Source organism: Bufo gargarizans, chromosome 8 (assembly GCF_014858855.1).
Source record: "Bufo gargarizans isolate SCDJY-AF-19 chromosome 8, ASM1485885v1, whole genome shotgun sequence".
NCBI lineage: Eukaryota > Metazoa > Chordata > Amphibia > Anura > Bufonidae > Bufo > Bufo gargarizans.
In genome coordinates, this window is record NC_058087.1 from 150,883,803 (window position 1) to 151,172,160 (window position 288,358).

Consider the following 288,358-nt stretch of genomic DNA (forward strand, 5'->3'; position numbering starts at 1 on the left):
CAAAACACATGCGGACGTCTGAATGGAGCCTTACAGGGGGGTGATCAATGACAGGGGGGTGATCAATGACAGGGGGTGATCAGGGAGTGTATATGCGTGATCACCCGCCTGTCATTGATCACCCCCCTGTAAGGCTCCATTCAGACGTCCGCATGTGTTTTGAGGATCCGATCCATGTATCCGTGGATCCGTAAAAATCATACGGACGTCTGAACGGAGCCTGACAGGGGGGTGATCAATGTCAGGGGGGTGATCAATGACAGGGGGGTGATCAGGGAGTTTATATGGGGTGATCAGGGGTTCATAAAGGGTTAATAAGTGACAGGGGGGGTGTAGTGTAGTGTAGTGTTTGGTGCGACTTTACTGACCTACCTGTGTCCTCTGGTGGTCGATCCTAACAAAAGGGACCACCAGAGGACCAGGTAGGAGGTATATTAGATGCTGTTATCAAAACAGCGTCTAATATACCTGTTAGGGGTTAAAAAAAATCGGATCTCCAGCCTGCCAGCGAGCGATCGCCGCTGGCATGCTGGAGATCCATTCGCTTACCTTCCGTTCCTGTGAGCGCGCGCGCCTGTGTACGCGCGTTCACAGGAAATCTCGGCTCTCGCGGGAGGACGCGTATATGCGTCCACCCAGAAGAGCAGGGCCGCCGGCAGGACGCAATCCTGCGTACGGCGGTCCTGGAGTGGCTAAACAGACTGTAACCTCGTACAATAACTGCCCAGTCATAGCTACCATCCAGCCATGTCTCAGTTATTCCCACTATGTCATAGTCCTCCTCACACATCACTAATTCCAGTTCCCCAGTTTTATTAGTCAGGCTTCTGGCATTAGTATACATACAATTAAGAGGTTTATGTATATGTTTTACCCTACACGTTTCCTTCTGGACTGTTCTAGTCCCTCCATCCATTCCTCCCCCAGTCCCATTACCTCGCCCCTGGTCTCTATCTGCACTATCTTCCCATCCTATAACGTAATTATCCTCCCTCCCAGTCCCTAGTTTACCCCCCTCCAACCTTCTAGCCATCTTCTCTCCCAAAACAGCTGCCCCTTCCCCATTGAGGTGCAGCCCGTCCCTACGATAGAGCCTGTAGCCAACAGAGAAGTCGGCCTAGTTCTCCAGGAACCCAAACCCCTCCTTCCCTGGCACTCTTCCCTCTACCCTGCTTTCTAACTGTTACCCAGCTAGCTATCTCACTTTCCTGATTCTCCTCACTACCACCCTCCCCCACATCTACCCCATAGAGTGCTTGATCAGCTTCTCAGTGTTCAAACTCGCCCGGTTAGATACTCGATGTGCGATTCCAAACGGGCAATTTGCTCACATTTTGAACAAAGATATGCAGCCTCAAACGGCTGTTCCAGGACTGCATACATTAGACAAGATGTGCACTGGAATGAGCTGTCAATAATGGAACACATACTAAATGGGGATTACACAAGAAAAGAGAAATACACAATTTAGTGCAGTGATAAGAATTTAATTTACTGTAGTTTTCTCCTAAAGTCCCTGAATCACAAGTCACACACTTAACCCCTTCTACCCCAGGCAGGGGCGTACATAGAAATCATTGGGCCCCATAGCAAGAATTTAAATTGGACCCCCATGCCCGTTCCTAGTCCCTCCTACTATGAGCCCTGGCTCCTCTCACTACCCTCCCTAACTTCTCCCCTGCCCCACCTCATGCAGAAGTATTTTGTTCTACAAAATGGCAGTACTCATGCCGGAAACCAACAGACCCATTAGGGTACTTTCACACTTGCGGCAGGACGGATCCGGCAGGCTGTTCACCATGTCGGATCCATCCTGCGGCTATTTTGCTGTGCCGCCGGACCGCCGCTCCGTCCCCATTGACTTCATGGTGCACGGCGAAAGTCACCGGACTAAAAAGTCAGACATGCAGTACCTTTTAGTCCGGCGGCTTCCGCCGTGCACCGCCATGCTGCGCCAGAGCTCCGCTCCTGTTATAGTCAATGGGGACGGAGCGGCGGTCCGGCGGCACGGCGAAATTGCCGCAGGACGGATCCGACATGGTGAACAGCCTGTCGGATCCGTCCTGCCGCAAGTGTGAAAGTAGCCTTATAGAGAATGGGATCTGATAGGTCCCGGCGGTGTTCAGCATATATTGACAAGAATCTGGGGCGTTACATGATGTAATAGCACCCAACTTTCCTGCCGTCCAGCAATGCACATGCGCATAGACATGAGAAAAGTTTGAGGAAGCGAGTGTCCCCCTTCCCATATCCTCTGTGTCATGCAGGACAGCTGGGAGACATTCGTGAAAGTATAGAAGCAGCACCTTATGGTCTCAAGATAATGCGTTGATCAATGCAGCAGCCTAGCCGTAGGCCCTTGATCCATCAGGCCTTGGAATACACATGTAGAAAGGAAGATGGCTCCGGCAGCATGTAGCAGTATCAGAATTTCTTTATTTGTACCTCCAGACACAAATGGCAACGTTTCGACTGTTCACCAGTCTTTATCAAGCCTAATGACATCAGTGTTGGTAGGCATATAAATACCCCCCCCCACATAAAAAAACACGCCCCACATTGCATCAACATAGCCAATTACTATAATGGAAAGAATCTGTGCAAGTTGTTACTTACTGAAGCCGGCATGGCCTCCATCTCCATCATGTGTGCCACGGCGTGTTATCACCTCCAATGCGCAGTCGCGGGTCACCGGCTTCACATACCGGAAGTGTCATCAGTCACCATGACTACGGCCGGCACTGACGTCTCCAGCCAATGAGTAGCTAGACGCAAACACTGTCGTCATCGCTTGCGCGACTCTCACATGACCTCCCATATGGTGCACACAGCCGTGCGTCAATCTCATAGGTCACATGGATAGCGCAGCCAATGGAGACACAGAGCAAACACCGGAGCAACCATGCATGATCGCTATGTATAATACATTTTCCAAAATATCACCCATCAGATGTAATGAAAGGCATTTTGTCATACAAACATAGCAATCTCTATGTTAGGGATGTGTTTATACATAAACATAAAAATTATTATAAAAAAAATAATGATGATGTCCATATACTGAAGAGGATCATACAGCGACCCGTATCAGTCGATGGATGTGACATTAAACTCCAAGTTTAACCCATAAGGTTGAAGGGATCTAAGGGTGTGGATCCACTTGAGTTCCTTTTTCCTAAGAATCGCCTTCCTGTCACCACCCCTTCTCAGATACCCAACGCTGTCAATTACTCGAAATCTTAGTTGATTAATGGCATGTTTACAATCGATAAAATGTTTAGCAACCGTTTTGTCAATGGCTCCTGTTCTAATGGTGCTTTTATGCTTATTGATTCTTTCCCTCAGTTCCATTGTGGTTTCACCCACATATATTAGGCTACATGGACACTGTATCATGTAAACCACATCTGTGGATTTGCATGTGAAGTGTCCCTTAATCTTAAACCGTTTACCACTATAAGGATGCGTAAAACCATCGCCTCTCATGATGCAACTACAGTTGCAGCAGGAGAGGCAAGGGAAATTACCATTCTTAAGTCATGTGAGAGTCGCGCAGGCGATGACGACAGTGTTTGCGTCTAGCTACTCATTGGCTGGAGACGTCAGTGCCGGCCGTAGTCATGGTGACTGATGACACTTCCGGTATGTGAAGCCGGTGACCCGCGACTGCGCATTGGAGGTGATAACACGCCGTGGCACACATGATGGAGATGGAGGCCATGCCGGCTTCAGTAAGTAACAACTTGCACAGATTCTTTCCATTATAGTAATTGGCTATGTTGATGCAATGTGGGGCGTGTTTTTTTATGTGGGGGGGTATTTATATGCCTACCAACACTGATGTCATTAGGCTTGATAAAGACTGGTGAACAGTGGAAACGTTGCCATTTGTGTCTGGAGGTACAAATAAAGAAATTCTGATACTGCTACATGCTGCCGGAGCCATCTTCCTTTCTAGCTGGGAGACATTGTCATTACTCGCTATCCTGCATGACACATGTGCAGAGACAGGAGTCTCTGGGAAAGCTGGGTAAACCCCCCCCCCCCCCCCCCTGCCTTTCCATGTTCTTATTATCCGCATTTAGGCCTTGCAGGAAATCTGAGTGACATTACATGATGTAACAGCACCCAGCTTTTCTGCTGTCCTGCATGGCACATGTGGAGAGACATGAGAATAGTCTGAGAAAGCTGAGTAACACAGCTCCCACCTCCCCTCATATCTTTTCCTGCCTCTGTGCCATGCAGGACATCAGGAAAGCTGAGTCACATTACATAATAGCACTCAGCTTTCCTCCTGTTCTGAATGGCATATGTGCAGAGGACTAGCCTGGGAAAGCTGAGTGACCCACCCCCACCCCCACACACACACACCTCTGCACTGTCCTCACCTACAAGCGGTCACTTACTTCATTACTGGTGGGGTAGTGGCAATCCAGAGGAAATAGGAATCAGGCATAATGGAGCGAACAGGCGGGAGGCGGAGCTAGCCGACGGGAGGCGTAGCTAGGGGGCGGGGCTAGCAGACGGGAGACAGTTAGGAAGATAGATGGGGGCGGGGACTCTTCTCCACTGCGGGCCCCCCTTCCTCACGGGCCCCATAGCAGCTGCGTGGTCTGCCTATATGGTAGGTACGCCACTGACCTCAGGCCAGTTTTTGCTCTTCTGCCCAGGCCATTTTTTGCAAATCTGACATGTGTCACTTTATGTGGCAATAGCTTTAGAACACTTTTACTTATCCAAGCCATTCTGAGATTGGTTTCTCGTGACACATTGTACTTCGTGATAGTCATAAATTTGAGTCAATATATTTCACCTTTAGTTGTGAAAAAAAATCCCAAATTTACCAAAAATTTAAAAATATTCTCAAATTTTCAAATTTCAATTTCTTTACTTTTATACTAGATAGTGATAACTCATATAATAGTTATTACTTTACATTCCCCATATGTCTACTTCATGTTTGGATCATTTTGAAAATGACATTAAATTTTTTGGGGACGTTAGAAGGCTTAGAAATTTGGAAGCAATTTCCAAAACCCACTTTATAAGGACCAGTTCAGGTGTGAAGTCACTTTGTGAGACTTACATAATAGAAACCACCCAAAAATGACCCCATTTTAGAAACTACGCCCCTCAAGGTATTCAAAACTGATTTTACAAACTTTGTTAACCCTTTAGGTGTTCCACAAGAATCAATGGAAAATGGAGATGAAATTTCAGAATTTCACTTTTTTGGCAGATTTTACATTCTAATCCATTTTTTCCAGTCGCAAAGCAAGGATTAACAACCAAACAAAACTCAATATTTATTACCCTGATTCTGCGGTTTACAGAAACACCCCACATGTTGTCGTAAACTGCTGTATGGCCACACTACAGGGCGCAGTAGGAAAGGAACGCCATATGGTTTTTGGAAGGCAGATTTAGCTGAACTGGTTTTTAGATGCCATGTCCCATTTGAAGCCCCCCTGATGCACCCTTACAGTAGAAACTCAAAAAAGTGACCACATTTTGGAAACTACGGGATAAGGTGCAAATTTTAATGGTACTATTTTGGGGTACATATAATTTTTTATTGCTCTATATTACGTTTTTTGTGAGGCATGGTAACCAAAAAATTGATGTTTTGTCACTTTTTCTATTTTTTTTTTTAACAACATTCATCTAACAGGTTAGATCATGCGCTATTTTTATAGAGCAGGTTGTTACGGACGCAATGATAACAAATATGTCTACTTTCTATGATGTTTGTTTCAGTTTTACATAATAAAGCATTTTTGAAAACAAAAATTAGGTTTTTGTATCTCCATTTTCTGAATGCCCTATTTTTTTTATTTTTCTGCCGATCGTCTTGTGCAGGGGGTTGTTTTTGAAGGAAGAGGTGACGTTTTTATTGGTACCATTTTTGGGTGCATATGATTTTTTGATCATTCATTATTACACTTTATGGGGCAAGGTGACCAAAAAATTGGTTGTTTTGGCGCAGTTTTTATTTATTTATTTATTGTTATAGCGTGTACCTGAGGGATTAGGTCATGTGACTTTTTTATAGAACAGATCGCTAAGGATGTGGCAATACATAATATGTATACTTTTTCTTATTTATTTAAGTTTTACACAATAATAGCATTTTTGAAACCAAAATAATGTTATTTTAGTGTAGCCATAGTCTGAGAGCTATAGTTTTTTTATTTTTTGACCAATTGTCTTAGCTAAGATCGAATTTTTTGTGGGATGAGGGGACGGATTGATTGGTACTATTTTGGGGGGGTATATGCCTTTTTGATCACTTAGTGTTGCAATTTTTTGTGATGTAAGGTGACAAAAATGGCTTTTTTTATACAATTTTTTTTTTTTTTTTACTGTGTTCACCTGAGGGGTTAGGTTATGTAATATTTTTATAGAGCTGGTTGTTACGGACGTGGCGATATCTAACATGTGTACTTTTTTTTATTTATTTCACTTTAGCACAATAATAGCAGTTTTGAAGAAAAAAAAATGATGTTTTAGTGTCTCCATTGTCTGAGAGTGAGAGCTATTTTATTTTTTGACTGATTGTGTTAGGTAGGGGCTCATTTTTTGCGGGATGAGGTTTTATTGATACCATTTTGTGGGACATACGCCTTTTTGATCACTTGGTGTTGCACTTTTGTGATGTAAGGCGACAAAAATGGCTTTTTTTACACCGCTTTTATTATATTTTTTTAATGGTGTTTATCATACAGGGTGGATCATGAGATATTTATAGACGCGGCGATACCTAATATCTGTGGTTTTGTTTTTCAGTTTTTTTATTATAAAATAAGGGGAAAGGGGCGTTTTATTATTTTTTATTTTTTTACTTTATTAATTTTATTAAAAACACTTTTTTTTCTTTACTTTATTTCTGATGTTCACTTTTGGGGGTCTGATCCCCTCTGCAATGCATTACAATACATCTGTATTGTAATGCATTGACTGTTCGTGTACTACAGTGAGTCACACACTAACAGGTTGCCTAGGAGACCTAGCCTGAGGCTGGATTTCCTCACCACCTGTAGAAGGCAGGTCCCGATGCTGTGCAATGCATTGGGCAGCCTCTGCACGGCATCGGGATGCCTTCTGGCACATCGAGTCCCCGCCACAGTAGAGCAGGGACTCGATGCGCTCCCTCATCCGACACAAACCCCTTCTATGTCGCGGTCAGCGCGGATCGCGGCATAGAAGGGGTTAATCCACCGGCATCGGCTGGTGGATACAGCAGGGGCTCGGCTACCAGGGACTGCCGGGCCCCTGCAGTGATTGCACGCTCACCACTCTGGTGCCCGCCCGATCACCATGACGCACTATTACGTCAAATTGCGGGAACCCAGTGGCTTCCATGACATAATAGTATGTCATGTGTCGGGAAGAGGTTAATACAAACACACACTGGAAATCAAACTCGCGAACGCTCACAAACTTGCATTGTTTGGCTGCTTGTATAAGTGCAGCTCTCAAACCAGTCTGCTTTTTTTCCTCCTGGTTCAAAGGACTGAGCTGTCCTCAAGACTGGTTACTTAACTTCTCCTAATTAGATAGCCACACCCTAATTACTCATCTGTGCAACACCCTGGAGAAGGAAGCGAAAGGGGAAAAAAACAATACAATGTACAGCGCTGTGCTTGGAAAGCTGCGAGAAGGCAGCAGCGCTCACATTTGCACCTAGGCCACGTGACACATAAACGTGTCATCACTGGCCTAGGAGAAGCAACTTCTCAAACAACTGATTGGCGGGGTTTCTGGATGTCGGACCCTCACTGATCAGATACTGATGACCTATCCAGATACCCGTTTATTTCATCCTTGAAGGGATATTCTGCATGGTTTCTTCAATACAGATGCTGTCATTGGGGTACTTTGTGCAACGGGCGCCTCCCCCAGGGCCCTTTAAGAGGGAGAAAAGAGTATTTGTTTTCGTGACGCCAGTTGCAGTGAAGCAACAGGGCCCTTTTTTAGTGATGTAGTGGATAGTACCCAGCTGTAGGAATGCCAGAGTGGTGTAGAGTAGCCTACAATGTCCCTTAATGTTGGTGCACATGTCACTGTGCTCCTACCTGGATACGCTGGACCCTAGGCATCTGCGGGAACGCAAATAGGCTGGAGTTTTAGTCTATGGTGTACAAATACGAACCACTGCTGCTGGATTGCAGGGTATTCGTAACCATGGAAACAATCAGTGTATAATGTGATAGAAAAGTGAATCAAGCCAGCAAAGTGGCTTGTATTAACTTTCTCTACATGATAAATGTAATTTGCTGAAGTGACACAATCGCTTTAACCGTTTCCATGAAGAATAGGAAAAGAACAGCAATTCAACAATTTTACATTTTTTGGGGGTATTTAAAATTTTGCAGCATTTACCTTGTCGCATAACTAACACATTGGGGGAGATTTATTAAACTGGTGTAAAGCCCATAGCAACCAATCCCATTTCACCTTTCATTTTCCAAAGGAGCTACGAAAGGTGGAATCTGATTGGTTCCTATGGGTAACTAAGTCAGTTTTATTTTACACCAGTTTGATAAATCTCCCCCATTGTCTTTATTCTATGGGTTAGTACCACGACAGCGATACCAAATATATGTGGATTTGTACTGTGTTTTTTTACTTTTCACAACAAGTATATATTGTGGGGATTCGCTCTGATAGGCAGGTTAGCGGACGCAGTATAGAGGCAACAACAAAGTCTTTAAATTAAACAGTTCCGTTTTTATTCACACATTAAGTAAATGACAAAACAAAAAGTCAGTTTCAAGTAAAACATCACCTTATGATTTTGGTGTTTGATCACACCATGCGGTAAAGAAGAAGTCCTTGGACAAAGCAGAATCCACCTGCTTTCACACCAACAAGGTAGAAGGCCTAAATCCAGGCCCAAACGCCCAGGTCCTACCACAGAGACGGACAGAGCTCCACTGTCAGAGAGGAGTAATCCACTCACAGCTGACACTGCTGGCTGGGTTTTTATAGGTCAGCTATACAGCCATACTAAAATAGCCAAGTGTCAATCACTATTAGCTGCCGCTGACACCTCGGTGACACATACCTTCCATCAACGATGGACCCTTGTACCTTCCTACATACCTCCCCACTTTCTTCAACCCTGAGGGGGTGAACACTTGCCAGCCAGTGGCAACAGCCACATCGTGGGTCCATTTGCTACCTCCCTGGATAGAGACACCAGCGGGGTAGGATAGTCCTTTAAATCTCCATGTATGCACACAACCCCTATTTTTCGATCAGTATACTCGTCGGGCCGCACTAGGGTAGCTCTTACCAGGGACACCAGACTCCCTGAGTCCAACAAAGCCACTGCCAGGGTGTTTCCAACTTCTACCTGGCACTGGTGGTTATTGTCTATAGTCTCTGGGATACCTGATGCACACAGCTTCCTGGCGTACAACGAGTTGCGGTATACATAGCTTGTCTCCATGGGTTCACCCTGATGGGGACAGTCGGCACTTACGTGGCCAGGCTCCTGACACCTCCAGCATACTATCGGAGCCGTCAGCATACACCCCGGGCGGGCTTGGTTGACACAAGTCTCTCAGTCTGGGATGGAGATTGCTGGGGTTTGGCTGCCCCCCTCTCAACAAAACCCCCTTTCAAATTCCTCGTACCTTCATAGCATTCCACCAGGTCCACCATCTCAAGGGCATTACCAGGAGACACCCGGCCAATCCAGTGCTGCAGGGGGTATGGCAAAGCCCTCCAGAACAAATCAACCAACAGACGGTCCAACATAGCAGTGGGACTCAACACGTCAGCTTGCAGCCATTTTTGCAACAGGTGTAATCGGGTATAATACTGGGTCCTTGTGTGCTCAGCCGGGTTAAACTCCCACTGATGCACCCGCTGGGCCCGGGCTAATACATTTACCCCCAATCTCGCCAGTATCTCACACTTTACTGTCGGGTAATCAGCCGCTTGATCATCAGGTAAGTCAAAATACACCTGCTGGGTCCAGACGCCAGGAATGGAGCAACGACCTCAGCCCATTGCTCCTGAGGTAGCTTCTCTCTCACGCCCATCTTCTCAAAGATTGCCAGATAGGTCTCGACATCGTCTGCGGGGTCATCTTGGGGATCGCCGCACTGACCGCTTTCCGGGCATCGTGGATGCTCTGGAATGCTCCTGCTGCTTGTAAAGCCATTACATGTTGTAACAGCAGCGTGTTTGTTTACTGCTGTTGCAGGTTAGCCTCCACGAGGACCTTCACGACAGCATCCATTTTGTCGAGGGACACGGGTTGTAATCTTGCTGGTTTGATGTAAGACATACAACCGTGCGCGGAAAAACAAAAATATTTTGGCCTTCACGCCAGCCTCACTGCATTGCCCCCATCTCCACCAATTGTGGGTATTTGCTCTGGTAGACAGGTTAGCAGACGCAGTATAGAGGCAACAACAAAGACTTTGAATTAAAGGGAGTGTCACCTCCATATGGCCATATACAGTGCTTACCTTCGGTCCGGCCAAGATCCCGTGCACTGCCTCACCGGGCTGGAGCATGCGCACTGCAATGCCCACTGTGGGCACGGCATCGCTTTAACTACTGCACATGCGCCGGCAAACGCCACATTGCCACTGGTTTCGCGCCGTTTGCCAGCGCATACGCAGTAGTTAAAGCAATGCCGTGCCAACATTAGGCATCGCAGTATGCATGCCCCGGCCTGGCGAGTCAGTGATCTCGGCCGGACCGAAGGATGACGCAAGGGAATAGGAGGGTGGGCATAGGCAGAGGCTGGGGCAGGGAAACATCGAGAAAAGGCAGAGCAGCCTGGGCTCCAATATAGTGAATGCCGCCCCAGGGCACTTGCATTTCTACATTGGCTGTCTGTTCCGTTCCGCAAATTGCGGAAGGCACATGGGCGGCTTCCGTGTTTTGCTGACTGGAAAAAACGGAACGGTTGTGTCCATGAGGCCTAAGGCGTCATGCACACGGCCGTTGTTTTGGTCCACGTCTGAGCCGCAGTTTTGGCTGGTCGGATGCGGACCCATTTACTTCAATAGGGCCGCAAAAGATGCGGAAAGCACTCCATGTGCTGTCCGCATCCGTTGCTCCGTTTCGTGGCCCCGCAAAAAAAAAATAACATGTCCTATTCTTGTCTGCACTTTGCGGACAAGAATAGGCAGTTATATTAAAGGCCACAAAACACACAACGGTCGTGTGCATGTAGCCTAAGTAAATGACAAAACAAAAAGTCAGTTTCAAGGAAAACAGTCACCTTATGATTTTGGTGTTTGATCACACCATGCAGTAAAGAAGAAGTCCTTGGACAAAGCAGAATCCACCTGCTTTCACACCAACAAGGTAGCAGGCCTTAATCCAGGCCCAACCGCCCAGGTCCTACCACAGAGACTGACAGAGCTCCACTGTCAGAGAGGAGTAATCCACTCACAGCTGACACTGCTGGCTGGGTTTTTATAGGCTAGTCCAGACCCGGCTTGGAAAGTGGGGAGTAGTCACCCACCCATCACTTTGGCTACTCCTAGTAAGAGCCGTCCCAGATCAGCTATACAGCCATACTAAAATAGCCAAGTGTCAATCAGCATTATCTGCCGCTGACACCTAAAAATACAGACTCTTACTTCACCGAGGCCAGGAACCTCGGTGACACATACCTTCCAACTACGGACCCTTGCACCTTCCTACAATATATATATATATATATATATATATATATATATATATATAGTATAAACAACTGCAGCTGACCGTGGTCCTTGAAAATCCATGTATGTGTGAATGCGGCATAACTCCAAGTCAATAACACTTCTGTGCAGGGGCTTACATAGAAATCATGGGGCCCCATAGCAAAACTTAGAATTGCCCCCCCCCCCAAAAAAATAGTACAATTATTAAAGTTGATTGTTGTTGCAGCGTGTTGCAGTGATATTGATGAATAAAATTGGAATAAACGCTCATGCACACGATCGTATGTATTTTGCGGTCTGCAAAATGTGAATCCGCAAAAAATACGGAGGATGTCCGTGTAACATTCGTGTTTTTTTGGGGGGAACCATTGTAACAATGCCTATTCTTGTCCACAAAACAGTGCGGGACTATGGAACAGACATTAGACATACGGATGCAGAGAGCACACGGCGTGCAGTCTGCATTTTTTGCAGACCCATTGAAATGAATGGGTCAGCATTCTATCCGCAAAAAAAAGGAATGGACACAGAAATAAAATACATTTGTGTGCTTGAGCCCTAATTGAGAAAAAATTATTTAGTGGATATTTTAGCTTTTTTTTAACCATTTTTTTAAATTGTATGTGTATTATATATTATGTTTGCAACTTTCAAACAGAGCATCGTAAGTGTTAAAATGGTGTAATTGGCTCTAGCTCCAGTCCTGACAGTTAAGTAGTTAGAGGAGGAGAAGCAAGTTCATGGAGGAGAGAAACAGGCATCGTCAACCATGTAGCAAATATAATATCCAGTACCAGAGTGCTAGAGTTGGAACTTAAAGTAAATCTTTAGTTTGCCTGTAGAGTATCGGCATTAGAAGAATCCCTCCATTGACAACTGCCACTACCTGATAATAGGATTACAACTGAACTTATTATTACTGATGCTACACAAAAAGCTTTCCATTGATGAACTGTGCAAACTGTCCAGAGACTATTGATTTGCAGTAAATGTTCAACTGGTTTACAACAAAGGACTCCTTATTCTTACTACTGCTACTTTCAATATTTGCACCTTACGGTGCTGGCGTCACGAACCAGGGGACCATCCGCAAAAGCACCTTACACCAATTACCATCAAGGGCACCTCAACCAACATCTGGCTGATGTTCCCTGCAACCGAGAGTGCCGCGGAGGATGTGGTGCTGTCTTCCCATCCACTGTACGCCGGCCCAGGGAGGCATCTGCTAACCATGAGTACATGAGCTATTGCACCCATCGGCCCACCGTGAGCCTCACGTGTTTCCTCTGTGGTTTGGTATGCTACATCAGTACTAGGGGTGAACGACTGTCATATGCAATGGCTCCCTAGATCATCACACCTGCAGTTAGGACAGTGTGTTTCTCCACAGCTAATGCAGGTTAGAAGTGCTCACCACAAAGCCTCCATAATTGACCCCTGAATATGGTGGGATCCAAACACATGATATGATTCCAGTCCATAGCAGTCCAGGTTTCTTGTTAACACTACTGCAGATCAAAGTGATGGTAGCTGACTGTTAATGGCAGCCATGGCACCAAATTTCCTTCTGCTAAGTGCTTCAAAATGGGCCGGGCAGAGACAGCAGGGTGTAATGATGGTGCCACCTGTGTATGGAGGGTAGGCAACAAATCTGTGGGAGCTGCTCATGCTTGTCGGTGGATCAAAAGATCCAGGTGATCTATCTGGGCTGTCCATAGTCTGTTCACTTTGTGTGCGGGACCTCACATAACCACTACTCCCAACATCTCCTAATGGCTATGTCATAATGGCCTGGGTGATGGGCAGTTAGTAGTAATGACCATCCTATATCTCTCAGTCCAATGATGCAACCCCTCTCAAAGTCTGTCAACTGGGCAAAATGTCTTCGAGTGCGAGGCATGTCTTGCAGTCAAAGATCTCTCACCAAGAGGTACACTACCCAAAAGTAGTCCCTGAGAGCCTATTTAAAGGGCAGTGGGGAAGGAACTTTTACACCCTCTTATGGCAAGACTCAGTGTCCAATCAGACCACAGCAGTAGCCATTTACAGATCAACCTGAGACATAACTGCATGCCTAATATTGCAGCAATCCATCATTTCTCTCTGGGTGCTTTATTTTTTTGTCTATGAGTGTACATCCATGAATGAGTATTCTGTAGAGACCAATATATGTATGGATCCCAAACAAGTTCCAAAACAGAGTCAATATTATCAGGTGCTGGAATAAGTCTTCATGGTGTCTCGGATGGATGGAGAGGAAAAGGGAAAGTGAACAATTAGGCCACCTGCACAGGATTATGCGAGTTTTTTCTAGCAGATTCCAATGTGGAAAAACTGAAGAGTATTAAGCTACTTTCACACAAGCGAGTTTTCCACACGGGCGCGATGCGTGAAGTGAACGCATAGACCCTGCACTGAATCCTGACCCAGTTTTTTTTCACATATCAGTTCTGCGTTGCGTGAAAATCGCAGCATGTTCTATATTCTGCGTTTTTCACGCAGCCCTGGCCCCATAGAAGTGAATGAGGCTTCAGTAAAAAAACGCATCGCATCCGGATGTAATCTATATGCAGTCCAGATGTGTTTTTCACTGATGGTTGCCAGGAGATGTCAAATCAATCAAAACTGATTGCACCCGCGTGGAAAAACTGAAGCACTGAACGCAATTGCAGACAAATCCAACTGAACTTGCTTGCGAAATGGTGCGAGTTTCACTAAACGCATCCTGAACGCATCCTGAGCCAATCCTGTATCATTCCACGTTCAGGATTTATGTGCTGAGAATTCACACTGAAATCCACAGGTTGCAGGGAAATTGTGCGGACAATCCACATCAATTGGTGCGGATTTGCAGGCAGATTTGGCGCGGATTTTCCTCTCCCCCATTGAAGTAAATAGAGAACATCTGGTCAGGAAAAATAAATAAATTGACATGCTGCGGATTTTCAAATCCGCACCGTAGGTCAAAATATGCGCGGAAAAAAAATCCACATCGTGTACATGAGAATTTCAAATTCTCATAGAATACAATGTACATGACCTACGGTTCAGATTTTCCGCACGCAAATTTGCGTGGAAAATCCGCAAGCAATCCTGATCGTATGCATTTAGCATTACAGTACCAGCAAAGTGTATCAATATACATGAATTACGGATTTCTTCCGTTTGGAAAATTACCTGCTGTGCGATTTCTAACATCAACAGCATGTTAATTATGTTTGCGGTTTTAGCTGCGGATTTCATCCTTTTCTAATGAAGGGGGAGATCTGCTGCAAAACCGCATCAAATCCGTACCAAAAACCGCTGTTAGACATTGCAAATTTTGGTGCGGATACAGTATGTTGTAGAAACACCTAAATCGTCACGAATTTCCATGCAGATTTATGTGCGTTTCTGTAACATACCCAAATTCGCAATTTCATATCTTACTTGGGTTCACCCACACCCTTGTGCCACACTTGTGAGTCAACGGATTTAACCTGACCAGCCCCATACTAGTACGGCGCCGGCCAGGTCTTTTTAATACAGCAGACACCCACGGCTCATGTCCGCGACCAACGATAATGCCGGTCGCGGACATTTAACACTTCAGATGCCGTAGTCAATCCTGACCACGGCAGATGAGCGTGCAAAATACCGGAACGACAGGAGGCTGCTGCACAGCATTTCCTACGGAGCCCCTGTCTGTAGCAGGGCTCCATAGGAAACCGGTCACTTTCTCATAGACTCCAATGCTAATGCAAGAAAAACTATACACATGAGGTATCGCTAGATTCGTACTGTAGAATGAAGCTGGTCAGTTTTATCGCACATCGAATTTCGGAAATAAAATAAAAATCATAAAACCGTGGCAGAATTGCTTTTTATTTCCAATTTCATCCCATTTGGAATTTTTTTCCTGCTTCCCACTACATCATGTGCAATACTAAATGGTGGAGTTGGAAAGTACAACTTGTCCCACAAAAAACAAGCCCCAAGACAAGACGGCTATGTGAACGAAAAAAAATAAGTTATGGCTTTGGGAGGCAGGGAGTGCAAAACGAAAATGAAAAAAACCTCCGGGGTAGAATGGGTTAAAGAAGATGTCTGGCAGGATAACATTTATATTTTTTACCCAGCTCAGGACCGCCGAACGCAGGATTGCGTCCTGGCGGCGGCCCTGTTATTCCACCTGGACGCGCCGATGCGTCCTCTCGCGAGAGGCGAGATTTCCTGTGAACGCGCGCACACAGGAACGGGAGGTAAACGAGTGGATCTACAGCCTGCCAGCGGTGATCATTCACTGGCAGGCTGTAGAAGCGATTTTTTTTTTAACTCCAAAAAGATATATTAGACGCTGTTTTGATAACAACTGGAGGTCTCCCTTTTGGATCGACCACCAGAGGACACAGGCAGCTCTGTAAGTAGCACCAAGCACCACACTACACTACACCCCCCCCCTGTCACTTATTAACCCCTTATTAACCCCTGATCGCCCCATATAGACTCCCTGATCACCCCCCTGTAAGGCTCCATTCAGACGTCCGTATGTGTTTTGCGGATGCAAGCATCCACAAAACACAGACACCGCGGATCTGCAAAACACGGACACCGGCAATGTGCTTTCCGCATTTTGCGGATCCGCACATTGCCAGAACTATACAGAAAATGCAATTGCGGACAAGAATAGGACATGTTCTATAGCAGGGCTGGCCAACCTGCGGCTCTCCAGCTGTTGTAAAACTACAATTCCCACCATGCCCTGCTGTAGGCTGATAGTTGTAGGCTGTCTGGGCATGCTGGAAGTTGTAGTTTTGCAACAGCTGGAGAGCCGCAGGTTGGCCAGCCCTGTTCTATAGGCTCTACAAAAAACGCAGTGTTCGCCCGATCAGGCCTGATCTTGTGTGCGCACACTTGCGTTCAGTCCGCCCCACCGCAGTGACAGAATTTTTTTTTTTATGATCACTGCAAAAACACAGTAAAATTGCTGCGGCGCTATAAAAAGATCACTTTTGAGGGGCATGGCGAGTTCATAGAAGAATTATTTTAGTTAGCGGAAATAGTTTTTTTTTTTTCTTACAAAGTCTCATATTCCACTAACTTGTGACAAAAAATAAAATCTCACATGAACTCACCATACCCCTTACGGAATCCAAATGCGTAATTTTTTTTTGACATTTATATTCCAGACTTCTTCTCACGCTTTAGGGCCCCTAAAATGCCAGGGCAGTATAAATACCCCACATGTGACCCCATTTTGGAAAGAAGACACCCCAAGGTATTCCGTGAGGGTTATGGCAAGTTCATAGAAGATTTTATTTTGGCACAAGTTAGCGGAAAAAGATTTTTTTTGGTTTTTTCTCACAAAGTCTCCCTTTCCGCTAACTTGGGACAAAAAGTTCAATCTTTCATGGACTCAATATGCCCCTCATTGAATACCTTGGGGTGTCTTCTTTCCGAAATGGGGTCACTTGTGGGGTATTTATACTGCCCTGGCATTTTAGGGGCCCTAAAGCGTGAGAAGAAGTCTGGAATATAAATGTCAAAAAAAAATTACGCATTTGGATTCCGTAAGGGGTATGGTGAGTTCATGTGAGATTTTATTTTTTGTCACAAGTTAGTGGAATATGAGACTTTGTAAGAAAAAAAAAAAACATTTTCCGCTAACTTGTGACAAAAAATAAAAACTTCCATGAACTCACTATGCCCATCAGCGAATATCTTAGGGTGTCTACTTTCCGAAATAGGGTCATTTGTGGGGTGTTTCTACTGTCTGGGCATTGTAGAACCTCAGGAAACATGACAGGTGCTCAGAAAGTCAGAGCTGCTTCAAAAAGCGGAAATGCACATTTTTGTACCATAGTTTGTAAACGCTATAACTTTTGCGCAAACCAATAAATATACACTTATTGCATTTTTTTTTATCAAAGACATGTAGAACAATCAATTTAGAGAAAAATTTATATAGAAATGTAGTTTTATTTGAAAAATTTTACAGCAGAAAGTGAAGAATGTCATTTTTTTGCAAAAATGTTGGTCAATTTTGATTAATATCAAAAAAAGTAAAAATGTCAGCAGCAATGAAATACCACGAAATGAAAGCTCTATTAGTGAGAAGAAAAGGAGGTAAAATTCATTTGGGTGGTAAGTTGTATGACCGAGCAATAAACGGTGAAAGTAGTGTAGTGCCGAAGTGTAAAAAGTGGTCTGGTCATTAGGGGGGTTTAAGCTAGGGGAGCTGAGGTGGTTAATATAAGTTTCAGAATGGGTTAAAAAAAACGTGCCCCACACCCTCCAAATGCTGTCTCGTGTGCCCTGTGGCGGTATGCCTGCATTGATAAATGTCCATTTTTACTGAAATGTCTAGACAGCAAGATTGTGCATTATTTCTATCTATATTTCTATGTACGGACACAGACACTCTTCTTCTTCCTCTTCAGCATAAATCAGTATTTCCTCCACTTGCGCCAGGGCTGTGCCATGCTGGCACCCGCCAGGACTCCAGAGCTGTGCCATGCTGGCACCCAGCACTCCAGAGCTGGCGCTGTGCTAGCTGCTCTTCGGTCCTTCTTCCTGTAGGTGGCGCTGTGGGCACCGGCGGCTCCGGCTTTTCCAGTCTGACTGCCTGAAGAAAGGGCGCCTCAGCCGCCAGGTAATAGCGGGCGGGTGTTTCGGGTAACTGGGTATGCTTTATGCGGGTGTTTATTATCGGGGTGTAGCAGGGGGGCACGAGGGGGCTGTGATATGCAGCACGGTGTCCCCGCACCATATGGCGTCCTTATATATGAGTGGAGCAGCTGGAGGGAGGGAGGTCGCCGGCCAGGTGACACTGCGGAGTCTGGTGGTCCTGATGGTACAGGGGGCACACACTGCAGAGGGGCAGGAAGATGGTCGGCCCCAGCTGCTGTGTAACTTCAACTCTCATCATTCCGTCACAGCCCCAGGAAGTTGTAGTTCCTCCTGAGCTGGAGTAGCAGGGCTGTGTATACTGTGTGGACAGTGTCTACAAGTTGCTGTAGACTGGGGACATGTTTCTGATCCAATAAAGGTGATCGGATGTATACCTCCCCATATCCAGTATGTTTAAAGGGGCTGTCCATATTGTAAGGCAGGGGATTTATTGGACTAAGGGCTCATGCACACGACCGTTGTTGTTTTGCGGTCTGTTTTTCACTGATCCGTTTCTGAGGTTTTTTTCCCCCCTCTGATTTAAGTCCTCTTCCGTTCCGTTACTGCACAAAACCTATTCGTATGGTTTCCGTACTTGATCCGTTTTTGTGTGTGTATCGTTTGCAGAAACAGTAACTTATTAATCACCAAACACATGAGCAATATGGGCTGGGCATAGCATTTCTAGAGTATGGATCCGAAAAATACGGATGACATACGGATGTGTTCCGTGTGCGTTATGTATTTTTTGCGGACCCATTGACTTGAATGGGGCCTCGGACATTGATTTGCGGACAATAATAGGACATGCACTACTTTTTGTGGAACGGCCATGCGGACAAACAGAAAACGGAATGCACACGGAGTAACTTCTGTATTTTCTTCAGCCCCATTGAAGTGAATGGTTCTGCATACAGACAAAAAGAAAAACGGATCGGAAGCGGAAAGAAAATACGTTGGTGTGCATGAGCCCTAATACAGAGATGCAGTGATGTGCTCGTATACCGCACGTCACCACTGCAGCTAATCGCTGGCCTCAGCGGTATACTGGCGAGATCTCTGAGACCAGTGATTGGCTGCAGCGGTCATGTGTGGTATACGGATCACTGCTGCAGCCAGGGAGGACGGAATGATGGCGCTGGACAGTAACATTTATCTAACAGGCTCCCTAAGAGACCCAGTGGACTTTTACATTGCAGACCGTTAAACCGCTGGGTCTAAATGATTTCATTTCATACGTGTTTCATCTAACTACATGTTAGGGTAGCGAACAGGCGTTTCCCATCACATGTAGTTGTTGAGGTCTTTTTTCAGCTTTTTCCTTTTCCTATATCGTCTTCATGTAGCCATTATATGGGTTATCACATTATAGGTGTCCTCCTCCTATTATCTTTACATGATAAAGATGGTGCCCTGAAATAGTGGACACCTAAAAGATATGGATCTGGATCTTATTGTAGACGATAGACGCTGCGAACTGTATCTAGTTTCTTTCAGGTTCTGGTTGCTAAGGGTGACGCTGTGTTTGTCTACCTACTGCAGGTGCCACCATACGTCTACATCATTATTGGTGGCTTTCTTAGTTTATATTTACTTCTTTATATTGCCTTTATACAGTGGCGTATACAGGTGAAACTCAAAAAATCTGAATATCGTGCAAAGTTCATTTATTTCAGTAATGCAACTTAAAGGGGCTGAACCCGGACATCCTTCCATTTTCATCCCGGCAGCCCCCCTGACAGGAGCATCGGAGCAGTTTGCCCTGCGCTAGATCGCGCAGGGCAAAGACATTTTTTGGAGATCTGGTGACGTACCGGGCTCTCCATGGGGCTGCCAGGAACCCCAGTGACGTCACCGGCACTGATGGGCAGGATTTAGAGCTGCCCTAGCCATTAAAAGGCTAAAGCCCGCCCATCAAAGCCGGGCAGTTTGTTATTGAAAACAAAAGAGCCCTTGCGATCTAGCGCAGGGCAAGGGAGCGCATCGGAGCATGAGATGCTCCGATGCTAGCCTCAGGGTGCTGCCTGGGTGAAAATAAGGGTATGTCCGGGTTCAGCTCTGAACCCGGACAACCCCTTTAAAAGGTGAAACTAACATACAGTCCTGATCAAAAGTTTAAGACCACTTGAAAAATGGCAAAAAATCATATTTAGCATGGCTGGATCTTAACAAGGTTCCAAGTAGAGCTTCAACATGCAACAAGAAGAAATGGGAGTGAGACAAAACATTTTTTGAGCATTCAATTTAATGAAAACAACGAATAAACTGAAACAGGCTGTTTTTCAGCTGATCGAAAGTTTAGGACCACACCTCCAAAAAATAAAAATAAACCCCCCAAAACAGAAATCCAACTTCCAAACATGAACTCAGTAAGTGAGTAGCTCCGCCGTTATTGTTTTTCACTTCAAAAATTTGTTTCGGCATGCTTGATGCAAGCGTTTCCATGAGGTGAGTGGGAACATTTCTCCAAGTGGTGAAGACGGTCGCACGAAGGCCATCTACTGTCTGGAACTGTTGTCCATTTTTGTAAACTTCCCTTGCCATCCATCCCCAAAGGTTCTCAATTGGATTTAGATCAGGGGAACACGCAGGATGGGCCAAAAGAGTGATGTTATTCTCCTGGAAGAAGTCCCTTGTCCTGCGGGCATTGTGTACTGTAGCGTTGTCCTGTTGAAAAACCCAGTCGTTACCACACAGACGAGGGCCCTCAGTCATGAGGAATGCTCTCTGCAACATCTGGACATAGCCAGCGGCCGTTTGACAGCCCCTGCACTTCCTGAAGCTCCATTGTTCCACTGAAGGAAAAAGCACCCCAGACCATTATGGCGCCCCCTCCACTGTGGCGCGTAGAAAACATCTCAGGTGGGATCTGCTTGTCATGCCAGTAACGTTGGAAACCATCAGGACCATCAAGGTTACATTTTTTCTCATCAGAGAATAAAACTTTCTTCCACCTTTGAATGTCCCATGTTTGGTGCTCTCTTGCAAAGTCCAAACGAGCAGTTCTGTGGCGTTCAAGGAGACAAGGTCTTTGAAGACGTTTTTTGTTTTTGAAGCCCTTCAGTCTCAGATGCCGTCTGATGGTTATGGGGCTGCAGTCAGCACCAGTAAGGGCCTTAATTTGGGTCGAGGATCGTCCAGTGTCTTGACGGACAGCCAATTGGATCCTCCGGCTCAGTGCTGATGAAATTTTTTGGGTCTTCCACTTGACTTTTTTGTTCCATAACCCTCAGGATCATTTAAGAAATTCCAAATGACTGTCTTACTGCGTCCCACCTCAGCAGCGATGGCGCGCTGTGAGAGACCCTGCTTATGCAGTTCAACAACCCGACCACGTTCAAAAAGGGAGAGTTTTTTTGCCTTTGCCATCACAACGTGTGACTACCTGACAGAAAATGACAATGAATCCACATCTTTGCACAGATTTGGCCTTTTAAAGGCATGTGGTCCTAAAATTTGGATCAGCTGAAAAACAGCCTGTTTCAGTTTAATCGTTATTTTCAATTAATATTGAATGCTCAAAAAATGTTTTGTCTCACTCCCATTTTCTTCTTGTTGCATGTTGAAGCTCTACTTGGAACCTTGTTAAGATCCAACAATGTAAAATATTATTTATTGCCATCTTTCAAGTGGTCTTAAACTTTTGATCAGGACTGTATGAGTGTTACTGGAGTGTTAAAATAAGTTACTATATTTCCAGTTGGAGACACTATTTTTATTAGTGTGGGGGGTTCGGCTGCACCATATACATGAAGTAGTGTGAGCCACTCTTCCATACGTTAGCCTCATGTGTGTATTTTTGGCGGGTAGCCACATTTTAGATTAAATTCAAATAAAAGTTATTTTAAGCGTCTTATTCAGGTAGTTGACCCTATTCTTGACATTGTACGCAAATGGTCCTTCTATTGTAGTAAGTTGTTTATAGGCTCCCTGCCTAAAAAATGGCGTTCTGATTGTAATGGACGCGATATGTGTTTTCATCCAGTTGACGTTCCACAGACACATTATGGATCTGTCAGGGTTGTGATGCCTAATGGAAACCTGGCACAACGCTCGTATGAGCAAAGCTGTAAGGCTGGGTTCAGACCTGAGCGTTCTGAAACGAGCGCTCTGTATGCGCGATTGTACGGGCGTTTACAATCGCGCATACAGAGACAGGCGTGCACACATTGTCGCGCGTTCCCGAATATCTATGTGCGGGAACGCGCGACAAACGCCCAAAAAAAAGCTCAAGCACTTGTTTGAGCGTCGGGCGTTTTACAGCGCGTAGGAACGCGCTGTAAAACGCTCAGGTGTGAACCCAGCCTAAAGGAATTGTCTGTCAGTTCTTAAAGCACACTTGTCTGCTGCGGCCAGTGATTGGCTGATCGGTCACTGGAACGATGGCTGTGACGTCATCACTTCCAGTCTGACAGGGACTGAACCAGCAGCGCTGGAACAGAGGGACCTTTAGCAGGTGATTTAATTTCTCTCTAGAGTCTCATGTCTGTGCCCCCTCTGTATATTACCCCTGGTCTGTGCCCCCTCTGTATATTACCCCTGGTCTGTGCCCCCTCTGTATATTACCCCTGGTCTGTGCCCCCTCTGTATATTACCTCTGGTCTGTGCCCCCTCTATATATATTACCTCTGGTCTGTGCCCCCTCTATATATTACCTCTGGTCTGTGCCCCCTCTATGTATATTACCTCTGGTCTGTGCCCCCTCTGTATATTACCTCTGGTCTCTGCCCCCTCAGTATATTACCTCTGGTCTGGGCCCCCTCTGTATATTACCTCTGGTCTGGGCCCCCTCTGTATATTACCTCTGGTCTGGGCCCCCTCTGTAGATTACCTCTGGTCTGTGCCCCCTCTGTAGATTACCTCTGGTCTGTGCCCCCTCTGTAGATTACCTCTGGTCTGTGCCCCCTCTGTAGATTACCTCTGGTCTGTGCCCCCTCTGTAGATTACCTCTGGTCTGGGCCCCCTCTGTAGATTACCTCTGGTCTGGGCCCCCTCTGTAGATTACCTCTGGTCTGGGCCCCCTCTGTAGATTACCTCTGGTCTGGGCCCCCTCTGTAGATTACCTCTGGTCTGGGCCCCCTCTGTAGATTACCTCTGGTCTGGGCCCCCTCTGTAGATTACCTCTGGTCTGGGCCCCCTCTGTAGATTACCTCTGGTCTGGGCCCCCTCTGTAGATTACCTCTGGTCTGGGCCCCCTCTGTAGATTACCTCTGGTCTGGGCCCCCTCTGTAGATTACCTCTGGTCTGGGCCCCCTCTGTAGATTACCTCTGGTCTGGGCCCCCTCTGTAGATTACCTCTGGTCTGGGCCCCCTCTGTAGATTACCTCTGGTCTGGGCCCCCTCTGTAGATTACCTCTGGTCTGGGCCCCCTCTGTAGATTACCTCTGGTCTGGGCCCCCTCTGTAGATTACCTCTGGTCTGGGCCCCCTCTGTAGATTACCTCTGGTCTGGGCCCCCTCTGTAGATTACCTCTGGTCTGGGCCCCCTCTGTAGATTACCTCTGGTCTGGGCCCCCTCTGTAGATTACCTCTGGTCTGGGCCCCCTCTGTAGATTACCTCTGGTCTGGGCCCCCTCTGTAGATTACCTCTGGTCTGGGCCCCCTCCTAATATTTAGTGCCTCTGGTCTGTGCCCCCTTTTATATTAAGTACCTTTGGTCTGTGCCCCCTTTTATATTAAGTACCTTTCATCTGTGCCCCCTCTATATATTGCCTCTTGTCTGTGCACTCCCTTTATATGTAGTGCCCCCTCTTTATATTGCCTCTTGTCTGTGGCCCCTGAATACAGAGCACACACCCTGCATTATAATACTCACCTGTCCCCGGTCCCACAATATAGTCCTGGCCTTTTCTGACCAGGTCTGCTCCCGTCAAATGTTGCAGGTGGATCGATGACATCATTCGGTCGCCTATGTCACAGAAGCACAGGACTAGTGGGTCAGGGAACCAGTGGACACAGACACAATTGAGTGCAGGGGCCCTGGAAAGTGGGTGAATCAACCAGGGGCTGCAGTTCCCACCGCGGTTGTGTGGCTGTTCCGTGCATTGGGAACTGCAATTTGCAGTCCCTAATGCACGGGCAACGTTAGTGCGACGGCCAGAACGGATCGAGACCCATTCAACATGAATGGGTGTGCATCTGTGATGCGGGGAGCACACGGCCGCTGCCCGCATATTGCGAACCTGCCGTATGCTTAAAGCCTAAAGGTGCATAGTGTTGCCAGGAGCTCCAACTGCAGAGATCATGATCCAGTCCTGTGCACTCGCTCCTGCTTGTCCATCTTCCAGTTCATGGCTTGTCTACTTCCTCCCTTGCATCCTTGCATGGTGACCTGCTCCACTGCAGCCACATTACCGCTGAAGCCATTGGTTAGTTGCAGCAGAGCTTTCATAGTGGAGGCAGGCTGTGGGCATCAATAAAATGTTATTTATTCCCAGAGAACACCTTTAAAGGGTTTATCTGGTAATTAGTATTGACCAGTCATGCTCAACCTACGGCCCTCCAGCTGTTGCAAAACTACAACTCCCATCATTCCCGGACAGCCTACACCTATCAGCCTACAGAAGAGCATGGTGGGAGTTGTAGTTTTACAACATCTGGAGGGCCGCAGGTTGAGCATCCCTGGTATTGACGATCTATCCTCTGGATAGGTCACCACTATAGATCAGCGGGCTTCTTTCACACATCCATGTCAGTGATGGCGGGTGTTTTGTGTATCTGTGACAAGGACGCCATCCATGTTCTCTCAGTGGTTTTCACAGACCCATGGACATTTTTTAGTGCATGTCTCCATTATTTTTTCCACTGATGGGTAAATAAAGACATTAAGCAGGTTGTCTGGCCTTAGAACCGACAACCCCTTGGTTCCTAACCTGTGCCCCTGGACATAGGAAACCAGATGTCGTCTCTTTGAAGATGGTGCCCAGAGCCCCTTAGCTACTGGGTGCTTTTGTTTCACACAGCAGACACCCGGGGCTAATGTCTGCGATTAGTGAGAACTCCAATTGCAAACATTTAACCCCTCAGATTCTGTCGTCAAATGTGACCACTGCATCTAAATGCTGAAAACCTTGGAGCGCTACGCTTTTACCCTAAGTTCACACCTGAGCGTTTTACAGCGCGTTCAAACGCGCTGTAAAACGCTCAACACGTGAAAACCAATGCTTCCCTATGGCCCTGGTTCACACTTGAGCGTTTTACAGCGCGTTTGAACGCGCTGTAAAACGCCCGACGCATAAACAAGTTCTTGAGCTTTTTTTGGGGCGTTTGTCGCGCGTTTTGGCCATAGACTCATTGGACAACACTGCAGTCAATCACACAAACGCGCGTCAAACGCGCGTTTACTATTTACTATATATGCAAAAAAACGCGCATAAAAACGCGCGACAAATACGCGCGTCTCAGAAACGCTCAGGTGTTAAGGCTTTAAAGACGATCAGGGAAGCCGTTCATTCCCTGCAGCAGCCTTGGTTCCCATGAAGGATCCGAGGCTGCTGCAGCTGTGTTCTTCGGGAGACGCTGCCTGTGGTAGGGTCTATAGGAACATAGCAAATTTTCTATAGACTTGAATGATAATGCTTATCTGATGATTGCTTGTTCAAAATCCTTAGGGGAACATTTAGAAAGTGTAACAAACAGAAAAGCAAGTTCTTTTAAAAATATTAAAAAAGAAATAAACTATACAAATGTGGTATCATTGTAATCGTACTGACCCAGAGAATGAAGGGCATCGGTAAGTTTTACTGTATAGGGAACGCCGTAAAAAACACAACCCATAAAATTGTGATAGAATTGCATATTTTTCCCCCAGTTCCATTCTATTTGGATTTTTTTTTCCCAGCTTCCCACTATTTCGTATGCAAATACCCCGCGCCTGTTTTCACCTTCCTGCCCAGGCCATTTTTTGCAAATCTGACATGTCACCTTATGTGGTGATAACTTTAAAAACGCTTTTACTTATCCTGGCCATTCTGAGATTGTTTTCTCGTCACATATTGTACTTCACGACAGTGGTAAAAATAAGTTAAAAAAAAACAAACATTTTTATTTATAAAAAAAAGCCAAATTTACCAAAAATTTTGGAAAATTTAAATTTCTCTACTTTTATAATAGATAGTAATACCTTCAAAAATAGTTATTACTTTACATTCCCCATATGTCTACTTCATGTTTGGATTATTTTGTTAATGACATTTTATTTTTTGGGGACGTTAGAAGGCTTAGAAGTATGGAAGCAAATCTTGAAATTTTTGGGAAAATTTCCAAAACCCACTTTTTAAGGACCAGTTCAGGTCACTTTGTGAGGCTTACATAATAGAAACCACCCAAAAGTGACCCCATTTTATAAAAACTACACCCCTCAAGGTATACAAAACTGATTTTACAAACTTTGTTAACCCTTTAGGTGTTCCACAAGAATTGATGGAAAAAGGAGATAAAATTTCAGAATTTCACTTTTTTGGCAGATTTTACATTTTAATCAATTTTTTCCAGTAGCAAAGCAAGGGTTAACAGCCAAATAAAACTCAATATTTATTACCCTGATTCTGCGATTTTAAAGAAACACCCCACATGTGATCGTAAACTGCTGTAGGGGCACACGGCAGGGCGTAGAAGGAAAGAAACGCCATATGGTTTTTGGAAGGCAAATTTTGCTGAACTGGTCTTTAGATGCCATGCCCCATTTGAAGCCCCCCTAATGCACCCCTACAGGAGAAACTCAAAAAAGTGACCACATTTTGAAAACTATGGGATAAGGTGCCAGTTTTATTGGTACTATTTTGGGGTGCATATCATTTTTTAATGCTCTATATTACGTTTTTTGTGAGCCAAGGTAACAAAAATTTATGTTTTGGCACCGTTTTTATTTTTACAGCGTTTACCTGAGGGATTAGGTCATGTGACTTTTTTTATAGAGCAGATAGTTGCGCACGTGGCAATACCTAATGTCTACTTTTTCTTATTTATTTAAGTTTTACACAATAATAGCATTTTTGAAACCGAAATAATGATATTTTGGTGTCTCATAGTCTGAGAGCCATAGCTTTTTTATTTTTTGACCGATTCTCTCAGGTAGGGTCTCATTTTTTGCGGGATGAGGTTCTGATTGGTACTATTTTGTAGGGGCATACACCTTTTTGATCACTTGCTGTTGCAATTTTTGTGATGTAATGTGACAAAAATGGCTTTTTTTTTACAGTTATTTTTTATTTATTTTTTACGGCGTTCACCTGAGTGGTTAGGTCATGTGATATTTTTATAGAGCTGTTTGTTACGGACGTGGCGATACCTAATATATATATCTTTTTTATTTTTATTTTACTTTAGCACAATAAAAGCAGTTTTGAAGCAAAAAATAATCATATATTGGCTGGATCTCCTCGGCTTCTGTAGAAGGCAATTCTCGATGCCGTGCAAGGCATTAGGCAGCCTCTGCATGGCATCGGGCTGCCTTGTGTCGCATCGGGTCCCCGCCACAGCAGCGCGGGGACTCGATGCGATCGGTTACCTGACACAAACCTCTTCTATGTCGCGGTCAGCGCGGACCGCGTCATAGAAGGGGTTATTCCGCTGGCATTAGCTTTTACAGCGATGCCAGCGGATACAGCAGGGGCCTGGCTACCACGGACTGCCGGGCCCCTGCAGTGATCGCGCGCGCACCGCTCCGCTGCCCGCGCGATCACTATGACATACTATTACGTCAAATTGCGGGAACTCAGTGGTTCCCATGACGTAACAGTACGTCAAAGGTCAGGAAGGGGTTAATGGTGCCTGTAACGGTATAAACCATTGGCGACGTCCTTCTCCCCTAGTCAGAGTGGCGGTGTAGAGTTGCTCCAGTGACTTCCAAGGCCGAGTTGTGATTCCCAGTAGCTGTGCAGCTCTTACAAGAGCTAGTAGTGATATAGCTGCTGCGAGTTGAGGGTAAGAAGATTCACCTTTATTGGTGCCACACTTATATACAAGTCCCCATGCAAGGGGACCTCCCCTCTGGACCTGATGGAGAACTGGGTGACAAACACACAGACCAATGGAAATAACCACACAATCCGGGACACTCCCACACAATGCCTCCCTCTGCCTGGGAGATAATTAGGTCAGAAACGGTATGTAACCCAATCATCACCAGACAGTAAAACCCCATTGTTTATAAAAACTCCCATACAGGACACACAATGCCTCCCCTCTGCCTGGGAGATAATAAGGTCAGAAACTGTACGTAACCCAATCATCTCAACAGACATACAGAGGGCTTCTGTTACAGTGCCATTAGAAACTACAACTTGTCCCACAAAAAACAAGACTTCATATGGTGAATGGAAAAATAAAAAAAGTTATGGTGAATGGAAGTATGAGAGGGAAAAACGGAAATTCAAAAATAGAAAATTGCCATGTCTTCAAAGGGTTAAAGCAGTGGATCCATGTACTTCCATGGAGAACACAGACAGAGCACATATTCATGATTCACTGACATGTGATAGAGGTGTTAGATACCTAAGGCCTCGTCCACATTTCCGTTTTTCACTGATGTGTGCTGTCCTCATTTTCAATGTACAGAACACGTACCCATTGATTTGAATGTGTCTGTTCACTCATCGGTATCTTTTTACTGACTGGGTCAGTAAAAATTAAAATCACGGAGAAATGCACTACTGTCCATTGAAGTCTATGGGTCCGCGAAAATAGCGTCCATTTTTCACGGAAGACTGATAGGAGATGCTCCGGAAATTAATTTTCAGCTGAGTGTCCGTGGATTATGGATGACGCGCGGGTGTAAAAACGGACACGTGGACCAAACACAGATTCTTCACGGGTAAATAAGGACGCTTTTTTCAATGGATTTGAAAATGACATGGAAATGTGGACGGTGATTTGAGCCTAGGGCTTACATTGGCACTTACACCGGATGCATATGGGGACGGACGACGTTCCTGCTCTCCTGCACGTCGTCTTCTACCTCCTGTGTCTTCATAATAATATTAATAGTGCACAGAACGCAGATGCTTTTACCGAGGAGGCGACACGTGTCGGTTTGGGATAACCCCCGCTCTTTGCATTGCAGTATTAATTTTTCTTTATTGCATTTTCATTGCACTTTTATTTAGGGTCGTTTCAATAACAAAATTTTGATTCCGTTTCGATACCATAAAAAAAGTATTGCTATACTCAATACTATTCGATGCCATGCAAAAAAAAAGCCGCGTGCATTCCGTATTTTATGGAACGTCCGGCCCATAATAGAACAGTCGGATCCTACTTTTTAGGGGTACAAGGTGACTTTTTTTATTTTCTTTTACAACGTTCACCGCATAGGAGATATTTTTTAATACTTTAATAGTTTAGAATTTTCGAACGTAGCGATATGTAATATGTTTTTTTATTGTTTATATATTTTATATGAAAAATTAGGAAAGCAGGTGATTTATATTTAATATTTTTGTGTTTTTCTTAAACTTTTTTTTTTTTTTTTTTTTTTTTTTACTTTTTATTTACTAACTTCATACCCCTTAGGGGCTAAACTTTTGTCCTATTCACCCTAATAGAGCTCTATTAGGGTGAATAGGATCTCACACTCTCCCTGCTGCCCTGTGCATAGTACACACAGCAGCAGGGAGATTATCATGGCAGTCAGGGCTTCAGTAGCGTCCTGGCTGCCATGGTAACCAATCGGAGCCCCAGGATTACACTGCTGGTGCTTCGATCAGAAGCTACCACTGCACCACCAATGAGGAGGGGAGAGGGGACCCTGTGGCCACGGCCACCAATGTTTTTAATACTGGGGTTGGGGGGGGGGCGCACCTCGCCACCAATAAGATAACTCACCCATTAATTCGAATACAGGAGGCGGGTACTGGCTGCAGAATCATATAGCCGGCACCCAACCTCTATGAGAGGTAGCTGCGATCCGCGGCAGTTAACCCCTCAGGTGTGGCACCTGTGGGGTTAACTGCTGCACTTTAGGTGCTTTTAATTGTGTTTACTCTATAAAATGTACATATTTTTCCTTTTTTTTACTGATGTACAATTTTTGGATTTGCACCTTCTTTATTTTTCATGGGAAAACTGGAAACCAGTTGGGTGGGTGTCCCTACACAGTCTGACACTGTCCAGGCAGCAGAATGGTAGCACCCAGTTGTCAATTTGTTCATACTTTTCCAGGAGGAATAACAAAGGAATGACACAGTGCATAGTTGTAAGAAAAGATGTTTCAGAATGGGATACTAAGGCCCCTTTCACACAAGCGAGTTTTCCGCGCGGGTGCAATGCGTGACTTGAACACACAGCACCTGCACTGAATCAGTTCTGCATTGCGTGAAAAATGCAGCATGTTCTATATTCTGCTTTTTTCACGCAGCCCTGGCCCCAAAGAAGTGAATGGGTCTTCAGTGAAAAACGCATTGCATCCGCAAGCAAGTGCGGATGCAATGCGTTTTTTACTGATGGTTGCTAGGAGATGTTGTTTGTAAACCTTCAGTTTTTTTATCACGCGAGTGAAAAACGCATCAAAACGCATTGCACCCGCGTGGAAAAAACTGAACGAAATCACAGACAAAACTGACTGAACTTGCTTGCAAAATGGTGCGAGTTTCACTGAACGCACCCAGAACGCATCTGGACCTAATCCGTAACGCTTGTGTGAAAGGGGCCTAACACTTACTACAACAGACATGTCAGGAGAGCCGACATGTCTTTTAGGCCTCTTTCACACGAGTGTGATGGATTAGGCAGGGCTCCAGATGGCGACCAAAATAGTCGCCAATGCGACTTAGAATTTACAAATGGCGACAAGGCTTTTTAGTCTTGTCGCCATTTGCGACTAGACCCGCCGCTGCCGCTCTGCAGTTGAATACAGGAGCTGATAGTTCTCTTCCCCGCCGATGTTCTTCTCAGCAGCGTAATGGAGGAGTCGCTCCCTCCCCCTGTGCTGCTGCCACCGCCGCCAATAAGAAGAGAGACTGGAGGAGGAGGGGAGGGGCTGTCGTCACTGCGCCACCAATGAAGATAACTGACCTGTTACTACAAATACAGGAGGTGGGTGCCCGAATCAAATAGCCGGCACCCGGCCTCTATGACAGGGAGCTGCGATCCGCTGCAGTTAACCCCTCAGGTGCGGTACCTGAGGGGTTAACTGCAGCGGATCGCAGCTCCCTGTCATGGAGGTCTGGTGCCGGCTATTTGATTCCGGCACCCACCTCCTGTATTTGTAGTAACAGGTCAGTTATCTTCATTGGTGGCGCATTGGCCACAGCCCCTCGCCTCCTCCTCCCTAGGGCTGGAGGGGTTAAAAAAAAATAATATTTAACTCACCTTAATCCACTTGTTCGCGCAGCCGGCATCTGTTCTGTCTTCATCTGTGAGGAATAGGACCTTTAATGACGTCACTGCATTCATCACATGGTCCATCACATGATCCATCACCATGGAAAATCGCACCGCATCCGCACTTGCTTGCGGATGCTTGCGATTTTCACACAGCCCCATTCACTTCTATAGGGCCTGCGTTGCGTGAAAAACGCACAAAATAGAGCTTGCTGCGATTTTCACGCAACGCACAAGTGATGCGTGAAAATCACCACTCATGTGAACAGCCCCATAGAAATGAACGGGTCCGGATTCAGTGCGGGTGCAATGCTTTCAACTCGCGCGGAAAACTCGCCCGTGTGAAAAGGGCCTAAGGCTACTTTCACACTTGCGGCAGTGTGATCCGGCAAGCAGTTCAGTCGTCGGACAGATGGATCCGTCTTGTATCTTTTTACACATTTTTACGGATCCGGCATTCCGGTATTTTGAATGCCGGATCCGGCACTAATACATTCCTATGGGGAAAAATCAAGTCTTCAGTTTTTTTCGCCGGAGATAAAACCGTAGCATGCTGCGGTATTATCTCTGTAGCATGCTGCGGTATTATCTCTGTCCTGATCAGTCAAAATGACTGAACTGAAGACATCCTGATGCAAACTGAACGGATTACTCTCCATTCAGAATGCATGGGGATATGGCTGATCAGTTCTTTTCTGGTCATAAAGCCCCCAGGACGGAACTCTATGCCGGAAAAGAAAAACGCTAGTGTGAAAGTACCCTAAAATAAAAAATTTGGGGTGTGGTATTGAGTATCGCAATACTTTTTTATGGTGACGAAAGCGAATCAAAATTTTGCTATCGAAACCACCCTACGCCGCCGATACCAAAATTTTGATTCGATTTGGCGACTAAAAATTTTAATTTGGCTCCTAAATTTTTGAGTTCAGGAGCAAATGGCTACTAGGTATTTTTTTTATTCTGGAGCACTGTTAGGTCCAGATGCGTTCCGGGTGTGTTCATTGAAACTCGCACCATTTTGCAAGCAAGTTCAGTCAGTTTTGTCTGTGATTTCGTTCAGTTTTTTTCCGCGCGGGTGCATGTGTTTTGATGCGTTTTTCACGCGTGTGATAAAAAACTGAAGGTTTACAGACAACATCTCTTAGCAACCATCAGTGAAAAATGCATTGCATGTGCACTTGCTTTCGGATACAATGCGTTTTTTTCACTGAAGCCCCATTCACTTCTATGGGGCCAGGGCTGCGTGAAAAACGCAGAATATAGAACATACTGCGATTTTCACGCAACACAGAAGTGATACGTAAAAAACAACGCTCATGTACACAGACCCATTGAAATGAATAGGTCCGGATTCCTGTGCGGGCACAATGCGTTCACGTCACGCATTGCAACCGCACAGAAAACTCGCTCTTGTGAAAGGGGCCTTAGGGAGTATGGAAGCACCTATACAGAACTCGTCATGGTGCATGTCACTGGCAGAGAGGCTGTATGCACTATATGCACAGAGCACAGACTGCCTGGCATGCCCCTTCTTGGCACACAGCACATGAATCTGGGCAAAAGTAGCCTCACAGATCGTGACTAGGTTGGTCAGGTTTTCATTGGGGCTTTTATATTTTTTATTGCAAAAATTGCCCCGCAGACTGATCGATTCTTGCCTCCCAAATGCAATACGAAGGTGAATCATAAAACCTAGGTAAAACATGCTGATTTTGCTGCAGATATGCATCAAAATCCCTATCAGGTGGTTTTCCCAAAACACATTTACAGGCAACTTTTACAACATGCATGAAGTATATTATGTGTACCGCAGTCATGACATTTCCAGCATGTTTTATGCTTTAGAAAGTAATAAAAGGTAATAAAGTTCCAGGAACATGTTTTGTTTCTTTACTTCCGTGATTGAACTTTAACTGGTAACTAACCTTATAGTTAAGTTTATTTTAAACTATTCTAAATGGGCCATCGTTCATTTTTTATATATACTTTTCTTACTTATTTTACTATTTTAGTGACCTAATAGGTGCCTGAAGGTCTAGTGTCTATAGCACTTTGGAATCCATACACTTGTAGAGCACTGACATGTCAGCGGCATACGGATTCCACTAGGGGCCGCAGTAATTGATGTACGTAGAAGCACACATTGCTGCTCCTGCCTGTGCCTGCTCTGCTATAGCCTGGCATAGCACAGTGGTCACTCCTCTCTGCTAAAGCCTGGCATAGCACAGTGCTCACTCGTCTCTGCTATAGCCTGGCATAGCACAGTGCTCACTCCTCTCTGCTATAGCCTGGCATAGCACACTGCTCACTCCTCTCTGCTATAGCCTGGCATAGCACAGTGGTCACTCCTCTCTGCTATAGCCTGGCATAGCACAGTGCTCACTCATCTCTGCTATAGCCTGGCATAGCACTGTTTTCACTCCTTTCTGCCATAGCCTGACGTAACCCAACCCAGCGCTTAGTTCTCTTTGCTTAAGCCTGGCATAGCACAGTGCTTACTCCTCTCTGCTATAGCCTGGTATAGCACAGCGCTCACTCCTCTCTGCTATAGCCTGGCATAGTACAGTGCTTACTCCTCTCTTCTATAGCCTGGCATAGCACAGTGCTCACTCCTCTCTGCTATAGCCTGGCATAGCCCAGTGCTCACTCCTCTCTGCTATAGCCTGGCATAGCCCAGTGCTCACTCCTCTCTGCTATAGCCTGGCATAGCACAGTGGTCACTCCTCTCTGCTATAGCCTGACATAGCACAGTGGTCACTCCTCTCTGCTATGGCCTGGCATAGCACAGTGGTCACTCCTCTCTGCTATAGCCTGGCATAGCACAGTGGTCACTCCTCTCTGCTATAGCCTGGCATAGCACAGTGCTTACTCCTCCCTGCTATAGCCTGGCATAGCATGGTTTTCACTCCTTTCTGCCATAGCCTGGCATAACCCAACCCAGTGCTTACTCCTCTCTGCTATAGCCTGGCATAGCACCGTTTTCACTCCTTTCTGCCATAGCCTGGCAAAACCCAACCCAGTGCTTACTCCTCTCTGCTATAGCCTGGCATAGCACAGTGCTTACTCCTCTCTGCTATAGCCTGGCATAGCACAGTGCTTACTCCTCTCTGCTTAAGCCTGGCATAGCACAGTGCTTACTCCTCTCTGCTATAGCCTGGTATAGCACAGCGCTCACTCCTCTCTGCTATAGCCTGGCATAGCACAGTGCTTACTCCTCTCTGCTATAGCCTGGCATAGCACAGTGCTTACTCCTCTCTGCTATAGCCTGGCATAGCACAGTGGTCACTCCTCTGCTATAGCCTGGCATAGCACAGTGGTCACTCCTTTCTGCTATAGCCTGACATAGCACAGTGGTCACTCCTCTCTGCTATAGCCTGGCATAGCACAGTGGTCACTCCTCTCTGCTATAGCCTGGCATAGCACAGTGCTTGCTCCTCTCTGCTATAGCCTTGCATAGCACAGTGGTCACTCCTCTCTGCTATAGCCTGGCATAGCACAGTGGTCACTCCTCTCTGCTATAGCCTGGCATAGCACAGTGGTCACTCCTCTCTGCTATAGCCTGGCATAGCACAGTGCTTACTCCTCTCTGCTATAGCCTGGCATAGCACAGTGCTCACTCCTCTCTGCTATAGCCTAGCATAGCCCAGTGCTCACTCCTCTCTGCTATAGCCTGGCATAGCCCAGTGCTTTCTCCTCTCTGCTATAGCCTTGCATAGCCCAGTAATTAATCCTCTCTGCTCACTCCTCACTGCTATAACCTGGCGTAGCACAGTGGTCACTCATCACTGCTATAACCTGGCGTAGCACAGTGGTCACTCATCACTGCTATAACCTGGCATAGCACAGTGGTCACTCCTCTCTGCTATAGCCTGGCATAGCACAGTGCTCTCTCCTCTCTGCTAAAGCCTGGCATAGCCCAGTGCTTACTCCTCTCTGCTATAGCCTGGCATAGCCCAGTGCTTACTCCTCTCTGCTATAGCCTGGCATAGCCCAGTGCTTACTCCTCTCTGCTATAGCCTTGCATAGCCCAGTACTTAATCCTCTCTGCTATAGACTGGCATAGCACAGTGCTTACTCCTCTCTGCTATAGCCTGGCATAGCACGGTTTTTACTCCTTTCTGCCATAGCCTGGCATAACCTAACCCAGTGCTTACTCCTCTCTGCTATAGCCTGGCATAGCACAGTGCTTACTCCTCTCTGCTATAGCCTGGTATAGCACAGTGGCCACTCTCTCTGCTATAGCCTGGCATAGCACAGTGGTCACTCCTCTCTGCTATAGCCTAGCATAGCCCAGTGCTCACTCCTCTCTGCTATAGCCTGGCATAGCCCAGTGCTTACTCCTCTCTGCTATAGCCTTGCATAGCCCAGTGCTTAATCCTCTCTGCTATAGACTGGCATAGCACAGTGCTTATTCCTCTTTGCTGTAGCCTGGCATAGCACAGTGGTCACTCCTCTCTGCTATAGCCTGGCATAGCACAGTGCTTACTCCTCTCTGCTATAGCCTGGCATAGCACAGTTTTCACTCCTTTCTGCCATAGCCTGGCAAAACCCAACACAGTGCTTACTCCTCTCTGCTATAGCCTGGCATAGCACAGTGGTCACTCCTCTCTGCTATAGCCTGGCATAGCACAGTGGTCACTCCTCTCTGCTATAGCCTGGCATAGCACAGTGGTCACTCCTCTCTGCTATAGCCTGGCTTAGCACAGTGGTCACTCCTCTCTGCTATAGCCTGGCATAGCACAGTGGTCACTCCTCTCTGCTATAGCCTGGCATAGCACAGTGCTTACTCCTCTCTGCTATAGCCTGGCATACCATAGTGGTCACTCCTCTCTGCTATAGCCTGGCATAGCACAGTGGTCACTCCTCTCTGCTAAAGCCTGGCATAGCACAGTGCTTACTCCTCTCTGCTAAAGCCTGGCATAGCACAGTGCTTACTCCTCTCTGCTATAGCCTGGCATAGCACAGTGCTCACTCCTCTCTGCTATAGCCTGGCATAGCACAGTGCTCACTCCTCTCTGCTATAGCCTGGCATAGTCCAGTGCTCACTCCTCTCTGCTATAGCCTGGCATAGCCCAGAGCTTACTCCTCTCTGCTATAGCCTTGCATAGCCCAGTGCTTACGCCTCTCTGCTATAGCCTTGCATAGCCCAGTAATTAATCCTCTCTGCTCACTCCTCACTGCTATAACCTGGCGTAGCACAGTGGTCACTCCTCACTGCTATAACCTGGCGTAGCACAGTGGTCACTCCTCACTGCTATAACCTGGCATAGCACAGTGGTCACTCTTCCCTGCTATAGCCTGGCATAGCACAGTGGTCACTCCTCTCTGCTATAGCCTGGCATAGCACAGTGGTCACTCCTCTCTGCTAAAGCCTGGCATAGCACAGTGCTTACTCCTCTCTGCTATAGCCTGGCATAGCACAGTGCTTACTCCTCTCTGCTATAGCCTGGCATAGTCCAGTGCTTACTCCTCTCTGCTATAGCCTTGCATAGCCCAGTGCTTACTCCTCTCTGCTATAGCCTTGCATAGCCCAGTGCTTACGCCTCTCTGCTATAGCCTTGCATAGCCCAGTGCTCACTCCTCTCTGCTATAGCCTTGCATAGCCCAGTAATTAATCCTCTCTGCTCACTCCTCACTGCTATAACCTGGCGTAGCACAGTGGTCACTCCTCACTGCTATAACCTGGCGTAGCACAGTGGTCACTCCTCACTGCTATAGCCTGGCATAGCACAGTGGTCACTCATCCCTGCTATAGCCTGGCATAGCCCAGTGCTCACTCCTCTCTGCTATAGCCTGGCATAGCCCAGTGCTTACTCCTCTCTGCTATAGCCTGGCATAGCCCAGTGCTCACTCCTCTCTGCTATAGCCTGGCATAGCCCAGTGCTCACTCCTCTCTGCTATAGCCTGGCATAGCCCAGTGCTCACTTTTCTCTGCTATAGCCTGGCATAGCCCAGTGCTTACTCCTCTATGCTATAGCCTTGCATAGCCCAGTACTTAATCCTCTCTGCTAAAGCCTGGCATAGCACAGTGCTTACTCCTCTCTGCTAAAGCCTGGCATAGCACAGTGCTTACTCCTCTCTGCTATAGCCTGGCATAGCACAGTGCTCACTCCTCTCTGCTATAGCCTGGCATAGTCCAGTGCTCACTCCTCTCTGCTATAGCCTGGCATAGCCCAGTGCTTACTCCTCTCTGCTATAGCCTTGCATAGCCCAGTGCTTACGCCTCTCTGCTATAGCCTTGCATAGCCCAGTAATTAATCCTCTCTGCTCACTCCTCACTGCTATAACCTGGCGTAGCACAGTGGTCACTCCTCACTGCTATAACCTGGCGTAGCACAGTGGTCACTCCTCACTGCTATAACCTGGCATAGCACAGTGGTCACTCTTCCCTGCTATAGCCTGGCATAGCACAGTGGTCACTCCTCTCTGCTATAGCCTGGCATAGCACAGTGGTCACTCCTCTCTGCTAAAGCCTGGCATAGCACAGTGCTTACTCCTCTCTGCTATAGCCTGGCATAGCACAGTGCTCACTCCTCTCTGCTATAGCCTGGCATAGTCCAGTGCTTACTCCTCTCTGCTATAGCCTTGCATAGCCCAGTGCTTACTCCTCTCTGCTATAGCCTTGCATAGCCCAGTGCTTACGCCTCTCTGCTATAGCCTTGCATAGCCCAGTGCTCACTCCTCTCTGCTATAGCCTTGCATAGCCCAGTAATTAATCCTCTCTGCTCACTCCTCACTGCTATAACCTGGCGTAGCACAGTGGTCACTCCTCACTGCTATAACCTGGCGTAGCACAGTGGTCACTCCTCACTGCTATAGCCTGGCATAGCACAGTGGTCACTCATCCCTGCTATAGCCTGGCATAGCCCAGTGCTCACTCCTCTCTGCTATAGCCTGGCATAGCCCAGTGCTTACTCCTCTCTGCTATAGCCTGGCATAGCCCAGTGCTCACTCCTCTCTGCTATAGCCTGGCATAGCCCAGTGCTCACTCCTCTCTGCTATAGCCTGGCATAGCCCAGTGCTTACTCCTCTCTGCTATAGCCTTGCATAGCCCAGTACTTAATCCTCTATGCTATAGACTGGCATAGCACAGTGCTTACTCCTCTCTGCTATAGCCTGGCATAGCACGGTTTTCACTCCTTTCTGCCATAGCCTGGCATAACCCAACCCAGTGCTTACTCCTCTCTGCTATAGCCTGGCATAGCACAGTGCTTACTCCTCTCTGCTATAGCCTGGCATAGCCCAGTGCTCACTCCTCTCTGCTATAGCCTGGCATAGCCCAGTGCTCACTCCTCTCTGCTATAGCCTGGCATAGCCCAGTGCTCACTCCTCTCTGCTATAGCCTGGCATAGCCCAGTGCTTACTCCTCTATGCTATAGCCTTGCATAGCCCAGTACTTAATCCTCTCTGCTATAGACTGGCATAGCACAGTGCTTATTCCTCTCTGCTGTAGCCTGGCATAGCACAGTGGTCACTCCTCTCTGCTATAGCCTGGCATAGCACAGTGCTTACTCCTCTCTGCTATAGCCTGGCAAAGCACGGTTTTCACTCCTTTCTGCCATAGCCTGGCATAACCCAACCCAGTGCTTACTCCTCTCTGCTATAGCCTGTCATAGCACAGTTTTCACTCCTTTCTGCCATAGCCTGGCATAACCCAACCCAGTGCTTACTCCTCTCTTCTATAGCCTGGCATAGCACAGTGCTTACTCCTCTCTGCTATAGCCTGGTATAGCACAGTGCTCACTCCTCTCTGCTATAGCCTGGCATAGTCCAGTGCTTACTCCTCTCTGCTATAGCCTGGCATAGCACAGTGCTCATTCCTCTCTGCGGTAGCGTGGCATAGCACAGTGCTTACTCCTCTCTGCTATAGCCTGGCATAGCACAGTGGTCACTCCTCTATGCTATAGCCTGGCATAGCACAGTGGTCACTCCTCTCTGCTATAGCCTGACATAGCACAGTGGTCACTCCTCTCTGCTATAGCCTGACATAGCACAGTGGTCACTCCTCTCTGCTATAGCCTGACATAGCACAGTGGTCACTCCTCTCTGCTATAGCCTGACATAGCACAGTGGTCACTCCTCTCTGCTATAGCCTGGCATAGCACAGTGCTTACTCCTCTCTGCTATAGCCTGGCATAGCACAGTGGTCACTCCTCTCTGCTATAGCCTGGCATAGCACACTGCTCACTCCTCTCTGCTATAGCCTGGCATAGCACAGTGCTCACTCCTCTCTGCTATAGCCTGGCATAGCACAGTGCTCACTCCTCTCTGCTATAGCCTGGCATAGCACAGTGCTCACTCCTCTCTGCTATAGCCTGGCATAGCCCAGTGCTTACTCCTCTCTGCTATAGCTTGGCATAGCCCATTGCTTTCTCCTCTCTGCTATAGCCTTGCATAGCCCAGTACTTAATCCTCTCTGCTCCTCTCTGGCATAGCCTAGTAGGAAAATACCTGCCTTTCCAGACACAACCCCTCACTGTGTCACAAACCCCCTCCTGTGTCACATACCCCCCCCCCCCCCTCTTTGTGTGGACACACGCTAGACAATTCACCCGGGACATGGCATCCGCGTTTCCCTGCTACTGGTCTGCTTTGTGTTCTACCGTAAAGTTCTGCAGAGACAAAAACCATCTGGTGACTCGGGCATTCCTGTCTTTGGCCTGGCTCATCCACTTGAGAGGGGAGTGGTCGTTCACCAGGCGGAACCAAAGCGTACTGACTATGTGGACGAAGCACAATGTTCATTAGTTGCGGGAAAAGTGGCGGGGGCGCCATGCAGACCAAAGGGTAAGACCTTATATTGATACAGCCCCTCAGGCGTGATGAAGGCAGTTTTTTTCTTCGTCAGCCTCCCCTAAGGGCACCTGCCAGTACCCTTTCGTGAGGTCCAAAACAGTAAAATACCTGGCTTGTCCTAACCTCCTGATGAGCTCATCCACCTGGGGCATGGGATACGCATCGAATTTGGAAACCTCGTTAAGTTTTTGAAAGTCGTTACAAAACCGCAACGTCCCGTCCGGCTTGGGTATCAGTACTATAGGACATTAGCTGCACCTCCTCCGATATGGCTTTCGCCGCCCTGGGTGGTGTACATTGTAGTTTATACTCCAATTTCCTCTAGTACCTCGTAAGGCCCCTGCCATCTAGCCAGGAACTTACTGTCCACGGTCGGCACCAGAACCAAAACACGATCACCCTGGTTAAAGATCCGGACCCGAGGCTGCAGATTTTAGACCCGACTCTGGGCTCGCTGAGCTGCCTCCATATGCCATAACACTGTCTCTATCCGATCTTGCATCTGGGTAACGTACTCAATGACACTTGTATGTGGAGTGGGTTGTTGTTCCCACGCCTCTTTGGCCACGTCCAAGAGACCGCGAGGATGTCTGCCATATAGTAGTTCGAAGGTAGAGAACCCAGTAGAGGCCTGGGGTACCTCTCGCACTGCGAACATGAGATAGGGTAGAAGGAGGTCCCAGTCCTTCCCATCTTTAGACACTACCTTTTTCAACTTATTTTTTTAATGTTTAGTTAAACCGTTCTACCAGACCGTCCGTTTGCGGATGGTAAGCGGATGTCGTAGTTGTTTTATGTGCAGCAACTTACAGAGTTCCCTCATGACCTGGGATATAAAAGGGGTCTATTGGTCGGTCAGAACTTCTTTAGGTAGTCCTACTCGGGAAAACATCTCCATTAACTCCTTAGCTATGAGTTTGGCCGAGGTATGTCGCAGTGGCACCGCCTCCGGGTACCGAGTGGCGTAGTTTAGAATGACTAAGATGTGTTGATGCCCTCTGGCGGACTTCGGTACTGGGCCTATGAGGTCCATAGCTATTCGGTCAAACGGTACTTCGATAATAGGGAGAGGTACTAGGGGACTACGGAAATGTGGCTGGGGGCTAGTTTTTTGGCAGGTCGGGCAAGACTTACAAAACTCTCACTTCTTTGAATCTGCTGGGCCAGTAAAACCGCTGTAGAATACGATCCTGAGTTTTCTGCAGCCCCAGGTGACCCCCGAGAACGTGTTGGTGGGCTAGATCTAACACAAGCTTGCGATAAGCCTTGGGGACCACCAACTGTTCAATAGGCTCACCCCATAGTTGGTATACCCATTTTCCCAGGCGCGGGATAGGGTTGGGCCCCGATGTTGGGCGGTACCAAAATTATCCCCAGAGACATTGAGGTCTGCCAATTCAGGTCCCGGCGGCAAGTCCTCCACGTCTCCCCCTCTTCCACCGAAGTGGCGGTCACCCCTACCACTGGCCCTTCAGTCTCAGGTTCTCAGGGTTCTAGTCTCCCCCCTGAGCCGGGCCACTCTGCTAGGGTTACCCCTGTCTCATGGGTGCCAGTCATTCTCATAGCAGGCCACAGTGTCGGGAAGTCTCTCCCTATTATGAGTTCATACATGGCCAGGCTCCTGACACCGCCAGCAGACTATCGTAGCCAGGTCTGCCGTGGGTACATCCCGAGCGGGTTTTATCGGCTCAAATCTCCGTGCCTGGGGTGGAGATTTCCGGGGTTTGCCGACCCCCCTCCCAACAGAATCCTCCTTTAGATTCCTGGTAGCTTCATAGCGTTTCACCAGGTCCACCATTTCAAGGGCATTGCCAGGAGACACCTGACCGATCCAGTGCTGGAGAGGGTATGGCAAAGCCCTTCAGAACGTTCCAGCATAGCAGTGGGACTCAGCATGTCAGGCTGTAGCCATTTCTGCAAGAGGTGTAGTAAGTTATAATACTGGGGTCTTGCAGGCTCAGCCAGCTTAAACCCCCACTGATGTACTCGCTGGGCCCGGACCAACACATTCACCGCCAGTCTTGCCAGAATCTCACCCTTTACTGACATGTAATCGGCCGCTTGATCATCTGGTAAGTCGAAAAACACCTGCTGGGGTCTGGATGCCAGGAATGGAGCGACTACCTTAGCCCACTTGTCACTGGGTAGCTTTTCCCTGATGGTTACTTTCTCGTACATCGCCAGGTAGGTTTCGATGTCGTCTGTGCGGGTCATCTTAGGAATCGCGGCACGGACTGCTTTTCGGGCATCGTGGATGCTCGGGGTTTCTCCTGTTGTCTGCAAAGCCATCACGTGTTGTAGCAGCAACTGGTTAGTCTCGTGCTGCTGCTTATTAGCCTTGCATTGCTGCAGGTTTGTCTCTCGCTGCTGCAGATTAGCCTCCATGGGGGCCTCCACAACAGCCTCCATTTTGTCGTGGGACACTGGTTGTAATAAAGCTGGTTTAATGTACGACTTACAACCTTGCCTGAAAAATGCAGGAACCAAAAATATTGGCGTTCACCCCAGCCTCGCTGCTACTGCCTGCATCCTCCACCAATTGTGGGGATTCGCTCTGGTAGACAGGATTAGCGGACACAGTATAGAGGCAACAACAAGTTATTTGGATCAAAGAGTTAAGTGTTTTATTCACAATTTAGGCAAGTGACAAAACAAGCAGTCATATTCAAACAAAAAGTCACCTTGCGGTGTTGGTGGTAATTCAAACCATGCGGCAATTCTGCCTCAAAGAGTCCTTGCTGATATCTGTAAGGAATAAATCAAGGCAACTGGATGTACTGTAAATTTCTTGAAAACGAGCTTTCTCAATTCTGAGTGACTGTACAAAAATTCTGGGAATAAATATGTAACTCAATCAACATCTGGTAATTATACCCAGCATTGGGTCAAAGGTGTTGATTCCATTATCCAGCATTTATAGTGCTTGCTGACAGCAGCACCAACCTGTTTTCACACTAAACAGGTAGCGAGTTTAATGACAGCCAGGTGCTGCCAAAAGCCGGACCAGCATTTATAATCTGGTCTGGTATTTGACCTCACCTGGCTGTAAATCAGCCCAGCAGCACATGCTACCAAACCTCTCAGTGTCACTATATATATATACTTATTTCACTCAATGAAATGCAAATCAGTTGCTATCTTTTATTTAAAGTTATTTTTTCGATTTTCCTTTTGATGTGCTATCTGCCACTGTTACAATAAACCTACCATTGAAATGATACTGTTCTGAGACTTTTCATTTCTTTGTCATTGGACAAACTTACAAAATCAGTGAGGGGTCAAATAATTATTTCCCCCACTGTATATATATATATATATATATATATATAAATATATATATATATATATATATATATATATATAATCAGTGTGTATGTGTCACGGTCATATAGTTGTTTGACCGTGACGCGATTTGCCGTGTAGACTGGTTGCCGGTTTACACGTGCATTTCCCCTTAAGGTGTGTCTTCCATGCATACGTACAGGAGCCCTAACACCAAACAGGACGCTGTACCAACAACTCACACAGGTATCCAGCACACCAGACTCCGCCAGGACCCCCATGCCACAAGGTGCATGGCAGCCCCAGGCAGTGCTGCATACAGGCTAGTGGTTCACCCCTCCGGGAAACCAACCCCCTTCCGGAGGACACAACACACAGGGAAAACGTCTTACATACATGCAGGGACAAACACCAACAACAGCCCAGACATGAAACAACAATCAAGACGTACAACACACCCTGAACATAAACCCACACTTTACATACAAGTGAGGTAGGGTATAAGTCGCATACAAAAGGAAGACAATTTATGTCCAACAAGGTGGCCCTCAAGGACTGGGCAAGTTCACCCAGGAAAGGAGCAGAGCTCCAACACCAAACAAGGCTGGAGTGCCATTGCCGCCAACCAGGAAGCCACAGATAAAGTCAAGCTAGTGGCCACACCTTAATCCCCACTAGCTAGAGGAATAACTCCTCTCTCACCAAACCGCAGGGAGACACACCTTAACCATCTTAGCCCCCCCTAGCTGAAACACCCTTAATGACCAGGCCACTTTTTACACTTCTGCACTACACTACTTTCACCATTTATTGCTCGGTCATGCAACTTACCACCCAAATGAATTTTACCTCCTTTTCTTCTCACTAATAGAGCTTTCATTTGGTGGTATTTCATTGCTGCTGACATTTTGACTTTTTTTGTTATTAATCGAAATTTTACTATTTTTTTTGCAAAAAAAAGACATTTTTCACTTTCAGTTGTAAAATTTTGCAAAAGAAACGACATCCATATATAAATTTCTCGCTAAATTTATTGTTCTACATGTCTTTAAAAAAAAAAAAATGTTTGGGTAAAAAAAAAAAATGGTTTGGGTAAAAGTTATAGTGTTTACAAACTATGGTACAAAAATGTGAATTTCCACTTTTTGAAGCAGCTCTGACTTTCTGAGCACCTGTCATGTTTCCTGAGGTTCTACAATGCCCAGACAGTAGAAAAACCCCACAAATGACACCATTTCGGAAAGTAGACACCCTAAGGTATTTGCTGATAGGCATAGTGAGTTCATAGAACTTTTTTTTTTTTTTTGTCACAAGTTAGCGGAAAATTATGATTTTTTTTTATTTATTTTTTACAAACTCTCTTATTCCACTAACTTGTGACAAAAAATAAAAACTTCCATGAACTCACTATGCCCATCATGAAATACCTTGGGGTGTCTTCTTTCCAAAATGGGGTCACTTGTGGGGTAGTTATACTGCCCTGGCATTTTAGGGGCCCAGATGCGTGGGAAGTAGTTTGAAATCAAAATGTGTAAAAAATGGCCGGTGAAATCCGAAAGGTGCTCTTTGGAATGTGGGCCCCTTTTTGCGCCCCTAGGCTGCAAAAAAGTGTCACACATGTGGTATCGCCGTACTCAGGAGAAGTTGGGGAATGTGTTTTGGGGTGTCATTTTACATATACCCATGCTGGGTGAGAGAAATATCTCAGCAAAAGTCAACTTTTCCCATTTATTTTATACAAAGTTGGCATTTGACCAAGATATTTCTCTCACCCAGCATGGGTATATGTAAAAATACACCCCAAAACACATTCCCCAACTTCTCCTGAGTACGGCAATACCACATGTGTGACACTTTTTTGCAGCCTAGGTGGGCAAATAGGCCCACATTCCAAAGAGCACCTTTCTGATTTCACAGTTAATTTTTTACAGATTTTGATTTCAAACTACTTCTCACGCATCTGGGCCCCTAAAATGCCAGGGCAGTATAACTACCTCACAAGTGACCCCATTTTGGAAAGAAGACACCCCAAGGTATTTCATGATGGGTAAAGTGAGTTCATGGAAGTTTTTATTTTTTGTCACAAGTTAGTGGAATATGAGAGTTTGTAAGAAAAAAAAAAGAATCATCATTTTCCGTTAACTTGTGACAAAAAATAAAAAATTCTAGGAACTTGCCATGCCCCTCACGGAATACCTTTGGGTGTCTTCTTTCCAAAATGGGGTCACTTGTGGGGTAGTTATACTGCCCTGGCATTTTAGGGGCCCAGATGCGTGGGAAGTAGTTTGAAATCAAAATGTGTAAAAAATGGCCGGTGAAATCCGAAAGGTGCTCTTTGGAATGTGGGCCCCTTTTTGCGCCCCTAGGCTGCAAAAAAGTGTCACACATGTGGTATCGCCGTACTCAGGAGAAGTTGGGGAATGTGTTTTGGGGTGTCATTTTACATATACCCATGCTGGGTGAGAGAAATATCTCAGCAAAAGTCAACTTTTCCCATTTATTTTATACAAAGTTGGCATTTGACCAAGATATTTCTCTCACCCAGCATGGGTATATGTAAAATGACACCCCAAAACACATTCCCCAACTTCACCTGAGTACGGCGATACCACATGTGTGACACTTTTTTGCAGCCTAGGGGCGCAAAGGGGCCCAAATTCCTTTTAGGAGGGCATTTTTAGACATTTGGATCCCAGACTTCTCACGCTTTAGGGCCCCTAAAAAGCCAGGGCAGTATAAATACCCCACATGTGACCCCATTTTGGAAAGAAGACACCCCAAGGTATTCAATGAGGGGCATGCCGAGTTCATAGGAAAAAAATAATAATTGCCACAAGTTAGCGGAAATTATTTTTCGTTTTTTTCTCACAAAATCTCCCTTTCCGCTAACTTGAGACCAAAATTTCAATCTTTCATGGACTCAATATACCCCTCAGCGAATACCTTGGGGTGTCTTCTTTCCAAAATAGTGTTATTTGTGGGGTGTTTGTACTGCCCTGGCATTTGAGGGTCTCCGCAATCATTACATGTATGGCCAGCATTAGGAGTTTCTGCTATTCTCCTTATATTGAGATTTTTTTTTTTCGTTCAGCCTCTGGGCTGAAAGAAAAAATGAACGGCACAGATTTCTTCATTCGCATCGATCAATGTGGATGAAAAAATCTCAGGCAAAAAAATAAAAAGGAGGGGAAAGGCGTCTGCCAGGACATAGGAGCTCCGCCCAACATCCATACCCACTTAGCTCGTATGCCCTGGCAAACACGATTTCTCCATTCACATCAATCGATGTGGATGAATAAATCATTGCCGGGATTTTTAATTTTTTTTATATATACAAAGTGTTTGCCAAAGCATATGAACACCGCCACCTCCTCAGCTCATATGCCTCGGCAAACCTATCTTTTACTGCAGAGGAGAAATTTCGTCTTGCAGCGCCGCATACACCGACTTGTGTGTAATCGGACAGCAGCGCAATGCTTCTGTCAGAATGCACATCAGTGCTGCAGCTAGTCGATCGGTTGGTCCACCTGTAAGGTAAAAAAAAGAAAAAAGAAAAAACCAGGCCGCAAAGCAATACATTTTATCAACTTTATAATAACTTTAGAACAGAACATAAACTTTATTTAACTTTTGAAACTGAACGTTAACTTATTTGCTTACTGGTGTTTTTTTTTATTTATTTTTTTATTTTTTTAACCTTTATAGGACAAACCTCTCCTTCCCCATGGGACAATGTGCAAAGCACAAATCGCCCAAAGATGTGGCGAAGTGCATTATGCACTTTCTCCCAGGTGAAAAGAGAGGTTTGCAGCAGCTCTGTGTGTGAATGGGCCCTAATAGCCCTGTGTGCCTGTCCTGGTGAGATGTGATCCCTATGCTAAGTGTACCTGTGTGTGATACTTTCGGAAACACTCTCCAAAGCATAGGGCAGGGTGGTCAGGGCAGTCAGGACAGAAATAGCGGGTGTTACGCCTTATTCCACTCCTGCTACAGACACAACATCTTTTTCGGGGTGACGGTTGGGTTGAGGTACCAGGAACGACACTGGGGAAATGTCGCTCGTGTAGACAGCTAACTACACTGGTGGATGGGGCCACGGAACCTCCTGGGTACAGGAGGTTCTCGATGATCTCTTCCTGAAATTTGAGGAAGGATCGTGTTCTCCCAGCCTTACTGTAGAGAACAAAACTATTGTACATCGCCAATTGAATTAAATATACAGACACCTTCTTATACCAGCGTCTGGTGCGTCGGGAAACTAAATACGGAGACAACATCTGGTCATTGAAGTCCACCCCTCCCATGAGCAAATTATAGTCGTGGACCGAGAGGGGCTTTTCAATGACTCTGGTTGCTCGTTCAATTTGGATTGTCGTGTCTGCGTGAATGGAGGAGAGCATGTAAACGTCACGCTTGTCTCTCCATTTCACCGCAAGCAGTTCTTCGTTACACAAGGCAGCCCTCTCCCCCCTTGCAAGACGGGTGGTAACGAGCCGTTGGGGGAAGCCCGCGCGACTAGTTCGCGTGGTGCCACAGCAGCCAATCTGTTTTAGAAACAAATGCCTGAAGAGGGCCACACTTGTGTAGAAATTGTCCACATAAAGATGGTACCCCTTGCCAAATAAGGGTGACACCAAGTCTCAGACTGTCTTCCCACTGCTCCCCAGGTAGTCAGGGCAACCGACCGGCTCCAGGGTCTGATCTTTTCCCTCATAGATCCGAAATTTGTGGGTATAGCCTGTGGCCCTTTCACAGAGCTTATAGAATTTGACCCCATACCGGGCGCGCTTGCTTGGGATGTATTGTTTGAAGCCAAGGCGCCCGGTAAAATGTATGAGGGACTCGTCTATGCAGATGTTTTGCTCAGGGGTATACAAATCTGCAAATTTCTGGTTGAAGTGGTCTATGAGGGGCCGAATTGGACATGTGATGAATTAGGTTCGTGGACCAATATGACCACAATTCATGCTTTTTGGTTAGACCCATGTTGAGGAGAAGGCCCAGAAAAAAATTTAATTCGGAAACTTGGACTGGTTTCCACCGGAAAGGCTGGGCATAAAAGCTTCCCGGGTTGGCTGATATAAATTGTGTGGCATACCGGTTTGTTTCTGCCACAACTAAGTCCAAGAGCTCCGCAGTCAAGAACAGCTCAAAAAATCCCAGGGCCGAACCGATCTGAGCTGTCTCAACCCAAACTTTAGACTGGGCTGTGAAATGGGGAACTAATGGTGCGGCTGAAGTTAGGGGCTGCCAATCAGGATTTGCCAGCACCTCAGGGATTCTAGGGGGTCTACGGGCCCGTCTGTGCGGTGGCTGCGACGGGGTAACTAATGCACGTGCCACCGTACCAGCTTCAACTGCCCTTCTGGTGCTCGCCACTTCACCATGTTGTACGGCAGTGCTGGTACTAGGTCCAGGGAGGGCTGCGCTGCTGGTGTATGCCTCACCACGTAATCCGACAGCGCCAGCCCCACTCTGCTGCCCTTGAAGCGGATCCTGCGCAACCTGTGGTCTAGCAACACGGGGCCGGGTACGCCTGGTGGTATCAGGGACCTCAACCTCCTCGTCCGAACTTTGAGTCAGAGACCCACTGCTTTCTACAGGTTCATATTCTGACCCGTCAGATGAGGGTTCCCATTCCTCATCCGACTGGGTCAAAAGCCTGTAGGCCTCTTCAGAAGAATACCCCCTGTTTGACATTTGGGCAACTAAATTTAGGGGTATTTTCTGAGACTACCCAAGAAAAAAAGCAAGCCTGTCTTACAAATGGGAGGCTAGCAAAGTACCGGAGGCCGCTGCGGTTGATAAAAAAATATCAAAACAGATTTTTTTTATCGCCGCAGCGCTTGTAAAGTGAATATGCAGTGATCAAAAAAAAATATATATTTTGTCACTGCGGGTCGGGCGTGGGCGAACGCACGTGTGGGCGACCGATCAGGCCTGATCGGGCAAACACTGCGTTTTGGGTGGAGGGCGAACTAAGGTGACACTAATACTATTATAGATCTGACTGTGATCAGTTTTGATCACTTACAGATACTATAAAAGTACAAATGCTAATCAGCGAATAAGTGACTGCGGTGCGGTGGGCTGGGCGCTAAACGATCGCTAAACTACCTAACCAAGGGGCCTAAACTATCCCTAAAACCTAACAGTCAATACCAGTGAAAAAAAAAAAGTGACAGTTTACACTGATCACTTTTTTCACTTTCACTAATGATTGACAGGGGCAAGAAGGGGTGATCAAGGGGTTAATTGGGGTGCAGGGGGGTGATCTGGGGCTATGTGTGGTGTTTGGTGCTACTCACCGTGATGCCTGCTCCTCTGCTGAGACCAACCGACCAAAAGGACCAGCAGAGGAGCAGGGAAGCCATTTAACACATCATATTTACTAATATGATGTGTTAACTGGCTTCTGATTTGAGATTTTAAAAATCGCCAGCCTGCCAGCAACGATCATTGGCTGGCAGGCTGGTGACGTGACCCCTCTAACTTTTGCCGGCCCGCGATGCGCATGCGCGGGCCGGCTAAGCCGCGAGATGACGCGTATATGCGTGACTGTGCGCAGCGCTGCCGCCTCTGGAACGCGATCCTGCGTTAGGCGGTCCGGAGGCGGTTAAAGGGGAAATGCACGTGTAAACTAACAACAACACGTTGCCACCGGCAACCAGTCTGCACGGCAACCGCATCACGGTCAAACAACAATATGACCGTGACAGTATGTGTATTATATGTTATTATCCTGTTATTTAACACCATAGAAATGTATAGAAGTACAACAGCAACTGTAAATATGTGACCGAGCCAGTTCTTAGCAGAGAAAACCCTGAAGATGATAAAGATGATAAAATACCATTGCTTTCACATTGTGCTGCACCTCTATTTAATATCGTTCAGTCATACCATCAATAGTTCTGTTATATATGTTAATTTCCTTGTATTTATATTGTTGGTAAAAGAACAGTTGCTATGGATGAGGAATATGCGATTGCTGCAAAATCTACACTAATACAGTTAAGGCCCCCTGCACACGGCCGTGTTTCACAGCCGTGTGCGGGCCGTGGAACCGCGGCCTGGATCCCTCCTGAGAGCAGGAGCGCACGGCGTCACTGGTTGCTATGACGCCGTGCGCTCCCTGCTGCCGCCGCAATACAGTAATACACTGGTATGATCTATACCAGTGTATTACTGTACTGTGCCGGCAGCAGGGAGCGCACGGCGTCATAGCAACCAGTGACGCCGTGCGCTCCTGCTCTCAGGAGGGATCCAGGCCGCGGTTCCACGGCCCGCACACGGCTGTGAAACACGGCCGTGTGCAGGGGGCCTTAACTGTATTAGTGTAGATTTTGCAGCAATCGCATATTCCTCATTGTTATTAAAAATTGTTATTAAAAATACTTTGATCTCATAATTTATTCTTTGGTTTCTTATCAGATGATCATACTAAATAAATGATTATAATTTACAGATTTGTGACCGTTTAACAATCTGATGAGCAGAACATCATGTCCTACATGTCAAATGCCCGTCGCAGCCGGCAGGAAGATATAAAGAGTGGAATGGAATTCATTCAGTAAGACTTATTCATGCGACTTGTAAAGTGGATTGCAGATATACATTTAATTTTAAAGGGTTTCTTCAAACGAAATAAAAAAAATAAATGAGAGGCAGAAATCCATGAGCTTGCTGCCCCATTCAAATTAATCGAACAGATTTTCAGGCACGCAAAATTCAGCCACTAATTCCGCGATTTGTGAAGGCACCCTTAAAGAGGTATTCCCATCTAGACATTGGAACATATTGCTAGGATAAGCCCCCAATGTCTGATAGGTGGAGGTCCGACCTCAGGGACCTGCACCTATACTTAGAAAGGAGCCTGCAAAGTGCAGGAGGGCGCATCATGCATGTGCGGCCGCCCTCCATTTCTATGGGAGTGCTGGAAATAGCTGAGCGCTGGCTCAGCTGTTTATGTAAGCCCTATAGAAGTGAATGGAGTGGTGGCCGCACTTGCGTGGTACACTTCCTATTCATTTCAATGGGATTACCCAAACTAGCCAGGCACACCGCTCGGCTGTTTTGGCACTCCCATAGAAGTGAATGGAGTGTGGATGTGCATGCGTGGTTCGCCCTCTGTTCTAAGTATAGGTGCGGGCACCAGAGGTGGAACCCACACCTATCACACATTGGGGGCATATCGCTAGAATGTCTAAGATGGGAATACCCCTTTAAGCAAGAATCCAAGCAAAGCATCCTTAAAGGGAGTCTGTCAGCAGATTTACCCCTTTTTAACAGTTGCCATTATGCTGTAGCCGCAAAACAGACGATTAACACAGTACCTTGATACGCTTTGGTGGACTTTTAAATCTGCCAAAAACGAACTTTGATAAGGGCTCGCAAGTGCCCAGGGCGGAGTCCACCGTGTTGGAGCCCAGGCATCTCTGCCTCTTCGGCTCTTATCCCCGCCCAGCCTCCTCCTCTGCTCGCCTATCTGTTGTCTCTCCCCCTCAGCGAGATCCCGCGCCGATGCGATAACTTCCTTGGCCGGGGCATGCGCACTGCAATGCCCATTGCTGACACGGCATCGCAGTAGCTTATGCGCATGCCCCGACCAAGGAAGTCATCGCGTCGGCGCGGGATCTCGCTGAGGGGGAGAGACAACAGATAGGCGAGCAGAGGAGGAGGCTGGGCGGGGATAAGAGCCGAAGAGGCAGAGCTGCCTGGGCTCCAACACGGTGGACTCCGCCCTGGGCACTTGCGAGCCCTTATCAAAGTTCGTTTTTGGCAGATTTAAAAGTCCACCAAAGCGTATCAAGGTACTGTGTTAATCGTCTGTTTTGCGGCTACAGCATAATGGCAACTGTTAAAAAGGGGTAAATCTGCTGACAGACTCCCTTTAAAAGAGTATTCTCACTTTAGACATTTATGGCATACACACGATATCCCTGGTGGTCCCCCACTCGGCTGTGTTTGTGACTCCCTTAGATTTCCACACATTCTCCTCCAGATGCTTTTCAGGGGACCCCTGAGTTCAGATTTTACCACTGAAATATAAAAAGAGCATGGAAAAGACTGTTTTAGGGTACCTGCGCACAGGTGCAGGCCAACGTACAGAAGATCCGCATGAATTTCTGTGAAGATTTCTGGGATTTTCTGCACCAAAATCTGCAATTTCTAACAGCTGTTTTTGGTGTGAATTTGATGTGTTTTTTGCCGCAGATCTCACTCTTTGTTAAAAAAGGGTGAAATCTGCAGCTATAATTGACAAGCTGCATGGCAGGCCAATTTCCACACAGAAAAGAAATCAGCAAAGTGTACAGGAGATTGTTTTATCTCATACACTTTGCTGGTACAGTACATGGAAAAACCGCACGTATTCTGCAACATGCGCAGGTGGCTTTGGTTGCCTGGGATAACTGTGCTCATCTGCAAGAGAATGGAGCCTCGATGCATAACTGAAGCTGCTGAAAACTTTTACTGTATCAATTTATTAAAATAAATGATAAGTAGAGGTATATGCTAATATGTAGGGTCCACTATTAACTCTCTGGGTTGTTGGGATGGAGCTAAACATTATTTGAAGAATTTAGACCAATCTTTGCAAAAGCCTGTTCACACTGGAACACTGTTTGATATACCCCCCCCCCCCCCCCCTGCAAAAAAGTCTCTGGAGGTCCATGTGCACAAAAGCGGTATCAGTTCTGGACTTTCTTCAACTATGATTCAACTGTGATTTCCTTTGCCATAGGGTTCTAGATTGCAGTTTACACATTATGGGGGTTCATTTACTATTCTATAATACGCCTAAATTAGGCGTATTTCAGGCGCAGATGGCGGTGCAAAAGTTAGTTGTGACGCTATCTGCGACTTTTCCCCGCTCATGCCATGTCTAAAAAAAGTGGGTGTGTTGTGGGCGTGGAAGGTCCATTATTTTCTATTCCTGTTTTAGGTGTAGAAAATGGTCTAAATGTAAGAAGCTAGGAAGCTGTCTTAGATTTAGAAGGGCACTGGATGCGCCAAAGTTATGGAGAGGCCGGCACCTCCTTATAACTTCAACCTCCAGCTATGGGTCTTTTTTTAAGGACAGCGTCTAAATCGCCGGTCTTAATAAATGTGGCCCTATGTGATTTTGCAGTATGTCGACATCTAGCCCTGGCCTTAAAGGGGTTGTCTCATCATAGACAATGGGGGCATATCGTTAGGATATGCCCCCATTGTTTTAGAGGTGTGGGACCCGCACCTATATCAAGAACGCAGCCCCGCAAGGTGGTGGCTGAAGGACTCCGGTCTGGCCACCACCACGCCAGCTCCCAGGAGAAGTGAATGGGAGCATACCGCGCATATGCGGCTCCCGCTCCCATTCATTTCTATGGGGCCGACGGAAATAGCCGAGCCAGCGCTCGGTTATTTTTGCCGGCCACATAGAAAATGAATGTAGGGCGGCTGCACATGCACAGTGTGCCCTCCTTCACTTGCGGTATTCCGTTCTTGATATAGGTGTGAGTCCTAGCAGTGGGACCCGCACCTATAAGACAATGGGGGCACATCCTAGAAATATTCCCCCATTGTCTATGATGAGACAGCCCCTTTAAAGGTCTAATGTAAAGGCCTCTCACTAAGAAATGACTGTTATTTTACATGTTTATTAGTCCTTTGGAGAGTATTTTGAGTTCCATATTTTTATTTCAGGTCCCCAATGCCATTCCTTGGGTCCCAGAAAGATTATGAGGTAAGCATTTAAAAATGTCAGATTAAAAAGAACCTGTCCTCTAATATACCGCCCCTCTGAAATGGACCTTGGGCATAAGGGGAGAGAGAAAGTTATAAATTAGCGTGTGCTACCTGTGAATAGTTATGGGGTTATTCCTGGTCTCAGGAGAAGTCATGCAGTCCTATATGCACGCCAGCTCCAACAGCATCCTACATGGTGAGAAAACCTTACTGCGCTGTCCATGCACCGGATGCCACTGGAGCTAGCATGCAATGCCAGGACTGAATGGACTGGGACCGCCATCAGCACATGCTACTGCTACTTTATAACTTTATTTTTCCTTAGTGCTCCAAGCTCCATTTCAGAGTCACATCTTAATAAAACTATAACGACCTGTGTAACGCTATAGCGGGCCGGCGGTTTAGGGACGGTGTATTTGATGACAGGTTACCTGTCAAAAACAGCGGTGGAAAATATCTGCATCATCTGGCCTTCCCCCTTAGGCCTCATGCACACGACCGTTGTTCTGGTCCGCATCCGAGCCGCAGTTTTTGCAGCTTGGGTGCAGACCCATTCACTTCAATGGGGCTGCAAAAGATGCGTACAGCACTCCGTGTGCTGTCTGCATCCGTTGCTCCGTTCCGTGGCCCCGCAAAAAAAATATAGCATGTCCTATTCTTGTCCGTTTTGCGGACAAGAATAGCCATTTCTACAATGGGCCGCCTGTTCCGTTCCGCAAATTGCGGAAGGCACACGGGTGGCTTCCGTGTTTTGCGGACCGCAAAAAACGGAACGGTTGTGTGCATGAGGCCTTATAGTGGGAGTGCATGAAGTTGCCAGTGTTTCCAAGCTGGAGAATCTGAACTTTGATGTGAATCATAGGCCCTGGCAATGCAGTTATGTGGAGGCTGCATGTACTGTACTGTGTGCATTTCTGTATTATCTGCTCACTGACCAATCAGATGTCACACACAGACATTCCGCACTCCAGACCCCTTCCAGGGGCTTACTAACCTCATCCTGGAGGGAGGAGAGCATTGTTATTTACATGGGTCAGTATGTTGGAGGGGCTGGAGGGAGGGCAGTGGTGTTATTTATGTGGCACTGTATGTTGGAGGGGCTGGAGGAAGGGCAATGAAATTATTTACATGGGACTGTATGTTGGAGAAGCTGACGGGAGGTGATTTGTTTTTTAGGCTAATTTCACATTAGCGTTTTTTGTGGATCTGTCATGGATCTGCAAAAACGCTTCCATTACAATAATACAACCGCATGCATCCGTCATAAACGGATCCGATTGTAGTATGTCTTCTGTAGCCATGACGGATCCGTCATGAACACCATTGAAAGTCAGTAGGGGACGGATCCATTCTATTGTGTCAGAGAAAATGGATCCATCCCCATTGACTTACATTGTGTGTTAGGACGGATCCGTCTTGCTCCGCACCACATCGTGGACAGAAAAACACTGCTTGCAGCGTTATTCTGTCCGCTATGGGAGCGCAACCAAATGGAACAGAATAAGTTCTGGTGCATTCCGTTTTTGTTAAGTCGCCGGAACTGCCTGCCAGATCCAGCAAACCAGACGCAAACGGATGCATTTGTGAGATGGATCCGGATGCGGATCTGTCTCACAAATGCATTAAAATACCGGATCCGTCTCTCTGGTGTCATCTGGAAAAACGGATCCGGTATTAATTTCATTTGCGTTTTTAAAGGTCTGCGCATGCCAGATCCGTTTTGCCGGAACACTTGGGGTCCGGCACTAATACACTTCAATGTAAATTCATGGCGGATCCGGCATTCCGGCAAGTGATCAGTATTTTTGGCCGGAGAGAAAACTTCAGCATGCTGCAGTATTTTCTCCGTCCAAAAAACTTAAGAGGGACTGAACTGATGCATCCTGAACTGAATGCTCTCCATTCAGAATGCATTAGGATAAAACTGATCAGTTCTTTTCTGGTATTGAGCCCCGAGGATAGACCTCAATACCGGAAAACTTTAACGTAAGTGTGAAAGTACCTTAACATGGGACTGTACGTGGAGGAGGCTCTATGGAGGGGAGAGATGTTAGACTAGTAATGGTTTCCCTGCATAAATAACAACTGCTTATGGCACGTTCACACCACTGCTATTTATTTCTGTTGATCTGCTTTGTTAGATAAGCAGAACGAAAATAACAATCCGTTTTGCGGACAAGAATAGGTATGTCTACAATGGGCTGCAAATTGCGGAAGGCACACGGGCGGCTTCAGTTTTTTGCGGATCCGCGGTTTGCGGACTGCAAAAAAACGTCACGGTCGTGTGCATGTAGCCTTACTCTTCTGGAAAAAATGTAGTGTGACATCTGAGCAGATCCATCCCCACTAACTCCTGCCTCTCCACACTGCTGTCTGGTAATCTCAAAGGACCTCTGATAATGATGGGGCACCGTGGCTGGAAATGTGATGAATTATTCTGACTTCCATACATTGTGTCTACTATAGTAACTGACTGTTACCCATAGTAGATTTGCAGCAAAAATCATTTACCCCCATACACATTATACACATGTTGGATTTCAGCACAGGTATGCGCAACCAAGCATGCAAGTGTCTGGGTAACAGGAGAGATGGCTGTTGGCAGGACGAGAGTTTGGCTCATATTTATCTCAGGTGGTATGGCTTGCTTAATGGTTTAGTGCGTCCTGTGTCTAAATGTTTAGTTCTTTTTATATAGAGATTTTGTATTGTGTCTTTTCAGGTTTTTATTCAGAAGCTTATACGAAACCTTTTCAATGAAGGAAATGACCTTTACAGAGAGGGACTCAAGGATGAGTCAATAAACCAGTACACTGAGGCCCTTAGCATTGCCAGTTATGCTTCATCTGAGGAGATTGCCATCACCAGCGAGACACTGGAGAAGCTGCATGTGAACCGGGCGGCATGTTGTATAGACACGGTAACGCCATTACTTATGTCAGGGGCAGCACAGTTAATATTAAGAACTAAAGGGGCTCTTCACCAGCCATATAAGAGTGACGACACAGCAGAGCATTTACAAGGGATCTGTCGTAGCACACCATCCACGTGAGGTGAGACTGATTTCAGGCAGGGTATAGCCCTCATATACAAGGCAGGAGCAATGTAGTACAGAGGTATTGCTTCTAGGTGAGAGTATCCCTAGAATGTAACGTTTGATGAAACATAGTTTTTTTTCCTCGAGAATTAATCTCTATGTACCTCTTGAATGCCTTGTTACACAGTGCTCTATAACTCCATAACATGTCCATATGCTGGGGTTGTAACATTTGTTAGATATGGGTCTTGGCAGCTTAGATTTTTTTTTTGCTTTTAGAGTACATCCACGTGACGTAAAATACTGTGATTTTGCCACAGATACACAGGAAAATCTGCAACAAAATATGTAACAAAAGCCACATATAAAGTTTTTTGTTGCAAAAATGGCGCTCGATTGGAAAGTGTGAAATCTGCAGTGGATAAATTCAGAAAAACTGATATGCGGCAGATTTCAAATACACTTCTCAAGTCACTTAACACTGTGGAATTTCTACACAGCATTTGGATGCGATTTCTTAAAATCCCATCCAGTTTGCTGGTGCTGTACAACGCTGCAGATATGCTGCACGAAAAGCCGCAACATGTGAACGGTGGGCCTTTAACCTCTTCAGGACACATGACGTACCGGTACGTCATGATGCCCTGGTACTTAAGGACACATGACGTACCGGTACGTCATGTGTTGTTCCGATCACTGCCGCCCGGCTGGCAGTGATCGGAACAAGGTGCCTGCACAAATCATTGAGCAGGCACCTAGGCTAAATGCGCGGGGGGGTCCCGTGACCCCCCCATGTCGGCGATCGCAACAAACCGCAGGTCAATTCAGACCTGCGGTTTGATGCGCTTTTTGCCGTTTCTGATCCCCGCGGTCCCTGACCGTGGGGATCAGAAACTTTACAATGCCCAGAATATATATGTTCTTCCTCCCCCTGCATCCCTGAATGATATTTAGTGGGCGGGTGGTGCAGGGGGAGGGTTGCGGGAGGCGGGCGGTGCGGCAGGCGGGATCGCGATCCCCCGCCCGCCTCCCCTTCAATAATCGTTGGTTTCTAGTGGGTATACCAGGGTGCCAGCACATTGCTGGCACCCTGGTATAAACGGCTGACATCGTTGATGCGATGTCAGCCGTTTAACCCTTTCCATACAGCGGTCCGTACGGACCGCTGTATGGAAAAGGTTAACAGCGCAGGGAGCTCCCTCCCTCTCCGATCGGGGGGCTGCTGTGCCTTTGCAGCCCCGCGATGGGAGAGGGAGAGAGCCCCCAGACAGCCCCCCGACACCCCAGTCCTCACCCTTCCCCGTCTGCGAAGTTGTGGCAGACGGGGAAGGTTCCCATGGCAACAGGACGCCTGCTCAGGCGTCCTGCTGTCCATGGTGCTGAACAGATCTGTGCTAAAGCATAGATCTGTTCAGTGTAAGTAAAATACAGTGCAGTACCCTATATAGAGTACAGTACTGTATTATACAGACATCAGACCCACTGGATCTTCAAGAACCAAGTGGGTCTGGGTAAAAAAAAAAGTGAAAAAAAAGTAAAAATCAAAAAACACATTTATCACTGATTAAAAATGAAAAAAATTTAATTCCCTACACATGTTTGGTATCGGCGCGTCCGTAACGACCTGATCTATAAAACGGTCATGTTACTTTACCCGAACGGTGAACGCCATAAAAATAAAAAATTTAAAACTATGATGAAATAGAAATTTTGCCCACCTTACTTCCCAAAAAAAGGTAATAAAAGTGATCAAAAAGGTCGCATGTACGCCAAAATTGTAACAATCAAACTGTCATCTCATCCCGCAAAAAATGAGACCCTACTTAAGATAATCGCCCAAAAACTGAAAAAACTATGGCTCTTAGACTATGAAAACACTAAAACATCATTTTTTTTGTTTCTTAACTTACATAAATTAAAAAAAGTATACATATTAGGTATTGCCGCGTCCGTATCGACCAGCTCTATAAAAATATCACATGACCTAACCCCTCAGGTGACCACCGTAAAAAATAAAAATAAAAACGGTGTAAAAAAAGCAATTTTTTGTCATCTTACATCACAAAAAGTGCAATAGCAAGCGATCAAAAAATCATATGCACCCCAAAGTGCCAATCAAACCGTCATCTCATCCCGCAAAAAATGAGACCCTACTCAAGATAATCACCCAAAAACTGAAACAACTATGGCTCTTAGACTATGGAGACACTAAAACTTTTTTTGTTTTAAAAATGAAATCATTGTGTAAAACTTACATAAATAAAAAAAATTGTATACATATTAGGTATCGCCGCGTCCGTGACAACCTGCTCTATAAAATTACCACATGATCTAACCTGTCAGATGAATGTTGTAAATAACAAAAAAAAAAACTGTGCCAAAAAGGTATTTCTTGTTACCTTGCCGCACAAAAAGTGTAATATAGAGCAACCAAAAATCATATGTACCCTAAACTAGTACCAACAAAACTGCCACCCTATCCCGTAGTTTCTAAAATGGGGTCACTTTTTTAGAGTTTCTACTCTAGGGTGCATCAGGGGGGCTTCAAATGGGACATGGTGTCAAAAAAAACCAGTCCAGCAAAATCCAGCCTTCCAAAAACCGTATGGCATTCCTTTCCTTCTGCGCCCTGCCGTGTGACCTGTACAGCAGTTTACGACCACATATGGGGTGTTTCTGTAAACTACAGAATTAGGGCCATGAATAATGAGTTTTGTTTGGCTGTTAACCCTTACTTTGTAACTGGAAAAAAAATATTAAAATGGAAAATCTGCCAAAAAAGTGAAATTTGGAAATTGTATCTCTATTTTCCATTAAATCTTGTGCAACACCTAAAGGGTTAAAAATGTATGTAAAATCAGTTTTGAATACCTTGAGGGGTGTAGTTTCTTAGATGGGGTCACTTTTATGGAGTTTCTACTCTAGGGCTGCATCAGGGGGGCTTCAAATGGGACATGGTGTCAAAAAACCAGTCCAGCAAAATCTGGCTTCCAAAAACCAAACGGCGCACTTTTCACTCTACGCCCCGCTGTGTGGCCGTACAGTAGTTTACGGCCACATATTGGGTGTTTCTGTAAACGTCAGAGTCAGGGCAATAAAGATACAGTCTTGTTTGGCTGTTAACCCTTGCTTTGTTAGTGGAAAAAATGGGTTAAAATGGAAAATAAGGCAAAAAAATGAAATTTTCAAATTTCATCCCCATTTGCCAATAACTCTTGTGCAACACCTAAAGGGTTAACGACGTATGTAAAATCAGTTTTGAATACCTTGAGGGGTGTAGTTTCTTAGATGGGGTCACTTTTAGGGAGTTTCTACTCTAGGGGTGCATCAGGGGGCTTCAAATGGGACATGGTGTAAATAAACCAGTCCATAAAAATCAGCCTTCCAAAAACCAAACGGCGCACCTTTCACTCTACACCCCGCTGTGTGGCCGTACAGTAGTTTACGGCCACATATTGGGTGTTTCTGTAAACGGCAGAGTCAGGGCAATAAAGATACAGTCTTGTTTGGCTGTTAACCCTTGCTTTGTTAGTGGAAAAAATGGGTTAAAATGGAAAATTAGACAAAAAAATGAAATTCTCAAATTTCATCCCCATTTGCCAATAACTCTTGTGCAACACCTAAAGGGTTAACGACGTATGTAAAATCAGTTTTGAATACCTTGAGGGGTGTAGTTTCTTAGATGGGGTCATTTTTGGGAGGTTTCTATTATCTAAGCCTCACAATATGACTTCAAACCTGAACTGGTCCATAAAAAGTGGGATTTTGAAGATTTCTGAAAATTTTCAAAATTTGCTTCTAAACTTCTAAGCCTTGTAACATCCCCAAAAAATAAAATATCATTTCCAAAATGCTACAAACATGAAGTAGACATATGGGGAATGTAAAATCATCACAATTTTTGGGGGTATTACTATGTATTACAGAAGTAGAGAAACTGAAACTTTGAAATTTGCACATTTTTGAAATTTTTTGGTAAATTAGGTATTATTTTGTGCAAAAAAAATAATTTTTTTGACTTCATTTTACCAGTGTCATGAAGTACAATATGTGACGAAAAAACAATCTCAGAACGGCCTGGATAAGTCAAAGCGTTTTAAAGTTATCAGCACTTAAAGTGACACTGGTCAGATTTGCAAAAAATGGCCTGGTCCTAAGGTGTAAAAAGGCTGTGTCCCTAAGGGGTTAAAGGCTATGCACACCTTTGGGGGCAGTTTTTATTATTATTTAATTGTACTTATTTTGAGCTAAAAATCCTTTTTTTTAAATTGGTCTTTATTAAAAAATATGGAATCATTTTTGAGATACTTTAGTGTCTGCCTGTGGATTTTCTTTCTTTTCCGTCATCTGGGGAGCAGACAGACTTCTTATCTTTGCTCTCTGATATTATAAACACTCATTAAAGGATATGGACACCTTTGTAATTAAATAGAATTACACAAATTTATTTATTTTGTGGAGACAATAATTTTTCCAATTGGTTCTAATTTATCTATCTTTTTTGTTTTTGTTCTACAGCCTACTGTGCTTCCTATGCACGGCAGGCTGCTCTCAGTAAGTTTACAGAGAATCTGTCATCTGACAGATTTTCTGTAACTCCTCCTGTGTGCACACGGGAGCGCACACTGTCTCCCTCTCCCTCCTCCTCCCCTCTAGTCAGGAGCGCTCCCTAACGGACATCTCTCTCACCAGGAGCAGCTCCAGATTACATTGTGGTTAAAGGACCTGTGGTGATGTCACAGTCATGTGATCAGCCATGTGTGTGGGAGGAGTTAGGGGAACACAGGCTCTGTGTAGGACTGTGCTGGTGGAGAATGCAGAGGTACTTTATGTATGGAAGGTGTGTATAAAGTAGGGCTATGTCAGTGTAACCAGTCTATTTTACAGTTTTCTGTGTGTAATGTGCACACAGTAGTTCTATCTGTGTAATGGACATGTAGTAGAAATGTGTGCAATGTGTATATAGTGGGCGCTGTATATGGAAGCTTCGGGTTGGCACTGTGTATGGCAGCTTCAGGTGGGCGTTGTGTATGGCAACAGTGGTCTTATGTTTATTGTATGATGTTGGATAAATGTAAAATTGTTTCCATAGCCTTTATAGCTCAGTTCTAATAAGACTGTAGCTTAAATAAGTGTTTATGACCTCTTAGTATATTAGAGATAACAGACCCCACAAAGTGAAAGTGAAAGTACCATTAGAAAAACAGTTAACCCTTTGTGACAGAATGGCTCAATATTTTTTGAATTTTTAATAAAGGCCAATAGAAAATATGATTTTTAGCCCAAAATTTGTAAAACGCAATCATAAACAAAAATTGCCTACAAAGGTGTACATACCCTTTAATGCTGAAATCAAGTCCACTTTCCCATTGGTAAGTTGTATAATATGTAAGTCTATGCATGTTAAAGAGATTTTATTAGACTGGACAAACAGCAAAACTCCATGGGCTGTGGTCTTGATTCTGGAAAGAAAACGGACCTTTTTTTCTAATCTCATACTACCCCTTTAAAGGCATTGTCCCATTACAACAACTCATGCCTTATCCGCAGGATTGGAGATAAGAGTCTGATTAGCCGTGGGTCTGACATCTGGGGCCTGTGTTCCACTGCATGCATGTCCGCAGCTCCATTCAAATGGGGGAGCTAGGGTCACTGTTCTCGTGATGTGGGGACCCTGGAGTACAGATCACGAAATTACGTGCCAAGTGTAGAGACTGAGACAGTAAAGAATAATGGGAGAGTTGAGATCTGATTATAATTGTCATTCTGGGTCAGTACATTACGAGTAAAGCATAGTATTTACAAAGCTACTCAGCTTTTTAAGTAGATTAATTCCATATATAATATTATATGTAGAATATTATGAATTTTGTAAAATGTTGTTTTAAATGTGGAAATAAGTTTTTTTTATACAGTGAGGAACAGAAGTATTTGAACACCCTGCGATTTTGCAAGTTCTCCCACTTAGAAATCATGGAGGGGTCTGAAATTCACATTGTAGGTGCATTCCCACTCTGAGACAGAATAAAAAAATCACATTGTATGATTTTTAAAGAATTTATTTGTCTTGCACTGCATGAACATAAGTATTTGAACACCTGAGAAACAGCAAGAATTCTGGCTCTCAAAGACCTGTTACTGTGCCTTTAAAAAGTCCACCTCTACTTCACTCATTATCTAACTTAGTAGCACCTGTCTGAGCTCTTTAAAGACCCCTGTCCACCCCACAGTCTGTCAGACGCCAACTATTGCCTTTTGCAAGACCAAAGAGCTGTCAAAAGACACCAGAGAAAAAATTGTGGACCTCCACAAGGCTGGAAAGGGCTACGGGGCAATTGCCAAGCAGCTTGGTGATTAGATCAACTGTTGGAGCAATTGTTAGAAAATGGAAGAGGCTAAAGACGACTGTCAGTCTCCCTCGGACTGGGGCTCCAAGCAAGATCTCACCTCATGAGGTATCACTGATGATAAGAAAGGTGAGGAATCAGCCCAGAACTACAAGGGAGGAGCTGAACAATGACATGAAGAGAGCTGGGACCACAGTTTCAAAGGTCACTGTCGGTAGAACACTACGTCATGGTTTCAAATCATGCATTGCAAGGAAGGTTCCCCTGCTCAAGTCATCACATGTCCAGGCCCGTCTGAAGTTTGCCAATGACCATCTGGATGATCCAGAGGAGACGTGGGAGAAAGTCATGTGGTCAGATGAAACCAAAGTAAAACTTTTTGATCTAAACTTCACTCGTCGTGTTTGGAGTAAAAAGAAGAATGAGTTACATCCCAGGAACACCATCCCTACTGTGAAGCATGGGGGTGGTAACATCATGCTTTGGGGGTGCTTTTCTGCAAAGGGGACAGGACGACTGCACTGTATTAAGGAGAGGCTGATTGGGGCCATTTATTGTGAGATTTTGAGCAGCAACCTCCTTCCCTCAGTCAGAGCATCGAAGATGGGTCGTAGCTGGGTCTTCCAACATGACAACGACCCGATTAACCAAGGAGTGTCTCCGTAAGAAGCATATCAAGGTTCTGGAGTGGCCTAGACAGTCTCCAGACCTAAATCCAATAGAACATCTTTGGAGGGAGCTGAAACTCTCTGGTGCCCAGTGACAGCCCCGAAACCTGACAGATCTAGAGGAGATCTGTGTGGAGGAGTTGGCCACAATCCCTGTTGCAGTGAGTGCAAACCTGGTCAAGAACTACAGGAAACGTTTGACCTCTGTAATTGCAAACAAAGGCTTCTGTACCAAATATTAACACTGATTTTCTCAGGTGTTAAAATACTTATGCTCAGCAGTGCAAGACAAATAAACTCTTTAAAAATCATACATTGTGATTTCCTGAATTTTTATATTTTTTTTATTCTGTCTCTCAGAGTGGGAATGCACCTACAATGTGAATTTCAGACTCCTCCATGATTTCTATATGGGAGAGCTTGCAAAATCGCAGGGTGTTCAAATACTTCTGTTCCTCACTGTATTTTGGTAGGGTCATGCAACTGATATAATACTGCTTCTCTATCTAGAGTTTCCATGAAGATGCTTTGAAAGATTGTGAAGATGCTCTACGTATTAATGACAGAAATCTTAGGGCACTGTATTGCAAGTCCAAAGCCTTATTTTCTCTAGAGAGATACAAGGATGCTTATGAAGCAGTTGGAAAGTGCTCTATCATTGCACCAAAGGTAAGTGAGCTAAAAACTTCCATGCGTGTATTTTCAAATTGAGCATTTCATTAAAGGGATTGGGCACTATATATTACTAGCTGCACATGTGCTGGAAACATACATGCAGCTAATAATAGGCATTATTAAACTATCAGTATCACATTGCCGGGAGTCCTTGCACCCCTACTGATCAGCTGTTTGGGGAAGCCTATTGCACTGGAAACTACAGTGGATGAAGCTGGAAGCAGCTCCAGCCAGCTATGTAGTCGCCATGCTGGGGTACTGCAGCTCTGCTCCCATTCAAGTGAATGGAAGCTTGATTGGCGGTACGCTTTTGACATTCCCCAGCTGCTAATTAGGTGGGGGTGCTGCTGTGTTGGATCTCCCTCAGTCTGATATTAAATTTAAGTACCAAAGAACTCTTTGACCAGTCCCGTCCATCAGCAGCCTCTATTCACTTACACTGTGGACGGATGGTGCATGTGCTTGTTCCCCTATCTGTCTGCAGTGTAAGTGAAAAATGATCTGGTGCCTGCAGCGTTATTGTACATTCATGGTGCTAACATTTGGGGCTTTGTTTCTCAGATCCGGCCAGGTCCTGCCTAGTAAAGGCTTAGGACAGACCGATTTAACAGGCAATTGTCGGGAAGGAAGAATACCCCCCAAACTCTGATGTGATAAAGGGGTTTGGCTAATAGGGCAGGATCAATGGGGGAGACGTTTTCTTTATATATACTAGGCATCTTCACCTGAGAATGTGGCTGTTTTCAACAGTAACAGATTGAAACTGATGACGCCTGTTATACACCAAAGTATACCTTGCGATTTAGCAATTGAAACTAGAATGCGGGACAATTAAAATGTGTAGTGTATTTATTTATTATGATTGTTACTATTGCGAGTTAGCAGAAGTAGGGACAGTCTAGGCCAGTATGCCGAGGGTGGAGGTTCCTGGTAATGTATGAACTCATCCCCTAGTGAATTTCCCTGCAGTTCACCAGGATGTACTTGGATGTATGGAGGAGGAGAGGAACCGTGATATTTGCTGGGCCTTTTTCTTTTTGACTCACCTGTTAAAGTGGGAACTAAGCTATTTGGCTATCAAACACTGTTCCCTTGGGTGTTGAAGTTATGTTGGTGGCCAGGGCCTTCATTCTGTCTTACTGGAAATACAGTAACAAAACAAGCCACATATACAGGTCTAGACAGAGCAAGTGTTTAAATGGGGTTTCTGAGTGTTTTATACTGATGCCCTATTCTCAGGATAGGTCATAGGTATCTGTTTGGTGGGATGTCTAACTTCTGGCAGCCTCAGCCAATCGGCTCTTTGTAGAAGCTGTGGCGCTCCCATAAGCAGGCTGTGGCGTCACATTCATCGATCACTTGGCCTAGGCGCAGTTCAGTCCTATTCAAGTGAATAGGACTGAGCTACAATACCAAGCACAGCTGTTAGCCAGTGGACAGCACTGTGCTTGTGACAGCTGATCGGCAGGGGTGCCGGGTGTCAGACCTCCACCAATCATATACCGGTCTCCTATCCTGATTATAGGTCATCCGTATAAAACAGGACAAACCTGTTTAATTCTTATGCCTCTTGGTTAAATTTTTTAGCAACATTATCTCTCTGTTGTCATAGCATGAACATGGAGTTTGATACTTAGGGCTCTTTCACACTTGCGTTGCCCGGATCCGGCATAGAGTTCCGTCGTCGGGGCTCTATGCCGGAAGAATCCTGATCAGGATTATCCTAATGCATTCTTAATGGAGAGAAATCCGTTCAGGATGCATCCGGATGTCTTCAGTTCCGGAACGGAACGTTTTTTGGCCGGAGAAAATACCGCAGCATGCTGCGCTTTTTGCTCCGGCCAAAAATCCTGAAGACTTGCCGCAAGACCGGATCCGGAATTAATGCCCATTGAAAGGCATTTATCCGGATCCGGCCTTAAGCTAAACGTCGTTTCGGCGCATTGCCGGATCCGACTTTAGCTTTTTTAGAGTGGTTACCATGGCTGCCGGGCCGCTAAAGTCCTGGCAGCCATGGTAAAGTTTAGTGGGGAGCGGGGGAGCAGCATACTTACCGTCCGTGCGGCTCCCGGGGCGCTCCAGAGTGACGTCAGGGCGCCCCAAGCGCATGGATCACGTGATCACATGGAACACGTCATCCATGCGCACGGGGTGCTCTGACGTCATTCTGGAGCGCCCCGGGAGCCACACGGACTGTAAGTATACCGCTCCCCGCTAGTACTATCACAACCAGGACATTAATAGCGTCCTGGGTGCCATAGTAACACTGAACGCATTTTGAAGACGGCTCCGTCTTCAAACGCTTTCAGTACACTTGCGTTTTTACACCGGCGTGTAATTCCGGCAAGTGGAGTACACGCCGGATCCGGACAACGCAAGTGTGAAAGGGCCCTTAGTTTCAATTCTGCTCCTTTTTAGTAACTGCAATAGTTTAACTTGTGAATAGTTGGCCAGGTTCTTGGCTCGAAGGAGCCTTTTAACACATACCAATAAAGTTTATTATTTTCTACATCTGATATTTTTACAGCAAGTGCAACTGTGATATTTTTTTTATTTGCTAGTTCATTAGAGCTAGGCATGTATACCTGAGTTAGTCTGACAATGATTGTCAAAAGATCTGTAATTACCTTATAATAACAGCTTTCATTAAAGGGAACCTGTCACCTGGATTTTGGGTATAGAGCTCTGTGTGCTTTTATTGTGTAAAAAAAAAACGTTTTGACACATATGCAAATTAACCTAAGATGAGTCCTGTCCCTGACTCATCTCAGGTAAATTTGCATATGTATCATATCGTTTTTTTGTTTTTTTTTTAGACAATAAAAGCACACAGAGCTATGGGGACTGGGTATTGCGGATTTGCTACCGGCGATCTAGCAGCCCATGTCTTCAGCGCTATACCCAAAATCCAGATGACAGGTTTCCTTTTAATGTCCTCTGCTATAGCTTATCTGTCTCTGGCTAGGAAGACAGAGGGGCGGTCCTTCACACTGCATGCCTGCATTAGGCTTCAGAGTGCTGAGGCGTGTCTCTCAGTAATCCAATCTCATTGGCTGGCAGGGAGCTGCTGGCTACAGCAAGTGTGTATGAGAAGTGAGGAAAGCAGTTTTGGCCTCAGAGAACTGGCAGAGGAGCCATCTTGAGAAGATCCTCATGTTTTAGAGGTTAAAACAGCCGTAACTAAGGGAAAAACTCAAAGAAAACGGTGGTATTTAAAGAACCTAAAGATTGCTTTATGCATAATTCTCCACCAGCAGTAACATATGCTAAAATAGATTTTTTGATGAAAACATGACGGTTACACTTTAAAGTAGAACTTCCGGCAAAATGTTTATTCTCTGACCTGCTAGAAAGTGATGTCATGTGACCAACTCTCTGATCTCCAACTGACACAGGACAGGAAGTCAGTTACGTCTCTATTCATTCCTATGAGACTGACATGATGCTCCCATAGGAATAGAAAGAGAAACGGACTTCCTGTCCACACATAAGATGCTGTGTCGGTTGCGGAGTCTGATTGCTGGTCACATGACACAAATGAGAAGCAGAAGGGAGGTTATAACTCGCAAATACAACCACTGGTAAGAAAATTCCATTCACTACAGATTACATCATGTACCTTTCTAACTGGTCAGGCAATAACATTTTTGGCGGCAGTTCTTCTTTAATTCAGTCAATTTAATAACCGATCAGAGGGACTAAAGTTGCCCTTTATATATTGGATGACCGTTGAACCTGGCGGGATTGGATGCCGATCTATCTAATGTCTTTGGAGACCACAGAAGTCGGGGAAAGAAGGATCGGGCATGTTGGATTTAAAAATCCTCAAGCCTTTGTTCCCACAGGACAGTTATCTAATGTGTGTGGCCACATTTAGCCCATTGTGTTAATTCTTTCATATTAAATGAAAGCGTGTTTAATTACCGTACTTTGTTGAGTAGTACAAATTTCCACAGGATGAGAGCGTGGTGAAACTAACACGTGAGCTAGCTGTGAAGCTGGGGCTAAAAATTAGGAAAGCCTATGTCAGGGCACAGGTGAGTGTATTTTTTTCTATTTAAATTATTTTTTTCTATTATCTTTTTTGTTTGATGCAAAACAGTCCTTCTGTGTTTCAGTCTAATTCCAAGGTTACAGTTTTGGACCCATCAGAAAAGGTAAGTAGGACCCTACTTGCAAACTGCCATATAGCTTACATTTGTAGGTACTGAATGTAACTTTTGTTAAACCAAAGGGAACTTCACTATGTTACGACATCATAAAGTATTATCAGAATCCCTCCTTTCATGAAGGAAGGTGACCTTATAATAAAACATAAATGCAGATTCAGTGAATTCAGATTTCCCTAAAATCTGCCAGTGGTCTGTCAGCCCTTGCCATGCGTACTGCTAAAGGTCTATTCACACTGAATTTACATTGTTCATTTGGCATATCGGATAGTGTCCTTTTGGCCTCCATCTCGCTGGTATACAGTGCATTCGGAAAGTCTTCAGACTTAAAAAAAAATGTATGCTGTGGCCTTGTGCTAAAATAAAAATAAAAAAAAATAAAATCTGCACTCAGTAGGTGAAAACATTTTAGACATTTTTTGCAAATTTTTTAATGGGAACAACAAAAATTTTGCATGGACGTAAGTATTTAGACCCTTTGCTATGACACTAGAAATGTAGATCTGGATGGGCGTGGCCTGCTAGGCATGTGAGCGGTCGCACGCTGTGAGAGCTCCCGCATCTGCCCGGCCATTTATCCTGTTTTTACCTGAATACAGCGGAATCTTTGAGCCAGTGTGGTCGGGGGATAGAGCGACTCAGCGCAGTGACAGGACCGGAGGCTGTGGTTGGTGGCAGACACAGACATGTCGAGGAAGCGGGAAGGCAGGGGAGCTGATAGAGAGTCCCAAGATGGCGCCGGGATAAGCACGCCGAAGCGGAGGGAGCGCACTACGGAGCTGCAAAAAGACACAGCGGCTAAACTGAGTCAGTTTGTGAGATCCTCTCAGGCAGCCTCTAACAAACAACGCCTGGAATGCCAAGAGGAAGCGCCACCGGACTGTGGGGACGACTCTGACCGTGAGGAGCGGGTTCCCGCCACTGCCACGCGGCAGAGCGCCAACAGGTATGCGGCCTTACAAGTGTGTGGAGAGGTGCCGGAGAATGAGCCTGGCGATTCGGATGGCGGGGAACCTACGCTAAAAGATGTGCTACATGCCATCTCAAAATGTGGCAAATCCCTCAGCGCTTTATCAGTCCAGGTGGGCGCAATTAAGGAGGACATTTCCATTATACGGCATGACTTCAGGAAGCTGGCTGAGCGTACCACGGCTCTAGAGGATAGAGTGGGTGAGGTGGAGGATGAGGTGCAGCCTCTAAAGAGGGACACTGCTGAGCACTCCAGATTGCTGAATGTTATAGCGGCTAAGCAAGATGACATGGAGAACCGTTTGCGCCGCAACAACGTGCGCATAGTGGGGGTGCCTGAGAAGGTGGAGGGGAGGAACCCCACTGAGTACTTTGAGGCATGGCTGAAGGAGGCGGTGGGGCAGGATGCATTGACTCCTCTGTTTGCTGTTGAACGGGCCCATAGGGTGCCGACTAGGCCTTTGCCTCCTGGGGCGCCTCCGAGAACAGTTCTGGCCAAGCTACTGCATTACAGAGATCGGGATATTCTCTTGCGCAAGGCCAGGGAGCTACCAGAACTTTCCATTGATGGACACAGAATCTCACTGTTCCCGGATTACTCTATGGAGGTACAGAAAAAGAGGGCTCGCTTCATGGAGGTTAAAAAGAGACTGAGAAACTTGCAGGTCTCATACTCTATGTTATATCCGGCCAGATTGCGTGTAGTGGCCCTGAATACCACCAGTTTCTTTGAGGATCCTAGAGAGGCGGCAAAGTGGCTGGACAGGAACGAGCGGCAGATCAAGATGGAGCTTCAAAATCCTACTTAATGGGACTAAGTTTTCATTATGCTAGTGACTATTTCAATGTCTTTTCTGATTGCTGGTTTCCCTCTCCTCCTCGTAGTTATGTAAGGAGTTTATTTACCAAGTGTATTTACCAGATTGGCTGCGGAGGATGGATATCCAGCCGCCTGCCTGAAGAGACTTTGTATTTGTCCGGCGGAGTATTGGCACTAATGCCTTACCTACATACAGTTTCCTGTTACAGGTTATATATCGGTTTATGGTGCAGCATTATATGCCCCAATTAAGAGAGCTGTGGAAATGGAGGAGAAACTGTGCTGGGTTATGGGCAATGTGAAATCATAATGCACTAAATGTATGTGAAAATGTATCCGTCACAGGTGTAGGAAGGGACGCCTTTAACTGTTTACAAACTGATTGTGGGTCAGGATAATATGGGTGAATCAGTGGATTATCCTGAATGCCACTGAGGGTTCTATATTTCTGCTCTAAGCGACATGTTTTCACCCGGGTAAGATGGGGGAAGCTAAAGGGAGATTAGTTATTTCTAGAAGTAAAGTGACTGTTTCTAGGTTACCAGTGAAAAGTTAGGTAGCTAGTTTAGGCTACGTCCCTCCGGCAGATAGCCGGGGAATATTGCTGGACTTACCGTTTGGTACAGTATACTCCCACGGGCCTAATTGATAGGCGTGGTGTGGGGCCAATCGGTTAGCCCAGTGAATTGTAGACTGAAGTTGAGTTGCTGCCACCTGATGGCGGATTTACAGTTTGGGAAAGTTTTGGGGCGGGGTTCGGGACAAGACAAGTTGTGGTATGTGTGGATGCATGACGGGCTGTGTGGGGAACGGATGTGGAAGTGCCGTCCTCCAGAGCACAATGTCAGAAGTGTCGGAGTAAAGGGTGAGGTCCTTATTGTGGATATGAGATTATACTGTAACACTAATGGCTGACTGTGTTAAATTCTTTAGCTGGAACGTACGTGGGATCAAAGACAAGACTAAAAGAAAGGCGATTTTGGAAAGCGTCCGTCCGCTACATCCTCTCATATGCTGCTTTCAGGAGACACACCTGTTGCCGGAACAGGTACATTTGCTTGGAATGGCATGGGTGGGGGCGGGATATCACTCCACATATTCTACGTACGCTAGAGGGGTCAGTATCTTGGTACATAAGAGTATACCGTTCTGTTGCCTTGCTAGCAAGGTGGATGCTGAGGGGTGCTATGTATGTATTTATGGTACCCTATATAACCAGCCCTGTGTGATATGTGGAGTGTATATCCCCCCCCCCATACTCCCCATTAGTACTTAGGAAAGTTCTTACCTTTATGATGGACTACCCAGGAGTGCCAACTATTGTGTTGGGAGATTTTAATAACGTGATAAATCCTGAGATGGATAGGATGGGGATACAGACACGGGAGTTGGGAGACTGTACGGCATTTGGTAGACTCTTGCGGGAGGTTTCTTTAGTGGATATTTGGAGGGAGAGGAATCCGCAGGTTAGGCAATATTCGTGCTGTTCTAGTACATTTCACTCGTTGTCTAGAATTGATATGGCGCTAGTTAATGCAGAAATGGGAACAGTGATACGTGACGTTGCATACCTTCCCCGACAGCTGACAGGACCACTCTCCTCTGTCAGTTTCTGCAGCTTTTCGGCCAGCTAGAATAGGTAGAGGTACGCTGTGGTCGTTTAACCCTTTCTGGTTGCCTATTTTGCCGGAGGTAGGCGTGGTCAAAGGACAATTAGAGGAGTTTTTTAGGATTAATTTGCCTACCAGTACGAGGTTAATAGTCTGGGACACTATGAAGGCCTACTTGCGAGGGTTACTTATAGCACAGGTTAACAGGAAGAAGAGTGAGACTAGAGCTAAGGTGCAGGAGTTGGCGCGAGCAGTAGAGGCGGCGGAAGCTAACTATATAATGGAACCAGTGGATAGACGCAGAGAATTGTGGAAGGGGGCACAGAAAGAATTGGACGATAGACTATTAATGAATGCTAGGAATAAGCAATTCTTCCAGAAACAACTGTATTACGAGGAGGGAGAAAAGACAGGGAGGATGCTGGCTCTAATTTCCAGGGCCCAGCGTCCACCTAATTATATAGCAGCTCTTAGGGATTCAGATGGAGTTCTGTGTACTGCTCAGGAGCGCATATTGGAGATTATGAGGGGGTTTTACTCTGATTTATATGCATCTCGTTTGTCCGCTTCTGATGAGGACATGGACTCCTTCCTTGGGGGATTACATATGCCTAGACTCACTTCTGAACAGTGTGGTAAGTTAGACTCCCCTATAACAATTACTGAGGTGGAATTGGCGCTGGCGAGTATGTCAAATAATAAGGCCCCGGGTGGAGATGGCTTGCCAGTGGAGGTCTACAGACGTTTTGCCTCGGTCATGCTACCTCAACTAGTGGAAGTCTTTAAGGAGGCAATGGAGCAGAAAAATCTGCCTTCTAGTATGACTGAGGCAACTATTGTGGTTCTTCCGAAGCCGGGTAAAGATGTTTTGGAGGCGGAATCATATAGGCCAATCTCATTACTTCAGGTAGACATTAAATTACTGGCTAAGGTCCTGGCGAATCGTCTGAATTCGGTTATAGCTACTCTTATACATCCGGATCAAGCTGGCTTTATGCCAAATATGGCTACGGCGGTTAATATTAGGCGCTTATACTTAAATATCCAATGTCAGAGACAGACCTCGGAGGCGGCGGTCGCATCTCTAGATGCGGCCAAAGCTTTCGATAGTGTAGAGTGGAGGTATCTTTGGAAGGTGTTGCAGAAGTTAGGGTTTGGCCAGTCATTTATTGGGTGGATTCAGCTCTTATATAGTAGACCGTCGGCTAGGGTTAGGGTGAATGGCAATCTGTCAGATAGCTTCACTCTCCATAGGGGGACGAGACAGGGGTGTCCTCTGTCGCCCCTGTTGTTTGCGATAGCCATTGAGCCCCTGGCGGCGACCATTAGATCTTCGGTGGGGATAAAAGGCTTTCAATACGGGCCCTTAGAGGAGAAAGTAGCACTATATGCAGACGATATGCTACTATTTATGGATAATTGGAGGGAGTCTCTACCGGTGGCGATGGAAGTAATCAATGGGTTTGGGAGAATGTCAGGCCTGTGCATAAATTGGAATAAGTCGGTACTGATGCCATTGAAGGCGGACACTACTAACATCGGTGCATGTGTGGAGGGTTTGCAGGTGGTTCAATCTTTTAAATACCTGGGTATCCAGGTTTCACGCAGTGAGCTAGAATTTGAACGGTTGAACATTACTCCGCTGATACAGAAGTTTAGACAGAAAGTCAATGCGTGGACAAAACTGACACTATCAATAATAGGCAGGACTAATCTGATAAAAATGATTCTGATGCCACAACTTCTGTATGTGCTACATAATGCCCCTATATGGCTTCCTATTAGGATCTTCCGTGTAGTTAACGCAATATTCAGGGACCTTATCTGGAAGAAAGGCATCCCACGTATTAAATTGGAAACATTGTGCAGACCAAAGACTGGGGGAGGTTTGGGGGTTCCGGATTCAAGGATGTATTACTTGGCGGCACAATTGCAGCATATGAGAGGATGGGAATCGACGGATGGCTTGGGAACTGCAAGTAAAATTATTCAGTCTCTCGTGGGCTGTCAAAACCTGAGATCTGCTCTGGAGGATGGTACTTTTCTTGCGAAGGGTAACGCATTTAAGACGCTTCATTCCATTCATAGGGTTTGGTGGAAGGTCAGAGAAATCATTGGTATTCAGGGCTACTCAGATATCACCCCTATTTGGCCGAATTTTATGTATACTGAGGTGAACAAGGTTAGTGGAGTGAAGGTGTGGAGTACTTTGGGACTGAAATATATGGGTCAATTGTTTGATAATAATGTTCTTAAAGAATTCTCTAGTCTACAACAGGATTTTGGGCTGCAGAAGTCCCAATTCTATGTATACCTGCAACTTAGGCACGCGTTAAGCGCTCAAGACAAAGTAGCAGCGGTTGGCCAAGCACAGAAAAACGCAGTAGTAGACCTGGTAAAATCAAATGGAGGTACGAAAGGAGTGATATCATTAAATTACTTGTGTCTTATGGAAGCGCAGTTTAAGAAGCAGGAATTCCGGTTGTATGACAAGTGGAAAAGGGATGCCCCGGATTTAACAGGGGAACAGTGGGATGCGGTCCTAGAGGATTTTACCCAAGTTGCAGTTAGTGAGGCTCAAAGGGTATCTCAGCTCTTGTTACTGCACAGAGTATACAGGACTCCGGTCCTGTTGAAAAAGATGGGGTACAGGAGTGATGATTGCTGTCCAAGGTGTGATGTAGCGAACGCAGATCTCGTTCACTTGATGTGGAACTGCCCCAGGCTGAGGAGGTATTGGGTGGGGGTAGGCAAATTGGTGAAAACCGTTTTTGATGTGGAAATCAGTATGAAAGTGTCGGTGTGTTTGTTAGGGTGTGTGAATGCTGAGAAATATGGGCAAGAGAAAAGATTAGCTATTATTAGGATATTGTATCAGGCGAGGAAAGTAATAGCATTTTACTGGTTGAGTAGACAACCGCCTTCAGTGGAAGAACTGGAGCGAAAAATACATGCGATGATCGGATTGGAGAAATATGTATATCAAAAAAGGAATTGCTTAAAGAAGTTTGAGAAGATATGGTCGAATTGGATTCAACACTATAATATACAACTGTGAAGGAATGGAGGGGGTGTGAGCGATGGGGGGAGTGACTGAGGGGTGCGTGATTAAGTATGGTTGGGGGGGCAGAGGGGACTCGAAAAATTAAAGGGGATAATCTACTTATGGGGATCTCCAGGAGCAGGTGTATCTTGGGTATGATTTTGCGTTTACACATACTTGTTTAGACCGTAAAATTCTGGGTACCGCTGAGTAACACTGTGTTTCTGTACTGTGATGTGCTCAATTGTGGTAATGACTTGCTGCATCCTATAATGTGCTGTTGTTCGACTGCTCTTGTCCCAGGGGTTGGGGAGGGGGGAGGGGGGGGGGGGGACAGTGTTCTGTCTTTGTTGTTAATATGAAAAATCTTTAATAAAAAGAATCTGATTTAAAAAAAGAAATGTAGATCTGGAGGCCTCCCATTTCTCTTGCTCATCTTTGGGATGTTTCTACACTTTGATTGGAATCCATCTGTGGTAAATTCAGTTGAACATGATTTGGAAAGACGGTGCCCTGTCTTTATAAGGTCTCACAGCTGACAATGCATAGCAGAGTAAAAATCAAGCCATGAGGTGGAAAGAACTGCCTGTAGAGCTTAGAGACAGGATTTGTGTGGAGGCACAGATCTGGAAAAGGGTACAAAAAATTCTGCTGCACTAAAAGTTCTTGACATAGAAAACCTTCCCTTATTAAAATGTAACCTTTAATATATTTATCTAAAATACTTAAGAATACCCCTAGATACACAAAATGTCTAATATTCAGACGTACAGATATTAACCATAAGATAATCTCTGCCAGACATTTTAACTGTGGCGGGACAAAGTGTGTTGTCCTTCTTACAATTTGAAGTCTCAAGCATCATAGAGAAGAGGATCAGCGGTGTAGGTTTTACTGGACAAGATAACCTCAGTGTCCCTATTAAATCCTTCACCTCAAAGGTTATATTTTAATAAGGGAAGGTTTTCTATGTCAAATTATATTATACTACCCTTTGCTATATTTACTTGTTTAAGCATAGTTTTGAAGGTGCACTGAAAGTTCCCAAGAGCATAACTCCATAATTCTTAAATGGAAGAAGTTTGGAACAACCAGGACTTCCTTGAGCTGGTGTCTCAGCAAACTAAGTAGTGGGAGAGAAGGGCCTTGGTAAGAGAAGTGACCAAGAACCCAAAGGTCACTTTGGCTGAGCTCTAAAGATTCTGTTTTCAGAGGGGAGAAATTTTCAGGTCAACCATCACTGCAGCATTCCACCAACCTGGGTTTTATGGCAGAGTGGCCAGAAAGACGCTTCTCCTCATAAAAGACACATGAATCAAACAAGATTCTCTGGTCTGATAAAACCAAGATTGAGCTTTTTGGCCTCAATTCTAAGTGTTATGTCTGGAGGAAACCAGGCACTGCTTATCACCTGCTGAATACCATCCCAAGAGTGAAGCATGGTGGTGGCAGCATCATGCTGTGGGGGACAGGGAGACTGGTCAGGGGTGAGGGAAAGGTGAATGGAGCAAAGTTCAGAGATAGTCTTAATAAAAATCTGATCCATTGTGCTCTGGACCTCAGACTAAGATTTACCTTCCAACAAGACAATGGGCCAGATTTATCATTAGCTCAAGTCAAAATAATGGAGTGAAAAAGTCGCACATTTTTGCGCAATCGTTAAAACTGCACACAAATTAGCGACTTTTATTGGCTCTGCGCTATGCTCGCCAGTTTTCTGAAAGTGGACGTGTTTTCTTATGTAGATGAATCTCTAGACAGATTTACTATTGCGACAATTTAAAAAGTCGCAAAAAATTGCGCAATTTCACTCCAGTGAGGATCATGCTTATCTTATGCGACTTTTTAATAGAACATGCAACTTTTTCGTAAAGACGTGCGACTTTTGTAAAGCCGCTTACTGAAGGATAAACTGCTACCGTCAAACCACATTTATCACAGTATTGAAGGATCATTAATACATCTGACTTTTTAGCCAAAAGTGACTTTGGACATATGTAAAAGTGGCGTAAGATGTAAGTGTAATGATAAATCTGGCCCAATGACTCTAATCATACAGCAAAGACAACACAGGAGTGGCTTAGAGACAACTCTGTGAGTGTCCTTGAGTGGCCCAGCCAGAGCCCTGACTTGAACCCTCTCAAACATCTCTGGAGACCTGAAAATGTCTGTCCACCTACAATCCCCATCCAATCTTACAGAGCTTGAGAGGATCTGCAGAGAAAAATGGAAGAATCTCCAAATTCAGGTGTGTAAACCATGTGGCATCATATCCAAGAAGACTGGAGTCTGTAATAGTTGCCGATGGTGTTTCAACTAAATCCTGAGTAAAGGGTATGTCCATGTAAGATTTTAGTTTTCCCTTTTCAAAAAATTTGCTAAGATTTTGAACTTTCTGTTTTCACTTCCTTATTATGTTGTAATGAGTGCAGGATGATGGGGGGATGGAATTTGTATTAGTTACGCACAAGGCCACAACATTAAAAAAAATGTGAAAAAATGAAGGGGTCTGAAGACTTTGATGTATACATCAGTCAGAGGTAAAGCTTTCCAATGCACACTGCAAATGTTATGTGAATAGCCCCTTATACTGCTAAACTTTGTGTGCTTTTAATGGATGCCCAGTCATCATATTAGGTCTCTGGCATGATGAATCCCATGGGGACATAGCCTCACATATTATATTTAGCCTCTATATGTGAAGCTACTAAGCATCATTGTATTAGATTGTGACTACATACATTAGTACCAGACATCTATAAGGTCTGACATGAATATAGTTAATTTTCTCATGGGTTTAAAAAGACTCTGTCACCTTGGACCCTCTCTATTAACTACAGTACTGTATGAATAGTACAGCCGTCACAGAGTTCAGATCAGTAATTTTTTTTAATCTGTGCTCACCCCCATTCCCCCAATGTGCACCCATAAACCAGCCATGTAATGCATAGAGAGTATTCTTCCTTGAGTCATGTCCATTATGTGCACATGTTCAGGAGTCCTCTCAATATGTTCCACAGCCAGTATGTAAGGGACTGGGAGTAAGTATAGAGATAAAATTACTGATCTGGTCTCAGCGGTGGCAGTACTATTCATGCAGTCCTGTACTAATAAGGGTGGTCTAAGATTATAGTGCATTTAGACCAAGGGTGCACAACCCGCAGCCCACGGGATGCATGTGGCCCTCATCCCGCTGGGCAGAAACACAGCTGATCGTGTGATCAGCTGGGCTTCTGCCCGGAGCACCGCACTGAGCTGGTAGGAGCAGGTTGGGTCCACAGCTGTTGATCTGCGCGATACCGTTGCGGCCCTTTAGCATGATTTTTAAGCATGCTTAAAGGGATTCTGCAGTTTGTTTAAACTGATGATCTATCCTTTGTTCACTTGAATGGAGCTTAGCCCCGCCAAGGCCAGTTGATACTAGTCGTGATATCACTGGGCCTGTGGTAAACAGTGAGAAGGCCGCGGCACTCCTGGAGCGCCGCTGCCTTCTCAAACAGCTGATCGGCAGGGGTCCCGAGTGTCAGACCCCCACCAATCAGATGCTGATGATCTATCCAGAGGATAGATCATTAGTTTAAACAAACTGCAGAACCCCTTTAAGCACACCCCTTCAAACCTGCTTAAAAATCAAAATTGGCAACAGTATCTCACTGCAAGATGATCGCTAATGATCTGCCAGTGTAATACATCCTTTAGAATCCATTTAATATTGCTTTCTTGTGATAACAAATCTACTCAATTAGTACTTTACTGAGGATATTTTATATGGAAGACATGCAATGTTTATCAGCATTTAGCAGCCATTGATACATTTTAATTCAAATTGCAGATGTCTGATAGTTTTGCAGATCAGATAGAGCCAGGTAAGTGAGTTTTTCTGCATGTGTAGTTTCAGTGTTGTTTCGATTGTTTGGACAGGATCCGTATGTGGCCCATAGTCTGGATTCATCACCTTATTCTCTGTGGCCCCACAGTTTGTTTTGATCTCCCAGTTAATATTCATAAATGCTTATATCATCTGAAAACTGTAGACAAGTTATAATGTCAGATGAAACATAAGTGTTTCCTGTGAAATTGGCCATTGTATGTACAGTACAGACCAAAAGTTTGGACACACCTTCTCATTCAAAGAGTTTTCTTTATTTTCATGACTATGAAAATTGTAGATTCACACTGAAAGCATCAAAACTATGAATTAACATGTGGAATTATATACATCACAAAAAAGTGTGAAACAACTGAAAATATGTCATATTCTAGGTTCTTCAAAGTAGCCACCTTTTGCTTTGATTACTGCATTCCACACCCTTGGCATTCTCTTGATGAACTTCATGAGGTAGTCACCTGAAATAGTCTTCCAACAGTCTTGAAGGAGTTCCCAGAGATGCTTAGCACTTGTTGGCCCTTCTGCCTTCACTCTGCGGTCCAGCTCACCTCAAACCATCTCGATTGGGTTCAGGTCCGGTGACTGTGGAGACCAGGTCATCTGGCGTAGCACCCCATCACTCTCCTTCATGGTCAAATAGCCCTTACACAGCCTGGAGGTGTGTTTGGGGTCATTGTCCTGTTGAAAAATAAATGATGGTCCAACAAAACGCAAACCGGATGGAATAGCATGCCGCTGCAAGATGCTGTGGTACCCATGCTGGTTCATTATGCCTTCAATTTTGAATAAATCCCCAACAGTGTCACCAGCAAAGCAGCCCCACACCATCACACCTCCTCCTCCATGCTTCACGGTGGGAACCAGGCATGTAGAGTCCATCCGTTCACCTTTTCTGCTTCGCACAAAGACATGGTGGTTGGAACCAAAGATCTCAAATTTGGACTCATCAGACCAAAGCACAGATTTCCACTGGTCTAATGTCCATTCCTTGTGTTCTTTAGCCCAAACAAGTCTCTTCTGCTTGTTGCCTGTCCTTAGCAGTGGTTTCCTAGCAGATATTCTACCATGAAGGCCTGATTCCCACAGTCTCCTCTTAACAGTTGTTCTAGAGTTGTGTCTGCTGCTAGAACTCTGTTTGGCATTGACCTGGTCTCTAATCTAAGTTGCTGTTAACCTGCTATTTCTGAGGCTGGTGACTCGGATGAACTTATCCTCCGCAGCAGAGGTGACTCTTGGTCTTCCTTTCCTGGGGCGGTCCGCATGTGAGCCAGTTTCTTTGTAGCCCTTGATGGTTTTTGTGACTGCACTTGGGGACACTGACCTTCATTTCTTAAAGTAATGATTGCCACTCATTTTTCTTTACTTAGCTGCTTTTTTCTTGCCATAATACAAATTCTAACAGTCTATTCAGTAGGACTATCAGCTGTGTATCCACCTGACTTCTCCACAACGCAACTGATGGTCCCAACCCTATTTATAAGGCAAGAAATCCCACTTATTAAACCTGACAGGGCACACCTGTGAAGTGAAAACCATTTCAGGTGACTACCTCTTGAAGCTCATCAAGAGAATGTCAAGAGTGTGCAAAGCAGTAATCAAAGCAAAAGGTGGCTACTTTGCAGAACCTAGAATATGACATATTTTCAGTTGTTTCACACTTTTTTGTTATGTATATAATTCCACATGTGTTAATTTATAGTTCTGATGCCTTCAGTGTGAATCTACAATTTTCATAGTCATGAAAATAAAGAAAACTCATTGAATGAGAAGGTGTGTCCAAACGTTTGGTCTGTACTGTATGTATCTGTGTGTATCTAACACATCATACATAAAGGGGTTGTATGTGTGCTTACATTTATAAAGGCAGCCCGTGGTATAAAATAATAAAAGTCAGTACCTCACCAACTCCCTTTCCGACTGATCCTTTTCGACATGCAGGAAATGCCACCTCAGCCAGTGATTGGCCAAGCAGACATTTCCTGCATGTCAAGAAGAACCAGGAAGCAGAGAAACGGCAGGGGGCCAGAAGTGCCAAAGCCAGGCATGCTCAACCTGCTGCTGGAAAACTACAACTCCCATAATTCCCGGACAGCCTACAGCTATCGGCCTACAGAAGGGCATGATGGGAGTTGTAGTTTTACAACAGCTGGAGGGCCGCAGGTTGAGCATCCCTGGCATAAGCTGTTTTAAAAGAATTTGAATTGTCTGGACAGCCCTTTTGATGGCAAGTACTTGTTACCAATGTATTCCTGGTATTGGATGAAAGCAGCTATCAGACTGTTTATTTCAAGACATAATAGGTTAACCTGGTCTCCTAAACTTTGAACGTGGCCTGATTGTGGGTGATGGGGGAAAGGTCCCATGTGGCTGTAAACTTTACAGTGCCTTCCGACTCCAATTGAGATAAGCCTAAAAAGAATTGTAAAAAAGTGCTTCTGCTTATGTGTTTCAGGAAAAAAAAAAAAAAAGTGCTCTTCGTCATGTGGGTAAAGCACTGGTGTGAGCTGCTCTTGTGGATTGTTCAAGAGCAGCAGGAAATGGGGCATAAAAACAGGGACTAAACACAATGCATGTGCTCTAAAAGGGAAATGCATATAGATAAAAATACATTATCGAAATACTCCATATGCTCAGGGATGTGACCTGCTGACGTCCTGCTTTCTGTCAGTGAATGGAAATACTCTTGTTTACATCCAGCTGTGTAGCTGTTCACATCTAGTGATTCTTACATATATACAGTACAGACCAAAAGTTTGGACACACCTTCTCATTCAAAGAGTTTTCTTTATTTTCATGACTATGAAAATTGTAGATTCACACTGAAGGCATCAAAACTATGAATTAACACATGTGGAATTATATATATAACAAAAAAGTGTGAAACAACTGAAAATATGTCATATTCTAGGTTCTGCAAAGTAGCCACCTTTTGCTTTGATTACTGCTTTGCACACTCTTGACATTCTCTTGATGAGCTTCAAGAGGTAGTCACCTGAAATGGTTTTCACTTCACAGGTGTGCCCTGTCAGGTTTAATAAGTGGGATTTCTTGCCTTATAAATGGGGTTGGGACCATCAGTTGCGTTGTGGAGAAGTCAGGTGGATACACAGCTGATAGTCCTATTGAATAGACTGTTAGAATTTGTATTATGACAAGAAAAAAGAAGCTAAGTAAAGAAAAACGAGTGGCCATCTTTACTTTAAGAAATGAAGGTCAGTCAGTCCAAAAAATTGGGAAAACTTTGAAAGTATCCCCAAGTGCAGTCACAAAAACCATCAAGCGCTACAAAGAAACTGGCTCACATGCGGACCGCCCCAGGAAAGGAAGACCAAGAGTCACCTCTGCTGCGGAGGATAAGTTTATCCGAGTCACCAGCCTCAGAAATCGCAGGTTAACAGCAGCTCAGATTAGAGACCAGGTCAATGCCACACAGAGTTCTAGCAGCAGACACATCTCTAGAACAACTGTTAAGAGGAGACTGTGTGAATCAGGCCTTCATGGTAGAATATCTGCTAGGAAACCACTGCTAAGGACAGGCAACAAGCAGAAGAGACTTGTTTGGGCTAAAGAACACAAGGAATGGACATTAGACCAGTGGAAATCTGTGCTTTGGTCTGATGAGTCCAAATTTGAGATCTTTGGTTCCAACCACCGTGTCTTTGTGCCATGCAGAAAAGGTGAACGGATGGACTCTACATGCCTGGTTCCCACCGTGAAGCATGGAGGAGGAGGTGTGATGGTGTGGGGGTGCTTTGCTGGTGACACTGTTGGGGATTTATTCAAAATTGAAGGCATACTGAACCAGCATGGCTACCACAGCATCTTGCAGCGGCATGCTATTCCATCCGGTTTGCGTTTAGTTGGACCATCATTTATTTTTCAACAGGACAATGACCCCAAACACACCTCCAGGCTGTGTAAGGGCTATTTGACCATGAAGGAGAGTGATGGGGTGCTGCGCCAGATGACCTGGCCTCCACAGTCACCGGACCTGAACCCAATCGAGATGGTTTGGGGTGAGCTGGACCGCAGAGTGAAGGCAAAAGGGCCAACAAGTGCTAAGCATCTCTGGGAACTCCTTCAAGACTGTTGGAAGACCATTTCAGGTGACTACCTCTTGAAGCTCATCAAGAGAATGCCAAGAGTGTGCAAAGCAGTAATCAAAGCAAAAGGTGGCTACTTTGAAGAACCTAGAATATGACATATTTTCAGTTGTTTCACACTTTTTTGTTATGTATATAATTCCACATGTGTTAATTCATAGTTTTGATGCCTTCAGTGTGAATCTACAATTTTCATAGTCATGAAAATAAAGAAAACTCTTTGAATGAGAAGGTGTGTCCAAATTTTTGGTCTGTACTGTACATCTACATTATATTTACATTACATAATCCCCTAAGAATTGAACACAGCAGGAACACAAATATTTCTCCTGCCCTACGCAGTTTCATGGCTCATGCACATGGCTGTATTAGAGCAGTATACTTAAAGGGGTTGTTCAAAAGTCTGACGGACTGCAAAGGGAAGATGTACTTACCTGCTTCCTGACGTTGGCTCCTGGCAACTTCAACGGCATCCCTGCCCTTGTGTCATGACAAATGGTCACATGACACAAGGGGAGCCGGCTGTACAGCAAAACAAGTTTGAAACTGATTTTACCAAAGCATAGACCAATGGCATTACATGTATGTGTTGTATTTCAGATCTGCCTGAAGTTGATGGCCATGACCCTCCTCACGTGCATTTCTCTACACTGAGTCTGAACAATGAACCATTAAGAGAGACATCACCAGTTCCAGTCCATCCAGTCTCTCCAAGTGTGCCTCCGGTTTCTGAGACTGGGATATTCCCTTCAGCACTTATAAGTAGTGATGCATCTGTTTTATTTCCACTGTCAACCTTGCATGATGAAATAATTGGGGATGAACTGGATCGCATGCTCGATTCCGTGCCGTCATGCAATGGGCTGAACATGGTGAGATAATGGGAAATATATTTATTCTTTAGATTTATTTTGTTTTTACAGAATGTTATCTCTTTAGATGTCATATTGTGGGGTATTCCTATTTTGCAACATAATCCTTAAGCTTTACAAAATCCATCTGTTGGCAGCTATTCCTAATTGAAGGCCTATCTTGAGGATAGGCCATCACTCACTAGCTGATTGGCGGGGGCCTAACCCTGCTCCAGTGCTCCATCAGCTGTTAGGCTACGTCTACACTATGACTTTTTTCACGTGACAATAACTACACTGCAACATTTGTAGCGCAACAATATTTATAATGGCAGTCTATGGTGTCGCACTGAAACATGCTGCGACTGCGACGCAACAGTCGCAGAAAAATCCATTTCGAATGGATTCTCGGCAACTGTTGTGTTGCAGCATGTTGCAGTGCGACACCATAGACTGCCATTATAAATATTGTTGCGCGACATTGGTGCAACAAAATGTCGCGTGACAAATGTCGTCGTGTAGACGTAGCCTTAGAGTGTAGCTCTGTTGCAGGAATTGGTGCTGTCAGCTCTGTAGTGGAGGGAACTTGTTACTACACCACTGCTTCCATTGAAGTCAACTGCATCAGCACTGCAGTGACCAGCTCTGACTTCAATGGGAGCAGTACTGCAGTAGCAAGCTACCTCCACTACACTGCTGATGGTGCTGTGTAGTGCTGGTGACGGAGCTACACCCTGATCACCAGGGGGCTGGGTGTTGGAGCCCCGTTGATCAGCTAGTGATGGCCTATCCTAGAGCTGTTTCATTAAAACTGAGCGTTTTCCACCATAAAGATATATTAATCCCTTAGGTGCTTATACTGAGCACAGCTGGGCATCAAGAAAGGGAATAAAACTGCTTATCCCAAGGACAGCTGGAGGTAGAGGGATCTACTCTAAGAGCTGTATCTCCTACTAGAATGCAACTAGATTCCAAGAAGGCCAGGTTCACAGCTCTAGCTGCAATCCAACCTTATCTACAGCACAGGATGAAGTGGAAGCTGCATATACTGTACTTACAGCTCTTATCTTAGCTGGTATGGCTTCAGATGACCCCAGGGGAGGATAACATGATATCATCCCCTCTTATAGGTCAGAGAACAATCAGGCAAATTATCAGAAGCAGGTGTTCATAGGAAGGCTCAGTCACGATATTTGGCTTGTATAATTAAGCAGACGATCAGCCGATGAGCGAGCACATGCTCATTTGTCAGCTGATCTTTCATCAGGATTATGAATAGAACAGAAATGACTGCAGTAGCAATCGTTCCCTTCATGTTCAGTTTGCCTGTTCAATTGCACTGTTTGAAAATCGGACAGTGTAATACCTCCTATTATTCATCCAAGTGCAGAAGAAACTGCATGGCATTCGCCTCAGGACAAATTCACTATCCTTTATCACCTCCTCAGTGGGTACATAACACTGGTATAACACGATCAACCCAAGAAGGGCCTACAGCCATTACACCTTAGCAGATGCTTTCTCAAGACCTATTGGAAGGAGGTGGAAACCCACCTTGTATCCTTCCTACACTTATTCAACTGGATTCCAGGTGTGTATCATCCAATACAATATAATATAAAAGATACAAACATCATATATAACCACATATAAGAACATTGTATAACTCATAAAAAAGAGGATAGGTCATTTCTATCTTACAAGGAATGTAATAATTGCACGTACATAATATAGACTACTAAATCCACCCAACACGTAATAAAGTGACGTGCCATAAATTGAATATTACCTATTTGTAGTACCTTATCAGTGCAAAGATATTGAAAAGAAGCCATAACCACATCTATAGTTCCATTGTAGTATGTACTCTCAATTGCAGAGCTTTTGCTGGAATCTCCTCCGCACCAATTCATCCCGTATGTTTTTTTACCCTTCTAAATAAAATTAGGGGACCTCCATGGTGTAATTTTTTTTAAATCTGAGCCAGATTCTAGCAAATGCCAGTTCTTCCAGATAGAGCGTTCACCACATTTTTTTATTTTTATATTTTAATAGTTTGGACTTTTCGGACGTGGCAATATGTGATATGTTTATTTATTTATTGTTTATATATTTTAAGTAAAATTGGGAAAGGGGGTGAATTATACTCAATATTTTGGTTGTTTTTTTTTAAACTTTTTTTTAATAACTATTTCCCCCATTAGGGGCTAGAACCTGGGATCTTTTAATCCCTTGTCCTATTCACCCTAATAGAGCTCTATTCACCATAGTAGAGCTCTATTAGGGTGAATAGGACTTCATACTCTCCCTGCTGCCCTGTGCATAGTACACACAGCAGCAGGGAGCTCACCATGGCAGCCATGGATGGCTTCAGTAGCGTCCTGGCTGCCATGGTAACTGATCGGATTACACTGCTAGGGCTCTGATCAGAAGCTGCCACTGCCACCAATGAAGAGGAGGGGAGGGGACCCTGTGGCCACCAATGTTTTTAATATTGGGGGGTAGGGGGGGGGCTCACTGCGCCACCAATGATTTTAATACTGGGGGGTAGGGGGAGGACGACGCACTGCGCCACCAATGTTTTTAATACTGGGGAGGGCGCACTGCGCCACCAATGATAATTAACGTTTAATACAGGAGGCGGGTGTGTTGGCGCAGAATCACATAGCTGGCACCCTGCCTCTGACAGGGAGCTGCGATCAGCAGCAGCAGTTAACCCCTCAGCTGCGGCACCAGAGGGGTTAACTTCCGCTGATCGCAGCTTCCTGTTATATAGGCTGGGCACCACCTCCTGTATTAAACGTTAATTATCATTGGTAGCGTGGCACAGGGGGGAGGAAGAGAGTGACTCCTCCTCCCCTGTGCGCACTCATATTCTGTGATAGCGCGCTGGACGCATTATCGTCATATCTGCAAGGTTAGATGCCGATACCGATAACTTTAACCCCTTAAGGACCGGGCCATTTTCACCCGACCTGGAATGTGGGGAGAGGCCACCCACCCAGCAGCTTGGCTACTCCCAGTAAGAGCCGTCCCGGATCAGCTTTACAGCCATACTAAACAGCTGAAGTGTCAGACTGCAATCTGCAATACTGACACTTCAGGGGGAAAAAACAGCTCTTACCTCACGAGGTCAGGAACCTCGGTGATACGTACTGACCATCAATGATGGCCCCTTGTTCCTTCCTACATACCTCCCCCCTTTGTTCAACCCTGAGGGGGTGGACACACATTAAACAGTGTACCTGGGACAAGGCATCCGCGTTTCCTAGTAACCGGCCCGGCCTGTGTTCCACCGAAAACTTGAAATTCTGCAAAGACAGAAACCACCGGGTGACCCGGGCATTTCTGTCCTTGGCCTGGCTCATCCATTTGAGAGGGGAGTTGTCGGTCACCAGACAAAACTTTCTCCCCAACAAATAATAGCGGAGAGACTCGAGTGCCCATTTGATAGCCATGCACTCTCTCTCCACTATACTATACCTTGTCTCGGCTGGGGTGAGCTTCCGGCTGAGGAAGACAACGGGATGCTCCTCCCTGTTGACTTCCTGAGACAGTACAGCACCGAGACCTACCTTGGACGCATCGGTCTGCACTATAAACTCCCTTTTGAAGTGGGGCGTCAAAACCGGGGACCCACACAGGGTCGACTTCAAAGCGGAGAAAGCCTTTTCCGCCTGCTCATTCCAGTGGACCATCACTGACTTGCGTCCCTTCAAAAGGCCTGTCAATGGTGCGGCGACTGTAGCAAAGTGGGGCACAAACCTCATATAGTACCCCACCATTCCCAGGAACGACTTTACTTGCCGAGTAGTGACAGGTCGGGGCCAATTCCGAATTGCCTCAATTTTGTTCACCTGAGGTTTGATAGTTCCGCGCCCAATTACATTCCCAAGTACTTGGTCTCTTCTAACCCTATTGTGCACTTTTTTGGGTTAGCGGTTAAGCCAGCCTTCACAAGGGAGTTCACTACCGCCTGAACTTTAGGTAGGTGACTTTCCCTAGTCGGTGCCGTGGATAACGATATCGTCCAGGTACGACGAAGCGTACCGACTATGTGGACGGAGTATAATGTCCATTAGCCTTTGAAATGTGGCGGGAGCGCCATGTAGACCAAAGGGTAATAACTTGTACTGATACAGCCCCTCTAGTGGTATAAAAGCCATTTTTTCCTTGGCAGCCTCCATCAAGGGTACCTGCCAGTACCCTTTGGTGAGGTCCAACACTAAAAAAATACCGGGCTTGGCCTAACTTCTCAATAAGCTCATCCACTCTGGGCATGGGATATGCGTCAAACTTGAAAACCTTATTAAGTTTGCGGAAGTTGTTACAGAATGGTAATGTCCCGTCCGGCTTGGGTATTAAGACTGGCCCATTCACTTTTTGACTCCTCGATGATTCCTAGCTGTAACATCAGGTGCACTTCTTCTGAGATGGCTTGTCGCCGCGATTCAAGTACCCACAAACGATGTGAGCAGACGTGCTTTGCAGAGCTCCTGCACTATCCAGGCTGAATATCCTGCAAAGAACCCCTAAAACCTGCACCTACCCGGCTGCCCAAGCACCTCACCTGAGCCGACGCCTGATAGACCCTGTTTCAGATCCTCTCCGCCGTCGGGTGAATCGTCATGGCCCGGAAGAGAGACACTAAAGGGCCCTGCAGAGAGCTGCAAGATGGTGCCGGCCCTGACACACCAAGGTGCAGTGACACGCGAAGGACATACAGCGCGAGACAGCTGCCAAGCTGGGGAGATTCGCACATATCACTTACTCCTCGGGCCCCACAGATGCCAGGGGAACACGAGGTGGAACACCAGCAGGCACTGATCCTGACACGGAGAGGGGAAGTGCAGAGGATAATCATAGCTCTAACAGTTATGACGCACTGAGGCCTGGTAAAGGGAACGCCAGTACGGACATTATAGACTCAGATATAGAAGAACCCACACTTAAACATGTACTGAAAGCTATCACTAAATGTGGGAGATCCTTAACAGCCCTTAGAATGCAGATGGACTCCATCAAGGAGGATGTGTCCATAGTCCGCCATGACCTGAAACGTTTAGCGGAACGCACGACTGCCCTGGAGGGGCATGTGGGAGAAGTCGAGGACATTATCCGATCTCTTAAAAGAGAATCTACCGAACATAATCAAAAGCTGACTCTTATAATGGCGAAACAAGATGATCTGGAAAACCGCTCATGTAGGAACAATGTACGCATAGTGGGGGTACCTGAAAAGGTTGAAGGAAATAACCCTACTGATTATTTCGAAAAGTGAGTGAAAGATACCTTTGGATCAGAGAAATTAACTCCGCTTTTTGCCGTGGAAAGGGCCCACCGGGTCCCCACCAGACCATTGCCACTGTGTGCTCCACCCAGGCCTGTTCTTATGAAATTTCTTCATTATAAGGACAGAGATATACTTCTGAGAAAAGCAGGTGAGCAGCCTGATCTAACCATCGGCGGCCAAAAAGTGTCGCTGTTTCCAGATTACTCCATGGAGGTCCAAAAGCGGAGGGCGAGATTCTTGGATATAAAGAAGCGACTGCGAGGCCTGAATATCTCATACTCAATGATGTATCCAGCGAGACTACGTGTTGTCGCTTTAGGAAGAACCAACTTCTTTGAGGACCCCAGGGAGGCATTGCGATGGCTAGACAGTCATGAACATCGTTTGCGGGCTGCTGGTCCACAGGCGGCTGCGGAATGAGACACAGTTTTTGCAGTTCTATCGGACTGTCCGAACATATTGAGCGAGTGTGGTAATGTGTCTGTGTGTGAGGTAGTATTTCATACAGGGATGATAGCTACTTGATATACCGTTTAAAATAATAGATAGTACTGTGTTAATGCTTCTGTTGAGAGCAGAAAATATGCTTGGTTCAAAAAGTATTGTGTAGATTTTTGAGGAGAAAGTGCGGGGAAAGTGATGCAAAGCAACTGTGTTCTTTTTTCTTTTGTATTCTGGTGGGACATATATATCTGAGCCACGCCTCACCACTAGGCGTCTTAACTAGACCGAGGGGCTGGTGGTTCTTATACGGTTGTTATATTAAGCCCGCAGTCCCTTTTTGGGAGAAAGCGCAGGGACCTGTCAGATAAATCGGTAACCTTGCTCTAGATAACTTTGTTCAAGGTTTAAGAGTTATATGTTCTAATGCAAAAAATGTACTTACAGTATAGTAAAATGTACTCGCAGTATACTAGAATTGTAAAGGGGAGCCGGTGACGTGCGCTCTTCTTGCAGGGCCGCCGGCACCCCATCTGTGTGGAGCAGTGACGGCGGGGAGAACCCGGCCACGCGCACCTCTTCGGCTTGGCCGGCGTTCTCCATCCCCTAGACAACGAGCAGCAGGGGAGCTGAGCGCCGATAGGAATGAATCGGCACTCAGTTGCATTGAGGTGTATGATGCGAGTCACATGACGCTGGCCACGTCACGTGACTCATCTGTTGGGGCTATTTAACAGGCAGCCTGCTGGCCACAGGTTGCCTGTGATTGGTCTTTCAACCTCACTAACGTTTGCTTGCATTTGTGACTTTGTGTACTCGACCTCGGCTTGAATTTGACTTTTGATCCTGTGTTACCCCTTTGTACTGCGTGACCTCCTGACTCCTGACCTGGGCTTGTATTTGACGTTGATTTTGGTGTTTCCCCTGGTATTCCCTTGATATTGTGTTTGTTTCTGTGTGTTTTGTCCTAGCTTTGTTGTTTTCTCCACTTTTGTTTCTCCCTATAAGCCCCCACACGTACTTAAGCTAGGGATCGCCGCCCAGTTGTACACCGTCAGGACGGACTGTGCAAGTAGGAAGGGATAGGGGTGTGGGTGGAGCTTAGTGCTGCACTTATCCCTACCATTTGTGACAGAATCACAGGCCTTACCTAATACCATGGACCCAATGCGAGTCCTTTCTAATCAGGTACATAGTCTCACCCAAATGATGCAGGATTTGACAGAGAGGTTACAGCAGCAGGAATTGCGGCAGCCCCCACCTGTAGCGGCCTCCTCCGCTATGACTCTTGAACCTCATGTCCAACTGCCTGATCTTTTTTCAGGGGACAGGAAGCATTTTTTGACTTTTAAAGAGAGCTGTAAGCCGTATTTTTGTTTGCACCCACACTCATCGGGTTCTGAACAACAGAGAGTTGGCATCATTATCTCTTTGTTGCATGGAGACCCACTAGAATGGGCTTACTCTCTCCCCACGGATTCTCCTTGCCTAACTAATGTTGAGGGTTTTTTTCCGGCCTTAAGTGTGCTTTACGATGAACCTAATAAGGTGGCCGTTGCTGAGAGTCAATTAAGGTCCTTTAGTCAGGGAGACAGACCCGTGGAGGAATATTGCACCAAATTTCGGAAATGGTGCGTTTCCTCTGGGTGGAATGATCCAGCGCTTAGATGTCAGTTCTGGTTAGGACTCTCAGAAAATGTGAAAGATATGTTGGTCAGTTACCCTCTCCCTGACAACTTAGAACAGACTATGACTCTAGCTGTTTGTCTTTCGCTAAATCGTCGGTCAAGTCTAAGAGAAAAACTGACGTCTCCACTGGTAGTGGTCACACCTGAACCATCACCCTCAAGACTCCAAGTTGAGAATCATCCAGAGGAGCCCATGCAGCTCGGAATGACCAGGAGAGATCAGAGATATCAAAAGGGTGCCTGCTTTTATTGTGGAGAATTGGATCATTGGTTACGGCAATGTCCTAAAGTTCCTCCTTCCAGGAGATCTTCACGTCCAGATGCCCAGAAGGATTAGGTACTTCCCAAGGTGGTTAAAGAGAAAGTGTAGTTACCAGTGGTTATTTCCTTTGGCTCCAGTAAGGGGTTTTGGAAGGCATTTGTTGATTCTGGGTCTGCTTCTAATTTTATTGACCATAACTTTGCTCTTTCCCTTGGTCTGCACAACATGTCCCTCGCTAACCCTATTCATATTATTGCCATTGATTCCACACCTTTGGTGGGCGGGACAGTAGAATATTGTACCCCGGAAGTAACCTTGACTGTGGGGGTCTCTCATATGGAGTGTACTTCTTTTTTTATTCTAAAAAATTTACCCGTGGAGGTCGTTCTGGGTCTACCTTGGCTCCAGGTTCATAATCCTATTATCAACTGGTTCACGGGCAAATTAAAGAAATGGGGGGGGGGGGGGAAATGTGATTCTTGTTGTCTACCTGTTATTCAGGCCGGAGTCTCTGCGGAGTCCAACTTTCTTCCCTCATACATCAGCGACTTTGCTGATGTTTTTTCCATGTCCGAGGTTATTTCCTCCCCCCTCACAGACCTTATGACTGTGCCATCGACCTTGTTCCGGGATCCAAATATCCTAGGGGTCATATTTATAACTTGTCCGGTCCAGAATGGCAGTCTATGAGGGATTTCTTGAAGAAAAGTTTACTGCAAGGGCATATTAGGCCCTCGGTATCTCCTATGGGGGTGAGGGTTTTCTTTGTCGCAAAAAAGGATGATGGATTGAGGCCGTGTATTGATTATAGAGAATTAAAAAAAATTACCATCAAGAATCAGTACCCCGTGCCCTTGATTCCAGACCTGTTTAACCAAATTCTTGTAGCTCACTGGTTCACTAAACTTGACCTCAGGGGGGCATATAATCTCATTCAAATAAAGGAGGGGGATGAGTGGAAAACTGCCTTTAATACCCCTGAGAGTCTCTTTGAATATTTGGTAATGCCATTTGGTCTAAGTAATGCTCCGGCGGTTTTCCCAAATTTTGTCAACAATATTTTTAGACAATTTATTGGAAAATTTATGATTGTTTACTTGGATGATATTTTTATTTATTCACCTGACTGGGACTCTCACATTAGCCACACTAGACAGGTACTGCAGGTTTTTCGAGAGAACCAACTATTCGCTAAAAGTGAAAAGTGTACATTTGGAGTACAGGAAATTCTATTTTGGGATATATTCTCACACCCCAATCCTTTAAGATGGATCCGGGAAAGTGCAGGCTATTCTAGAGTGGGTAATGCCCTCCTCTCTGAAAGCATTCCAACGGTTTCTGGGGGTTTCTAATTATTATCGAAAATTTATCAAAAATTTTTCTATTATTGCGTAGCCATTCACCGACCTAACCAAGAAGGGGGCGGATCTAACTAATTGGTCATCAGAGGCCATAGAAGCTTTTGAAACACTCAAGAGGTGTTTTATTAATGCTCCTGTGTTAATCCAACAAGATCAAGAAAGGCCTTTTGTGGTTGAGTTTGATGCCTCCGAGGATGGAGTTGGAACCGTACTCTCCCAGGGGTCATCAACTCTCACTAAACTTAGGCCTTGCTCCTTTTTCTCTGCATAAATTCTCCTCTATGGACAGAAATTACAACATTGGTAATCGTGAATTACTTGCTATTAAATGGGCTTTTGAGGAATGGCGGCATTTTTTGGAGGGGGCTCAACATCAGGTATAATTACTAATTATAAGAATTTGATGTTTTTGCAATCTGCTAAACGTTTGAATCCCAGACAGGCTAGGTGGGCATTGTTCTTCACACGCTTTAACTTTTGTATTACTTTCAGGCCAGGAAGTAAAAATGTCAAAGCAGATGCCCTATCTCAACATTTTTGTACATTTCAGTCTCCTGATACTCCACTAGAACCGATTTTGCCGGCAGGTGTCATTGTGGCCTTGATCTACTCCGATTTGACAACCGAAATTACTATGGGACAACATTTGGCTCTGATGCAATCCCCTAAAGATAAATTGTTTGTCCCTAGTCATTTGCGCCTCAGACTGTTGGGTGAGTGCCATAATTCAGTTTTTAGTGGACATCCGGGTATTAATGCCACCAAGGAGCTAGTCTCCAGATATTACTGGTGGCCCACCCTGTCTAGAGATGTCCACTCCTATTTATCCTCATGTGAGGTTTGTGCCAGGTCCAAAACTCCTAGGTCCCGGCCGATAGGTGAATTACGACTATTACCCATCCCTAGTAGACCTTGGTCCCATATTTCCATGGCTTTTATCACCGATCTACCGGTTTCGGAGTGTAAGTCGATTGTACGGGTAATCGTTGACAGGTTTAGCAAAATGGTACATTTCATTCCTCTGTCAAAATTGCCCAATGCTAAGATTTTGGCGTCTCTATTTGTAGGTCATGTAATACGTTTGCACGGGATTCCAGAGAATGTGGTTTCAGATAGAGGCGTTCAGTTTGTCTCAAGGTTTTGGAGGGCTTTTTGTCATAAATGTAATATCTCCTTGTCTTTTTCTTCGGCCTTTCATCCTTAAAGCCAACGTTTAAACCAATCTTTGGAACAGTATCTGAGGTTTTATGTCTCCGACAACCAGAATATTTGGGTCAAACATCTGTCCTTGGCTGTATTCGTAATTAATAATCGGATGAACTCATCTACCGGTATGTCTCCGTTCTTTTGGTTTCCGCGATTTAGTTCATTTTCGTCATCTTCCTCTCGGATTCCTGATGCTGATTTAGTGGTCAAAGAACTGTGCACAGTCTGGTTCAAAAGGGTAAGGCGGACAAAAGACACTCTCGAGGAGTAGAGTTTGGGTTGGGAGATAGTGTTATCTACCAATAATTTTTCTCTGAAAGTCTCTTTGAGTAAATTTGCACCGCGGTTTATTGGTCCTTATGAAATTATTGAAATCATTAACCCTGTGTCTTTTAAGTTACAGTTACCTGATTTTACCGAGTTACCTTTATTATTCATAATGTTTTCCACAAGACTTTACTAAAAAAGTATGTGTCGCCTGTATTCCCTATACTGGAATCTCTGTCGCCAGTGGAGGTTGCCGGTCAACTAGAATTTGAGATCTCTAGAATCGCGGATGGGAGAAAGGTTCGCAATTCATTGCAGTATTTAGTTCACTGGAAGGGTTTCAGCCCTGAGGAGAGATCCTGGGTACCAGCAAGTAAAATGCATCAATTTTGCAATATAGGTAGCGAGGTGGCACAGCTGCAGACCCACAACACTCAAGGAGGACAGCACAGCAATCAAGGAGGATGGCAATCCTACTGGTCTCCCGACCAAGCACACTCTCGGCAGTGCACAGCTGTAGACAAGTAGAGGTACGTATGCACAATATCGAAGAAGAAAATAATCAGCGGCACTCACCAGTGTGTAGTTTAAACTTGATGCTTTATTTAGTGGACTTGCATTCTTGGCACGGGGCAGACAGACAACCTTACACGCACCAAACCAGCAGGTAAAATGCATGCTACTAGGTTGGTGAGCGGTTTCCATCTTGCTCACCCGGATAAACAGACTCCAGTGATTATGGGTCCGGTGGCCCTCTCCTTGCAGCGCTTCCAGCACCCCGTCTGTGTGGAGTGAGTTTAGCACGGCGCTGGTATCCAATGTTTTATGCTACAGAAAATCTGCAGCAAAATGTGAACAAACCCTTAAAGGGATTCGGTCACCAGGTTTCACCCCTGTCAGCTAAACATATGCTGATGTTCAGGGCCTCATCAGGATTCCTAATGTGGGCTTCTAAATTTGATCCGTAGCCTTATTTTGCTAAAAAACAGGTTTTACTAACCTGTCACTCAAAGAAATAAGGTGCCCAAGGGGATGTCAAGGGATGCAAGGTGCCGGCCGCACCCACCGCCGTTCGTGCCCAGCGCCGCCTTTCCAGACTTCTGCACCGCCTCCTAATCCTCTGTGCCGCCTCTCGCTCTCCCTCCCTCCCCCCTCCTCCTGCTGTAAGATCTCGCGCGTGCGCACAGGGCTCTGAGAGGCTGGCGCCAGAGTGCAGGTCATACCTGGGTTGAGCGAAGTGCCGGCGCATGCGCACTTCGCTTTAAGAAGCCAAATCGAGAAGTCCGCACTGGGCGCATCAGGCAGAGCCCTGTGCGCACGCGCGAGATCTTACAGCAGGAGGAGGAGGAGGGGGGAGGGAGGGAGGGAGAGGCGGCACAGAGGATTAGGAGGCGGTGCAGAAGTCTGGAAAGGCGGCGCTGGGCACGAACGGCGGTGGGTGCGGCCGGCACCTTGCATCCCTTGACATCCCCTTGGGCACCTTATTTCTTTGAGTGACAGGTTAGTAAAACCTGTTTTTTAGCAAAATAAGGCTACGGATCACATTTAGAAGCCCACATTAGGAATCCTGATGAGGCCCTGAACATCAGCATGTTTAGCTGACAGGGGTGAAACCTGGTGACAGAATCCCTTTAAAGTGTACCTAAGTTTTCATTTAAAAAAAAGTTTATGTAATAACTGTGCTTTTTTTTTTTTTCAGCCTAATTATTCTCCTCTTCAGCTGCACAGCTAGATGCATTTCACTCAGAAGCAGCAGGTGTAGCCCTTCTGCCAGCACTGTTAGGACTCATGCACACAAACGTTTTTCGCGTTCCGTATACAGGCCGTATTTTGATTCCGAAAACGGTTTGTATACGGAGCCATTGATTTCCATGGGTCCGCAAAAGATGCGGACAGCACTCTGTGTGTTGTCCGCATCCGTTGCTCCGTTCCATGGCCCCGCAAAAATTATGAGGCATGTCCTATTCTTGTCCGTTTTGCGGACAAGAATAGGCTTTTCTATAATGGGCCTCCTGTTCCGTTCCGCAAATTGCAGAAGGCACATGGGGGGCATCAGTTTTTTGCGGATCCGCATTTTGCGAACCGCAAAAACCGGCACGGTCGTGTGCATGAGCCCTTACTGCTATGACATGCTTTCCCTTTCTTCCCACTATATTTGTTTTCAGCTCTTGAGCTCACAGAACATACATTATAAGGAGGGATAAATCACACTTACAGAAAGGCAGGGGGCTCCTCTGATGTTTAGAAGCATTTGTTTGATCAGGCTCAGGATCTCAGCTAGCTCTGACACGCGCCCACTTCCTCTCACCTGTCTTCTGTGTATCTGTTACCGGGGACAGATCTTGTCGGACCACAGGCAATGGACTGCAGCTTAGTTGGAAGTGAGACCCCTAGTGGCCATGACTTTCAGGTAGATGCAGGCAGATTTTTTAAATGCAGTGATTTAAAAATTTGATAGTCAACCAATATTGACCGAACAGAAATAATCTAAAAAAAAACGACCCACAAGGAGCCACAATTATCACCAAAAAATGAACATGACTTTCGCATATATGAAAATCCAAAAAGGCTTTATTATAAATATACATAAACAGTACATACATACATAATGATAAAAAAGGCAGCACAAGGCGGGACACACGGATGAGGAACAGGACCCAAGGAGAGGCCGGGAGATCAGCACACCAAAGGACAGGGAAAAAGAATGCTAGCTAGAAAAACATACCAAAAAACCTAATGGCGACAACGCCCCAAACAAAGTACAAGGGAGGCAATTGTGGAAATATTGAGGTTTGGTGAAGGGACAAAATACGCATACCCTAGATGGTGTATCGATCTCTCGGCCGACTCCTGACCCAACGCCGTTTCGCCAGCAACCTGGCTTCTATTAAATGGTGTGAAAGTACAGTGACTCTTTAATGTTCAGTAACATGATGGCATATGACTTTAGTATGTCATCTCTTGGTGTCATAAATCAGGGCCGTTTCTAGGGGCGGGCGGGACGGGCGGCCGCCCGGGGCGCTGTCAGCAGCAGGGGGCGCCCGTTGAGGTAAAAAAAAAAAAAAAAAGAAAATCGTTATGAAGGTAAATGATCGGGCAGCCGGCCGGCGGCGCCCCTCATGCTGAGCCTCCTGAGCGGCCGGCTCAGTGCTGCGCAGCCTGCCTGCGCTGCAGACTGCTGAGTTATTAGTGTAGCGTGGCCGAGCTCTGTTCGGTCCGGCCCGGGGTACAGGAGCATTTGTTTCTTGTACCCGGCCGGACTGAAAGGAAGTGCACACTAAGTGAGCACTTCCTGTCAGCCGGGTACAGGAAACAAAAGCTCCTGTACCGCGGAGCGAACAGAGCTCGGCCACGCTACATTAGAGGTGACAAGAGAGAGGAAATGAGAGTGAGGGGGGGGGGGGGGAGTAGAATGAGACTAGTGACAAGGGAGGGGGGGGGGGAGTAGAATGAGACTAGTGACAAGGGAGGGGGGGGGGGAGTAGTAGAATGAGAGTGACAAGAGGGGGGGGGGAGTAGTAGAATGAGAGTGACAAGGGAGGGGGGGGGAGTAGTAGAATGAGAGTGACAAGGGAGGGGGGGGAGTAGTAGAATGAGAGTGACAAGGGAGGGGGGGGAGAAGAGAGTGACAAGGGAGGGGGGGGAGAGAGAGAGAGTGACAAGGGAGGGGGGGGGGGAGAAGAGAGTGACAAGGGAGGGGGGGGGAGAAGAGAGTGACAAGGGAGGGGGGGAGAAGAGAGTGACAAGGGAGGGGGGGGGAGAAGAGCGTGACAAGGGAGGGGGGGGAGAAGAGAGTGACACGGGAGGGGGGGGGAGAAGAGAGTGACAAGGGAGGGGGGGGGAGAAGAGAGTGACAAGGGAGGGGGGGGGAGAAGAGAGTGACAAGGGAGGGGGGGAGAAGAGAGTGACAAGGGAGGGGGGAGAAGAGAGTGACAAGGGGGGGGGAGAAGAGAGTGACAAGGGAGGGGGGGGAGAAGAGTGACAGGGAGGGGGGGGGAGAAGAGTGACAAGGGAGGGGGGGGGAGAAGAGTGACAAGGGAGGGGGGGGAGAAGAGTGACAAGGGAGGGGGGGGGGAGAAGAGTGACAAGGGAGGGGGGGGGGGAAGAGTGACAAGGGAGGGGGGGGGAGAAGAGAGTGACAAGGGAGGGGGGGGGAGAAGAGAGTGACAAGGGAGGGTGGGGAGAAGAGAGAGTGACAAGGGAGGGTGGGGAGAAGAGAGTGACAAGGGAGGGGGGGGAGAAGAGAGTGACAAGGGAGGGGGGGAGAAGAGAGTGACAAGGGGGGGGGGGGGAGAAGAGAGTGACAAGGGAGGGGGGGGGGAGAAGAGAGTGACAAGGGAGGGGGGGAGAAGAGAGTGACAAGGGAGGGGGGGGAGAAGAGAGTGACAAGGGAGGGGGGGGAGAAGAGAGTGACAAGGGAGTCCGCAGAGCCAGACTGCAGCCAGAGACCAGATCATCTAATTGTCCTGGTGGTAAGTAGACAATGCAATATGTGTATTATTTAATTGTTTAGTTATTAATACTACATTTTGCGGACCGCACATTGCCGGCACTAAGAGAATATGCCTATTCTTGTCCGTTATTGGGGACAAGAATAGGACATGTACTATTTTTTTTCAGGTTCGGAATTGCGGATCCGGGTCCGCAATTCCGGATCTGATAAGGGGGGGGGCGGGGGTGCCAATTTTTATCTTGCCTAGGGCGGCAAAAATCCTTGCACCGGCCCTGGTCAGACTTACTGACGTCACGCGCCTGCTCCTCCCACTAGGCGGCGCAGGCGCGTGACATACAGTGACTGAGTGAGCGCCGCACTGCCTGCCTGTTACCGCCCGCCCTGAGCCCCTGAGCAGTGCTGATGCCTGCTGTGAGGCGAGTGATGGTCTGGGGGGGCATTAATTACAATGGGGGGGGGGGGCATTAATTACAATGGGGGGGAATTAATTACAATGGGGGGGCCACTGTGGGAGACATGAAAATGGGGGCCACTGTCACTGTGGGGGACATTAAGTTTAATAAGGATCACTATGGACATTATTTAGAATGGAGGCTGCTGTTGGTGTCATTACTCATTATAACTGTATAATGTCTGATAGGCCTAGTCCTGAGCTGAGTTATATTACCCTGCCCATGCCCTGTATAATAATGTACCCATCCCTGATACCCCTAAGGCTACTTTCACACTAGCGTTCGGGCGGATCCGTTCTGAACGGATCCGCTCATATTAATGCAGACGGAGGCTCCGTTCAGTACGGATCCGTCTGCATTAATAACTTTAAAAAAATTCGCAAGTGCGCAAGTAGCCTGCGCGGATCCGTTCAGACTTTCAATGTAAAGTCAATGGGGGACGGATCCGCTTGAAGATTGAGTCAATTGGTGACATCTTCAAGCGGATCCGTTCCCATTGACCTACATTGTAAGTCTGAACGGATCCGCACGGCCAGGCGGACCCCCGAACGCTGCAAGCAGCGTTCAGCTGTCCGCCTGTCCGTGCGGAGGCGAGCGGAGCGGAGGCTGAACGCCGCCAGACTGATGCAGTCTGAGCGGATCCGCTCCATTCAGACTGCATCAGGGCTGGACGGCTGCGTTCGGGTCCGCTCGTGAGCTCCTTCAAACGGAGCTCACGAGCGGACCGACGAACGCTAGTGTGAAAGTAGCCTTAAGTTATATTACCCCGCTGGAGTAATATAACTAAGGGGTATCGGGGTACATTATTATACAGGGCAGGGTAATATAACTCAGGACTAGGCCTATCAGACATTATACAGTTATAATGACATCCACAGCAGCCTCCATTCTAAATAATGTCCATAGTGATCCTTATTAAAAATAATGTCCCCCCACAGGCAGGCAGTGCGGGCGGCGGCGCTCACTCACTGTACCTCACGCACTGCGTGACGTACAGTGAGTGAGGTCAGCACTGCCTGCCTGTCTGTTACCGGGGGGGGGGGGGGGGGAGTTTTTTTGACACTCGCCCTGAGAGAAATTTTACCTAGAAACTGCACTGTCATAAATATGTTTGCTGTTCTCTTTCAGACTAGCAGTGCTGTAGGAGGTACCAGCAGATTGCACGACTTTTCAGGACTGGAGTCTCCTTTGATATACCAGAGTTACGCATTCCCACAGATATTAACACCCCTGCCCATGATGAGCTCTCAAAGAGGTAATTTCAAACATATAGATCAATTAATGATGAAACATATTGGGGGTAATTTATTATGAGGGTAAACATTTATTGTTTTTATTTTCATTTGGTTCATCTTTAAAGGAGTTTTATCATCTCAGACATTGGTGGCATATCGCTAGGATATGCCACCAATATCAGATAGTTACAGGTCCCAGAGCGGCACCTGTCTCCAGAACTGGGCCAGAAAGTGAAGGAGAACACACCACGCATGTGTGGCATGCTCTCCATTCATTTCTCTGGGAGTTTGGAAAATAGTTGAGTGAGCGCATTCAGCTATTTTCAGAAGTCCCATAGAAATGAATGGAGAGTGCACTGCACAAGTGTGGCCTCTGCTCCAATCAACTCTAGGGCACTGCCGGAAATAGCCGAGCCAGTGCTCCTATAGAAATGAATGGAGGGTGGCCGCGCATGCACTGCTACCCTTTATTCACATCAGGGTCCTATTCTGGAGACAGTAGCGGGTCCCAGAGGTGGGACCCGCACCTATCTAACATTGGTTAGAGATATGCCACCAATGGCTGAGGTGAGACAACCCCTTTAAATCTAACACTTTTGTCTAGAAATGCTACTTCAGTTAGTTTTTTTTACACCACCTCCTACTGGAGTGTGTTTGTGACTTGGATTGAAACTAATTAACTTAGCTCATTATACCCACTTTCCCACCGACTTTTCAAAACTGCAGTGAGCGGTGTGTAAAAATTCTAAATGCTTCAATTTATTGTGTGTAAATAAGCCCCAAAAAGTCACAGAAGCCCTATTTTGTGACTTTTTGGTGACAGAATTCTGGAGGGTATGGCTTAATAAATTCCCTTATTCTCTATTTTTTTTTTTTATAGATATTTCTGTATTGGATCACTTGAATGGAATACCGAACGCTAGTCTATTAGACAAAACTCAATTTTCTGTAAGTGCCTTTATAAAAGAAAAAGTGTTCACCAATATGTCCAGCTAGGCGTATCATAACTTAAGGGCTTCCGTGTCTGTTCCTAAGCCCTAATACTGTATAAATTGCAGCATTTATTTACCCTTTCAACACTTTTCATTCCTTTGAATGGGGCTGAACTGCAATATTAGTCAAATCCCTTTGGTTTGGGGATAAAGTACTCCCTTTTCACATCATAAAGCTTTCCTTTTATATGTTTTGTAGTTTGCAGCCATGATAACATGCTAAATATACATACGTCATATACCGTATAATCCATGGAGATCTTAAAATTGCCATAATAGTGAAAATCTGTGAATGGAAGTAAAGGGGTTGTTCCACTGTTACATGTCATAATCATTTTATAGATCATAAACACAAAGCATATTTGCCATTTCCATGCTATTAATAAACTGATCCTATGCAGCGTTATGACATGTACTTGCATAGCATGGCGCCACCTGGTGTTCAGAGGGTATAGCAGTGTGCATGTCCATATACTGAGCTGTGTGCTGCTGGTCACTCTCTTCATAGCCAGGTCTCTGTATAGTGACCCTCTGTTCCCTGCAGAGTCGTGTCTCTGCGCTGCAGAAAGCTATTTCTATTGGCGGCTCTGCAGAGAACAGGGAAGGACTCTGCAGAGACCTGACTGAGCATGTGTGACCAGCAGCTATGCACAAGTCTCTTCAACGCAACTCTTCACTGGATCATAACTGCTAATTATGTTTCATATTTTATGATCTGTACAATGAATATGAAAAGTATTGGCGGGACAACCCCACTTTAATGTATCTATTGTAATATCTTACAGGTAAATGATTCCACACACTTTCTTAGTTCAGGAAGCCCTATAGATTTTTCTGGGACACATAAGAAAGCACATACGTTTCAATGTGTTGATGTCGAGCCATCTTCTGTATTAAGCATCAGTTCCACTGTGAGGAGCACCAATCCTCTTGAAGATACCCATGAGTTCAGACAGGCCTGTCAGCAGTGTTTTACCAAAGCAGGTGAGATCATTATATGTGATTATAGACCCAAAAGGGAAACCAACATCGTACCATAAGGGCTCATGTACACGAACGTGAGTGCCCTGCCGTTTGCGGATATTGGCCCATTCACTTGAATGGATCTGCAAGAGACGATCCGCACTGCAAAAAAATAGGACATGTTTTACCGCTACATATCCTGCAGATTGCGGACCTTTCAAGTCAATGGGGGTGTTGTCTCCTTCAAGATCAGGTAGTCCATTGACTATAATAGGACTCAGCGGGGATCTGGCCTGTTTCCGGCATTAGTGTTCGGATTTTACTAGACAAATAGCGCTGAAAGCAGAGGTTTTTGTCTGGCCGAATCCTAATGCTGGAAACAGGCCAGATCCCCGCCGAGTCCTTTTTTAGTCAATGGAGCCTGGCGGGGGCAGGTAGTATCCAGCTATGATAGGTACAGTGTCTTCTGGCAGGCTGTTCTTGTGAAATTAGCCTAAGTCTGTCCATGTCTTGATTCCCTGGGATGCAAAGCATGCATGCTCTCCAGTGCATTTGTGTGCATGCCAGAGAAACCACCGCCGCCGGGATGGAATCAGAAGAGGAGGACCGCCGCCTCCTATCTACACATTGATAACAAAATAATTGTTAATTAATAATACTCAAGGTAAAATGTTCAATTAACTGAGATTTAGATTTATGTCATAATTGACCAGCCATAATTTCCATATCTCAATTTCATATATTTTATACTATATTTATCTTTATTTCTTTAGGGTTAAAGTCCTTAAACTACAATTATCTTCCCAACTTGGATCATAAATGCAAGAAGGACCTTTTTATAGGAAGACTGAAGAGTTCTGCTGATGACTCCTGGAAGGGAATCAGACGAAGGCCAACAAAGAATCACTATGCGGGTCAATACTATATATGTAAAGGTAACTGATGATCGCTGAAAGGCTTATCACTTCGTGGGTTTTAGGAGCCACATGACCATAACGGTTTACTTGTGACCATTAATAACAAGGAACTCTATCCTTTACAGTTAGAGCTCTAGAACTCTATGAATACTATGTGCAGAGAAGGAATGCATTATGCACAGTACACCAGATGTCTGAGCTTTGCTATTATAATATAGAAGTGCTGTTGAACAGTTCTTCAAGATCCCAGTCTGTTCAATGTCTGATGTTTGCCGCACATATTTGGTTGCAGGCCAGTATATAGGTCTATAATGAATACAGAGGCGCTCTGAAACTTGTCTCACTTCAGCAAATGGTATTTATCATGTAGAGAAAGTTAATACAAGGCACTTACTAATGTATTGTGATTGGCCATATTGCCTTCTTTGCCGGCTTGATTCCTTTTACCATCGCATTATACACTGCCCGTTTCCATGAGTTCTGGCCACCGCTGCAGCGCAGATACGAGGTGGCCAGGACTGCAGATGCTGCGCATGCGTGCCTGTGCATGATCTCCGCCACCAGCGAGACCAACACTTTTTCCTATAGTGTGCCAGTGTAACCCCTGACTATGAGCAGTGTATGATGTGATGGAAAAACGAATGAAGGAAGCAATATGGACAATCACAATACATTAGTATTAACTTTGTCTATAAGATAAATGCCGTTTGCTGAAGTGAGACAGCCCTTTAATTTCTGGCTAGCTACACAGCCAATAGTGCCGATTACCATAGGAGTAAGAGCCGACCAGTATGTACAGGCAGCATGTATGTTTGTTTCTTTTTTTGGTTTTTAGGTTGATGACTTTGAATGTTGGTTTTATTATATTTTCTAGATGTTGCTCAGGGCATTGAGTGCACTTACCCAGGATGTTGCACATTTGGATATTGTCAAGAAGAAATTGATGTATGGACTCTGGAGAGGAAAGGGATGTTTTGCAGAGAAGCAATATTTGGAGGCAATAGTGAAGTCAATTTGACAATCCCACATCTACTGCAGGAGTATTCTGGGACATTCGTTTTTTTGTGCGAGGTAAATTATGACGTTAGAAAATATATACAGCCTACAGTCAGTGATCCATCATGCCTTCTGAGTGCACTTAACTTGTCTGCAGCTGCGAGATGCCGTATACACCTGCTGAGTTTCTGATTTCTATCGTTGGACCAAGCTCTCTACTGTTAAAACATTGATCTCTGTATGCAAAGTGTCCATATAGGCTGCTGGATGAGCGTGAACACATGAATCTGCTGCTGTGCTAGCCAAGATGTGTCAAATTTGATGTGACGTATTGTCCTCATTACTTTAACACAGGGGTAGACAAATCCCAGGAGCCAGGTGTCCAGCGTAGACATTTGCTTCTTGTGGCTAATAGTGGCCATACACCTTAGCCGTCAGTCAGTCATTCCTCCTATACACTTGCATGATTGGACAAGCATGAATGTGTTCTGAATACGGAGACGGGAATAAGCTGCTGCCAGACAGTGATGGCCAGTTCGCATTGTTCACCCGCGAACATATGCGGGCTGCCATCTTTTTTCACAAGTCCGGAGAGGCACAGGTAAGCCCTTGCCTGTGCGCGAGCCGGTCTGAAAACAAGTGCGGTCAGCGGGAGCAGGCAGTTCCGAGAACAGCCACCGGGGGCCTTTATCGGGCTGTTCTCGGAACTGCCTGCTCCCGCTGACCGCACTTGTTTTCAGACCGGCTCGCGCACAGGCACAGGTAAGGGTTTACCTGTGCCTCGCCGGACTTGTGAAAAAAGATGGCAGCCCGCATATGTTCGCAGGCGCACAATGAGAACTGGCCATCACTGCTGCCAGACATCAGCTTTTCTATTGCAGGAGCAAAGGATCAGGCATGTTGAGTTAAAAACTCCTGTGCACATTACATGGCCGGTTGACAGCATATCTCCCGTGAAAATAAAGGATTGGGCATTTTGACATCCAACTTGCACAATCCCTTTTTCCCCTACAATTGCCATGGGGGGGGGGGGGGGGGGAGTCGGGACAATCCCATATACATTAGATGGTGGCCAGTCCCGCCCATATTGTCTTGTTCAGCCAGTCTTCTTCTGTTATGTGTAGACACCTTGAGTTTTTTTTTTAACCTTTTTCTTATAAGAGTGAAAGTTTTCATTGCATGACTTGGTGAAAGATGAAACTGCCACCTATAGTGTGCTATGTCTGCAGTGACTTGTCCAGCCCTGGTGCACCTGTTTGTGACTGAAGCCTGTATTAGACCCAACGATGGTCGGGCAAATCATCACTGAAAAACGTTCATAGGAGCGCTCATTAGCGATGATCCCCCTGAGTAAGCCGCTGAATGCCCAATAAACCAGCTCCTTCTTTGGGCAATTGTAATCTTTAAACAGGTTAAAAAATCATCGGCAGATCATGCTGTCTAATTTCGATCTGCTGCCGGCAAATATAATGATTTAGTATGAAGACGAGCGATGGCCTTAGTGATCACTTCTTCCCATACTGTGGAGGAGATGGCTGCATGTAATAGCAGCGGTCTCCTTTGCTGATTAGCAAGCGATTGCCGGGAAGAAACGCTTCATTCATAACAATCGCCTGCAAAATTTGCAAGTCTGATACAGGCCTAAGACTGTGTATACAGCATGTGGCTAATGATGATATAAAAGTGAAGTGAATGACATTGATTGAAGTTTTATATTATGAGATGATGATATTTATTCCAGAAATGTTTTGACCACAAACCCAGGATTATCAGTGAAAAAGATAAAGACAACCACATTAGCTGCTCACATCCTGTTGCAAAACATCATTTTGAAGAAAATAAGTAAGTATAAAAGGATGGCATCTATTAACATTAAATGGGTTGTCTCATCTGCCGTTACTAAGGCAAGACGGGACTAATCACCGAGCACCAGGTGGCCGGGAAGCAAGAGAGCAGGTCAGCACTATGCCGTTTCAGCATCTCCCATTGCAATGCATGGCAGCTATGGAAACGGCATTGCACAGCAAGTTATGCTCTTTCCGAGTTCCGAGTGCTTTGCTGTTTCTATAGCTGTCATACACTGTAATAGGAGCTACCGAAACTGAGCACCAATGCACTGCGCAGTTTCTCAGCCGACTGATGGTAAGGACTGTGTCTTATTTGGAATTGGTAACGGCAAGATGAGACGACCACTGTAAATTATAATGTTGTGATCTTTATGATCATGTCAAAATGTTTCAGAAATTGTGATTGTAAGGCTACATGCACAAGACCGTATGTGTTTAGCGGTCCGCAAAAAAAAAAAAGGATTAAATTTTTTTTTTTGCTGATCCATTGTAACAATGCTTAAAATGGACATGTTATATTTTTTTTGCGGGACTACGGAATGGACATACTGATGCAGACAGCACATGGTGTGCTGTCCGCATTTTTTGCGGACCCATTGAAATGAATTGGTCCACATCCTATCCGCAAAAAAAACTTAACGAACACAGAAACAAACAACGTTCGTGTGCATGAAGCCGATTTAAACTGTGGTGAAGCGGGTATGTGACCTGTTTGTTTCTATACTTATTTCTATGAAAATCTGATTATGGGTCCATTCACACGTCCATATTTCTGGCTCCGCATCCGTTCTGTAATTTTGCTGAATGGGTGCTGACCCATTCATTTCAATGGGGCCGCAAAAGATGCGGACAGCACACTGCGGCCCCGCAAAAAATATAAGAGCATGTCCTATTTTTGTCCGCAATTGCAGACAAGAATAGGTATTTCCTATCATAGTGCCGGATGTCTGAATGTAGCCTTAGGGCTCTTTCACACTTGCGTTGTCCGGATCCGGCGTGTACTCCATTTGCCGGAATTACACGCCGGATCCGGAAAAACGCAAGTGAACTGAAAGCATTTGAAGACGGATCCGTCTTCAAAATGCGTTCAGTGTTACTATGGCAGCCAGGACGCTATTAAAGTCCTGGTTGCCATAGTAGTAGTGGGGAGCGGGGGAGCGGTATACTTACAGTCCGTGCGGCTCCCGGGGCGCTCCAGAATGACGTCAGAGCGCCCCATGCGCATGGATGACGTGCCATGCGATCAGGTCATCCATGCGCGTGGGGCGCCCTGATGTCACTCTGAAGCGCCCCGGTAGCTGCACGGACGGTAAGTATACTGCTCCCCCGCTCCCCACTACACTTTACCATGGCTGCCAGGATTTTAGCGTCCCGGCAGCCATGGTAACCATTCAGAAAAAGCTAAACGTCGGATCCGGCAATGCGCTGAAACGACGTTTAGCTTAAGGCTGGATCCGGATCAATGCCTTTCAATGGGCATTAATTCCGGATCCGGCCTTGCGGCAAGTCTTCAGGATTTTTGGCCGGAGCAAAAAGCGCAGCATGCTGCGGTATTTTCTCCGGCCAAAAAACTTTCCGGTCCTGAACTGAAGACATCCTGATGCATCCTGAACGGATTTCTCTCCATTCAGAATGCATTAGGATAAAACTGATCAGGATTCTTCCGGCATAGAGCCCCGACGACGGAACTCTATGCCGGAAGAAAAGAACGCAAGTGTGAAAGAGCCCTTAGGGTAGGTCTACATGTCGACATGTGTCGCATGACATATAGGGCACAACTACACTGCAACATGTGTTGTGCGACATTCATGTCACGCGACAATTTTTATAATGATAGTCTCATCTTGCATGGATTTTTTGCTACTGTCGCGTCACAGTCGCAGCATTTCGCAGTGAGACACCACAACTATCGTTGTGTGGCCCTAGCCTTAATCTGAACGAAGCAACTTCGGATGTAACTGTCTCTTTCACTGAGCGAGCAGCCGACTTCGTTCCCGACAATCGGCCCCTCAATTGGACTCTCTCTAAACCCGCCTCAAGTCTCTATATATACGGAGCCAGCCGGAATCCTTTAGGGCAAGCACCCCGAAACACCTGTCTACGGATGGATATTTGATTTGACTATTTTCCCTTGTCACGTCCCAAGGCTTTGACTTCATAGGGATCCACTTCCAAAAGGTGGCTCTAGCGAGATGGTTCTCATTCCCTGAGAGAGACCCTTTTGCTTTTATTTGCAGATAATATATCTGATGTTCTTGCCTTTGCCAGAAGCTTGCATTTCTAGTATTTAGTGTCTTCCTTCTATCACAGCAGACAAGAATGGGCATTTCTATCATAAGGCTGCAAAACACTTACAGACGTCTGAATGGACCCTAATATAGTAGTAAGGGCTAGTAGCCTGGGATAGAGCAGTGGCGGTCAACCTTCTGAGTCCATCAGAAAGCTGCTTGTCATGTTGAGCCAGGTATGGCACAAGGGGATTGACATATGCACACATATAAGGATTTGTAACTGGATAGATTTGTAAGGGTTCATTAGTTAATCTGGGAAAGGCACTGCAACTTGTCCAGCTGCCTTGTACTGGCGATCGGGTTATATAGGCCGCCGGGGAGCCATCATTGAGTTAGAGAGAAGGGTGTTTATTACTATGAAGCCTTCTCTGAACTGTGCTCAGGCTCTAAGTCTTGTGAATAGGAGCCAGACGGTTTGCTAGCGACACACTGCCTGACAACACTATACAGTATTAACGAAAAGAACCCGAGAACCAACATTGAGGTAGAAGCACTTGGAACTGGTGATATTAAAGGGATCATCTGAAATTTTTTTGTAAAAGGCTCCAAAAACAATCAAATAAGTCATACTCGCCTTACTCCTGATGTTCTGATGCTTCACAATTCCATTCCGGTCTCCATTTTCTTACCTTACCACTGGTCACTGCCGGAGGGGTGACCACTGTGGACAGTGATTGGCCGAGCGGTCCTTTCTTGTGTGTCCAGAGGCTGCGGGAAGTAGAGACTGTCGGGGAACTGTGAAGTGTGGAACAGGAGACCGGAGATTTCTTTCATCATTTACACAGCCAGACAACCCTAAAGTACCGATGACCTTTATGCAATCATATTCAAATAGAAATACATTCTTCATGAACATATAACGTGAAGTGCATTCTTATCACGCTAAGCAGCCTACTGGCCAGTAAGTTAGGCACGATACAATTCATGAAGGTAAAAAAAAAAAAAAATATCAAAAATGATTTCATCTATAATTTTTGCTCTATTGGAGGGAAAGGCCTGACTCTACATTAAGGGAAGAATTTAAAAAAAATCTTGTTTTATTATCTCTCTCCTGTCAGGTTGTGATCTGAAATGGAAGGAAACCTATGGTTCCTTTGTCGTCTGGTGTCCCCAGGGGGATCCGCCTATATGTTGCATTAAGTAGGACAATAAGGCAATCTTTAAAGGTGTTTTCTGAGATTTGTATATCCTAGTCAGGATAGGTCATTGATTTCTGATTAGTAGGGGTCTAACTCACTTTACCTCTGCCTAACAGCTGTTTGAAAAGACCGCGGCGGAGGCTCCGGTGAGCGCTGCAGCCCCTTCCTAGGCCACTGACATCATGGTCATCGGTCACATGACCTAGGCGCAGCTCAGTCCCATTCAAGTGAACAACCCTCTTTAATAGAGGTTATATAATAACATATACAAGCCATGTAATGCTGGAAAGGCCTTGCTAGATATAGTCTTACCAGTGGCTTATCACACATGTATGCGCTATACGTATGGTAAATGTATTAACTAGGTATTTTTTCCTGTAATATAGGTGTCTGGTTCATCTGTTCAGAGACGCTGTTGTTAAGTACTGCAAGATCCGTCCATTCAGCAAACACTTTATACTAGATCTTTGTCGACACGAGGTCCAATATAGATGCTTACGAGATGATGATTGCTTCTACGCCCACAGCTTGGTGGAACTAAGAGTCTGGGTCATACAAGAAAAGACAGGTGAGCTGCTTGGAGTGTGTCTGCTACTAGCTGAAGTACACTAGGTATGACTTTACACTTGGAGAGATCCATTCTCCTGTGCATTATTATTCACCAAGATCTCAGCAACAGCAGCATTTCAAAAAGGTTTCCCTATCCCCCTGTGGTAAGTAATGATGGACGGGACAGTGAATTGGCCAAACATTAGTAAGTGACTACAGTCTAAGGCCCCATTCATACTACTGTATGGCTGCTGTGCCCGTGTTGTGGACTGCAAACCCATTGACTTGAATGGGTCTGTCATCCGTAAGATATGGCAAAAGATAGGACCTTCCTTGGGCTTCCAGCTGTATTCCTCTACTCTGCAAAAGATAGGACACGTAGGACTCATCGCAGACTCATTCAAGTCAGTGTCTGTACCGTGATGCAGAGTTCACACAGCCAGTGCCCGTGTTTTGTGGACCCGCAGTTTGCGGTAAACAACACGGACATGGAGGCCATGCGGTCTTGTAATTGAGGGCTAATACATACAGTACTATATATTACATAGCATTATATTGCTGCTTTATTTTTTTGCATGAAGGAATTTCCTTTGAAAGAATTGTTCAAGAGTCTGAGTCATATTGGGCAAAGGAGTCCAGTTCACTAAAGCCCCAGGTACCTATTCGTTTTTTGATTTTTCTTGTGTATGAATTGTTGGTTATGTTGTACAGATATTGTCATTGCTCCCATTTTTTATTCCCAATGGCGCTTACATTCTACAGTAAATTCCATTTTTTTTAAACACACAAATTCAAAGGACGCCAGTCAATCTATCAGTTTGCTTTCTGGAGTGTGGGAGTAAGGGCTCATTCAGACGGCCGTATGCTGTCCGCAAAAATGCGGATCTGTTTTTTTGCGGATTAGATGCTGTCCTATTAACTTCTATGGAGCCTTCCATTGCACGGCTCAGCAAAACAAATGAAACGTGTCTTATACTTGTCAGTGAAAATCAGGACATGGCTCCATTGAAGGCTATGGGTCAGCAAATAAAAACTGAATACAATCCGTTTTTTGGCGGACATGCTGAACTGGCTGCAAAAAAACAGATCCACATTTTTGCGGACAGCATACGGCCGTCTGAATGAGCCCTTAACAGACACTCTCTATTAATGTTAAATGTATCCAACTTGTACTATAACTATCTTGGGCCGACTGGCCATAGACCCTATAGGGCCACCCGAGCCCCCCTCTTGGCCGCAGATCTGATTCTCTCAGCAGTAATTAACCCCTTCCCAACATGTGACGTACTATTACATCATGGAAGTCAGTGACTTCCCGCATTTTGACGTAATAGTACATCATGGTTATCGGCGGGCACCTGATCACTGCAGGGGTCCGGCAGTCCCTGGTAGCCGGGCCCCTGCTGTATCCTCCTGCATCGCTGCTTTGGTGGGGACCCGATGTGTGACAAGGCAGCCTGATGCCGTGCAGAGGCTGCCCAATGTCTTGCACAGCATCTGGACCTGCCTTCTACAGGTGCCCAGGAGATCCAGCCTCAGGTGTCTCCTAGGCAACCTGTTAGTGTATTACTCACTGTAGTACACTAACCGGCAATGCATTACAATACAGATGCATTGCAGAGGGGATCAGACCCCCAAAAGTTGAAGCCCCATAATGGGACAGAAATAAAGTTTTAAAAAAAAAGTGTTTTTAATAAATAAAGAAAAAAAAGTTTCAAGTAAAAAAAAAAAGAAATTTTTTTTGAAAAACACACATATTAGGTATCACCGTGTCCGTAACGACCGGCTTTATAAATATATCACATGATCCACCCCGTCCGATAAACACCATAAAAAAATTAATAAAATGTGTCAAAAAAAGCAATTTTTATCACCTTACATCACAAAAAGTGCAACACCAAGCGATCAAAAATTTATATGTCGAACAAAATGGTACCAATAAAACAGTCACCTTATCCTACAAAAAATGAGACCTTACATAAGAAAATCGCTTAAAAAATAAAAAAAAAACTATAGCTCTCAGAACATGGAGACACTAAAACATCAAATATGCTATAATTGTGTTAAAGTGAAATAAAAAATAAAAAGGATACATATTAGGTATCTCTGCGTCCGTAACAACCAGCTCTATAAAAATATTGCATGACCTAACCCCTGAGGTGAACACCGTAAAAATAAATATTAAAAACTGGGTCAAAAAAGCTATTTTTGTCACCTTACATCACACAAAGTGCAACACCAAGCGATCAAAAAGGCGTATGTTGAACAAAATGGTACCAATAAAATAGTCACCTCATCCCGCAAAAAATGAGACCCTACCTGAGACAATTAGTTAAAAAAAAATAAACATATTTTAGTCTCCATTGTCTGAGTGTCATAGTTTTTTTTTGTTTTTTTTACTAATTGTCTCAGGTAGGGTCTCATTTTGTGCAACATACGCCTTTTTGATCGCTTGGTGTTGCACTATGTGTGATGTAAGGTGACAAAAATGGCTTTTTTGACACAGTTTTTAATATTTATTTTTACGGTGTTCACCTCAGGGTTTAGATCATGTGATATTTTAAAGAGCAGGTTATTACAGACGCAGCAATACCTAATATGTCTACTTTTTATATTTTTTTCACTTTAGCACAATAATAGCAGTTTTGAAACAAAAAAAAAATCATATTTTAGTGTCTCCATTGTCTGTTTTAAAACTGCTATTATTGTGCTAAAGTGAAAAAAATATAAAAGTAGACATATTAGGTATTGCTGCATCTGTAACAACCTGCTCTATAAAAAATATCACATGATCTAACCCAGGCATCTCAAACTGCGGCCCTCCAGCTGTTGTAAAACTACAACTCCCACAATGCCCTGCTGTAGGCTGTCCGGGCATGCTGGGAGTTGTAGTTTTGCAACAGCTGGAGGGCCGCAGTTTGAGATGCCTGATCTAACCCCTGAGGTGAACACTGTAAAAAAGAAAAAAGAAAAAAAAATGTCACCTTACATCACAAAAATTGCAACACCAAGCGATCAAAAAGGCGTATGCCCCCCAAAATAGTACTAATGAAACCGTTCCCTCATCCCACAAATAATGAGATCCTACCTAAGACAATTGGTCAAAAAATAAAAAAACTATGGCTCTCAGACTATGGAGACACTAAAACATCATTTTTTGGTTTAAAAAATGCTATTATTGTGTAAAACTTTAATAAATAAGAAAAATTATACATATTAGGTATTGCCACGTCCATGATGATCTGCTCTATAAAAATATCACATGACCTATTAACCCCTCAGGTGAACGCTGTAAAAATACATAAATAAAAACTGTGCCAAAATTAGCAATTTTTTGGTCACCTTGACCCATAAAGTGTAAAAATGAATGATGAATGATTTGCAAAAAATGACCTCTGCAAAAGGGTGAAAACTGGCCCAGGGTAGAAGGGGGGTTAATGCAGGCAGTATTTTGTGGTGCACTGTAGTATTTGGTTCTGCTGGGGCTGCCTACTTCTGTTGCCCAGCCCTCTGTCAATTTGCACCCACCTACGACATCGGGCCACTTTTAGGCTTTTTTCCAGGGTCACTTTAAGTTCCCAGCCTCTGATAACTATATATAGTCTATTGAGAATCAGCGCCAGGAACCACCCCCATGATAGTGTATGGTCACAATAGCATATCTGGAACCAAAATTAACAGCATCGATTGCACAGGAATGGAGGAAGGAAAAAAAGAACAGCAGCATCTGCAGAGCAGGGGCTACAGCCAGGTAAACACATAACAGGTCCTCTTTAAAGGGATTGTTTAACCGGCAAAATTTGTTTTAAAAGGATCAGAATAGCTTAAAAGAGATGCTGACCAAACTGATCCCCTGCTGCGCCGATTTCAGTGATTTCCAGGCCCCCACTGGCCTCTACTCCCTTGTGACTGTGGACACACAGGAAATAACCGATGTGCCAATCACCGACTGAAGTTGGCATTGTGACAATTACATTTGCTCCCTTGTGTACTCTGGATAAGTTGTGGTTTCTTGTGTTACGTTATATACCGTAAATTTGTTTTCAGCTGTTGAGCATTCCCAATAGTCCAGGATACCCAAATTTCAACATCAAATTTGTTTGTGGACAATGCTGGAGAAATGGGCAAGTGATTGAATCAGACAAAAATCGAAAATACTGTAGCGCAAAGGCAAGACACACGTATGTAATCTCTTTGTAGTCATTTAGTAGACTAAAAATTGTCCTCTCTGATAAAGGATTTACATTTATTGCCTTAAACATAGTTTCCTAATGACACTTAATGTATTTATCTTAGATGGACTAAAGATTGCCAGGTTGTTCTTGTGATGTCCAATGAGCGCAAAAAGTGGATATCTATCCGACCATGTCCTACAAAGAAGCCCGTACCTGTTCAGTTTGAGGTGATTTTAATCTAAATTCTTGTAGTTATGTTCCTTAGCTAGTATGTTGAGATGGTTATTACTGTTGACTTAAAGAGGACCTTTCATCAGTTTACTTTCTAAAATCGATACCTCACGTTGTAGGCCAAGATTAGGAGATGTCATTGCTCTATTTTTTTTTTACTACTGATACACTGCTCCGTTGCGGCGTTACTGATACACTGCTCCGTTGCAGCATTACTGATACACTGCTCCGTTGCAGCATTACTGATACACTGCTCCGTTGCAGCATTACTGATACACTGCTCCGTTGCAGCATTACTGATACACTGCTCCGTTGCAGCATTACTGATACACTGCTCCGTTGCAGCATTACTGATACACTGCTCCGTTGCGGCGTTACTGATACACTGCTCCGTTGCAGCATTACTGATACACTGCTCCGTTGCAGCATTACTGATACACTGCTCCGTTGCGGTGCTGTGCCCCCAATTCTGTTTTGGCTCCCTGTATTCTAATCAACATAATTGGTACAGGGAGGAGGAGACGGACGCGTCTTTCTGGCTGACATGGACTGCTGCAATTGGACAGCTCACAGCCAGGGAGAAAGGAGATGCCCCCTGAGAAACGCAGCCGTCTCCTCCTCCCTGTACTGATGCTATTGATTAGCATACGGGGCGCCAAAACAGCCTGGGGGAAGGGGGGGGGGCACAGTGGGGCAATGGAGCAGCAATGACATCTCCTAATCTTGGCCTACAATGAGAGGTATTGACTTTAGAAAGTACAAACGGACGAAAGGTCCTCTTTAAAGGGACACTGAGTGGGCCAATAACCATAATTAGCTGTACATATGCATGCACAGGTCTTCTAATGTGCGTTAAAAACATAAAAGTCTAACCCCTGTCCACATTATGAATACAGTAAACTCATGTTTTATAACCTGAAGTAATCGCTTTTCTTTCTGCCCAAGGGGAGGAGTTTCAGCTCCACTTGCGCCCAGCCAGCATCGGCCCAACCGCCGTTTTGAAGCGCCGCCCAGCTCATCAATATTCGCTTCGCTGGGCGGCTTCTGCTGTCCCCGACCTTCCAAAATCCGGCGCATGCGCCCGGCACCCATAGCTTTCTATTGGGCATGCGCCGGATCTCGGAAGGTCGGGGACAGCAGAAGCCGCCCAGCGAAGCGAATATTGATGAGCTGGGCGGCACTTCAAAACAGCGGTTGGGGCGCTGCTGGCTGGGCGCAAGTGGAGCTGAAACCCCGCCCCTTGGACAGAAAGAAAAGCGATTACTTCAGGTTATAAAACATGAGTTTGCAGTATTCATAATGTGGACAGGGGTTAGACTTATATGTTTTTAATGCACATTAGAAGACCTGTGCATGGATATGTACAGCTAATTATGGTTATTGGCCCTGTCAGTGTCCCTTTAAGGGTGTTTTCAGGAGTAAAATATTCATGCATGAACTATCCTCAATAAAGGTCAATATCTGATTGGTGGGGATCCGACACTCGGCAACTGTTTAATGAGCCTGCGGTGCCCCGGTGAGCGATGTGGCCTCTGTGCAGCACACCAAGCACAGTGCTGTTCATTGTGTAGAGGTTGTGCGTGGTATTGTAGCTCAGGTCCTTTCACTTGAATTGGACTGAACTTCACCTACTGTAGACCATGTGAGCAATGAACTTGATGTCATTGGCCTAGAAACAGGCTGTGGCGCTTACCAAAGAGGGCCTCTTCAAAAAGCTGGTTGGCGGGGGTGTCAGGAGTCAGACCCCCACTAATCAGATATTGATGACCTACTCCGGATAGGTCATTGATAATCCACATACATGAAACCTCTCTAAGGGGCCGTCCACATGGCATGTTTTAGCTCAGAATTTTGGTGCCGACAGCCACGCCGAAATTTCTCTAAAAACCTACCAGCACCCGCGTCTTTTCTGCCTCCCATTCTTTTCAGTAGAAGGCAGCGCTGAGGATCGTGGAGCTGCGGCATAAAGGGGGAAAATAAAGACCAGTTAAAAAAAGTTTTTTAGCCAAAAAATAAATAGAATGCGATAATTTAAAAAATGTCCACGCAGGGTGTCTATAGCTTTGAATAGACCATTTAATGTATTGAGAATCTTTAAAAAATATATATATATATATTTGTGGGGTGAAATGGAAAAAATATGAAATTCTGCCATTGTTTTGGGGGTTTCACTGTTACGTTGTTCACACAGTCGACACTTGCTGCTTACATAGCTTTCTTGGTGAACCCACACCATATTGTCCCTGTGCTCGTCTGCTGACATGTCTGACAGATGTCACTAACGGGTTAATGAATTGTGCTATTATTTTTTAGTCTTTCACCTCAGCTGTTTTTTTTGTTGAATACTGAAAGAGATCAGTAAAGCAGAATGTGTCAGGATAGGAGAGAGCAGTTAACCTTCCATTGGTTCTTATACAAATATATGTATTTTATCTCGTACAGTTGTGTCATCATATATTAAATGCCAAAAAATGTCAGTATATTGGAAATTGCGCATTTGCTCACAGCCAAGAGGAGAAAGAGATATGGACGTTCATGAAAGATCTAGACAGTAAGTAAATCTACTCCCATCCTATTGTCATCAGTATCTGTCACCTCATCTTTTGTCCATTGCTCGAGCTGTTTGTTAATTAGAATACTTGATGAAATTCTGATATTTTGTAGCACCTGTTGTGAATGAACCTTATTCCTTGTAAAATATGTGAGGAGAGGCGACCATGTACGCACAAGGCCCCCCCCCCCCCCCATAGAAGTGAATGGAGAGAGCCGTGGACTATTCATATTCGAACAGCTGCCTCACCAGGCGGGACAGGGGTCGGTGTCCATCAGTGTTTAAGGGCCTGTTCACACAGCGGGTTTTACCGTGGTAGGCCACGTCCTCTCTGCCTCCCATTTATTTCAGTGGCAGGCAGCGCTGAGGGTTGTGGAGCAACGGCTTAAAGTCGCAACCTCGCTGAGAACAGACATGTCTCTTCTTGGTGCGACCGTGGCTATAAGCCACCGCTACTTGATCCTCAGCACCGCCTCCCATTGAAATGTATAGGAGGCAGAGAGAATGCGGCTGCTGGCGGGTTGTTCGGCGAAATTTCGGAGCGGCTGTCCGCACCAAAATTCCACGGTAAAACCCGCCATGTGAAAAGGCCCTAAGAGTTTTCCCTTAAACAGTTTTGATAAATGAGAACATTTGTTTTCACTTGTTTAAAGGGAACCCATCACATTAAACATGGTTTCTGAGCTGGAGGAGCTGAGCAGATTGCTGTATATAGATTGTGGGAAAAGATTCAGTAGAACCTGTATTTCATTCTGAGCTTTGAAGCCCAGGAGGTGGTCCTATCAGTGACTCACAGCCTTCCCTCTATGACTGTGTATACAGAGGTAGCTGTCAATCAGTGATAGGACCGCCTCCTGGACTTCAAAGCTCAGAATGAGCAGGAATTTAAATGAATGAAATACAAGTCATACTGAATCTGCTCCGCTCCTCCTGCTCTATAACACCATGTTCAATGTGACAAGTTCCCTTTAAAGTGAAAACCCAAACCAGCCTAGTCTGCCCTTCAGAAGGGACGACATCTGGTATGTAATCCTCCCCCAGCGAAGCAGCCTGTATTCCACACATTTACATTTAGTAGCATTATAGCAATCTATCAGAGAAGCATACAGTTGTATCTGAGCAGAGAGCAGGACTGGTTCAGTTCATGTTTTCAGACAGTAAAGAAAAATGTAATAATTCACTGACAGCAGACAGATCTTGAAAATGGAGGGGAAGTGTAAAACAATATGTATGAAAATATGTGCAAACATTTTCATCATACAGTGATTCATCTTTATTTTTATAAAAAAAATAAAAGAAAACCTAGGCTCCTGATATTAACCCATTAAAGGGTTTCTGTCACCAGAAATACCTAAATTAAACTGGCTGACATTAGCGATGTGCTAATGTCAGCTGAACCTAACTAGTCTCTTCATAGTTTTACCCATGCCCCCATTACTCCATTACTTTTATAATATGCAAATTAGCCTCTAGGAGCGGGGGGGGGGGAGGGGGCGTTGCGTTGCTCCTGCTCTTAGAGGCTATGTTCTCCCACCTCTGTCACCTCCCTCCATGTCTTGATTGACAGGGCCCGGCAGCATTCGCATCCTCCTGCCGGCCCTGAGTGCATGGTAAATCTCGCGCCTGCGCCATGCCGTTCAGTATTCGGCGCAGGCATAGTGAAGGAAGAACGCTCACTGGCTGCCAACTTCCTTACTGTGCCTGCGCTGAATACTGCACTGCGTATTATTTTTTTTTATATAAATAAAGATGAAATATTTTGACTCAAATTTACCAGTGTCATAAAGTATAATATGTGATGAGAAAACAATCTCAGAATGGCTTGGATAAATAAAAGCGTTTTAAAGTTATCGCCACATAAAGTGACACTGGTCAGATTTTAAAAAAATGTCCTGGTCCTTAAAGGGACACTGACAGGCCCAATAAGCATATTTAGGTATATATACGTGAGTACAGGTCTTATCAAGTGTGTTAAAATCATCTAAGTATCCCCCCTGTCCACCTTATAAATACCGAAATATAAAGTTTTATAACCTGCTTGTCTCGTCTCCAATCTGCCCAAGGGGCAGCGTTTCATCTCAAAATGCAGCCAGCCGCTCCCAACTGCCGTTCTGAAGCCCCGCCCAGCTCATCAATATTCACTTCGCTGGGCAGCGGCTACAACTCTCCCCGACTCAAGATCCTGCGCATGGCCAATTCAATCCTCTGGGCACGTCCTCCGTCTAATCTTCAGCGCATGCGCCCGGCCGGGGTCACATCGCGCCTGCGTACAGACAGTCTGCGTCTTAGAGGCCGCTGCAGCCTCTGCTTTATGCGCATGCGCTGGGCACTTGAGTCGGGGAGAGTTGTAGCCGCTGCCCAGCGAAGTGAATATTGATGAGCTGGGCGGGGCTTCAGAACGGCAGTTGGGAGCGGCTGGCTGGGCGCATTTTGAGATGAAACGCTGCCCCTTGGGCAGATTGGAGACGAGACAAGCAGGTTATAAAACTTTAGTTTTCGGTATTTATAAGGTGGACAGGGGGGCTACTTAGATGATTTTAACACACTTGATAAGACCTGTACTGTCATATATATACCTAAATATGCTTATTGGGCCTGTCAGTGTCCCTTTAAGGTGAAAAATGGCAGGGTCCTGAAGGGGTTAATAGATTGAATCTCTTTTATGAAAACATTTGTAGACGAGTGAAGGTATTACCTAAAGGCACCAATCAAATCTCTGCTTTTACTTTAATTAGTGAGGATGAGAGGTGGTAACTGTGATCAGTAAACCTCTAGTCTTTGTGTGCACTAACTGTCATCTACTTGGTCCCTTGTCTGAGGTCATGGTTTAATGTGTGTGAATGGAATTGTAATACGGTCACTTTCTGGTCAGTTCAGGATATGGAACAATTGTATGAGAAGTTGAACAGCAAGAAGACGGCAAAAGGGAATGAGATTTCAAGTCAAGGGAACAAACTAATTCACCTTCCTACTGACTACGCAGAAACCGCAGTAAGTTTTTGTCTGGCATTCCCTTATTCAGAGTAGGAAGAGTTAGACATATGTCTATATATTTGTTTCAGAAAGATTCACCTTTTCCGGCACAAGGAACAGTCACAACAGGCATAGGAAGAGGCAGCTTCTCTTGTAGTGTTGCAACCCTAACCTGGTGAAGGGGTCCTGCTGATCCTTTTTTAAATTTTATTTTATACTTAAGGCTACTTTCACACTAGCGTTCAGGGCTCCGCTTGTGAGTTCCGTTTGAAGGCTCTCACAAGCGGCCCCAAACGCATCCGTATGGCCCCAATGCATTCTGAGTGGATGCGGATCCGCTCAGAATGCCTCAGTCTGGCACCGTTTGTCCTCCGTTCCACTCAGCAGGCGGACACCCGAACGCAGCTTGCAGCGGTGGCAAACGGATCCGTCCATACTTACAATGTATGTCTGGACGTATCCGTTTGCCTCCGCTGCAAGCTGCGTTCGGGTGTCCGCCTGCTGAGCGGAACGAAGGTGAAACGGTGCCAGACTGATGCATTCTGAGCGGATCCGCATCCACTCAGAATGCATTGGGGCCGTACAGATCCATTCGGGGCCGCTTGTGAGAGCCTTCAAACGGAACTCACAAGCGGAGCCCCGAACGCTAGTGTGAAAGTAGCCTTAAGTATAAAATAAATTTAAAAAAGGATCAGCAGGACCCCTTCACCAGGTTAGGGTTGCAACACTAAAAGAGAAGCTGCCTCTTCCTATGCCTGTTGTGACTGTTCCTTGTGCCGGAAAAGGTGAATATGAAGCTGTATCTGTCCTTTTGGGAGATTGGGCACCTCTGCCTCAAGGCGATCCACCTCGGCAGCATACCTGACAACTGGGATTGGTATTCATACAAGCCTACAATAGTGTTGTGCCTGTTCCAGCACAACCAAACAAGGTGAGCTTCCAACACTCGCCCTATGTTGCGCCTCTTGTCTCTGCTATTAGTGACCTTTTGTCTCTATTGGATATCTGTATACATTTGTTAGCATACTAATAGCAAGGTGTCCTGTCCTACAGTTAAAGAAAGGAAAGCAGTACAGACCTGTGAGAATGGATGGGGGCATTTGAGTACCGGATGCTAACACTAAAATATAAGGGAATTGCTGTGTTCTCCACCGACAGCCCCCATTCATTTTAATGTTTGTATTCACACATCAGTGTTTGAGCACGGTCCGTGTTTTTTTTTTTTTTAACTCGTTTTATTGAGAATAACAAATGAAAATTGGTACAATACATACGTGACAATAGCATTTTACATATGCGTGTATACACACAAACCGTAATAAAGTCTCCTGGTACAATCTTGTCAAGGTGTGAGTCTCCAATCAGGAATTGTGAAAGCACTACAAAGATAAATAAAGAGCACAACATCTGGCACCCTCAAATGGAGTACAATCCCTTCCCTCCCCCACACAGATAGTGGAATGAGAGATAGAAAGTACTATGCATTTTGCGTCGACAACATATGGGATGGCAGTGCAGTAATTGATGATGAACACCAAGAACCCCAAATCTTATCAAATTTCTGAGGACATTTCCTATTACTGTACATTATTTTCTCAAAGGGAAGTATCTGGTTAACCAATGCTTTCCATTGGCCTATGGTCGGTGGTCTATCCGCCATCCACCTCAGAGCTATAGCCTTCCTGGCTAAGAACAGGGTCTCCCTTAAGAAGATACAAACATACATGGAACGATTAGCACTCACCACCACACCCAAAAGGCAAATTTTAGGGCAGCATGGAACCACCTCCGCAATTAAGGTAGATAACGTATCCACCACCTGTTTCCAGAACGGCTGTACGTAACGGCAGTCCCAGATAAGATGCCAAAAATCCGCATTGTCTTGAGCGCATCTGTGGCATCTCGTGTGATCCAATCTACCCATCCTGTATAACCTGGTAGGCGTCAGATAGCTCCTGTGGAGAATTAACAACTGAATAAGCCTGTTGTTAAGGGAAGGCGACACAGTGGAAGGCGCACTCAGAGCTTCTGCCCATTCCTCGTCAGTGATCTGTGACACCTTCTCCTTCCACCTATCCTCCACCAACAACGGTTTGGCTCGTACTTTGAGATCCAGAAGGTGTGTGTAAAGTTTCGAGACCATCCCACCAGGACCTTGGGCCTTAAGTATGCCTATTAATGGATATTTGGAGATACTTTTTGTACTCCCATGAAATTGAGACTGAACAGCATGACGTAACTGCAAATATCTATAGAAGTGAGGCCGCAGAACTCCAAACTTCTCCTGTAGCTGAGCAAATGAGTATAGAACGCCCTTCTCATACAAATCCCCCAGTGTTAGCACACCATAGTTTCCCCAAATAGTTCTCCCTTCACAGTGCTGCAAATGTGGAAACATAGGATTATTCCATAGCACTATCTCCTCAGGAAGGTCCTGATATTGCTGAAGCTTCGCCGCCCCCCAAACCTGATGAGCTAACCTGTGTATGGGCAGTATTCGGCCCTCTATTGATTGTAGGTTCTCCAGAACTGGCCACAAGGTTGACAGACCCAAATGACATTTCAGGAAAAATTCAGAGTTTGGCAAAGGAGTCTGTGAAACCCAAGTGGTCAAAAATTTGAGCTGACCTGCCAAAAAATAAAGAAAAAAATCTGGCATAGCTGCTCCTCCCTGTTGCCAACCCCTCTGCAAGTTATCAAGGGCCAGCTTCCTTCTCTCCTTCCCCCACACAAATCTTGCTATAGCAGAGTGTAGCCTAATAAAGAAGCTCCTCGGGACTGGGGTGCACGCATGGCCTAATAGATATAATGCTTTGGGTAAGAGAATCATCTTGACAAGATTTAATCTGCCCATTATAGATAAAGGCAACATGGTCCAGGACCTAAATTTGTCCGTAGCATAAGGCTCAATAGGAACAATATTAAGTTGGTGTGACATTGCAGGGTCCTTAGTGATAATGATACCCAGATATTTAAAATGCTCCACCACCACAAGATTGTGATATACAGGAGGCCAACTCGGGGACCATAAGGGCATGAAGGCCGATTTGGACCAATTAATGCGTAGGCCAGAAAAGTCCCCAAATCTATTGATCAAATCAATTGCCCTAGGTAAGGACAAGTCCACTGAGTCCATGAACAGGATAAGATCGTCTGCATACAACCCCAATCTATCCTCCCTGCCTCCTATTGACACCCCCTTGAAGATGCTGTCTTGGCGTATTCTAATGGCTAAGTGTTCTATTGCCACTGCAAAGAGCAGCGGAGATAGGGGGCATCCCTGCCGTGTTCCCCTATTCAAGGGAAAGGTAGAGGATAGGGAACCATTGACCATGATATTAGCGGTAGGCCGGTAATAAAGCACCCTTATCCACTTGATAAAGGAGGGACCAAAGCCAAAACATTCCAGGACCTTCAATAGAAACGCCCACTCAATTGAATCAAATGCCTTAGCTGTGTCCAAAGATGCCAAGGCCCACTGTCTGCCATCCAAACCCCCCACCTGCGCCACCACCTGGGCTCGCCTGATATTGCTAGATGTGGAACGACCCGGTATAAATCCAGATTGATCCTCATGAACAATTGAGGCAATCACTCTATTCAATCTATTTGCAAAAATCTTAGTCAAGATTTTGTAATCTAGATTCAGTAGCGATATCGGGCGGTAAGACCCACATTCTAAGGGATTTTTATCTGGTTTTAGGAGAACTACAATGGAGGCGTCGTATAGCGTGTCTGGTAATTGACCCCTGTCCAGTGAAGCCGCATACATCTTGCACAGTTGCGGTCCCAAAATATCCTCATATCTGGAATATACCTCCAGGGGGATGCCATCTGGGCCGGGGGACTTCCCTAAGTTTTTAAGCCTTTAATCGCAGCAGTCACTTCCTCTAGCTTGATCTCCTCGTCAAGAATCCCCCTGTCCAATGAGGACAATTGAGGATGAGCCACCTCTCCCAAGTACACTTGCAGATCAGACAATGCATACTGATGCCTTGAGGAGTATAGTTCACTATAGAATTCCTGAAATCTGACTAATATGCCACTAGGATCCTCCGCTACGGTTCCATCCTCATTCTGAATGCGAATAATCGGAGGAGCCATATTGTTGCGTCTAACAACCTGTGCAAGAATCTTCCCTGTCTTACTACCCTGCTCAAAAGCTTGTTGTTTAAGAAAGAAAAGCTTGCGTTCGCTCTTTTCTTGCAAATACATCATATACTGCCTGCCTTTCTGCATCCAATCTAGTCTATTCACCTCAGAAGGATCAGAACCATATGCATTTTCTGCTGTTTTACATAATGTACCTAACTCCTCCTCCTTAAGCCTCCTGGTCTTCTTGATATAAGATATTGATGATCTGATGCAACCTCTCAAAAAAGCTTTCAGGGTATCCCATAGTATAAGAACATCACTATCTCCCTCTGTGTTAAGTTCTAGGAACACTCTCAACTGGTCAGGTATACGGTCATTTATGCCCATCAGGGACAGCCAGAACGGGTGAATGCGAAGATTGTGGCCGCGTGACCCCCCATCAGATGAGAGCAGCGCCCCCACAATAGGCGCATGGTCAGACGGTCCCTGAGGCACGTACCTGGCATCAGAAATTGTGAGATAAGCTTGCACATCACATAACATATAATCTATGCGGGACAGCGCCCCCTTGGAGGGCGTGAAACAGGAAAACTCTCTAGTAGACGGGTTTTCTTCCCTCCACACATCTAACCACCCTAATTCGGATATGAAGCGTTTAAGTCGCGAATCACCCGTAGGTATACCGTCTGCACGGGGATTGGCCTGAAACCTATCTAACGTCTCATCTCCTACCAAATTGAGGTCCCCCATACACAATACCCCGGCAAATGGAAATTGAGCTGCAAAACCCGCCGCAGCCTGTAGAACAGTGAGGCTAGCCGGAGGAGGTATATATACACCTAGCACAACATACGGCACGCCATTCAAATGTGCAAATACAAATACATACTGGCCTTCAGGATCTATCACCTCCCGGTGTACCTCCCACCTAACCGATCGGTGAACCAGCAAGGACACACCCCTAGAGTATGACGTACCATATGCACTCCTAGCCCATTGCACCCATGGTTTATGCAATCTGCCCTCCGTTTCGGCTGTGACATGGGTCTCCTGGAGACATAGTATGTGCGGAGCATACGTACGGACATGTGCGAATACCGCCATTCGCTTTCTAGGGCCTCCCAAACCACGCACATTCCAGGACATACACGTCACAGATGCCATATGTTCTGTATGGGTATCAATGAGCAGAATAGGCCAGGAAACCCACGTTCACATGCAGTAGACCTACCACAGCAGTGTATATCATAGTAATATAAGGTGCACCAATTGACATAAAAACAATTAAACTTGAATTCAAACATTAAATCCCAGCGAACCTGGTGTTGAACAGATTTAAAGCATGGAGCACTTGTGACCATGGTGGTGGGGGACCTGCACAGTGTAGAGATGATATATACAAGTGCAGGTGAGAGAGCTGGCTCCCAATAATAATTATAAGCATGGTCATACGCATAGTGCATTGCAAACATAACCTGAGACATATGTTAGTCATACCCACGGATCTCTCACACCCGTTAGCCGACAGATATAATGTTCATATAATAGTCCAATAGAACCCCCAAGGCACATAACGAAAAGAAACATATGGAGATCAAGTCCCGTCCTGGATCAGGAAACAAACATTATCACTGCTACTGAAGTGTCACCTCATCTCTGGTGCGCATTCCGGGGCCTCACCAGGAGCCAGTCCTCGGCCTCCCTAGGATTGTTAAAGAAATGCGATTTCCCGCCATCTAGGATTCTCAAACGGGCCGGATAGGCCATGGAATATTGCAGATCGAGATCCCGCAAACGTTTCTTTATAGATGTAAAAGTAGCCCTCTTCTTCTGTAATTCTGCTGAGAAATCCGGGTATAAGGATATGTTCGCAGATCCGAAAGTGATAGTTTGCTTGATCCTTGCCTTTGAAAGGATGAGATCACGATCCCGCCAGTTAAGCATGCGGGCCAGGAGTGGTCTTGCAGGGGCCCCAGGTGGAGGCATCCGAGCAGGAACCCGGTGGGCTCTCTCCACTGCATAGGCCGCCGAGAATGATGCGTCCGGGAACGTCGACTTGAACCAGCCCTCTATAAACGAGGCAGGATCAGAACCCTCAGACCGTTCAGGCATTCCCAATATGCGTATGTTATTTCTTCTAGAGCGGTTTTCTAGATCGTCACATTTCTGACGCCACATGTCGACCGCTCCCTCCACAGCAGACATCCTAGCTGCCAAGGGTCGGGTCGTGTCCTCCAGCTCAGATACCCTTTCCTCTGTGAGCCGAACCCGCTCCCTCAATTGCTGAACATCATGTCGCAGGAGGCCCATGTCCACTCTGACCTCCTCTATCTTGCCTGTGAGCGACGACTGGCATCCCATAATAGCTGCCATCAGCTGACTGTGAGAAGTCTGCAGGGTGAGTTTGGGTTCCCCCTCCGTCTCGGTCGCTGAGGTCTGGCCAGCTTGTCCCCTGGTTAGCGGGGCGCGAGGAGAGGATGGAGCGGCGGCGCCATGCTGCGACTCTTGGCGGGCAAATTCCTTCAAGCGGTCCGCCGCTTGTTGTGCCTTGCTGGGACCCATGGCCAGTCCGTACGATCTCCGGGGGTTCCTTGGCTCAGGTCAGAGTAAAAATATCCTTGTTACCAGCTCAGGATTGCTCAGGATGAAGTTTTGGAGCCGGAGCTGCTCTCAGACACGTCCGGCCATGTCGGCAGTTAGCCACGCCCCCGCGAGTCACGGTCCGTGGTTTTAGCACGGATGCATTCTCTATTTTGTCCATCCATGTTGCATCCGTGTTTCACGGATCATCAGGAAAAGATGCTTTGAAAATTATTGTTCAGCTCTGCAGTATCAGTGAAAAACGTATGGGACACGGCCAGCAAAAACAGACCTAACACCGACCCGCTGTCCTTCATGGACATCTTCATGGATGCATCACTGACCACCTTCTCACAGATTTGAGCACGGACAGTGTGAATGAGGCTTTACTAATGTTGTGGGAAGGGCTGATGACCATGTCTTCTTAATAGCCCTTTACAATGTTCTTGTAATATGTGCAAAAGAGCCCTACCACGATGCTTTTACCTTGTTCCATCTAATTCTGAATAGTTAAGCTGCACCAGGCAGTGCAGGCAGTTTATAGTATATTGATGACCTATCCTCAGGATAGGTCATCAATATCTGATCTGCGGGGGTCTGACACCGGGCAGCTCCACCGATTAACTGTTTGATAAGGAGGTGGTGCTCCATGCGAGCGCCGCTTTCTGTTCATTACACTGCGCGTCGTCTTCTTCTGTGGAGCGGTGACATAGTTTCATTGAAGTGAACGGAATAAGCACTCATCATTACACTCATTTCCTAGATGAAGTGCAGTGTAATGAACAGGAAGCATTGCTCGCATGGCGCACCACCTCCTTATCAAACAGCTGATTGACGGAGGTGCCGGGTGTCAGACCCCCACAGATCAGGTATTATTCTGATCCTGAGGATAGATCATCAATATAAATCTTGAAATCATCCTATAAAATGATATGGTGGTAAATCTCTGATTTCTGCAGGTTGATTTTCATTGCTGGCTTTGTGGTAGAAACTGCAATAGTGAGCGTCAGTGGAAGATGCATATGTCATCAGAAAAGCACAAAGAGAAAGTTTTCCTTTCTGAAGATGATCAGAACATCTGGCAGCACCGCTTCCCTACTGGCTGTTTTAGCATATGTAAAAGGTAAGTTTGCATACTTGCTGCTTCATGTAAATCCTGACTTAGGCTAGTTTCACACACGTGGTAAAGCTATCCAGCAGGCTGTTCTGGCAGAGGAACCTTACCTGGCCTAGCCAGATACTGCCATGTGCTGCCAGACCTCACTGACTACAATGGGACCCCAACGTATCTCATTGTAGTCAATGGGGTCTGACTGCTTTCCAGCATGCAGGCTGAGTTCTGACCGTACAAAAACAGGTACATGCACCAGTTGTTGTCCAGTCAAAGCCCAGTGCTCAGGCTGGAAACTGAATTCCCAGCGTATCCCATTATTGTTAATGAGGTCTGGCAGTGCACAGCCGTATCGGGCTAGGCTGTATTCGGTGAACTCCGGCAGGCTGTTCCCCTGCCAGATAGTTTTAACGCATATGTGAGACTAACCTTAGATTGAATTGATTCAAGAAATGCCATTGTTGCAAAAAACACCAGAAGATGCTGTTTGCATCTGAACTGCTTAAAGGCTATGGACACTTTTGAGGACATTTTTTGTTATTATTGCACATTTGAGAAAAAAATGTATTATTGCACTGTGCTTATTTTGAGCTAAAATGCATTTTTCCAAATAGTCTTTATTATTTTCAACTGTTTGTCAGATGAGTTGCTGGCTTATTTAACATCTGAGTCATGTCTCAAGGCCTATTTAAAGGGTCGAACGTTGACTTATAGGATAGCTGCCTTACGTATGGAGGCATCAGAGGCAGAGCTTGTTAGGAGCTCATTTGCATCCCTTTCTTCCCAGAATTCCAGAGGAGCATGTATGGCCTATAAGTCTCCTCACACTGATTAATTAACTCTCTCTCCAGGGAGAGATATTACCACCCAAATATAGATCAGTCTGTAACAATTATCCATTTAAAGAGACTGTGCAGGGGTTTTATACTGATGACGTGTCCTCAGGATAGGTCATCATTATCTGATCGGGTCCCAGGTGTCAGACCCCCACCGATCAGATATCGATGACCTATCCTGAGGAAAGGTCATCACTGTGTACTGCCTGTGCAACCCCTTTTAAAGTAATTTACTGTATGATCAACCTGACAAGAGTTCAGCTTAAAGGGAACCGGTCACCAAGAAAATGCAGTGCAATCTGCAGGCAACATGTTAAAGAGCAGGAGGAGCTGAGCATATTGGTATATAGTTTTATGGGAAAAGATTCAGTAAAACTTGTATTTTATTAATTACAATTCCTGCTCATTCTGGGCTTTGAAGTCCAGGAGGCGGTCCTATCAGTGATTGACAGCTTTCCCTCTATGATTGTGCATACAGAGCTGGCTGTCAATCACTGATAGGACCGCCTCCTTGACTTCGAAGCCCAGATAGCGCAGGAATTTATATGAATGAAATTCAAATTATACTGTAATCTTTTCCCAAAAATTAACATATCGATCTGCACAGCTCCTCCTGCTCTATAACATGCTGTGTGCAGCTCAGACTAGGGTTGTTGCGGGTATCGAAATTTCGATACCCAATTGATACTTTTGCCACGGTATCGATACGATACAAAAATTTCTATTTTTTCGATACTGGGGTGCGCTGCTGCGCAGTCTAGTATCACAGAACATGAGCGTGCTGCTGTCAGCGCGCGCCCATGTTCTCTCAGCAGCACAGGGGAGAAGGAAGCAGTCTCTCCCTCCCCCTGTGCCGTTGCTGCCGCTGCCACCAATGAGAAGAGAGGGACGGAGGAGGGGCGGGCGCACTGCGCCACCAATGATAGGACTTTTCCTGGGTCTAGACTTTAAGTATTAGGCTACACAGAGCGGCGCCCAGAGATGTCCCAGCACTTACTATTATTCCTGGGCGCCGCTCCGTTCGCCTGCTGTGCCCCATTACAGTCTCCTGCTCTGTATACAAATTACTATCGGCGCAATCGAGAGGAGACAACAGCTTCTCTAGTGGGCGTTCCTTCTCCCTGCGCTGTAGCACTGTCCAATCGCAGCGCAGGGAGAAGGAACGCCCAGGAGACAAGCTGATGTCTCCTCCCCATTGCTCCGATAGTAATTAGCATATGGAGCAGGAGACAGTAATGGGGCACAGCGGGCAAACGGAACAGAAAAAAATATATAAAACTGCGCGATTTGCCATTTTTTTAAAATGCGGAATGCACGTGGCTTTTTTCGTTTATTTTTTGCCGTGGTATCGAGTATCGCAATACTTTTTTATGGTATCGAAAACAAATAAAAAAATTTGTATCGCAACAACTCTAGCTCAGACACCATATTCAAAGTGACATGGTCCCTTTTAATTAGAGTTTATGAATTGTCAGAAGTGAAGAGGTAAGGGCCACAGATCAAGCCATCAGAGCAGCTCTCTGACGGGTTTCAGTGAGAAGCAGAAAGAACAGTCTGCAGAATCTGTGTAAACCTATAGGATGCAGAAATGTTTCCAAATATGTCCATAGCCTTTAATACAAATAGTACAGCGGCATCTTTGGGTGGCTGGCTGACATGGAATTTGGCACTGCATAGCTACTACATTTTAGGTTGATTTCGTAGAAATTAAACTGTATGACTCTTTTTCTTAAAGGGATTGTTTCGCTGGTTATATTTGTTTTAAAAATGTTCAGCAAAGTTTAAAAGTCATACTCTCCTTACCAGCCGCCCACCACTCCCTTACCAGGTTCCCTGCCAGTCTCTGCTTCTACTTCTTGGTCCCTCTCGACATTGGAAAGTCACCGCGGCTGCCACTGGGCGTCTGATCAGCAGCAAAATCTACAAATATTGAATAAATGAAATCAATGGACATGCTGCAGGTTTTAAAATCTGTCCCACATTACAATTTATGCATGGACAAATTCTGCAGTGTATGGATGAGACGTGCTTTAATGTCATCAGTGCACTACAGAATTTCCTTAGTAAATCCATGTGGACAATAGGCATGTCATATACTTGTACATGTAGTCTTGCAGTATATATGCTGCTTTTTTAATGGAAGTTTCATATAACTTTTTGCTTCTACCTTTCTTGAAATCAGGTTCTTATCTGGTTCATGTCTGAATGATGAGCAGTGCACATTTGCTCATGGAAATGCTGAACTTGTGGAATGGAAAGCGAGGAGCGAGGTTCTACGCCAAAAACTGGAGAAAGCACGCAAGGATCAGCTCATTAACCCTGATGATAATGACTTTGGAAAATATAGTTTTTTGATTAAAGATTTCAAGTAAAGTATCTGATTATGAAATACCACAAGGATAAAATGGTGTAGGAGGTTTTTTTTTTTTAAAAAAAAGGTCCCGATATTGAGGAAACATCAGGTCCTGCTCCTCTTGATGTTCTGAGTCATATGAGGCAGAAAAGCATTTTGTGGATGTGGATCTCATTGTTAAAAAATGAGAGCAAAGGATACTGATACCTACTTCATAAATGGGCATTGCAGACTGATCAGTTGTTCTAATGATAGATCTACAGTAAACTAAATCTCTGATCTCACAGGGAAGGGTTGATTATTTCTGAAAACGCTTTTATTGATTAGCCTCAGCATCACAGTTATTGGAATATATATTTGTATAGATGCAAGAAAAATATAGGAACAGGTTCATAAGATAAAATGAAAACTTTTCCCAATTTTGTTTTATCCTAAATATAGCTATCCCCAAGGTAACCAAAGGCTGTAGCCTCCAAAGGGGAGCCTTGTGGCATCGTCGGTAAGGTTTGTGTCCAGTCCTGCTGCTCCTGCAGCAGTATAGTATCAGTATGCGTGGCCATGTGGACAGAACATGTGAGTACATTGCTAGCAGCGCGTAGGTGTAGAGTCCCATAGGCCAGGCTGCTAAGCAACCTTCCTAACATAGCCCGTACTTATTTGAGTTTAATAATGGTAGCTATTGATTGAAAACCTTTTTAATGTTGTATTATTATTATATTGGTAAAGTATTTGATTATTTAGTGGAATATACCATATGCTGAGCTTGATATACTGTAGCTGAAACCCAGTCATGTTTAATCTAATGTTCCATAGGGCACTTAAAGGGGCATTCTCATTGTATAAGGGTATGGTATATCACTAGGATAGGCACTCGCTTCATGATCTAACCCCTGGGACCCCACTGACTCAGCGCTGCAGCCCCTTCTCTGGAGCCATGCTGTGCAGAGGAACCCAATCTATTGTTCCCAGTTACCAGCCATATCAGAGGCGCACAGTAGTGATCTTCAGTGGGACATTTGACCTGAAAAATCTTTTTCCTTGACGTGGGGTAATATTAGCAGCTCATTTTATAAGTGATTGACCATGTTTTGTGGCCTTTTTAACGTGAAATCATTCTGTAGTTATTGGTTTGTTTTCAGTTCATTTACTATTTTGCCAAAACTTACACAGTGGATTTTTTTTTCCACAGTGGGTGGATGAGATTTCCTAGCATCTCCACCACTTTGCTGCTACTGTAAAATGCTGCGGGTCCGCAGCTCATCCGTCACATGTATATTGGGGGCTTCTCCCAGCTTGTACATTAAATGGAGCACAAAAACGCAAAGTAAACATAGCCTTACCTATTTACTGACCATTCCGCTTATGGTTCCTGCCTTTTTACATGAGGAATATTTTTTTTTTGTGATATTCTTTACATTCGTATAGAATGCACATTTAGATTTACTAAGCTAAATGCACCTAAAAACTGGCATGTGGGCTTTGAACCACATTTACAGTGGATATAAAAAGTCTACACACCCCTGTTAAAATGTCAGGTTTCTGTGATGTAAAAAAATGAGACAAAGATAAATCATTTCAGAACTTTTTCCACCTTTAATGTGACCTATAAACTGTACAACGCAATTGAAAACAAACTGAAATCTTTTAGGTGGAGTCAAGAAAAAATAAAATAATAGTGTGCACACCCTTAAACTAATACTTTGTTGAAGCATCTTTTGATTTTATTACAGCACTCAGTCTTTTTGGGTATGAGTCTATCAGCATGGCACATTTTGACTTGGCAAGATTTGCGCACTCTTCTTTGCAAAAACACTCCAAATCTGTCAGATTGCGAGGGCATCTCCTGTGCACAGCCCTCTTCAGATCACCCCACAGATTTTCAATCGGATTCAGGTCTGGGCTCTGGCTGGGCCACTCCAAAACTTTAATCTTCTTCTGGTGAAACCATTCCTGTTGATTTGGATGTATGCTTTGGGTTGTTGTCATGCTGGAAGATGATGTTCCTCTTCATGTTCAGCTTTCTAGCAGAAGCCTGAAGGTTTTGTGCCAATATTGACTGGTATTTGGAACTGTTCATAATTCCCTCTAGCTTAAAGGATAACTGTCACACTTAGACCCTAATTTCAATTTTCCTATATGTAGTTACTAATAACATGATATTCCAGAATCCGTTACTATTAGACTGACTTACCCCATATTTAATAAGATTCAGCCCTTAGCAACCAGTCTGCATAAAACTGCAATTTCACTATTCAGTTAAGATGGCCGCCACTGCCTTCACCCTGAGGCTGATCCCGCCTGCCTGCACTAGCCAGTAACAATAGCCCCCCAAAAGTGTCAGTAACCAGAGCCCTCCCCCTAAAGGGTTAATCTCCTGCAGCACAAAGGGGTCCTCTTACCAGATGTTGCTTTCATTTATACACTGAGCAGACGGCAGATCTCCCTTCCCTGGTCTGTGCTGCTCCAACTCTGCATTCTCCATCTCTGCTGAGTGAGGGAGCGTCTGCCAAGCGCAGAGACAGGGAGAAGTGCACACAGCCCAGGCACTGTTATCAGCTGCTGGGGAGGACCTGGCTTTAATCATTTACTTACAGTCCCTGGATGTCAGTAATGTCACCCTGCACGCAGACTGCTTCTGCGCAGATAGACGGACCATGCCTAGCAACCCTATTTTAAGCACAGGTAAAAGTAGGCAGTACAGGGAACAGAAATGTGGAATTAAGGGGTAATTGAATACATAGTGAAAAGTTGAAATAGGGCCACCAAGGTGATATTAATCACCACAATCCAATACTCCCCCCAAAAAAAAATACGACAGTTATACTTTAACTAAGGCCCCAGTTCCAGCTGAAGACAAACAGCCCCTTGGCATGATGCTGCCACCACCATGCTTCACTGTGGGTATGGTGTTCTTTTGGTGATGTGCAGTGTTGTTTTTGCACCAAACATATCTTTTGGAATTATGGCCAAAAAGTTCAACCTTGGTTTCATCAGACCATAACACCTTTTCCCAAATGCTTTTGGGAGACTTCAGATGTGTTTTTGCAAAATGTAGCCTGGCTTGGATGTTTTTCTTCGTAAGAAAAGGCTTTCGTCTTGCCACTCTACCCCATAGCCCAGACATATGAAGAATACGGGAGATTGTTGTCACATGTACCACACAGCCAGTACTTGCCACATATTCCTGCAGCTCCTTTCATGTTGCTGTAGGCCTCTTGGTAGCCTCCCAGACCAGTTTTCTTCTCGTCTTTTCATCGGTTTTGGAGGGACGTCTAGTTCTTGGTAATGTCTCTGTGGTTCCATATTTTCTCCACTTGATGATGACTGTCTTCACTGTGTTCCATGGTATAGCTAATGCCTTGGAAATTCTTTTGTACTCTTCTCCTGACTGATACCTTTTAACAATGAGATCCCTCTGATGCTTTGGAAGCTCTCTGTGGACCGTGGCTTTTGCTGTGGGATGCGACTAAGACAATTTCAGGAAAGACCAACTAGAGCAGCTGAACTTTATTTGGGGTTAATCAGAGGCACTTCAAATGATGGCAGGTGTATGCTGACTCCTAATTCTGAACAAAGCTACATTCCCAGTTATAAGAGGGTGTGCACACTTATGCAACCACATTATTTTAGGGTTTTTTTCTTCTTCCTTCCACCTAAAAGATTTCAGTTTGTTTTTCAATTGAGTGGTACAGTTTATAGGTCACATTAAAGGTGGAAAAAGTTCTGAAATGATTTATCTTTGTCTCATTTTTTTACAGCACAGAAACCTGACATTTTAACAGGGGTGTGTAGACTTTTTATACCCACTGTATGTGTGTTAGACTCTTCTTGCACCTGTCTTGACAAGGGGCATGGCTTAATTTGAAAGGGGTGTGACTTAAAGAGGTTGTCCGAGTGTTTACTAGGATCAGTGATCAGTATCAGATTGGTGGCGGTCCTGCACCCCCTCCGATCAGCTGTTTGAAGAAACCATGGCGCGCCACTGAGCACTGCAGCCCTGGGGCCTTAGACAGTTTCATAAATCTTTTCCTCGTCTTCAGGAAAACTGACTTAAAAAATACAGCACATGATAAATCCTTCCATGAAGTTCTCATGGCCGGTCACATATTGTAGTGATGTTGATGTTTTTGCATTTAGACTTGTTCCCTCTTTGTAAAGCCTGCCATGTTTTATAAAGGCGAGTATTTGCACTTAATATAGGGTAGTGTGAAGTAAGCTGGGACACTACAAGCTTATCATGGATGCACTATAAAGGGCTTGTCTCATCTGAAACATTGGTGGCTCATTGCAAGGATGTGGGACCTGCACCGATCTCTAGAAGGGGCCCCCCAAAGTAAACGCGGGTGCAGAGCACAAGCGTGGTCACCCTCCATTCACTTCTACGGGAGTGATATGCCACCAGTGCCTCATACGAGACAACCCCTTTAACAAGTGTTGAATATATGGGGGTCTTTCAGCGTCATGGGCCAGTACAGTATCTTTTAGCTGGAAATCCGTTCAGATCATTCGGGGTAACATATAAAGCAAACATTGTATTCATTTTTCTATTGAGCCTTTGTATCTGTTCTGTTTTTGCCAAATTGTTAAATGTAAAGTGTTGATGGCCTGTTTGCAGTGTTTTAATGTATTTTTAAATGTTAACCGTTTAATACGCTCTTGTATGTATCAATTTCATCTACCTGGAATAAACCTAATGATTATACAATATGCCTTAGTTATCAGTTTGATTTGTGAAAGGAACATATTGGGGGATATGCATCAAACCTAAAAGTGGTAAATTATGGCGCATGGCATATTTGTGCCATAATCTGTGACTTTTTCAGCACTTTCGTAATGTGTTGCAAAAAGCCGGTGGGGGCTTCCCGCATCTTGCCATATTTACTATAATTTACACCAGAAATTTGTATAAGTTCTAGCTCAAGTCTATACCAGCCCCTAGCTGGAGTAAATTTGATTTTCTGGCAGAGGGGCAGAGATGCAACTAGTTTATTAAGAGGCATGCACCTTAAAAAATGAGACACACACAGGAGATCAATACAGGGAGTAGCTGATTTACAACATATAGGGACAGCATATACTATAAATCGGCTACTCCATGTCTCTCCTCCTCAATAGCCAGTGCCCTGTATCTCCTGACGGCTGGTTAGATACTCATTGTGGATACAGAAGGATTATTCACTGTCAGTTCTGGCCACCCTGATCAGTGTCTATATAGCAGGAGGGCAGAACAAATATATATATATATATATATATATATATATAGTTGAGTTGAAAAAATTGGACTGCACTCCAAGCGTATCCTCAAACAATAGTGTTTATTCACCCATATGTGGCAAAGCGACGTTTCGGCTCCAACTGAGCCTTTCTCATGCTTGAGAAAGGCTCAGTTGGAGCCGAAACGTCGCTTTGCCACATATGGGTGAATAAACACTATTGTTTGAGGATACGCTTGGAGTGCAGTCCAATTTTTTCAACTCTATGATCGGGTAAGCACCTGCTGCCATGCTTGGACCTTGCACCCACTTTGTACGCTAGGTGGTGCCGCCTGTGGTTTTTCTTTTTCTATATATATATATATATATGCATAGTACAGATGTTCATTTCTAGAACTACTGTGAGGAACAGAAGTATTTGAAGACCCTGCGATTTTGCAAGTTCTCCCACTTAGAAATCATGGAGGGGTCTGAAATTCACATTGTAGGTGCATTCCCACTCTGAGAGACAGAATAAAAAAATAATAATCTGGAAATCACATTGTATGATTTTTAAAGAATTTATTTGTTTTGCACTGCTGAACATAAGTATTTGAACACCCGATAAACAGCAAGAATTCTGTCTTTCAAGGACCTGTTACTGTGCCTTTAAAAAGTCCACCTCTACTCCACTCATTAATCTAACTGGCCAGAACTGACAGTGAATAATCCTTCTGTATCCACTCATCCACACAGATCTCCTCTAGATCTGTCAGGTTTCGGGGCTGTCGCTGAGCGACGCAGAGTTTCAGCTCCCTTCAAAGATGTTCTATTGGATTTAGGTCTGGAGGCTGGCTAGGCCATTCCAGAACCTTGATATGCTTCTTACGGAGCCACTCCTTGGTTATCCTGGCTGAGTGCTCCAGGTCGTTGTCATGTTGGAAGACCCAGCCACGACCAATCTTCGATGCTCTGACTGAGGGAAGGAGGTTGTTGCTCAAAATCTCACAATAAATGACCCCATTTATCCTCTCCCTAATAGAGTGCAGTCGTCCTGTCCCCTTCGCAGAAAAGCACCCCCAAAGCATGATGTTACCACCCCCATGCTTCATAGTAGGGATGGTGTTCTTGGGATGCAACTCATCCTTCTTTTTCCTCCAAACACGACGAGTGAAGTTTAGACCAAAACGTTCTACTTTGGTCTCATCTGACCACATGACTTTCTCCCATACCTCCTCTGGATCATCCAGATGGTCATTGGCAAACTTCAGACGGGCCTGGACATGTGATGACTTGAGCAGTGGAACTTTCCGTGCAATGCATGATTTGAAACCATGAAGACGTAGTGTTCTACCGACAGTGACCTTTGAAACTGTGGTCCCAGCTCTCTTCATGTCATTGACCAGCTCCTCCCTTGTAGTTCTGGGCTGATTCCTCACCTTTCTTATCATCAGTGATACCCCACAAGGTGAGATCTTGCATGGAGCCCCAGTCCGAGGGAGACTGACAGTCGACTTTAGCCTCTTCCATTTTCTAACAATTGCTCCAACAGATGATCTATTTTCACCAAGCTGCTTGGCAATTGCCCCGTAGCCCTTTCCAGCCTTGTGGAGGTCCACAATTTTGTGTCTGGTGTCTTTTGACAGCTCTTTGGTCTTGCCCATGGTAGTAGTTGGCGTCTGACTGACTGTGGGGTGGACAGGTGTCTTTAAAGAGCTCATACAGGTGCTACTAAGTTAGATTAATCAGTAGAGTAGAGGTGGACTTTTTAAAGGCACAGTAACAGGTATTTGAAAGACAGAATTCTTGCTGTTTCTCGGGTGTTGAAATACTTATGTTCTGCAGTGCAAGACAAATAAATTATTTAAAAATCATACAATGTGATTTTTTTGTTCTGTCTCAGAGTGGGAATGCACCTACAATGTGAATTTCAGACCCCTCCATGATTTCTAAGTGGGAGAACTTGCAAAATCGCAGGGTGTTCAAATACTTCTGTTCCTCACTGTATATAGGAGCCAGTAGGAAGGGAAAAATAATTAACCCCATTGGTCTTCACAGTGAGCGCTGCTCTATCCTGTGTAGACAGACATGCCTTAGCAACGCTCATTTAGGACTCATGCGCACAACCGTATTTTTTTCCCGTGTCCGTTCCATTTTTTTGCGGAACCATTCACTTCAATAGGGCTGCAAAAACATTTTTAAAATAAGGAAATTACTCAATGTGCATTCCGTGTCCGTATGTCCATTCCGCCAAAAAATAGAACATGTCCTATTATTGTCCGCATTACAGACAAGGATGGGACTGTTCTATTATAGGCCGGATTGTCCGCAAAATGTGGAATGCACACGGGCGGTATCCGTGTTTTGTGGATATGCAATTTATGGACAGTAAAACATCCAACAGTTGTGTGCATGAGCCTTTAGCCTCATGCACACAACCGTTGTTCAGGTCCGCATCCGAGCCGCAGTTTTTGCGGCTCGGATGCGGACCCATTCCCTTCAAAGGGGCCGCAAAAGATGCGGACAGCACTCCGTGTGCTGTCCGCATCCGTTGCTCCGTTCCTTGGCCCCGCAAAAAAAAAATAGAACATGTCCTATTCTCGTCTGTTTTGCGGACAAGAATAGGCATTTCTACAATGGGCCGCTTGTTCTGTTCCGCAAATTGCGGAAGGCACGCGGGCGGCTTCCGTTTTTTGTGGATCCGCGGTTTGCGGACCGCAAAAAAAGGAACGGTCGTGTGCATGAAGCCTTTACGCTGGGTTCACACCTAGGCGTTTCTCAAACGCGCGTTTCTATGCGCGTTTTTGTCACGCGTTTTATGCGCATTTTTTTTTAATAGTGAACGCGCGTTTGACGCGCGTTTGGGTGATTGACAGCAGTGTTGTCCAAAGAGTCTATGGCCCAAATGCGCGTCAAACGCGCCAAAAAAAGCTCCTGTACTTGTTTGAGCGTCGGGCGTTTTACAGCGCGATCGTACGCGCTGTAAAACGCCCAGGTGTGAACCCTTCCCATAGGGAATCATTGGTTCTTGCCTGTTGTGCGTTTTACAGCGCGTAGGAACGCGCTGTAAAACGCTCAGGTGTGAACCCAGCGTTAGAGACTGCTGCTAAGGGACATTTCAGGGCACATTTTCTCATATAAATGTACAAGTTCTCTAAATAAAGCCTCATTCACTCGTCCGTGTCCAAATCCGTGAGCAGGTGGTCAGTGATGCATCCGTGAAGCTGTCCGTGAAGGATCCCTGTTGGGTCCGTGTGTCTGTTTTTTGCTGTCCGTGTTTCACTGACACTGAACAGCTGAAAAATAATGTTCAAAGCATCTTTTCTTAATGATCCGTGAAACACGGATGGCATCCTTTTTGCATCCATGGTTTTCTCGGACCCATAGACTATAATGGACTTGATGGACCCACGGACCACTTTAAAACACTGATGTATGAATACACACATTAAAATGAATGGGGGCGTGTGCTGTCCGTGGAGAACACGTACAGCACACGTCCGTGAAACATGGACGTGTGAATGAGGCTTAAAGTGTATTGGAGAAATTTTCCCTATCACTGTCCATACATATTAGAAGAAAAATGAATGGCAGTTACACTGAAAAATCTTTTTTTTTTTTTATCAATAAAAGAGCGTTTAATATGGGGACAAAAAAAAAAAAACTATACAAGTTTGGTATTGCAGCATCCGTAATGACCAGTGCTATAAATGTATCATGTCATTTAATACAATTTGAAAAAAGGTTTTGTTGTTTTGCCTAAAATGTAATAAAAAACAATCAAGAAGTCTTATGTAACACAACATGGTACCAGTAAAAAGAGTGTCAAAGAGAAAGTAAAAATGTTCTGGCTCTCAGAATACGGAGACGCAAAAAGGTGTTTAATAGATTTTTTATTATTTTTAAAGATATGTCATTTTGATATCACCATAATTGAATGGCCTCACGGAAAAATTTGGAAATAATTTATTTATTTTGATCATTCTGCATCAAAAACGTGGAATAAAAAGTGATCAAAAATTCTTATGTATCTCAGTGGTGCCAACGGAAAAAAAACGAAGCCCTCATACAGCAACGTCGACAGAAAAACGAAAAAGTTATAGGTCTGAGGCAACACAAAAACAAACTTTTTTTATAATTATAAAAATGTCTATTTATTGCGCCAAAGTAGTAAAACAAAAACTATGAAATTGTTATCACCATAATCACGAGGACCCGTAGAATCAAGGTAAAAAATTATGTATATTGCACCGACATTTATAATTAAAAAAACAACAACAAATAAACGGATTTTTTTTCATTGCCCCAAATAATACGTTTACTTTCACACTAGCGGCAGGGGACTCCGGGAGCCTGTCCCGGTGGGTGCACAGCCTGTTGGATCCGTCCTGCCGCTAGTTCACGTGTGCCCCCGGACTGCTGCTCGGTCCCCATTGACTATAATGGTGGCGGAGTTCCGGTGGCGGCACTGCATGCAGTACTGTAGGCTAGTTTCACACTAGCGGCAGGGGACTCCGGCAGGCTGTTCCAATGGGGACGGAGCAGCAGTCCGGAGGCATACGGTCACTGGCGGCGGTCCGGATCTGACAGGCTGTTCACCTGCCGGAGTATGTCTGAAAAATACAGCACATTCTGCAGAAAAACAAGCCCTCATACAGCTGCATCTATAGGAACATGACAATGTTGTAGCTCTTGTAATGTAAAGAGGGGGCAAAAAAAAGGGCTTTGTTAAAGGCTCGAAGATCATGAAAGGGTTAAGTATGCACATCCAGTGTAGTACATGCCGGATGGTTGGACAGCTGTGTGCTCCGGCAACCAGCTGGTGAATGCACAGAGCCAGTGACACGCTATGACGTCACTCGTCGTGTGCGGCTGGGGGCGGGGAGGAGAGCTGTGTGACGGTGCCTTAGCTTCCCTATACGCGGCTGCTATTGGGACACGCTCCCCGCCCATGGCTGAGCGCACGCCGCGGAAGTCCACAGTGACAGACGTGGCGGCGCTCGGTTCGCGCTGGTGGCCCCGGGGTGTGATGAGGAGAAGCTCCGTCCTGCCCCCTGCGGGCTCGGGCCGCCCATCTGCTCTATAAGCGGAATGCAGAGTCCGGCCTGGCGGCACGTTAAGCGGCTGCTGTGTCTGATGGGCCGGAGGCCTGACCTGCTGTGCGGGGCCATAGCGCTGACCTGCGCCCTCCTGGTGGCTCTCAGGTTCACCTGCAGGTAACTACCCCCCCCCCAGTGCAAATGACTACTACTCTCATCCAAGTGAGGCAGGAGCCTGAGGTGTCAGCACATGTACACTGTATGTCATAGTATGTCACTGTATGTGATAGTCCTATATACTGCATATGTAACATAGTATACAGCACACGTACACTGCGTATGTAACATAGTATACAGCACACGTACACTGCGTATGTAACATAGTATACAGCACACGTACACTGCGTATGTAACATGGTATACAGCACACGTACACTGCGTATGTAACATGGTATACAGCACACGTACACTGCGTATGTAACATGGTATACAGCACACGTACACTGCGTATGTAACATGGTATACGGCACGCGTACACTGCGTATGTAACATGGTATACGGCACGCGTACACTGCGTATGTAACATGGTATACGGCACGCGTACACTGCGTATGTCACATGGTATACGGCACGCGTACACTGCGTATGTAACATGGTATACGGCACGCGTACACTGCGTATGTAACATGGTATACGGCACGCGTACACTGCGTATGTAACATGGTATACGGCACGCGTACACTGCGTATGTAACATGGTATACGGCACGCGTACACTGCGTATGTGACATGGTATACGGTACACTGCGTATGTAACATGGTATACGGCACGCGTACACTGCGTATGTAACATGGTATACGGCACGCGTACACTGCGTATGTAACATGGTATACGGCACACGTACACTGCGTATGTAACATGGTATACAGCACACGTACACTGCTTATGTACATGGTATACAGCACACGTACACTGCGTATGTAACATGGTATACAGCACACGTACACTGCGTATGTAACATGGTATACAGCACACGTACACTGCGTATGTAACATGGTATACAGCACACGTACACTGCGTATGTAACATGGTATACAGCACACGTACACTGCGTATGTAACATGGTATACAGCACACGTACACTGCGTATGTAACAGGTATACAGCACCACGTACACTGAGTATGTAACATGTATACAGCAACACGTACACTGCGTATGTAACATGGTATACAGCACACGTACACTGCGTATGTAAACATGGTTACAGCACACGTACAACTGCGCATGTAACCTGGTATACGGCACCACGTTACACTGCGCATGCAACCTGGTATACGGGCACGCGTACACTGCGCATGCGACCTGGTATACGGCACGCGTACACTGCGCATGCGACCTGGGTATACGGCAGCGTACACTGCGGCTATGCGACCTGGTATACGGCACGCGCTACACTGCGCATGCGACCCTGGTATACGGCCACGCGTACAATGCGCATGCGACCTGGTATACGGCACGCGTACACTGCGCATGCGACCTGGTATACGGCACGGTACATGCCGCATGCGACATGGTATACGGCACGCGTACACTTGCGCATGCGACATGGTATACGGCACGCGTACACTGCGCATGCGACATGGTATACGGCACGCGTACACTGCGCATGCGACATGGTATACGGCACGCGTACACTGCGCATGCGACATGGTATACGGCACGCGTACACTGCGCATGCGACATGGTATACGGCACGCGTACACTGCGCATGCGACATGGTATACGGCACGCGTACACTGCGCATGCGACATGGTATACGGCACGCGTACACTGCGCATGCGACATGGTATACGGCACGCGTACACTGCGCATGCGACATGGTATACGGCACGCGTACACTGCGCATGCGACATGGTATACGGCACGCGTACACTGCGCATGCGACATGGTATACGGCACGCGTACACTGCGCATGCGACCTGGTATACGGCACGCGTACACTGCGCATGCGACATGGTATACGGCACGCGTACACTGCGCATGCGACATGGTATACGGCACGCGTACACTGCGCATGCGACATGGTATACGGCACGCGTACACTGCGCATGCGACATGGTATACGGCACGCGTACACTGCGCATGCGACGCGGCCGCTGCGTATGTGAAACGGATCCGTACCATTTAATACATCCGGATGAACTTAACAAACCGGATCCGGTATCGCTAACAAAAAAAGTGGATTCAGCACCATTGACTTAAATTCATTTTGATGTCGAATCCAGTTTGTTCAGTTTCAAAAACTGGACACACAACCGCAGCTTGCAGCCAAAACGCAACTAAACGGAACGGATGCGTACTTATGTCCCTAATGACAATTAATGGGGTCAAAACTGAACCGTTTAATTCCGGTTGTGACATCCTCTGCCGGATCTCAAAACTGGAATTGAAAACGCAGATGTGAAGGTAGCCTTACCCGGGTGTATTTTGGTCCATGTGGAGAAGGTCCATGACATGGCGCTAATGTCAGTCTGAGGAGCCATGCCCAATACTGATAGTAAGGACTCATATTGTGGTCCCCAATGCATGGGCACCATCCAGGCGGCTGCCGCAGGTGGATTTGGTCAATTTGAATGGGTACATGATCCGTCCGCACCGCCAAAGATAGAACATGGTCATATTTTTTTTTCCCGGTGCGGAGGCACGGACAGAAAACCTTGTAAGCATTCCGTGGGGTTCCATGCCTCGGTTCTGCACCGCACCTTCCGGATTGTGGACCCATTCAAGTGACTGGGTCTGCATCCATGATGTGATGCACATTTGGCTGGTGCCTGTATATTGCGGAACCGCTGTTTGCGGGCCACAATACGGGCATCGGCCGACAACAGCTTAGTTTCCCCCTTGTGCTGCCATTAAATTTGTCTAATTTATGACGAGGCGTGCATCTATGGCAGTCCATGCACCTATCGTAAAAAACGACAACCCCTGGCTGGTATAGTTTTTCCAGGTGTAAATGTTAGTAAATTTTCCGGGGTTGGAGTCCTGAACCCCGTAAAGGCCCCGTCAGTCCCATCTGGTGGACACAGCGTAAAACTGGCCATGGACCTAAATATTGTCTCACAGCCGGTTAATAAAGGGGACTTGCGACTATTTTACACCGTTAGTAAATGTGCCCCTATGTGCCTGGTTGCACCATCTTCCACAAAGAGCAGATCTATCCCCTTTAGATAATCCTCCCACTGCTAGGACGCCCAACCATCAGTAAGTATGAGGTCCTGATTGGGCAACCCCCGGCCCATAACGACCTATTAAATAATGGGGTTTGCAAATTCTTCCTAGTGGAATTTCATGCTGAAAACCTGCTGCATTTACCAGCAAAGAGGAAGCCATTCCCGAAATCCAATCCACATGCTGCAGAGAAGCCCCCAGTGTGAACTGGTTTGTGGTGCAGGATTTCAGTCCCCAGTTTATTATGCCGGTTTTACCTGAGACTTTCAACCTAATGTAGAGGTTGAAAGCAGCAGAAGACCCTGCTACAAATCCAGTAGCAAGGCCACCATGAAAACCAGATAATTTTGGGTGGCTCTTGGGTAGATCCGCTGCAGACCCGCCATGTGGGCTGTACCGCAATAGTCAATGCTCAAGTTCAACCGCCAATGTCTTGTGGCAATCTTCTCCAGAAAAATGCAAGGAATTAAACCCTCTTGTGAGCCTCCTGCTCTTCTGACATTTAGGTGACCACGCGGGGGTATATACAATGCCATGGAATGTGGATCATCAGATTTACTGACCGAATGCTGGGGTTCATTGTATTACATGGCGTTCCCGGGTGGCAGGAATGTGCCATGGAGTTAATGTGGCAGTGTTATGTGACTACTTATCTTCATTAGGATATAGCAGGGTAATATCCACTCCAACCAGGATGTACTTGCTGAATCCCACCCCTCCCTGCAGCTTCTGTATTCACTGGTCACGAAGGAACCTACTGAACAAGTTCTATGTAGGCACGACAAAAAGGGTTGTTTTAGCTTGAACGTTCCTCCAGTAATAGCGTCATGATGACCTATAGTTTCCTGCTGCCATGTCTTCTCCTAAAGCTAATGGTAGTAATTGTGGTCGCTGAGAAATCCAGCAGGTGTAGATATCTGCACTGTGATGTACGTATTGCATTGCCACTGGGTGCCATGTAGCAGCCTGACATTGCATGTCCCACAGATACAGTCCACCATATAGCCCTAGCCTGATGGGGCACAGCAATTCGTGTTATCAACTAGAAAGTAGCCTAATACTGCCTCTCCAAAAAGAGGTTCTGTAGCAGCTGATGTATCTAATGAGCCTTACTATAATTGGAGTATTTCATAAACAGTATAATAAGGCCTCTTTCACACGTCCATGATGACATCCGTGACAAGTGGTTCATCCATGGAGAATCAGTGTGTCGTCCATATTCCACGGACACTGCTAGGCTTAAAAGTAGTTTCAAGAGTGTCTCCTACCAGTGGTCCATGAAATCCACGGACCAAACACTGATGGCATCTGTGGATTTTATGGACCCATAGACTTTGTGCCAGAGGGATCAAAATAGGGCCTGCTTCTGTGGTGTCACCACAGGCCCGTGGTCCGTGGAGATCTGCAGATGTGTTTATACACGCCGTAAAGTCAGTGGGTACATGAGCGGTGCGTGGAGACAACACATGTCCATGATTCACTGACGTGTCAAAGAGGCCAACACTTGCTGTAAAGGGGTTCTCCGGTAATAATGCCATTTTACCAAGTGGAACCTCCTGCCCCACTAAGCTAAGGATTCCCTAGTCGTCTCCATGACAGCACATCCTGAGACTGACTTCCTCTGATAGGACTGGAAAATCCCATCCCTTCCCTTTCATCACCAGTGTTTTTCCTGTCCTACCAGGATAGGAAGCAGGAGAGGTGCATGGAGGCTCTTCGGGGGCCACCTGTTAAACATATGCAGGCCGAGGTCAGATCCGCAGTGTGGCTCTCCCGCCTCCTCACGTGGCCTGTGCACGGGCGCAGACTGTTGCTGTCCCATGCGAAGATCCCCCTGCGGCGGTCCAGGCGGATTTCATGCAGTGGGAGAAGGAAGATGGCAGCCGGAGCGACACTGTGATGTGCTCCCTCCGGACGCTGGCGTGTGACATCATGACGTCATCTCCGGGCGTCGCAGGAAGCATAAAAGGCCGCTGGACCTGCTCAATGGCGTCCAGCGCAATCCCTTCCACTGGGGAGGAACAATACAGTGTCTGTGGCGGACGGGAGCAGTTTTTTCAGATGAGCGCCCCCATCTTGCCGGGTTCTGGCGCCGAGCCTGCATCAAATCCAGGAGTTGTGCGTAGCCTGGCATCAGGCACACGGTGTACCACCCCCATTCCCTGGTTAGCTGGTCCTTCTCTCCCTTACAGTTTCATGGAGAAAGGGATTCTGCTTCAGCTCCAAAAAAGACAAGAAAATGTGGAATATGTTATAAGCGCTTACCCAGCACAGGAGCTAAAGCCTTATGTAAGGAATGTACTTCTAATGTGCTAAAAGCTGAATCCTCTAGTTTCCTGGAAGATATCAGGACCTTAGTTAAAGAGGAAGTCCGCACTAGCTTCCCGGGATCCAACTCCCCCTAACCCTTCTCAAATCATACAGTGGATAGTCTCAATCCGGTGTCTGACTTGGATTCTGTGCATCTTCTGATGAAGATAACGAATATAAACGGTTCTTATTTAATCCGGATGACATTGATGAGCTTATAAAGGCGATTAGAGCCACAATTCAGATGGAAGTCGGTGCAGGAAGAGGTATTTGGGGGGCTGGGTTTCCCTGGATAACCAGGTTCCTGAAAGCAACAGACAGGCTTAAACCAACAGTCAGGAATATGGTAGCACCCTGGAACCTTAACACGGCCCTGTCAGGGCTAACTTTGGGCTCCTTTGAACCATTAGAATCTAGTTCCATAAAATGGCTCACCTTAAAAACCATTTTCTAGGTCGCTATTACATCAGCGAGACGTGTCTGAACTCCAGGCCTTATCTATTCAGGATCCTTTCCTCAGTATTATTCAGGACAAGTTAATGTTTGTTAGATCCCAGTTTTTTACCGAAAGTCGTTTCTACCTCCCATAGATCGCATTGCTGCTTCTTGGGCAGAGAGATTGTCAGCCTCTCTACAACAGATTTGTAGGGCGGCAACTTTTACCAAGCATTACAGGTTAGACATTTTTTCTAGTGAAGACATGGCCTTTGGACGGAAAGTCCCTTGTGTTATTGTCCCCCTCTGAAATATTCTATTTCTCAGGATGTGGTGTCATGGAGACGACTAGGAAAATGAGTATTGCACTCACCGGTAATCCCATAAGTCTCCATGATACAACATACTTCCCACCCATTTATTTTAGGACATTGCTTAAATTTTTAGTTTTTTCTAAGTCGCTTATTATCTCTTTATCCTGGTTACACTGGTGATGAAGGGGAAGGGGTGGGATTTAAACCTGTGTTTTTCCTGTCCTATCAGAGGAAGTCAGTCTCAGGATGTGCTGTCATGGAGACTCCCAGGAAACCGGATTACCGGTGAGTGTAATACTCATTTCATGCTTACCTGTTCCCCTCCGCTCTTGTCCTCTGCACTGCTTCCTCTGTGAAGATGAAGACACCGGAGGCAGCGCAGAGGACAGGGAAGCAGGTAAGTATGAATCCTTAGCTTAGTCGGGCAGGCTGCTGGCACTTGGTAACATGGCATTATTGGAGGAGAACCCCTTTAATGCTTTAATTAGGTATATAGAAACTTCCAGCTTTCCTATAATTTACAGTAGGGGGTAAGTTAACCCAGATTTAATACAAGACTGGACAGAACCATATCTCAGTGGTGACTACAAAAACGCTCTGTGTATAGGCAGCTGGCCACGCTGACCCCACGTATAGGCAGCTTGCTTTCTTACTATATTATTACAGTTTTCTATTTGTTTTCAGCCGTGCCAAAGATGTCACCATGCCAGCAAAGCTGCCCATGCGCTTTTTCACCAGAGAGTCACCAGTGGTGGACCTCTTCCTCGGCCAGATTGACTATGCCGATATCCTTCGTCAGGACTCTGAGATAACCTTGTTTTTTCTGTATGCGCCCTGGTGTGCACAGTCCAATGCTGCAAGAGAACAAGTTGAGCATGTGGCTAATAAGCTTGCAGATCAGGTAAAGTGATTTCTGTATTATATGTTCATAAAAATACCCCTTACTTAATAATTTATTTCAAAGGCCGTCATTGGGGTGAGACCAGACGGTGGGGTAAGCTGTGTGTGGAAGCCAAGGTCTGCACGTCTTTGCATCAAAATATTGTGGCTATTGGCTGCCCTGGGTTGGCGTGGCCAGCCTTACCATCTGGTCTCACCCTTTGCATCAATGTCAGATAAGTGTCGGCAGGGTGGATTTGATTTAAATCAAACTGATTTAATCACGATTTAAATCGCTAGTCAGTAAGGCTTGATTTAAATCATAGTTTTCTACATAAAGACTAATTCTTGCTGGTATAACTTATAATATGCAAGTAGATGAAGATTTTTAGAATAACAACTTTTCATTGCGGGGTGTGATGCGTGAGTTGAACGCATTGCACCCGCACTGAATCCCAACCCATTCATTTCTATGGGGCTGTGCACACGAGCGGTGATTTTCCCACATCACTTGTGCGTTGCGTGAAAATCGCAGCATGCTCTATTTTGTGCGTTTATCACGTAACGCAGGCCCCATAGAAATGAATGGGGCTGCGTAAAAATCGCAAGCAAGTGCGGATGCGGTGTGATTTTCACGCACGGTTGCTAGGAGACGATTGGGATGGAGACCCGATCATTATTATTTTCTGTTAGACCTTGGTTATAGGGGAAAATAATAGCATTCTGAATACAGAATGCTATAGTAAAATAGCGCTGGAGGGGTTAAAAAAATATATATAAAATTTAACTCCCCTTAGTCCACTTGATCGCGCAGCCGGCATCTCTTCTGTCTCCTTTGCTGATTGCAGGAACAGGACCTGTGGTGACGTCACTCCAGTCATCACATGATTCATCGCATGATCTTTGCGCGCACACATGGTGATTCACAGGAAATCTCGCCGCTCGCGAGAGGACGCGCCGGTGCGTCCAGGAGGATTAACAGGGCCGCCGCCAGGACGCAGTCCTGCGTGTGGCGGTCCTGAGGCAGTTAAATAAATAAAAATTGATTTTAAATTTAAAAAATCGATTTTAAATTTAAAAAAATCAGATTTAAATAACAAATCAGATTTTGGATTTTTTATTTTTTTAATCATAGATTTTTATCCACCCTGGGTGTGGGTCTCTCCTCTAAAGGAGTTCTAAGTGCTGAAGAAGAGCAAATATATGTTCTCCTTCACTCTGGAGGCAGACGTGGGGCCCACACCTATCTGACATTGATGGCATATCCTAGCACTATGCCATTAATGTCCCAGATGGGGCAATAACCCAAAAATATGTATTTAAAATAAAATTTTGCACTAAATAGTAGCAGAATTGCCCTGGAAAACCAGGAATTTAAGACCCTTAAAAGCAATTTCCTAATATTTTGTGAAGACTGTACCCTGAGGTGGAGATTCACTTTAACAGCATCCTCCTGAGAGTGAGATGTCGCTGCTTATTTCTGTGGTTGAAATCTATACAGAGAGCCTGACTTCTTCTTATATTTTGTAGGTACTTTTTGTGGCTGTCAACTGCTGGTGGCATCACGGCAAATGCAGGAAACAAAGAAGTTTTTTTTATTTCCCAGTGATTAACTTGTATCATAGGAGGTAAGTGGCCATGCACAGTCAGTTAATGTTTAATGGCTTTGCATTATGTCGTGCTGCGATCAAACAAGGTGAATTTTAACCTTCCTGACCTCAGAAGTCCAATGCACTGTGCAGTATAGACGGCATTACATATGATGTGCAGTATGGACGGCATTACATATGATGTGCAGGCAGTAGGGACGGCATTACATATGATGTGCAGGCAGTAGGGACGGCATTACATATGATGTGCAGGCAGTAGGGACGGCATTACATATAATGTGCAGGCAGTAGGGACGGCATTACATATAATGTGCAGGCAGTAGGGGACGGCATTACATATAATGTGCAGGCAGTAGGGGACGGCATTACATATAATGTGCAGGCAGTAGGGGACGGCATTACATATAATGTGCAGGCAGTAGGGGACGGCATTACATATAATGTGCAGGCAGTAGGGGACGGCATTACATATAATGTGCAGGCAGTAGGGGACGGCATTACATATAATGTGCAGGCAGTAGGGGACGGCATTACATATAATGTGCAGGCAGTAGGGGACGGCATTACATATAATGTGCAGGCAGTAGGGGACGGCATTACATATAATGTGCAGGCAGTAGGGGACGGCATTACATATAATGTGCAGGCAGTAGGGGACGGCATTACATATGTGCTGGTTTGTACTGGTCACTATGAACAGTTTTGCTAGTGATTCAATGCGCTGTGCAGTATGTCTTCCTATTTTCTTTGCCTCCTTGTCCTTCTAAAATGCACCACTAAAGTAAGAGCATCGCACATTGCCAAGGATATGCAAAATCAAGTTGTGGTCTGTACCGGCCATCTGCTGGTTTCGGGGTCTTGGTGAAAATGCTGCCTCTTGCTGCATGCATGGACAGATTCTAGTATTGTTCATCCTGCTACGTGTTACAACGTGGGACAAGCTGTAAACTCAGAATTATAATAAGGATCTGAGTAAACTGAGTACCGTGTTTTTTTTTTTTTTTTTTTCATTTATTTAATCTATAAAAATAACCTGCCATCATACAAGCAATAAGACATTTTAAGAAAAAATTCACATAAAAAAAACAAACAAAAAAAACTATGTAAAGTAGTGGGGCAACTTTCTGCTGCATCCCTATGGCTACTTCTGCCACATACAAGCTTCTAATTTGGCTTCATGTGTTATGGTAATGGTGTAGTATCAGAATTTGGAATGAATTCTATGGGTACGGGATGACTTTTGTCGCTTAGTCGGGACCCACACCTTAGAATGAATGAATCTTCCCGGTTTTCCTTGGTCAGCGGTGCACCTGAGCAGAGCTGTGTTGCTGAAGCCATGAGCACCACTGGTCGGGACTCCGGCTTTGCTTTGGATATCTGCCTAAAGATCTGTCGGCAAGCTGGCACTCTGCAGTCGATGGGCATCTGCTGTAGTTAACAGTATATATTAGGGTACATATTCCTGAATTCTGTACAGGACACCTAGAGTTTCCATTCAGTGTAATAAAGTGATGTAACCCAGCTGTCCTTAGTTTGAAAGTAGATCCTTTCTCACAAGTTTTTCATCAGTCCAGATATTTTTTATTTAATTTATTTCTGTCTTTTTTTTTTTTCTTTCCATCTTAATGTGACATATTTTTGCTTGCAGTTTTGGACCCATTGAGTATAAAGGCCCCTTGACAGCAGGATATATTGAGAAGTTTATTCGAAGAGTTATGAGCCCTGTTTTATATATTCCTTCAATGGAAAAATTAAGGGATTTCCTTTCCAGCTTGGAGGTATTGTCCGCTTGTCTCTCTTTGGCTTTTTTTAGCCATATGAAAGGCCGCCTTCATACAGCGGGGTTTATGTCTGCCTCTAGGATTAATTGTTAGATGAGCGATAAAGCTTTCTTTTTCTTCACTCTCCTTTAAAATCCTTTGGGGGAATAAAATGGGGAGTCAAAATGTCAGTAAAGCTATCTCCCCCTTCCTCTGTCTGTCTCTCTCCCTTTCCCTCTATCTGTCTCTTGCTTCTTTCTCTCGCTTCTTTCCTTGTCTCTCGCTTTTTTTCTCTCGCTTTTTTTTCTCTCGCTTTTTTTTCTCTCGCTTTCTTTCTCTCGCTTTTTTTCTCTCGCTTCTTTCCTTGTCTCTTGCTTCTTTCCTTGTCTCTTGCTTCTTTCTCCTCGCTTTCTTTTGCTTTTTCAGAATAATGGTTATGTAGCTATATTCATTCACCAGCAGGTGGTGCTAGTGTTTTATTCCAATGCCTTAGCCCAGGGATGGGCAAACTGCAGCTCTCCAGCTGTTGTAAAACTACAAATCCCAGTCTGCCTACAGCAGGGTATGATGGGATTTGTAGTTTTACAACAGCAGGAGAGCCGCAGTTTGCCCATCCCTGTGACTTAGCCTAACTTTAAATTGTATCTGGTATTGCAATAGATGTTTTTGTTAATCTAGGTGGTGTTAAGCATATCTTTATGAATTTTTTGTTACTTTTACTCCTATTATTTTTAATTGTCCATGTACTAGATGCTAAGCGTCCTAAATGTTATGTTAATTTTAGAAAAATTGTGGGCTCCCTAGTTGGATACCCCAGGTATGATACTTCAATCAATGCATTTGGTAACAGTGTCTGAAAATGATTAATTTCTAATAATATGCTGGCAATTAGTGTAAAATAGAGAACTTTGCAGCAGTCATGTCCATAGCTTCACATGACAGGTAACACTTATCTTTACACCACACAGCTCTCACCATTCACAGTATGTGATGTCGCAGCCTATCTCTTCTTTCCTTGACCCCTGCACAGGTCACAGAGCGTGTCTAGAAAACTCTCCCATAGAAGTCAGTGGACATCTGTCTGTTTCTTATGGTCCACGTGGCATATTTCTAAATGTTAACACAGTCCCTTTAAGAATAAATGAAGTTCATGATCATTTTTATTCTCTTCACTGCAGCCTGGTGTCCTGGGTTTTTTCGAATTCAATGCATCACCTCAACCTCCTGGTTATCTGACATTTTTTAGATCTGCTTTGCACTCATTACAAAAAGGTATGTGTATGCTTGATGTAATAATACGCCCCTCTCCCGACACAGGCGCCTATATTGCATATGGTGCATTAGTGTACACGCATCCGACCTCATGGATCCTAGATGCTATAACGAAGATAACTAAACTATTAGGTCGGAAGTAGTGAGGCAGATTTACTATTAGGCTACTTTCACACTTGCGTTATTGTAGTTCGTTATTGTGTTCCGGCAGAGGATCGCAATACCGGAAAATAACCTTTCCATTCAGGATGTCTTCCATTCCGGCAGCATTCCGTTTTGTGACCAGACACAAAACCACTGCAAGCTGTAATTTTGTGTCTAGTAATAAAATGGATCTCTCACTGAAAACAATGTAAGTCAATGGTGATGGATCTGTTTTTTCCAGGAGCCTAAAAAAATGGATACTTTCAATGTATTTAGTGACAGATCCATTTTTTTTCCATTTTGATTTCACGCAACCGTATCTTAACGAAGAGGATGCATCCTGATGTGCAAAATCAGAACGGATCTGTTTAATTCCGGTATTGAGATCCTCTGCCGGATCTCAATACCAGAATTAACAACGCAAGTGTGAAAGTAGCCTTAGGCTGCATTTACACAGGCAGTGTTTGACCAGTGATTGTGAGCTAAAACCAGGTGCAAATACTTCCATTACACCTCATCTCTGTGGAGGCTCCACTTCTAGTTTTGGCTCACGATCGCTGATGGAAATCATTGACCACACACTGAGGCCTTGTGCACTCGACTGTATTTTTTGGACTTAATAATTTCTATGGGGCTGCAAAAAATGCAGAGAGCACACTGATGCAAGTTATAGAACATATATCCTATTCTTGATTGTTTTTGCAAGCAGAAATACATTTCTACAATGCAGGCCAAGAAAAGTGCAGGACGCACATGGCCAGTATCCATATTTTGCAGATCCAGGGTTTGCGGACTGCAAGACGGATATGCTCACATGCAGGAGGCTGCGGCATTACTGTCTCGTTTTTAGACTAGTCTAAAAAAAACTCTCCAGATTTATCATGGTGGCTGATGCTGGCACAGCTTTACATTGTCTAGTCAAGGTTATACCACCTATTAGTTGGCTGATTTGCACCAAAAACTCTGGCACAATTTTGGTGCAGAGTGTCATATTTTAGACCAGTGATGGCTAACCTTGGCACTCCAGCTGTGGTGAAACTACGACTCCCAGCATGCTCCATTTATTTCTACAGAGTTCTGCGAGCAGCCAAGCAAGGGGGGCATCTTGGGAGTTGTAGTTTTACCACAGCTGGAGTGCCAAGGTTAGCCCTCACTGTTTTAGACCATGCCGGCTCTCTGAGTGCAGTACAGAAAGTGTGTAAGACACTTAATACGTGTGGTGCAGATTCATTAGAAAACATTGCCCCAATGAGTTTAGATGTCTTGATCTAAGGTGGTGCAGTAGCAGGACTTTAAATGAGCTGATGGCACCCGCCAAAGTTCTAATTTCCTGTGACTGGTGTGTAATAATGGGAGACATTTGATATATGCAGATGTGATATTGAGGTGTCGTCAGGCTTTTGGCCATGTAGGGTATTTTATCCATTGTGGCTCTAATTAATGGGTTCATTTTGTTATGAGTCATGAGGCGATTACCATGCATTGCACGTTTCCTGATTCAGGCTCCACTGCTCTCATTATCTCACACTGCGGAGAGGAGTATTTTAAATGCCACATTCTGGTTTTGGGATAATAAATGTGTAGAGATGTCAGGAGGTGGCTTTTAAATAGCGCTTTCTTTTCTTGCCTTTAAGGCTAGGAACACAGCAATGAACCGCTTCCACCCGGTGTGAGCAGCAGGGGGCGCTTTAAGAAAAATAAAATTAGAGAAATGGATAAAAAATACAATATGCTACACTATGGACAACCATCTTCTAAGACTTAAAGGGGTACTAGATAAGTCTTTTGTAATATGCGCTTTTTCTCAGGGATTTAGGGGCAGTTGTGTGACTGGGGCCACTCCCTGGGAAGTCAGTGGCTGCCATATAGGTGCTCTACCACAATGAACACTAGGGTCAATTTCATAGGAAGCTAACTTTTATATTTGTATATATTTTTTTGTCACGTGGAGGAAACCGGAATACCCGGGGGGAACTCGTGCAAACACTGGGAGAAAATGCAAACGCCATGCAGACGTTGTCCCTGGGTGGATTCAACCCCCCAGTGGCACCAGTGCTAACTACTGTAATCTCTCAGACCCCCCCACCACCACCACCACCAGTCATGAGAATATTGGTCCCTTGTTCTGGAGTGGTGGTTGAGCATGCTTACTTCTGTTCCATTTAAACTCATTGACTGTCCGAGATGGCTGTGTACAGCACTCCGGGTTCTCCGGAAGTCCCATAGAGTTAAGTGGAGTGGCATGTCTGTCTGCTGCTCCATCCATATGGGAGAAGGGGAGTTAGACACAGGACCCGCATTCTATTGACTGCTGGGAACCCCCCCTCCCCATCCCAATCTTACCATGATCCCCTATCCAATACCTCTTTAATTCTTAGAAGAAAGTGGTCCAGCATTACAATGTGTAGCATACTGCATTTTATGAAGTATAACTGGTTAGTACTGAAAAAATATATCAACCTTATCCCTGCCAAGGACATGTCATCCATCCTAGTAGAAAGGCACTTCAGCAGCCAAGGACGTGAGAGAGATGTTCTTTTTAGTAACGGCTATATCTCAGGCTGTATAGCAGATTAATATGCAGTCTATGTCAGTTTTAAAGCTTTGAGCTCCTCGTCATTGTGGATGACTGCAGGGGATGTCGTTTTGTGCATGTTCTACCCCTCGATCAATCAGAGAGCATAACTGATTTCTGATTTGTCACATGTAGACATATATGTATGAACTCCTCACATCTTGTGTGTTTGCAGAGTCAATTTGATTTACATAAGGGCTTATTCTCGTGACTTATTTTTGATCTGTGTACAGCGCACTGCACATGTGCTCATAGAAGTAAGTAGTGTTCTGCAGACCACCAGAGAATACCTGAGAAACCCTTAGGCCCCTTTCACACGGGCGAGTTTTCCGTGCGGGTGCGATCCGTGCGGCGAACGTATGGCACCCGCACTAAATCCTGACCCATTCATTTCTATGGGGCTGTGCACATGAGCGATGTTTTTAACGCATCACTTGTGCGTTCAGTTGAAATCGCAGCATGCTCTATATTGTCCGATTCTGACGTGACGCAGGCCCCATAGAAGTGAATGGGGTGTGTGAAAATCGGATGGCATCCGCAAGCAAGTACGGATGCCATGCGATTTGCACGCATGGTTGCTAGGAGACCATCGGGATGGAGACCCGATCATTATTATTTTCCCTTATAACATGGTTATAAGGGAAAATAATAGCATTCTGAATACAGAATGCATAGTAAACCAGCGCTAGAGGGGTTAAAAAAAAATAAAAAATCATTTAACTCACCTTAGTCCACTTGCTCGCGAAGCTGGCATCTCCTTGTGTCTCCGCTGCTGATGAACAGGACCTGGGGTGAGCTGCTGCATTAAATAGAGCTTAAGGACCTTAGATGACGTCACTCCGGTCATCACATGGTCTTTTACCATGGTGAATCACCATGGTAAAAGATCATGTGACGTACCATGTGATCACCGGAGTGACGTCATCGAAGGTCCTTAACCTGTATTTAATGGAGCAGCTCACCCCAGGTCCTGTTCATCAGCAGCGGAGACACAAGGAGATGCCAGCTTCGCGAGCAAGTGGACTAAGGTGAGTTAAATGATTTTTTATTTTTTTTAACCCCTCTAGCGCTGGTTTACTATGCATTCTGTATTCAGAATGCTATTATTTTCCCTTATAACCATGTTATAAGGGAAAATAATACAATCTTCAGAACATCAATCCCAAGCCCGAACTTCTATGAAGAAGTTCGGGTTTGGGTACCAAACATGCGCGATTTTTCTCACGCGAGTGCAACGCATGACAATGTTTTGCACTTGCGCAGAAAAAATTGCGCATTTTCCCGCAACGCACCCGGCTCTTATCCGGGCAAAAAAACTCACGCCCGTGTGAAAGAGGCCTTAGGCTTCTTTCACACGGGCGTTGTGGAAAAAGGTGCAGGTGCGTTGCGGAAACATGCACGATTTTTCCACGCGAGTGCAAAACATTGTAATGCGTTTTGCACGCGCGTGAGAAAAATCGGCATGTTTCGTTCCCAAAACGATCGAGCTTGTATAGATTGTATTATTTTTCCCTTATAACATGGTTATAAAGGAAAATCCGCATCCACACTTGCTTGCGGATGCTTGCGATTTTCACGCAGCCACATTCACTTCTATGGGGCCTGCGTTGCGTGGAAAATGCACAATATAGAACATGCTGCGATTTTCACGCAACGCACAGCCCCATAGAAATGAATGGGTCTGGATTCAGTGCGGGTGCAATGCGTTCACTTCACGCATTGCACCCGCGCGGAAATCTCGCCCGTGTGAAAGGGGCCTTATATATGTCCTATTCTGCTCCATGTCTCACGAAACATGGACCTGGAGCATTGTCTCTAATGGTCACTGGGTCAGTATGCTGTATGGACATATGGACCTAACTGCCATAGTAACCCCTTTCTCCTGTATGGATTTATTTTTATTTTTTTCAATGGAAAATATTTTTATTTCGTAAAACTTTTTTACTTTTTTTTTTCAACAATTTACTTGTCCCATAAGAGGACTTTAATCGTCAATCTTTTGATTGATTCTATAATACATTTTATATTGCTAATTCAGTACAAATGTATTATACTCAGTTCACCAGCAGGCTGCGCCAGAGAGGTGAGGCTTGCTGGCAATATACTGCTGGTAGGTCCGGGCCGTAATTGGGTCGACAGCTGCCATTCAAAGAAAAAGACCACTGTGTTCTGGGGGTCAGCATGATTATGGTGATGCCAAATATGTAGTTTTTATTTTGTTTTACTATTTGCTATTGACCACAGCTAATGAACGAAATTTTATAAAACTTTGATTTGGCTGCTAAGCCGAATATCACAAAGCGCATTTCTTTATGAGTAGCGGGTGCAATGACTTTGAGCGGTGATTACGCCATTCTCCGTCGTTGAACCCCTCAGATGCTGCGTTCATCGCTGATCTCGGAATCTGAGATTATTTTTTTAGGGCTTTCAGGGGTTAATCGGTACAAAAATAAATACTCATTTTATCCATTTGAGTGCTAAGAGGCCAACACAGCCATCTTGATTGAAGATCCCACTCGAAATCTTGCGCGGCATGTGATGACATCACAGTTACCGGCGTGATGTCATCCGTCACCAAATTTACACCTCAATAAGTTACTTACCTGGAAACAGATGGACATGGATCAGGCTGAAATCCTCATAGAAGAGCCAAGGAGCAACTTAATTGGAGGAAGAATCCATCATTGCCACGAGGATCAACCTATAAGAGAAGGAGAAAGACAGTTAGCTGCGCACACACGTAAGTGGCAGTGAAGAAACCTGCACTTACATGAAAAATAGGAGACCTCCTAAAACAATTAATTAAAAAAGCAGAAACTCACGGAGGTTAAGAATGGCTGAAGCGATGTCTTCATGAGGAGAGCAGCATCGTTGAATCGGATCTTCAATAATTTAATCCTGCGCAGGAGCGAAGAGCTGGAGACAAGAAAAGACCTCATCACTGCGCTCCGTCGCAGCGATGCTCCCCAGTCTGCACCTCCATCAAAAATAAGCCGCAAGGAGAAAATAAACTATTCCCCACCTCATGACACTATAAGACGCAGGAATAGAGATTATTCTGCATAATGCAGCACAAGAGGCCGGGAAAAGAAAAGATCTTTATCTCACCAACGGTCTCCTCCAGCAACTGCCAGTAAGGCTTCATTCACACGTCCATAATAATGAGTCTGCATCCGTTATGCAAATTGTGGAACGGGTGCGGACCCATTCATTCTCTATGGGGACGGAATGGATGTGGAGAGCACACTATGTGCTCTCCGCATTTCCGGAGCGCGCCGCCAATCTTCCGGTCCGCTGCTCTGGAAAAAAATAGAACATGTCCTAGGCATTTCTATGGGGTGCCTGCCGGGTGTATTGCGGATTCGCAATGCACTACGGACGTGTGAATGGATCCTAAGGCTTGTGAGACCAACCGCATCAGATCTTTTAGCAAGACACAGGAGGGTGAGAATATAACGAATATACCCACATTGAATAGTGACTATTTTTTACAGGGCACTAATTTAAATATAAAAAATAATACTCATTTCTGACACATTATCCAATGGAAAAATACAACTCTTTAAAGATTTTTTTTACTTTTATGTCTCGCAAGGAGGCTAGTCAGTATCCAGTGACTATGGTCGTCACCAGACAGACACACTGATTCAGATAGTCTCAAGGAAACTGATTACATACCCACTAATGTTTACCCCCCTGACAATTAAATTCACTCCCCAAACGACAGATGTTTAATTCCATCCTTGGAAATGAGCAGTGGTATAAAAGAAACATCTGTGATAACTAATGCCATGCCAAATTTTCCCGTTGGGATTTCATCTGTCCGTCAATCTAAAGAAAAAATTTGGAATAGGAAGATGAGAGAAAAAGAAAATTTCCTGAATTGGAATTTGGCTACAAGCATTCGGCAGTTCTGGGGGAAAAACAACCAAATTTATGCAGCGGGTTATTTCACCAGAGGCGTGTATCCTAGAGGCGTACAAAAACTTTAGAGGATCAGCATGGTGCAATTATGAAGAATCATTTTGTCAAAAAAAAATTCTACCCAGATGTAAATTGGGGGTCCAAAGACGTTGGATTGTGAATTAACCTGCTGTTATCACAAAGGTCTAATCTTTTTCGTCAGCAAATTACAAAGAGCCCACCTGCAGATGGCAAAAAAAAATTGCAAATACAAGCACGAATGCACTTTTTGCAATGAAAGCCACCCAGCAACAAAATGCTTTAAAAAGCAAAACTGGCATCATTTAAATACAAAAGCTCCTTGGCTATTTTAAAATTTACCCAAACACAACGATGGCTGAAATATATTAATTGATGGCTTTTTCTCAGGTTTTTATGTACCTGCGTTTACTGGTTCCGGCTTTTCCTTTGAAAAAAAAAAAAAAAAACTTTGAAATTAAAGAAATTAGAGGTTCAGGAAAAAATAGACATTTCTGAAAATAGTCGCTGGTCCTTTCACTAGTTAGCCTAAATTTTTAAAGGGAGATCTCCACTGGGTCTAGTACCAAAAAAGGAACATAACAGTTACCACCTCATTCACCATTTATCATATCCCCAAGATGAATCTTTGAATGATTTAATTGATAAAAATGAATCTGTCCATTATTTTTCATTCAACCAAGCATTATCCTTGCTAAGAGGGGCTGGTAGGAATGCATTAAAGCAGGGGGGCACAACCTGCAGCCCGCGGGCCACATGCGGCCCCCAGAGCTATGGTTTGCGGCCCCTGTCCTGCTGGGCAGAAACGCGGCTGATCCTGCGATCAGCTGTGTTTCTGCCCAGAGCGCCACACAGCGGATGGTCACAGGTTTTGCTCCTGTAGCAGGAGCGGAAAGGGTCCCCGGCTATTAGTGAGAGCGGGGAAGCCGAGGAGATGACAAAAGCGCTTTATCAGCGCTTCTGCCTTCTCCACTATAAGCCCTCTGCAGTGTGTACCCAGCGATCACGTGATCGCTGGGTGTGTCGGGGGCAGAGGAGCGCAGAGCTGCAGGGTCAGTAGACCCTGATCAGCTCTGTTCTGGTACAAACTCCCCCCCCCCCATATAATTTGGGGACAAATTATGTGATAATTATGTGATATATATATATATATATATATATATATATATATATATATATATATGTATATATATATGTATATGTAAAATTATAAAAAAAAAATAGAAAACTAAATAAAAAATATAAGAAAAGAGAAATGAAATGTGGCACAAAAAAATCGAAAATAAAATACAATATAAAGGAAAAACTGCTAAATAATAGTGTTCATTGTCCTCCAACAGTCTTTTTATGACCTCTTGGGGGACATATTATGTAGCAGAAATATATTACAAATTTAGTTAAAAAGATTTAAGTGACATGCTTGTGGCCACCTCACCGTGTAAGCCAGTCATTGGCTGGAGTGGTGTATGACCATGTGCGGAGGACCGGAGCGGTGGGGAGCAGGTAAGTATGAGGCTGGGTTCACACCTGAGCGTTTTACAACGCGTTCCTACGCGCTGTAAAGCGGTCATCAAGGAGAAACCAATAATTCCCTATGGGAATGGTTCTCACCTGGGCGTTTTACAGCGCGTACGATCGCGCTGTAAAACGCCCGACGCCCCAAGAAGTACATGAGCTTCTTTGGGGCATCTTGTCGCGCGTTCCCGTACATAGACTTTTGGGAACGCGCGACAATGGGCGTTCGCTTGTCTCTGCGCGATTGCAAACGCCCGTACAATCGCGCATACAGAGCGCTCCTTTCAGAACACTCAGGTGTGAATCCAGCATCACTCTTCGGTTTCAGGGGCTATGCTGCAGCACGATATTTGGTACAACTACTGGGAAAAAGTGTTCATAGGAGCGCTCATATCTTATATCTAGCCGGTATAATCGTGCACCTGATCAGTCGCTAAACAAGCAATTGCTCATTTGTCAGCTGATCTGCATTTATCAGGATGAAAGATATACAATTATCTGCAGCACATCTTCCTGTGTAATCAAAATGAAGGAGGAAAATGAATGGCAGCGATCACTCCTCTCCAGTCACTTTGCACTGGTTTGTGTAATAGGCAGATGAGTGCCGATCAACTTTTTATTTATTTGCAGCCCCTTGAAATAGAGCAATGTGACAATGCAGCCCCCAGACCAAAAAGGTTGTGCACCCCTGCATTAAAGGAAAAATAACCATGCAGTAGCACCCTGCAAATCAGATAAAGTGCAACAATGTTATAGTGCTAATGCTACGCTTATTTATAAAGTGAGATGCTTGGCCAATGCATTTTGTACAAAACCATCTGAGCCCGTCTGCCGGACGTCAAGGCGATCTCTGTAATACGGGAACCTAACACTAAATACTACCTGTTATGCGCCATAATGGCCGCCATAAAATAAAAAATATATATAAAAAAACATTACAGCACATTCGTTCCGCATGGTGCGGCAACTTTAGCTTCTCAGATAGGTTTAAAGTAAAAAACTGTAGAGAAAATTGGCAGATGTAATTCTACAAGATATACCATAAATTATACATCAGACCTCAATTGTTAATTTAATCTCTGGCATATTCTATGAAGAATATCTGGATAGTCGGAAATTAACTTATATCTTCCGCCAGAAAACTTTCTTCTTTTAAATTTAATGCAGATAATTTAGATTTTCGTACTAAGGTCAATATTTTCAGGAAAAATAATTATGGAATTCGCATAAAATGTATAGAGTTGTTAGAAACTTGTCCAACACCTGACATGCTAATTATTCATGCAGGTACGTTTGATATGGGCAGATTACGTACACACGAACTAATAAACGACTTTAAAAAATGCAATGTAAAATATCCGCATTCATTTCCTATTGACTAAGATTATCCTTTCGGAAATACTGCCAAGATGGGCCTGGAATTCTGAGAAAATGAAATTCATGGAAAAATTCTGAATGCGAATTAACAAAAATATAAAAAAATATGACTTCAATTCTTTGTTCTTCTTATAGATATAAGAATTGGAAGGATATGTTAGGTCTATATGACAAATCTAAACAAACATTGTCAGATATTTGCCTAGATATATTTAATGTTGGCCTACAAAATATGATTGAAGTAGGCTTCGGTGCATATTAGCCATACAGCTTCCCTTTATGGCGGTATGGGTTAAGTCACTCTTCGAATGTTGTTGGTTAAGTTATTGTGTTAATTGGATAAGGATAATTTTATTGGTTAGTTATATTTTATATAATAGGTAACATTAAGCACCGTGGCCAAAATCTTTCCACTAATAAAATATTGTAACAAATTTTTAAGTGGTTAATCATTATTTACTGACTCCTAATAATAATTTGTTTTAACTGCCATTTCAGGGAAAATTTTATTAGATACCACGAAGCACAAGGAAATTTGGCTTTCGCACAGCACTAAACATAGCATCTGCCCGGGATCAGAGTCCTCTCCAATCCCAATCATTGCGGCTGAGTGGCTACTCACTTAAATAGGCTATACAACACTTTTTTTTTTTTTTTTTTTTTTTCTTTTTTTTTCTTCTCTCAACCATGTTCCGGCCGGTAATCACAGATTAGTTTTCAAATAAACCACACACGGGTGGAGTACTGTTGGTTCTTCCTGCCGAGCCATTCATTTTACAGGAAAATCTGCCCTAGGTGGAATATGCAGCAGTTTTTCTCTGCGTGGATCCGATGGTTTGTGAATAAAATCGCCCATGCGAATGTACCTGTTGAATTTATTAGGTCAGTGTTCAGTTCGGCTGCTGGCCAAGCTAAATTCTGAGAGCACCCATGTGGAGACGTAGGGGCTTAGATGGTGGTTGCCTAAACACTTGTTCACCCGATAGCTATTCATGACATAGAAGTAGCACGACTTGTGAAAAATGGGTGCAAATCTCTCAACAAAAACGAGAGTTCATACACTGCAGATTTTCGGTGCCGCTGCTGTGGCAGAATAAAAAAATCCATTCCGCTATTATTCCTACTACACATTTATGAATACAGTGCTAAAAGGGTGTTACTAGTTGGGGAGGAGGTGTCCCTGCCATTGGTAGACTGTGCAAGGAGACACCCCCGATGGCAGGGGAAATGTTAATACCCAGCAATTTGCGGTCCGCGGCACGGGCCTGGCCAGCACACATTCGTGTGCATTAGGCCTTATAGTAGGAATAATTATAGGAACGGCACAACATAGTTGCTTTAGAATTCTCATTTGTCTTGGGGAATGCAAGTAGTTACTGAAACAGATGTGTCAGACTTGGTGACAGGTTCTTAAAGGGGTTTTCCAACCTCGATGTTTTTTTGTTTTTTTTTAAATTACCCCTCCCTGACGCTTTGTTCCGGCTGTGTGAATCAAGCCCCATCATTATTACTCTTTGACCTCTGAATGTAAACTGAGGGCATGGATGGGGTTCTTGTTCGCCGCTGCAGCAGTGACCTGACTGAAAAAACGGATTCCACCGTGGGTTTTTGAGGTTTTGGCGTTCAGTGTTGTGTAAGTGACATAATAACTATTCTGTGGGTCAGTATGATTACACCAATATGAAATTTATATATTGATCATATATTTGTGGTCTGTCCTGAGGACAGGCCGTGAGTATACAAGTACCAAAAGCCCCCTTTAAGCTCTAACCTGAAGGCCCTTCTAAGGCTACTTTCACATCTGTGCTGTGCTGTCCAGTTGAGATCCGGCACAGGGTCTCAAAATCACAGCACAATTTCAGTTTTGTCCCCATTGTCAGTGGGGACAAAACTGAACAAACCGGAACAGAGTTCACCAGAATGCATCCCGTTACGGTTTGTTGCGTTCCCATGCTTGACACAAAATTGCTGCAAGAAGCGGTTTTGTGTGCAGCATGGGAAACTGAACAAAACCATGCAAGTCAATAGTGCCGGGTTTGTTTGTTTTTCGACTTACAATGGTTTTAGTGTTGAATGTAGTTTCTTTGTTTTCGATATAATACAACCGGATCCGCTTTGAACGGATGTAGCTGGTTGTATTAGGACCTAAGTTTGCTGTGGTTTTGAGATCCTTTGCCAGATCTCCAAACCGTACAGCAAAAATGCTGATGTGAAATTAGCTTAAAGGATAACTGTCACATTTAGACCCTAATTTCAATTTTCCTATATGTAGTTACTAATAACATGATATTCCAGATCAGTTACTATTAGACTGACTTACCCCATATTTAATAAGATTCGGCCCTTAGCAACCAGTCTGCATAAAACTGCAATTTCACTATTCAGTTAAGATGGCCGCCACTGCCCTCACCCTGAGGCTAATCCCGCCTGCCCTCACTAGCCAGTAACCATAGCCCCCCAAATGTGCCAGTAACCAGAGCCCTCCCCCTAAAGGGTTAATCTCCTGCAGCACAAAGGGGTCCTCTTACCACATGTTGCTTTCATTTATACACTGAGCAGATGGCAGATCTCCCTTCCCTGGTCTGTGCTGCTCCAACTCTGCATTCTCCATCTCTGCAGAGTGAGGGAGCGTCTGCCAAGCGCAGGGACAGGGAGAAGTGCACACAGCCCAGGCACTGTCATCAGCTGCTGGGGAGGACCTGGCTTTAATCATTTACTTACAGTCCCTGGCTGTCAGGAATGTGAGCCTGCACACTGCGTGCTCAGTCTGTGAACAAATAGACGGACCCTGCATAGCAACCTGATTTTAAGCACAGGTAAAAGTAGGCAATACAGGGAACAAAAATGTGGAATTAAGGGGTAATGGAATACACAGTGAAAAGTTGAAATAGGGCCACCAAGGTGATATTAATCACCACAATCCAATACTCTAAAAAATATATATGACAGTTATACTTTAACACACTGTGTGATTAGGACATGTTTTGTGTGTACTAATAGGACGGCAGACATTTTATTTCTCCTAGTGATTGCTCCCTAGAAAAACAATCCATTATAACTAATGAAAGCTATTTGGGAATATATTTATAATAAAGTAATCAAGTATTTTAATTGGCTTAATTCCTGGAAAACCCTTTTAAATCTTTTGCCGTTAGCAGATCACTCTCTGTAATTAGTGATCTGCTATCGGCAAACAATAATTGTCTGAGGACGTAATAGCGCAGTAGTGACCACTGGTTTCCATACAGGGTTGATGACTGCATGTTAATGCATCTTTCATCTCTGCTCAACCATCAGGAAGTGATCAGGAACAGAATTACCTATGCATTGAAAAGTGGCGGTCCATGTTTGCAGTGATACCGAATTAAGTGACAGTAGAAAAGGTCATCTGTGGGTAATGCTTGGGAAATGGTTTGTTCTATGGATTGGATGGAAGATCTGACTAGATTGGCCTTATGTGACGCTCTGGGGTTCTGCATTTTATTGAAAGGATATGTGGAAGTTTCTTACTAATTTCTGCTGTTGTTTTTCTGACAGATTACATAGATACAATTCGATTTGCAGTAATCACTTGTCAAGCACTCGCAAAGGAAATCTCTCTCAGCAGTCCAGGAAGCGTTTATTTGCATAGAAACATCAATTCCTCTTTAGTAAGTATTTATTAAAAGACAAAACATGCAATGCGACAACTCACTGCAATATAGAGTACAAAATTGCATAATAATTACAAGTGCTACACTATAAGTGAGAGATACTTGGCAAATCGTTTTGTACAAAATTATTTTAGCCCGTCTGCCGCACGTCAAGGTGATCTCTAGACGGGTTCCTAACACTAAATTCTACCTGTTAAGTGCCATGACGGCTACCATACACTTCAGGGAGTGTAGGTTCCACATGCATGCTGGGTCTGCTTCAATAACTGTCATTTTGGGTGCCAAAATGGCCTCCACTGTATCCAATGAGTGCAGGTACCAACATGCATGCCGGCCCATTCCACAACACCCCTGGCGCCAAATGGCCACCAAAGACTGCAGTGAGAGTCCACAAAGTCAGCACATACCAAACCGCAGGAGCACAGTGCTATGGCAGGGAAGAACATTAAAAGACAAAACATGCAATGTGACAACTAACTGCAATATAGGGGGTGTTGTGGAGTGGGCCTGCATGCATGTTGGTACCTGCACTCATTGGATACAGTGGAGGCCATTTTGGCACCCAAAATGACAGTTATTGAAGCAGACCCAGCATGCATGTGGAACCTACACTCCCTGAAGTGTATGGTAGCCGTCATGGCACTTAACAGGTAGAATTTAGTGTTAGGAACCCGTCTAGAGATCACCTTGACGTGCGGCAGACGGGCTAAAATAATTTTGTACAAAACGATTTGCCAAGTATCTCTCACTTATAGTGTAGCACTTGTAATTATTATGCAATTTTGTACTCTATATTGCAGTGAGTTGTCGCATTGCATGTTTTGTCTTTTAATGTTGTTCCCTGCCATAGCAATGTGCTCCTGCGGTTTGGTATGTGCTGACTGACCCCCTTTTTTGTCTTTCAGTATTTATTAAGTCACGTACCTGACTCCTGTTAGGGGCTTATTTATCACAACTGACCTGGTTACACATAGCCATTGTGTAGGCTACATAGGTTTAGATTAAAGTGGGTTTCTGACCTGTTATTAGTATCTGATCAGTGGAGGTCTGATCCTTGGGACTGCTGCTGATCCGCTGTTTGAAAAGGCCGCAGTGTTTGAGTGTCTTGGCCGTCTCGCAGCTTACCCTAGGCCAGTAACGTCACTTGTACCATGTACATCGCCTAGGTACAGCTCAGTCCCATTCGAGTCAATGGAGCTCAGATATCAAGCATAGCTGCTATACAATGTTCGACACTGTGCTTCATAAGCTGTGTGGAGGCCTCAGCTCTTCTTAAATAGCTGATCATCTGGGTTCCCAGATGTGGGACCTGCGCCGCTCAGATACTGATGACCCATCCTGAGGATGTCATCCAGATTATGAAAACGTCTTTTTTCCAGACAACCTGACGGAGAATCGAATGATGACAATGAAACTTCTTGCAGACAGTAAAATTTTGAGATAACCTTGGGTAAAAAAGAGGGAGATTGTTTCAGCACTATCCTGTCATCTCTTACAGTTAGATGGGGAGGTCTACATGAAACCACTTGTATTTCGCCCACTCTTCTGGCTGTAGTTATTGCAATGAGGAAAATTGTTTTAAAGGATTTTCAGATAATGACTCAAATGGGGAATTGAGATCCCAAGGAGGAGGTACTGTAGATCTGACTATAGGTTCATTCCTCCGTGCCCCTTTTCTAAATCTCTTAACAAGATGTAGATCTGCCAATTTTGTATCTAGAAAGGCACTTAGGGCTGAGATATGGACTTTAATGGTACTGACTATTAAACCTTTATTTAGGCCCTCCTGCAGGAAATCTAGAATGACAGATAACATCTAGGGTATCAGCAGTTTTAAATCTATTTTTGGAAAAAAATCTAAAAGTTTTTCAGACTCTATGGTAAATCTTAGATGTGATAGATTTTCGAGTACATTAAATAGTAGATATTTCCGCCTCCGAAAGACCTTTTTTCCTCAATAATTCCTCAGGTTCCAAGCTGCCAGATGTAGTTGTGCCGACCTGGGGTGTAAGACTGGACTCTGATGAAGGTCTGGGAGAGGCGGCAGGATCCAGTAATCCTCTGCTGACATGTTTAATAGTAGGGGGACCAAAGATCTTCTTGGACAGTATGGAGCGACTGGGGTTAGTTTGGACTTTTCTAGTAACACTTTTGACAGAATTTTGGGAATTGGAGCAAACTGGGGAAATGCGTACAGGATCTCGTTCGGCCAAGGATGGGAGAGTGCATCCACGAACAAAAGGCGGTCTCTGTAGGATAGGGAACAAATGTGTCTGTCTCTTCTGCCGTGTCGCGAACAGGTCTAGGTGTGGTATCGACCACCTCTTTGTTATCTAAAGAAAAAACTGTCGATTTGTGGTCCATTCCCCTTCTTTCAAAGTATCTCTGCTTAGAAAATCTGCGATACTGTCATCTTTTCCCCTTATAGGGACGGCCGTAATTGACTGATTCTTTTCTCCCCATTGAAAGATTTTTCTTGATACCTTTGCACTTTTTGTATCTCCTTGTTTGTTCAGGTAGGTGTCCGTAGTGATGTTGTCTGAGAGGATTTTTATTTTCCTTTCTTTTACTTCTAAGAGCTTTTATGGCTTCCCAGACTGCTGATAATTCCCTTAGATTTGAGGAGGATAGGCTTAGATTTTGACACCACGTTCCCTGTGCTACAGACAGATACTGAATGAGCCCCCCATCCGGATCTGGTGGCGTCTGTTGTTATTGTTATAGGGATTATTTGTTGCCATGGCACTCCGTCACATAGGTTTCTTTTGTCTAGTCACCATATTAAAGAGTTTTCACCTGTTGAGGGATTCTCACTAACGACAATATGCTTTTGTCCCAGTTTTTTAACATGAACACTTGTAGGACCCGAGTGTCTTGTGCCCATTTTACTGCAGGAATTGAAGAAGACCTAAGGCCCAGTACCTTCATCACTATACGAATAGCTACTTTTTTTTAGCTCGGAAAAATAGAAATTTCCTGGTTGATTTTTGACAGCTTTTCCTGTCAAATTTTTCTTTTGAATCTGCGGCAATGAGCAAATCGTCCAGATAAGGGATAACAAGTATCCCTTTCTGATGTAGACTTGCCACTACCTCTGACATAACTTTTGAGAAGACTCTGGGGGGGTGACGTTAGGCCGAAGGAAAGGACCTGGAATTGAAAATGGGACACCTTTTTCCTCCGCTGAATCGCAATCCTTAGATATTTTTGATGACCGCTGCATATAGGGATATGATGATATGCATTGGTCAGATCCAAGGTTGCCATATAAACATCCTTTTTGAGAAGATTTATTGTAGACTTTATAGTTTCCACTTTGAAACGCTTGTACTGGACCTGACGATTTAGGCCTTTTTAAGTTTTTAATTGCTCTGTGAGAGCCGTTTGGTTTTCTTACTAAGAATTGGGGAATAAAAACCTGACCTTCTCCAGGTGGAACAGGAACGATGGCTTTTTTTCTGAAGCACAATCATCAGCTGATTTGAGTACTGACTGCCTTTTTTTTTTTTTTTTTTTTTTAAACTCCTTGGTAATGCAAAACACATCTTGAGGAGGGGAGGAAAATTCTATTTTTAGACCTGACGAAATTACATCTAATACTCTGGGGGATCTGGAGTTTTTTTTTTCCCAGGCGGAAAGAAAATGTTTTAGCCTTTCTCCCACAGCACTTCTGGTGTCATTGATTACCATGTTTTTGAGAAGAATTTGCTGGGTTAAAGAGAACCTCTACCTGTCTGCCATCTTCCCAAAAAGAAAACATTTTTGGGTTCTGATGGAATATCTTTTTTCCTATATGTGGCTTTTTCAAGGATATCATCGAGTACAGACCCGAATACTCTGTCTCCCTCACAGGGGTTACCGCATAATTTATTTTTTGAGGCTGAATCCCCTGACCACGACCCCAGCCACACCGTTCTTCTCGTGGCATTAGAGGGGGCTGCAGATCTGGCTTGCTATTTTATTGTATCTATAGAGGCATCCGCCAGAAAGCTTGCTGCCTGTTTTAACATGGGTAAGGAAGCAATAATATCCTCCCTTTGGGTCCCTGCTACTAAATGCTCCTCAATCTGGTTAATCCAAATGGTCATGGACCTGGCAGTATAAGTGGCTGCTACACTAGGTCTTAAAATGGCCATAGAGGTTTCCCAGGATCTTTTTAAAAGAACTTCACTTTTTTTGTCCATGGGGTCTTTTAGAAGACCTACATCCTCAAAAGGGAGAGCAGATTTTGTTTAATTTTGCTACCGGAGAATCAACTTTTGGACATTTATCCCAAAGAATAGTATCCTCCTCGGTAAATGGATACTTCCTTTTAAAAATTCTGGAGACTCCAGGTCTTCTCTCTGGGTCAGTCCATTCTTTATTCATAAGTCTGGTAATATTACAATGCAGGGGAAAACCCCTTTTCCTTTTTTCCCCCAAGCCTCTAAACATAACTTCCTGTACGGATTTTTGTTGTTTAGAGTCTTCCAGAATTAAGGTCACCCTTTTTGATTTTAATAGAGAATCTGTCTCTTCAATGGAGCAAAGGGGACGACCGGACTTGTCTTCAGAGGAATCAGTCGGACCCAGAAAGTGAATCCCCTTCATCAAAATCTTCCTCCTGCGGATCTATTTCAGAAGGGGCGGACATTGCTGACATGGAGGTGGAAGGTTTTTGAGAAATGGACAACATTTTACAGTCCACAGAGCTGCTCACTTCCTCTTTAATAATGTTTCTGATATTATCCAGAAGGGAAGAAGATTCCTCTGTTACAATTTTTCAAGACGTTTCACACACAGGTTTGTTTTATGACCAGAAGGCAGTCCCTTTTTGCAAATTAAACATTTTTTTGGACATGCTGAGAAGTTTGACGATTTTGTGCGTCCCTGACCTAGAACATATTAAAATACATAATCAGAAGGAAGCAGCCTTTAGCCATAAAATAAAAATACGGATATCCTTCACCCCAGAAAGACAGACCTTTCCTTGCCACCTCCAAGTGCAACACGGTTATAAAATCTAATTTAACCCCCCAGGGAAGGAGAGCTTACCTGGCTGAGGGCTTTGGTAGGGTCTGCAGACCTCTGGATGCTGTCTGAGTCACCTGGCGTAGACCTCTCCCTATCTCTTCTTTCTCCCAGGAAGGACACTGGAAACGGATCCTTCTCTCTTTTTTTTTTTTTTTAAAGCGCTCGTTGCCTAGGGGAAGTATGTCAGCTACAGCAATTCCCATGATCTCGTCTGTGCACACATGACCTGCCCGTCCTATCGCGATACTATGCACGGATGCTGCCCAGGGCTGCCTCCTCCAGAGGACTTGTGCCAGAGAAGCAAGAAGGGCCGCCCCGTGACCCTGTTATCCGCCCAGCATAATAGGAATGCTCCCGTAATCTTTTAGCTGGGCTCCCTTTGCCGGAGGATCTCCACACATCCCAGAGGGACAGGAAACAACTGGAGCAAGTAATGGGAGGGGGCTATTTAAAGATCTCCATGTTGTGTCCTGTCCCTCGGGGAGGCGGGTAACCTCCTCCTGTGAATCCGTGCCGCTGTGGAGGCGTTTGGGGGAAAAAAGCAGTCCCAATGACGCCAGAGCACCTGTCGGAGGTCGTCTGTCTCTTTTTGCACCTCAGTGCCAGAAGATCTCCAACAGCCCTTGGATACATTCTGTGATAGGGGAGGGCCTAAAAATAACATTTCTGAGTTTTCCAGTAGGGAGCTTTGTAATTACAGATTACCGTCCAGGTCCCGCAAAATAATCTGCCATCGTCGCAGAAGTTTTTTCCCTGATAGAAAAAAGGGTCCTGGTAAGAGTCCCAGAGCAGGAAAGGGGTTTTATTCAACTCTTTTTCTAGTCAAAAAACCAAATGGCTCATTTGGACTATAATAAACTTTGTGTTTAAACCAATTTCTGCAGTATGAGATATTTCGTATGGAGTCCATCAAGTCAGCAGTGAACAATCTCTTCCCGTTTTGCTTTATGGCCACAGTAGACCTGAGGGCAGCAGTTCGGTTAGAAAGGGATATTCTGCATCTTCAATTCCGAGCATTACCCTTCGGCCTCGCTCAAGCTCCGAGGGTTTTCATAAAGATCGTTTTGGAAATGATGGCCCACGTCAGGGAAAAGGAGATCATCATTATACCTTACCTAAAGACTATTTTCTGCTGGTGGCCCAGTCAAGTCAAATTCTTCAGGGTCAGATTCCTGTCCTGAGGAGATGGAGGCGGTCTCTCCAGGGGTGCTGTCATAGGTTTTAAAGAAAACTGATTACCGGCAAGTGTAATCCAACATTAATATTTTTTTTTCAGTGTGGACATATTGCAGACCCATTCAAGTTCTGCATCTGTCGGCACAGGCCACACGGATGGTGCCCAATATGCGGTCCCCAATGCACAGCTTGAGCGGCACACGTGCATGAGCCCTAAAAGTCGGAAAACCCCTTTAACATCAGACAGCTTGATTCCTCCCACACATTATGCTGCCCATACTTACATAAATATCTGTTGATGAATGCTCATTCTGCTAACAGCTGTTCCTCCCATCTCCTGCAAGCACACTGGGCTGAGGGTGTATGTGTTCTCCACGGTGAGGGTTTGCCGCTACTAGATGCCTGTGGTGACGACCAGTATCCCTTGCGAACCAGGATTAGGTATCGCAGCAGATTTTGGTGGAGAGTTGGAGTGCCCCTGATTTGGCCAGCATTTATCTATTGTATATGGTGGCTAGCTTTTCTCTCTCCCATTCATTCTTTACTACTTTTGAATCTACCAAATGCACTGTATGGTTGCTCTTTTAAAGCATGTGTCATTTTCTTACTGTGTGTAGAAAGTACTCTTCCTGTTGCAGACTGTTAAAACCCAGCATCAGGACCTTCAATTTTTAGGATTTATTTTTATAACTTTGTCACCTTCCTTAGGTTATAAGATAAGTTACTAAAGCCTGGATGGTTAATTGTGTACATTTATCAGTGCCTCTTGCTTTTCCCTGCCAGGTCTACCCAAATCATGAAATGAATTTTACAGCTGCAAATATCTGCAAATGGGCATTGGATAATCGCGAGACCCTGCTGCACTGGATACGTCCTCATGGTGGCAAAAGTCTTCTCCTGAATAATGAGCTAAAGAAAGGGCCGGCTCTCTTCATGTTCATACCATTCAACCCACTAGCTGAAGAACAGCCTCTGCTGGTCGAGGTTAGTGCATGATGTCCGCCAGGGACCGGCTAGTGGTTTTAGTAATGCTGCCGGCAGATTGCATGTAAATCAGTAACCATGTTCTAATACTAGTAGGTATTTAGGACATGTTCATCCTGTTATCCTGCAATTTGATTCAGAGGAAGGCAAAATAAAAATTAGGTACAAGTAAATTTTCCACATTTTCAACTGTACAAAAACGAAGAACTCCTTCTTGGTGTTCATGTGATCATCTTTATTTCAATAAAAAGTAAACACAAAAAAAAAAAGAATAGATTGGAGAGGGGAGAGTCTGGTGAGGGCAAGTCCAATTAATAGTGAGTTGCAGTAATCAAGGCTGGAGTGGATCAGGGCAACAATGAGAGTTTTTGTTGTTTCCATAGTGAGAAAGGGGCGGATAATAGAGATGTTTTTGAGGTGCAGGCGACATGAGCGGGAGAGATATTGAATATAGGGGGTGAAAGAATTGCACTTAGTGGCTGGGAGCTGATTTCATGGCGGATATGTTATATTTTCTCTGTGAAGTAGGCGGCTAAGTCTTCAGCAGAGAGGTCTTTGGTGGGTGCCTGAACTTTGGAAAGTGATTGGAAAAGTGTAATTTTTTGGGGGTTGTTGGACAGTGAGGAGAATAGATTAGAGTGGTGAAGTAAGTCTGTTTAGCGAGGTTGAGGGCAGAGTTATAGGTCCGTAGCATGGATTTGTAATGGAGGAAATTCTCGGGTGTGCAAGTTTTCCTCCATAGGCGTTCAGCACTCCTGGAGCAACTCCTGGAGTTTGCGGTGTAAGCGAGGGTTGCTTTAGTCTGTGTTTGAAGATTCTGAGGGTAGGGGGCGCTACTTTGTCCAGGGTGCTTCTTAGGGTGTCATTGTAGTGATTTATAGCCTTATCGGGCAGGAAAGGGAAGAGATTGGGGACAACAATGCATGTAGAGTGTCTGTAAGTGTATGAGGGTCGATGGCCTGTAGGTTTCTGTGCATGTAATGGGTAAGGGGAGTGCTGGGATGGGTGCAGATTTGTGAGAGTGAAGGAGAGGATATTGTGGTCAGAAAGCGGGAGACGAGGGTGATTAAAGTTGGAGATTGAGCAGAGCCGGTAGAAAACAGTCGTGTGTTACCGTCTTTGTGTGTATTGTAAGGGATAGCTCTCTTTCAGGGGGTCACACTCACAGATATCTTCACAGACACCAGGATTTAAGGGCCAAAACAGTTTTATTGCGGCACTTCCGTGTAAACATACAGTTATACAAAATAAACTCCTGCCCATCTGGGCTCTACCTAAACACATAGGTTTCCCTGACTCACCTCTAAGTACCGCTTAGTGTCAGGGTCTCAGGCTCAAAGCCTTAGCAGGTTCTGCTCATCAAGCGTCAGTCCACACCGGGAAGAGATCAGGCTTCGCATGACCTCGTAGCCCCTCAGTCCTCCTGACTGAGACCACACATACTTCCCCCCTCCCCAGACTGACACCCTGGGAGGTGCTTTATGCCGGCCTGATTACAGCAGGCCTCACCTGCGATCACCTTCCTGCTAGGGAAAAACCTGCCCCGGACTGGGGGGTGGATTGGGAGGTCCCACTGCCAAAACCTACCATCGCAATCCAAGTAAAATCCAGCCCTGAATAAATAAAATAGCTCCACCAACTATATTTAGTGAAGCCAGCGTCATTCTGGATTTCACCCACCTCAGCCAGTTGAGTAACCAGGGAGAGATATACCCCTCTTCCGGGACTTTCCCATTCATTTTACAGTTCACATCACCACAGTATACGTATTAGGTATTGCCATGTCCGTAACGATCTGCTCTATAAAAATGTCACATGACCTAACCGCTCAATTTTTTGTTCACCTTGCCCCATAAAGTGTAATAATGAATGATCAAAAAATCATATGTACCCAAAAATGGTACCAATAAAAACTTCTGCTCTTCCTGCAAAAAACGAGTCCCTGCAGGAAGAAAAACGATCAGCAGAAAAAAATGTAAAAAAAAATACGGCGTTCAGAAAATGGAGACACACAAACATTATTATTTTTTTTAATGCTTTATTATGTAAAACTGAAACAGACATATTTGATATCATTGCGTCCGTAACAACCTGCTTTATAGAAATAATAAAAACTGTGCCAAAACAGCCATTTTCTGGTTACCTTGCCTCACAAAAAGTAATATATAGCAATTAAAAGAAGAAAAACTGCTACAAGAGGACATAGTGTTTAAATTAGAGGGGCAAAGGTTTAAAAGTAATATCAGGAAGTATTACTTTACTGAGAGAGTAGTGGATGCATGGAATAGCCTTCCTGCAGAAGTGGTAGCTGCAAATACAGTGAAGGAGTTTTAGGCATGCATGGTATAGGCATAAGGCCATCCTTCATATAAGATAGGGCCAGAGGCTATTCATAGTATTCAGTATATTGGGCAGACTAGATGGGCCAAATGGTTCTCATCTGCCGACACATTCTATGTTTCTATATGTACCCCAAAATAGTACCAATAAAACTGGCACCTGTATCCCCTAGTTTCCAAAATGGGGTCACTTTTTGGGAGTTTCTACTGTACGGGTACATCAGGGGGCTTCAAATGGGACATGGCATCTAAAAACCAGTTCAGCAAAATCTGCCTTCCAAAAACCATATGGCGCTACTTTCCTTCTGTACCCTGCCGTGTGCCTGTACATCAGTTTACGATCACATGTGGGGGTGTTTATGTGAACCGCAGAATCAGGGTAATAAATATAAAGTTTTGTTTGGCTGTTAACCCTTGATGGAAAATCTGCCCAAAAAGTGAAATATAGAAATTTCCATTCCATTTTCCTTTAATTCTTGTGGAACACCTTAAATGGTTAACAAAGTTTGTAAAATCAGTTTTAAGTAACTTGAGTGGTGTAGTTTCTACAATTGGGTTATTTATTGGGGGGTTTCCACTATGTAAGCCCCACAAAGTGACTTCAGAACTGAACTGGTCCTTAAAGTTGACTTTGGAAATTTTCTTAAAAATTTAAAAAATTGCTTCAAAAATTCTAAACCTTCTAACATCCTTAAAAAAAAAAAAATTACATTACCAAAATTATGCCCACATAATGTAGATATATGGGGAATGTTCATATTTTGAGGCATCGCTATCTGTCTTAAAAGCATAGAGATTTAAATTTAGAAAACAGTGAATTTTTTTTTTTTTTTAATAAATAAACTCAATTAACTCAAATTTACCATTGACATGAAGTGAAATTAGTCATGAGAAAACAATCTCTGGCTTGGATAAGTAAAAGCATTCCAAAGTTATCACCACATAAAGTGACACGTCAGATTTGCTAAATAAGGCCTGGTCAGGAAGAGTGTAAATGGCCCGGCCTGGAAGTGGTTAAGCTGTCTGAATGGAGCAGCAGGTCAAGAATTTGCATTGCTGGTCCGTTTTATTCTCTATGGGACTACTGGAGATTTTAAAGCATTGTATTTGGCTATCTCTGGCAGACCGATAGAGACTGTCAGAAGATAGTGATGCTATCCTACGGATTGGGATACTTTTTAATGATGACACAACCCCTTTAAAGGCTATGGACACCTTTTTGGGGGCATTTTTTTTTTATTATTGCATTGTACTCATTTTGAGCTAAAGATAATTTTTTCGATTTGTGACTAATACCGTACCCCGACTGATGTCGGACGTCAACTACGTAGAGCCAGCGAGATACGGTATGGTCACTGGGTACCAAGGCGTGATGTTACGCCGTCCCTGAGGAGCAGGTAAGGACAGCTTGATACAGTGTTCAGACTCCTCCTGTCCACACGGGCACATATAGGCAACAAGCTGAGGGAGCCTTTTTTACTGCCCCAGTGAAACGGCGCTTCCCCAGCCCGGTTATACGGCCACCAGTTTCTTGTTGGATATAAGCCCGGTCCGCTAACGGGATTATATAGGGTGAGAAACCAACCCGCAGTAGCGTATAACTAGGCCAAAACACTGACATGGGGATTTGTGATCGAGATACCAGAACAGCACAAGATTTAAATTATATATTTAACTTTCTTAAGGGCTCACTAGACATAACACAATATACATAGAAAATATATACAGATGGCGTAGTACAAACAGGGTTAAGTAAAACAAAAAGGTCAGTTTACCAGTTATGAGCCCTTTGTGTTGTGATGAGTTCTTAGCTGTAGTCACATGAGAAGCAGTGATGTCAGCAAGTTGCAGGTCCTTCAAAACACATGGCACGATGTGACCTCACTTCAGAGAAAAGACGCGCCCGCTTGCTGCCACAAGCCTTTGACCTGTAGCCGGCCCCTCCCCTCCTGTTCTCTGGGAAGGGTCCACTCCCCCTCTTCTGGGGCTGGCAGCAAATGAGTCACAAAAACGATTCGGGTTCATGACTCCAGAATGTAGCAGGGAGGTGATTCTGGGACCAATGGATCCGCCTGGGTTCCGGCTACCAGTAGAGTCCAAGCATGGTACCGTTATTTTGCACCCCGGGTGCCACTCACAAGGGGGGTGCCATGACTGAGTCACCCCTCCATCCACTTCTGCATGGTGGCTGTAGCGCCCTGCGACGGGGAGGAGCACTGCAGGATGTGGCGGTCACTCAGGCGGACGCTCTCCCGTCTGTTCTCCGGCTTCTGTCTTGTCCGCGCTGCGTGCCGGCTTTCTTAATATAGCCAGCCAATAGCAGAGGCGGAATGCTCCCGGAAGCTGCGCTGATTGGTGGCCGTAGGAGAAGGGGCGGGGTCGCCTCCGGCAGCCGCTGACAGGGTGTTACAGGCTGGAGCTTGGGAATGGAGGGGGAGGAGGTGGCGGGGGCGGGGCCGAGAAGGGGATCGACCATTCACTACAGGAGAAGGGGGTCATTCACTACAAGAGTAGGTGGATAGTGACTACAGGAGGGATCATTCACTACAGGAGGAGGGGGTCATTCACTACAGGAGGAGGGGGTCATTCACTACAGGAGGAGGGGGTCATTCACTACAGGAGGAGGGGGTCATTCACTACAGGAGGAGGGGGTCATTCACTACAGGAGGAGGGGGTCATTTACGGAAGGATCCATTACCAGCGGTCGGACGGAGCCTGAGGCATCATCAAAATGTGAGTAAATAATTGTGTAATTAAGGGGTGTGTGTGTGTGCGTAATTAAGTGGGGGTTTGTAATTAAGGGGGGGGGGTGTAATTAAGGGAGGGGTAAGGTGGGGAGGGGGGGTGTAATTAAGGGGAGAAGAGAGGGGGTGTAATTAAGGGGGTGGGGGTGTAATTAAGGTGGGGAGGGAGGGGGTGTAATTTGTAATAAATATTATTGAAAACTTTCTTGGGCGGGGAGGGGGGTGCCAAACAAAGGGTTCGCCCCGGGTGCCAAATGCTCTAGGTACGCCCCTGGTTAGATGACCAGCACAAAATGAAAATACCAGTCACCCAGCTAGAAAAACGGTTAACCCTTTGTGACATAACTCAATATTTTTAATAAAGACCAATTAAAAATAGGATTTTAGCCCTAAATGAATTTTAGTTCATAAACAAAAATTGCCTCTAAAGGTGTACATAGCCTTTAAAGGCTATGGACACCTGTTTGTGCATTAAAAATCAATGAACCCATATGTTACTGTAATGCAGCACATAATAAAAGTGCATTTGCTTACTGGTATCAGCTTTGCTTCACATGCTCTCAGAAATGCTCTTCTAAGAGATTTACCGATACTCACTGTTCGGAAGTCTCCTGAGACTCTGTGGGCTTTCCTGTTGATTTCACATGCACCAGCACAGCTCTGCTCCACAGCCCCGGCACCACATCCTGTTACACAGCTCATAGCTGCACAGCTGTCAGCCACTTACATATAGGCTGCTGAAACTGGCAAGTAACTTGGTAATAAGATTTGATTCCAATCCACAACATGGCGAGTCTTACAGTATGCTACAGCCTGTAATCAGCAGATCTATTTCTCACTTTCCATTCTGTCCATTATTTGTAGATGCAATAGATATTTCTGATAACATTAAGTGCAGCCCCCTTTTGGTTTTGATATTTTTGGTTGTGCACCCACAATATTGCTTTCTTCTGATAATCTGACGGTTTAATAGGGCCTTTACACTGCGAGATGATTGCTAACAAGCGTTTATATGAACACTTGTTAGCGATCATTGGCCAAAATACCATCCTGTGTAATACAGGCTATATACTACATTGTGTATAGTAAAAAAATGAATCGCTAATGGTGCATTTTCACAGCCTGATAATCGGGCAGATTACCCAGAACTAGAAAACTGTACATATGTGGTATCGCCAGATACAAGTCAGTTTTACCACATAGTGAACGTCGTTAAAAAAAAAAATATATATATATATATATATATATATATATATATATATATATATATATATATATATATATATATATATATATAGCAACTTTTTTTTTTTTTTTTCAAATTCCGCCACCTTTTTGAATTTTTTTTATTATTGTGTTGGAAAGTACTAGTTGTCCGACAAAAAACAAGCCTTAATAAGGTTGCTTACTAGGACGCTGTGTTCGTCGGGCCGCCCGCGAGACTACTGTCCCATATTCATATGTATTAGTAACCTACGATGCTGTGGCCAACTCATGGACCATATGTCTCGGAGAGCATACGGTCGCGTGCATCGGCCCCTAATTCCATTTATTTTAACCGCCCACTGTGTCATCCGTCGTCCCTGCTCACACAGCACACCCAGACCACTGCTGTGTCTCCAATTTACTGATCGCAACCACCATACCCCCCCCCCATCCTCCCTGCTCACACAGCACAGCCCGACCTATGCTGTATCTGTATCTCCCATTTACTGATCGCACCAACACCAAACCCCTCCCTCGCCACCGTCCATCCTCCCTGCTCACACAGCACAGCCCGACCTATGCTGTATCTCCCATTTACTGATCGCACCAACACCAACCCCCCCCCCCCCCCCTCGACGCCCTCAATCCTCCCTGCTCACACAGCACAGCCAGATCTCATCTGTATCAGTGAATGACAGATACACTGCTGATCAGTGAATGAATCTGTCATTAAGGCCTCTTTCACACTACCGTTTTTTGTTTCCGTTTTGCCGGCCGTTTTTTGCGTTCCGTATACCGAACCATTCATTTCAATGGTTCCACAAAAAAAAAAAACTGAATGTACTCCATATGCATTCTGTTTCCATATTTCCGTTTTTCCGTTCTGTTGAAAGATAGAACATGTCCTATTATTTCCCGCAAATCACATTCCGTGGCTCCATTCAAGTCAATAGGTCCGCAAAAAAAAAAGGAACACATACGGAAATGCATCTGTATGTCTTCAGTCTTCCGTATCCGTTCCGTTTTGTCTGAACCATCTATTGAAAATGTTATGCACAGCCCAATTTTTTCTATGTAATTACTGTATATGCCATACGGAAAAACGGAACAGAACAACGAAATGGAAACAGAACTCAAACAAAAAAACGGAGCAACGGATCAGTGAAAAACTGACCGCAAAACACTGAAATAGCCATACGGTAGAGTGAAAGAGGCCTTACTGATACAGCAGTGGTACGGCTGTGCTGTGTGAGCAGGGAGGATTGGCGGGGGGGGGGGGGGGTGGCGTGATCAGTGAATGGTAAATGCAGATACAGCATAGGTCGGGCTGTGCTTTGTGAGCAGGGAGGATGAGTGGGGGGGGGGGGGGGTTTCACCTACCTGAAAAAGCAAGTGCAAAGGGAAGGCGATGGGATGATGGGCAGGGAACGAACGGTCTGTTTGACAACATTATATGTGAAGTGACATGAGTGGCCAGAGCGCTGTCATTAGCATACAATGTGTATGGTAATGACAGCACCGGCCAGTGTGTTAGCACCTGCCAAGGATGTGTTTTACAGCCCCTAATAGTCATGGCAGGACTGGTAATGAAAGTGCAGACGCCTGGGATGTGTATTGGGAGCTGTAAAGCACAACGCAGGTCCGGCTGTGAGTAGCGGGGAGACAGTGCGCGCTCCTGTGTGGAGACAGAAGGAGTTACAAAAAATCCAGAGAGCAGCCTGCTGTGCATAGGAAGCGCAGCAGGCTGTAGAACAAAAAAGAAAGATAAATAGAACCAATTGGAGAAATGATTTTCTCCACAAAATAAATTGTGTAGAAATGTAAATATATATATATTTTTTTTTTACAAAGATACAAAGGTGTCCATAGCCTTCAAATAGGTGTCATGTAATATTACATTTCTCCTGTAGGTGAAATGTAAATGTATGGCTGGTACTGATTTATAACTTTTGGGTTTTCCTAAACCTGTGTTACGGGGATGAGCTGATCACCAGGGTGCTTTCATTGATTAGAGGACATGACCAGTGGCAAAACCTCTATCTAACCTTTATTACTGCAATAAAAACATCGGACACATTAGACTACTTTCACACTGGCGTTTCTGGGTCCGCTTGTGAGATCCGTTTCAGGGCTCTCACAAGTGCCCCAAAACGGATCAGTTTAGCCCCAATGCATTCTGAATGGATAAGGATCCGTTCAGAATGCATCAGTTTGCCTCCATTCAGTCTTCATTCCGCTCTGGAGGAGGACACCAAAACGCTGCCTGACGATGCAGAGCCAAACAGATCCGTCCTGACTTACAATGTAAGTCAACGGGGACGGATCCGTTTTCACTGACACAATATGGTGCAACTGAAAACGATCCGCCTCCCATAGACTTTCAGTGTAAGTCAAAACGGATCCGTTTGCATTATCATGAACAAAACAAAAAATGTTCATGGTAATGCAAACGGATCCGTTCTGAACGGATACAATTGTTTGCATTATAGGTGCGGATCTGTCTGTGCAGATACCAGACGGATCCGCACCTAACGCAGGTGTGAAAGTAGCCTTAGCGGTATTTTTCTGACCTTGAGGTCTTTTGACATGGTGTGTTATGACCCAGACTTAAAAATGCCGTTCCCTTGTTTCCAAAAGCGTATCAGGCGTTTTGTTAGAGTTGCAGAATCCTTTGTTGGCTTTATAGCATCATGCACATTGTGGTTACACAACTTGTTTATCAGCTCATGTGAGCGTCTGAACATGTGAAACGAAAGCCTTTATGGTTCACACCTCTCCCCTCATACTCCTACCTAATACAGTCCTGATCAAAAGTTCAAGACCACTTGGAAAAATGGCAAAAAATCATATTTTACATTGTTGGATCTTAACAAAGTTCCAAGTAGAGCTTCAACATGCAACAAGAAGAAATGAGAGTGAGACAAAAAATGTTTTGAGCATTCAATTAACTGAAAATAACGATTAAACTGAAACAGGCTGTTTTTCAGCTGATCAAAATTTTAGGACCACATGCCTTTTATAAGGCCAAATCTGTGCAAAGATGTGGATTCATTGTCATTTTCTGACAGGTAGTCACACGTTGTGATGGTAAAGGCAAAAAAACTCTCCCTTTTTGAACGTGGTCGGGTTGTTGAACTGCATAAGCAGGGTCTCTCACAGCGCGCCATCGCTGCTGAGGTGGGACGCAGTAAGACAGGCATTTGGAATTTCTTATATGATCCTGAGGGTTATGGAACAAAAAAGTCAAGTGGACGACCCAAGAAAATGTCATCAGCACTGAGCCGGAGGATCCAATTGGCTGTCCGTCAAGACACTGGACGATCATCGACCCAAATTAAGGCCCTTACTGGTGCTGACTGCAGCCCCATAACCATCAGACGGCACCTGAGACTGAAGGGCTTCAAAAACATAAAACGTCTTCAAAGGCCTCGTCTCCTTGAACGCCACAGAACTGCTCGTTTGGACTTTGCAAGAGAGGACAACGCTACAGTACACAATGCCCGCAGGACAGGGGACTTCCTCCAGGAGAATAACATCAGTCTTTTGGACCATCCTGTGTGTTCCCCTGATCTAAATCCAATTGAGAACCTTTGGGGATGGATGGAAAGGGAAGTTTACAAAAATGGACAACAGTTCCAGACAGTAGATGGCCTTCGTGCGGCCTGTCTTCACCACTTGGAGAAATGTTCCCACTCGCCTCATGGAAACGCTTGCATCAAGCATGCCGAAACAAATTTTTGAAGTGATCAACAATAACAGCGGAGCTACTCATTACTGAGTTCATGTTTGGAAGTTGGATTTCTTTTTTTATTTTTATTTCTTTTTTTAGGTGTGGTCCTTAACTTTTGATCAGCTGAAAAACAGCCTGTTTCAGTTTATTCGTTGTTTTCATTAAATTGAATGCTCAAAAAATGTTGTCTCACTCCCATTTCTTCTTGTTGCACGTTGAAGCTCTACTTGGAACCTTGTTAAGATCCAGCCATGCTAAATATGATTTTTTGCGATTTTTCAAGTGGTCTTAAACTTTTGATCAGGACTGTACGTACATAATCGTACAATGTAAAACTACTGTTGCTGCCTGTTTCATCCAAAGTGACATGTACAAAGGCCCTGTTCACACTGCGGTCATGGCTTTCATTTTTTAACAGAGCCATGATGGTTGTGATGAGTTTGTTGCGTATTCCAGTCCTGCTATTGCCAGATTAAAGAAATTTATACTGTTGGTTAAAGTAATAGCACGTCGCTGCAATCGGGTAGATAGGTCTCAACTACGTACTATTATGGTGCTGTGATGGCATGTGTTTTGCGGTCCGCAAATTGCGCATCCGCAATAAAAACGGATGACGTACGTATGGCATCCATTATTCAATTTTTATTATTTTTTTTTATATTTTTTGCGGATCCATTGTAACTATGCCTCTCCTTATAGAACATGTTGTATTATATTTTATTTATTTATTTTGCGCGGCTACAGAATGAATGCGGCTAGCACAGTGTGCTGTCAGCATTTTTTGCGGACCCGTTGAAATGAATGGGTCTGCATCCTATCCGCAAATAACAAATGGAGCAGACACGGAAACAAAATACCTTTGCGTTAATGGAGCCCTAAGGGTACCCTCAGTACTACCATCCACTGATGTAATCTTGTAAGCAAGCTCTAGTAGACATATGACGGGTCTTCATTCTGCTCCTCACAGCTATTTCACGCTACTGTAAAAGAGCAATTCTTTTTAACATGATGTGAAATGTTTGTATTGTAGATCATGGAACTTGCCCTGAAGTATAACAGCTGCACTCGGAGCCCCTACACTAACCAGCAGGAGCAAGAAGACCTGGACCCGGCATCATATAAAGCATCAAAGGCATTCCCTTGTTGTAACACTGTCGTCCTTCCACAGTGGCATCTCCTTTCCAGGGTCCAGAACGTGTGCGTGCTGTGTGTGAACCAGAGCAGACGAGTCCTCCTGCACACAGTCACTGCGCCACGCTGCAACTTTGTGGACCTCACCGCAGCCTTACAGTCATTCTACCTCAAAGAACAATTCTTTCTGAACTTCATGTCGACTGTGAGAGCATGCAGCAACTTTCTCAGCTCCTACAGCCCCTATTTCTTCTATTCTGCATGTTGTCAGAAGGTAAGCAAAGGATTGACCGCTTTCACCACCAGCCAAGACAATGCATCCTTTGCGCTTTCTTCCCAAGGGAAGGTCCCCAATGGGAAGTTGTCACATAAAGTGCCTCATATTGAGGAGAAGGGACAAGTCACTTCCAGCTATCATATAAACAATGACAGTATCACTGGCCTCAGGTGCAGGACCAACAAGACCTTAAATATGTATCTTCTGGACTCCAATTTATCCTGGTTGTATGCAGAGAGACTGGGAGCTTCTGGACGGGAGAGGAAGTTTGCTGCTATCATTGATTTGAAAGAAGAGCTTCATTATATCGTAGACCAGAGCCAGCCTCTCATCGGACCTACATTAGGTATGCTCATGATCCCTAGTGGTACCTCCAGACAGAAAGCACCGGATACACACAAACTGCTTAAAGGGCTTCGATCACCCCCCAAAAGTCATTTTTAACCTAATTAAAATCCTTTTTATAGTGCAATATTTTTTTTAGTTTATTTTTTTATTTTTTCCAATATATAGTGCTCTTACATTTTTCTGTGACTTAGCTTCTTTAAAAAACGCACTTTTATAATATTTTAATTACCTGGCTACCAGCAAGTAGGGCGGTAACTTGCTGGTAGCCGCCGCATCCTCCTTTCAAAAAAACACCCCCTCCTCCTGTTGATTGACAGGGACAGCGAGAACTCTCCTCTGCTTTCCAAATATCTGCGCTGTACCGGTCTTCAGTCGGCGCAGGCACACTGAGAGGAGGCCACTTGCTCGGCCGCTCCTTCCTCAGTGCGCCGATGACGTCACATCTACACCCGGCGCAGGCGCACTAAGGAAGGAGCGGCCGAGCGAGCGTCCTCCTCTCGGTGCGCCTGCGCCGACTATGGTACGGAGCAGGCGCGAGATTTAGAAGGCAGACAGGGCTAGCCAGAGGAGGAGAGCGCTCGCTGGCCCTGTCAATCAACAGGAGGAGGGGGGGGGGGGGGGTATTTTGTGTTTGAGGATGCGTCGGCTACCAGCAAGTAACCGCCCTACTTGCTGGTAGCGAGGCAATTAACATATTATTAAAGTGCGGTTTTTAAAGAAACTAGACAACAGAAAAGGGTAAGAGCACTATATATTGGATAATCACACTATAATGATTTTAATTGGCCCAAAAATGAAAAATGAACTTTTGGGGTGACAGAAGCACTTTAAGGCTGTCCTTGCATGTGAGAGATTTTCTAGACCAGGGATCAGCAACCTCCGGCACTCCAGCTGTTGTGAAACTACAACTCCCAGCAAGCTCCATTCACTTCTATGGGAGTTTTAAGAAAACAGCCAGGCAAGTGTGCATGCTGGGAGTTGCAGTTTCACCACACCTGGAGTGCCGGAGGTTGCTGATCCCTGTTCTATTCTCAAAGGCTAGCAGACCCTTACTTAAATGGGTTATCCAGGAAAACATATTTATGACTTAACCTCAGGATAAGTCATCGGTATCAAATCTGCGGGGGACCAACACCTGGGACCCCCACCGGTCAGCTGTTCTTGAGCGCTGTAGCCTCTTCCTGGGCCAGTGACATCACGGTACATCAGTCACATGACCTAGTTGCAGCTCATCCCCATTAAAGTCAATACCAAGCACCTCCACTATACGATGTACGGGGCTGTCCTTGGAAAGCCGCCAGCTGCCTGCATCGCTCACCAGAGCTCCGGAGAGTGCGGCGCCCTGAAGCAGCTGATTGCCGGGGATGCCGGGACTCGGACCCACACTAATGTGATAATTATGACCTACCCTGAGGATAAGTCATCATTATCTTGTCCAGGATAACCCCTTTAATAACTTCTGTGTATCTGACATGTACATACTGAAGTAATCACTTAAGTTCTGGTTATGTGGTCGTGTGTCCAGTACAACACCTCCGTGAGCTGCCATGGTAAACGGATGATCACAGCACCAGTGTAAGTGTGTGCAGAAGCTAGACATTTTCCCTGCTATTCTTGTGGTCAGAGATTCCTTTTTAACCAGAAGAATACTTCACGTATGTAATTATATATAATATTTATTTTATTTTATTTTTTCATTAAAGGGAACCTGTCATTTTATGCTGAACTCACCGAGGACAGCATAAAGTAGTTATACTAAGTTTTGATTACATGCAATTAAAGTAGTCAGGTGCTGGGTTGGAAAATGTAGAATATTTTTTGTAGGACAATCCCTTTAATGGTAAAATAAGAGGAAATATTAATTTTAATTGTGGGGCGTTTATATCCAGTGTAAGGTGCTGATCTATGGACCAGTCACAGATGTCACACTATGAGACGTGACCTTTAATAGCAATAACTAAAATAAGCCCCATAAACATATGGATACAGTAATTTGGATATAGTGCAGTTGATAAAGTTAACTATCAACCCCTATACATCATAAAACTGGCTTCAAAAAGTTTGCTGTGTGCCCAGCTTGTGCAATTTTTTTTGTTTTTTACTTTTTTGAGGTTTTGCTCCATACTCGCCACCTTTCCAAAAAGTGGGTAATATGGAGTCAGCCTGCCTCCATGACTTCAAGGCTCAGAATAAGCAGGAATTCAAATCAATGAATAACAAGTTTTACCGAATCTTTTCCATCAAAACTATCCATCAATCTGCTCAGCTCCTCCTGCTCTCTACCACCATGTTCAGTATGACAGGTTCCCTTTAACTATGTGGTCCCTCAAGTTACAATATTCACATTAGGGCCGCAGGAAACGATTATTTGATAAATCGAGTATTCTATTGATTATTTTATGCCATCCGCTCCGCCCCCCCCCGTGCCATCCGCTCCGTCCCCGTGCCTTCAGGTCCGTGTGTGTCCCCTCCCCCCAGTGCCATCAATAGCAAGCACTTCACTCTCGCTCCGTGGTCACATGAGACAAATGAATCCTCGATGCAAAAAATTTGCATTGAGGATTTTTGGGTGTCAAATTACTCGATTCAATTAAGTAATAGTTTGAGCCCTAATTCACATGCTGTGTCCGATTTGCAAACCGCGAACTGTGGATCTGCAAAACATGGACTGCGGCCGTGAGCACCCCTCATTGCCAAAAATAGGACAGGTGCTATCTTTTGCTGCACGGACACAGAGGGCCTTCAACCACACGTGCAGCTTAGGCTACTTTCACATTAGTGTTTTCAATTCCGCTATTGAGATCCGTCATAGGATTTTAACAGCAGAATAAAACGCTTCAGTTTTGTCTCCTTTCATTGTCAATGGGGACAAAGCTGAACTGAACGAAACGGAATGCACCAAAATGCAAGCAGCGTTTTTCTGTCCGCGATGTGAATCGCGATGTGCATCTGAGCAAGATGGATGCCTCCTGGCACACAATGTAAGTGAATAGGGACAGATCTGTTTTCTCTGACTCAATAGAAAACTGATCTGTTATTGACTTTCAATGATGTTCATGACGGACCCGTCATGGCTATAGAAGACACAATACAACCGGATCCGTTCATGACAGATGCATGCGGTTATATTATGGTAACGGAAGCATTTTTGCAGATCCATGACGGATCCGCAAAAAACGCTAATGTGATAGCAGCCTCATCAGTGGTGCCTGACGGATTGTATGTTATCTAGTTCCTAGTTATGATAGAAACCTAGAATGTGTCGGCAGATAAGAACCATTTGGCCCATCTGGTCTGCCCAATATACTGAATACTATGAATAGCCGCTGGCCCTATCTTATATGAAGGATGGCCTTATGCCTATCCCATGCATGCTTAAACTCCTTCACTGTATTTGCAGCTACCACTTCTGCAGGAAGGCTATTCCATGCATCCACTACTCTCTCAGTAAAGTAATACTTCCTGATTATTACTTTTAAACCTTTGCCCCTCTAATTTAACACACTGTCCTCTTGTAGCAGTTTTTCTTCTTTTAAATATTCTCTCCTCTTTTACCTTGTTGATTCCCTTTATGTATTTAAAAGTTTCTATCATATCCCCTCTGTCTCGTCTTTCTTCCAAGCTATACATGTTAAGATCCTTTAATCTTTCCTGGTAAGTTTTATCCTGCAATCCATGTACCAGTTTAGTAGCTCTTCTCTGAACTCTCTCCAAAGGATCAATATCCTTCTGGAGATATGGTCTCCAGTACTGAGCACAATACTCCAAATGAGGTCTCACTAGTGCTCTGTAGAGCGGCATGAGCACCTCCCTCTTTCTACTGGTAATGCCTCTCCCTATACACCCAAGCATTCTGCTAGCATTTCCTGCTGCTCTATGACATTGTCTGCCTACCTTTAAGTCTTCTGAATGATGAACCAGTAAATATTGTATCCTGACGCCATTTGTAACTTGGAGGACTACTTTGTGCATCCTGTACAGGGAATTTTAAAAAAAAATTCTGCTGCATTCTTGTGGATATAGCAGAATATGTTTGGTCAGAATACGCCTTTAGGGACATTATTTGCTCCGCTTTTTCAGGAGCCATGCTGTATGTGTCAGATTCATCTTGATCAGGTTTCAGTCCAAACCAGGGTTTTGTCAGCATCCAGAAATCTGTTCTGCGGCCCTGCAAATATATAGAGCATATCCTATTCATGTCTGTTTTGCAGACAATAATAGGATTTTTCTCTAGACATGGGGGCAGCATGCAGACCGCAAAACACCGATGGCCACGTGCATGAGGCTTTACACAGCTATCTTGTAACATTATAATACTATCTTAACTTTTCAGAGGTTTTCATCCAGAACTTCAGCAAAGTTTACAGCCCACTGAGGAGACATCTGGCCGGTGACCCTGCACAGAGCACGCTCAGACCCCAGCTAATTACTGAAGTAACCACTACTACCTTTCGTCACGTTGTATTGGACAGCGGAAAGGTTTGTGTTTTGCCTGTGTGATGCGTGCACCACGGTGCTGCGTGCAGGGCTTATCTTCTGCATTCTTCACATAATAACCTGGTTTAGCTCCTGCATACTCCGGCCGGTGGGGTTTCTGCTCAATGAGCCTTTCACACTTTCTGCTTCCAGCAATGAGCTCATGAAAGGAATATTGTCTGCCGGCGGTTGGCGGGACGACAGTTATATACTGGTCTTCTGTTCCGGGCAGTTTGTGTCATGTATGAAACCAACCAACCAGAAACCGGCTACATTCAAAAATGATTTCTGAGGCTTTTAAATAAGATGTGTAGACTTTGTGGGGTCGTTTCTGGGTTCATCTAGAGTCATGACACCATGTCTAACCACACTTCTCTCTTTGACAGGATGTCTTGTTGCTGTTCTATACAAGCTGGTGTGGTTTTTGCGCCACGCTGAATCATATTTTCATCCGAGTCACCCAGCTGCTGTCTACAGACAGTCTCATTGTAACTAGGTAAGATTAATACTACGCCATAAACGGAGCCTGGCAGTGATATCTCGGATGTTTGCAAGAAGATGGACCATTAACTGAGCAGTTGTCGTCGGTAGCCTGGCAGCCAAATTCAGGAGAATTGCCACAAACAGAATGACTGGCATTATATTACCCACTGCAGTAAATTGGCTTTCATCATGATTGGTTTTTCGTTTTGATAAATGAGACCCAGTTGCAGATCATTTCTAGTCATTCAGAGAATTCTTATGAAAAGCCATATTTTTGATTGTAGCATTACATTGTACATAGTTTTTGCATCCCTTTATAAAAAGTAAGTAAATCCAAGATTTCAAGGGGTTATCCGAGACTAAAAAAATGCTCCCCCATATGCCCGGGCCCCTCACACTGATTCTACTTACCTGGCATATTTTTTAGTCTGATAACCCCTTTGAGTGTTTATGGTATATCTAGACATGCCTGGTAGGTGTAAGACACTGCACCTGTCGAGGAGACACCTATTAGGAGAAGATCCATGGACATTTGGTCACCACTTCCCGGCTGCTGCACCCTCCGTAAAGTCTTTTTACTTTGTTACTCCCATAGACCTCAATAGGGAGCTCACTCGGTGCACAACCACCTCTTACTCTGTAGAGTGCAGTGGCCAGGGATCGGTGAGCGGGAGTCACAGGACTTTCTCCTGAGGCGATTGTCCCAAAGGTAAAACCCACATCAGACATTTGACACATCCTGCGTCTATAACTGTATAGCCTAATGTGCAAGACATAGACATCCTCCTGACACCCTGGGATGTTTGTAATGCAGAATATTTCCGAGGTTGTCATTCATTTTAGTGAAAGGAACAGTCTGGCAGAAACCACTATAAAAATGTGGTAACACAATAAATTCTATCTGATCATTTAGAAGTTAGAGCAGTTATCAGTCTGGACGTATAGAGCAGATTAACTGATGCCATCTAAGATTTAGGCAAAGTAAACTAGTGGCTTAGCTGGATGATACATTTGGTGCATCTCTAGGCACTTTTACTTAACTTTACGCCAATTTTTATGTTGATGCTCTTTAAGGGCCTCTGTCAGCAGATTTGCACCTGCTACATGTGCGCTTGGCAGCTGAAGGCATCTGAAGGCTATTGCTGAGAAAAATTATGTTATAATATATGCAAATGAACCTCTAGGAGCAACAGAGGCGCTGCCATTACACCTAGAGGTGTCATTACATGTAGACATGATGACACCTGGTCCTGACTTCTCCTAAAGTCAATCAAAGTGCAGAGGGCACAGCAGTTGCAGAGAGAGCGGAGCCTCTAGGTGTAATGGCAACGCCCCTGTTGCTCCTAGAGGCTCATTTGCATATATGAAATCTTCATTTTTCTCAGCAATGCAGGCACATATGAACATGGGACCAACTCGGATGTCTTCAGCTGCCAAGTGCACATGTAACAGGCCAGCCAGTGTCATAGGTAATTTTCTGACAGATGCCCTTTAAGCCATGCTCTTTCCTGCTTAACTAGTGTACCTTTATTAGAAATTTTCCCTGTCCGCCGCGTCATTATCAGACTTTTACCAGTAATGATCCCTTCATGCGTCACATGAGGTGAGCGCAGTTATCAGACACTCTTCTATTCTTCTATCCCCTAGGCACGTCTAGGGTTGGGCGATATACCGGTATCACGATATACCGCGGTATTAAAATAACTGCGATATGGCGATATCGCCGTTTCCTAAATATCGCGGTATTTCGTGACGTCATAGAAGCGGTCATGTTCGCTGACCGCTTCTAAATCCGCGGCCGCCCGCCCCAGCGTGAAGTACCGTATGGCACATTTACAGAGTACTTGTACGCTTGCGGCGGCGCTCTTATCCATTCGGCCGGCGTGAGGGAGGGAAGGAATACTGTGACTCGCATTCCCGGCACCCGACCTCTGAGAGGACTCTGTGATCCGCGCAATTAATCCCAGCGCGGTGATCACAGCGTCCTCTCAGAGGTCGGGTGCCGGGAATGTTCTTAAGTGCCTGCATTGGTGGCAGCAGTGGGCAGTTCCGATCGGAGCCCCAGCAGTGTAATGCTGGGGCTCCGATCGGTTACCATGGCAGCCAGGAAGCTACTGAAGCCCTGGCTGCTATGGTATGTTAGTGAGCGGCATTATACTCACGTGCGCAGTGGCCGCCGGGCGCTGCTTTTTCTCATAGGTCTGTGCGGCGCATTGCTAATGCTATAAGCATTAGCAATGCGCCGCACAGACAGAAGAAGGAGCGCCCGGCGTCCACGGCGCACGTGAGTATAATGCTGCTTACTAACATACCATAGCAGCCAGGGCTTCAGTAGCTTCCTGGCTGCCATGGTAACCGATCGGAGCCCCAGCATTACACTGCTGGGACTCCGATCAGAACTGCCCACTGCCACCAATGATGGGGGGACGACCCTGTGGCCTCCAAAGATTAATATTGGGGAGGGAGGAGGGGGGGCCCACTGCCACCAATAATGGGGGGACGACCCTGTGGCCTCCAATGATTAATACTGGGGAGGGAGGGGGGCCCACTGCCACCAATGATGGGAGGGGGACCCTGTGGCCACTGCCATCAATGATTAATACAATTAACGTCTCCTTGTGGCTGCCCCCATACAGTGTAACGTCTCCTTGTGGCTGCCCCCATACAGTGTAACGTCTCCTTGTGGCTGCCCCCATACAGTGTAACGTCTCCTTGTGGCTGCCCCCATACAGTGTAACGTCTCCTTGTGGCTGCCCCCATACAGTGTAACGTCTCCTTGTGGCTGCCCCCATACAGTGCCTTGTGGCTGCCCCCATACAGTGTAACGTCTCCTTGTGGCTGCCCCCATACAGTGTAACGTCTCCTTGTGGCTGCCCCCATACAGTGTAACGCCTCCTTGTGGCTGCCCCCATACAGTGTAACGCCTCCTTGTGGCTGCCCCCATACAGTGTAACGCCTCCTTGTGGCTGCCCCCATACAGTGTAACGCCTCCTTGTGGCTGCCCCCATACAGTGTAACGCCTCCTTGTGGCTGCCCCCATACAGTGTAACGCCTCCTTGTGGCTGCCCCCATACAGTGTAACGCCTCCTTGTGGCTGCCCCCATACAGTGTAACGCCTCCTTGTGGCTGCCCCCATACAGTGTAACGCCTCCTTGTGGCTGCCCCCATACAGTGTAACGCCTCCTTGTGGCTGCCCCCATACAGTGTAACGCCTCCTTGTGGCTGCCCCCATACAGTGTAACGCCTCCTTGTGGCTGCCCCCATACAGTGTAACGCCTCCTTGTGGCTGCCCCCATACAGTGTAACGCCTCCTTGTGGCCGCCTGGCTGCCCCCAAACAGTGTAACGTCTCCTTGTGGCCGCCTGGCTGCCCCCAAACAGTGTAACGTCTCCTTGTGGCCCCCTGGCTGCCCCCATACAGTGTAACGTCTCCTTGTGGCCCCCTGGCTGCCCCCATACAGTGTAACGTCTCCTTGTGGCCCCAAGTGTTTTTTTCTTCTAAATGGGCATTTATCGCGATATATATTATCGCTATAAATTTCTTAATATCGTTATCGTGGGTATATTTTTGATATCGTCCAACCCTAGGCACGTCACCTAACTGCAGCTCCTGGCGAGTACCATGTTCTGACCTTCCCCTAGTTGCATCACTGTGCTGGCTATCCTCTGTGGCCACCTCACCTGAGAGCAGGGGCGGACTGGGAACTTAAAGGGCCCTGGAAAAAAATACTAAAAGTGGCCCCATTTTGTAGTTGGGTCCAAATTGATGGAATGCAGGGCCATTAATACTATATTGTGGCATATTATACCACCCCCACAGAACCAAATACTGTGCATCACAAAATATCCCCCCAAAAACGTCCACTGGCCGGCCCTGGGCATCGGCCCACCGGGAAATTTCCCTGTAAGGTCTATGGCCCTGCCTGAGAGCAGCTCTCCAGAGCTAATATAAGGTGCCTGGCTGGGAAAAGTAATGGCACTTGCACCTATGAAACGGGCCAATGAGAAAAATGTCCATTTCTCAGATCACACGGCTATTGAGATGTAAGAATATAAAGTTTGATACTGTATACTTGATTTGCATCTCAGTAGTTGCATATGTTAGAACATGTTATCGGGAGGCAGGCAGTGTGTCTGATAACTGCGGTCACCTTATGTGTGGTGCACGAAGGGGGCACTACTAGTAGGGGTCTGACAATTTGGGGGGGGGCAAAGGGGCCCGGCTTGGACTTTATGGAACAGAGCCAAACCATTTTGGTCACATGCTTCGATGATGACTGGGCATAGAAGGGAGTGCAGTTTCCTTCGATGTTGAGAAGAAAGGAATTACTGAACTTCTGGTCCAAGGGGAAGGTGAAAGATGACATGGAAGACTTGTAAAGTTCTAAAAAGGGCACATTAGTGAAATGCATGTCATGCAGGTGCTTGCAAATGTGCCATTATTTTTACTTGATGGAATACCCATTTAACCTAATAAATCGCCCTCTGTCTCTTAGTTAGGCCTCATGCACACTGCCGTGTTTCACGGCCGTATGCGGGCCGTGGAACCGCGGCCTGGATCCCTCCTGAGAGCAGGAGCGCACGGTGTCACTGGTTGCTATGACGCCGTGCGCTCCCTGCTGCCGGCACAGTACAGTAATACACTGGTACGATCTATACCAGTGTATTACTGTACTGTGCCGGCAGCAGGGAGCGCACGGCGTCATAGCAACCAGTGACGCCGTGCGCTCCTGCTCTCAGGAGGGATCCAGGCCGCGGTTCCACGGCCCGCATACGGCTGTGAAACACGGCAGTGTGCATGAGGCCTTAGAGAGATTGACTTTTTTTTTTTTTTTCTTGGCAAGTGACACTTAATGTTGCCATATCTTCTCCTCGACAGATAATAAAACCTATAGCTTTGTATCCTGTTTTTCATTTTTTTATTTTTATTTTTTTAGTATATAGAAACCTACTTATCAAACTTTGTTCTAACTGCTGGTTTATTACTATTTTTATATAAAGCAGAAGTAACAGCTCACGATCCTTTCTCACGCTGCACGGGAAGGGGCAATCCCCAAATCTAATCCAGCAAAAAAAGGTCCCAGCAGACATTCTTGATTTCAATCAGTTATATTCTTTTATTGTAACTACAAAATAACAGGACGCGTTTCGGCCCGTCCAGCCTTTCTCAACTGCATGATGATGAAAACCTGATCAGGTTTTTATTGTCATCATGCAGTTGAGAAAGACTGGACGGGCTGAAACGCGTTCTGTTATTATTTTGTAGTTACAATAAAAGAATATTTACTATTTTTATGTCATGAGAAAAAAAACTTCATATCCTCACGCTAGGACATTAAAGAGGACCTTTCATCGGTCCAAACATTGTGAACTAAGTATCATGGAAGGAAACTGACTTATACAGCGGCGCCCAGGGATCTCACTGCACTTACTATAACCAAGTCCCCGAACATACCGGAGGGCATAACAGGAGACGGAGCGGCGCCCTGGGATAATAGTAAGTGCAGTGAGATCCCTGGGCGCCGCTGTATATGTCATGATACTTAGTTCACAATGTTTGGACTGATGAAAGGTCCTCTTTAATATCAGATGTTTGGAGGCCAGCTACCTGCACCCCCACCAATCATCTGTTCCTGGTGTGGAGGCACAGTATTTGGAGCCCGGAAAACCCCATCATTTCTGGCTGGCTTATACCTGTTGATAAGATCATAAACAATATATATGGTAAATTATAATAAAATAATCTTTTACTTGACTCTTTTCAGAATAAATATTGCACAGAATGATCTCCCATGGGAGTTTATGGTGGACCGCGTTCCCACTATTATGCTGTTCCCTCAGAATAGGTAAGTTGTGTGGATTTTAGACTCCAACATTGTTTTATTTCCTGTAACAAGAACTGACATACTGAATTTGGTATGGGTTTCTGTTGTATTGATCACCCATACCCACATTATGATTACATCACTTAAAGGGCTTTTTTGCTTACTTATAATCCCTACACTGCAATTTCTGCATACATAATCTAATTAATCATTTTGGTCCAGTAGATTTTGTTTAAAACATGCTTTTAAAATATGCAAATGACCTTGCTACCAGCAAGTAGGGCGGCTACTTGCTGGTAGCAGCCGCATCCTCCGATCCTAAAGACGCCTCCTCCGCATTGTAATTGACAGGGCCAGGGAACGGAATCGTTCTCTCCTGGCCCTGCCTGTTTGCATTCAAAATCTGGCGCCTGCGCCGCGGCCGTCCCTGTCTTCAATCGGCGCAGGCGCACTGAGAGGCGGCCGCTCTATCCTCAATGCGCTTGCGCCGATGATACACCCGGTGCAGGCGCATTGAGGATGGAGCGGCCGCCTCTCAGTGCGCCTGCGCCGATTGAAGACAGGGACGGCTGCGGCGCAGGCGCCAGATTTTGAATGCAAACAGGCAGGGCCAGCAGAGAAAGATTCCGTTCCCTGGCCCTGTCAATCACAATGCGGAGGGGGCGTCTGGGGAGCCAGGTAAGTACATTCAGCGTGGGGGGCCTGGCATATGGGGGATAACCCCTTTTAAAGGGAATCTGTCAGCTCTAAACTGCCCCCCCCCCCCAAACTAGAGTAAGAGGTGACACTGAGTCTGCTTGTGTTAATGTCCCCTTCATACTCTTGAGTTCTCATGATGTGCTCCCACAAACCTGCAGTAAAATGCATTGAAAGGACTCCTGAGCTCACGCACGTAATGGAGGAGTCCTCTCAATGCAGGTTTGTGGGAGCACAGCGGAGGAATGTAAGCGGGTATGAAGATAAAAATGACATAACCGTACTCTAGTTGCACTATACACCGCTTACTATAGTTTAGGGGGTGTTTTGGAGCTGACAGATTTCCTTTAACAGAGCCACAGTAAATGATGTTACAGTTCGCAAGCTAATGAGAACATTCGCTTTATTTGCTATCTGAGAAGAAGGGTCAGGAAGTAGAAAATTGCTTTTCTTTTGTAGTTTCGTTCACAGCTTTTTGGAACTATTTATATCATTTGCAGAACTGTACATTACACACTTAACTTACGAGAATGGAGTTGTTTCCGTCTGTGCTTTGCAAAAGGACAGAACTCAGATATATTTGCGAATTGTAGTGTTTAAAGGGGTTGTCCAGCATTTACTAAGTTATGGCCTTTCCTATCCTCTGACACACCGCAATCCCACCAATCAGCCGTTTGGGTGTAGCCTTGTTGATGGAGAAACTACGCAGCACCTTCAACCTTGTAGTGGAGGGACCAGTTGAGGACAGTGGAAGCAGCACTGCCGTTTCAAGCTCTGTCCACTACAAGGTTGACTGTGCCGACTGAGTTGCACCTGAACATTTTCATGTGTGGGGGTTATCCGTGTTTAAAGCGGACAGTACCTGCAGTGAAAACAGACCCATTTACGTCTATGGGAGGAATTGACCATAGACCGGCGTCTTGCTCCCATCTGGATATCCCCTGCGCTCCCGCAGGATGTGCCTAATTTATGATGAGGCGCCTCCTCAGAAGCCCATGCACCCAGCGAAATATACTGCAGCTCAGTGAGGGCAGCATAGAAATGCTACTTGCATCTAGATTTAGGCGTAGTGGTGTTTAAAGTCGCAAACACAAGGTTCACAATAGTTTTTTTACATTGTGGAAATTACCCCCTATGGGTTTATGCACATGGGTGTGTTTTTTTTTTCTCACATGCAATTGCTGTGAAAAAAATAAAAATAAAATTTGCATCACGTTCGCGATAGAGATATATAGATAGATAGAGATTTATTTTAGTTTTTACACAAATTTGGCCCATCCAAGGTAATGGATTGGTGGGGGAAAAAAACTGACCCGCACTCAACTGCTTTTGACTTGTGGCTGCTGTTTTTCCTCTTTTTTTTTTTGTTCAAGGCATGTGTAAAATATGTGAAAACTGACATCCATGCAGAATAAACTCAGGAAGTGGTTGTCCAAGATGATGACAAATTGTGAACAAGCCCCTGACTTGTAAAATAAAAAAAGCTATAATTATCTTTTTCTCTGGTGCCGTTCTCCTGCTGCAGTATATTTAAAGACTGCAGCAGCCATGTGCTGGTATATGGCATGTAATTGCTGCAGCCAGTCACTGTCCTCAGCAGTATATCCTGAATCATAACAGTCACATGCATGTGGCTCTTATATTTTCTAATGTACATATTTTTCAAGTCTGTTGTATCAACTGTGCTTCATGTTATGGCACTGCACGGACGTATTGTCCAGCATAACATGCAGGGGCGGGCGGGTCATTCACTCTACAGGTAAAATTCCTGGTGGGCCAATGCCCGGGGGGCTGCTCAAGCCCTCCTCACTGCCGCCGGTCGGGTACTTGGCGATCTGATGCTTTCAGCATTAATTAATGCTAGGAGTACTTGCATACCTGGCTGGCAGAAGACAGCGGGGAAAGCAGTATTTTGTGCTGCACTGTGTGTATTTGATTCTGCTGGGGTTGTATTTTGTGTTGCACTACAGTATTGTTGGCCCCGCCCACTTATGTTGGCCCTGCCGTCTGTCAATTTGGTCCCGTCTACAACATGGGGCCACTTTTACCTTTGTTTTTTATTTTTTTAATTCCCCACAGCCGCCCACCCCCTGATAACATGACCATAGAAGCAGTCACAACCTGCAACCACTTACCAGCGCGTTTGCAACGCATCTTATTTTCCTATTGTTTTTGATGACAATCGTGGTACGCACAATTTTCCAGGATTAGAAAAGTAATAAATAGAACAGACAAAGTAGGTTTCCTTGGATACATCCGCGTTTCCTGTTCCCTCTGGATTTAGGCATGCAGGGCCTCTTTTCATAGCGGCGTACAGATCAGTCGACATGGCATCTTGTAAAGAGGAAGCATGGGTGGTAGAGGGTATTACTGCTACCAACCGTAATAGTTTCACTGTAAAACCCCGCAATCCTATTTCCTCTGTACTATAAATACATGAACACGAGCTCTGCTTCCCTGATGCATGCCGTTATAATGGCCTTCACAGCCAATGCAAATCAAGGTATATTCCTGTAAACAGGCAGTGGGCTTCTGGAGTCACAGCACAGACCAAGTCATGATGGTGCCGCTATCCTAGAGCGATGTGCAGCCGATTACATAACCAGCGTCCTGCTCTGATATTATCCTAGGTTCTTTCTCTGCTGGTTATTGTCCTCATTTTAGGGGAATTTCTCCTTTCCTAGTTAAGATGAAATAGACTGAGCATTTGTAATGCAACTTCATTAAAGGGGTTACCCCATGAGTAATGTAAAAAATAAAAATCAGACGACATATAGTACATGTAAAAGTATATTAGTGGGATGCACAGGGTGGTTGATACACCAAAAAGGGTGCTCTCAGTTTCGCAGCGTCACCCCACTGCTAAGCCAGTATTGAAAATTCTAAATGAAAAACCTGAGCACACCTAAGATATTTGGTAGCTAAGTCTTTATTAATTATAGTGATGGATCAGTAGATCATACTAGTAGTATTAAAATGTTGGAGAATATTATTTAAAACATTAGAGGAACAGTACAGCCACGATAAATTACAATAGATTACAAGAATATTACAAGAGCCTTAAAAAACCTTAAAAAACCATGCAACCACAATACATTGTAGTGAATAATAGAAAAGCCACATTCAATTGCATAGTCGTATTGTAGAGCATTGTAGCTAATGTTTGGCGGAGAGTGATTGGTTTGACGATAGTGTGTCGCACAGTAAAAAACTCTCACCGCCTACACCTTAGGTACAATGCGCTTAGATTAGTATAATAGCAGTGCGCATTTGCTATTTGATAATCTGTACTAACACAATCTGAACACAATGAATAGTATTGGGAAGCAGGAAACCCAATTGTAACTGTCTCAACAATGTGTTGGTGGAATAGATAAAAGTTCCCTGGTGTAGATGGTTCGGATGATATATTGACTCAATATGTGAAGGCAATGTAGCGCTTGAGGATGGTTGTTAAATGGCTTCCATAATAGTAGAGCAGATGAAATGATCTCAAGTGAGTACCTGTTTTGAAGCTGACCCAGCGGCGTCCCGCTTTGGGTCAGGAATCGGTCAGACCAGACGCGTTTTGGGGCTAGAGTATTCCCTTCCTCAACCACTGAGGAAGGGGATACTCTAGCCCCGAAACGCGTCTGGTCTGACTCCCCCCAAGCTTATGTGAGTGCACCACATCAAGGATATCAAAGGACAACTCTGGAACCGAGTACCATTGTCAGCCGGTCTGAAACTTTTGCCCGGAAGGTTGGTACACACTACTTGGATCCGAAATAGGCGAGGTCGCAAGCATCAACCACACTGCAAACAGGTGATTCACAGCTGACCATAAAGGATCCATCCGACCGCAGCGAACGTACCGGGAACAAACTTCAAAAGACGGCAGACACCGGTAAGAGCGTCCTATATCTCCAAACTGATATAACGCAAGAGCGATTCCTGACCCAAAGCGGGACGCCGCTGGGTCAGCTTCAAAACAGGTACTCACTTGAGATCATTTCATCTGCTCTACTATTATGGAAGCCATTTAACAACCATCCTCAAGCGCTACATTGCCTTCACATATTGAGTCAATATATCATCCGAACCATCTACACCAGGGAACTTTTATCTATTCCACCAACACATTGTTGAGACAGTTACAATTGGGTTTCCTGCTTCCCAATACTATTCATTGTGTTCAGATTGTGTTAGTACAGATTATCAAATAGCAAATGCGCACTGCTATTATACTAATCTAAGCGCATTGTACCTAAGGTGTAGGCGGTGAGAGTTTTTTACTGTGCGACACACTATCGTCAAACCAATCACTCTCCGCCAAACATTAGCTACAATGCTCTACAATACGACTCTATGCAATTGAATGTGGCTTTTCTATTATTCACTACAATGTATTGTGGTTGCATGGTTTTTTAAGGCTCTTGTAATATTCTTGTAATCTATTGTAATTTATCGTGGCTGTACTGTTCCTCTAATGTTTTAATATTCTCCAACATTTTAATACTACTAGTATGATCTACTGATCATCACTATAATTAATAAAGACTTAGACATATAGTACATGACCATTTCTAACAAAACCAGCCCTGTACCTCACATGGATCCAGAGATCTGCACATTCATTGCTGCAAATGCTCTGCTAGCTGTATTTCAGGCTGGCAGCTCAGGGGCGTGCACTTTCCTAGGGGGCCACGTCCTTTCTGCAGCAGCTGGTGGCATTTGAAGGATGGAACTGAGCATGTATGTCAACCTTAGTGAGCTGGACAGAGAATTTAGAAAAAGGGCAAACAGCAGGTGGTGCTTTACAGGTTTCAGTGATCACAGATCCAGGTGCTAGTTTGAAACATGTAGATTTTTTTTTTTCTCGCCCAATTTCCTTGGGGGACACAGAAGACCTTGGGTATAGCTCATCTCCCTAGGAGGCGTGACACTAAGTGAAAACTGTTAAGCCCCTCCTCCATCAGCTATACCCTCAGCCTGGAGAGAGAGACTGCCAGTTTTTGCTTAGTGTCCAAGGAGGCAAGACACTCCCTGCTCTGCAGGGCTGTTTTCTCCTTGTTTAAATTTTGATTTTTACTTTTTTCTTTTCTTTTTGTTCCAGATCATCAGGGACAACAGAGTCGCACTAGACCTCTCTGTTTCTCCCGGGGTTGAGCTGCGCCAGTGCCGGTCACCCGCACTGCTGCCTCCCCCACAGAAGACAAGGTGGATCAGGGCAGCCCAGCTCCCCTACATCCCGCCAGCGCAAGGGTCGCCCGCACGCCAAGTCCCTCTCCCAGCGTCCTGCCACTACGGTGCCAGTAGCTGAAGGGGCGACCCTGCTGGAATGGACCGAGGGTGAAGACGACTATGGTGAGAGAGTGGCTTCTCCAGCCCTACGTCCCCCACCCTCCACCCTGGTCTCCTGCGTGCCTGACCCCCCATACTTGGACCCTTCGGTCACTGCTGGACCTAGGCTGGCCCCTGGGGTGCTGCGGGGCAACATTCCACTCCCTGCTCCCTCTCCTCCCTTCTGGCCCTCATGGGACATTTTAGCAGCAGAATGCTGCGAATAGGCAGCCACATCGCCTCCCTTCACTTATCAGCTTCCCTCCTGGAACGCTGTGCTCACATCCTCACGGGCACCCGGTCTCAGGGTCCCCCCATCCCCTCACCGATGCGCTGCTCTGGACCGGGGGCCTTTTCCTGACGGCAGTGCTGCTTGGGCGACCGCACCTCCGGCGCTTCTTCCCGGCCTGCTGGGCCGCACCTCCGAGCTGGGCCGCACTTCCTCCCGGCCCCCGACTGTTCCGGCCTGCGGGGTAGACTCCCGCGGCCGGCATTGGCTTGAGCACGATGCTCCAACGATTCCGGCCGACCGTCGGCGACTTCCGGCCGGCCGGGCGCCGTAAATTTTGGTCCAGGCTTCGGGCCTACTGGGCCGCATTCCGGCGCTCCACCCGGGCCCCTGACTTCGGGTCCGCGGGGTGGGCTTCCGCGGCCGGTTTGTCCAGGCAGTCCGCTCCGGTTTCCTGTGCGGCCCCGGTCAGCCGGGTGCCGCAGAAAATTTAGGCCCCGGCTTCACGGCCTGCTAGGCCGCAAACTTCCGGCCTCTGTTGGAGGGGGCGGGAACTTCTCCGGGCGCGAATTCTTCCCGCCTGGAGGTTCCCCGCCCCCAGGGGATCGCGGCGACGCCTCCTCCTCCCTTCCAGGTTGGTGGCTGTTAACCCTTCGGGTACCGGCCCCCGTGCTTCTGTTTGTTTTGCTCGGCTGATGGGCCTATATGGCTGGCGCGCCCCCCCCTCTACTTCTATGCTGGGCACCTGTATGGTGGCACTTCTTTCTGCCTCAGTGAGGCTATTTTTTATTTGGGAATGCATAACATGGTTAAGCTAATGGATTTCTTGTGCGCTGCGCAGGACGCTGCAGCCTTATCTCAGTAGCGCCGCCTGTATGCGTGCTCCTTCCATGAGCGGCATGGTGTCACACTCCCCGGCTGGTGCATGCTTCCCTTCTTTAGCCCTCTCCGGGATGCAGCGCTGGCCAAGTGCATGCGCCCTCCAGCTATGGTAACTGCCATGTGCAGACAACCCCTTCCTAGGCGGGATACTGCACTCTCTCGGGCTGCAGGCTTGCCTGGTGCATGACCCCCCGCTTAGGTGGAATACTGCACTCTCACCAAATACGGTGTTGGCCATGTGCACGAGAACGCTGCACTCGTTGGATTCGCTGCAGGCCATGTGCACAACCCCCTTCCATAGGCGGAATGCTGCACTCATTGGAATCGTTGCCGGTCTTGTGCATGGCCTCCTTCCATAGGTGGACTCTGCACTCTCACCAGATACGGTGTTGGTCTGGTGCACGACCCCCCTTCCATAGGGGACCGCTGCATTTTCACTGGATTCACTACCGGCCATGTGCGTGATTCCTTTCCATAGGCGAAATCGCTGCTCTCACTGGATTTGATACCGGCCATGTGCATGACCCCCTTCCATAGGCGGAATGCTGCACTCACTGGATTCGCTGCCGGTCTTGTGCATGACCCCCTTCCATAGGCGGAATGCTGCACTCACTGGATTCGCTGCCGGTCTTGTGCATGACCCCCTTCCATAGGCGGAATGCTGCACTCACTGGATTCGCTGCCGGTCTTGTGCATGACCCCCTTCCATAGGCGGAATGCTGCACTCACTGGATTCGCTGCCGGTCTTGTGCATGACCCCCTTCCATAGGCGGAATGCTGCACTCACTGGATTCGCTGCCGGTCTTGTGCATGACCCCCTTCCAGGGGCGGAATGCTGCACTCACTGGATTCGCTGCCGGTCTTGTGCATGACCCCCTTCCTCTAGGCGGAATACTGCACTTCATTGGTTATGGTGCTGGGCAGCCGGCCATGTGCATTACCCCCTTCCATAGGCGGTATGCTGCATTCTCATTGGATTCGCTGCCGGCCTTGGGCATGCCTTCTTCCCTCAAGCGCCATGCATACACCCTCACTGACTGGGGTCGTTCTCTCGCTGATAAGTTGCTGGCCGCGTGCAGGACCCCCTTCCATGGTGGGATGCTTGCAACTCACTAAATCCACTGCCGGCCATATACATGTTCCCCCTTCCGTGGGCGGTGTACGGCACTCTTACTGGATTCGCTGCCGGCCATGGACATGTCTCCTTTCCTCAGGCAACATACACACACTCTCACTGACTGTTTGTTCTCTCGCCAGTGTGCTGCTGGCCAGGTGCCTGACCCCCATCCATGGCGGGGTGCTCGCATTCTCCCTGGTTGCAATACTGGCCATGGGCATGGCTCCCCCTTCTGGGCAGCATACTGCACTCTCACCAGATACGTTGCTGGCCTCTAAGATGGGTGAAATGCTTGCACTCCCATTGGATACGGTGCTGGCCTTGTGCGTGACCACCCCTCATTCCATGGGTGGACTTTTTGTACGCTCACAGGACTCACACCTGTCCTTGTATGTGCTGTGCTGGACTTGTACTTGTCCCCATTCATTGGCGAAGTAGTTGTACTCTCACAAAATTCGGTGTTTGGTGGATTATTGCACACTCACTTAATGTTAGGATTACCCTGTGCATGTCCCCTTTTCACTAGGTGGACGTCCTGCTGGATGCGGTGTGGCCATGTGCATGGCCCTCTTCTGGGCGGAATATGGTATGTCTTCCTTCTCTGAAGTAGGTGCTGGTCTTGGGCATCACCCCCTTGTTGGGCGGGCTTTGCACGCTTGCTGCCCGCACTGTTTGCCAAGTACATTGCCCTCTCTTCTGGGCAGACTGCTTGCGCTCCGTCGCATGCCATACTAGTCTTGTGTGTGTCCCCCCTTCCGGTTGCACTTTGCACTTCTGTGGGGCTCTGTGGCTGGCCCTCCTTGCTGTATGACTATTTCGCAGTGGGCGGACGCTCTTGGGGGCTGCTACTCTGTGCGTTGTTGGGCCGTGTATGCCTTCTCCTTCCGTAGGTGGGTTGGCTTTCTCACTGCTTATGGGGCTGCTTGTACGTATGCCTCCATTCTTCCTGCGACTTGTAGTTTTTCTCTTGGGATACGGTGATTGCCGCCGGCCTGGCACTCTTCTCTGAGGAGATCTTTCTGTTCACCTGGCCTGGAGGGGCTCTATTGTTCTCTACTGCAGCGAGCTGGGTGGTATCCGTTCTCTGTTCGGAGGGTATATTTGGTGTTTCCGTTGTGACGGTATCCACCATATTCGTTGGCCCTTCCGTCTGGGGAGTGTTTGTGGTTCCTGGATGCGTACCTATTAGTTACCCTGTGGCATTGCTTCCCAGCGCAAGCGGTCACATGGTCGAGAGTGCTGTCTCCAGCGTCCCTCGCAGTCTACGTTGGCTCTGGCCGGATTACGGTTCCCTCGCCTGTTGCCATTCCTCCTCTTGGATGCGTTTTGGCTTGAGTCCTTCCTGTTGGCACCCTCCGTGCTTCAGTTTGTTTTGCTACCAGGTTCTAGCCGCTCTTTTCGAGCAGGTCGCCCAACTTCTCTTGGTTGCTCGATTACCGAGGTCAGGGACCTCCACTTTCGATTCGTTAGGGTATTCGCCTTCTGCGAATTGGTGAGCCGGACATCTCGGAGTAGCGGAGTTCTGCTTTTTGAGCAGTCCTGTGGCTTCCCTGTTGCCCACTCCTCCTCCTTGCGGTTGGAGGGTGTCATCCGTCTTCTCGGCTATTTTTTCTCTCGACGGCTCTGTTTTGGCTTCTCCTGGGTCAGTTTCACTCCGATGTGGCTTCTGCCCCGGCCAGGCTTCAGGGGCTGTTCCTTCACTGCCCTCCCCCCTGGGGAGACCATGGTTGTTCATATGGATGGTCCCGGTGTTCCTTATGACCTCGTACTGTCTCCATTGTTCACACTGGCTGTACTAGCTGTGTGCCTATTACCGGGTTTGCCGCATTCTGTCCTCCCGCTGGGTGCAGATTACTTTTACCATTCTGGGCGCTGGTCCTGCTTGGACTTTACCTTCTCGGTAACCTGGCGTGCCTACTTTCTTCTGTCAAGATTACCCTTCAAGCCCCCTCTTCGGGTCTGTAGAACACCTTCCTGTGGTGGCTACAACGACAAGGACTTTAGCCTGACTTGTCCTGGAGTCTGTTGGAAACTGGCCGGGTCCCTTTCGGTTCCTTCCGTTTGTCCATCTGCTCCCCCACTCCGCGTGGATTCGGGACGGCGTTGCTCGGGGGCCGACGGGACCAGTTTTCCCAACCTTTTTGCCGTGTCACTGATTTGCGCTTACTCGCATTGGATTTCCTCCCGTCTGCCCAGACGAGTCCAGCGAGCACACTAGTGTTCGCTCCCGGCCGTGCTTCGTCCAGGTTCTGTTGTCTGACTTAGGGTCTTCCCTGGGGTTCTTTAGGAAGCTGGGCATTCACCCAATTCTGCCTTTCTCTTCCCGTGATTCGGTCTTCTCCAGTCTGGCCTGGACCTGCGACTGGGACTCTGTTACTTGAAGTGTCTGCAGTTTTTTGCTTGGACATCTCCGACTCTTGTCGACGCTCGGTCTCTTGTTTCCAGGAGGTCCGCGCCAAGGTTCACGGCTCCTGGGTGCTTTCCTCCGCTTAACCACATGGCTATTGCTGTGGTTACTGCTCAAGGGCAGGGCTCTGTTTTTTTGGTGTCACCGTTCATTTCACCAGAGCGGTTGGTGCCTCCGGGGCTGGAGGCATGGGCTTCAGCCATGTCATTGTGCAGGGTGGCCACGGTCTTCCTTGCACTCTTTACCAGGTTTTCCTGGGTGCGTACTCTGGCTTCGGCGGCGGTTGCTGCCTTGGGCCGCCTGGTTTTTGCAGGTGGCATTTCCTTGCTGCCTTCGGGTGCTTCGCCTTGGTGCTGTGGTCCCTCCCCTCTTGGACTGCTTTTGAACGTCCCAAGGTCTTCTGTGTCCCCCAAGGAAATTGGGCGAGAAAACTAGATTTTTGTATAACTTACCAGTAAAATCTCTTTCTCGCTCTTTCCTTGGGGGACACAGCACCCACCCATTCATTGGTTTTTTTTCTACACGGTTTCCGAGTTTTGTTTACCCGTTGGGTAGTTGGCTTGTTGTTTCCACTGGTTGGACTTTGCCTTTTCTCACTACTTGGACACGCAACTGGCAGTCTCTCTCTCCAGGCTGAGGGTATAGCTGATGGAGGAGGGGCTTAACAGTTTTCACTTAGTGTCACGCCTCCTAGGGAGATGAGCTATACCCAAGGTCTTCTGTGTCCCCCAAGGAAAGAGCGAGAAAGAGATTTTACTGGTAAGTTATACAAAAATCTTGTTTTTTTTTTGTTTTTTTTAATAGGATAGCCCCTTTAATAATCCACCCTTACAAGTTGATCTTGAGGCCTTTGTCCTGCATCTGTATGCAGCTATAATGATGAGCTGTAAGCATGGGCCCCAAAGATCAGGTCATTAGGAAAGACTTGGCAGCAGTTATAGATTATTACAATTTTAGAGTGTTACAAGTGTGCGGGGAGGTCACGTCCACTGGACTGTTTCTGCGTCTTCATCTAGGTACTGATTGCATCTCCACCAAACCAATGTACATGGGTGGAAGGTAGGTGGCATCATCAGATCTCCTGCACTGTAGATCTGTTGATGCCCATGTAAATTAGACAGGCAGGAATGCAGCCAGGACCAGGAAAAAGCATGAAAAAGCAGAAGCAAGCCAGTGGATGCAACCTCTCCGGAAGAAACCCAGAGGGCTACAGTCAGTCGTGACTGGTACTGTGATAGCATCTAGAAGGTAATAACATGATAGGAAATGGGTGGTTGCAGGACAGTGATATGAGTAAGGAAAACCTCTTTAAAAGCCCTTTTACACAGGTCACTAGAAAAATTTGTTCCGTGTAAATGTACACGTTCATCAGATGAGCGCACCAACAATCGCCTTGTGTACACAGGGATCTGCTGGCAGCAAACCATGACTGTACGAGGATGAACAATCGCAGTAGTGATCACTCATTCCCATACATAAATCCAGCTCTTCCCTCTGTGTAAGGCCTGCTTCAGAGTCAGTGTTTGGTCAGTGATTTCCATCAGCGATTGTGAGCCTATACAGGGAGAGAGAGCTTGGATACACCACCAATGTCTGATAGGGACCCGTACCTATCTCCAGAATGGAGACCACAAAGTGAAGGAGAGCGATCGTGCACGTGTTGCCGCTCCCCATTAACTTCTGTGGGACTGCTGAAAAATAGCCAAGCGCTGGCTCGTCAATTTCCGTCTCATCATAGAAGTGAATGGAGCAGGGGCCGCACTTGCGCAGTGCACTTCCCATTTTTAGGGGACTTCCGAAAATAGCTGAGTGCGCCATTTGGCTATGTTCGGCATTCCCATGGAAATGAATTGAGGGTGGCCATGCATTTGCGATCCTCTCTCCTCCAGAGTACTGCTAGCTATGTCACCTTACAATTTACTTACCACCAGCAGAATTTATAAAGCAGGATGACCTAAAATATCTCCATCTGTACAAATAAAGTTGCCCGCCTATTGTGGGGACTGTGTAATAGAAAGGACCTTGTGAACTAAGGGTCTGTTCACACACACAGCAGAATTGTACAGATTTCAGCAACTCTTCCATTTATTTAAATGGGGCTTGCAAAAATCCATACACAAGCTGCAGAAAAGAAGCTGTTGATTTGATGTGTCCTTTGACAATGGTGAAATTTAATTTGGCTTGGGAATACTGTTGGACTTCTCTGGATTTCTAGTTCTCATTGAAGTTTTGTAGATGGACAGCCAGTTTATGTACATTAGTGGCGCTCCTGTACTCCATAGCTTACCATATCATTATATCCATATGTTTACAGGAAAGACCGCAGCATAAAGTATCCTGAAGATGAGCCGGTCACCGTTCCGAACCTTCTGCGATTCATTCTAAAATATGCCACCCTGCCTTCCACTGCTGTCGATCCACCAGCCTCTTGCCCAATGCACTACCTACCATACAAAGCGGGTCATATTTCCTACTTGGAGCGAGAGATCCAGAGACTCCGAGCTGAAATTGAAGTTTTACATGCGGCTCAGGATCAGCTGGCAGAACGTATATCAGAAGCTAGAAAAGACGCACAAGACCTTAAAGTACAAAAACTGAAATTAGAACAACACAATAAAGCACTGGAGGGCCACAAGGAGCAAATGCAAGCACTGTACGAGCAGAAAGCACGGGAGGTGGGAACAATGGCCGACAAGATCCGTGAGTTGGTATCCGCTTCCGAAAGTCTCCTGGCGGAAAATGCCATGCTCAAGTTTTTAATGGTATCATTAGAAGCCAAAAACAAAGCCAAACCGGAGACTGAAAATCCCGATAACCTTGAGGATGGAACTAGGCCAACCCCTGGTGGTACTGAAGCTTTGGAGGAACCCTCTGATGGCTCCACCACAGACGGTCCAGTGACATTAGAGTACAACAAAGAGAATAGAACGGACTGAACATTTTATTAGAAATATTTGGAAATATATTTATACAGATTTTCGTACTGTAAATATCTTTTGCAGGTGGGTAAAGAATAAAACTTTATTTTTTTTAAATCTTTTTGTAATTTTAAAAGGCAAATTGTATACTAGAGCAGGGGTGCACAATTTCTTCTGGTTTGGGGGCCACCATGTCTCGCATTTAAAGTTAAAGGATATTCCCATCTGATATATTTACACCACATTGTCCACATCTTCTCTAGTGTGCTGAACCCTGGAACAATAGCCAGGCACAGACGAGCGAATTCAATGCAAGAAACTCGCAGCGTGTGGCAGCGTAAGGTCCCATTGTGAACTCTTGCCCCTCTGACAGGATCACACACAATTATAACCATTTATAAGGCTGTGTGTCCCTGTGAGACATGGAATCTATTGAATTACACTGACGGCATAATGTTATTCAGTAGATTCCAGGTCTCACAGGGACACACAGCCTTATAAATCATTGTAATGCTGTGTGGTCCTAGCAGAGTTCAGAATGGAAAGCCTCGCTGCCACATGCAATGAGTGTCTCGCATTGAAATTACTCGTGTGTGAGTGGCCTTAGGCAACCTGGACACTATGCAGATCTTTTTTTTTCTGCGTGCATTTACAGTACGTGCTGAAAAACCGCCGCATAATACAGTACCAGCAAAGTGTATGAGATTAGACCAATGTCACGTACGTTTTTTGCTTTTTCCTTCCATGCAGAAATTGATCTTCTTTTTTTTTTTTTTATAACCTTTTCAATGGAAGGGTGAGATCGGTGTCAAAACCACTCCCAATCCACACCAAAAAATGCAAAGGGAACATGCGGTTTTTTGTGTGCGTAAATGCACCCAAAACCGCATGGAAATCTGCAGACTTAGTAAACCTGCACCCATGTGTAAATACATTAAAACTGTTGCACTATGTTCAAGTGCAGGGAAGAGAACTGGGGTGGGGAGATTTATTTTCTCCCTACACCAGTTTTCTGGCAAAATTTTTTTGTTGCACTTGGCATTTATATACATTCCCTCGCAACGTTCCCAAAAGGGGGCGAGGAGGTGATGACCCACACATTTATCTTTTACATCAGTATTCTGGTCTTAAGCCTCATGCACACGTCCGTGTAACACGGACCGCGAGATACCAGCCTGGATTCCGGCAGGAGCGTACTGTACAGCAGCGGTGGCACTAAGCACACGGCGTCATAGCAACCAATGACGCCATGTGCTTCTGCACTCAGCAGGAATCCAGCCCGGTATCTCACGGTCCGTGTTCCACGGACATGTGCATGAGGCTTAAATCGGAACAGAAATCTACGGCCACTACAAGATGCCTTAGACTTTGGTTCAGGCACATGGACTGCCAGAGGATGCGCCTTGCCGTAAATTAAGTGCATCTTCTGGCAGTGCAGGGGATATCAAGAACAGCGCACCTTCATCAGTCTTGATAAAGCCCCCTCTGAGTGACCATTTAATGACTGCTCTCTACCAGAACAATGCTGGGTTCTCTTTTGGAACCATCAGAACCCAGCCATACATGTATGTGGAATCGTGGGACGAATGCAGCCCCCAGACCGCAGGTTGTGCACCTCTGTTCTAGAGGGATGAAAGTTTTCAGTAACTTCTGTTTTCCTTATATCTTGGACCACATGAGCTATTGTCACTAGCAATTTTCTAATTTGTAGAATCTGAGTCTTATGATAGTGTATGCTAGAATGGTAACTTCATTTAGACAGGCCGTTCTGTGCTCCGGAGACACTTCCATTGAAAGTAAATCCAAAGTGTTTTTTTTGTCTTTATAGCTTTCATATTTGCTGAAATTAAGGGGTATTTTATTTAAATAATGAACTTGAAACTTCTATTTGTTACATTACCATTTCTACAGTGGAATTCTGCAAATGAGGTGGCAGGGTTTGGCATTAAAGGGGTATTCCGGTTGGTACAAGTTATCCCCTATCCAGTCCTCTGTGTGCTCCTAACATCACCAATGCCCTCCCCATCTGCCTGTGAAGTCACCCGTCTGCTGTCTGCCGGGCCTGCGCTACGCAGTTCATAGTGACGGCAATGGCGCAGCTGTATGCACCGAGCATCCGAAAACAGCCCGCATTTATGCTGCATTTCCTTCCAGCAAAGAAAAAAAATCACACACCTCAAAACTGACTTCCAATAATGTAACTCAATTTTGTAATTTAATTTAAATCTGCAGTGTGTTTTCCTGTGCTGGAAGAAAATGCAGCATACTTCTTTACCAGCACCCTTAGGGCTCATGCACACGGTCGTTGATCAGCCGTTCTGTGCATTGGGGACTGTAATTTGCGGTCCCCAATGCACGGGCAACTTGAATGGGTTTGTGATCCGTCCGCACTGCAAAAAAGTAGTGCATGCAGTACTTTTTTACAGTGCGGAGGCACGGACAGAAACCCTATGGAAGCACTCAGTGGTCCTTCCGTGGGGTTTTGTGCCTCCATTCCGCACCTTCCGGATTGCAGACCCATTTAAGTGAATCCACATCCACAATGCACACGACCGGTGCCCACATATTGCGGACCCTCTGTTTGTGGTCCCCAATACGGGCATGTGCATGAGATCTTAGACAAAGTGCTACAGGATTGCATTGGCTTGTGTGTGCTCAGTGCTGCAGCAGCCAGCCTTATTCACTACCGAAGCTACACTGAAAACAGCTTCCCACAGCCCTGCCAATCAGATTGTGATGACTTCTACTGAGGACAACTGTCAGTTTTGTAATGTATTTCTTTTACCTTTATTGCTCTTTTCGTCCGTTCTGGGCTGTAGTCACATGACCATGCAGCTCTTTATTTCCTGTGATATAATGTCTATGGGTGTGTCAGAGCAGCAGAAAGGGGAGTGCCTATGTAACAAGCTGGGTGTTGGGGGCGGAGCTGTAGCAGAGAAAAATGCATCATGGGTTTGGTTGGATACAGCAACAGGAAGTGCTACGTACAGGATGGAAACAAACCAGAGGGATCTCTTTACATGGTGAAAACGGGTCAGGAGAGTCCATATTATGAAGAAAAAAATGTACACAAGGTAAATGACTACATGAGCGTATCTGTTAGCAGCCATAGTAATCCTGGAAAACCCCTTTAACCCCTGCCATTTTTCACCTGAAGGACTAGGCCATTTTGTGAAAATCTGACGCGTCCCTTTATGTGGTGATAACTTTAAAACGCTTTTACTTATCCATGCCATTCTGAGATTGTTTTCTAGTCACATATTGTACTTCATGACACTGGTAAATTTGAATCCAAATATTTCTTTTTTATTTAAAAAAAATAAAATACCAAATTTACCAAAAATGTAGAAAAATTCAGCAATTTTCTAAATTTCAATTTCTCTGCCTTTAAAACAGATAGTGATACCTCATATATAATAGTTATTACTTTACATTTCTCATATGTCTACTTCATGTTTGGATCATTTTGTAAATTCCATTTTCTTTTTTGGGGACATTAGAGGGCTTAGGCTGAGTTCACACGGGCGAGATTTCCGTGCGGGTGCAATGCGGGAGGTGAATGCATTGCACCCGCACTGAATCCGGACCCATTCATTTCTTTGGGGCTGTGCACATGAGCTGTGATTTTCACGCATCCGTTATGCGTTGCGTGAAAATCGCAGTATGCTCTATATTGTGCGGTTATCACATTGATATCAGGCCCAATAGAAGTCAATGGGGCTGAGTGCAAATCGCAAGCAAGTGCGGATGCGGTGGAATTTTCATGCACGGTTGCTAGGAGACTATCGGGATGGAGACCCGATCATTATTATTTTCCCTTATAACATGGTTATAAGGGGAAATAATAGCATTCTTAATACAGAATGCATAGTACAATAGCGCTGTAGGGGTTAAAAAAATATATATAATTAACTCTCCTTAATCCACTTGCTCGCGCAGCCAGCATCTCTCCTGTCGTCGTCTTTGCTGTGTACAGGAAAAGAACCTGTGGTGACGTCACTCCGGTCATCACATGGTGATAGATCATGTGATGGACCATATGATGACCGGAGTGACGTCACCACAGGTCCTTTTCCTGTACACAGCAAAGATGAAGACAGAAGAGATGCCGGCTGCGCGAGCAAGTGGAATAAGGCAAGTTAAATTTTTATTTATTTTTTAACCCCTCCAGCGCTATTGTACATTGCATTCTGTATTAAGAATGCTATTATTTTCCCTTATAACCATGTTATAAACCATGGGTACCAAACATGCCAATTTTTCTCACGCGCGTGCAAAACGCATTACAATGTTTTGCACTCGCGCTGAAAAATCGCACATGTTCCCGCAACGCACTCGCAAAGTCCGTGTGAACCCAGCCTTAGAATAAAATCTTAACATTTCCAAAACCCAATTTTTGAAGACCAGTTCAGGTCTGATGTCACTTTGTGAGGCTTACAGAATAGAAACCACCCATAAATGGTCCCAGTTTAGAAACTACACCCCTCAAGGTATTCAAAACTGATTTTACAAACCCTTTAGGTGTTCCACAAGAATTAAAGGAAAATGGAGATTAGATTTCAGAATTTCACTTTTTCCATTTTTTTTTTCCAGTAACAGCCAAACAAAACTCTATATTTATTGCCCTGATTCTGTAGTTTACAGAAACACCCCATTTGTATTCGTAAACTGCGGTATGGGCACATGGCAGGGCGCAGAAGGAAAGGAGCACCATTTTTTGAGGGCAGATTTCACTGGGATAATTTTAAGTTGCCATGTCATATTTGAAGACCCCCCCCCCCCCCCCCCCCTACTATTTTAGGGTACATATGATTTTTGGTTGCTCTATATTACATTTTTTGTGAGGTAAGGTAACAAAAAATAGCTGTTTTTATTTTTTGTTTTTTACAGTGTTAATCTGACGGGTTAGATCATGTGGTATTTTTATAGAGCAGGTTGTTACGGACGCCACAATACCAAATATGACTACTTTCTTTGGTTGTTTCAGTTTTGCATAAAGCATTTTTGAAAATAAAATTGGGTGTCTCCATATTCTGAGAGCCATAGCTTTTTAAAAAAAAATTTTGGGGGAGATTGGCTTAGGTAGGGTCTCATTTTTAGCGGGGTGCGTATGACTTTTAGATTGCTTGGTATTACTTTTTGTGATGTAAGGTGACAAAAAATAGCTTTTTTGACACCTGAGTGGTGAGGTAATGTAATATTTTAATAGACCTGGTTGTTACGGACAAGGCGATACCTAATACATCCTGTATTATAATACATTGCATGTCAGCTTGTGTGCTGACAGCCTGCCTGCGAGAACCAACCTAAAGGCTGGATATCACAGGCTTCTGTAGAAGGTAAGCCCTGGATGCCTATGGAAGGCATCAGGCTTGCCTTCTCTGCCATCGGGTCCATGCGGTCAGCTGTGACTGCGGCATACAAGTGGTTAATACACCGGCATCAGTGTCTTCACCGATGCCAGTGTATGTAGCAGGGGCCCGTCTGTCAGTGACTGCCGGGTCTGTGCCGCTGATCAGGTGGGTGCAGCTCCTGCACAAGCCCGATCAGCACACGGGAGTCCTTAAGGGGTTAAGAGCAGATTCACCCCCCCCCTTTTTTTTTTTTTTGTAAAAAAAAAACTGCAGTTACATGCTGACACAGGAAATTAAAAGCTCACTAGAAACTGCTGTTTTTTTGTTGTGGAATTTTCAGACCATTCCTTTTTTTTTTGCTCCTTTTTGTATTTTAGATTTCCCTATGGTAGCTGATGTTTTTTTTTTTTTGTAATAGGAAATATTCCTAGTAAAGCTTTTATTGAAAACCATAGTAAAGTGATGGATAATTACAACTCATCATTGTGCTGCTATTTTCCCTAGAAAAGAAAAATGTGAATACATGCTGATATTTGAAGGGCTAAGGTGCCTATTAGCGCTGTAGCTGTGACACACTGGCCTAAAACCCAGCCCCTCCAAACATTTTTGGGCTCGTGTGGTGAAAAGATTGTAATTCAGTTTTAAAATACCACTTCCCATATAATTTACTTTGACATTTTGAAAGAACTGAACCTTTACTGCAAGTGTTGGAAACAGCTGCAAATGTGAGATTTTCCAGGCAAAAACAATTTCTGCTAGATAAAAAAAAAAAAAGTTTATATAAAGGATGTGTACATCTTTGAGGGGATTTTTTTGGCATTATATGTATTTAAAAAATTTGGTTAATCCCAAAAAAAATAAAACATTTTGCTCCATTTTGTCCTCTGCTTTTATGCATTCTCATACATTGCAGGCTGCTCAGTCCCATTCAGTGTGAAATCTAACATATTTACAACCAAATAAAAAAGGATGTCAACTTAAAAGGGTTCTCTGAGGTTTTAATACTGATGACCTAGCCTCAGGATCAGTATCTGATCAGCGTGGGTCTGACACCTGGGACCCCTGCTGATCAGCTCTTGTTAGCGCCGCAGCCTTCTCTCAGCTCACCAAGCACAGCACCGTACTTTGTATAGCGGCTGTGCTTGGTATCATGTTCAGACCCATTCACTTCGATGGGGCTAAACTGCGCCTAGGTCATGTGACTGATGAACACTTCGTCACTGGCCTAGGAAAAGGGCAGAGAAGTCAGCCTTCTCAAACAGCTGCTTGGCGGGGGTCCTGGTTGTTAGGTCCCCCCACTGATCAGACACTGATGCCCCACTGATCAGACACTGAGGATAGGTCATCAATCAGTATTAGGGCTCATGCACACGAACGCGCCATGTGCACTCGGTATCACGGATGGGTCCTCAAAATACAGAGCGGAAGCACCGCCGAGCGCTTCAAGTCCACAAAAAAATAGAACATGTTCTGAATTTTGTGGCTCACTGACCCTTTTCAAGAAAATGGGTTCACAAACAGCAGGCACATGGACGGTGCCCATGCACCGCACACATTTGTGTGCATGAGCCCGTAAAATCTTGAAGAACCCCTTTAAGGGTCATTCAGGAAGCCAGAGAGAGGGGCTGTGTGCTGGCTGAGCTGTCACATGGAATCTATGCTGGGTATGAGAATACATGAAGGCTGCAAAAATTTTAAACACCAATTCCCTGACACAGGCAGCAATATAAAAATTAAAAAAAATCCTGCAAAGGGGTGAAAATTTTGAAAACTGAGACAATAATCAGTAGGGAAACAAGCTGTTCAGGGGGATTGATCTCAGCAGTGACCCCCTAACATTATTATAGGTTAAGGAAACCCATTGATTGACCAGGATTAAGATGGTGAATAATTTATTTTTTGGCTCTAAGTTTTCTTCCCTGATGTTGTCCCCCCTCATCCTGTGTGACTGTTTAGGCTAGATTAACAAATGTGGCAAAATGGCAGTTTTTTGTCCCGGTATAGATGCAGAAGACCAGCATTGCTGGATCTGCTGGCGCCTGACTGACACCACTGACTGTGGCTCCATCAGAATTTTTTTCACAGATTCTGCTGCAGATGATAACTTGCACACAAACGTATTTTATCTCGGTGTCCGTTCTGTTTTTTTGTGGACCGTATAAGGAACCATTCATTTCAATGGGTCCGCAAAAAAAAACGGAAGGTACTCCGTGTGCATTCCGTTTCCATATTTCTGTTCTGCAAAAAAATAGAACATGTCCTATTGTCCGCATAACTGACAAAGATAGTACTGTTTTATTTTGGGCCAGCTGTTCCGTTCCACAAAATACGGAATGCACACGGACGTCATCCGTATTTTTCGCGGACCGCAAAATATAGGCCTTACATGAATGCTGAGCATTTTGAGCATATCTTGAAGGGGATTGTATCATCTCAGACAATGGTGGCACTGTGCTCTCCGCAAAGTGAAGGAGAATACACTGCTCATGTGCAGCGCGCTCTTCATTCAATTCTATGGGAGTTTTGAAAATTGCAGAGCGAGCATGCTCAGCTCTTTCCGGAAGTCCTACAGCTATGAATGAAGAGCGCATAGATGCCTCTATGGACCTGCCAAGCCAGCGCTCAGCTATTTTTGGAACTCCTATAGAAGTGAACGGAGGGTGGACAGACTTTCCTTCACTATATGGGAAAGTGGCACGCCCGAAAGGTAGGAGGAAGGCAGTGGTTGTGTGAGTCCTTTTAAGAAGAGATGAACCAGTCTTCTTTAATTTCCATGTAAAGTTTATTGGTATGGTTTCTTTGCACAGTCTTCATATGGCACAATTATAACCAGGTCTAAGTACTACTGAGATGTAGAATTTGCTCTACAAATGTCACATTGAAAATAAGTCACATACAGCTCTCCTGGAGGTTAACAGCCATACAGCCTGATCTACCATTTGTACTGGAAACACCTTGAAAATAAACATGATTTTACACTGTTCCGTTGTCACTCTGTACAGGGTCTTAGTGCTAATATGACTACTGTTGTATATTTTGCTTCAATATACAAATGATTTTGGCACATGTCCTATAGCTGTAAGCCAGCTTCCTACATACAAATTCACACATTTTGGGGAAATATCATTTTACTGAAATATTTGATTTTTTTTTTTCTTTTGTAATTGTCGCTGTGAGGAATATAGAATTATTGTTTAATGTCACCCATGATCTCATTCTAGCCATCTACTGTCAGATAGCAGAGGTAGTGAACACCACAGGGGTTCTGGCTTCAAGGAGGCCACTTGTGTACAAATTCACACCTCAGCCAGCCAGCACAGAGGCCAGCTAATCCTACAGGAAAACCTCCCTCTGCAGGGGGTATAAGTCATTCCTCAGAACAAAAGCAACTATCAGACATCAGGGAACCGGCAATTCATAAGGAATTACGAATTGCCCGTCCATCACAGGCATAAACCAGATATATATTTGCGACCCTGTGCCCAAGCTTCTGCACGTAGTTGGGTGGTAGGTTGCCAGGGAGGAGAGATACAGAAATCTCCCCACAGAAACCTAATAACGGTACCATCTGTGGACTCTACCTGTAGCTGGAACCCAGGCGGACCCGTTGGTCCCAGAACCAGCTCCCTGTGACTTTCTGGTGTGGAGCTATGGGTCCTAATGGGTTTTGTGGGTCGTTTGGCTGCCAGGACCAGGAGGGAGGGGCGTGGCCGACTACAGGTGAAAAGACCCATGCAGGCAGAGTCCAGCGTCGTTTCTCTGGAGGGGGGCTATTGCGCTGAGCATTGTGTTTGGTGGGACCTTTAAAACTGCTGACATCACTGCCTCCCATGTGACGACAGCCAAGGATTACAGAAACCATTATTCATTAACCCAAAGGACTCGTCCATCTCGTAAACTGACCTTTTTGCTCTGTTTAATCCTGTTTGTACCATACCACCTGTATTCTGCACATCGGGCCACTGTATATATTCTTTGTTATAGTGTGTACTGTCTAGTGAGCCCTTAAGGAGAGTAAATATATAATTTAATCTTGTGCTGTCCTGTATCTCGATCACGAATCCCCACGTCCGTGTTTTGGCATAGTTATACGCTAGCGTGGGTTGGTTTCTCACCCTATACAATACGGTTAGCGGACCGGGCTTATATCAAACGAGAAACTGGTGGCTGTATACCCGGGCTGCGGAAGTGCTGTTTCACTGGGGCAGTGATAAATCTCTCTCAGCTTGTCAGGGTTGTGAGCGAGTGTCTTTAACGCTCTGCCTCTCTGTGCCCACGTGGACAGGAGGCAACTGTGTAAACTGTACTAAGCTTACCTTACCTGCTACTTTGGGAGGGTGTAACGTCACTTCTTGGTAACCAGTGACTATACCGTATCTCGTGAGCTCGCCGTGAAGTGCGGTATTTGTCACATATTGGCGGCAGCAAAGTGGGATTGAGATATTTGTGTGTGGGACCCATACTACCAGCAGTAGCTTTTGCCGCTTGAGTCTTAGGATCAGCTCAACACTAGACAGTCTGAGTGCAAATACAATAAGGGGTGTGTGTGTGTGTGTGTGTGTGTGTGTGTGTATATATATATATATATATATATATATATATATATGTGTGTATACACACATCAGGTTGCAGTCTGTGTCAGTGATCTTCTGTGGCAATGATGGCCAGTAACACAAGAGAGAGAGAAAGTATGAGGGTCAAACGGATCTCTTGGAATGGGTTTCCACTAGATCTGAAAGACTTGAGGCGCCTCGGGTGGATAGGAGCGGGGTGGAGAGAAAGTTGGGTAATAGGTGCTAGAGGCTGCTCCGGGTTTAGTCAGGTCGACAAGGAAGTCTGCCTGTATAGGATGAGGTAGTGAGCCAAAAACAGGGGGACTGGTGGGTAGGGATACCCTCCAAATCTCGCCTCTTTTTTTTAATGATAAACCCTTGTGGGCGCCAATAGTGGTGGATGTTGGGAATGGTGGTTTTACGTTGGGCTGCTTGAGTGTGTAATAGCTTTCCGTTCGTGTTTTGTTTGTAGAAGTAGGGACGGTATAGTAATGTGTATAGGGATGTCAAGTGTATGAGAAAAAATGTACATACACGTATGTGAATAAAATAAATAATATCAGCATACAAATAGCAAGTGATAGTACACACATATAAATTCTGCTGAGAGAATAAAAGGATAAAAAGATTGTACATAAAGGTGGGATCACTGCATACAGTCTCTATTGCCTAAGAGGCCGTATTCTGCAGTGTCGTACACAGTATGATGTGGTACAGTAAGATAGAATAATGGATAAAAGGTTTTTTATCCACTAGAAGCGACCCAGCCTGGATCGCTTCTAGAGTTTTAACGGATGAAGGCAGCCAAACACACGGGTGCTTCTCTTCAAACGTCTTTATTGCATGTATATAAAAATCTGGCTCAACGTGTTTCGGGACAGGCACGTCTCTTCATCAGGAGCAATTATTATTGCTCCTGATGAAGGGACAAGCCTGTCCTGAAACGCGTTGAGCCGAATTTTTTTATTTTTATATACATGGTAAGATCCCTTACTATCTCCGGGATAGGAGTAGAACCAGCTTGCCCATCGCCAAGGTCTATTTGGACTGGAGCGCTGGTCGAGGAGTGAGGGAGGTGGGGGGCATTTTTAACTATCCCTGCCAGTGTTTTACTGGGGACGGATTTAGGCTGAGTTCACACGGGCGAGATTTCCGCGCGGGTGCAATGCAGTAGGTGAACGCATTGCACCTGCACTGAATCCTGACCCATTCATTTCAATGGGGCTGTGCACATGAGCATTTTTTTTCATGCATCACTTCTGCAATGCTTTAAAATCGCAGCATGTTCTATATTCTGCGTTTTTAACGCAGCCCTGGCTCCATAGAAGTGAATGGGGCTGCGTTAATAACGCATTGCATCTGCAAGCAAGTGCGGATGCAATGCGTTTTTCACTGATGGTTGCTAGGAGATGTTGTTTGTAAACCTTCAGTTTTTTATCACGCGCGTGAAAAACGCATCAAAACGCATTGCATCCGCGCGGAAAAAACTGAACAACTAAACGCAATTGCAGCCAAAACTGACTGAACTTGCTTGCAAAATGGTGCGAGTTTAACTGAACGCACCCTGAACGCATCCGGACCAAATCTGTCACGCTCGTGTGAACTCAGCCTTAGGGCGGCTTGTGTCTAAGAATGTGGCCGGTGACACCTCGAGGTCTGCTCCCCCAGAATGTGATGCCATGTCCACCCCTGTTAATGGTGATGTGGGGGATGTAATGTGTGCGCCTCTCCCCTCTGTAGGGAGGGGGTTATTCACGCCAGCTGTGCTGAGACCCCAGTGCGTGCCCCAACAAGCATGCTGGAACCTGTTGTCCTCAGGTGTGGTGACTGAGGGGACAAGCAGGGGGCAGCTGAGGAGCAGGATGCAAATGAGGTCAGGGCTGTCCGAGAAGTAGGGATCCCACTTAAAGCCTCAGTGCAGGGTTCCTCCACAACCGGGATGTCAGAAGGCCAGGTTAGTCCATCTGGACTGGCAACGTGCTCGGAAGCCAAGGAAAGCAGGCACTACCAGCGGTGGCAGCGGTGGCCATAGCTGCTGTCACGTGCAGTGGGCGTGCTGGGGGCCCCCCCCCCCCCCCCCCCTCTCAGGGGTCTAATGGCAGCCCCTTGGCTTTCCCCCTTCTGACCGAGTCAGATGGAGGCCAGGAGACAGGTCCAGAGGATGTGGCAGCCTCATCTATTCTGGCCACGTCCGGGCAAGGGTTTCAGGTGCTGTTAGTGGCTGACACCAGCCTGAACGCAGTCAAGGAGCAGGCAGCACAGCCTCCCTCGGCTTCATATCTCGAGTGTGTGGTCTGAGGCGGCTGTACCGGGTCACGGTCCAGCAGGGCTCAAAGGAGGTGTGGCCTAGGGACCGACAGCTCGTGGTCCCCTTTCTGTTCAGGGCAGGATTGTTGCGAGTTGCGCATGAAATTCCGATGGCCAGATACCCAGGGGCCGCTAAGACAAAGGCCTGGACGGGAGTCGTAGCCACCCCTGGGGTGTCAGTCATTGAGAGGATCATGCGGTTCCAGGAAAAGGCACAGGCCTTATCTTGATAGGTGCATGACAATATGGTGCAGGCCCAGACTGACCAGAAGCGGGGGTATGACACCAGGTGTGTCAGCAAGCATGGATACTGGTCCCTGTACCTCAGGACAAACTTCAGGCAGCCTGGGAAGGCCCGTACTTGTGCACCTGGTCAGCCTGGACCACTCCCGGGGAGGGCAGAAGGCCTTTTCTGTGAACCTGATGCAGGTGCCCTCCCAGAATGCCACCCTTTCCGGGAAATGTTCAACTATAAGCCCGGAAGGACAGAGTTCATCAAGATGCCATTGAGCATGGAGTATGCCCCTGCGACTTTTAAGCGGATGGTCGACAAGCTGCTTAAGGGACTCAAAGGGTATGCGGCCATGTACCTGGAGGTCATTGCAGTCTTCGGTCCTACATGGGAGGATCCCGAGAGCATCCGGCGCAGATGCTTGGGCACATCTGCTAGGCAGGCTTGACAATTACACCAGGAAAGTGCCAGCTGGGCATAAGCATGGGGCACCGGGTAGGCAGGGAAGCGTTGGAACCGGAGCCTGGGAAAGTGGATGCCAGCGCATTCTGGCTCACCCTCTGGGTCAAGAACCAGGTACTATAGGAGATTCATGCCCCACTATAGTAGCCTGGCAGAGCCCCTGACAGACCGCAGCCGGAAGAAGCTGCTCTCTGCAGTCGATTGGACAAACGACTGCAGGACGCCCTTTCCAGCTTCCCGGTATTACAAGCAGCCGACTTTACACAGCCGTTTATAGTACCGCTACTAACTTTAGCCTTGGTGCCATGCTCAGTCAGGTTGACTCCATTGGTCAGGAACAAATGGGTGGGTATGTGGGAGCCTTGCACTCCAGCCGTACCACCTTACCATTCACCACAAGAAGGGCCGTGACCACTGGACTGCTGACGGGTTATCCCGGCAGGGTGCGAATTGGCGCACGGGGGAACAGAGGAATGTGCTGCCCCCTGGGGCCCTCTAAACTGAGGAGGTGTGAGGAATATAGAATTATTGTTTAATGTCACCCATGATATCAATCCAGCCATCTGCTGTCAGATAGCAGAGGTAGTGAACTCCACAGGAATTCTGGCCGCATGCATACAAATTCACACCTCAACCAGCCAGCACAGAGGCCAGCTAATCCTACAGGGGGTCCAAGTTATTCATCAGAACAAAAGCCGCCATCAGACATCATGGAACCGGCAACTCATAAGGAATTACGAATCGCCCGTCCATCACAGGCATAAACATTTGCGACCCTGTGGCCAAGAGGGACAGGTTCCTGCTCGTAGTTGGGTGGTAGGATGCCAGGGAGGGGAGATACGGAGATCTCCCCACAGAAACCTAATAACAGTACCATGTGTGGACTCTACCTGTAGGCGGACCCGTTGATCCCAGAACCATCTCCCTGTGACCTTCTGGTCTGGAGCTATGAGTCCTAATGGTTTTTGTCGGTCGTTTGGCTGCCGGGACCCCCTCCCAGAGGCATGGCTTACTACATGTGAAAAGACCTATGCAGGCAGAGTCCAGCATCTTTTCTCAGGAGGGGAGGTCATACTGAGCATCGTGTTTAGAGGGACCTTTAAAACTGCTGACATCACTGCCTCCCATGTGACGACAGCCAAGGATTACAGGAACCATTATTCATCAACCCAAAGGACTCGTCCGTCTCGTAAACTGACTTTTTGCTCTGTTTAATCCTGTTTATACCATACCACCTGTATTCTGCACATCGGGCCACTGTATATATTCTCTGTTATAGTGTGTACTGTCTAGTGAGCCCTTAAGGAGAGTAAATATATCATTTAATCTTGTGCTGTCCTGTATCTCGAATCCCCACGTCAGTGTTTCAGCATAGTTATACTCTACCGCAGGTTGGTTTCTCACCCTATATAATCCTGTTAGCGGACCAGGCTTATATCAAACGAGAAACTGGTGGTCGTATACCCGGGCTGAGGGAGCGCTGTTTCACTGGGGCAGTGATAAATCTCTCAGCTTGTTAGGGTTGTGAGCGAGTGTCTCTAACCCTCTGCCTCTCTGTGCCCACGTGGACAGGAGGAAACTGTGTAAACTGTACTAAGCTTACCTTACCTGCTACTCTGGGAGGGCGTAACATCACGTCTTGGTAACCAGTGACTATAGCGTATGTCGTTAGGTGCGGTATTCGTCACAGTCGCCCATATAAGTGGGTAAGGCTAAATAGAAGGTGTGTGGCCTCCTAATCTGGCTCGTAGTTTATAGATGGGACAACCTTGTTATTAGGGGGTGTCACCACACAGCCTAATATCGGCACCGACAGGACAGTATCAGATTAATGACGGGGTGAGCGGTAACACCCAGTGGTCTGTTCATTCAGACCGGCACAAGGCAGAGAGCTAAGAAACAATGCTTCAGAAATAAACTCTGAAGTGCCCATTTTACAGCCACATTGAAAACTTGCCTTTTTGCTTCCCATACATTTCAGGCACCTCTTAGCATCGCAGAGAGGCAGCTTATAACCGAGAAGCTACATGTCCGTTCTTGGCATGGCCACGGCTTAAGCCATCACTCTATGATCCTCAGCGCTGCTTCCCATTGAAATGAATGGGAGGCAGAAAGGACATTGTTGCTGGTGGGTTTTTGGTAAAATCTTAGTGCGGCTGTCCATGCCAAAATTACGTTGTAAAACCCACAATGTGAATGGGCCTTAAGGGTGGATTCACAGTAGCTTTTTCAGCACTTTTACATTCTTTTTTAGTTTTTTTTTTATCTGAAAAATACCAGCTTAAAGCGTATGGGGAAAAATAAAATGTAATTGTGTGTTCAAACAATGTTGTCTTCAGGGGGGTTTTCTTTTCACAAAAATTCCCATATAAAAAAAAAAATGCATGTGTGAAGAAAGCCTTATGCACATTCCATATGGAGCCTGGCTGCTGCTCCATGTGCACGATTCAGTGTAATGGTCACATAACCAGTCACTAGTCTACTATTACAGAAGAGCCTGTGGTCAGAAGTGGAGCTTTCCACTGGTCTGTGTACCTAAGGTCAGCGACTGGTATACAGGGCGGCCCACGAAAAAGTAGCCCGTCTGCAAATCAGACTGCCTAATAGTAAATCCGCTTAGTTGCCCATAGCATCCAATCAGAGCTCAGCTTTCATTTTTTATTTTTTTTCCAGAGTCCTGGAGGAACTGAAAGCTGAGCACTGATTGGATGCTATGGGCAACTAAGCAGATTTACTATTAGGCAGTCTGATTTGGAGACTGGCTACCTTTTTGTGGACCGCCCTGTATACCAGTCACTGACATTACAAAAGAAAAAACCACCAGCAGCACCATCCAAGAAAAAAAGAGACGGGTGCAGAGCCCAAGTATGGCAATAGGTGCTTACCCACTGGTATAGAAAGAAAAATTGGACTGCACGCCTGTAGACTTTCCAAATAGTCAGTGAAGAAACTTTATTCACCCATAAAGTGGCACAGAGCACTGTGTCACCGACATTAGGTACAGAGGTGGGACACTAATTCATCTAGCAGGTTACAGGAGCTGCAGCAGATTTTACAGAACCAGCACCACATATGACTTTCTTTTTCTATGGCAGAGGTCAGCAGCCTTCACCACTCCAGCTGTTGTGAAACTACAATTCCCAGCATGCTCCATTTATTTCTATTAGTTCTGAGCAGAGCACTATTGCATGCTGGGAGTTGTAGTTTCACAACAGCTGGTGTGTCGGAGATTGCCCACCCCTGATCTATGTTACTGCATCTCAGATACAAATGGAAAAGGGTTGCAGTACCAGACTCGGGCCCTGGATGAGAGAGACCCTTTGCTCCCAAACTAAAACATCCCTATTGTTACAAGAAGTAAAATGATCTCGCCTTTGGGTCCATTCACACGCAAAACACGGACACCGGCAATGTGCGTTCCGCCTTTTGCGGACCGCACATCGCCGGCACTCATAGAAAATGCCTTTTATTCTCCGCAATTGCGGACAAGAATAGGACATGTTCTATTTTTCGCAGATCCGCAAATGCGGACAGTACATTCCGTCCCCATTAAAAATGAATGGGCCAGCACCTGTTCCGCAAAATTGCGGACCCATTTTGCAGACGTGTGAATAGACCCTTAGGCCTCTTTCACACGGGCGTCAGTTTTTTTTGCCCGGATAAGAGCCGGGTGCGTAATTTTCCCGCGCGAGTGCAAAACATTGTCATGCGTTGCACTCGCGTGAGAAAAATCGCGCATGTTTGGTACCCAAACCCGAACTTCTTCATAGAAGTTCGGGCTTGGGATTGATGTTCTGAAGATTGTATTATTTTCCCTTATAACCATGTTATAAGGGAAAATAATAATGATCGGGTCTCCATCCCGATAGTCTCCTAGCAACCGTGTGTGCAAATCGCACAGCATCCGTACTTGCTTGCGGATGCCATCCGATTTTCACACACCCCATTCACTTCTATGGGGCCTGCGTCACGTCAAAATCGGAGATGCGTTAAAAACAATGCTCATGTGCACAGCCCCATAGAAATGAATGGGTCAGGATTTAGTGCGGGTGCCAAACGTTCGCCGCACGGATCGCACCCGCACGGAAAACTCGCCCGTGTGAAAGGGGCCTTAGTGTTGTGTAAGGCTACGTTCAGATATCTGGCTGGCGGCTTCCCAAGAATAGTGTGTATTTGTCCAGCTGAAACCCAAGCGGCTGGATCCCATTATAGTCATTGGAGATCTGGCAATGAATGGCAGTACCCGACAGGCTGTTCTCTACCAAATTTTGTAGTGCGGATGTGAACGTACCCCAATACCTGCCTGTTTGGGTGAATTTCCTACCCTATGAAAGTTCATTAGCCCACAGAGATTAAGAAAAATTGTTGTGTGCATTTCCATATTTACCATTCTACATATTCTGAATTTTAAAAACTGCAGGTATTGCAATGATGATCTTGCGTTGCTGGGTGTGTACGGACACGGCCTGATCTGCATCCATGTTATTGTACTGCCATACCCCTGGGTGCCACTAGAACAGTGTTTCCCAACCAGTGTGCCTCCAGCTGTTGCAAAACTACAACTCCCAGCATGCCTGGACAGCCTTTGGCTGTGCGGGCATGCTGGGAGTTGTAGTTTTGCAACAGCTGGAGGCACACTGGTTGGGAAACACTGCACTAGAAATCTTTAATTGAGCTGAAAATGTGTGCTCATCTTAAAGGGGTTGTCTGACAGTATTAAGACCCAGGGACCTCTCTCTTGGGGCTGCCTGCTAGGAGCCATTATGTATGCTCCCATCTAGTAGCACTTCACCTGTCTTTCTATTGCATGAACAGACAATCATCTGAATGACCGCCACGTAAAACTAGAGGCTACTCCAGGAAGACATCCGCTGTGTGCCAGGAGGGATTGCTGCAGCACTCACGTTCTTAAAGGGGCTGTCTCTGATTAAATAAACCCAATTGGTTATTCGAAAAATCCTCCGTGCACAAATACCAAATGATCGAGAGGTTGTCAGAGCCCTGCCCTGAGTATTCTCACCAACACACCATAATATGGTTTCAAAATCCATATTTTTATTTTTTTACATGTTTTTCATAGGAAGAGAATTCTTAAAAAGGAAACATTATTACAATGGCGACTTGTTTGTGAAGCTGGAAAAGCTTTGTATGATTATGGCCTGTGGTTGGCATTTCAACCCCTTTTCCGCAAGTATGCCCTTATTCTTTGCATGGGGTGTTAAAAAAATAAAAAAAATTATTAACTGGGTAAAGACAGTAAAACTCTGGTTGGGACCCAGTCACATTTTAAAAGGTAAAAAACAAAAACAGATGACCTTAGCATCTCTGATGTGAAACCCCAACCACTCCATGATTATTCAGAAATAGAAGGAAGGCTGCACGGTCATGTTCCAGCATTAGCCAAAAAAATAATAATGCAGCAGATCCCTTGGTGCATCAGCCATTCATTCCCAGTAAAGAAGTCATGTAATGGGATGAACCAACACGAAGCGAGATAGTTACTAGGACTTTGCGAAACTGGCCGAGTAACTGCCTAACTACCTAGCAATATACATCTACAAATGGAGCCGGTCAAGAAGGTCATCTGGTACCACAAGCACCAAATTCACTCCAACTTTAGTCTCCTATTTCCACTTGAAAGAGGGTTAAATGCCGAACATTCACCACCACTCTAACACTGCGCTACATACTACGGGATGACATAGCTATAGGTAAAAACACTGTGCACGCTGTTCATCAGTACAATAATTTAGGACAATGAAGACAAAACATACAAATGTAGGAACCACAGTGAAAATCTAAAAATGCTCATTTCATTATAAAAAATAAAATCTCTAACTGCTCTTCTGCCTCATCCTCTCCGGGAGCCTCCTGGCATGCGTTTCATAAGGCATTTTCCCGATCACCGGCTCCTTTTGGAGGACTACAGGATCAGACAGGGTCACCGCAGTTATTAAGCAAAGTCAACATTGGATATGGGGGTTGTAGTGTCTAGAACCACAAGGAAAGGCTGAGCATACTATGACCACCAGTGGGTTAGGCATGGTTAATTAAAAAAAAAAAAAAATCTCCCTTCAAATCGGGCCGGCAATCGGCGAATTAATACGTTAAATTAGTGGGATGCTTAAAAACCGCTGCGGGGAGAGACGTTCACATTCCAGGGGAGATGTCCACTGAAGCAGGATGAAACACATTCAAGTAACACATGGTGTGAAAATCAAGGATTGTAAGAAAGTACTGCGTGCATCAGTGGCGTCAGCTGGGGAGGACATACACCTTCCGAACAGGACACGGGTCTATTATTTTTCACAGTATTAGTTCTGCTTTCTTCACACATGTTGGTGAAGGGATGTGGTGACTTAGCTATGTGTCTCTGTGCCATTCGGTGTCAGCTTGGTTTTCTTCTCCACCCGAGGTCCTTTGGCAGAATACTGAACCAAGAGAAAAGGCTCTTTGGTCTCTCCTTCTCCAACAATGCTCTCCTCATCCTCCGACTGGCTGAGCTTCTGCAAACGAAGGTAACACCAGCAACCCAGAATTAAGGCACCAAGGGCTGCAATGGCGATAAGGATAACAATGACTGTAACCACGCCGGTGGTGGGGTTATGGTCCATTATAGACATGGCTGGGGTTAGGTGCTGTAGGTCAAGTCTTCAGCCTTTGATCCGGAAGGAGACAAGAAACTGTCAATATCAAAAGAATAATTAATAACTATGCAAAGACATTTTGGTGCAACAACATGGCCGAAATGTATGTATTTTTTTTAATCTTGGATTTATTATTTATGCTTGAATATTAAAAGGCATCTGTCGGCAGATTTGTACCTATGACACTGGGTGACCTGTTACGTGTGCACTTGGCAGCTGAAGGCGTCTGTGTTGATCCCATGTTCATATGTGCCCGCATTGTTGAGATTTTTTTTTTACTATATGCAAATGAGCCTCTACAAGCAACGGGGGAGTTGCTGTCACACCTAGAGGCTCTGCTCTCTCTGCAACTGCCGCTCCATTTGTGCTTTGATTGACGGAACCAGGTAGTGTAAACCTCATCACACCTGGGTACATATAAACATGGGACCAACCCAGATCTCTTCAGCTGCCAAGCGCACATGTAAGGTTACTTTCACACTAGCGTTCTGAACGGATCCGCTCATATAATGCAGACGGTGGCTCCGTTCAGAACGGATCCGTCTGCATTATATTGTCTAAAAATGTCTAAGTGTGAAAGTAGCCTCAGACGGATCCGTCCAGACTTTTACATTGAAAGTCAATGGGGGACGGATCCGTTTGAAGATTGAGCCATATTGTGTCATCTTCAAACGGATCCGTCCCCATTGACTTACATTGTAAGTTTGGACGGATCCGCTTGCCTCCGCACGGCCAGGCGGACACCCGAACGCTGCAAGCAGCGTTCAGGTGTCCGCCTGCTGAGCGGAGCGGAGGCTGAACACCGCCAGACTGATGCATTCTGAGCGGATCCGCGTCCACTCAGAATGCATCAGGGCTGGACGGAAGCGTTCGGGTCCGCTTGTGAGCCCCTTCAAACGGAGCTCACAAGCGGACAGCCGAACGCTAGTGTGAAAGTAGCCCTACAGGACAGCCAGTGTCATAGGTACAAATCTGCTGACAGGTGCCCTTTAACGTTTTATATTGTAACTAGCAGTAACTGAACATCAGGAATTTTTAATCTTTTTCTGCTGGGTCCTCTTCAACTAATACCTAGGCCTCACCATTAGTGGTTCATGGCCAAATTAGTAAAAAACAAAAAAAAACCTTAATGGGGTTGTGCCGTGAGTTAATATCGATGACCTATCCTCAGGATAAAGATACTTTAATACAGAGAAGGCACGGCACTCGCGTCAGATATTTTGGTGGGGCTTGTTGTGCCGACTTCCCAGCCAGAATCATATAATAAAGGAAAACCAACAGCACTCTGTAGATAACGTCTGTTTAGAGTTTTTATTATGCAAGGCAACTTCACCAGAAAAAGGTCTTACCACCGAAACGTCACTCTTTCTGGTGAAGTTGCCTTGCATAATAAAAACTCTAAACAGACGTTATCTACAGAGTGCTGTTGGTTTTCCTTTATTCTATCCTCAGGATAGACATTCAAATAGTAGGTGACAGCAGCATCTTTCTCCATAAATTCTTATAGTAATCAGTCCATGAAAAAAGTACAAAAAAGGCCAATAGCAGCAGCAACGTTTCGACTACACAGTAGTCTTTGTCAAGCTTGACAAAGACTACTGTGTAGTCGAAACGTTGCTGCTGCTATTGGCCTTTTTTGTACTTTTTTCATGGACTGATTACTATAAGAATTTATAGAGAAAGATGCTGCTGTCACCTACTATTTGAATGTCTATTCGAGGGCGACCATGGATCCGGTGCCAGAGGCGGGCTGGTGCATATCTCCATAATTGAGTCAGTAAGGTACAGAAGTGCTGCTCTACACAGAAAATTATTCCACTATCCTCAGGATAGGTCATCAATACCAGATTGGCAGGGGGTCAACTCTTGGCACCCCCGCCAATCAGCTGCTTGAAGGGACAGTGTCACTCTTGCGAGTGCTACTTCATCTTCAACCTGCGTGTTGTCTCCTCTGTAGAGGTAGCACAATGTAATTACAACCGCTTGTCCCGAGGCCTACCTCAAAGATTAAGGAGCACTGTTCTGGATTCACCTGGATCAAGCCAAGTCTGATCACTCAGGCAATCATAGTGAGACCAGTGCATATGTTAATATATATTTTTATTTAGCAAGATACATTGTAAACATTAAAAACCAACAGCATGTACATCATGTAGAGTCTGTTGTTACATAGTTGACTAATCATCACTTTTTTTCTTTGGTCCTCCTCAACACAAGCCGCCTACAATAAGAACAAACCCCCCAGGCCAGCGCCAGCTGGTGACAACCAAATGATGGCCATTACAGCTACTAGAAAGATTGGTGCCTAGTTCACAGGCGTCCAAAATAGAAAACCTTCCTCGACAAACGGTGAAACATGCCCAGGCCCACATAAAGGCAGATCTGCACCCCTGCCTACCATATGCCCAGTAGGTCTATGGATTATACAGGTGAAGCTTGAAAAATTTGAATATCGTGCAAAGTTCATTTATTTCAGTAATGCAACTTAAATGGTGAAAATAACATGAGAGATAGACTTAATACAGGCAAAGCGAGATATTTCAAGCCTTTATTTGTTATAATTTGGATGATTATGGCTTACAGCTGATGAAACCCCAAAGTCACAATCTCAGGTCCCCTTTGCTCAGGGGGTATGGATTAATTAGCTGACTAGAGTGTGACACTTTGAGCCTAGAATATTGAACCTTTTCACTAAATTCTAATTTTAAGCTGCATTAATGCAATTCCTTTTAATTTGCATTACTGAAATAAATTTCACTTTTGCACGATACTCTAAGTTTCACCTGTATTGTATGTACACTGTAATGGCAAAAAAATCAATAAAAAAAAAAATCACAATCACACACATCTGTAGGACACATTTATTTTTTATGGGTAAACAGCTTTTTCCTCTCTTTTTTTTTTGTCTTCCATTTTTCTGAAAAAGCAATTCAGTTCAGTGCTGGAATGACAGGACTAAGCAGCAGTCAGAGGTCAGTGTATTCACAGGCGCAAAAAACCAGGCCGGAGACACAGCAGAACACCACATCCGCTCCCAATCCCATTCCTAGGTGGACGGATCCAGATATATATAGTTACCGCTTCCTCGCCAAGTGTAGGGCTCAGTGAGGAGACAAATGTCTGCTGAAGTAATGATGAAGCTTGTTCCCATCAACAGCTGTCAACCCAAATCTCACATGTGGTTTTCTGGTTTTACAAAAAATAAACACTAGCATTCAACCGTACTGCATTATACAAGTCGTATGATGGAGGTCTGAGTGCATTTTAACTCCTCCAGTTTAATTTTGATCCATGACCCTCACTCTGGTTTACATCCAGTGCAAGGCTCATGGAAAGTGTCTGTAGCATCAGGTTTCTGCCTCTCCTTCCTCTCCCAGCTCGACTGTCACAGACCCAAGCCTGCTGGAAGCCCTGCTGGGAAAAGACCGCCCTAGGACACGGCATCATTGCTGACATCATGTCTACAGGGTCCAGGAGACTGATCAGAACAGCGCCCTCAGAGGCAAAGTCACTGACGATAGTGTGTCTACAGGACAAAGCCTTAGAAACCTTGCCATGCCTCAGATGTCGACGTGATGTCATTGGGACAGGGAACCAGCACAGTGGAAAATGTCATGGGATTGGTTATTATTAGTAAGTGATAACATTTACTGTCAATTAATGTTTCAAAGGGGTTGTTCTCTCTCTCTCTCTCTCTCATATTACCTGTATGGCCCGTCTTCAGATCGTGATACCAGTCACGTGACCCCCGCCCCCCCCCCATCTGTAGCCCAGTGTATTTCTTCCTGTTATGTCAAGTGCACTGGCGTGTTTCTGTGTCCGCATCCTGCCCATGTAATTTACATAGACAAGGAGTGGATGGCATTATCAGATCTTCTGCGCCAGTGACGGAGAATAGAGGAGATCTGATGATGCCGTCTCCTCCCTGTCCATGTAAATTATATGAGTTACATGGGGATGCAGGGAGGAGCAGGAAAAAAACATGAAGACAGAGGTAAGCCAGTGGGCACGTGACGTCACCAGAAACACAAAGTGCTACACAGACAGGGTCACATGACTGGCATTGCAATCTACAGATTTGGCTTATACACGTAACATTAGGAAATGAGTGATCACAGGAAAGTGATATATGAGAACACTGGAACACCCCTTTCATTTATAGATATAATGGCTAGTAATGATGAAGATTACATGTAGGATAGACTGGTGGAAGAGTAGTTAAAGCAAAGTTTGCTTGTGATTTCCGTTATTGTGTGTACTATGGCACTGTGCTGCACATGGTACTGGGATCAGTATTGAGGTGTACAGATCACAGGTACCACCACTGTGTGTATGAGCCCGTGTCAGACTGCTGCAGACTGGAAATAACTAAAGCAGGGACAGCAACCGCCGACACTCCAGCTGTGGTGAAACTACAACTCCCAGAACTCCTATACAAGTGAATGGAGCACGCTGGGAGTTATAGTTTCCCAACAACTGGAGTGGTGGAGGTTGCACCACCACAATTTAGCTGTTCTGTAGTAGTTCCAGTGCAGGAACTACACAGCTCTCTCCATTGCTCAGCGAACGGAGTTGGTTACTAAAGTAAATAGGAGCAGTGCTGGACACAATGGATGGAGTTACTGCAGAACAGATTCAGTTCTAATACGTGACTCTTGGATAAAACAGAATTAGTGTAATTTTCATGCTATAACATGCACCCCCCCCCTCCTACAAAAGTAGGGGGACATGGCAGAATGTGTTATGGAGCAAATACTAATGACCGGTGAGTTTTAGCGCCGTCCAGAGCAGGAGAGGTAAGTTTATTTATTTTTTGTCTGATCTGAGGTATGAAGAGGAATGGGGGTATGATAGGTGTCTGACCTGAGGAGGAATAGGGGTCTGATGGAGCTTGGGGATTTGATCTGAGGTCTGAAAATAAATGGGGTCTGATGAAAAATATTCTTATTTTCCTCCTTTATATCCTAGGTGCATCTTCTAGAGCAAAAATACGGTATGTCTTTATCAAGCATAATTCCAACAACAGGAAAGTCAAGGCCACGTCGGTGTATGAATAAGACTCACAGCTCCTCAAATTCAGAATGTAATTCATTATATGCCTGGTAAAGCAAGGTTTTAGATTACTCCATGGTCGATATCCTACACATCCTATTTCCACTCTCGCTCTTTACAGAAAAAAAAAAAAAAAATCTATATTTCTAGAAGTGAGCAGTAATTTACAACAACCCTTGTTGCGTGCAGCAAGTGCACCACTGTTCATACATTTATGTACCACTTGTTCGTTCTTTACCTCAACTGAACCTGATCCTTGGAGTGTCCTCCTTTAAAGAGGGACTGTCACACCTTCACAGAAGTAAAACTGGCTTCATAGCTTGACAGCCGCCCCTTCGCTGGTTTTCTCTTCTAGAGCGAATGGGTGCCACTAGTTTTGGTGCCCCACACTAGTCTGGTGGGGAGTCTCTAGTTACCAGTGGAACATCACCTCAGCCATTGACATTGGACAGTAGAAGACAACCCATCTGACAATTCACTAGTATTAGATGCTGAAACTATCTGCATAGAGGAAACTAAAGGCACTGAAACCAGTGAAGAGCCAGCTGTAAAGGGTTTTAGTTTGGTGAGGATGTGACGGGTCCTCTTAGGCATCATACAACTGGTATTTTAAAGGCTCTGTACACCTTTGGAGGCAATTTTGACTATGCATTTTACTCATTTCTGGCTAATAATTTTTAATTGGATTTTATTAAAAATATTGAGCCATTCTGTCACAAAGGGTTAACAGTTTTTCTAACTGTGGCTGGTACTTTCATTTTGTGCCAACCCTTATCTCCAATTTACCAATAGGTCGTAAACACTTACTGAGCTTTAAAGGGATTTTCCAACCCCTATAATGCCCCCCAAAATGCCCATGCCTCTCATACTGGTTATACTTACCCTGCTCCCTGGCACCCTTGTTGCTTCTGATCCCTACACGGCCACCGATGCATCTCCCTGTCGCGCGGATCAAAACATCCGGCGACAATAGCAGGCAGTGACGGAGACGAGCCTTACTAGCGTCACCCGCGATGCTAGGGTGGCTCTTCCCCGTTGTGGCCTGCTATTGGAGAAAGGATCAGGATCCATCTATCGTTTTCATAATTAGAGGCGTTCCCTGCATCATTAACCAATGCTATAGGCTAGATCTTTGTGAGATGAAACATGTATGCACTCTATGGTTGAAAGGTCCAGAAATCATTGACCTAGGAGGAGGCAGAGTCGCCACTTACTGTTGGCAGGAATCTCACCAGTCTGGATCCTCATCCCTTAGATATGTCGCTGTCAGAATCCATCAGGTTGTGATCTGGTTTATTACTCTCATGTAGCATACGCTGAGCGGCCTGTGTGGCTTATGTCCAAATCTCAACTTGTAATCAGTGGAAAATTCCATTGTGAGCTGAATGACGGGGCTCTCGGCTGCTCAGTCACCTCCCTCACCAGTGACAAACATCTCTCTTTCTAGATGCTGCAGAACTGAAGCAGCGCTGACTAATGACTCAAATCACGAGGGCTCTATAAAATTGTTTAGACTGCCCGTGACAGGTATCAGCTACAACCCTTACCGAGAAAAAGAATGCACATGTAAAGTGCCTATATACCTGCGGGCATGTGCAGGGCACGCTAACCAACCTGCAGGCATGTGCAGGGCACGCTAACCAACCTGCAGGCATGTGCAGGGCACGCTAACCAACCTGCAGGCATGTGCAGGGCACGCTAACCAACCGGCAGGCATGTGCAGGGCACGCTAACCAACCGGCAGGCATGTGCAGGGCACGCTAACCAACCTGCAGGCATGTGCAGGGCACGCTAACCAACCTGCAGGCATGTGCAGGGCACGCTAACCACCTGCAGGCATGTGCAGGGCACGCTAACCAACCTGCAGGCATGTGCAGGGCACGCTAACCAACCTGCAGGCATGTGCAGGGCACGCTAACCAACCTGCAGGCATGTGCAGGGCACGCTAACCAACCTGCAGGCATGTGCAGGGCACGCTAACCAACCTGCAGGCATGTGCAGGGCACGCTAACCAACCTGCAGGCATGTGCAGGGCACGCTAACCAACCTGCAGGCATGTGCAGGGCACGCTAACCAACCTGCAGGCATGTGCAGGGCACGCTAACCAACCTGCAGGCATGTGCAGGGCACGCTAACCAACCTGCAGGCATGTGCAGGGCACGCTAACCAACCTGCAGGCATGTGCAGGGCACGCTAACCAACCTGCAGGCATGTGCAGGGCACGCTAACCAACCTGCAGGCATGTGCAGGGCACGCTAACCAACCTGCAGGCATGTGCAGGGCACGCTAACCAACCTGCAGGCATGTGCAGGGCACGCTAACCAACCTGCAGGCATGTGCAGGGCACGCTAACCAACCTGCAGGCATGTGCAGGGCACGCTAACCAACCTGCAGGCATGTGCAGGGCACGCTAACCAACCTGCAGGCATGTGCAGGGCACGCTAACCAACCTGCAGGCATGTGCAGGGCACGCTAACCAACCTGCAGGCATGTGCAGGGCACGCTAACCAACCTGCAGGCATGTGCAGGGCACGCTAACCAACCTGCAGGCATGTGCAGGGCACGCTAACCAACCTGCAGGCATGTGCAGGGCACGAACCTGCAGGGCATGTGCAGGGCACGCTAACCAACCTGCAGGCATGTGCAGGGCACGCTAACCAACCTGCAGGCATGTGCAGGGCACGCTAACCAACCTGCAGGGCATGTGCAGGGCACGCTAACCAACCTGCAGGCATGTGCAGGGCACGCTAACCAACCTGCGGCATGTGCAGGGTCACGCTAACCACCTGCGGGCATGTGCAGGGCACGCTAACCAACCTGCGGGCATGTGCAGGGCACGCTAACCAACCTGCGGGCATGTGCAGGGCACGCTAACCAACCTGCGGGCATGTGCAGGGCACGCTAACCAACCTGCGGGCATGGGAGGCCAAATTCCCACCTTCAAATATATGGTAAAAACCCGTTATTTACAGTTTACGCTGCATTGAAGTTACATTTCGGGATCACTGTAAATGAGGAAGACGTCAGATGTTTCCAGGTGGGAAAGTTGTACGTGATCTTATAACAATCACTACAGAAGATCAGCTGTATGAGGAAAAGGCAGGCGCCGTGTGCGTGTCGTCTCCCTTCCTGCTTGCTATGGACATTGCAGCAGGAAGAGACAGCAGATGGCACCTGCCTTCTCCTCATACAGCTGATCCGATATTGATAACCTAGGTCATCAATATTAAAATCCTGAAAAACCCCATCTAAATGAATGATCATTACATGAAAGCAGTGCTAGTGTGGTCACCTAAATCAGTGTTCCTCAACTCCAGGCCTCAGGATTTCCTTAGTATTGAGCTGGTGACCTAATTAATGTCAATACATCAGCTACCACAGGTATTTATTCTGTTGGACCTTCTCAATTCATGACCGGCAGGTGGGCCCTGAGGACTGGAGTTGAGGAACACTGACGATTCTGGACAGCAGATTGCACTGTCAAAACAGGGATCTGCTGCCTAGAAACAATGGGAGAGATTTATCAAAACTGGTGCAAGGGAAAGCCTATTGCAACCAATCAGATCCCACCTTATTTTTTCCAAAGGAGTTCTGAAAAACATAAGGTGGAATCTGATTGGGCAACTAAGCCAGATTTCCTTTACACCAGTTTTGATAAATCTCCCTCAGTGAATGTGTCTGCAGACAATCAATCACTCGTTTATATCGCCGTTTGTGGATCCAGCAGGCTATTCTGGCACCGAGCACCCTGTCAGATCCTCTACTTTACCACCGGATACCCACTGACTACAATGGGGTCCGGTGCTGATCCGGCCAATTTTCTGCAAAAATCTCAGGTTTCGACTGGAAGAAAACCTTTGCACGCAGCGGTCTATGTGCAGCCGAAACCCGACATTTATGCCAGAAACCGGCCAGATCATCACCGGACCCCACTGCAGTCAATGGAGATCTAGCGGTAACAGATCTGGCAATGCCAGATGTGTGAGATTGGGCAGGCTGCTCTGCTGGAACAGCCTGCCGGATCTGCAAACGAGCAAGTTCACCGAGAGAAACATGCTTCGTGTCGGGAGTGTTATTTCCCGTCCTGGACTCTTGTAACGGGACCTCCAGGCATTATCATGATTTATAATGCTGTGTGTCTGTGTCTGTGCCAGACCTCTGCTGATTTTGTGATCTGTACTGATGACATTAGGTCAGTACAATTCAGTAAAGATAATGCAGGCCAGAGACACACAGCATTATAAATCATTATAGTGACATGAGGTCCCGTTACAGGAGGGGAAATCATACTCGAACGCGGAGCACATTTCCCACAGACAACTCGCTTGTCTGAAACTGGCTAGGTCTACACGACGACCTATGTCGTGCGACAATTTTTATAATGATAGTCTATGGTGTCGCACTGTGACAGTCGCAAAAAATCCATTTGAAATGGATTTTTCTTCGACTGTCGCGTCGCAGCTTCTCACAGTGCAACAACACCATAGACTATCATAAAAATTGTCACTTGACATTGGTGCGAAAAAATGTCACGCGAAAAATGTTGGTGTAGTTGTGCCCCATCTGTCGTGCAACTTATTGTCGCGCGACACATGTCGTCGTGTAGACCTAGCCTAAAGGCTCTGTGTAGGAGCCATATATCTAGTGCCGAGTACTGGATCAGATCCATGAGGTCCGGAAAGCCTTTCCTTCAGTTTGCAACAAGTGGATGGGTACGTTTTGAAGCAAAACCAAGCTTGGTTTTAATCTGCCTGTAACAGGTCTATGTCCGGCAGAGATCACTGTTACCTATGAGAACTCTCCGGAGTCCGTCACTTCTCCTGGGAGCAGCCCCGCACTGCGTACAACCAAGATAACATAGAAAACAAGACCTTAGAAAAGAAGCTCGTCTTCAGGTACATGTTATTGCCGAGTCGTGGGAACCACATGCCGATTACCGGTAATTGCCGGGCTGCAGCTGCCATGATTTCATTTGCAAGTACAGGCACAGTGTAGTATTTGGCGGTAAGGTTGGGTTCCCGATGCGTTTTAGCCCATTGCTGGGCTTTTCATCGGAGATTATACATCTGAATACCCCAAAAACAGTATGTATGTCTAAAATAGTCAAGTATGAATCTTTTGGATTCCACTTGCCCCGGTGAAGTGAATGGATCCATCGTGGTATATGCTTGAATACCATTTTCAGTTATTTAAAGAGCATCTGTCAGCAGTTCTGTACCTATGAAATTGTCTGACCTGTTACTTGTGCTCTTGGCAGCGGAAGACATCTGTGTTGGTCCCATGTTCATATTTTATGCAAATGAGCCTATAGAAGCAACGGGGGCGTTTCCATTGCACAGAGAGCTGAGCTCATTGCTCCTAGAGGCTCATTTCCTCATTTATTAAACCATAATTTTTCTCCCCAATGCGGGCACATATGAACATGGGGGGTGTACTCACATCTGTGGTTTACTGTGGTGAGTACACACATGCCCTATTTTTGTCTGTGACCACAGATCCCTCTATAGGTCCATGAAAGCCGCAGACAACACAGATCTTTGTTCATGCATCGTTACTAGGATATGCTCTGGAACACAGATGACGCATGGAGAGTAGAAAACGGACACAATGACCAAACATGGATCCTTTATGGATGAACCACTGACCATCTCGTCACAGATGACATCATGTCACCACTTTCAGATCGGTGATAGGAAATCTGTGTTCCAGATGATGACTGACCATTCATGGACACCACCATTCATTTGCCTCAATGAGTTTAGCATTGTGGAAAAGCGTATGAAGAGATACCCATTTAATTTGTATGGGTCATTTTCAGAGCTGTTCATTCTAACCTGGTACAGCGCCCTTTGTGAATGGGCATTGTCACACGAGTTACCCAAAAATAAGCCAAATGCCAGAAATAAAGAGAAGGTATACTCCCCCAGTTAATCCCTCACTACTTCCAGTGTCGAAATGCTGATCTTCCCCCACGGCCTTAGTTCACTTGGCTGCAGAGGTGACAAACCCATATAGCCTATGTACCCGCTGCAGCCAACTGCTGGCCTCTGCAGTATATGGCACAAGACCACTGAAGTGAGTGATGGACTGCCGCAGTCGCCCGGTGTACACAGGCTCGTGATCTGTGCAGGGAAGAGCCGCAGCAATGATACTGGGAGTATAGGGTCTTTTTCTATATTCTTCTATAATTTCTGGCTCTTGGCACATTTTGAGTAACTCAAAAAAAACCTTGAACAACCAGGAATTTCCAACAAGACATCCAAGAAGTGATTGGTACAACACTCCGCATCTCTGGTGTCATTCTGCCAGTAAACCTGATGGAGAAATAAAAATCAAGGCAGCAAATATAAACTCTGCTGATAAAAAGACAACGGGGGCCACTTCCAAACATTTTTATGTCAGCTTTTGGTGAAAAAAAATTGTTGTAAGATCCCTTTTTAAAGGTCTGTGCGACAATGTTTTTGTAGTGGTTTTTACACCATCCTCACCACTTAGGAGGGGTTGGGAGCGGGGCTTTGGCTCCAGCAAAGTTACAAAGTCTTGGTATCTACGCCGGAAAACAGTAAAAAACGACTCCGGTCAAGGCATGGGCTACCAGAGGTGCACCCAATTCATGTCCAGGTGTGCACCTCCAGCAGCCTGTGGGGGGGGGGGGCATTAAACGCATTAAAAGCCGGTCTTTGTAAGAAACGACATATCATTCTGCTTCAGTTCCCCGGTCCCAGCGGTATTATACATGAAGATTATAACGCACCATAAAGCCTCATTCACACGACGTGCGCTGTACGTGTTCTCCAGTGGTTTCAGCCTGATGCTTGCTCTATTTTGTGTTCACAGATCCATCACGTCCATTATAGTCTATGGGTCAGTGAAAACCACGGATCATTAAGAAGAGATGCTTTAAAAAATTATTGTTCAGCATCGGTGAAACACAGATGCAACACGGACAGCAAAGAAAGGCCACACAGATCCTTCACGGAGGCATGACCGAGCACGGACACGTGAAGAAGCGCAGTATGGCTACTAGGATTGCAGTACAGTAATCGATGCTAAAAGCGATGTAATATGAAGACCACTACCTGTCCATATGACCTGGTATGGACATCATAGAGGTGGTCCCCTGCTCGAGACCCCCCGTCCATGAGCCACAATGGAAAGCCATTCTATACAAGCAGCTCCCGTTCTGGTGAAATACTAAATCTGCTTTTCAGTCACCGCTGCAGTGGGATTGTTTTTCAGGCTGCACCTAAGGGAACATGCACACGTTCAGGATTCATGTGCGGAGAATCCGCACTGAAATCCGCAGGCAAATCTGTGCGGATTTTACTAAGTGAATGAAAAAAATCCGGTCAGGAAAAATTAAATAAATTGACATGCTGCAGATTTTAAAAATCCGCACCGCAGGTCAGAATCCGCGTGGAGAAAATCTGCATTGTGTGCATTGAGAATTCTCTTAGAATGCAATGTACATGACCTACGGTGCGGATTTTCCGCGCGCTATCCTGATCGTGTGCATTTAGCCTTACGGTGCAAAATCAGATGTTTGCCAGGGGTGCAGAACATTGAGGAGGCAACCCCTTTAAAAGGACTCTGTCACCATGACCCTGGACTATCATCTGCAATAATACATGAGTAGTACAAGACATATGGAGACCAGATCACTAGGTTTTACTTTCCTACCCCCCCCCCCGGCCACACGCCATATCGACTGAGACCCACAAATGTACAATCTACATATGTATCAATTTACTGCGGTTGCTAAGAAACCAATTGTCCTTTTTGCCTTAAATCTGTGACAAGGACGGGGACACCGGCCACAGTTTAACAATTCCAGTCGTCCGGCTACAGATACATATGTCAGGGCAGATCCAGAACAACGGCCCTGCCTGGCTCCCCATTAGCAGCACGCCGCTGTATCACGTATCCGCACACCTCTGCCAGGAGGAACGTTTATTTCCCTGCAGATTGTAACCGGATCCCGAGGAAATCCCGGATCAGAAATTCCTGCCATTAAGAGGAAAACGTGCCGTCCTCGAGAAATAAGTAACCACATAGAGCAGTCCATACGGACTCCACAGCAGAGGAAGCCACCTGAAAGCCCATGTGGCCGTATGTAATGTGATTAACCGCGCCATGCGATGCTGCACAAAGGGAACGAATTCTGGAGCGTGCAGCCCAATCCACAGCCACCATGGGCACACCGGAGAGCTGCGGCGCCCAACATATACCAGGATCAATGCCATGCTCAACCAGTCCACAACACACAGAAGCCCCTGCATCGAGTCATTCATGTGCAGCTGGAAGCTTCTGGGCCCCAGTACAGAGGGGATACTGGTGTGTGATCCCACTGTATGGGATCTATACAATATGACATCACACACACACACACACACACTATAGGAGGTATACAATATGACATCACACACACACACACACACACACTATAGGAGGTATACAATATGACATCACACACACACACACACACACACACTATAGGAGGTATACAATATGACATCACACACACACACACACACACACTATAGGAGGTATACAATATGACATCACACACACACACACACACACTATAGGAGGTATACAATATGACATCACACACACACACACCACACACTATAGGAGGTATACAATATGACATCACCACAACACACACACCACACACACTATAGGAGGTATACAATATGACATCACACACACACACACACACACTATAGGAGGTATACAATATGACATCACACACACACACACACACACTATAGGAGGTATACAATATGACATCACACACACACACACACACACTATAGGAGGTATACAATATGACATCACACACACACACACTATAGGAGGTATACAATATGACATCACACACACACACACACTATAGGAGGTATACAATATGACATCACACACACACACTATAGGAGGTATACAATATGACATCACACACACACACACTATAGGAGGTATACAATATGACATCACACACACACACACTATAGGAGGTATACAATATGACATCACACACACACACACTATAGGAGGTATACAATATGACATCACACACACACACTATAGGAGGTATACAATATGACATCACACACACACACTATAGGAGGTATACAATATGACATCACACACACACACACTATAGGAGGTATACAATATGACATCACACACACACACACTATAGGAGGTATACAATATGACATCACACACACACACACTATAGGAGGTATACAATATGACATCACACACACACACACTATAGGAGGTATACAATATGACATCACACACACACACACTATAGGAGGTATACAATATGACATCACACACACACACACTATAGGAGGTATACAATATGACATCACACACACACACACTATAGGAGGTATACAATATGACATCACACACACACACACTATAGGAGGTATACAATATGACATCACACACACACACACTATAGGAGGTATACAATATGACATCACACACACACACACTATAGGAGGTATACAATATGACATCACACACACACACACTATAGGAGGTATACAATATGACATCACACACACACACACTATAGGAGGTATACAATATGACATCACACACACACACACTATAGGAGGTATACAATATGACATCACACACACACACACTATAGGAGGTATACAATATGACATCACACACACACACACTATAGGAGGTATACAATATGACATCACACACACACACACTATAGGAGGTATACAATATGACATCACACACACACACACTATAGGAGGTATACAATATGACATCACACACACACACACTATAGGAGGTATACAATATGACATCACACACACACACACTATAGGAGGTATACAATATGACATCACACACACACACACTATAGGAGGTATACAATATGACATCACACACACACACACTATAGGAGGTATACAATATGACATCACACACACACACACTATAGGAGGTATACAATATGACATCACACACACACACACTATAGGAGGTATACAATATGACATCACACACACACACACTATAGGAGGTCTACAATATGACATCACACACACACACACTATAGGAGGTATACAATATGACATCACACACACACACACTATAGGAGGTATACAATATGACATCACCACACACACACTATAGGAGGTATACAATATGACATCACACACACACACACTATAGGAGGTATACAATATGACATCACACACACACACACTATAGGAGGTATACAATATGACATCACACACACACACACTATAGGAGGTATACAATATGACATCACACACACACACACTATAGGAGGTATACAATATGACATCACACACACACCACTATAGGAGGTATACAATATGACATCACACACCACACCCACTATAGGAGGTATACAATATGACATCACACACACACACACTATAGGAGGTATACAATATGACATCACACACACACACACTATAGGAGGTATACAATATGACATAACACACACACTATAGGAGGTATACAATATGACATCACACACACACACACTATAGGAGGCATACAATATGACATCACACACACACTATAGGAGGCATACAATATGACATCACACACACTATAGGAGGCATACAATATGACATCACACACACTATAGGAGGCATACAATATGACATCACACACACTATAGGAGGCATACAATATGACATCACACACACTATAGGAGGCATACAATATGACATCACACACACTATAGGAGGTATACAATATGACATCACACACACTATAGGAGGTATACAATATGACATCACACACACTATAGGAGGTATACAATATGACATCACACACACTATAGGAGGCATACAATATGACATCACACACACTATAGGAGGCATACAATATGACATCACACACACTATAGGAGGCATACAATATGACATCACACACACTATAGGAGGTATACAATATGACATCACACACACTATAGGAGGTATACAATATGACATCACACACACTATAGGAGGTATATATATATATATATATATATATATATATATGACATCACACACTACACACATTATTATAACGGATTATTCCCTCTGTCCCCATTCCACCACTGATCAGTTAGGATAGGTACCTGGGTACAGCCACCACACGCCAGTCCTCTGATGTGCCAGGTATGGTGCCCGCTGTTACCAATGCTACCCACAGTGGCACAATACTGCCCCACGAGGTAAAGCAGGGCAGCATTGCCTCCTTGGCTTTGTCTTGCTCTACAGCGGAACAGCTAGACCTGAGAGAGGCTGAACCTGAGGGGGCATTGCCCGGTGCCAGCCCCCCGTGTGAGGCTACCCGGAGTACCATCCTCACACGCTCCATTACCCCTCTGGTCTTTGCGGTGCAGTCAGGCTGGCGGCTCTGGCTAACCACACACAGCACATGCAGGCACCGACAATCCACGAGCAGCTCACCTTCTCCAGGCTGCAGCGCGGTCAGCACGGCCACCTTTCAGCGCTCCCGGCGGGCACGGATTGGGCTGCAGAGCCGCATCCCCCGAAAATTCGCCACAACCCAACCCCGCATTCTGATTAGCATAACGGTACCTCCCTTACTTAAAGCCTACGCTGACGTCAGCAGAACCACTCGGCCAATCGCAGGGCAGCACAGACGTCTAGCTTAGCGACAGCTGCAGGGCGGGGGCAACGTAGCAACAGGGAGCGAGCTGAGATCACGTGACGCCCAGCGTATGACCCGCAGTGAAGTGCGGTAAAGAGGAGTTCAAAAGAAGCTCAGCAGAAGCGCGTTAACCCTTTCAGTTCCGGGCCACTTTTCACCTTAAATCCCAGGCCGATTGTTGCAAATCTGACCTGTGTCACTTTATGTGGTAATAACTTTGGAACGCTTTGACTTAAGCCTCTTGCGCACGCGACCGTATGTATTTAGCGGTCTGCAAAAACCGATCTGCAAAAAATACAGATGACATCCGTGTGCATTCCATAATTTGCGGAACGGAACAGCTGGCCCCTAATAGAACAGTCTTATCCTTGTCCGTAATACGGACAAGAATAGGACATGTTCTATTTTTTTGCAGAAGGGATATACGGAAACGGAATGCACGCAAAGTACCTTCCTTTTTTTTCGTGGACCCCTTTGAAATGAATGGTTCCGTAAAAAAAACGTAACGGACACTGAAAGAAAATACGTTTGTGTTAGAGGCATTATCAAAGCCATTCTGAGACACATTGTACTTCATGATAGTGGTAAACTTGAGTTGATATATTTCACCTTTGTTTATAAAATAATCCAAAGTGTATCAAAAATGTGAAAAATTCACAATTTTCTACACTTGAATTTTTCTACTTTTAAGACAGAGTAATACCTCATAAAATGGTTATCAGTCAACATTCCCCATATGTCTGCTTTATGTTGGCATCATTTTGTAAATGTCATTTTATTTTTTTAGGACGTTAGAGGGCCTAGCAGTTTAGAAACAATTTTTTAAATTTTCAACAAAATTTCCAAAACCATTTTTTTAAGCACCAATTCAGTTATAAAGTGATTTAGAAGCGCTTAGGGTACTTTCACACTAGCGTTTTTTTTTTTTTCCGGTATTGAATTCCGTCACTGAAGCTCAATACCGGAGAAAAACTGTGAGTTTTATCCTAATGCATTCTGAATGGAGAGCAATCCGTTCAGGATGCATCAGTTCAGTCCCTCTTACGTTTTTTGGACGGGGAAAATACCGCAGCTTGCAGCAGTTTTCTCTCCGTCCAAAAATCCGGATCTGGCATTAATTTACATTGATGTGTATTAGTGCCGGATTAAGTGTTTCGGCAAAACGGATCCGGCTTTCCGGTCTGCGATGACACCGGAGAGACGGATCCGGTATTTCAATGCATTTGTCAGACGGATCCAGATCCATATGACAAATGCCATCAGTTTGCGTCCGGATTGTCGGATCCAGCAGGCAGTTCCGGCGATGGAACTGCCTGCCGGAGTCCTCTGCCGCAAGTGTGAAAGTACCCTTACGTAATGTAAACCACCCATAAATCACCCCTCAAATTATTAAAAACTGATTTTACAAACTTTGTTAACCCTTGAGGTGTTCCACAAGAATTAAAGGAAAATGGAAGTGAAATTTTAAAATTTCCCTTCTTTGGATGATTTTTTATGTTAATCATTTTTTTCTTGCAACACAGCAAGGTTTAACAGCAAAATAAACCTCAATATATATTACTCTGATTCTGCAGTTTACAGAAATACCCTATATATGGCGGTAAACTGCTCTATGGGCATGTGGCAGTGGTCAGAAGGAAAGGAGCGCCATATGGATTTTGGAGGCAGATTTCAGTAGAATGCTTTTTAGACACCATTTTGTATTTGAAGAGACAGAACCCTCAAAAAGTGACCCCATTTTAGAAACTACACCCCTTAAAGAATATATTTTTATACTTAGCACTTTGCCCCCCTAAGCGTTTTACGGAATTTGGAAACTCTTGGCTGTAGAAATGAAAAGTTTTGTTTCTTCCAATAAAATGTTGCTTTAGTCCGAAATTTTTCATTTTTACAAGGGGTAACAGGAGAAAAAATCACCCCATAATTTGTTACCCATTTTTTCCTGAATATGGCAACACCCCATATGTGGTGGTGAACTGCTGTGGGGGCACATGGCAGGACTCAGAAAGGAAGGAGCGACATATGGCTTTTGCAGCGTAGATTTTGATGGATAGGTTTATGGGTGCCATTGGTTTTTATTTTTTATGTGAATGTCTTATGTGGGGGCTCATTTTTTGCGGGATGAGGTGACAGTTTGATTGATACCATTTTTTGGGGTACATAAGACTTTTTGATCACTTGGCATTAAATGTTTTGTGAGGCAAGGTGAAAAAAAATGGTTGTTTTGGCATAGTTTAAAAAAAAAAATTTTTTACAGCATTCACCTGAGGTGGCATATAATGTGATATTTTTATAGAGCAGATTGTTACGGATGTGGCGATACCTAATATGTCTATAATTTTTATTTTTGTTAAGTTTTACACAGTGAAATCATTTTTGAACAGAATAAAATCTTGTTTTTATGTTGCCATTTTCTGAGAGCCATATTTTTTTATTTTTGGGGTGATTGTCTTAGGGCTCTTTCACACCTGCGTTATTTTCTTCCGGCATAGAGTTCCGTCGTCGGGGCTCTATGCCGGAAGAATCCAGTTTTATCCTAATGCATTCTGAATGGAGAGAAATCCGTTCAGGATGCATCAGGATGTCTTCAGTTCCGGACCGGAACGTTTTATGGCTGGAGAAAATACCGCAGCATGCTGCGCTTTTTGCTCCGGCCAAAAATCCTGAACACTTGCCGCAAGGCCGGATCCGGAATTAATGCCCATTGAAAGGCATTAATCCGGATCCGGCTTTAAGCTAAACGTCGTTTCGGCGCATTACCGGATCCGACGGTGGTTACCATGGCTACCAGGACGCTAAAGTCCTGTTTGCCATGGTAAAGTGTAGTGGGGAGCGGGTGAGCAGCATACTTACCGTCCGTGCGGCTCCCGGGGCGCTTCAGAGTGACGTCAGGGCGCCCCACGCACATGGATGACGTCATCCATGCGCATTGGGCGCTCTGACGTCAGTCTGGAGCGCCCCGAGAGCCGCAAGGACGGTAAGTATACTGCTCCTCCGTTCCCCACTACTACTATGGCAACCAGGACATTAATAGCGTCCTGGCTGCCATAGTAACACTGATCGCATTTTGAAGACTGATCCGTCTTCAAATGCTTTCAGTTCACTTGCGTTTTTCCGGATCCGGCGTGTAATTCCGGCAAATGGAGTACACGACGGATCCGGACAACGCAAGTGTGAAAGAGCCATTAGATAGGGGCTAATTTTTTGTGGGATGAGATTTTTGATCACTTGGCATTACACTTTTTGTGAGGCAAGGTGACCAGAAAATGGCTTTTTTGACACTGTTTTTATTCTTATTTTTTACGGCGTTCACCTGACGGGGTGTATCATGTGATATTTTTTATAGAGCCGGTCGTAATGGACGTGGCGATACCTAATATGTCTACTTTTCTTTTTTTTCCTTATTTTTTACAATTTCTTTTACCTTATTTTGGGAAAAGGACGCATTTTCTTTTTTTACTTGAAACTTTAAATTTTTTTGTAAAACTTTTTTTTTTAACTTATTTTTTAACTTTATTTTTTGTCCCTCTCTGGGACTTCCACTTTTGGGGGTCTGATCCCCTTTACAATGCAAACAGCAGGAGTCCAGACCCCTGCAGCTGATCGGCGTTATGCAGGAGAGGACTCCCCTGTATAACAGAAACGGAACTAATCCATTTTGCAGCCCATAGACTTCTTTTATGACAGAATGAATAACGGAATGCCTCTAAAGGGATTCCGTTATGCATTCCGTCATAGAATTGCGTTATGATCCGTGGTAACGGAATCCATAATGCAATTCACCTTTTACCAGTTAACGAAGCGTGAACGAATATCAAAATATGAAATTCGCTCATCTCTAGTTATAATTTATAGCGTTCCTTTACATATTATTGGTTATTATTATTATTTATTTTAAAGCGCCATTAATTCCATGGCGCTGTATATCCAGCCGGGGTTACACAGAAATAAAAAACACAGTAAACAAGAAACTATTAACAGACTGGTACAGAGGGGTAGACGACCCTGCCAGCAAGAGCCTACAATCTATAAGGGAAGAACACAGTAGGTGAGGGTATAGGCTGGTCTTGTGGCTGTGTGGTGGCAGCATTCTCATTGCAGATGGTAGGCTTTCCCGAAAAGGTGAGTTTTCAGGTAACTCTTGAAGCTTTGGATGTTGGCAGAGAGCCTGATATGTTGGGGTAGGGAGTTTCAGAGTAGGGGAGAGGCATGTGAGAAATCTTGTAGTCGATTGTGTGAGGAACAGATGAGAGGAGAACAGAGGAGGAGGTCCTGTGAGGATCTGAGATTACGGGAGGGGATGTATCGAGAAAGCAGGTCAGAGATGTAAGGAGGGGACAGGTTGTGGACCAACTGATATGTAGTTGTAAGTTTTTTAAACTGAATTCGCTGGGCAATGGGGAGCCAGTGAAGAGATTGGCAGAGGAGAAATGAGGGGAGGGGTGGATTAACCTAGCAGTAGAGTTGAGAATAGATTGGAGGGGAGCGAGAGTGCTTGGTGGGAGGCCACACAGGAGGATGTTGAAGTAGTCCAGGCGGGAAATGATGAGAGCATGCGCTAGTATTTTAGTTGATTAAGGGGTGAGAAAGTCGGGAATACGAGAGATGTTGGGAGTTGGAAATGGCAGGTGGAGGTGAGGGTTTGGATGTGTGGCTTAAAGGACAGGGCAGAATCCAATGTTACTCCCAGGCAGCGGGCCTGTGAGACTGGAGAAAGGGTTGTGCTATTAACTGGGATGGACAGGTCAGGTAGGGGGGCTGAGTGACATGGGGGAAGGACAATGAATTCAGTTTTTTCCACGTTGAGTTTTAGGAAGCGGGAAGAATGAAGATATTGCTGACAGACATGCTGGGATTCTGGATATGAGGGTAGCAACATCTGGGCCGGAGAGGTAGGTTTGAGTGTTGCCAGCAAAGAGGTGGTATTGGAAGCCATGGGACTCTATGAGCTGTCTCAGGCCTAATGTATAAGTGGAGAAAAGCAGGGGACCCAGGACAGAGCCTTGAGGGACACCAACAAAAAGGGACCGTGATGAGGAGGTAGTGTATGAATGGGAAACGCTGAAGGTTCTGTTGGTGAGGTACGAGGAGATCCAGGAGAGGGCTAGGTCTTTGAAGCCAAGGGAAGAGAGGATTTGTAGGAGGAGAGAGTGGTCAACAGTGTCGAAGGCAGAGGAAAGGTCAAGAAGGAGGAGCACAGAGTAGTGACGTTTAGCTTTGGCAGCTAGCAGATTGTTGGCGACTTTGGTTAGGGCAGTTTCAGTGCAGTATAAACTATGAAATAGGGGGCACACTACAATGAAAATGGCGTTTCAAATCAACAAAATATCCCCAAAACATCCACAAGAAAACCCCAACAGACTGCACATCCACTGAATGTAAAATCAATGTATACATTTTATTAAACAACAAAGACACACAGACATGATTAAAAATTGTATACAATAAACATGTGTTGGGACAAAATGAGACCAAACACCTGACAGCAACTATGGCCACAATGTATTTAGTCCAAAATAGCGATGTCAAATGGTGTAAAACAAGGGTACCTCCTAGAATACACAATCAATACACAATAAACAATAATATGACATCAAAACACCTGGTACCTGAACAAGATAAAGAAAATAAGGACTGGCAGGGTGGGCCTAAGGCAAAGAAATGACGCCCCACACGTATCGTCGGTAGCGTCCGGCTTCCTCAGGGGTGAATGTGCCCCAAGGTCCATTATATATATCCTTATAATTAACAATATATAAAAATCACCTGGATATGAAGTGTTTATGTTGTACCTCTGGCGTCCATAATAGCGCTCCGTGGGAGGTGTGGAATGGTCATGTGATCATAAATCACATGAGAGAGAAACACACCCCTCCTAACAGTGGAACGCAAGTGCGCTCCACGGGTTAACCAGTAAGTGCGCATGATTGCGGGCAGAAATCCTGCGATACATGTGACATGGAGACAAGCATATCGCACCCTGATGGAACACAAATCGCGCTCCACTCTGGGGACAAGTATAACATTAACAGATGGTGATATACCGACATGAAACAAAAATAATTAACTACTGCGCATAGTGATATAGTAACATGATTAACTACACAGTAATAAAAAATGATAAACAGATTTAACTCCTGAACATCCATGATTATAAGTAAGTGATAAATATGAAATAATAACATTCAAAAAAATCAATACAATCAAGTACATGATAGAAGGAAAAAATGTGTATATAAGAAACCCAAATATGATTTATTCAGTTTCAGTGCAGTGATTGGGTCTGAAGCCGGATTGCATCTGATCAAAAAGTGAGTGGGATGAGAGGTGAGAGGACAATTCCAGATGGACATGTTGTTCTAGGAGTTTGTATGCAAATGGTAGCAGTGAAATGAGACACTAGCTGGATAAGGAGGATGGGTCCAGGGAAGGTTTCTTGAGTATAGGTGTGGCAGTTACATGTTTAAAAGAGGAAAAGAAAGATGACAGTGGTTAGCGATAGGTTGAAGAGGTGGGTTAGGGCAGGGATAACTATAGTGGTGAGGTTAGGGGTGAGGTTAGTGGTGAGGTTAGGGGTGAGGTGGGATGGGATTGGGTCAAGGGCACAAGTGGTGAGGTGTGACTTGAAGACTAAGTTGAAAAGCTTTTCTTCTGTGATGGTGGTAAACTGGGTTATGTTGGAAGAGCTTTGGGTGGCTGTGTAGGGGTGTAGTGGGGGGTGTTTAAAGCTTTCACAGATTTTATCTCTGAAATATGAGGCAAAGTCTTCAGCTGAGATGAGGGGTGTGGGAGGGGGGATGGAGTAGAGAGTTAAAGGTATTAAACAGTTATGGGTTACGGAAGAAAGATGATATTAGAGTAGTGAAGTGGTCCTGTTTAGAAGAGGCGAGTGCAGACTTACATGTGAGAACAGCTTCTTTGTTATGAGATAAAGTCCTCCTTGGAGTGGGTTTTCTTCCAACGCCATTCTGAGACTCTGGAAGCTTGTCCGATTAGTGTTCCAGGGTTGTCTACTGATTTGCCGGGTTCTGGTGTGTGTGAGAGGGGGCAACTAAGTCAAGGGCTGAAGTAATTGTGGTGTTGTAGAAAGCAGCAGCTGTGTCAGTGTCCTGACGGGACGATATGGTGGATAGTGGTGAGAGAGTCTGAGAGTGTGTGAATGGACAGGTGTTTGAGATTTCTGCGAGGGTGTGGTAGTTTATGGACTGGAGGAGCAGTTGAGGAGAGAGTGGATGAAAATGTAAGAAGACTGTGATCTCAGAAGGGGAGAGGAGAGTTTGTGAGATTAGATAGGGAGCAGAGGCGGGTAAAGACATGGTCTAGCTAGTGTGTGTCCGTCTCTGTGGAGGACCATTGTGTGAGTCCAAAGAAGGCAGTAAGAGATAGGAGTTTAAAGGCGTTTGAGTTTTGTGTCAATAGGGATGTTAAAATCCCCCATGATGATGGAGGGGATGTCAGCGTAGAACAAGTGAAGAAGACAGGTATTGAAATGGTCGAGAAAGGTAGAAGCAGGGCCTGGTGGACGGTAGATGACGGCTATTTGAAGGTAGCAGGGAGAGAAGATGTGGACGGAGTAAGCTTCCTAATACAGCGATCGCTATATATGTATCCGGGAATATACATTGGATGCCTTCCAAATTATTATCCCTTTTTTATTATTTTGGCATCACTTTCATGTTTCTGGAATGCAAACAGAATTGACTCCATTATGTGATGCAGGTAGCCTACAGCTATTCAGAATGCTGGGGAAAACAATGAACTCGTGTCAGTAAAGGGTAAATATGTGATGCCAAATACAGATTGCAGTGCCTGGCTTCTGAGGAGGCTCCTTTTCTGTTAGGCTACTTTCACATTAGCATTTTCAATTCCGCTGCAAGCTAGCGTTTCTCTGTCCGCCATGTGGTGTGGAGCAAAACGGATCCGTTTTCTCTGACACAATAGAAAACTTATCCGTCCCCTATTGTCTTTCAATGGTGTTCATGACAGATCCGTCATGGCTATAGAAGACATAAAACCGGATCCGTGCATGACGGATGCATGTGGTTGTATTATTGTAACGGAAGCATTTTTGCAGGTCCATGACGGATCCTTAAAAAACGCTAATGTGAAAGTAGCCTTAAAGGGGTTCTCCAGTATTTTTATTTTAATGACCTTCCTCGGGATAGGCCATTAATATCTGATCGGCGTGGGTCCGACACAATCATTTACTATGCAGTAGCATCAGTACTGGAAGTCAGCACTAGAACTACATGGCTCTGTCCATTGTGTAGTGCTGGTAACTGCAGAACTGCTTCCATTCACGTCAGTGGGGGCAGTGCTGCAGTTACCAGCTCTGGCCACTACACAATGGACAGAGCCATGTAGTTCTGGTGCCGACTTCCAGAGCTGCTGCAGATCAGCAGGGTTGCAGGTACCAGTGGCGGATTATAATAGGGTCGTTTGGGTCGGCAGCCCCGGGCCCGGCATCACCCGCATACTGCGGCGGGGCACAGGAGCACATAGTTCTCTGCCCTGCCGCCTATCACCGCCATAGGTTTCAGGCCTAGTAGGCCTGAGGCCTATGTGGTAGTAAAAGCCTGGCGCAGGCGTGTGTGATGAAGTCTTCACGTGCGATGATGTCGTCGCACGCCTGTGCCGGGGCGCAGGGCTTTGATGTACACGCGCCTGCCTCACGGACACAGTTAAGTATTAGCCTTTATTATTTTGGGGGGTTTTTTTTGTGCGTGCGCGCCAACTTTGGGAGGCAGAGGAGGTCATATTACTGCAGGGACAGTGGGGGCAAATTACTTAACGGGGCAGTGTGGGGGAAAATTTCTTAATGGGGACAGTGTGGGGGCAAATTACTTAATGGGGACAGTGTGGGGGCAAATTACTTAATGGGGATAGTGTGGAGGCAAATTACCTAATGGGGGCAGTGTGAGGGAAAATTACTTAATGGGGGCAGTGTGAGGGAAAATTACTTAATGGGGGCAGTGTGTAGGGAAATTTCTTAACGGGGCAGTGTGGGGAAAATTACTATATGGAGCAGTGTGGGGGAAATGATTACTATATGGGGGCAGTGTGTGGGAAATTACTATATGGGGAAATGTGGGGGAAATTACTATGTGGTGTGGGGGACATTGCTATTGGGGAGGCACTGTAGGGGCCTCTCTTTTACATGACATATTAGGGGACATTATTTTTGGGGACACTATTCAGGCATTATTACAAACCGGATTCCAAAAAAGTTGGGACACTATACAAATCGTGAATAAATACTGAATGCAATGATGTGGAGGTGCCAACTTCTAATATTTTATTCAGAATAGAACATAAATCACGGAACAAAAGTTTAAACTGAGAAAATGTAACATTTTAAGGGAAAAATATGTTGAATCAGAATTTCATGGTGTCAACAAATCCCCCAAAAGTTGGGACAAGGCCATTTTCACCACTGTGTGGCATCTCCCCTTCTTCTTACAACACTCAACAGACGTCTGGGGACCGAGGAGACCAGTTTCTCAAGTTTAGAAATAGGAATGCTCTCCCATTCTTGTCTAATACAGGCCTCTAACTGTTCAATCGTCTTGGGCCTTCTTTGTTGCATCTTCCTCTTTATGATGCGCCAAATGTTCTCTATAGGTGAAAGATCTGGACTGCAGACTGGCCATTTCAGTACCCGGATCCTTCTCCTACGCAGCCATGATGTTGTGATTGATGCAGAATGTGGTCTGGCATTATCTTGTTGAAAAATGCAGGGTCTTCCCTGAAAGAGATGGCGTCTGGATGGGAGCATATGTCGTTCTAGAACCTGAATATATTTTTCTGCATTGATGGTGCCTTTCCAGACATGCAAGCTGCCCATGCCACACGCACTCATGCAACCCCATACCATCAGAGATGCAGGCTTCTGAACTGAGCGTTGATAACAACTTGGGTTGTCCTTGTCCTCTTTGGTCCGGATGACATGGCGTCACAGTTTCGAAAAATAACTTTGAATCGTGACTCGTCTGACCACAGAACAGTCTTCCATTTTGCCACACTCCATTTTAAATGATCCCTGGCCCAGTGAAAACGCCTGAGCTTGTGGATCTTGCTTAGAAATGGCTTCTTCTTTGCACTGTAGAGTTTCAGTTGGCAACGGCGGATGGCACGGTGGATTGTGTTCACTGACAATGGTTTCTGGAAGTATTCCTGAGGCCATTCTGTGATTTCCTTTACAGTAGCATTCCTGTTTGTGGTGCAGTGTTGTTTAAGGGCCCGGAGATCACGGGCATCCAGTATGGTTTTACGGCCTTGACCCTTACGCACAGAGATTGTTCCAGATTCTCTGAATCTTCGGATGATGTTCAGTTCAGTTGATGATGATAGATGCAAAGTCTTTGCAATTTTTCGCTGGGTAACACCTTTCTGATATTGCTCCACTATCTTTCTGCGCAACATTGTGGGAATTGGTGATCCTCTACCCATCTTGGCTTCTGAGAGACACTGCCACTCTGAGAAGCTCTTTTTATACCCAATCATGTTGCCAATTGACCTAATTAGTGTTAATTGGTCTTCCAGCTCTTCGTTATGCTCAAATTTACTTTTTCCAGCCTCTTATTGCTACTTGTCCCAACTTTTTGGGGATTTGTTGACACCGTAAAAATTTGAATCAACTTATTTTTCCTTTAAAATGATACATTTACTCGGATTAAACGTTTGATCTGTCATCTACGTTCTATTACAAATAAAATATTGACATTTGCCATCTCCACATCATTGCATTCAGTTTTTATTCACAATTTGTTTAGTGTCCCAACTTTTTTGGAATCCGGTTTATAGATATTCCATGTCAAGAGGGTGTTGAAAATAACTTCATAGGACGCACAGTGAAATATAATTCTAATTTCTGAGATGGTTGTGGCCTCTTAAAGGGCTTTTCTAGGATTTTCATATTGATGGCCTATGTTCAAGATAGGTCATCAATATCAGATCGGCGTGGGTCTGACTCTTAGCATACACATTGATCTGCTGTAAAAAGAAGCTGAGGCCCTCCGTGAGCGCTTAGGCCTTTTCCTAGGCCAGTGATGTCACTTTCATCAGTCACATGGCCTAGGCACAGCTCAGTCTCATTCAAGTCAAGGCTGAGCGGCAATACCAAGCACAGCCACTATCCAATGGACGGCGCTGTACTTGGTAAGCTGCACAGCTCCAGTAATCCCTATATAGCTGATTGACGGGGGTCCTGTGGATAGGCCATCTATATGAAAATCATGGAAAACCCTTTAAATTCCAGGATTCTCTTTCTGATAGGCACGGGTTGTAGGAAGTTTTTAGTGCCCCTACTTTATCCTACGAATGAGTGATTATTTCTTCCTGATGTCCATCCATTGTTCCTACAGTTTTCTCCCTGCCAGGGGCGTTGCTAGGTTAAAACATTCGGGTCCTGGGCCCCTGATGTTTTGTCCCAGGCCCCGAATGTCCTGCCTGCCAGATAGATCCAATTGTGTTGCCATCCAGAAGGGCATTACAATTGAATCTACTGCCCTGCAAGAGCTGAAGGACCTGTGGTGACATCACAGGTCATGTGATCAGTTCTAAATGCAGTAGCTGAAAAGGACCTGTGATGATGTCAACATCATATGACCAGTGCAGGAGAGGACAAAGAGAATTCATGGGAAGAAGCTGTGGTGATATCTGCTACTTAAGGAGAGGTAAGTGAAGGGTGAGGCAGAACAATGCTGGGAGTTGTAGTTATTTAACTGGGACTGTTTGTTAGGGCTGAAGGAAGAGAAGTTATTTACATGGGACAGTGGGGTGGAGTGATATTATTTACATGGGATTGAAAGTTGAGGTGGTGATGTTATTTACATGGGACTGCATGTTGAATGCGGCTGTGGGAGGGAGTGATATTATTTACATGGGACTGAATGTTGAGGGGTAATGTTATTTATATGGGACTGCGTGTTGGAGGTGGCTGGGGGGGGAGAGTGATGTTATTTACATGGGATGAAATATTGAGGGGATGATATTCTTTACATGGGACTGTATGTTAAAGGCGGCTGGGGAGGGGATGATTTATTTATTTATGTGGGACTATTTTGGAGGGGGCAGGAGAGATGGTCTGATGTTATTTACATGGGACTGTGTTTTGGAGGGGGCTCTAGATAGAGAGGGATGCTATTTACATGGGACTGTATATTGGAGATGGTGTGATGGTATTTACATGGGACTCTATGGCGGAGTGAGGGAAATAATGTTATTTACATTGGACTGTATGGTGGAGGGGTTGAGGAAATATAATTTCTGAGGACACTAAAGGGAGGAATATAACTACAGTGGGCACAGTATAAATACTGGGGCACTTCAGGGAGAGCATTATAACAGTAGGGGGCAAAATAAATACTGGGGGAGCTTTAGGGAGAGCATTATAACAGTAGGGGCATTATAAATTCTGGGGGCACTGTAGAGGCATTATAACAGTAGGGGACAATATAAATACTGGGGCACTTCAGGGTGAGCAATAAAACAGTAGGGGACAGTATAAATACTGGGGGCACTGTAGGGGACCCTATAGACGTTCTTATTACTACTGGGGGCTCTATAGGAGGGACTTATAGATCTGCCTTATTTCTATTAAGAGCACTATGGGGGCCTTATTACTACTGATGGGTCTGTAGAAAGCCCACTGGGGGAACAATAGGGGGCCTTATTTCTACTGGGGGCTCTGTGAGGGTATTATGAATACTGGAGGGCTCTTCTACTAATGGAGGCACTCTTGGGAAGCACTGTCACAGTTGGGGGCACTGTAGGGGTCAGTATTACTAATGGGGGCATTCTAGAAGGGAATTACTATTGGTGTGACTATGAGGAACATTATTACTATGGGGGGCACTCATTATTCTTCAGGATAGTATTTGGGAGTATTGGGGGGCACAGAGAGCAGCAATATAACACTGTGGGGACTCCAAGTTGGAGGATGATGATATAAATGTGAGGAAGCTAAGATGTCCGTGTGTCACACTCTGCAGAGACGCGGCTGAGAGAAGTTGTCCGGACCGAATGGAGAAGATGATGACAGAGAAGATCTACATCAGATGAGAAGTCACCTGAGAGGTACTGGATGTGAGAAGTATGTGCTGCTGTATAGCAAGTACAGCAAAATGTCTTCAGTGCTAGTGTTTTCAGGTGGGGATGGGGGGGGGGGGGGGCGGTTGGTTGACTTAGAGAGTTGGGCCATATTCATTGGGGCTTGGGCCCTGGATCTTTTGAGACCCTAACATCGCCCCTGCTCCCTGCGAATGATGTAATAGAGATCAGGCCTTCTTGACGATACTGTCATTATTGTTTTTTAGTTGTAGTTATAGAAAGCTCCATCGTTGTCTTAAGTTAAAGGAAAACTCCACTTGCACAGCTCATTTACACAATTCCTCTAGAATATTCCACATTTTAAATCTGTATATCCTATTGAATATCCTTGTACTGCTTCGCTTGTCTTGTACTACGTTAAGTTATATATTTTATTTTACTTCGTTCAGGAATGCTGCCGGATGCCTGCAAGCAGGGAGCAGTGCTTTGTGGGAGTACAGATGCCTGTTTCACAGTTAATGCTCAGTTGTTTTGGTGGCCATACACATTACACAAATGATGAAGGAACCTGTTGATCTCAGTAGGACCAGCTGACCATCTACTGTAATGATGTGCCGACACTGCCCTGGCAGTAGATGTCAGGGAAAAGAAGGGTCAGCCATGTTGGATTTTAAAGAGGACCTTTTATGGGTGAATAAATCATTTATTTCACGTTTATTTTGGAGTGCATTCCGGATTCTTTCGCCTCTACAATACTCAGGGTATTGCCGCTACCCTATGCCGGATAGTGCACCCATATCCAGGTTGATGCTCCCGCTGGATCTTTTCTTTTCTATATATATATATATATATATATATATTTTACAATTTTGCCATTTTTATGGGTGAATAAATCATTTATTTCACGTTTATTTTGGAGTGCATTCCGGATTCTTTCGCCTCTATATATATATATATATATATATATATATATTACAATATGTATGTATGCCTTGTCATTCCTGTATATACAGGGAGTGCAGAATTATTAGGCAAATGAGTATTTTGACCACATCATCCTCTTTATGCATGTTGTCTTACTCCAAGCTGTATAGGCTCGAAAGCCTACTACCAATTAAGCATATTAGGTGATGTGCATCTCTGTAATGAGAAGGGGTGTGGTCTAATGACATCAACACCCTATATCAGGTGTGCATAATTATTAGGCAACTTCCTTCCCTTTGGCAAAATGGGTCAAAAGAAGGACTTGACAGGCTCAGAAAAGTCAAAAATAGTGAGATATCTTGCAGAGGGATGCAGCACTCTTAAAATTGCAAAGCTTCTGAAGCGTGATCATCGAACAATCAAGCGTTTCATTCAAAATAGTCAACAGGGTCCCAAGAAGCGTGTGGAAAAACCAAGGCGCAAAATAACTGCCCATGAACTGAGAAAAGTCAAGCGTGCAGCTGCCAAGATGCCACTTGCCACCAGTTTGGCCATATTTCAGAGCTGCAACATCACTGGAGTGCCCAAAAGCACAAGGTGTGCAATACTCAGAGACATGGCCAAGGTAAGAAAGGCTGAAAGATGACCACCACTGAACAAGACACACAAGCTGAAACGTCAAGACTGGGCCAAGAAATATCTCAAGACTGATTTTTCTAAAGTTTTATGGACTGATGAAATGAGAGTGAGTCTGGATGGGCCAGATGGATGGGCCCGTGGCTGGATTGGTAAAGGGCAGAGAGCTCCAGTCCGACTCAGACGCCAGCAAGGTGGAGGTGGAGTACTGGTTTGGGCTGGTATCATCAAAGATGAGCTTGTGGGGCCTTTTCGGGTTGAGGACGGAGTCAAGCTCAACTCCCAGTCCTACTGCCAGTTTCTGGAAGACACCTTCTTCAAGCAGTGGTACAGGAAGAAGTCTGCATTCTTCAAGAAAAACATGATTTTCATGCAGGACAATGCTCCATCACACGCGTCCAAGTACTCCACAGCGTGGCTGGCAAGAAAGGGTATAAAAGAAGAAAATCTAATGACATGGCCTCCTTGTTCACCTGATCTGAACCCCATTGAGAACCTGTGGTCCATCATCAAATGTGAGATTTACAAGGAGGGAAAACAGTACACCTCTCTGAACAGTGTCTGGGAGGCTGTGGTTGCTGCTGCACGCAATGTTGATGGTGAACAGATCAAAACACTGACAGAATCCATGGATGGCAGGCTTTTGAGTGTCCTTGCAAAGAACGGTGGCTATATTGGTCACTGATTTGTTTTTGTTTTGTTTTTGAATGTCAGAAATGTATATTTGTGAATGTTGAGATGTTATATTGGTTTCACTGGTAAAAATAAATAATTTAAATGGGTATATATTTGTTTTTTGTTAAGTTGCCTAATAATTATGCACAGTAATAGTCACCTGCACACACAGATATCCCCCTAAAATAGCTAAAACTAAAAACAAACTAAGAACTACTTCCAAAAATATTCAGCTTTGATATTAATGAGTTTTTTGGGTTCATTGAGAACATGGTTGTTGTTCAATAATAAAATTAATCCTCAAAAATACAACTTGCCTAATAATTCTGCACTCCCTGTATGTGTAATATGTGTGTAAGTAGTTTATATATGTGTAATATGAATTGCTGAAGCTTTACATACTGTATATGTAATATGCATGTTCATATCTGTATATATGTGGAATATGCGTGTTAGTACTTTATATATGACTGGCTGAAGCTTTATATATGTGTAATATGTACAGATATATATATATATATATATATATATATATATATATGGTTATACATATATATATATATATATATAATATGCCTGGCCTTAGCTTTATATATGTATAATATACAGTATGTGGATATACCTTTAAATATGGGCTGTAGCTTTATACAGTCAGGTCTATAAATATTTGGACATCGACACAATTGTAACATATTTGGCTCTATACACCACCACAATGGATTTGAAATGAAACTAACAAGATGATCTTTAACTGCAGACTGTCAGCTTTAATTTGAGGGAATTTACATCCAAATCAGGTGAACGGTGTAGGAATTACAACAGTTTGCATATGTGCCTCCCACTTGGTAAGGAACCAAAAGTAATGGGACAATATCAGCTGTTCCATGGCCAGGTGTGTGTTATTCCCTCCTTATCCCAATTACAACTGAGAAGATAAAAGGTCCAGAGTTAATTTGAAGTCTGCTATTTGCATTTGGAATCTGTTGCTGTCAACTCTCAAGATGAGATCCAAAGAGCTGTCACTATCAGTGAAGCAAGCCATCATTAGGCTGAAAAAACAACGCAAACCAAAACTGTTTGGAACATTCTTAAAAAGAAGGAACGCACTGTGGTAGATGACCGAAGAATTCTTTCCCTGGTTGAAGAAAAAACCCTTCACAACAGTTGGCCAGATCAAGAACACTCTCCAGGAGGTAGGTGTATGTGTGTCAAAATCAATAATCAAGAGAAGACTTCACCAGAATGAATACAGAGGGTTCACCACAAGATGTAAACCATTGGTGAGCCTCAAAAACAGGAAGGCCAAATTAGAGTTTGTCAAATGACATCTAAAAAAGCCTTCACAGTTTTGGAACAACATCGTCTGGACAGATGAGACCAAGATCAACTTGTACCAGAGTGATGGGAAGAGAAGAGTATGGAGAAGGAAAGGAACTGCTCATGATCCTAAGCATACCACCTCATCAGTGAAGCATGGTGGTGGTAGTGTCATGACATGGGCATGTATGGCTGCCAATGGAACTGGTTCTCTTGTATTTATTGATGATGTGACGGCTGACAAAAGCAGCAGGATGAATTCTGAAGTGTTTTGGGCAATATTATCTGCTCTTATTGTTATGCAATGGCCAAGTCAATCACCTGACCTGAATCTGATTGAGCAAGCATTTCACTTGCTGAAGACAAAACTGAAGGCAAGAACAAGCAGGAACTGAAGATAGTTGCAGTAGAGGCCTGGCAGAGCATCACCAGGGCTGAAACCCAGCATCTGGTGATGTCTATGCGTTCCAGACTTCAGGCTGTAATTGACTGCAAAGGATTTGCAACCAAGTATTAAAAAGTGAAAGTTTGATTTATAATTATTATTCTGTCCCATTACTTTTGGTCCCTTAACAAGTAGGAGGCACATATGCAAGCTGTTGTAATTCCTACACCGTTCACCTGATTTGGATGTTAATACCCTCAAATTAAAGCTGACAGTCTGCAGTTAAAGCACATTTTGTTCGTTTCATTTCAAATCCATTGTGGTGGTGTATAGAGCCAAACATTTTAGAATTGTGTCGATGTCCCAATATTTATGGACCTGACTGTATATGTGGAATACACCACCACAATTTTGTATAATGCAGTTACATGACAAGAATCTGCATAACTAATAGGGTATTACTAATCCACGCACAAAATCCCCTATGTGAATGAAGTCCAATAGACACGGTGATGCAGTTGAAAATTTTGGATGGGCCACTTCCTGTGACAGTGAAAAAAAGTTAAACCGGGGGACCCCAAGCTAAACCTTTGTATTAGGACCCATGAGCCTTTAGCTATGACCCTGTTTACCAGAGACAGCAAAATTAGATTGTGAGCTTCACAGGACAGTGACTGATGTTAGAAGCTACCGTCTTTATTTGCTGGCATTATATAATGATACGTGAAGAATCTGCTGTGAGAAGTGCAGATGAGTCCATCAGTTTGGTGATGTCAGGAAAAGGAAAGTTAATTGGTTACTATGGTTTTCAATCTTCTGTTCCTGGTGTGGGTCAATAGGCCGGACAGACAGGGTGCTGAGCATAAGAAACTAAACAGACATCCAGTAGTTCTATTACTGGCATTATGCAAAGCTTGCTGCAATATATTTGTCCTGAGCAAAAAATCCACCTATGTATCTGTGCCTTTAATGGACTCTGTGACCACCATCTGTTTTACCTATTGTGACTGTAACCATCAAGTGTTCTGTGCCTTCAAGGTGTTACAAGTTCATTACCATGTCCACCTCTTTACTGAGCCATCATAAAGTGAGGTTCCAATTAAGAGTTAAGGGCCACAGTAAGAACTGACTCTCACATATCTTCTCTTTCATTGTCCTATCACAATTAAAAAGGTTGTCCAGGACTAGAAAAAGATGGCTGCTTCATTCCATAAACTACACCACACCTGTCCACAGGTTGTGTGTGTTATTATAGCCCAGTCTCATTTACTTCAATGCAGCTGAGCTGCAGTAAAAGAAACAACCCATGGACAGGTGTGGGGCTGTTTTTGGAAGAAAGTAGCTACGTTTTTCTAATCTTGGGCAACCCCTTTATCTTGACCCTTCCACCAGCAACACATAATTCCCTTTCCCACCTACTGCAACTGCTCATGTGCCCGTCTTTCTCCTCTTCTGGTCACTCCCTGATGCTATTACAGTGTAGTAACTGTCAGCTACCGTGTTTCCCCGAAATTAAGCCCTACCCCGAAAATAAGACCTAGCCCTATTTTGCAGGATTTTGGTAGTAGGGCTTAAATATAAGTTCTACTCCAAAAATAAGCCCTAGGTAGGGTGGGTGGGCAGGACCTCGACGACGGAGGCGGGCAGGAGTTACAGCAGCTAGCTGATCGGAGGCGGGCAGGAGTTACAGCAGCGCAGGCTGCCAGCACTTAGCCTTCAATGAAGCCGCTAGCCTGCGGATACATCGCAGCTGGTGGCTTCACTAAATGCAAAATTATGCCGGCAGCCGCGCTTCCATCTACCGTACGGGTACATCGATGGGCGGGCTGGACGGCTTCTCTACCCTGTACTGCCGCCAGCCCGCATGTTCTAACAATGAGGCAGCAGGAGGATGTCCTTTTCTTCTCTCCTGCCTGGAGTTGGAGGTGCTGATTGGTGGTGAGCGCGTCCTACTCTCTCCCCCGCCTCCACCAATCAGCACCCTGTCATCTCTCGCACCGTATCTCCCTGTTTTGTGTGTTCAAGCATAAATGTGTGATTGTTGTTCATGTAGCGAAAATAAGCCCTACCCCGATAATAATCCCTAACCCTTTTTTTGGAGAAAAACAATAATATAAGACCCTGTTCTATTTTCGGAGAAATACGGTAGTAGATCAGGTCGTCCGGTTTGTGTGGCTGCGGTGCCAAAGAAGTAGTCGTCATATGGGTAGCTTGCTAAGAAGGTTTGCTCTATTGGGACAACTGATGTCCCTGACATACATTTTTTGTTTTATTTTACTGTCCTATCAAGGCAGTGAATATACTTTAATCTTTGTGACAGAAAACTGTAAGAAACCGCTCTCTGTTACCCCTTTCCCTATAATGAACACTAGGAACACCATGTCTCTCTCTTCTTTGTCCTCAGTGTAGTAACTGAACAGTCACAATGATATTTACTCAGTCTGGTTCATTATAAGCGTAGTCACTCACTATTGATCATCTTGCCATTACATTAGCGTGCTGTCTGCCAGCCACAGCCTGCAGAGCCCAATGTGGGTCAGTCAATCCCCGTGTGGTGGGTTCACTTAATGGGAGCCTGCACTCCAGTGAATGAAGAGTTTTGTTAGGCAGTTAAAGGGGCCCAGGGTACATCTGGAACTTGAAGCTTGAGCTCCAAAAGCACCATTGATGATGAGTTTTTACACTGCAGTTAGGTCTCATGCCCGCGAACGTTAGGGCTCTGTGTAGTCCGCAATGCACGGGCACCGGCCATGTGCACTCCTGGTGTGGATGCAGACCCATTGACTTGAATGGGTCCACGATCCGCAAAATACAACAAAAGGTAGGACATTCTTATCTTTTGCGGTGCGGAGGCACGGACCCAAAATCCCACTGAAGCACTTCGTAGTGCTTCCGTGGGTTTTCTGATCCGTGCCTCCACACTGCAAAAAAAATAGTAGGTGTACTATATTCGGTCCAATCTTGCGGATCGCTGACCCATTGTGGTCCACAATACGAGCACCGTGGCCATACGATCATGGAGCGAGACATATTGTGAATACAATGAGGGGAGCCATGATATCATGACACCTATCATTGTATATTAAACATTCGTTAATTTTATATACACTTACCTGTTTCAAAGGATGAGATGGTATGCTCCAGGGTAACTGCAATACTTGGCAGGTGGTAAATTATAGCAGCTGGATTGGTGGAGGAGAATTAACGGCTGTTCTGGACCTATAAAAGTAAAGGACCAACTGTTAAAGGGGTTATCCCACTAAGCGTTTTCATACTTACCTGCTGCCACCGCGCGTTCACTTCCTGGATTCTGGCTGGGGGCGGGCTTCATCTTGATTGAAGTCTTCTCCCGGCCGTGCCGCGCGCTGGACTGAATGCGCACGCCGCCGCGCATGCGCAATGGTGACTTATTCCTACAGAGCCGGCGTGCGCGTTCGCAGCTCTGTACTATTCTGGTTGGGAAGAAGTCACTGTCGCGCATGCGCGGCAGCGTGCGCGTTCAGAACAGCGAGCGGACCGGCCGGGAGAAAAGGAGTCGTCTTCTGGGCAAGCGCGACCTTCCGGCTTTTGGAGAAGAACAATGGTCGTAACTAGGGGAGACCGAGTCACAACAATCAGGTAAGTGGGTATGAATTTTATCCTAAACGGTGGGGATTTGTTAATAAAGTATATTTACAAAAATGATCACTGTCAAATCATTAACAGATTTAACAGTGATCATTATGATGGGATAACCCCTTTAATGCGCATGCACGTAAGTATATTGCACAAATTCCCTTCCCTCCCTTAAAAAAATTTAAAAAAAATTCGCTTTGCTTATTGATGAGGGGTTAAGTCACTCCGTTGAGTGGACTTTAAACTTACTTGGTTGATATATACAATTTGAATTATTATATTTGAAATGAGAATTAATAAAATTAATTAATAGTATAACATAATAAGCATTGCGGCCTATAAATCCCCAAAAAGTTTATTTGTTCGTTATTCAATAAAATGAAATTTGTTCACAATTTATTACGTTTCTTTGTATTTAATTTAAGATTATTGTGGAGAATATGACATCATGTGCATGAGCCCTTAAAGGGAACCTCACTGAGGGCAGTATAAATTTGTGACAGAAATGCTGATGTCAGCGGTGTGTCACTCATCAGCTAAAAGTAAATGGTTGCCAAGAACCAGCATCATAATCATTGCAGCCCGGGCCTTGAAAAGACTCAAATCTATCACCCACCTAGGAGAAAACTAGGTAGAAGTCTGTCAGTCATCAGCAGGTGGGCAGGAGAGCAGGAAGTCATGAATATCCATGACTCTTCTCCGGTGTCCGGGACTCTTTTCCAGGCCTAGTTTGCAATGATTGTGATGTTGGTTCTCCTCAACCACTTACTTTTAACTTATAAATGACCGACCGCTGAAATAAACTCACCTGTCTCTACTTTATTCTGCCGTTAGTATGGACAGCATAAAGTTGATGACAGGTTCCCTTTAAGGAACTAAAACACCTTCCTGTTTCTACCTGGAAACTGTCAACAAACTGCTGTTGATGGATCTATTAGTCTTCTCTTGCACTTTGACCACATTACAGTTTGCCGCTACTGTAGAAAGACTGCAGCCATTCTAACGCATGGATACCAAAGGCAAGTATTAGTATTTATCAGCTAGAGTTGGCTCATCCCTTCATAGTCATCAGTCATGTGTTGTAAGCACCAGGCTGCCCTGAGTGATCACACAAGTCACAATAGCGCCCATAGCAGCTTTTTGACTTGCTTAGTTTCCAAAATAAAAAATAAAAAGATATAGAAAAAACGATGGAGATAATATATCTATAACAGTGGGCTACAAACTGTGGCTCGCCAGCTTTGATAAAACTACAACTCCCAGCAGGCGCTGACAGGAGGATGGAGGATAGCTGCTAAAAATTGACCTATTTAATATGGCAAAAAATATTACAAACAGATGCATCCTACCATGTTTGACCTTATGTTGAGTGTCACAGTCTGCCCTGAAGGGACATCTGAGGGAATATAGCATTCTTAATGTAATTGTGTATACTATATCCGAAAATCAGTTCTGGGATAAGGACCGGTCATGTATGTATAAGCACTGTAATCTAAAATTGCGTTATGGATTCCGTTACCACGGACCATAACACAATTTTATGACGGAACGCATAACGGATTTAGAGGCATTCCGATATTTATTTCGTCATAATAGAAGTCTATGGCTTGCATAACGGATCAGTCCAGTTTCCGTTATGCTGGATCCTCTCCAGCATGACAGAAACCGGACGGATCCATTATGCAAGCCATAGACTTCTATTATGATGGAATGAATAACGGATGCCTCTTAATGCTCCAGCATGACGGAAACCAGACGGATCCGTTATGCAAGCCATAGACTTCTGTCATGGAATGAATAACGGAATGCCTCTAAAGGCATTTCGTCATGGAATAGCGTTATGGTCCATGGTAACGGAATTCATGACGCAATTCAGAATCTACCACAACCCGAATCTTAGAGTATTGCCATTACTGACAGATGCTGTATAACAATGCCACATGACGATGGACATATTTTCCACCACAGATCTGTTTACTGATTTGGTTGCTAGTTATCCCGTTACAGAACATAGCTGATGTGTTAAAAAAAAAACATGTCCATCAAGCCCAACCTATAATTCTACCTTTTTGGTTCTAGAAGGAGGCAAATGACTTCTTCCTAACATAACATATGGCAATCAGAATAAAACCCTGCCTTAGGGCACTTTCACACTTGCGGCAGAGGATTCCGGCAGGCAGTTCCGGATGCAAACTGATGGCATTTGTCAGACGGATCTGTATGCGGATCCGTCTGACAAATGCATTGAAATACCGGATCCGTCTCTCCGGTGTCATCCAGAAAAACAGATCCGGTATTAATTCTTTGTGCATTTTTAAAGGTCTGCGCATGCGCAGACCGGAAAGCCGGGTCCGTTTTGCCGAAACACTTAATGCTGCATACATTAATTTACATCAATGTAAATTAATGCCAGATCCGGCATTCCGGCAAGTGTTCAGGATTTTTGGCCGGAGGAAAAACTGCTGCATGCTGCTGTATTTTCTCCGTCCCAAAAAATTAAGAGGGACTGAACTGATGCATCCTGAACGGAATGCTCTCCATTCAGAATGCATTAGAATAAAACTGATCATTTTTTTTCCGGTATTGAGCCCCGAGGATAGAACTCAATACCGGAAAACAAAAACGCTAGTGTGAAAGTACCCTTAGTGTCCTATGTCTAGAAATTTAGCACCCCTTTGTAACTAACCTTCACCTGACATGTTTTGCAGGTGTCGGACAGCACCTTTTAGGGACATTCTAGGCGATCAGATGAGTGCTAAGTAGTCTGAGCTCCAAGCTACACTGCAGTAAACTATCAGGACAGATGATTATCTCCCAGAGCATTGCTTGGGCTGGTTACAACAATTTCAAACCTCCAAGTAGCATTAGATTTAGGGTACTTTCACACTAGCGGCAGTACAGATCGGACAGGCTGTTCACCCTGTCAGATCCGTCCTGCCGCTATTTTGCCAATGCCGCCGGACTGCCGCTCCATCCCCATTGACTATAATGGGAACGGGGGCTGAGCTCCGGCGGAGCACAGCAGTGCACGGCGAAAGGCCGCCGGACTAAAAGTACTGTATGTCCGACTTTTTAGTCTGGCGGCCTCTCACCGCGCAGTGGCAGTCCGGCGGCACGGCAAAATTGCGTCAGGACAGATCCGACAGGGTGAACAGCCTGTTGGATCCGTCCTACCGCTATTGTGAAAGTAGCTTTATATGGGTTTTCAGTCTCTGGGTGTAAACGATAAGGTTACCATTCCCTGAAAGCAAACATAAATCTTGGAAATAATGCAGAAACGTTTTATGGGGACACATCAATGCATTTGTTTTCTGCTTACTTGTCTAGATGATGCCGTACAGGCTACCCAGTGTCTATGCCTCAACATGGTCTTGTGTGGCAAAGGGACAAAAAGGAGAAGAGATAAAACAAGAGCTCGCCTCTAAGGTACTATTGTTATAGTGCTGTGAGCAGGGGCGCACTCAGTCAGCTCTCTGCTAGGACAGCAGGGGGCGGCATTCAGCCTCCAGCCCTGCACTCCTGCACAGCTCTGCACACATGCATGTATTTGGTGATAATAAATTGTACATAGTGGTTTTCTTGTGCATTTTGCAGCCATTTTCTGAAAAAAAAACTACCATTAATCGGGATGTACAATAATTCCTATGATGATCAGATGGTCAGCAGATTACCTGGCTGGGTTGTGCAGTTATATTTGGCATAACTCAATTGTTGCCATATCGAGTCAATTGGACTTTGAGAGGCTAATGGCTGCCAGCTCCAGATAGAGACAACATCCACATCCTTCTTTGCAAGGACAGTGTCTCAACAAAATGTCACTTGGAGAAAATACACCTGTTGGAGTGCTGCTCTATGCGTCTTCCCTAAAAGATGACCAGATTCAAAAACGTTACTGTGATGCCAATTGGTTTATTGGAATGAAACCACATGATAGTATAAAACATGGAGTCTACGCATTTCGGCACTGGACTTGTGCCTTTATCAGGCCATAATAGTTCAGGGGCATCCACTGCAAAACCTCTATTGTAATCAATAGACTCTACAAAGCAAGACTCATACAGTGAAAAACTATTTGCAGAGCTTTACGCAATTATTTATTTTAGATGTATTGGAATAATAATAAGAAAACTACATGGTTGAAAAATCCTTCAAAAGTTATGGCCTTTAGTAACCTTTTCTCAAAATCACAAAGAATCATTCCTCTCCTTGTTTATTATAGATCGTTTTTTTTTCTCTAATTGCTAACTTTTCTTCAGCACATTATAATAGAGTTGCTCAGCAGAAGACTATTTTCAGCCGCATTTGACCTACATAGTGAACTGGGATGTGTATGGCAGAGAGCTAAGTAGGCTAGGATCACATAAGACAATGATTGTGATGGGGTACAGCAGGGGTGGCCAACCCGTGGCTCTTGAGCCGCATGTGGCTCTTTGCTTCTTCAAGTGCGGCTCTAGCTGTGGAGCCGGGAAGCAGTCAGGCCGGCTCACTCTCCACCCATGCTCAGATCTCTTTTCCTGATCGCGCTCTGTTGCTACTTTGCAGCTCCAGCTCATTCTCCACTACGTCCTGATGCACACAGTGTGAGAACATAGTACGTGGAGACATGGACTATGACCCGACGTTGTGCTCATCTGGTCACAGTGGAGAGCGTGTCAGACCTGCAGAGTAGCAGGTGCCGCAGGAGACCAGAGCCTGATCAGGAGAGGGAAGAATTATAGAACTGAGCATGGGGGTCTGATCTAAGCATGGGAAGTTCTTATCAGAGCATGGAGGAGGGTCCTGATCTGGACAATGGGGGTCTGATCTGAGCAATGGGGGTCTGGGGGAGGGGGGGGGTCTGAGCATGGGGGTTCAGATTTGAGCATGGGGGGCAGATCTGAGCATGGGGGGGTCTTGTTTAACCCCTTAAGGACCAGGCTCATTTTCACCTTAAGGACCAGGCCATTTTTTGCAAATCTGACCAGTGTCACTTTAAGTGCTGATAACTTTAAAACGCTTTTACTTATACAGGCCATTCTGAGATTGTTTTTTCGTCACATATTGTACTTCATGACACTGGTAAAATAAAGTCAAAAAAATTAATTTTTTTGCATAATAAAATACCTAATTTACCAAAAATTTGGAAAAATTAGCAAATTTCAAAGTTTCAGTTTCTCTACTTCTGTAATACATAGTAATACCCCCAAAAATTGTGATGACTTAACATTCCCCATATGTCTACTTCATGTTTGAATTATTTTGGGAATTATATTTTATTTTTTGGGGATGTTACAAGGCTTAGAAGTTTAGAAGCAAATCTTGAAATTTTTCAGAAATTTACAAAAACCCAATTTTTAGGGACCACTACAGCTCTGAAGTCACTTTGCAAGGCTTACATAATAGAAACCGCCCAAAAATGACCCCATTCTATAAACTACACCCCTCAAGGTATTCAAAACTGATTTTACAAACTCTGTTAACCCTTTAGGTGTTGCACAAGAGTTATTGGCAAATGGGGATGAAATTTGAGAATTTCATTTTTTTGCCTAATTTTCAATTTTAACCCATTTTTTCCACTAACAAAGCAAGGGTTAACAGCCAAAAAAGACTGTATCTTTATTGCCCTGACTCTGCCATTTACAGAAACACCCCATATGTGGCCGTAAACTACTGTACGGCCACACAGCGGGGCGTAGAGTGAAAGGTGCGCCGGATGGTTTTTGGAAGCCAGATTTTGCTGGACAGTTTTTTTGACACCATGTCCCATTTGAAGCCCCCTGATGCACCCCTAGAGTAGAAACTCCATAAAAGTGACCCCATCTAAGAAACTACACCCCTCAAGGTATTCAAAACTGATTTTACAAACTTTGTTAACCCTTTAGGTGTTGCACAAGATTTAATGGAAAATAGAGATACAATTTCAAAATTTCACTTTTTTGGCAGATTTTCCATTTTAATTTTTTTTTTCCAGTTACAAAGCAAGGGTTAACAGCCAAACAAAACTCATTATTTATGGCCCTGATTCTGTAGTTTACAGAAACACCTCATATGTGGCTGTAGACCGCTGTACGGGCACACGGCAGGGCGCAGAAGGAAAGGAATGCCATACGGTTTTTGGAAGGCAGATTTTGCTGGACTGGTTTTTTGACACCATGTCCCATTTGAAGCCCCCTGATGCACCCCTAGAGTAGAAACTCCATAAAAGTTACCCCATCTAAGAAACTACACCCCTCAAGGTATTCAAACTGATTTTACAAACTTTGTTAACCCTTTAGGTGTTGCACAAGATTTAATGGAAAATAGAGATACAATTTCAAAATTTAACTTTTTGGGCAGATTTTCCATTTTAATATTTTTTTTCCAGTTACAAAGCAAGGGTTAACAGCCAAACAAAACTCATTATTTATGGCCCTGATTCTGTAGTTTACAGAAACACCTCATATGTGGTTGTAGACCGCTGTACGGGCACACGGCAGGGAGCAGAAGGAAAGGAATGCCATACGGTTTTTGGAAGGCAGATTTTGCTGGACTGTTTTTTTTGACACCATGTCCTATTTGAAGCCCCCCTGATGCACCCCTAGAGTAGAAACTCCAAAAAAGTGACCCCATTTTAGAAAGTACGGAATAGGGTGGCAGTATTGTTGGTACTAGTTCAGGGTAGATATGATTTTTGGTTGCTCTATATTACACTTTTTGTGCGGCAAGGTAACAAGAAATAGCTTTTTTGGCACGTTTTTTTTTTTGTTATTTACAACATTCATCTGACAGGTTAGATCACGTGGTAATTTTATAGAGCAGGTTGTCACGGACGCAGCGATACCTAATATGTATACAATTTTTTTTATTTATGTAAGTTTTATACAATAACTTCATTTTTAAAACCAAAAAATTGTTTAGTGTCTCCATAGTCTGAGAGCCATAGTTTTTTCAGTTTTTGGGCGATTATCTTGAGTAGGGTCTAATTTTTTGCGGGATGAGATGACAGTTTGATTGGCAGTATTTTGGGGTGCATATGACTTTTTGATCACTTGCTATTACACTTTTTGTGACGTAAGATGGCAAAAAATTGCTTTTTTTGCACAATTTATTATTTTTATTTTTTATGGTAGTCACCTGAGGGGTTAGGTCATATGATATTTATATAGAGCCGGTCGATACGGACGCGGCAATACCTAATATGTATACTTTATTTTTATTTATGTAGGTTTTACACAATGATTTTATTTTTGAAACAAAAAAAATGATGTTTTAGTGTTTCCATAGTCTAAGAGCCATAGTTTTTTCAGTTTTTGGGCGATTATCTTGAGTAGGGTCAAATTTTTTGCGGGATGAGATGACGGTTTGATTGGTACTATTTTGGCATACATGCGACTTTTTTGATCACTTTTATTACCTTTTTTGGGAAGTAAGGTGGGCAAAATTTCAATTTTCTCATAGTTTTTATTTTTTTATTTTTATGGCGTTCACTGTGCGGGGAAAGTAACATGACCGTTTTATAGATCAGGTCGTTACGGACGCGGCGATACCTAATATGTGTAGTTTATTTTATTTTTTTTAATTTTTATTCAGTGATAAATGTTTTTTTTTTTATCTTAACTTTTTTCACTTATTTTTTTTTTTTTTGACCCAGACCCACTTGGTTCTTGAAGATCCAGTGGGTCTGATGTCTGTAAAATACAGTACAGAACCTATATAGGTATCTGTAACTGTATTTTACTTACACTGAACAGATCTATGCTTTCAGCACAGATCTGTTCAGCACCATGGACAGCAGGACGCCTGAGCAGGCGTCCTGTTGTCATGGGAACCTTCCCCGTCTGCTCAGTTATGGTCAGAACTGCGCAGACGGGGAAGGGTAAGGACGGGGCTCTGGGGGGGCTGTCTGGGGGCTCTCTCCCTCTCCCATCGGGGGGCTGCAAAGGCACAGCAGCCCCCCGATCGGAGAGGGAGGGAGCTCCCTTTTACTGTTAACCTTTTCCATACAGCGGTCCGTACGGACCGCTGTATGGAAAGGGTTAAACGGCTGACATCGCATCAACGATGTCAGCCGTTTATACCAGGGTGCCAGCAATGTGCTGGCACCCTGGTATACCCACTGTACACCAACGATTACGCAATAGGAGGCGGGCGGGGGATCGCGATCCCGCCTGCCGCACCGCCCGCCTCCCGCAACGCCCCCACCGCCTGCGACACCCCCCCTGCACCACCCGCTGCCATCAAATCATGCAGGGGTGCAGGGGGGGGTGTACTATATTGATTTGAGACACTCTAAAGTTTCTGATCCCCGCGGTCAGGGACCGCGGGGATCAGAAACTGCAAAAAGCGCAGCAAACCGCAGGTCTGAATTGACCTGCGGTTTGCTGCGATCGCCGACACGGGGGGGTCACATGACCCCCCCTGGCGTTTTAACAGGATGCCGGCTGAATGATTTCAGCCGGCATCCTGTTCAAATTAACCCCTGCAGCGCCGGAATGCCGATTTTAAAGTCAGGACGTACCGGTACGTCCTTGGTCCTTAAGGACTCGGGAAATAGGGCGTACCGGTACGTCCTATGTCCTTAAGGGGTTAAAAAATAGGGTTAGTCAGGTCTGAGCATGGGGGGGAGATCTGAGCCTTGGGGGAGGGGGGAGATCTGAGCACTGAGGGTCTGACACTGGGAGTCTGATTTGTGTTGTCTGATCCGAGCATTGGGGGTCTGATTTGGAGGTCTGATGAGGTTTGGGGATCTTATTTTAGGTCAGATGAGGATTGGGGGTCTGATTTAGGAATCTGAGGTCTGATGAAAAATATATTTTTTCTTTTTTCTCTCTGCTAATGAAAAATAAGAAAAAAATATTTTTAGCAGACAGATCAGATGAAAAATATTTTTTCTCTCTTATTTTTCTTTGTTAAAACCTAGGTGCATCTTGTAGGGTGAAAAATACAGTGACTTGTGTGTAAATGTATAGTTTGTGGCTCCTCGTAGTCATACATTTATTTTTGGGGCTCTTTGTGCCTGTAAGGTTGGCCACCCCTGGGGTACAGTCTGTGATTTAAGTTAGCTATGCATGATTCATGGAAGTCTCCAGCTCCTCTCTTGCTTTGGACCTGAATATTAACGAAATGCTGGACCATAGGAGTCAAGCGAGTTTGAGGACAACACAGGGCGCAGAACCACAACCAAGAGTCAAGTAAGTTCTGATTTATTCAAGGAAAATGCGTTTCGGGGTGCATGACCCCTTTATCAAGTCTTACTGTGATCAGCTGGACCAAATGCACGGCTGCTGTGTGTCGGCACGTGGAGCGTTCTCTGTACACGTGGCGGCTTGGCTCCCGCACAAGGTTATCAGACAAGTTTGGCTGCACCAACCAGTAACTATTTCCATTTGGCTTGCATTGTGGTTGCGCCTAATTTGGTGCCTTCTCCCCTATACGAGAGCACTGTAATCTGACATACTCACCCTATGAGTGCCTTCTCTCCCTCTTTGCCATTTTCTGCTTTGGAGACCTGAAGAGACTCTCTTCTCCACACCTGGCAGGAAGTTGGGACAGTTCTTTTAAGGATAACCATCTGCCGACTAGCAAATAATATACACGTGTGCTATTCTGGGCCTCGGCAACTGTCCTGCCCAGCATGGAGCAGCATCACTCCATAATCAATGTCAATGTCAGATCGGGCAGGAGAGAGGGGCAGGATAACTCTTTTCACCTCTTCTAGAAAGAAAAAGATATTTATAGTTTAAAGAGTATTTTACCTTTAAAAGAATATCAGCTTTTCTTTGTTATAGCTCTAGGAAAGCTGAGTGATAATTAATATGGCTGTCAATGGTTGTCACCCAACTTAACCTGTCTCCTTCAGCGCAAATCTGCTTGCAACTTGGAAACACGTAAACATAATTTATCATTTTGTTGCTGTACGTTCAATGCAACTCCAGTACATAGCTGTCTGTCTTCACCTTCTAACATAGGATCAGACAACACACTGCTCCTGGCTGTGTTAGTTCTCTCTGCTCTCTCTTTTTTTCTGTTGGTGTTGGTGATAACAGCAGAAAGAGGAATGAGGTTATTTAAAGCTGATCAGAGTGTGGAGTGGAGGGAAAACATCCAAGTCTTCAGGGAGGGCAGATCACGCAGGTTGTATTGTATCAGAGTATAGATAGGGGGCACACAAGACAATTTCCAGAGGATGAATAACATATGGTTGAAAGCATACTCTTCAGCACCAGTATCTGTCAACAGAGGAGAAATGAGATGCCTCATAGGCTGTAGGAGGAGAAATAAGTTATGCTTAAAGGGGTTCTACAGTTTGTTTAAACTGATGCTCTATCCTCTGGATAGATCATCAGCATCTGACCGGCGGGGGTCCGACACCCGGGACCCCCGCCGATCAGCTGTTTGAGGAGGCAGCGGCACTCCAGCAGCGCCGCGGCCTTCTCACTGTTTACCGCTGGCCCAGTGACGTCACGACTAGTATCAACTGGCCAGGGCGGGGCTAAGCTCCATTCACTTGCAGAACCCCTTTAAGACATTCTTAAATGAGTTGTCCGGTTTATAAAGTCAATTTTCATATACCCTATTGCAGTACGCCAGTCCTTCAGGGTGAGCAAATGTGAGGTCACGAGGGTCAGTTAACAGACCGAGGGTTCCTCTTAGTACCTACACTCATTTTTTTGTATACCCTGGGTAGGCGTACAGCAGTGATGAAGAGGCTGGCACGTAGATCCTCTGGGGCACTCTCTAGATATAGGGACCAGGCCGGGTGATTGGTGAGGTGCCCTGGTTGTTGTAGGTTTAGCGTGCTTGCGGCAAGATCCCTTTCAGTTCGTGACGCCAGTGCCGGTAACGGTGGCACACCGATTGTTAGGAGGAATAATGGAGGTACACACGATTGTAGTGAATTAGAATTCCTCTTTACTGAACAGTTCAACTATGTACAAGCTTCAGACAGTTCCATATGAAGGATATTGGTATCAGGCAGGCTTTACATAAATGGCAGGTAGAATCCTAGCAAGATAACTCAGAGGGAATAAACTCACAGATCAGACTGTACTTTCTGCAGAATCCTGTCTGGCTTTCTCCAACGCCCGTATGCCTAATAGCTGGCTTTATCCTTGGGTAGGGAAACCTTCCTCTGGTATAAATCCTCTTGCTGTAAATATACTTCTGCCCTTCAGCTTTCTACTTGGCTGGATAAGATTGGCTCTGCTCTGTACTTTGCAAGATACAGGATCCCTTCAAGAGAAAACTTCTCCTAGACGCAGGTTAGGAAACTGGGCTATCTAGCTGCATGTTAGAAGCTGATCTTCAGATACCACCTGGCTAAAATAAACACTGGCTTCTAACCACACACCCCTCTCCTGGACTGGACCTGTCTATATATACTAGGGGGTTCCCTATCTCCCTCTACAGCTAGGGAGGAGAAACTACACCCCTAGCCAGCCTGGTACACAGGAGATAACAGGAAAATACACATTACAATGCAATACAAAATACCATGACCATGTTCCACAGGAGGTGGAGAACAACATGACCCAATTGACCCTTGTGTAGTGCCCACCTTTACGTAGTGGGATACTACACTATCAGGTGATTATAAGTTAAGAGATGGGAATCCCCAGCTCAGGACACTTATCTTGTAGCCAGAGTGGAGAGAGCAGCTACAAAGACACTATCTGTCTATTCATTTCAAAAACAGCCCATTGATTTCAATAGAAATTTTCACGACTTCATTCCTCATGTGGCAGCACTGCGGGAGGACTGAGCACTTATAGCCAGGTATCCCTATAGATTACAGATTATCACTGGGGTTCCCTACAGCGGGACACAAAGTGTCAACATTATAGAGTCAGAAGACCCTTCTAAAAAATAATGTGCTGTCCGAAAGTAGGGGCAGACTGCCCATAAACCCCACTGGGAATCTTCCTGGTGGGCCTATACCTTGGAGGCTGTCCGAGATGCCAGCATCCCTCTTCACAGCCACCAGCTAGGTACATAATGACCTGACGCTGCCAGTGTTAAAGAGATCGTGCCAGATATGAAAGTTATACCTTATCCACAGGATGGGGATACCTGATTGGTGGGTATCTGATCACTGGGACACCCACCAGTCCCAAAATTGGGTAGCTTATGTTCCTGTCCCAATGAAGTGGCAGGCCAAGAATGCACCCTACTGCTCCATTTACTATCTATGGGACTGCAGGAGATAGCAAATACAGCGCTCAGCTATTTCCGTCAGTCCCATTGGCAGCCTTTAGGGAGGTACTTTGTGCTGCTATTTGGTATTGCTGAGGCAGTATTCTGTGCTGCACTGTTGTATTTGGTTCTGTTTGTTATTTTGGGGCAGTATTTCTTTTTACGCAGTATTTTGTGCTGCACTAGAATATTTGGTTCTACAGGGGTAGTATTTTGCGTGGCATGGTGGTATTTGGTTCTGTTCAAGCAGTATATTGTGCTGCACTAATATTTGGTCCTACTGGGGCAGTATTTAGTGCTGTACTGTAGAATTTGGTTCTGCCAGGGTCAGAATGTTGTGCTGCACAATGGTATTTGTTTCTGTTCGGGTGGCATTTTGTGCAATTGGGGTGGTATGTAGTTCTGGTGCGGCAGTATGTAGTGGTGCATAGTAGTGATTTGGTTCTTCTCAGGCTGTATGTTCTGGTGCATTGTGGTATCCGGTTCTGCTGGGGCAACATTTTATGCTTCACTATGGTATTGCTAACATGGGGCAACTTTTTTTTCTCCAGGCTTACTTTTAGTTCCCAATCTTCCCCTTTCCACAGAGCAAGACAAATGAGGTAAAAAATAAAAACCATGGTAGTGTAAAAATTAGTTTGGAGACCTGATGACCATATGGTGGTAAAATCTATACAAAAGAAGGACAGATCAAAGCTAACAGGACACAGTACAAAGTCTGCATTGACCCCCTAACGATGAGCAGACATTGGGGCACATTAGATAACACTACTGAGCGGTATGTCAGTATGTGACATTAGTGCAGTGTGAGTAGTATACATGACAGTAGAGCATTTAAGGAATACGCTGCAGCATACACAGAATACTGCTGTTGTCTTCTCAGTAGTAAAACTGTAAACTGTGAAGTGTTTTCTGCATAGGCTATCTTCATAATTCTTACAAATTCATAAATAGTTCAGAATTGTTAATGTCATAGGACCATTAGACAGGCAGGCTTTATATAAATGATCCACAATGCAAATTACAAAAAAAAAAAAAAATAAGAATAAATAAGAGAACAATGAAATCAGAACAGCTTGTCTTATGGCAAAAGTCCAAAGGCTCATGTGTCCAAGACGATGTCCTGTACAATCAGTTATACTTCCTGAGTAAAAACTTCCACATTGACAAATAGGAAGTCCGTCAAAATTCAATACTTGCTTGTTTAGTACTTGGCTGGGACACAGCACGGATATGATATATAAATATGTCTCAAGAGACCTCTTAACAACTATTCTTCTTTGCTTTCATCTCGGTCTTTAGATATGTCAAGCTGTCTATAAATAAAGAACATTACCTCAGGAGAACAATAGAAGGGGAACCTATGAGTCTCCAACAATGTAGAGGATTTAGCAGTATAATGATGGTTGATGAGAGTATAAAACACTGATAAAAGGAAGTCTCAATGAAAAAAGTCACTTACTGTAGATACGTAGCTGTACTTATTGCGCTGCAGGTCCTCGATGTGATGTGGGTTAAAATCACAGAATCCAGTAAATCGTATAAGAAGACCGCGCTGCTTTACTGATAAAATGAGATGTTATCAAGGTGAACTGTATGTAGGATGTTTTCACTTCTTTTTCACTTTTTTAAAGAATACTCCTTTATAATAACAATAACCTTGGTCAACTGCTGTTTTCCCCCCCCAGAAAGATTCTGTTGAAGCGGATGTGGTTCTGCTGTGTCACTTGAACAGATTTGGCTTGGGGCTTCTTCTCACTATCTAAGTAGGCCCCATGGTCTTCACCTTTAAACCCCTGTACATGGATCTGGATTCTGCTGCAGGGGAACCACCAGGCTTTCACCTCTTGGAGTAGTCTCTGTTCGAGTGACTGCTTACCCACAGGGGAAAAGAGAATATCTGCAGCGCTCGTCCACTTCAAGCAATGGTTATTTTATTTCACCAAAAAACAGCAAATATAGCAATGTTTCGACTTGATAAGACTTTGAAAATGATTGCTGGATGAGTGGATGAGTGCTGCAGGATCTAACACTGTGTGCATCGAGCTACCCTAAATGATCAGGTACCTGGTTAGTGGGAGTCTTTTTAACCCTGTTGAGGGTTTGAAGTGCTGCTTTCGTTCTATTTCTTACTGACCCACAGGGGTTATAAGACATGCAGGGGACCATGGGTGACATGGGCCAGGGGTCCCTTTAAGGTAAAGTGTTTTTCAGGATGGCAATTGATTTGCAGTGCTTGGTTAGGCCCGACCTCTGGGGTATCCCTTGCCCCTTAGCAGGTTTCTATGAAATATAGAGCAAGTAAACATGACACCAGCTGCGGTTAAGCAGCGGAAGCTCAAGGCTCCCTTTGTAGAAGGTAATGTTGGTACCCAGAGGTAGGGTTGCCAGAGTGTTGCAGGGTGGCCTACAGTCTCTGTAGATGTTATGTACACGTGTTACGATGTTCCTACCTGGATATCCGTGGATCCCAGACATGATGTGGTTCGAAGCAGTGCAAAAGGGGTGAACTTGGATGGTGGATGAGTAGAATAAATGGAGTCCAGACTTTGTAATAACATTGAACAGTTGCTTTTACTTGGCATAAATTGGTAATCCAAACAGCTTCCAAACAATATCTTGGTCATAAGCAGGTATTGGCTTAACGTTGGCAGGCAAATACTTCTCTACAACAATCTCAGCTCTGCTATGCGGTAGCTCTCTCAGATCTGCTATGCTTGGCTGGATAAATAGGAAACTCTTCCTCTTCTGCTGGAACTTAAGTTAGCTGTAGTCTGTAGTCTGTCTCTTACTTATAGTCATAGGAACTTCTTGTCCTGGCTTTAGAGTACTTCAAGCTTCGGCTCAGCTTGGAAGGAGGCAATGCAAGCCCAGGAGAGGACAAGCAACCATGTTGATATAGTAGGCAGGGCCTGCAGGCCTAGCAGAGCAGGCAGTGCTCTGCTAGCCAGCACACAACCTTTCCCTAAGGAGGGTGGACTGGAACTGCTTTCTAACTAACTAAACTCCTCCCTCTAGCTACAGAGCCAATTCCTCTTCGATGGGTAAGAACGAGTAGTTGGAAGTCCTGTGTGACCAATCTAGCTCATCAAGCTTGCTAAATTATAGTGTCTAATATTTGGGAATCCGATGCCTTCTCTTTTTGTCTGGATAAAGTGTTAAGAGATATTCTTGATCTCTTGGACTGCCAAAATGAGTGAACGAAATGCCTTTGATAGTAATTGTGTATCTGTGTGTTTCAGTAGGATCGGTAATGTTTGCATGGGATATAGAAGTTAACTGAAGCTCATCATTTTCAGTAGATGGCATCGACCTAAAAATGAGATGGGAAAGCTTGACCAAGATTGAAGGTCAGATATAATTTTCTTAAATAATTAAGGTTAATTTAATGTATACAGTTATTCCGGAATTTTACCTATTTTTATTCCTAAGCATTTTATTGAGTAGGTTACTATAGTGACTGGGGTGTCTTAAAGTTGATTTTTATGTAGAATCTGGGATGGTGATAGGTCTAGTATTTCACATTTTGTTATGTTTACTTTGAAACCTGAATTTAGCTCAAATCTAGATAGAAGGTCAAATACTTCTGAGAGCTCTGTCTGTGGTTGTGACAAAAATATTAACAAATCATCTGCGAATAAAGCATGTTTAAGGGGGTGTTTACCGATGGCAATGCCCTTGATAAGGTCAGACCTCATTAGTGCTATTGATAGTGGTTCTAGGGCTAAGTTGAAAAGTAAAGGTGAAAGGGGACATCCTTGTCTAGTGCCCTTCTGTAAATTGAAAGGCTAGAACAAGTGACCTGGTATAAAGATCCTAGCCAATGGGTAACTGTAAAGAGATGTAATGTATGTTCTAAAATGCCCAGAGAAACCCATACTTTCCAGTACCTCATTCAACCACATCCAGCTCACGTTGTCGAACGCTCTTTCTGCGTCGATGGTGAGTAGGGCTGAAGATGGATGTAGATGCGAGTTTATCTTCATTTGATCCAATACCGCCAATACTTTGCGAATATTGCTCACCGCAGATCTGCCCTGTATAAAACCTGTTTGATGGGCTGATATTACTTTAAGTAAAAATACTGGATAATCTGTCTGCCAATATCTTTTAGAGGTATTTGAGGTCATTATCTATTAGAGAGATCGGGCGATATGATGCTGCTAAGGTGTTATCTTTGCCCAGTTTAGGGAGAACTGTTTGAGAGCTGTGTTCATATCCGAAGGAATTGGCTGACCCTGTAAAATTTGGTTGTATAGGATCGTGAGAGTCAGTAAAATTTTGGGGGCTAACACTTTGTAAAACTCATTTGTAAAGCCATCTGGTCCTTGGGCTTTGCCATTTTCAGATTGTTTAATTACCCTCTGGACAGGGGTGTAACTAGAAGTGCCTGGGCCCCAAAGCAAATTTTTGTATGGTCCCCCCAGCCCCCCGCCCAATTTTTGATATACTATTATTACCCCCACCTGTCCTTTTTATTTTTGATAAAAATCTTTTTTATTTATATGAAAATTACCTTCCTAACGTGCCCAAAGGGCTGTCCCTCCGGCCGTTTGTGCCCAGCTGGGTCCATTATCGCCAAACCCAGCGCCGTCCCGCTATTAATTATTCACTGCTGTCCTCGTCTTTTTTCTCTCTATAAGTGTGCCGTAGTCTCGCGCATACGCCGATGTTACTCACGTGCTGGCCCGCGCGGTGTCCTGGCAGCAGCCTCAAGTAATGTAATCGCACATGCGCCAGAAAGCGGAGAAAGCTGGCACATGCGTGATTACACTACTTGAGGCTGCTGCCAGGACACCGCATGCGCCCGGACGTGAGTAACATCAGCGCATGCGCGAGACTACGGCGCACTTAGAAAGAAAAAAAAGACGAGGACAGCAGTGAATAATTAACAGCGGGGCGGCGGTGGGCTTGGCGATAATGGGCGCGTTTTTTGTTTCCCTTTGCCAGGGAGGCCAAGAGTTTACCTGATTTGTTTCCAAATTCTATTAGATGGGCCTCTCTCTTAGTTCCATTTAATTCCTCTTTCTGCCTATGCCAATTATCATATTCTGCTTTTGCTTCTATCCATTTCAGTTTATTTTGTTTAATTGGAACTGTGTGTATGAGTTCCTGAGTGTGTCGGTCAATTCTTTCAGTTTAGCGAGTGTTGTTTTTTTTTAACCCTCTGGTAATCAAGTCGTGACCATGATTCATGTACTGCTAAAAAAAAATGGGTGTATTCCCTCCCCTCTAGATAAAATTGGTGCCAGACATCGTGTAGGCCTATTTCTAAAGCCACCTTCACCAGAGTTTTGTCTCTGTGTCTGGGTGCTATTTTTAGGCTTTTGATGGTGCAACGGTCTTCCTCATGGGTCATCACCGCGTTCATGTCTCCCGCTTCTATCTGAAGGGACGTTGAATCATTAGGTGTTATATTTATCAGCTTCTCAAAGAATATATATACTCAGGGTTTCTGATGGAGAGCTGAGGTGGATATGAATTAGTCTGCCTTTCTGGTCTTCAGTAAATGATGTTACTGTGTGAATCAGATTTTTATGGAGCAAGATTAATACTCCTCCCTTAGAACCTCTAGAAGGTGATCCCAGCACCCTACCCACCCATAATCTTTGCATTTGAAAGAAATCTTCTCTAGTCAGGTGTGACTCTTGGAGTAAAGCAATATCTGCTTTTAAACATTATAGGTGTCCCAGCACCATTAAGCGCTTGTGTGGGGACTTCAGGCCCTTGACGTTTCATCTTATGATTTTCGGCATGTAAAGAGCCTGGAGCAATTTTTTTTTTAATGCAAGCAAAGGAATCACATTTCAATGTTTGGCATGACCTCTGAGATGAGCATACATTTCCCTCATAACATAGTAAACTGAACCTCCGAACATAACTTGAAAGTAACAATCCTATGAGACTACAGGATCGGACCTCACCTCTTCCCAGCATGTCCTCCTCTCCTTCTACCAGGGCACACAAAGCGAGAGACATCCACCTATAAGGCTGTATTTGGAGAAGATACTGGGAGGCAGCTCGGGGCAACCCTGCATAACATTTCCTATACTTTCCCCACTTTTATTTATTTTTTCATCAAGAAGCTTTTCCCGGCCTTACCCTGTTCATTCTATATTAAGCTATGGCATCATATACTCCGCCGTGTGTAGTGAAGAAGACTTTATGTTATTGCTTGGGCTTTGGGTCTTTTTCTTTGCTCTTTGGGTTTTTGTTCTGTTTCGATCCTTGTTGTAGCCGATGGTAGATCTCTTCCCAGAGTGTATCTGTGACGCCTGTTGCCTCGGGTCTGATGTTCCAGCGTAGTGAGGACACCATCTTGAAGTGCACAACTAAGTTCAGGACGTGTGCAATGCACGGCACGTGTGTCATTTTGCCCTGTTTCAGCACGCTCAGCAGATTGGCACCGTTGTCGCACACCACTTTATCAACTGTCAAATTAAGCGGGGTTAGCCACTGTTCGGTCTGTGACCGCAAAACTGAAAGGAGAGCAGGACCAGTGTGGCTCTTGGCTTCCAGGCACAACAGCCACAGCACAGCATGGCAACGTCTCACCTGGCACGTCGAATAGGTTCTGGGGAGCTTGGGGGGCGCAGCGGAAGAGGCGGTAGCAGTGGAAAAAGAGGAGTCAGCTGAGGAGGAGACGGAGGATAGAGTAGGAGGAGGAGAAGAAGAGGCAGGCCTGCATGCAATCCGTGGCGGTAACACCAAATCCACACTGGTGCCACGGGTTGCATGCTTGACGGCCATCAGAAGGTTCACCCAGTAGGCAGTAAAAGTTATGTACCTTCCCTGCCCGTGTTTGCTAGACCACGTGTCTGTGGTCAGATGTATTTTGGCACCGACACTGTGTGCAAGAGATACATTCACTTGTTGCTGAACGTGGCCATATAGCTCCGGGATGCCCTTCTGGGGGAAATATTTCCTTCCGGGTACCTTCCATTGCAGTGTGCCTATGGCCACACATTTTTTAAAGGTCTCCGAGTCCACCAATTTATATGGCAGTAGTTGGTGGGCTAGCAGTTCCGACAAGCCGGCGGTCAGCCGTTGGTCAAGAGGGTTATCCAGCGTCATCATCTTTTTTCGCTCGAACATTTGGGCCACAGAAGGCTGCCTTTTGCCAGATGAACGCGACGACGGCATAGTGGAAGGTGTTGTGGAGGAAAAATGGGAGGAGAGAGGAGAAGGGGAAGGAGAAGAGGCAGGACTTGGAGCACCAGGAGTGTGTCTTTGTGGGTTCTGACAATGTTGCTCCCCCTGGGCTCAGTGATGGGAGGCCAGGTGCCTTCTTAAGGAGGTCATCCCTAGGTAAGTGTTGGGCTTACCGCGACTTATGCGTTGACAGCACAGGCTGCAGATGGCAACATTATTGTCAGCAGCAGACAAGTAAAAAAAAAGCCCACACTGCGGAGCCATGTGCCGGCGTCCTGGGAGCGCTAGATGTGACCGTGCATGGTGGATGGCTCGTTCCAGATACATTAGCAGTCTGCTTTTTGCCTCCTGTGCACTGTAAGTTCTGCTTGCTTCTCCTCATTCCCCTTCTATGCTGCTCCGTCTCTCCCTCTGAACTCCCCTCCTCTTCTCCTATTCCTCTCTTGTGGGCACCCACGTGACGTCCATAGACACATCATCATCGTCCCCTTCACCACCACTGACATTAGAGCCCTCCTTGGGCTGATTTTGGTACTGCCGTTAGACTGCTGGATGGCGACTGTTGATACCTCCTATTCCTGATCCAATGCCAAGAATGGCTGCACATCAGTAAGGTCTTGTAATGGATGTGAAAATAATTCCTCTAACTCGAGCGGAGGGGATATGGTGGTGGTAGTGGTGGTGTCTTTGGGGGTGCACACAGCAGAGATTGAAGAGGGTGCAGATAGAGAGGATGAGGAGGGTGCAGAAGCGGAAGGCTAAGTGAACCACTCAACCAAGTCTGGTGCGTCCTTTGACGTAATCGCACGTACCTTCTGCAACTTCCCACTTAGGCTCCGGCCTGGTGCACCTGCCCGACCCCTACCACCCCTGCGGAATGGCCTGCCTCGTCTTCTGCCTGTAATTTTCAAAATTATCCTGTGACAAAAGTCCCTATAGAAGAGCAGTATTTGTGGAAGAAGGTATATAACACCCCTGCTTCAATTATTTTTTTGGGGGGGCAACTGGTATATCAGACCAGCAGAAATTATTTGTTCCAATGGTGTTTGACCCTATCTGTAGCTGAGGTAACACAGCTAAACCGCAAACAAATGCTGCACTACCCAAATGCACTATATAGAAAGTATATAATTGGTATATAACATCCCTGCTTCAATCAGTTTTTTTGGGGGGCAACTGGTATATCAGTATATCACACCAGTAGAAATAATTTGTTCCAATGGCGTTTGTCACTATCTGTAGCTGAGGTAAAGCAGATAAACCGCAAACAAATGCTGAACTACCCAAATACAATATATAGAAAGTATATAATTGTTATATAACACCCCTGCTTCGATCAGTTTTTTTTTGGGGGGGGGGGCCACTGGTATATCAGTATATCACACCAGTTGAAATTATTTGTTTCAATGGCGTTTGTCACTATCTGTAGCTGAGGTAACACAGCTAAACCGCAAACAAATGCTGCACTACCTAAATGCACTGTATAGAAAGTATTTGTATATAACACCCCACTTCAATCAGTTTTTTTGTGGGGGGGGGGTGGCAACTGGTATATGACACCAGTAGAAATTATTTGTTCCAATAGTGTTTGTCACTCTGTGTAGCTGCGGTATCGCAGCAGAACCGCACACAACTGCTGCACAATACAAATGCACTATAATATACTTTCTATGTTAGAAAGTATATTATAAGTATATTACACCCCTCAGTAAGTCACACCTATCG

At 45.2% G+C, this 288,358-nt stretch overlaps 3 protein-coding genes across 5 annotated transcripts; 2 read left to right on the forward strand and 1 right to left on the reverse strand.

The window, feature by feature from the left end:
• Positions 1-18,246: 18,246 nt before the first annotated feature.
• ZC3H7A (zinc finger CCCH-type containing 7A) lies at positions 18,247-133,386 on the forward strand. The gene is made up of 23 exons (XM_044304174.1): positions 18,247-18,309; positions 51,192-51,296; positions 54,410-54,449; positions 57,174-57,371; positions 65,014-65,172; positions 69,135-69,215; positions 69,297-69,335; positions 79,622-79,655; positions 84,382-84,653; positions 101,184-101,310; positions 102,171-102,238; positions 103,068-103,266; positions 104,019-104,180; positions 105,037-105,233; positions 106,900-107,000; positions 110,822-111,003; positions 111,566-111,639; positions 115,032-115,165; positions 115,281-115,386; positions 117,833-117,941; positions 120,814-120,932; positions 128,549-128,712; positions 131,719-133,386. Exons 2-23 carry the CDS (start codon positions 51,229-51,231, stop codon positions 131,906-131,908), a joined length of 2,823 nt encoding a protein of 940 aa, XP_044160109.1. The 5' UTR covers positions 18,247-18,309; positions 51,192-51,228; the 3' UTR covers positions 131,909-133,386.
• An 8,615-nt stretch (positions 133,387-142,001) lies between these two features.
• Positions 142,002-210,554, forward strand: TXNDC11 (thioredoxin domain containing 11). 2 transcript variants are annotated; one of them, XM_044304230.1, is made up of 12 exons: positions 142,002-142,297; positions 149,075-149,309; positions 150,818-150,915; positions 152,546-152,675; positions 153,836-153,929; positions 167,020-167,132; positions 174,108-174,308; positions 185,358-186,081; positions 190,417-190,562; positions 190,946-191,055; positions 196,807-196,887; positions 209,834-210,554. In XM_044304230.1, exons 1-12 carry the CDS (start codon positions 142,173-142,175, stop codon positions 210,453-210,455), a joined length of 2,679 nt encoding a protein of 892 aa, XP_044160165.1. In that variant the 5' UTR covers positions 142,002-142,172; the 3' UTR covers positions 210,456-210,554. The 2 variants fall into 2 exon arrangements, with proteins under 2 accessions (XP_044160165.1, XP_044160166.1); XM_044304231.1 differs by having other exon boundaries at positions 142,003-142,297; positions 149,093-149,309.
• A 17,826-nt stretch (positions 210,555-228,380) lies between these two features.
• SNN (stannin) lies at positions 228,381-246,661 on the reverse strand. 2 transcript variants are annotated; one of them, XM_044303327.1, is made up of 2 exons: positions 246,525-246,661; positions 228,381-230,028 (listed from the first exon to the last, which is right to left on the reverse strand). In XM_044303327.1, exon 2 carries the CDS (start codon positions 229,966-229,968, stop codon positions 229,705-229,707), a length of 264 nt encoding a protein of 87 aa, XP_044159262.1. In that variant the 5' UTR covers positions 229,969-230,028; positions 246,525-246,661; the 3' UTR covers positions 228,381-229,704. The 2 variants fall into 2 exon arrangements, with proteins under 2 accessions (XP_044159262.1, XP_044159263.1); XM_044303328.1 differs by lacking the exon at positions 246,525-246,661 and adding an exon at positions 246,191-246,438.
• Between the last annotated feature and the right edge of the window lie 41,697 nt (positions 246,662-288,358).

What these genes read in the sequence shown, in the direction of transcription:
- SNN (XM_044303327.1), bottom strand. Translation starts at nt 229,968, where the DNA reads ATGTCTATAATGGACCATAACCCCACCACCGGCGTGGTTACAGTCATT.
- TXNDC11 (XM_044304230.1), top strand. Translation starts at nt 142,173, where the DNA reads ATGCAGAGTCCGGCCTGGCGGCACGTTAAGCGGCTGCTGTGTCTGATG. An exon ending in GCTCTCAGGTTCACCTGCAG is followed by an intron (nt 142,298 to 149,074) that starts GTAACTACCCCC and finishes ATATTATTACAG; the next exon opens with TTTTCTATTTGTTTTCAGCC. An exon ending in ATGCTGTTCCCTCAGAATAG is followed by an intron (nt 196,888 to 209,833) that starts GTAAGTTGTGTG and finishes ATATGTTTACAG; the next exon opens with GAAAGACCGCAGCATAAAGT.
- ZC3H7A (XM_044304174.1), top strand. Translation starts at nt 51,229, where the DNA reads ATGTCCTACATGTCAAATGCCCGTCGCAGCCGGCAGGAAGATATAAAG. An exon ending in CATGCAATGGGCTGAACATG is followed by an intron (nt 84,654 to 101,183) that starts GTGAGATAATGG and finishes GTTCTCTTTCAG; the next exon opens with ACTAGCAGTGCTGTAGGAGG. An exon ending in GGTCATACAAGAAAAGACAG is followed by an intron (nt 111,004 to 111,565) that starts GTGAGCTGCTTG and finishes TTTTGCATGAAG; the next exon opens with GAATTTCCTTTGAAAGAATT.